Source organism: Silurus meridionalis, chromosome 1, assembly GCF_014805685.1.
Source record: "Silurus meridionalis isolate SWU-2019-XX chromosome 1, ASM1480568v1, whole genome shotgun sequence".
Taxonomy (NCBI): Eukaryota; Metazoa; Chordata; class Actinopteri; order Siluriformes; family Siluridae; genus Silurus; species Silurus meridionalis.
In genome coordinates this window covers 27868814-28115852 of record NC_060884.1, presented here as the reverse complement: position 1 = coordinate 28115852, position 247039 = coordinate 27868814, and the positions used below count along the sequence as shown (strand labels likewise).

Below are 247039 nucleotides of genomic sequence, written 5' to 3'. Positions count from 1 at the left end.
CTTTTCGTGAACGACGTATCCTTCGAGCACATTGTTATCCGAGGAAAATATATATTGTAACTCTTATAAATGTGAAAAAATAAAACGTCACTTGCTGCTCTACTGTACAACGAATGGACCATTTGCTCACTGTGCAAGTGGGACAGCTGGAACAATCGCAACAATCTGGTTGTGCCATTTTCGAGAGAATAAACTTAAATTCACAGCACGAATCTTTACGTGATGTCCAATCAAACATCAGTTTTTTTACACGTTCTTCACGGCAGGACGCGAAAGTCAGAGAACAAATAACTCAAATGTTTTTTGTGGTTAAATGTATAACTGAATTATGAGAAACAATTTCAGAGAAAATTAGGAATATTTCCAGGAATTTCATTCATATTTAATAGATTTTATTTATATTTTTTTTTAGCTTTAATCTGTACACTCCAGCTGGCCTGGAGAGGTTTAACCAAAGCCGGATGAATCAACGCAAATCCGTCTGCGTGTCATCTGAACATGTGTTTTAAAGGAAGTAATAAGGCACAAGGAAATCTGACCTTTTGTACAATGAATTTATCATGCTCAATACCTTCTGTTTCTTTCGCATGAATGCAAAAAGTCTCAGATATTGAGCAGAAGTGTATACTAGGAATATCATTGCAGTGTATAATATCAATCGGTATTTAGATGTAGTGAGAGTTAAACAATGTATAAAGTTTCTAGAGGATAAGACAAAAATAAAGTTTAGCTGTTTTATATTTCCTGTTTAAATCTTCCCTGCTAGTCAGCACTTTCAGCTGTAAAATCCATAAACTCTATAAACACAGCAATAATCATTTCAAAAAGCTTTACACTTCGTCATCTCGTCTAGACTAAATCCACTGTTTCGCATTGATCTGTCAGTCAGCAGCGATATTCCACTCGCTGATCACATCATTACACACGTCGTTTTTAATCAAATACAAATGGGAAATATGAAGCAGCTCCGGGTTCCACGTACAAACCGATAATATGGACTAAACTGAACCCATGTGAAGGAAAGCAGATGGCTGCTGTCAAGCCCGAACTGCGTTTGATGTGAGTGAGACAGGGAGGTCCTTCAGTAAATTATATTTCCTGATAATCCTCCAGATGGGTGCGGTGTCACCCTGTGCGCTGTCTTTTTCCACAAATGCCTTTGTGGTAGATCATAAGAAAGACTCACTCTTTCTCAATTCGGTTTATGGCCTTTTGTAGCGAAAGCGGCTGCATTTATGTAATACATGCATAAACACACAGCAAACTTGGGTCTTTTTTTGGGATTTCTCAGAGAATACAGAGATGTGTTTTTTTTTTTATCATTTGGCTATCAGTTTTTTCTTTTATTGATAAAAGAGAAACAAAAAATGTGCTAACACGGCTAATTATTTACCATTGATGTATTAAATGTATATATAGATTCCGATTCAAAGTACTGGGCTACAACAACATGACATATAAAGATATTAGGTTTCCTGCTTTGGGGCAAATACTTTTTATCAAAACTTAATGCTTGTTGAGAAAACCGCATTCTGGATTTCACACCCACTGACTCATGCAACACCCATACCCAGACTGGTGTAACACTATCTCTAAGAACATCCAGGCTGATGATTAATAATGTGCTGGTAAGTGATTATTTAAAGAACTTAAGGCTGTTCCAGAGAACGGGCGAGCTCATTTCCTCCTTCGCTTTTTTGAAAATACAAGGATGTCCATCACACATGCTTTTAGTATGCAAATACGAAGTAAAAAATGGGGCATGCTTTCAGTCAAGTCATCAACGATTTAGCATGATGTGCTGCAACCTGGTACAAAGGACCATGTACTGAAGAGTTTTGTTCCTCCTGAACCCTGAACCACTATAGTCATTCCCTGACCAGCCTCATTTAATTATATTATAATTTAATATGACAGAACAGTGCTGCACGTTACATCGCTGAGAAATCCGACAGCCATTCTCCATCCTGAAAACGTTCCCGATACAGCTTCACACCTGTCTGTTACAAAGCGCCAACACAGGAGACTCATTCCTTTAACAGCAAATAAACATCACAATAAAGAAAACTTCATATGCAGTGCATTAGGACAAGAGCATTCGTATAAACATTGTCACCAATCCTACTACCAGAGATCACATGACTCAATACCTTCTGAGCAATCAAGAGTCATTAGCATAGTCTACTAAAACGACCAAATCTCTTAAATAGCCTGAATGCATAAGAAAGGATCGGCATATTTTATCCCCCCACCCCCACCCTTTCAGTAATAAAAATGTGTTAATTAATAGTTAGTCTGGATAGATGCCAAAAATTTAAAACGTGCTTGCTTAAAAATACAATCAGACTCATTACAGAGCTCAGCAACAGGACACACTCAGACACCCTTCAGCATTCTGAAGGCGCACCTTCTTTCTTTTGTTAGCTCTTCGTGATAAATGAGATCACAGCTCTGTAACCCGGTCCGACCGCAAATACGTCGCATTCATAGCAGAAATAGCAAGGCAGATCAGATCAAACGAGTTCATAGGAAGCACCTACTGACTAAGCTTATTATTTTTGTAGAGATTTTTGTCACAGTGTTTTTAGTTTTGTTAATTCATGTTAAAGAAAAATCAGCAGTCTGAGATTCTGTGAAATTTTTGTTTGAGCTGGTATTTTTTTGCTGTCTATTTAGCAGCCAGATGTGTAAGTTAGCAATGTATAAGTCAACATGTATAGGAGCTATGTAAGCCATATGTTAGAGAGGTTTTTGGAGATGTGAGGAAACTTATAACTCTTGCATTATAATCTAATATAAAAGAAAAAAAAAATCAGTATTTCCTTCAATAATTGGATGAAACTTATCCTGCATGCCGAATTAATTCACGAGTTTGCGAAAACGATATACTGTCACTTCGTAATTAAAAGAAATTGAGTCAGTGTTCATTGTCTTTTGTGTAATGTTCTTGTAATGCAAGAAGCAATCAAAATAGAAAAAAATCTTGGCCAGTGACTATTAAACTTAATATGCTACAAGGCGGCTCAACAATTAAAGCTTTAGGTTACTTTCTAGAAAGATTCCACTATTAAATCCCAGCAGCATCAAGCTGCCATGATGTAGGCAAACCCATGAACTGGGAGGTGGTAGGTCATTGGTTACGGCTCTGGGTTACTGATCGGAAGGTCAGCATTGTGCATTGAGTAAGGCACTCTGACCCCAGCTTCCTGACAAAATTCATTGGGCTATGCGAAGAAAAGAAATTCACTGTGCTGTAATGTATATCTGACAAAGTCTCTTCTTCTGTTCAGTTGTGTTCCACCTCAACTTTAAGTTGATTTGTATTCAAGTCACAAATGAGTGACAGTGTAATGTTAAATTATTAATATATACAAAGACAAACGAGTATATAATGCACCAAACTAGCTAACTAGCACTACAAACAGTATTATTATCCACCACTACAGCCACCTCAGAGTAAATGTGTTAGCTCCGAGAATAACTCATGAGTAAAACTCCTCAAAAATAAAAACGAAAGACCAGAAAGACGCATGTGTTACTACCTGTCTGTTCTGCATTCCTGTTCAAAACACACGTCAATCAGTAGTACTGTGCAACCTTTAGTCGTCTTTTAAAAAAATCATTTTGGGGTATTTTTTTTATACACTTCCTTAATTACAATCTCTTCAAACAATTGCCTGGAAGACTAAACTACTTTATCTCGCTCGGTAAGCGAATGCAAACACATGGGGGGTCAAAGTTAAATTGCATATGCATGCTGAGAAGAGCTTATAACAGCTTCAATAAAACAATGCAAACCTTTATAGCTACTATAGAGAGGAAAAATAAAAACTCACAATCAGCTATTTGCCATGTAATTTAGTTTTTCCTATGAAATGGTCGATGTTTATTACAAAACGAGCTAAAGACCATTTTATTTTCCAGGACATGATACTAGGATCTTCCTTATATTTAATATAATAGATTAAAAAAAACCTAGACAATTTCAGTGCCAGACCTACCCATATGCCATACTAAAAATCCCTGATTGTGACTTTCGTTAATGCGCTTAAGTACCATAATGAGTACAAGTATAATATATATATATATATATATATATATATATATATATATATATATATATATATATATATATATATATATATATACACACTAAAAAACAACTCGAATGAATAAAAGCAGATTAAAAATGACAGCGAAATGAAAAATGAGGAAAAACCTGTATTCAGAGCGTGTATCCACCCAAAGAATCCTGGCTTACGATGTTAATAAAAAAACAGAGAAACCACACACCATGCTACTGTAGTGGAGCAACACTGTGAATACAGCATACACAACATGTGTAGACCAATATCAAAGCACCACAGTGAAGAGCTGCTACACAGAGAGCAGAATAAAATCCTTGAAGCTCAGAAGCTTTCGCAGGTTCAGTGTCATATTCTTAGCGAACGGACAAACGTGAAGGTGAGGGAACTGTACGGAGCAGCTGAACTGAAAATATGTTCTGAAATCAAAAAAGGGAAAATTGCATTTGAAGGCACATTTTTGTTTATGAGTCGGTAAATGATTTCAGAGTGCATATATTAGTTAGTTTATATCCGTATCTCAACTGCATGTAACTAGGGAGGTTTTAGAGATTATTAGGACCATTTTGACCAATGCATTTGTTCAACTGGATCCTATAAAAAAAATTGCATACTTTTAGTGGGAAAAAAACAACAGTTTTCCTGAAATTTAGACATCCTGATTCCATGTTTTTGTTTGACCCCCCAGATCACTTCTGGTGTTTTCTTTCACAAATCAAACCATAAGAGATTTCCCAGTCCTCAAACGGATATCTGGACTAGCGTGCCAGTTCTACACCAAAAGCGTAAAAATGGATATGACGCTTTCAAAAAGTTCTTCAGCACATCGTACTTCTTCGAAATCCTAGTGAATAGAGACGACTTCATCGACTCCGTGGCGTTTGTGCTGTCTGGCGAAGTGTTTCATTTCTTTTAAAGTAGGCTGAAATGTTTCAACTTCTACAGTGTGCAAGCATTAGTATTTTTTTTTTTTCTTTTTGCCAAGAAACCATAAATATTTGCAGTCTCATCAGACTTATAGATTTCAGACAACCACCAAAAAATATATATAAATAAAGAGTTTCAAGTGTATTGGGATTAGGGTTGCAAAGGGGCGGAAAACTCCGGATAAATTTCCAGAAACTTTTCATGGGAACTTCATCTGGGGAATTTTGGAAATATACCAAGTGGGAAACTTACCAGATATTTGTGAATTTGTCAGAATTAATTATAAATATTGGGGAAATTTATATTGATGTTATCGTTTACAAACAAATATTTAGTTTGGCATTTAGTTTTAAATGCCATTGATTTTAATTTAATTGTTTGTATAATTTTGTTGCATGTTGTACATGTAGGGGGCGTGGTCTCAGTGGCCCTGCAGTAAGTGTGAATGTACAGGGTAGAAATTCGACAGAAATTGCATAAAATCTGGATGTTTTCAACATTTTTTTAAAAGATGCCTGTTATTGGTCAACCTGGAATTTTGTAGCTTTCTGTTTTATTCCCATTAATTCCCATGCAAAGTCTTGAGTCTTGAAAATTCCTGGACTTTTTGTAACCCTAATTGGGATCATATCCTGAATAAAAATGAATCGCATAAATGCAGATTGGTGTTGACCGCGACGTGTGCAGAAATGAACAGCTCGAAAAATCAGTGCCGTTTGAACGGCATGAGCGGATTTCCATCATCAGATTTCAGTCTTTCTATTTAAAGACATGGTTACTAAAAAAATCTTATCGGGACACAATCCAGATCCAAGACACATGAAAGGTGTTTAAAGGAGGAAGTGGTTTTCAGTAACAGCGCCAAAACATTTTTAGACGTATATATCATACATCTATAGTCTATAAGCAGTGTTGGAGTCTCTATAAGATATCGCACAAATATATTTGATCATCTTTCTCTAAAGCATTACAGTTCCTTATTGCATTAATGCTAGCAAGCCATGGAAGAGTACACGCTTGCGTATTAATATGCATCCACACTATCTGCGTATGTATAGTTCTATATAGTAAAGATTATCCGAGATATTTGTGACAACTGAGCTTTCTCTTTATAGTGAACAGACATGTTTGTATGAAGCCCCTTACTGCACCGTCTGATACAGATAGCCTCTCTTATAGGCACTCAGCGGGTAGAAAGTGGCCACCACAAATTTGCCATCAAAAGTGCGGCCTGTCAGCAGCCTCTGGGCTTCTTTGGAGTCTCCAGCGTTTGCATACTCGACGAAGACCTGTAAGCAGGAAAGGAAACCCTTATCTCTGTGCTTTATCGCAAACACCAATAAAACCAGTGTTTATTTACAGACGACCTCACGCTCTTTTACCTGTCCTTTCCCGGGATTTTCTTTCGGAATCAACAGCGATAAGACTGACCCGTATTTCTGACATTCTTCTCTCATATCCTCTATAATATCTATGGAGGACAAAACATGGATGTTAAATATGGATCAAATACAATTTTATTTTTACATTCAGGTAAAATTTTGTAATCATATTCGTAAAAAAAAAAATGAGCTGCACTTTATTTGCAAATTTGCAGACACCTGGTCATAAGTTTGGTATGTGCTTTTTGGGCATCGCATTCCACATTTAGTCTCATTTAGCTCTTCTAATTCCCTCCACTCTTCTAGGAAGGTGTTCCACTAGATTTTGTAGTGTGATTATGGATATTTGTGTTCATCAGCCACAAGGGTGTTACGAAAGGCAGGTCCTGATGTAGGTGAGGAGACCTGGAGGTGCCGTCAGCGTTCCAATTCATCCCAAAGGTGTTCAATAGGGATGAGATCAGAGCTCTATAGCAGGACACTCAAGATCTTACTCTCCAAACACATATCTTCATGGAGCTCACTTTGTGCACAGGGGCATTGCAATGCTTCAGCTTTGTGGTAAAAGTTTGCTTTTTTTTTTTTTTTTTCTTTCTGTTGTTGAAATGTTGTTTTCTAAAATGTCATTTGATACTCTGTACATCTCCCACAACAGTTTGGCAGAAGATCTGAGAGGAACACTCACCTTCGTATTCATCATCATTGTGCAAATGACTGTCATCTATTACGTTGAGCAGTCTGAGGACGGGCGTCGGCAGCAGAACCAAGTCGTCGATGTGAGGAGCTGAAAACAAGGAGGTTTTCTTATTTCTTACACAAGTCTTCGCAGTTACACGCTAAACAATTCTAATGCATCCTGCATGGCATCAAATGTAAATATAAATAAATAAAGTACGATGTGTCTTTTTTAAGTGAATGCTGTGGATAAAGGAGTGAAATACTTTGAAGCATGTGGGTATTTTAAAAAAAATATCTAAACGCCTCTTTACATTACCGGTCACTGATTCTTTTCCTATAACAGCAATCTTGAAAAATGCTTTACTGACAATATAATTTGTCCACAGCAGCATGGTAATGAATTATCCTATAGATGTCTATTTTGTTGCTATAGCATACTCTTTTTGCAGCAATAGGCTAATGCCAGAAAATCAGTTCCTGACTGATAAAAGGTCTGAGGTGACGGCTTAAATGGGAGTCAGAGAAGTCTATCTGGCAACCTTCATTACCAGACCTGTCAATAAAGCACTGTGAAGCTGACACGAAACTTCCATACCAAAAGGAATACTGAAAAAGGGGTTGATCAGTGCGGTCTCGGCAGTGCTTCGGCGGTTTGGGTTGTGGTGGAGCATGCTGATGAAAGAAAAGGAGAAAAGATACAGAGGTCATATTTACACGCTATAGGCGGCTTATTGATTTGGAGTCTTTTGGGGCACGGCCTACCTTTTGATTAGATCTCTCAGATGGTAGACGGGGATAGCAGGGTACACCACAGAATTACTTGAAAAGATATGATCCACTATTGCAGCGCTGTTGTCCTGCGGAAAAACAGGGCGTCCTTGTGTGAAAATAGGAGCTACTCAATCTTTTATTCATTTAGTGATTTATGGATTTATGCATTTAATAAAAAATAAATAAAATCGAGTACTATATTGAAATAAATTATACACCAGTAATCAATAATAATTCCTAAATAATAAATCCACCTGTAATAAACACTTAAGTTGTATCTTATAGAGGAAAATAAGGAAGTCCTGAAAGATTCCACCACCAGAAAAATACCAACAAACAAAGCAAAATCACATTTCTGACATAAAAAAAACCCTTCAGTTCAGCAAATGATCCTGGCTGTAACTTTAGATGTACATCATCCTGGCCCTGACTCACCTTCCATTCCTGAGACTTAACAGTTTCTTTTAGTTTGATTCCTGAGAACATTTCGAGAAGAATGACACCCAGGCTCCACAGATCCACAGCGGTGGTACAGCCCGAATCTCCCTCCAGTCCTGCCTGAGCCAGAGAGTTCTGCAGCTCAGCCTCGGGGGCACGGTACCCATCTGTCTGGATGTATTTCACATCCTGAAATAAATGACAAATTAATGCTTCTATAGTAAAAAAAAAAGGCACGTTTCTTTCAAACAATTAAAGCGATGGTGATGTATTTTTAGATTTACCTCACACATAAAGCAAAAATGAAAAATTTAATTCCGGATCATTCTGGTCTTTTTCCTGTGCTTCCTCTATACACACCATTTCGGCGTTTAGTATCACAAACATTAAATTATGTGTGTGTCGCCTAATTGTCTTGTTGACCGATTTATGTCGAACAGCAAACGTTCAACATCTCCACTGAAATTTAATTGAAATTTCTACGTAAATTGTTACAGTTTTAATTGCATTGCAAGTAAGCACTAGACACCAAGCAGTGGTCCCTAGTGCTTACTTCCAATTAAATTACTCACGCTAGAATAAATAATAGGAGCTGGTAGCCTTAGTGGTTAAGGAATTTAGACTTTGGATCTAAGGGTCGTGAGTTTAAATCCCAGCCACACCAAGCTGGGCCACTGAGCTAGGCCCTAAGCCCTAAAGCTGCTCAGTTGTAAGAATGAGATGAACGTAAGGGCGTCTGCCAAATGCCATAAATGTAAACGTAAATCCCTGTAGTGATTATGCATAACACATATTAAATTACATTTTTACAATTAAAGTCATAAAAAAGACATTTAAATACATTGAAACTTGCAAAAGCTGATAGCAATTCTTTGTAATCTGGGAAACAGAATAAATCATATAAAAGCGTAAACCAACTCTATTGTAAAATATAATCAGACTGAGGTTTGATTTGGTGCTTTGATACTCTATCTGAGGTTCCAGGTGTGGTCATGATGAATTAACACACAGCAGACATGATGATATGGTATGAAAAACAGGGAAGGTAGAGATTTTTTCTACATAAGTAGATGTAAAGTTTGCCAAACCAAAATCACTGTTCAAGATGATCATGTTTCGAGGCATTAGGAGGACGAAGTGCATTGAACTCTGGATCGGAAAGTGTTGAGCAACAAAAAGCTGCCACTGCTGGGCCCTTGAGCAAGGCCCTTAACCTCCAACTGCTCAGATCCCCTATTTCTTAACTCTAAGTCACTCTGGATGAAGGCAAATGCCATAAAAGTAAATGCTGTTCTTCTCTTGTTCAGTTTGTGAATGAAAATAAAACATAACCCGAACAAGCCACTTGGTGTTGCCCTGCCCCCATCCTCCAATTATCCCCTTTCTTCTATTCCTTGTACAGGTCCTTATGGTACATTTAGTTTTGAATTGGTATCAAAGGGGCTTTCTAGATGTCTCGTGTATTTTACAGCAGGAAGCTGAGGTCAGAACATAAGGTCAGTCATGATACAATGCCCCCTGGAGCACAGAGGGTTAAAGTGGCAGCTTGGCTAAACTGGGGCTTGACCTTTCCGATCAGTAACCACCGTGCTGTACATGCCAAAACGAAGACTACAGACACATTCAACCAATGCAAGTAAATAAGCAGAATATTTTGACTTCCATTTCCTGGAAAGGAAATAAGATTTCCTAAAGAGAGAACAGACTCAAAAGCCAATATCTCACTCCAGGGGACCAACGTGAAGGTTGTATAGTGTAGTATTACTATATGCCTAATAAAGGATTTGTTTACTAACATTTTAACACTTATTTAAATTAAAGCTTAGCATCAGCGATTCTGAAATCAGGATTTATGATCATCATTTGCAATCATTTCTTCCGAATACAAACGACAAAAACAAAACATTAAGTCCTGAAAACACAACAAACAGTGCTTGAAGGAAAGCTCAGGTCCACATCCACCTCCTCACCTGATGCCCCTCTTTAAAGCTAAGCCCAAAGTCGATGAGCTTGAAGCATTCGTCGTCAGGACTCCAGAGAATGTTGCGAGGCTTGAGGTCGGCGTGGACGTAGCCCTCTCTGTGCAGGAAACACAGCGCCTCCAGGACATCGCGAGCACAGTGCTGGATCAGCCACATGGATTGGCCCTGACTGCTGCCCCTCACCAGCAGCTCCGACACGCTCACATCCAGAAGCTCCAGCAGCAAGCAGCGGGTCGCTATGCCGAGCGGGTTGTGATTGGTGAACACACCGTACAGCGTCACTGAAGGGAAAGGCAAGGAATATGAACAGGAATGTGTGTCTAGGTATATTATATATACACAGTACAGACCAAAAGTTTATATATATTATATATACAGTACAGACCAAATGTTTGGACACACCTGCTCATTCAAAGAGTTTTCTTTATTTTCATGACTATGAAAATTGTAGAGTCACACTGAAGGCATCAAAACTATGAATTAACACATGTGGAATTATATACATAACAAAAAAGTGAACTGAAAATATGTCATATTGTAGGTTCTTCAAAGTAGGCATCAAGAGAATGCCAAGAGTGTGCAAAGCAGTAATCTAAGCAAAAGGTGGCTACTTTGAAGAACCTACAATATGACATATTTTCAGTTGTTTCACACTTTTTTGTTATGTATATAATTCCACGTGTTAATTCATAGTTTTGATGCCTTCAGTGTCACTCTACAATTTTCATAATTTCATCTCTTTGTATTCACTTTACAATATTCTGGTGCACATTATGGACAGTCACTTAAGTTCCATTTACATTTACGGCACGTAGCAAACATCCACAGCGACTCTATCAATGAATAAATCAACCCTGGTTCACTGGGTTGCAGATTTAGGATAGAATCAGCCTAAAACTCTGTTGGGAGAATTTATGCCAGACATTTTATACAGAAAAAACATTAAACAAACAGGGAAAAATAAGTTCTAGTTTAAGACCGTCATGAAGACGTAGGTCTCCGGCAGTGACTCAGCTGTTCGTACATCTAGGAGAAGTTCATTTCACCACCTCGGTGCCAGAACAGAAAAGAGTCTTGAGTCTTGAAAAATGTTTACATGCCGTTTTTGCACATCAGGATTACTGCTATTTGTTCTTTCGCACAATATTTTGTCCACATATTTTTGCCACTGTTCACTTTATCTTTGTTGCTGCTATTTGTCTAATTGCACGATATTGTTTACATTTTTCTACTACTGTGCACCTTATTTTATTTTGTTACGACAGGTTTACTGGCAGAGCTATTTTGTGTGTTGTCCTGCACTGTCCTGTGTTGTCTTTTTGCACTGTTTGCACCAGTTGCACACATGCACTTTATGTGGCGAGGATTTTTCTACTAGTACTTGACCCTGTGTTTTTTCTGTGACTGTTGTTTTATGATGTAGCACCTGGGTTCTGGAGGAACGTTGTTTCATTTTACTATGTACTGCATCAGCTATATATGGTTGAAATGACAATAAAAGCTTCTCGACTTGACTACCACTTACCCTAAGAGACTTTGGAACCAGTTTTTAGCTTGTTAATGCACCTTAAAGTGTTGTTTTCAGATTTTCTCCCGATTGCACTATTAAACAGTGTACCATTTCTTTGTCGCTTGCATTTTGTCGAATGTCTGTGAACTGGAACATAATTTTGCGAAGAAACAATGAAGAAACGAAGAAACAATGTTGATGTCGAGATCATGAAAAAACAGCATTTGTTATGACAAGACATACGTGCCTTATGACAAGTCGAGATGTCAAAACAACTCGTTATCATGAAAAAAGAAAGAAAGAAAAAAAAGATAACGCCTGGCCGCTTAGGACTTCCGTACTAATATAAAGCAGTGTCTGGCTAAATGTATTTCGGGAAGTTCAATCTTATCTTATCTAATATTGTTGTTTGCGTTAATGTCACGCACATGAAATGAGAGTGAGGCGTTCATAGTAAGAGATGACGCTCTTGGGGTTTCTTTGACCTGGAAATTTCCTCCACTGCATTAGTATTCTGCAATAACACTTTCCCCAGAAGTGATCAGTTAAAGTTGATTTCATCTTCCAGACATGCACCACGTGTCTTGGCCAATGAAATGATACACACACAGAGATCTGACACGCTTATTGACGCTTCCTGTATCTCCTGTTTTGATCCTGTGAACAATCTACAGATGCTGTAGCCACACTGAAGCAGCCTTACCGATATTTTTGTGGCCCTGGATGTCCTCCAGGACGGATCTTTCTTTAAGAAAGCCGTAATCTCCACCCTGGGCGTCCAGCAGAAACTCTTTCACGGCAGCACAGCTGGATCTGGTAGAGCTGACCCGGTACACTGAAGCAGATCCTCCCTGTCCTAACCGAGCCTGCACCTTCCACATCTCCCCGAAGACTTCGAACAGAACCGGCTGCATGACCTGATCCACTTTGTTTCCGCTCCCTGCTGGCAGTCCCGGTGTGTTCGCGTTTGGACTGGACATGTTCTCCCGCTTCCTGAGCTGCACCCAGGGGGCATTTAGTGCTGTCCAGAATACACCAGCAGGCTACTGTGGTTTCTTAAGCTTCAGGTTCAGTTAGCATCGGTTGTGGTCAAGCTACCTGTAGAGTTTGTAAACTTTAATTAGCAGTGTCGCACTTGATAAATAAATAAATACCACCCGGAACCGAGGCTCATTACTCACGCCATACTTCACAAAAACACCCGTCAGCCTTCATGTGATTTGACTTGTGACCCCTGACTTGAATTTGGTTCCGAGATTGTAAGCAGGCTTGCCATTGTTTTGGCGGCCATTTTACCGGAAATTAGGTCAGGAGGCGAATCAGAGTACTTCCGTGTCACGCTGCACAAACACTCCAAGGTTTCACTAAGTGACTGACTGACCAAAATAATTCAGATTAACACCAATGTTTCATAAAATGTTACATTTCTGAACCCAAACCCCGATATAAATAATATTAATTATATATAACTGTGTAATTTTTTTATGAATGTTTTTTGTTGTCTTAATAGCTGGACAACAAAAGTGAGTACACCCTAAAAACATCTGTAGGTCATGTACCCATACAAAGCCACATGTCCTGTTCATCATCTTCATGTTTTTGTCTGCTTGACCCGACCATACAAATCTGAACATACTTTCCAGAAGACCAGAAATTCACTAAACATTTTTTTATTGGTCTTATGAAGTATTATAATTTGTTGAGATAGTAAATTGGTGGGTTTTTGTTCAATCTGAGCCAAAATCATCACCAGAGACTTAAAACTACTTCAGTCTGTGTGCGTTGAATTTATTTAAAACACAAGTTTCACAATTTGAGTTGAATTAATAAAATAAATAAACTTTTCAATGACATTCGAATTTGTTGAGATGCACCTGTGATATTCCCTAATTAAATAATCAATGCATACATACAAACAATGCTTTTGTGTGTGTGTGTGTGTGTGTGTGTGTGTGTGTGTGTGTGTGTGTGTGTGTGTGTGTTGGACACAAAGAAAGAAAGAAAGAAAGAAAGAAAGAAAGAAAGAAAGAAAGAAAGAAAGAAAGAAAGAAAAGAATAAAAAACAAACAATGGAAAGAATGATAAAACGAACAAACAATGGAAAGAATAAAAAGAAAGAAAGAAAGAAAGAAAGCATAAAAAGAACAAACAATGGAAAGAATGATAAAATGAACAAACAATGGAAAGAATAAAAAGAGAAGAAAGAAAAGAAAGAAAGAAAGAAAAACGAACAATGGAAAAAATGATAGAACGAACAAACAATGGAAAGAATAAAGAAAGAAAGAAAGAAAGAAAGAAAGAACATGAATAAAAAAATACAAATAATAATAATAATGAATGAAACAAAGAGTGTATGAATATACAGCAGTAATAATAAATATATATACAGTGAGGAAAATAAGTATTTGAACACCCTGCTATTTTGCAAGTTCTCCCACTTAGAAATCATGGAGGGGTCTGAAATTGTCATCATAGGTGCATGTCCACTGTGAGAGACATAATCTAAAAAAAAAAAATCCAGAAATCACAATGTATGATTTTTTTAACTATTTATTTGTATGATACAGCTGCAAATAAGTATTTGAACACTTAAAAAAAAAGTCAATGTTAATATTTGGTACAGTAGCCTTTGTTTGCAATTACAGAGGTCAAATGTTTCCTGTAGTTTTTCACCAGGTTTGCACACACTGCAGGAGGGATTTTGGCCCACCTCCACACAGATCTTCTCTAGATCAGTCAGGTTTCTGGCCTGTCGCTGAGAAACACGAAGTTTGAGCTCCCTCCAAAGATTCTCTATTGGGTTTAGGTCTGGAGACTGGCTAGGCCACGCCAGAACCTTGATATGCTTCTTACAGAGCCACCTTTTTGGTTATCCTGGCTGTGTGCTTCGGGTCATTGTCATGTTGGAAGACCCAGCCTCGACCCATCTTCAATGCTCTAACTGAGGGAAGGAGGTTGTTCCCCAAAATCTCGCAATACATGGCCCCGGTCATCCTCTCCTTAATACAGTGCAGTTGCCCTGTCCCATGTGCAGAAAAACACCCCCAAAGCACGATGCTACCACCCCCATGCTTCACAGTAGGGATGGTGTTCTTGGGATGGTACTCATCATTCTTCTTCCTCCAAACACGTTTAGTGGAATTATGACCCAAAAGTTCTATTTTGGTCTCATCTGACCACATGACTTTCTCCCATGACCTCTGGATCATCCAAATGGTCATTGGCAAACTTAAGACGTGCCTGGACATGTGCTGGTTTAAGCAGGGGAACCTTCCGTGCCATGCATGATTTCAAACCATGACGCCTTAGTGTATTACCAACAGTAACCTTGGAAACGGTGGTCCCAGCTCTTTTCAGGTCATTGACCAGCTCCTCCCGTGTAGTTCTGGGCTGATTTCTCACCTTCCTTAGGATCATTGAGACCCCACGAGGTGAGATCTTGCATGGAGCCCCAGTCCGAGGGAGATTGACAGTCATGTTTAGCTTCTTCCATTTTCTAATGATTGCTCCAACAGTGGACCTTTTTCACCAAGCTGCTTGGCAATTTCCCCGTAGCCCTTTCCAGCCTTGTGGAGTTGTACAATTTTGTCTCTAGTGTCTTTGGACAGCTCTTTGGTCTTGGCCATGTTAGTAGTTGGATTCTTACTGATTGTATGGGGTGGACAGGTGTCTTTATGCAGCTAACGACCTCAAACAGGTGCATCTAATTTAGGATAATAAATGTAGTGGAGGTGGACATTTTAAAGGCAGACTAACAGGTCTTTGAGGGTCAGAATTCTAGCTGATAGACAGGTGTTCAAATACTTATTTGCAGCTGTATCATACAAATAAATAGTTTAAAAATCATATATTGTGATTTCTGGATTATTTTTTAGATTATGTCTCTCACAGTGGACATGCACCTACGATGACAATTTCAGAACCCTCCATGATTTCTAAGTGGGAGAACTTGCAAAATAGCAGGGTGTTCAAATACTTATTTTCCTCACTGTATATATATATATATATATATATTGTTATTATTATTTTTTTTAATATAGAGAAAGCAGTTTTAAATATATAGATGTAGAATGAAAAATCTCTCTACACAAGGAGAGTGAGCACAATGTATATCTCTCTCTCTCTCTCTCTCTCTCTCTACTCTGAACTTCTGATGAAGAGGTGATTGGTCAGGTGGTCAGATTGGTCAGGTGATTGGTCAGGAGTAATAAAGAATAGATGGTCAGGATTTGACGCGCAATCGTTTCCTCTGTTGAAACTGTATAGACAAAATGTTAATGGATATTTTTTTATATTAGTTAATTAATTTTTATTAATTTTAATATTTAATATAATATTAATATTACTGATTGATTTTTTTTGCAGTAAACTTCCTTCCTTCCTTGTAATGGCTTTGGGTTGAAGACGGGAAAAACATCATCTTTTGATATGATCGACTTCCTTCTTCCTAAATATAAATGTTAGTGATTTCATTTTTATTATATGAATAAAATAAAATAAAATAAAACTATTTTATTACAGTTTAAAAAAATAAACAGACGACTTTTAGACTTCATGTACACAACATGCTTCCTGGTGCAGCTTCATTGGTTGGTAGCGTCCCTCCCTCCGCGCTATGATTGGCTAATTTTCCAGACCATGATTTTTCAGCCAATCAGCAAAGTAGGAGGCGGGACTTAATAGGCGTGATGGGCGACGGCGGAGAAAGTTTTCCTGGTTGTGTCTTCGGTGCCACGTCAAATGACGGAAGCGGGAGGCGGCGTCCCCCCTGGGGGCGGAGGCGCTGGAGTAAAGACGAGAGAACCGCAGTCCGTCTTTTAGAACCGGGAAACGATCGAAGAGCGGAAACGTCAAGATCCACCGAGTGTCTGCAAAAACACATGAGGTAGGAATATCAGCAGAACTGCATGTTCGGGTCAGGTCTGGAAGCACATGGTTTTAGGTGCTACACACACACACACACACACACACACACACACACACGAGTACAAGTCAATCTTTATATTTTCATGTAGAGATTATTATTAATAGCAGTAGTAATTCTGATCTATGAAGATGTACAGTTGTTGGATCAGAGCCATTTCTAAATATCACTGTAGACCAGGACAACTCGTTCATTGTGTGTTCTCTCTCTCTCTCTCTCTCTCTCTCTCTCTCTTTCTCTGTGTGTGTGTCTATCTGCTTCTCCCTCTCTCTCTCTCTCTCTCTCTCTCTCTCTGTGTGTGTCTATCTGCTTCTCTCTTTCTTTCTCTCTCTCTCTCTCTCTGTGTGTGTCTATCTGCTTCTCTCTCTCTCTCTCTCTCTGTGTGTGTCTATCTGCTTCTCTCTCTCTCTCTCTCTCTCTCTCTCTCTCTCTCTCTCTCTCTGTGTGTCTCTCTCTCTCTCTCTCTCTCTCTCGCTCATATTTTTAATATTTTTAATAAAAAGGAAAATAAAATTAGACATTGTAATAACCTAATGTGTATACACGTGTGTGTTTCTCTCTTTCTATCTGCAGCAGTTTATTTATCATCTCCTGCTGTTTTATCAGTAAAGATGTAAACGATACTTATTTAGTGTTAAAGCCGCCACACTCGTTTAAATGTTTATTCTACTGTCTAATTTATCGTAATAGACCGAGCCTTAGTGACTCGGTCAACAAGCCACGCCCCCTGACAGCCATGCCAACAGGACACCTGTGCTTGGCCACGCCCCGATGCCTGTGTCGTTACGTTTCATTCATTCTTCATCAGTATGATCACGTCTGTTAAAAATACAGCCTCCCATTTAGCACACCGTTGCTTTGCCCCAATTTGCCTGCAGTCCGTCCTGAATAATATCCAGGATTGTAATTAGTGTGTCCTGATTGTGGAATGAGTTTCCCATAGGTACCTGGAGGGTCTGGGTTTTATTTAAGATGTGGATCTAGACACAAAGCTCACATTTACACACATCTTTAAGGGATGAAATTTTGTTTATATGGCGATGTTTTCAGGAAATATAATACGTATAGAAGGAGTCTCCTGGTGCTTCAGGTGCAAGATGTAATAGTAAAAGTCACAGGGATGTTTTCATGAATTTCCGGTTCCTCTGAAACATGACGATCGACATTTTTTTTGTATTGTTAAACCACCTTCAAGGAAGAGGAAAAGAAAACAGAGCCTGGGGAGGGAATGATTGTTTCATAGCGGCTGTAATGTAAATAAAAATAGGAATGAGTGTGTGACATTAAATGAAACGATGAATACATTAAAAAACGTGCTGTTCCAGGACGATGATCATCAGTGGTGGAAACAGTAACGCAATTAAATGTCATCCTCGATTAGTGCGGCTTGAGTATTGCTTAATGTTTTAATGAGTAATAATAATAACCTCTGAGGGGAAAACAAGATGGTGTCAGAATCCTGAGGTAGACCTGGTTTTATACATATGAAAATCTCGATCTGAATGACTGTCTGATTGAAGGTCTATACAATCTTCTGCCTCCATGGTACTTTCGTTATCCGCAGTTATCATATAAATGCAGGTCAGGGTAATAAAGGCATGTTCTTGCCAGGAATTCAATACAACTCTTTAACCTTATCAGTACTCTTGCCTTCATTCTTGTCCGATCTGCAGTTCTGTCTTACTTTTTATTTCCAGATTTGTAAACATGAAGAATGATAAACTGGCACAGAGTCTGGCTGAAGCTGGCCAGTCTCATCTGCTGCAGTTCTGGGACCAGTTGAATCCTGAGGAACAATCAGAGCTGGCTAGAGAGCTTGAGGTTATGGACTTCCAGGAGATTAACACCTTCTTCAAAAAGGCCATGGAGAATTCTGGTCAGAGCAAGCAGGAGAAGGTGGACAGCAGGATGGAGCCTGTGCCACGTGAAGTTCTGGGCAGCGTGACACGTGACCACGATTCTCTGAAAGAGTGGGAGGAAGAAGGTTAGACTTTTCAGATCATTTTACTAATGAAAGATTCAGGACTAGTGTTTTTTTTATTTTATTTTTGGTTTTAAATCTAAATTTCATACATATAACATGCATTACTGATGAGTCTTTTCTGAGGGGTGGATAAACATATTACTGTTGATTCTTCCTCCGGATTTGAGCAACACATTTGGGACCATCTGGTTGTAGTTGTAGTCATCTGGTTGTAGGATTGATGTAACTGGTGTCCTACTCCTGTTTTTATGAGGTCATTCAGCATTGTGTCAAGACTTAATCACTCCCTATTTTTCTACTAAAGTTCTGAGACTTTCGTCACAGAACAGTTTCTGACAGTTTCCAGTTCCCACCCAAAGGGTTCTTATTGTGTGTGTGTGTGTGTGTGTGTGTGTGTGTGTGTGTGTGTGTGTGTGGAGGATAAGAAAGGTTAAGCTAGGAGCTAAAAAGTATGCTAGAGGTTGAATATGGCTTGGTGAATATAATCTTGAGTGCAGTTTATATAAGATAAGTGCGTGTCATGTTATCAAGGCGGGTCTTCCTACAATTCAGTGCAGCGAGTTTATAATGGTTATAAAATGGTTTATGAATCCAATACGTTTGTCCTCCTGATTTGCACGTACACCCCCTCCACATAGAATTATAAAAAAATCATTTTACAATGCGTTTAAATAGTCCTAAAGATAAGATTATACCTGCTTTAGAGATTATTACAACGTTTTTGAAACATGTACTAAAAGCAATCTCTACAAAATACCTTTCTTTTAAAGGCGTAGACAGATGTCAAAAAAAAGCACGAACATCTGGTTGATAAATTGAGTATCTTTTCCTATCTTTTTTATTTTTGTGTCCCCAATAGTGTACAAACCCACCAATGCTGTTTTTATAATTATTTGATTTCATTATGGAGTAAAAATGGAGGTTCCCTGGTGGTCTAGTGGTTAGGATGCGGGCTCTCACCGCTGTAGCCCGGGTTCGATCACCGGTCAGGGAACCAACCCCAGCCATTAGGGTTACACAAGCCTTAGTGCCGGTCCCAAGCCCGGATAAATGGGGAGGGTTGCGTTAGGAAGGGCATTCAGCATAATAACATGTGCCAAATCAAACATGCGGATGGTCTGCTGTGGCGCCCCCTAATGGGAGAAGCCGAAAAAAAGTTATTATGGAGTAAAAATGGTGATAAGCTCTGATTCATGTGTGCAGGTTTGAGATGTATATCACAGAATAAAGTGGCAGTTCTGCTACTAGCGGGAGGTCAGGGAACCAGACTCGGGGTGACGTACCCTAAAGGCATGTATGATGTCGGCCTGCCTTCGCACAAAACCCTGTTTCAGATCCAAGCCGAGCGCATCATCCGACTAGAGCAGCTCGCGAAGCAGGAGTACGGCGCAGAGTGCTGCATCCCATGGTGAGGACATTGAAAACATAACAGTGTTGATAGTCCAGTTTATGATTTCAGTTTCTTGGATAATGATGGTCCAGATTTAGTTTGGACAAAATGTTTCAACTATTATATTTGTTGTTATTTATTGTTTTGTGCAATCTAGCTGTAACATTTAATGCAAATAAATGATCCATAATTGAAAAACTTGATAGTTTTACAAATACACATTTCAGCATTGTCGCTAATCTGCGTGCAATTTCCTCGATTTGTGTAACAATTTATTATATCGCAGTCGCATGTCGCAATATCGACCGTAAACATCGCAACATGACATCTTTTCGAAATCGTGCAGCCTTTCTTTTTCAGTGCATTATCTGTGTAAAGCTGCTTCGAGACAGTGTTTAAAAGCGATATACAAATAAACATGAATTCAATTACATTTATACCAATCAGTAACTAAGTATTTCAAGATTTTTAGTTATTGTACAATAAGTTACATTCAAAGAATTGTTAATATTTACATGATGCTGAATGGACACATTGTACCATTATAACACAAGACTTATTATACGTATATAAGTTATTGTTTACCAGAGTAATAGAATGTGTTTGATGTTTAATGAATGAAAACGATTTAGATTAATACTAATGCTGTTGAATTCATAGTTCTAATTGATCTGAAGGTATTTTCTATAATACAGCTCTTGTAATAGTCTCTGTAGTTCAGGTTAATGTTAATGTACGAAGTAATATATTATAATTTTTAAAACCGGGACTTGTATAGTGGACAATAAACATAAATGTGTGGTTGATCTCGAGAAGTTTACTGTAATTTTGGAAGGAGTTTTCAGTGTCAGGTCTTTGTAACAACTGTATTTCACACCACAACAAAGAGTTTTGTTTTATAAAAAAAAATAGAGGATGATGGAGCAGTTGTTTATAGATGCTGGAACATAAGGGATAAGTGGATCTACACGTCATTAATAAACGCACACAATTTCCTACAAACGCATGCCCTGGAAACTTAGCATTAGATGTTATTATGATTAGACTCCTGTATAAATTTGTGTATAAATTTCCCTTCAAACGCATGCGAAATAAGCTGTTGCTATAGAAACGACAACACGATTGAGCCAGCAAATACATATTAACCTTACAGAGCAGCTTTTCAATAATAGGAAATGAATTGAAATATTCTGACAAATTAGAAAAAGGTTAATAAATAAATAATATTACAAAGTAAATCTCCATTCAGGAACCAACCCTTGAACCTCTACAGTATGGAAAGTTTCAAGGAAATAAAAAAAAATAATAAATAAATTTAAAAAATCCCAGCAATTGTTTTCAAAGTGTAATTTCTTTTTCTTCTTGAAACCTCGCCAGCTGAAAGGTTGTGAAAAATGTAGTGGAAGTGAAGCAGACGTGCGAGCAGCATGCTGTCCTGATGGAAGTAGATCAGGCCTGCTGTGTGTGTGTGTGTGTGTGTGTGTGTGTGTGTGTGTGTGTGTGTGTGGTTTTTCTTTTTTGTTTTTTTTCCTAAATTTCGAAACAACCCGTTAAATCGCACAAAATTACCCTCATAATGAAATAAAACCAATAAACCATGTTATTCAGAAATAAGTTATTCCGGTATTGCCTTGAATGAGGAAATACTTTTCCTGGCACTTGGCTGGTAATTTCTTTTTTGTGTCACACAGTAATAATTATCTGCATATCAACCACTTTTCTGGGTTTGGTTTATTTTTTTATTCTGTTTTTTTCCCCCCTTTTAGGTACATAATGACGAGCGGCAGAACAATGGAGTCCACCGAAAAGTTCTTTTCCAAACACAAGTACTTTGGCCTGAAGAAAGAGAACGTCATATTCTTCCAGCAGGGCATGCTTCCTGCCATGGACTTCAATGGCAAGATCATACTCGAAAGCAAAGGCAAACTCTCCATGGCACCAGGTGACATTTCACAATTCAATGTGTTCCTGGATAGAAACTCAAGTATTTCCCCTTGAGCTTCTGTAGTTCTTATTTTAAGATCTGATGCACATTATATCTAACACTACATATTTTATTATGTCAAGGTTTGTTAGACATCAGCTGGCTGTACAGTATAAGTATTTACGAGTCACAGTTTCTCAGTCATTTTACCTGTATTAAGTACTTTATTCAAGCATTATTGAAATTGAACTTGAACTCGTACTCATGTATATTTACAAGTGAAAAACTCCTCACATTTTCAAAGTACTTGTATTTATAAAACTTAAAATAAAAAAAAAAAAAAGGCATGAGATTCTCCCACTATTAAGGTATTAATGTAGGTGACATCTTTGAGCTTTGATGATGTTGGTATCTAACAATCAGGGGGAAAAATGTATCTGATATATTTTGTGAATAGGCAGCTGATTAACTCTAACTAATTATTTAAGATGACAATCTGTATGTGGAATTGTGCTGAATGCTGGCTGGTATAATAATCATATAATCAGCCAATTAGTTCATTAGGATGGCACGATCCATATAAGTAAATGTGCAATGGATCTAAAACTCTGCACACCTTTGTTCTTTATTGTGGTGTCAAAAATCCAAATAGTGTAAATGATACAAACATTGAATTAAATGAAGAATGAATTATTGTAAATTATTTACATGTGCAGTGAATTTTACATTCAAACTGACACATTTTTATTAAAGAAATAGATGCAATTAGGATATTACTCCTCGTTTTTATTTAGGTGTTCACACCTATACTAATACTTTGTCGAATATTTGTATTGTATTGTAATTTTATTGCCCTGCGATCTTGGTGCAGTTTGGTGGCTTAATAAGAAGGAAAGATCACATTGTTTTTAGGATGATAATATTACCTAATATCTCAATTAATTAAAAAAATAATAATTTTCTGTGCAATCTGATACATTGATACATTGTGTGTGTGTGTGTGTGTGTGTGTGTGTGTGTGTGTGTGTGTGTGTGTGTGTGTGTGTGTGTGTGTGTGTGTCTGTGTTGTTTTGCCCATTTTGAGTTTAGATTTCAAACAGGAGGCTGAAAGTCTAAATTTTTTATATAAAAAACGGATTAAATTTGAGCAATCGTTGGTTCTTTTGACTTTTGTTGTCTTTTGATGACTTTTCCACTTATTGCCAGGTTCTTACAAGTTATTAGAGCAGAATTGACATCTCTGTGGGCTTCCCAGATTGAATCTGACATTACATTTTCTTTAAAAATGCTCATTAAATTTGATAAAAACATTCACTATGAACCATTTTCGTTGATTCAGACGGCAACGGAGGCCTTTACCGAGCGCTGGGAGTGTATAAGATTGTGGAGGACATGGAGAAAAGAGGAATCAACTACATCCACGTCTACTGCGTGGACAACATCCTGGTGAAAGTGGCCGATCCGGCTTTTGTTGGGTTTTGTGTGCGTAAGGGAGCAGACTGCGGCGCCAAGGTAAGTGATCACGCAGGCCATGCAGGTTTTACGCTTATAACTGAAGTCATTCTTCAAATATGATTTAAAAAATACTTCAAATAAGAAATTGGAGATTTTTTTTTTGTTGATTGCATAGAAAATTACGTTTTTTTTCTGTAAAACAAAAATAATACAAGCTCTTTTTAACATTCACAAAGTTCCAGTTTAATATCATATGAATTAGAGATTAAGGCAGGAATTAGTTGAGGCGTTGGTGCAAATGTTCAATGTTTCAGAACGCAGTGCAGCAATACAACAAAGTTGCCCTGGCAGACACTCAGCTAGTTAGTGATCAAAGACAGTACAATGATCTATCGTGATCTGTGCATCTATAAGATGATCAGCGTATCATGAAAGTTGAGAAAGTGAGAAGTAAAGCAAGGGTTAAATCCCACTGTACTTCTCCTATTGGGAAGTATGGAACTGTATTGTTGGTAGGAAACCACACTTAATCTCAGACACCAGTGAAGATGTTAATTGTAAAGATGTTCCAGTGGACATCGTAAATCGGAATACAAAATTTCGATCTATATTTAAAATTCCTACCTCAAGCCTAACGTCCCCAGCTCCAGATCCACGTGGTTAGAAAAGATAAATTAATTAATTAAGTGAGTAATTAATAACATTTTCCCAGTTTAATTTGTTTTGTAGTCATTTCTACAGTCTCTTCAATCTGGCAACCCTGCTTTTGTATAGCTACCCTATTCCTTAGTTTTCTGTTTACCTTCTATTCTGGTAACATTTGCATGTTGAACAATCTCAATTTGTTGATTTGACATCATTTTGAATTATGAGTGGCATTAAATTCAAATGTAAAATTCAAATTTATAATTCAAATTCGAATTTTATTCGTCACATACACATTCATGCAGAGTATGACACGGTGAAATGCTTTTTTTTTGACTGTTTGACTGTAAACATGGAAGAAATACAATATAAAGAGAAAAATGAGAGTAAAGTAACGTAAAAATGAATTTTAAAAAAGTGTAAAAGTATATTCCAATATAGTCTGACTATAGAGTATTAAATGTGTATTATATATATTTATATTTATTTATATTTTATATATATATAATATATATAAAATACTCTATAGTCTGACTATATTTTAATATACTTTTATACTTTATTTTATTTATTTTTGTTATTTTACTCTTATTTTTCTCTTTTATTTTTATATATATATAATACACACATACATGAATTAAACAGAAGGGATGGATGGATGGATATGTTTGACAGATATAGACAGAAGTACAGATTAAAGTGACCCAGTATGATTGTCATTAAAGAGTCTATGTGCTGGTATAAAAAAAAATGCAAAAGTGAAAGTGATGATGTATAACATGACGCTGTTTGAGTCCAGTCCAGAGTTGAAGATCCATTGATATGATGTGTAGTGTCAGCATTGTTCCTTTTGTAAGTTTATTGGAGGACAATGAAAGACATGCTCAGTTCCCTAGTTGTCTATCAGCCAGGGTTTGTTTCCCAGGCAGCGAACTTACCAAGCCACTTGGGGCAGGGGGAAAGGGACTTGCATAAGCGAGTGCACTCAGTGTTGCTCCCAAGCCTGGATCAAATGGGAGGATTGCGTCAGGAAGGGCATCTGGTGTAAAACCTGTTCCAAATCAAACATGCAGTCGATATGGAGACATCTAACTTTCTGCCAGATGATATCACCACCACCCCACTGCCACCTCTGGAACATTTATTTGTATGAAATAAAAGCATTCTTCTCTGTGTAAACGGATTATACAGCAGCTGTATATACCCCTATTCTGTCATACCCTGCACCCCCTCTGACGCTCACTAGATGGTGCAATTTCTTACTAAAATTAATTTTCTGAATGATGTTTCTATAATTTCTAGGGTTCTGCTGTGTTTTTTGACTGTTATTCTCTTCTACTACGTCTGCAATGTCCATTTTGCCCTTCTTTTCAGACTTTGAGTTTAGCTGACAGTGTGAATGGGAAATAGTTTCTTGCAAGACAATACCTTAAAGGTAAAAGAGCAAAAAGATTTATACTGTACATTACAGTGAAATGATATATCTGCATATCCCAGCAAATTCACACACACATGTCAGGTGAAGTCTCCAGCTAATGACTAAACATCTGGAAAGAAATGAGCACCAGGGTCCTTGCGTCTATTCCGAATGCTGTAGGTCTTCAGGGAGGTTAAAGCCTTGCTCTAATGGTCCGTGTGAACAGGAAATGTTTCTCTTCATGATTCTGAATGAAGTAAAATGTTTCCACATGACTGCTCTGACCACAGCTCTGATGAGATTTACTCTAATTGATTATCATTAGTGTCTACCCATCATTTACACATTCCCTTTCACCACGCCTGTTCACATTTGTCTTCCGTCCGTGTCTTGTGAAAGGCCGCTCGCCACGTCAGTGAAGAATTCTTGAAAACACTTGGCCAGATTTCTGTTTGGTGAAAGAGAAATGTGTTTTCTTTCATTGCGGTTGGCAAAGATGCGTCTAGGTTGTTCTTGTACATCACAGAAAAGCAGCAGGACGACTGTCCTGATGTGAAATATGGATATAAATGGATTTTTAATATGTATTTTAATGTTCTGTGAAAAAGCTTCAAAAACAGCTGACTAGTGGAGATGTTCAGCCGTTTAGTATCATCAGATCCTGTGGTGGATTATAAGCTTAGTTCTCTCTCTCTCTCTCTCTCTCTCTCTCTCTCTCTCTCTCTCTCTCTCTCATTTTTCTCTTTCTCTCTCTCCCTCTCTCACTCTCTCATGCTTTCTATTTTCCCCTCTCTCTCTCTCTTTCTCTCTCGCTCTCTCTCATTCTTTCTCTCTCTCTCTCTCTCTCTCTCTCTCACTCTCATTCTTTCTATTTTCCTCTCTCTCTCTCTCTTTCTCTTTCTCTCTCTTTTGCTCTCGCTCATTCTTTCTATTTTCCTCTCTCTCTCTCTCTCTCTCTCTCTCTCTCTCTCTTTCTCTTTCTCTCGTCCTCTCTCTCACGCTCTCATTCTTTATATTTTCCTCTCTCTCTCTCTCTCGCTCACATTCTTTCTATCCCCTCTCTCTCTCTCTCTCTCTCTCTCTCTTCTTTCTCTTTCCTTCTTTCTCTCTCTTTCTCCTTCCCTTTCTTTCTTTTTCTTTTTTCTTTCTTTCTTTTCTTTCTTTCTTTCTTTCTTTCTTTCTTTCTTTCTTTCTTTCTTTCTTTTCTTTCTTCCTCTCATTCTCTCTCTCTCTCTCTCTCTCTCTCTCTCTCTCACTCTCTCGCTCACATTCTTTCTATTTTCCTCTCTCTCTCTCTCTCTCTCTCTCTCTCTCTCTTTTATTCTTTCTCTTCCTTCTTTCTCTCTCTCTCTCCCCACTCTTTCTCCTTACCTTTCTTTTCTTTCTTTCTTTCTTTCTTTCTTTCTTTCATTCTTTCTCTCTCTCTCTCCCCACTCTTTCTCCTTACCTTTCTTTTCTTTCTTCCTCTCATTCTCTCTCTCTCTATCTTTCTCTCTCTCATTCTTTCTCTTTCTCTGCCCCTCCTCTCCCTCTTTCTTTCTCATTCTTTCTTTCTCTCTCGCTCTAATTTTTCTCTCTCTCTTTATCCCTCTTTCTTTCTCTCTCTCTCTGTCTTTCTTGTCTAATTATTTACTCTCACTTACATTTTAACTTTCTTATTTCATTTCTTATTTACTGACTCTATGGCTTGCTATCACTCGTCTTTGTCCATGACTTGATGATTTTTTTCCCCCATATCACCTTCCATGTTTTCCCTTTCAGCATTACAACGAACGACCTTTTAAATATCAGCACATGGATTTCTGCATGAAAAGAACAAATTCAAGTCTGAAAAAATGTTATTTAGTTAGTGCTTTGAGAATCTGGGAAAAATCTTTAAAAGTCTCTTGTGTTTTTATGAGGAAAAATCACAAACCCTGGTGTCCATTATCCTTGACCATTATGTTACAATTTCTGGTGAATAAAAACATGAATGCCTGTGAAACTATGCACAGATTGAAATGCTTTCACGTTTTATAATGTTTACGAGTCCTGGGTCCAGACTCGCACTAGTAATTAAACAGTGGGTTTATGACTTGAACCCACCTACCGCTTGTAACATGTAAACCATGAAGTTAGCGTGGCTTTAGTTCGTCCTTTAATGTGAACCCATCATCAGCCGAGACCTTATAATTTCTTACTCCCAGAAGGAGTGTTTGTTTTTTTTTTCTAGCCTTGTTTTAATTTAATGCCGTCTCCAGACATAGAGAGAAGTCAATGGTTTGGAGTCAAAAATTTTGCGTGTGTTTTTTTGTGAAGTAGTGAACTTAGCAGGAACCAAAGCTGCTGGTCTGCTTTCACGAGCGAGGTTCAGAAAACCTTGAGAAAGCAATTTAACTCTAAATCCACCCGCTTGCAGGAAATGACCAGAATGTATGCCGTGTTTTGGGTTGTGGCGTTTTTTTTTCTAGATGTGAGCAACAAACCTGAGCCAAACAGCAGTACGGACCAACACACAAAACAAGAGAATAAACACAATTTGGTTATAATTAGTTGGTACTTTAATGAACCAATCATTTTTATTTGTTTTTTTTTGTTTGTTTTTGTGCAAATTCGTTGTGCTTTTATTATATTTTCAGGCAGTTTTTGTTTTGTTTGATCTTTTTTTTTTTTTTTTTTGCAGAAGCTTTAGGTTTTCCAAGTAGATTTTTGCCTTTGGGTTTGTTTATTTATTTATTTTGAGTGTGAAACAAAACCAAAACAAACATCCAATGAAACAAAAGTATTGCGTTTACTTCTAACCCTAACCCTTGAGAAATTCACGGTTGTGTCACAAGTGATTTATGGGTGAAATCTTCTTGTAGTAAATTCCTGGTTATTACATATATGATCAGGGCCATTTCTAGCATTTTTGGAACCCTGGGCAAGATTCCCATTGTCAGCCCGCCCCTCCCACATGACTCCGCCCTCCCGCATGGCTCCGCCCTTTTACCAAAATGCTTCAACCCCACACAATACAAATCATACACACTACAAAGATACCAGAATTCAAGTATGTAAACATGTACTGTATATTACATTTCAGCAGAAAAACATCAATAATTTAAAGGGGTGAGGGTGAGGGTGGCAGCAAGGCAGGGGGCGCTCACTCCTAGTTTGCCTATGACAAAATTTTACCTGCGTTACGTCATAATCAGAATGTTAAGAGACTATTTTTAGGTGTATTGTTGCATTACTATTAACAGTGGACATTATCCCAAAGCAGCTTTATAGAGAAAGAGGTTATAAAATATGATCTTCTAAGTTTACTGCCTATCAGTTTATCCCTAATTAGTGAGCCAGTGGTGAACGTGGGCAGAAAAAAATCTCCCTGAGATGGTATGAGGAAAAAAATATTATTCCACAAAATGCATTTCCTAGATACTAAAATGCATATTCCTAAACTTTTAGCAGTGATATTCTTCACACTGGGATCAGTTTGCTTGCACAAATCCCATTCCTGGTTGTTTGTTCATTGGCAGGTGGTTGAGAAAAACAATCCGACCGAGGCAGTGGGCGTGGTCTGTAAGGTGGATGGCCGGTACCAAGTTGTAGAGTACAGCGAAATCACAATGGCTACAGCTCAGAAGCGCAGCGCCGACGGTCGACTCATGTTTAACGCGGGAAACGTGGCCAATCATTTCTTCACTCTTTCTTTCCTCAAAGACATCGTCAAGTAAGAGAACTATATACATTTTTTTTCCAGCACAGTATCTCGCAGGGGTTTTATTTCTTTTTAATGATTATTTTAAGAGTAATTAATATATCTTTGAATTTATGGGTCTCTCACGTCATCGAATGAACATGTGATTTAGGTTGGATTTAGCGTTGCTAGGCAACCTATCACAATACCATGTTGAAGCAGGAGTTTTATGAGCTGTTTGCCGTCTTGTAAATAGAACAGAATGGACTGAAACTATGAGGTAAAGTCGAATAAGGAACATCTGCAGATTTAGGCTTGGATTTTAAACCCGTGATGTTTTTACCAGACCTGCTCTCGCATTGTAATTCATATGACATTCTAATAGAAAGAACATCCCCGTATTCATCTTTCTCATTTGCCTTTTCGACACTTGGTCTTTCAGTACCCATGAGCCTCAACTGCAGCACCATGTGGCTCAGAAGAAAATCCCCTACGTGGACGCACAAGGCGAGCAGGTCAACCCCGAGAAACCCAACGGAATTAAGATGGAAAAATTCGTGTTTGACATCTTCCAGTTTGCCAAGTTAGTGCTTTTATTTTTAATTTTTTTATTTCCTTCTCTTTCCTGTACCCTGTCTGAATGAAAGAAAAAGGTCTTGGTTAAAAATACTGTAGGAAAATCTAACACAAATATCCATTTCTGTCCTTTATGCACTGATTGTATTGTAATACCTTCCCTTTATTGCATCAGCGACCATCTTCAACAGGGTTTAGCACTTTCTGTGGATTTAAAGTCCATTTCCTGGTGTTAGTGCTGTATTATTCATATATATGTATATGTTCGTGGGGGTTTTAGGAGGTTTGTGGTGTATGAGGTGCTGAGAGAGGATGAGTTTTCTCCACTGAAGAATGCAGACATTCAGGATGTGAAGGACACTCCCACAACTGCACGCCATGCCCTTATGTCCCTGCACCACCGCTGGATCCTAAACGCAGGCGGCCATTTTATTGATGAGAATGGAACCCGTGTGCCTGCTATACCCAGGTGAGCACCATTTTTATTTAGATAGATAGATGGATGGATGGATGGATGGATAGATAGACCATTTAAATGTGTCTAGATAATTAAAAAGAATAACGTGTTTTAAACATAGCATTTAGAAGTTTTAACATTTTATTTGATAAACTCAAAATTGTCCTCATGTAAGTGTACAGTGCTTTATTCTGTCTTCAATGGAGAGATTGCATGGATCTGAGGTTTGCCTGATAGCTGTTTACAGCTAAATATAGCTCTCTCTCTCTCGGGCCTGATCTACATAAAAAAGCAGTCGAAGAACACAGTCACATGATGCAAATCATAAGCTGATGTCATTATACAGTGAGATTATAATCAATATAATCATCAGCGTCAGTTTATATCTTGGAGCCTTTCTCCAAATCAAGGTTTCTTTACAGTTAAACTGCTGACATGTACAAGAAATGATTCAAAAATACCCGAATACAAACGTCGTGTACAACAAAAGAAACACAACTGTATTGAGTAATAACTAAACCAATATGATATTGGAGAAAAGGAAATGCATCCTGGACAACAAAGAAACCAAAATTCTGGAGCATGAATAGAAACGTATTGTACAATAAGTACACAAAAATAAACAAATATACAAATACACATTGGAGCACAAATATGAATAATGAATGAATACACAGATTTTCGACTATGAATCAAAACATACTGAACAATAATTCAACAAATGCAAATAAAGAACCACTAACATTTTAGACAACGAATAAACAAATTTAGAGCTATTGTACAATGAAGGTTGACCCTGACGATAGAAGTCATGATAGATGTTAATGCTACATTTCTCTTTTCACAGTATGTCCAGTGTTTTACAGCTCAGGCCACCCCTTTTTTACACTCTTATTCCCTGTGTAACATTTCTAGACACGGACCAGCAGGGGCACTCATACCTGATGGCAGCCAGAAGTAACTATTTCTGTGGTTCTATGGTAGTGCATGGTGATGGGGCTTTTTCGCTTCTCCCTTAGTAGTTTTAACAGCCAGTAGGTGATAGAGAATCCAGCTCAGGAGGTGGAGGAGAGTTCGGCTCTCCTGGTGTTTCGGTAAAGGTTGGTATTCTCAACCTACTGCCCATGACTCGACAGTAGACGCTAACATGCAAAAACGGTGCATGCTGGGAAGAGGGCGCAGGGCATGGTGGACATTGGCACGACTTGTTCGCTCGCTACTATAACCGTACGGTGCTCTCTTGCTCGTAATCAAGTTCTCTTCGCTAATCTCTTAACAACCTATTGGCCGCAAGTGAAAAAAAATACTTTTGGATCATGTGAAATCAGTGTTCTTGTGTCAAATCTCTTTGAATGTTCACGGGTGGACAAATCATTAAGCACATTTATTTGTTGTTGTAGTAAACAAAGCCAGAGAACAGAGAAAGAACCAACTGTTGGAAAAAAATCGACTTGATCACAATACAAAGCCACTATAATCTGTATGATCAGAACTTATGCTCCAAAGTTGTTAGAGATGCAAATTCTATGGAATGTATTACACTTTTTCCAAATACTTTTAAACTATTGGGAATAAGCTATTTATCCAATGAGCAGTTGAGGGCTTTACTCAAGGGGCTAGCACTGGCACCTGGGATACTACCCATGGGAGAACAAATACAGACCAAAAACTGTTATACTACTCTAATGATGGCACAACATCCATTTAAACACTTGAGCTAAACCAGGGGTCCCCAAAACATTTTTTCTGTGAGGGCTAAATAATTGTTTGTTTCTTTAATGGGGGTCCAAGTGGGTCTGCAACAGAAAATAACATGGGCCAGAGAGACTACCAGTGTTATTGTGTAGATGTATTTATTATGCCTCCTAATGCTAGATTCGTTTATTTTGTTATGCACCGAACAGACATATAAGCAGTACTTTTTTAAGAAATGTATACCACCTAATAAAAGAGCATAATAACCATCATAATGACATTTTTTTCATGTTCATTACTATTAAAATCTAAACATTTATGTTACGTTGAATGTACCATTCTGTCAGCTGGTGGGTCACACATAATCAGGCTACAATAATAACTAAGGGAAATATTAGTTTGAAAGCCAGTCTTTATTATCAAATACAGATATATGAGTAAAATATATATTTAAAATTATATATTTTCTTTATATCTTTCTCGCATTGTTCAGAGGGACCCCTGAGCTCGCCTATAGAAGCGTAGACAAAACATTAAACACTACAGCTCAGTTGGTTAATTGGACATTGAAATAAACATCACATGGGTCAGAGCAGCACTTTGGCTGACGAATTAATGATCTGTCCACTCCTGTTACTGTTACACCACCATTCACTCAGCCATGAGTGCAATGGGCTTTTCCTATAACCCAAATCCTTTTCTACACAGTGTGTTCAGATCTTTGTGATTACTCCTCCTATTTGTCTACTTTTTAAAAAAGATTTTTGACCCTCTATATTTTACAGTCTGAAGGATGGAACTGACCTGCCAATGAAATGTGAGATCTCTCCACTTGTGTCCTATGGGGGAGAGGTTAGTAAAAGCCTTGGACTTTATTTATTTTGACCTTGTGAGCAATATTCATTGGCTGGCAAGAGACACTCCTACATTAACATTTATGGCATTTGGCAGACCAAAACGACTTACATTTATTTTATTTTTACAACTAAGTATCTATGGGGTCAAGGGCCTCACTCAAGGGGCCCAGAAATGGCAGCTTGACATGGCTGAGATTTGAACTCCTGACCTTCGAATTCAAAGGCCAATGCCTTAACCACTGAGCTACACTATATGGATTAAAGTATTGGGACATCTGACTTTCCCAACCATATGTGGTTCACACAGTTGGATTCGTTTGCATGACATTTTCTCTTTACTTGAACTAGGAGACATGAACCTGTTCCAGCATGACAATGCCCCTGTGAACAAAGCAAACACCATGAAAATATGCTTTGCATGGGTTGGAATGGAAGATCTCCTATTATAGATCTCTGATCTCAACCCTATTGAACACCTTTGGGAGAAATGTGAATACTAATTGCACCCCAGTCCTCCTCACCTCACCTACATTAGTACCCGACTTTACTAACACTCTTGTGTCTGAATGAGCACAAATATCCAGAAGCACACTCCATAATCTAGTGGAACATCTTACCATAAGAGTGGAGGGAATTATAGGAGAAAATTGGGACTAAATGTGGAATGCGCTCAAAAAGCACATACCATACTTATGACCAGGTGTCCGCAAACCTTTAGTGATGTAGCCAGTGGCGGGCCGTGCATTTGGTACCTGGGCCTTCAGTGGGGACCTACCTGACTTAATCCACCTCTTAATACCACCACTCTCACGTTGCAATTATAGAAACCATCAATACTATACAAAAACGCAATATAACAATACAGTAATATTACAGAGAGAGAGGCTTTCACATATGGAGGGTGAATACCATTTTACTAAAACAAGAAACCCAGTTAAGACTCCAAACCTCTACACTACAACCACAACTGTGCACCTACATCATCTGGAGCAGTTCAGAATCAATATTTGTCTAATAACATGACAAAAACATTAAAATGTTAATAAAATACAACCTACTCACTAGAGATTCAGACCTATAATTTGCACCGATCCTCAGAGGCTGTAATCCAGTGGTTCGGCTCGTATTCGCTGGTCTGGAAGTGGTGAACAAATCCTTTCCAGGCTGAGACAAGCTAGCTAGCTTCGGGGTTAGCCCACCTCTAGCTCACCTCTGACCAACCAATCAGAGGACGGAAAAATGCTGACACTATTCTGGGCCAGCTAGCTGCCCTGTGAGGGGAATATGAAATCTGATTGGTTAAAAAAACAGACTCATTGAAAATATTCTCTAGGGCCAGCAGTACTGACTTTGAAGGCCCTGGGCAGATTAGATTGACATGGCAGCACATAGAGGCTGAAGTCTGATTGGACAAAAAAGATAACATCCACATACACGTACTTGAAGCAGTGCAGACCAGAGAAACGCTACGAAATGAAGAGAATAAACTGTTGGGAATAAATTAATACAATTGCATAGAACAATATTTGAATTTTAGGTTGTTCTGATAGTGTTTAGGCCAGCAGCGAAGGCTTTGCTGACCCTGACCGCCCACCACTGGATATAGTGTCTGACCTCCTCTAAGAGCAGGCGTATTCATTAAAAAAATAATTTTAATATTAAAATTAGCCAAATAATATTTATCATCATAGGAGTTTCAAATCTTTGCAAGTTATTAACAGTGAACATTTTTGTTACTGCACAGGGACTGGAGAAACTGGTGCAGGGTAGAGAATTTCACCCAACACTGATCATCAGCGAAACTGGAATCAACGAGCGTGTGAAAAACGGACTGTGAACCACGAGCTCGACACCCGAAAACCAGCATGGATGCCGTTTTTTCCTCCCCTTCTTCTGCCCTCCCTCTTCCTATCAGGCTGGGAGAAAATGTGACATTCTAGTGCAATAAGATTCAAGGGCCTCATGTAATCCAAATCAACCTATTTATTTTGCAAAACTTATTTTTATATCGAAATGCTTGTTTAAACATGCATGGTAGTTAATAATTTATATGAACTTGTTTAGGAATGAACATAATGTAATATAATGTAATCAGAACGGTACATGGGTTAATCTGTATGACTCTCAGCACCACAGCATTTTTATATCCAGCATTTTCTCAGGACATTGAGAAACCCAACGTCAAGAGGACGCTCAGTCTTACCACATTGTACACCTTTTTCATTTTTAAAGGCTTGGCCTTTGCGGCTCCACACATCATTCCACAGTATACTTACCTTTAGAAGAAGAGCTAATAGTAATAAATATTAGTGAAACACTTTTTTAAATACTTCACTTGATACACATGTAAATGAACAAATCAAACAGAACCGGGACAAATCAAATTTCTGAGATGCTGTAACTGTGGTCAATATTTTCTAAAGAAGAGGGAAAAAAATAAATACTTTATATACTCGTTATGAAAAAAAAAAAAGTGACTTTCTGTCTTTATTTATTATGTTTGTATGGGTGTGTTTTTACATCCTGGTACAGAGCAATTTCCCAACAAAGACAGGAAAATCTGACAGTTACATTTATGGCATTTATTAAATGCCCTTATACAGAGAGACTCTCATTTGTACAAGTGAGTATTTGAGGGACTTGTTCAGGGGCGCAGCAGTAGCAACTTGGTGGAACTGTGATTTAACCTTATGACATTCTGACCATGAAGCCATTCATAGCACAGAAACTGCCCTAGTTAAAATCACTAATGACCTGTTTTTAGCTTCAGACCAAGGCTTCATCTCGCTGTTGGTTTTACTAGATCTTAGTGCTGCATTCGACACTATAGATCATGATCTCCTCCTAGATCGCTTACAGAATTACATCGGCATTCAGGGACAGGCATTAAGCTGGTTTAAATCCTACCTGTCCGATCATTACCATTTCATAGATTTAAATGGAGAGCTATCCAGGCTAATGCTAGTAAATTATGGCGTGCCACAAGGTTCAGTTCTAGGACCCCTGCTCTTATATATATATATATATATATATATATATATATATATATATATATATATATATATATATATATATATATATATATACATGCCTCCGTTAGGAAATATTATTAGAAGGCATGGAATTAGCTTCCATTGTTATGCTGATGATACCCAGCTATATATCTCAACAAAACCAGGCGATACAGCTTAATTAGCTCGCATAACTGAGTGTGTTAAAGAAATAAGAGATTGGATTACCCGTAACTTTCTACTATTAAATTCTGATAAGACCAAAAACCAGTATAAAGAAGCTTCAGCATCTCAACCTGCATTTAGACGGATGTTCTGTAACCACTAGTTCAATGGTAAAAGACCTGGGAGTTATTTTAGACAGCAATTGATCATTTAATAACCATATCAACCAAGTTACAAAAACAGCCTTCTTTCACATTAGAAATATTTCTAAGTTAAGAAACATGTTTTATATATATCTGATGCAGAGAAGCTCGTCCATGCATTCATGACCTCCAGAATAGACTACTGTAATGCGTTACTAGGTGGATGTCCTGCATCATTATTAAACAAGCTTCAGTTAGTTCAGAATGCGGCAGCAAGAGTTCTTACAAGGTCAAGAAAATATGATCATATAACCCCAATCTTATCATCCCTGCACTGGCTTCCTGTTAAGTTTCGAATAGACTTCAAACTACTGCTACTTACTTATAAAGCACTAAATGGTTTGGCTCCCATGTATCTCTCCAGTTTTTTAACACGCTACAATCCGTCACGCTCCCTGAGATCTCAAAACTCTGGGCTTCTAGTAGTTCCTAGAATAGCAAAGTCCACTAAAATGTGGTAGAGCATTTTCACATTTAGCTCCTAAACTCTGGAATAGTCTTCCTGACAGTGTTCGGGGCTCAGACACACTCTCCCAGTTTAAGTGTAGATTAAAAACATATCTTTTTAGCAAAGCCTACACATAACATGCGTCTCACATCATAACCTTGTGCTCCGGAACATCTGATCACATGCACATTATCAACTTGTGCTGTTAATATCATGAACAGCAGCTACGCTAATTCCTCTCCACTGCTTCTCTTTCTCTCCCCATCCCGAAGCATCCTGAGGTTTGGCCAGCTCCAGTCACGTCCCACCTCATGAAGATTATGGACCTTTGAAGAAGTAGATGCCGAACTCGCAAACATCCCGAACCATCTAGAGACGTGCCAGTTACAATTGGATCCCGCTACATGTGTGGTTTTGACATTGGACCTCCTGAAGTGTTTAAAGGCTCTGGCATGGAGAAGCTGATGCTGGATCTGTGATGATCACAAATTTTGAGCTCATAAAACTAGGAGCTACTAACCATATAGACTGTAAAAGACTGTAGAAAGAACATTACTTATAATCTTATACTCCAGTGCTCATGTCTCTCTCTCCAGTGTTCTGTATTGTTGAAAGATTTATGATCAAACTCTTGATGTCACCCAAATGAGGATGGGTTTCCCTTTTTGAGTCTGGTTCCTCTCAAGGTTTCTTCCTTATAACATCTAAGGGAGTTTTTCCTTGCCACAGTCGCCACGGCTGCTCATCAGGGATAAATACACACCATTCACCTTAATGTTGATTTTTGTAAAGCTGCTTTGAGACAATGTCTGTTTTGAAGTCTACCATCTTAACCACTAAGCTTCCACTTCTCCCAGTTCAGATCTTGTGGTTACATTTGTCTGGTCCTTTCAAGGAATGTTACTCATTTTTAAAAATAAAAGTTTCTTTTTAGTTACTAGGGTAAAGTAAGGGCTATATTTAGGTGTAGATATAGCATAATTAGCTGCATTAATACTAAAGCCAATAGAAAGGTTTAAAACTAATGTGTGTGAATGTGCATTCTAGGTGTTTCACAGGTATGGGTTTTTTTTTTGCATATGAGGCTCAAACTGCAGCTCAGTGGAATTAAATTTTCCAGACTGGGTTTTTATGGGGAAGGTAATGATTGGCCGTTGACTGTGTAACCACCACCACACTACAGCCCTATTGGAAGACTTTCTTTCCTTTCTGCTTCTATATCTTCTTCCCTTTTTCTCTCACTCTTTGCTCTTTCATGCAGACCTTTTTATCATCACAAAATGAAAAAATGTAAACTTTGTGGATATACTGTGCAAATACATACATATACATATTTCCACCAAAGCTTGTAATTGGTCAGAAGTTAATATTAATATATATGTTAATATATTGTAGGTATTTTGGCTAGAATTTAAATAACAGGCTTGTATTTTAATTTTAGTATTTTATTGTATCTCGAGTTACAGTGTGGTCTCCAGTGTTGGTGCTTTGCTGCATTCAGAGGTAAAACTAGGTTTTGTGACACAAGGAAATATCCAGAATGGAGGACTTTGTTTCTTATTAACATGTTTTAATTGCTCTTAGTCACTTCTAGGTAGACATAAGAGAAACTGGTACATATCCTTGCCATCGTGTAAATGATAAGAGCAAATGTTTATTGTATAATTTAATGTATAATATATAGATATTGTAACCATTGCCAACTTGCTGTAGTATAAAAGGAATAAAACAGCTTAGAACATGCAGTTTTGGAAATTGGAAAATTTAAGGGGCATTCAAGTCAAGTTCTGTGTTTGAGGTCTTCTGTAGATATCTGTGGGTTTTACGCCTTCGTTTACAATATGCATTTATAAAAGTATTTGAATCCATTCTTTATTTCTTTCAGCTTTTAGAGTTAATCTTTTTTGGAGGGAAACAACTTTTATCAGTCCAAAATTAAAAACATTTTCCATACAACTACATAATAGCACCCCTTTAAGAAGCTAAAAACTTTTACTTTGTCAAAAATGCTGTTTTTTTTCTCGCCAAAAATTCAATTAATACAGTTTTATTTTTATAGTGTTTTAAACATTTTGGACATTGTCCAAAGCAGCTTTACAAATCAAATAAACTCATATTCAAATAAGAGATGACCAAGAGCCTCTGCACATTTACAATTAAAAACATATCCTGATACCTGTTCATTATGAAAAAAACTGTACAGTAACTATTCTTTTTTTTATTCTCCTTTACATTATCTTACTTTGGAATCCCAGGGTTGCTTTTGTTCGATGAGATTTAATAAATAGTCCTTAGATTAATACTGTTAGAAATCAGAAACCATGCCTCAGTGGTTAAGGATCTGGGTTACTGAGCAACAGGCCAAAGGTTTAAGCCTTAGCAATGCCACTGTGGTGTCTTTATAAATTTGTAATGTATGTTATTTCTTTTACCACTATCATTTACGTTTATGACATACGGCAGACACTCTTAACCTCAACAATTTATCTGATTTTATACAATATAAGCAGTTATACAATAACATAAACAGTCAAGTCAAGGCAGACGTCCTTATCCAGAGCGGCTTACAATACTCCCATTTATACAACTGAGCAGTTGAGGGTTAAGGGCCTTGCTAAAGATTCCAGTAGTGGCAGCAAAGTGATGGTGAGATTTGAACTCACAACCTTCTGGTCAGAAATCCAGCATCTTAACCAATAAATTGCCTCTTCCTCCTTTAGACAACCATTGAGAGTCCACTTTATTTTGTGCCTAAATTAGTTTTGTTCAAATCTCACCCACCCTGTCATATGACAGCTACTATCCTGGAAGAAAGGCAAATACATCATAATGAATTGCTCCTCATGCTGCAATACAGCTGCTAATACTTTTGTGTTACAAATTACAGCAAAGTGAAAAACAAGACCTTTCTTGTTTTTACTCCTACATGCTGAAAACTTTCAGATGGTTGTCAGATCACAGTCAGTTCTTAACTCGAGATCCCAACAACCACTGCGGCCTCCAAATATGGTTGCCACAAACTCCAACCCATAAACCACACACAAACATGCCTGCTTTGCATCACCAAGCTACTGATTAAGACAAGGGCTACTCAATTACATATGTGAATACACACACACACACACACACACACACACACACACACACACACACACACACAAATAAAAAGAACTCCCATTCATAAACCCTTTGTGAAGTACCGCTCTTTGTGACGTGTTGAATTGATTTATCAAGACTTATAGTTCACGATTTAATATCTCGCTGCAGACTGTGCCTGCTTTGCCCCTTGGATATTTTTTTGACTACGTTATTGGATATTGTTTAGGATTTGATTGCTTGGACTATTAAAGACTGGCTGTTTTTAATTGCTCTTGCATCTGAGTCGGAAACTTATAATGGACAAAGCACAAATACTGGAGACTGCATCCATAGATATTAAATAAAAGCAAAATTATACAACACAAAATATATTTTTAATTTGTTAAATATCAATTAGTTAATTTGTGAATATATTATGTTATTGTTTTAATACTTCTACTACTACGAATAATAATAATAATTATTATTATTATTAAACTAGTTCATTCTAAACCAAAGACTTTTCTTTTTTCCTAACCTGCCTGATTCATGCTGACATCCTACCTCTGTAATTCTTTTGATTTGGAGACAATTAAAATCCATTGAGTTAATGAGTAGTTAAACTTAAGAACCATAAAGATGGATTTGGACTTTAATTAACATAATTGTCTGTTACAATGACTTAGGACTAATTTCTGCATATAGTTTTTTCCAAGTGTCCATCAGGGAACAGGTGAGGGAAAGATAAAACTGTAATAAATGGACATTCGGTGCCACCCAGATGAGGATGGGCTCCCTGTTGAGTCTGGTTCCTCTCAAGGTTCCTTTCTTCCTCATACCATCTGACCTTTACCATTTAAGAGTTTTACCTTGCTGCTGTAGTTACAGGATTGCTCTTTAGAGATAGGGACTCGTTTATTAAACTAAAATTTATATTTGTAATCTATTTATTTCTGTAAGGCTACTTTGGGACAATGTCCATTGTTAAAAGTGCTATTCAAATAGAATTACATTTAATTTAGTACACTTCAACATACTGCTTTTGATAAATAATTTGTAGTGAAAGTATTATTTTTAAAGATTTTTTAGCTTATTTCAAAGTGGTGCATGAAACAAAAAACATCCATGAACCAGAATTTCTGTTGAATGAATGTGAAAGTGAATTTGTACTGCAACATGTAGATGGTAGGGTCTGTCTTTAGCATTAACAGCATGAATGACTCTATTGAAGCAATCTGTCTTATGTCAAGCGTTCTGGGTGCTGCTTGTGGTGTAATGATGGGGGAATGTTTTCTTGGCATACATTGGGCTTTTTAGGTCAGAACAGAATGGCTGTACTATTTTAAGCTCATAGAAAGTCTACAGTAATATAAACAAGGTGAGCAGAAAAGCATCTCAGGATTCTGAAGGTTAATGGACTGAATCGGAAATATGAGGCTATATCGGATGTGGGATCAGTGAAACTGAGTTGCTTGGAAGTAAGATTAGAAAAGTGTCAGCTTTTCTGATTTTCTTATTTGTGCTGCAGCATGCAGATGGACAAGGTCAGAATTTCAGATCAACTACTACACGAACCCATCATGTCAAGTGTCAACAGTTCAGGCTGCTGGTGTACAAACCCGATTCCAAAAAAGTTGGGACACTGAACAAATTGTAAATAAAAACAGAATGCAATGATGTGGAAGATTCAAATTTTAGTATTTTATTCAGAAAACAACATAGATGACATATCAAATGTTTAAACTGAGAAAATGTATAATTTTAAAGAAAAAAAAGTTGATTTTAAATTTCATGGCATCAACACATCTCAAAAAAGTTGGGACAAGGCCATGTTTACCACTGTGTGGCATCCCCTCTTCTTTTTATAACAGTCTGCAAACATCTGGGGACTGAGGCGACAAGTTGCTCAAGTTTAGGAATAGGAATGTTGTCCCATTCTTGTCTAATACAGGCTTCTAGTTGCTCAACTGGCTTAGGTCTTCTTTGTCGCATCTTCCTCTTTATGATGCGCCAAATGTTTTCTATGTGTGAAAGTTCTGGACTGCAGGCTGGCCATTTCAGTACTGGGGCCCGGGGAAAACGCCTGTGCTTCTGGATCACGTATAGATATGGCTTCTTTTTTGACCTATAGAGTTTTAGCTGGCAACGGCTAATGGCACGGTGGACTGTGTTCACCAACAATGTTTTCTGTAAGTATTCCTGAGCCCATGTTGTGATTTCCATTACAGTAGCATTCCTGTATGTGATGCAATGCCGTCTAAGGGCTCGAAGATCATGGGCATCCACTATGGTTTTCCGGCCTTGACCCTTACGCACAGAGATTGTTCCAGATTCTCTGAATCTTTGGATGATATTATGCACTGTAGATGATCCTCCTTTATAATATTGCTCCACTATTTTTCACCGCAGCATTGGGGGAATTGGTGATCCTCTGCCCATCTTGACTTCTGAGAGACACTGCTACTCTGAGAGGCTCTTTTTATACCCAATCATGTTGCCAATTGACCTAATAAGTTGCAAATTGGTCCTCCAGCTGTTCCTTATATGTACATTTAACTTTTCCGGCCTCTTACCTTTTACTGTCATAAGCATTTTTTTGTATATACAGTGAGGAAAATAAGTATTTGAACACCCTGCTATTTTGCAAGTTCTCCCACTTAGAATTCATGGAGGGGTCTGAAATTGTCCACTGTAAGAGACATAATCTAAAAAAAAAATCCAGAAATCACAATGTAGGATTTTTTAACTATTTATTTGTATGATACAGCTGCAAATAAGTATTTGAACACCTGAGAAAGTCAATGTTAATATTTTGTACAGTAGCCCCTGTTTGCAATTACAGAGGTCAAACGTTTCCTGTATTTTTTCACCAGGTTTGCACACACTGCAGGAGGGATTTTGGCCCACTCCTCCACACAGATCTTCTATAGATCAGTCAGGTTTCTGGCCTGTCGCTGAGAAACATGGAGTTTGAGCTCCCTCCAAAGATTTTCTATTGGGTTTAGGTCTGGAGACTGGCTAGGCCACGCCAGAACCTTGATATGCTTCTTACAGAGCCACTCCTTGGTTATCCTGGCTGTGTGCTTCGGGTCATTGTCATGTTGGAAGACCCAGCCTCGACCCATCTTCAATGCTCTAACTGAGGGAAGGAGGTTGTTCCCCAAAATCTCGCAATACATGGCCCCGGTCATCCTCTCCTTAATACAGTGCAGTCGCCCTGTCCCATGTGCAGAAAAACACCCCAAAGCATGATGCTACCACCCCATGCTTCACAGTAGGGATGGTGTTCTTGGATGGTACTCATCATTCTTCTTCCTCCAAACACGTTTAGTGGAATTATGACCCAAAAGTTCTATTTTGGTCTTATCTGACCACATGACTTTCTCCCATGACTCCTCTGGATCATCCAAATGGTCATTGGCAAACTTAAGACGTGCCTGGGCATGTGCTGGTTTAAGCAGGGGAACCTTCCGTGCCATGCATGATTTCAAACCATGACGCCTTAGTGTATTACCAACAGTAACCTTGGAAACGGTGGTCCCAGCTCTTTTCAGGTCATTGGCCAGCTCCTCCCGTGTAGTTCTGGGCTGATTTCTCACCTTCCTTAGGATCATTGAGACCCCACGGTGAGATCTTGCATGGAGCCCCAGTCCGAGGAGATTGACAGTCATGTTTAGCTTCTTCCATTTTCTAATGATTGCTCCAACAGTGGACCTTTTTCACCAAGCTGCTTGGCAATTTCCCCATAGCCCTTTCCAGCCTTGTGGAGGTGTACAATTTTGTCTCTAGTGTCTTTGGACAGCTCTTTGGTCTTAGCCATGTTAGTAGTTGGATTCTTACTGATTGTATGGGGTGGACAGGTGTCTTTATGCAGCTAACGACCTCAAACAGGTGCATCTAATTTAGGATAATAAATGTAGTGGAGGTGGACATTTTAAAGGCAGACTAACAGGTCTTTGAGGTCAGAATTCTAGCTGATAGACAGGTGTTCAAATACTTATTTGCAGCTGTATCATACAAATAAATAGTTTAAAATCATACATTGTGGATTTTTTTTTTTTTAGATTATGTCTCTCACAGTGGACATGCACCTACGATGACAATTTCAGACCCCTCCATGATTTCTAAGTGGGAGAACTTGCAAAACTTGCAGAACTTGAGAACTTGGGTGTTCAAATACTTATTTTCTCACTGTATATATATATATATATATATATATATATATATATATATATATATATATATATTTAAGGATATCTTTATATCCTTATTTATTCTTATTTTTATATAGTTTTTATACTTTATTTATCTGCCTTCTTTTTCTCTGTTTTTATTTTTTATTTTTATTCTCTTTTTTCACCCCATTTTATTCCTAGTGCCGGACCGTCGTAAAAAGCATTTCACTGCATGTAGTACCCTGTATGTATGTGTATGTGACAAATAAAATTTGATTTGATTTGATAAAAGGAAAGGGAAAAGTAATCGTTTTAATTTTTTTTTGGCATAGATTGAGCAGAGACCTTAGGCTAAAAACCAATCAAGCATCATTCGAATTCCACAGTCATTCTGAGTATAATCACCAGGTCTGAATTCGACAGAGCAATTGCTATTATATGATGTAATCACATCAATATGTACAAGAATATCAGGGAAATGATTTCAACACCTTGCAAATATGCTACAAAGAAATAGAATAAATAGAGTTCTGTGAGCAAAATAATAATGTTGATTTGCCCAGGTATTCAATTGGTATTCAGCCTTTTCAGATCCTGGCTGTGTGCTTCGGGTCATTGTCATGTTGGAAGACCCAGCCTCGACCCATCTTCAATGCTCTAACTGAGGGAAGGAGGTTGTTCCCAAAATCTCGCAATACATGGCCCCGGTCATCCTCTCCTTAATACAGTGCAGTCGCCCTGTCCCATGTGCAGAAAAACACCCCAAAGCATGATGCTACCACCCCATGCTTCACAGTAGGGATGGTGTTCTTGGATGGTACTCATCATTCTTCTTCCTCCAAACACGTTTAGTGGAATTATGACCCAAAAGTTCTATTTTGGTCTCATCTGACCACATGACTTTCTCCCATGACTCCTCTGGATCATCCAAATGGTCATTGGCAAACTTAAGACGTGCCTGGGCATGTGCTGGTTTAAGCAGGGGAACCTTCCGTGCCATGCATGATTTCAAACCATGACGCCTTAGTGTATTACCAACAGTAACCTTGGAAACGGTGGTCCCAGCTCTTTTCAGGTCATTGACCAGCTCCTCCCATGTAGTTCTGGGATGATTTCTCACCTTCCTTAGGATTATTGAGACCCCACGGTGAGATCTTGCATGGAGCCCCAGTCCGAGGAGATTGACAGTCATGTTTAGCTTCTTCCATTTTCTAATGATTGCTCCAACAGTGGACCTTTTTCACCAAGCTGCTTGGCAATTTCCCCATAGCCCTTTCCAGCCTTGTGGAGGTGTACAATTTTGTCTCTAGTGTCTTTGGACAGCTCTTTGGTCTTGGCCATGTTAGTAGTTGGATTCTTACTGATTGTATGGGGTGGACAGGTGTCTTTATGCAGCTAACGACCTCAAACAGGTGCATCTAATTTAGGATAATAAATGTAGTGGAGGTGGACATTTTAAAGGCAGACTAACAGGTCTTTGAGGTCAAATTCTAGCTGATAGACAGGTGTTCAAATACTTATTTGCAACTGTATCATACAAATAAATAGTTTTAAAATCATACATTGTGGATTTTTTTTTTTTTTTTAGATTATGTCTCTCAAAGTGGACATGCACCTACGATGACAATTTCAGACCCCTCCATGATTTCTAAGTGGGAGAACTTGCAAAACTTGCAGAACTTGAGAACTTGGGTGTTCAAATACTTATTTTCCTCACTGTATATATATATATATATATATATATATATATATATATATATATATATATATATATATATATTTAAGGATATCTTTATATCCTTATTTATTCTTATTTTTATATAGTTTTTATACTTTATTTATCTGCCTTCTTTTTCTCTGTTTTTATTTTTTATTTTTATTCTCTTTTTTCACCCCATTTTATTCCCTAGTGCCGGACCGTCGTAAAAAGCATTTCACTGCATGTAGTACCCTGTATGTATGTGTATGTGACAAATAAAATTTGATTTGATTTGATAAAAGGAAAGGGAAAAGTAATCGTTTTTATTTTTTTTTGGCATAGATTGAGCAGAGACCTTAGGCTAAAAACCAATCAAGCATCATTCGAATTCCACAGTCATTCTGAGTATAATCACCAGGTCTGAATTCGACAGAGCAATTGCTATTATATGATGTAATCACATCAATATGTACAAGAATATCAGGGAAATGATTTCAACACCTTGCAAATATGCTACAAAGAAATAGAATAAATAGAGTTCTGTGAGCAAAATAATAATGTTGATTTGCCCAGGTATTCAATTGGTATTCAGCCTTTTCAGACTAAATCCATCTCCTGTTCATATAAAAGCACAGCTAAGCTCCCACAGACTGCTAATAGACAAAAGTGGAAAAAACTGTTCACAGCCCTTCTCGCCACTCTTTAGATACTTGGTGCATGGAGAGTTATGATCCTTACAGTGTTTGCTTAAACCATCAAAATACATTCAAGAAAAAAAAGGTTCTCTGATTGGTCACTGGAGTCTGACTAAATTGAAACCTTCTGTATGGCATAAGGAATTCTGGGACTTTGGCGTTTACCCAAGAATCCTCAGAATGTTAGTTTTCCTCTCTCTCTCTCTCTCTCTCTCTCTCTCTCTCTCTCTCTCTCTCTCTCACTCTCACACACACACTCTATCTAACTCTCTGTGTCTCTTTATACTCCAGAGTTGTCTTACATCAGCTCAGTGTGCCTGGATATGAAGTCTAAGTGAGTAGAGAAAGAAAAGAACAGCTTGGATTTTACTTTGGTTTTCTTTCTCACTGATTGGAATTAACATTTTATTGAGCAAATGGTTTAAAAGCAGCAGGATTTAAAAGTAAGTTTGCATGAAGTCTTCAGAAAACTTTGCAACGTTTATTTTTTTTGCTTCGAATAAGGGCTTTCACCTTCATGTGATTTAAGGCAACAATAAAGGAATTTTAGAGGGGTTTCTGGTTCTGTATATTCATAACTGCCTTTTTTTTTGCATTGTCTGATTTTCTTTGATTCTCTTTATGCCTTTGCTTTATGCTGAGCCATTTCTCTGGAAGAAGTGCTGATTGCATGGCAGGCTAAAATAGTGGATAACAGAGCAAACTCCTACTCGATCCACACTGTATCCTGAACCACTGCAACTTGGCAAATGTGAAAACCAATGATCTATCAGAACATTTGATCTTTTGAACCATGTGTAAACAAGTGCTTCATTTTGCTTTTGGTTGACTTTTATTATAGATTGTTATATGAATTTAGTCCATCAGTGAGGTCCTTCACAATGTCATTTCATCCGACCGGGTTAAGCATTCCAGCATTCGCAGAGCATTTTTTAGATTATTATTTAATGCATTCATTATATCGAGGGATTGAAAAGACGTTTTGGATTTACAGGAGCTTTTCTTTGCACTTTTTGTATCACAAACTCTCTGTTAAACTATCAAGTGTAAGCTTTTAATTTGATTTGTCCAACATAATTTTTACATAATGTCCAACAAACATTAAATATAAATGAGAAGATAATTAAAACTAATAACTTTTATTTAAAATTGTATTCATTCATTGATTCATAAACATTTTGGTCCTCAATTTGGTCTTAAAACATATTATTTAGTTATTTACTAACTATACTATACCACTTAGTAGGAGTATAATAACTAATTACAGTAAGAATATTACTATTGTATTGTGTATATTATGCACAACTGTAATAATAATAATATTAATAATAATAATAGTAATAAAATACTACTTATTTCAGAAACAATTCTTATGCAATTTTTTAGGATTTTATTTTAGCTGTCACTCAACAGAACACTCAAAGGTATCTGTTAATGTAATCAATGTAAAATAAGTGCCTATAACTATATGAAAAACCTTTTAAAGATCCGTATTACAAACTGCTGTACAGGAAATTATAATCTATACTGAAATATAACCCTCTTTGTCTTGTAGTTCCCAAATGAAACTGCTTATGTGGCAGTGATTTTTAATGAAAATATATATAGTGCCACCTAGAATTGCAAAGACAACATTTATATTTGACCTTTTGATAATAGTTCAAATCTTATATCACAACAGATAACATTTGTGAAGTACTGGCCCATATACTTCTCCATGCCTTTTTCAGGGCATCACTGGCAATTTCTTATAATTATATACTGTCTATGTCAAATAATAATTCCAAATTTTATTAGAAAGTGACCGAATAGTTCAATGGGCTGCTCTGGATGGCCATTGAGCAGGAGTAATGATATGAATTATAAATAGACATACTACAAAAATCCTGTATTTTCATTGCTTGGATCCCTAAAGATGGTAGTTGCATCTGTATTGCATCATGCTTTGTTTTGACAGAGCGCTAATAAATTCATCATCCTCTTCAGGTGTTTGTTTTTTTGTAAATTGATTTAACATTGTCACTTATTACATAAAACTGGAAAGGTCCAGGACTGTCATGGTTTACAAATTGGTCTTGTTTTTATTAGACATGAGTCATGACCTGACTGCTGGCAATAACTAAGTTTCTAAAAACCTTTACAGATGCTTTAGGTTATCACAGAACTTTTTGTAAATTTGTACATAAATTTGTAAAATACTACATGCCTGCACCTTAAGCAACATTACTTCACAATTTATAGCGAAAGATAAGTGTAGGGAGTGGAATACATTTTTCCAGTACTTTTCCACTGTTCTGCAACATTGACTTTATCACTCCAGATTCTCCAAGCTGCAGAAGAGAGTTTAGTTGAACTCTGAATGCATAGCTTCATACGTGCTAAAGTATTATCATTTGGGATTGTTGACATGTCATTTTCCATTAAGAAAGCAGGGCTCTTGGGCGAGGAATAACTGGAAATTAGAAACATCTGGTATAATCTGTAATTTGGATTTGAGATTCAAACCAGCTAAAGGCCCTCTTTTTTCATTTCCTTCTCCCATTGCTTTTCATCTGACAAATCCATTTGGTATTCATTTCATCGAATTCAGAGAACAGAGTCCAGTCCCTGCCTTAACAACAAGTTGTTTGGTGTGTATAAATAGCATGTTGAATACATGGCTGAAGAAAATATCAGGTTTGGGTTGTGTTATCCTCCACCCAGCTTTAACAAGCTCAGCTTCAATACTTTAGGAGACAATGTGTACATTTTGGTGTTTAGTTGTAAATATGGCCCACATGCTTGACAATAATTGCCATTGCAAGTTTTTGTTCACTGTTATCCCAGACGTTGCTCTTATCAGTGCACATTGGTATCCATACCTGAAACATGACCGCCAGCAATCTATTACACAGAACATTTAATGTAAGCTGAATTAGATAAACTAAAGAGAAAGCTCAGGAATTTCACTTAAATGCGTGTGAAAATAGAGTGTGAAACAGAAAGTGTCTCAGCATTCACACTGGTGGAATTTTTTAACTTAAGTTACTGACACAACTCCAGTAACTAAGAATTGTACTGTAGGTTGAAATAGGTTGAAATATCAGCATTACATAATTCCAGTCTTACTTTCTTTTGAGGTAAAAGAAAAAACACAGCATATAAAAACAGAAATAAGGTTTCTGGCACGTTTGTTGTAATATTACAGCTATATTATAGACAGAATCCAGTATATATTTCTATTCATTTTAAAGTACTTATAGCTGTAATTAATCCCAGTCAAACCTTATTCACACATCATTGTGTAAACAGAATCCTTTATTGGGGAAAAAACTTCTGTCCCCTTAATTGGGGACCTTTGTGCAACATGAAATTTTTCTCTTTTCAAGTCTCTGGTTTTACTAGTCCTCTGAGGATTGTACACTGTACACTGGTGTTGCTTTTGGGCCTGTTTTGTTCATGTGTAAATACATAAGCAAGAGCATTCTTTGCGCGGACTATATATTACACAAGTCTTATTTAATAATAAAAAAATTATTACATAAAAATTATTATAAATAATAATAATAAAACATATTAAAATGTTATAGATTAGAACAAAATGAAGAGCTGCAATGTTTTTGAAAGCCTGTTTTGTCATTTATCAGCTGGTCTGATCATAGTGAACATGTCTCATGTACCACTGATTCATCACCTGGATCACTTGAAGGGCCCTTTTTAATATCTGCAATGCTAAATTAGTTGTGTTTGGGGAAATCACGTTTACCTACTTGTAAAAAATGGAATTTTTGGATATGATCTCACAAAAGAGGTAAAACAGGCATACTATATCAATAAAATAATTATTAAAAAAATAAAAAGGAAACACACACAATGAGTCAATAAAGCAAATCTCCACATTAATTAGTTTCATATGGATGTATGAGAGTTATTAAATGTACTTGTATTAACATTGGCTTTATTTTATTTGATTTTTTAAGTATTTATAGAGCATGTGTTGCTAATAAAGTGCTTTCTAATAAGATAGACTTGTGTTAGTGTTAATATGTTCACAAAAAAGTTTCAAGCCACCTTTTCTGTTTTAAAAGCTTTAAACAGGATCATAGCTGAGGCCCTCATATATACATATAATACAATAATGATATTGTATTAAGGGATGTGGTAGCTCAAATGTTGGACTTCTTCTTGGAAGGTCATGGGTTTAAGTCCCAGCACTGAAAAGCTGCCACTGCTGGGCTCTTAAACAAGGCCCCTTATGCTCAAATGCTTAGCTGTACAGCATAAGTGTAAATTGCTCTGGAGAAGGGTGTCTGTCGCATGCCGTAAATATCGGTAAATAGATTTTAAAGTGCCGTGTGATATATTAAAACACATTATGTGAACCTGTCTGCATTATTTTGACGAAAATGATTTGTACAGAAAGATTAGAAAGATTGCTGAGAATGGTTTCACATAAAAACCCTACATTTTTACAATGTTTTTGACTTTATTTTTCACAATTATGGAAGAATAATGTTTTATAACCCAATGATATGAGTGACCCTGGTTTTTCTAAAGATTCTGTATCCATTTTATCTCAGTAAATCATTTTTTTATGTTTTATCTTTTTTTTTTACTCTATGAGATCGTATTTTAAATCCAGATATATGGGAGCGGTATATTGTTTAGAGCACGATACAAACAAAATTTTATTTTAATTGTGATTTTGAAAGCATATAAACATCACACAGCAAAACAATTTGATATAGCCTTCATTTTTAATGTGTATCCCCAGGGCAAAAGCCAAAACTGCAATAACAATTTACAAGTCAAAGTTTGTGCTGCTGGACTTCACTTCAGAAGGTCTTAAATCATGTTAATTTGTGTCCTACTTCAAGTCATGTCTTGAAACTACAGCCTTCCACTACCATCATGGTAATTATCTTGCTGGTACAGATAGGCCAAGAGTTTATACATGGTCTGAAATGAGCTAAAATTAGACTGTGTTTGTCTCTGGTGCAAATGAAAAGGCCACATTTAAAGGGCCCTTCACTGTCATTTTCGGGTCAATTAGTAGAATTACAGTGTAGTAAGAGCTCTCGCTCTGTAGCACTCCCAGCTGCCTGTACTCTAATTGCAAACAGATTTTGTAAACCATGGAGCATGCTGCGATTCAACAGATAACGACTGCCTTAAAAGCTGCCTACATTTCTCGACTGCACTTTTTTTTTTAAACTGAGCAAAAATTTGTATTAAAGCATGGCTATTGCTTTCAGTAATTTTGGAATATGTGAGGAATTTAAAACAGAAACCTTCAAAGCAAAGCAAGTATGACACCCTAGTGGAAGTGGCGAAGATTACCCGATCAATATGAGAGATGTTTTTTTTTATTCTGATTGGTTGGAGAGTTTTCTCTCCTGTTTAAGTAGTAGGTGACAGAGTATTAGATAAAACTTTGCCAAATATTACAAAAAGTTACCTAACACTAGTCTTCAATCCATGAAGAAAAGATAGCACTGCTTAGCATCCAGCTGTTGTGGATTTATATGTTAGTATATAGTGATATTAGGTGAAAATATTCATCTTCAGAGTATAAAGTGCTCATGCAATTTTTCTGTGACACAGGCACTGTTCTTCTGTTTCCCATGAACCTAAATGGCAAACCACCAAAACATGTGACAATTGACATTTTTTATGAATTAACAAACGTGACCGTGAGTTCAGTGGTTAGAAATTGACCAACACAGAAAAATCTAGCCAGAGGTATAATGGTGCATAATATTTAAATGTACAATTACATTTACAGCATTTGGCAGATATCCTTATCCAGAATGACTTACAATTATTTCATTTAAACAGCTGGAGTCTGATGGGGGCTAAATTAAAGGGCCCAGCAATGGAAACTTGGTGGTCCTGGGATTAAAACTCACGCCCTTCCGAACAGTCAAACATTGTAACCACTACCACTTGGAACATAAATAAACATGAGTGGATAATTGAATATCAAACACTAAATATTAATTATTGATTTTTTTTATTACATAAAAATATATTTCAAATTTGATTTTTTGTGAAATCCATGCTGAGTTCATGCTGAGTGGAAATGAGTTTGAACATTTGCACAACAAAATAGAATGATAAAGGAATTATATTCATCATGCTGAGGGTAGTAATTATTCTAAATGCAACAGGTTCATTTATGTGGTAGAAAGTAAACATCATCTTGATTCTTTCTGACGGGTAAAACGGGTTTAAAATGCCAATGTTCAACACAAGCGGTTGAGGAAAAAACAGAAAAATGCACAGATAGAATGTGAAATAAATGTCTAAAATCTAATGTCTGGGACAATAATGACAAAAAAATGACAGAGAAGAACACTGTTCTGTTCCATCTATATATAATATCAACTAAAATTTAATGTCAAAATTACTATTTGTATATTGTGTCGTTACGGTTGTTACAGGAGCAAGTATTTGTAATGCAATTAGTTTCTATACTTGACACTGAAATCCTAAATTCAGCACAGGGTTCATAAGAAATGAAATGCCACCTGAACATCATTAAAATAATTAAAGTAACAAACATTTGCTCCATGTTTTGTAAGTATTTTTGAAATTAGTGTAGCCTTAGTGTGTCACCTCACTGGTATTAAAGTTAAAGCTTTCTTCATTTTCCTTAAGTTGAATAATGACTAAAGGTATAACACAATGATTCTATTTATATCTGTATCTGATTAGTGCTCCAGATATCCATATCACTATTGTTTGTATTCAGATTCAAGCCCAATCTAGACATAGCCCAAACTGGAGGTCTTTTTCTTTAAAAAATTCAAATAAAATAGAGAAACACTGAAGAAAACTCTGAAGTAAAATGCCAGAATAATTATTATCAGCTAAAAATGTGGGCAAGTCTGTTTCCAATCCTGCCCATTCAGTTATTATTTTTCGGTATCTGTCCATAATTTACTTGGTTCCCAAAATATCTACAAACAAAGTCTAATTTACTCCACCAGGATGTTTCTAAGGATTCTATAAATGTTCATGTTAATGGAAAAGTGGTCTTGATTTGCTTCATGAAAGTAAAAACTACCTTAAATTTTTTCATCCATATCCCAGTCCCAGCACTGTGGCAAGCTTAAATGCAGTTTACATGCATTTTTCATTTCTGTTTAGAGTTTATCATCTGTTTATTCCAAATAACATATTTGTATTCAGTCATGATGCAAGTCTGCTACTCTGCAACTTTGTTGTTGGTTCCTCTAAAAGTTCTTATTTCTAAGGACACTAGTTTTATTTTATACAGTATTCCAATTTCTTTTCCATTATCAGTGTTCGCATACTTTATATCATTGTTTAAATAAAGAAAATACATTGTTTTATTTTAATAATAAATATACTGAAAATGTAAACTCATTTCAGATTTGGCCCAAGTGTGGTGTAACATCTCATCATTATTGCATTAACATGCATCTGCTATCTTGGCTTTCTTGGATGTGTGTAGCAGTGGCGTGAGTGGCATGTTGACTTTCATACAGATGGAGTGAACTGTGGACTTCTTCTCTTCTCTGTGCAGAATTCAGCATTAGGTTTTGGGATCAAGTAAATCCTACTTTATTGACTTTGCAGGGGTTCTAGAGGGGGTAGAGCATGTCGTGCATCACTGGTCCTCTGTTAAGGACTGCTATAGGGATTTTTTGTTCAGTTTGTTGATTGTTTCTGCTCAGCACATTTGCTGTTTGCTTGAGGGTATTTTTTTTTTCAGTCATAACAATCTAGGTTTTATTATATTTACATCGTTACAATCTCCTTATTCAGATTGGCTTAAAGAAGCATATACAAAAATATCTCAGGTTCCTCTATTACAAACAGGTCAAAAGAAAAGCTTGAGAAAATTTTTTTCATCATGGTATATGGTGTATCGCAGCACATAATAGCACATAACATTTGCTGTTGCAGGACAGCTATAAATTTGCTCCCGCATAAATAATGCATTTGCTCTAGCATGATTGCTTTGTCAAAATTTGAGGTAGAGTCCATCCATTTAATTTTCGAATTGAATGCTATTTCAATTAATAAATTGACAGGAAAAAAGATCGGCAGGTATAAAAGGTGCCTCCGTGTCAATTCAATTGAATTAATTTTAATTTATAGAGCGATTTTAACAATAGATTTTGTCTCAAAGCAGTTTTACAGAGATAAAATGGTTATAAAGCTGTATAGACTGTATGTTTATACATTTTATTGCTTATAATTATAAGTTTATTCATAATGAATGCGCCAGTGGTGACTGTGGCAGGGATAAACTCAACTCAAGTCAAGTTTATTTCTATAGCGCTTCTCACAACAGACATTGTCTCAAAGCAGCTTTACAGAATTTTAAGAGTTAAGGTGAATGATGTGTATTTATCCCTGATGAGCAGCCATGGTGACTGTGACAAGGAAAATCTCCCTTAGATGTTATGAGGAAGAAACCTTGAGAGGAACCAGACTCAAAAGGGAACCTCATCCTCATTTGGGTGATATATTCTATGACTTCGAACACTTGTAAAATCATTTTCCATCACTTAACTTCATTTAGCGTTTAGAAATTTTAGTTGTCTCTTAGGCATGACACTAAAGTATCTATCCCTGAGATAGCATGAGGAAGAAACTGTGTGGCTCAGAATGTCCATTCATTACAGTTCAATCATTGTTGCGCTATCCTGATTTGTCAGATCTTAGTAGTTCAACAATGGTAGAGATGTAAAATTAATTTAAGGAGGGTGAGTAAATATATTTTATATTATATATATATATATATATATATATATATATATATATATATATATATATATATATGTCTCAAGAGTTATATTTATATTAAGTTTGTAATCTTGCGTACCAGTATAGATTTATTCATTGCTAGAGACTCAAAGCACTTTTGTACGTCGCTCTGGATAAGGGTGTCTGCTAAATGCCGCAAATGTAAATGTAAATGTAGATATTAAATAAAATCACTATATGTATGCTTAAAATATTAAATAAAACATATCATTGTCGGATGTCCCTGGTGGTCTAGTGGTTAGGCTGACCCCAGTCACTCTTAGTGCCGGTCCCAAGCCTGGATAAATGGGGAGGGTTGAACAGCAGAGAATAGGTATAAATAGGACTTGATTAGTTTATTCTGTCACAGTAACTGGGAGACGATGGGATCCAGCTATGTGAAGCAATGCATTTATTTCATTTAGGGTGCTTTAATGTTGACTTGTAAGGACTCTGTTGACCTTTTGAACATCATTACAAATCATTACTGCATAATTAGCTGTTTCTGGATGAGTCTTATGCTAACCACAACTTGACATCTGGAATCTCTCGTTTGAGCCGATATTTTATTGGAGCTAACATATGAGGAGAGCTTAAAGATGACCAGATCTTTTAGAAGTATGAAAATCTGTCTAAACTGCAGATTTAGATAAAAAATTTAAAAATCCATATTTGTGATGGAAACTATTCTGGCAAACAGGCAAAAATGCACAAACCTTCACAACTGCCTTAACATATATGACTGCTTTCCAGTGACATCCAGAACTACAATTACATTTTGTATGATGAGAAAAACACACATTCTCCAAAAGTAAAGGTTAAATAGCTTTTTCATCTTGAGCTAGCTGGTTTATTCATGACAGCTTCATACTGAACTAACCACAGACATGCACGCTCTCACCATGGCTTTTCAGGCTGAGTCTCTTATTACTGTTCCTGGTGTGCGCTGGATTCTGTGTTGTCCATAATCACTCCCATCTGCCATTTTGTAAAAATTTCTCAGTGAACCATGACGATAGGCACGATCTCGGTGGACCGGCACAAATTGCAATGCCACATGTATGAAAAGAATTATTTATTCGCAGATCGGTATACACGATTACAATTACACGAGTGAACCGGATGACCTTTGTCTATTCGCTCTGTCTGGAATTGTTTGAATAAGAAGCTGACTTTTGCATAGCGATGCGTTCAGAGGTTTGAATGTGTCTTAGAGCAGCTGTTGAGAAGCATAATGACTTGATCATCTAGGGATTGAAAGGGAGATGTTATCCTGGATGGTAGCTTTAAGAATATTGGGAATAGTGTTTATTTAATAGCTTGTTTTCAAGCATTTATTCATTGTTCACATATCTTTAAAGCCAATTTCTTTCAAAGAGTATTATTAAAGAGTTGATCCTTATTAAATCTCTACCTAGTGTCTATTAACAATTTCTGATAACATGTTCCAGCATGTCAGATTTACAATAAAGATCCTCTACAAATGTAACTTAGGGAGCAAAATAATGTTCTGCTAATGTCATTAATAAAGATATGGGCTTCTATGTCACATGGCAAAGCTAAAGAACCAGTTCTGTTCACATAATGCATTCTTAACTGGGATTGCCAAAGCAGGAAACAGTCTGATTTCGACATGTTCGGTATATAGGCCACTCCTACGCAGCACTGAGGGCAGAGTTGTGTTTGGCTGCAGTTGAATACTGTGGGAAGAAGAAAAACTATTCTTTGCTGTCCAGCAGAGAGACACATTCGTGCTGTTTTTCAGACACTCAACTTTTACACTAGACTTCAACTCTCATAAACACTTCTGGGATTGAGTAAACATTCTTCTGGAGGAAACCCTAACATATCATCTAGTAATGGATTATATACAACGGTTGCCAGATTATAAGGATTTTTAGGCTAAATCAATTAAAGGAGACCATTGTTACACTCTGAAAGAAATAAGTTTTAGTTTTCTAATAGTATCTTTGATTTGTGCCTCTCTGGGGAATGATAAAGTTTTCTGTGTAGAACTCAGTATCCTCTCTTCTTTCAGGAGGTTCAAGGTAGAACCCTAGGAATTGTTATAGACAATTAACATTACAGAATACTTTGTCCTACAGGGAAAGAGACAAAATTATATATATTTTGTCTACACAGTACTCAGTAGTAATGGATAGCATGTACTGCATTTAACAAGAGGAGGATAAAATCATAATGTGGTAGTGTTTCACAATATATATTTCACACAAAAGGCAAGAAATCTGGAAAAGCTTTTCTAAAAAAACAGAAATAATACCCACCCACATACATTTCTTTCTAAAAGTCAGGCTGATTGCTTCAAGAGATAATTGGGCCTCTGCAGAATACATACAGTGACCACTGACATGAGTTTGGAATGTACTTGGCATGAGTTATATAAAAGCATCACAATTAGCTGCCCAGTTTAAATATGTAATTTTCCTCTTTACACTGCCTTTTAGTCTTCCATAACTCTCTGTGAACAACATGTGTCCAGACCACTAAAAAAGAGCTTGTAAAAATGCAGCAAACAACACCACTGTTGTTTGAAACCAGTTCAGTGTCTGGTCACGCTAGTCATTATGGAAGTATTCTTATTTGTACGTTTTAGGCTTAAGTCTTACATGAAGTCCTTATATTTTGCTGGAATTTGGTTCCAGCTGTTAGTGACTCTCAAAGTACAGACATAAATAACTAAATAAAACTATATATTTATATATATTAGGACTATACAAGACAAAACAGACAATGTGAGACAATATAGACAGTATGAGTATTAAATAGGGATACAGATTATTATGACAGATCAGTAATGTAAAGATCAGTAAAGTGTGAGAGTGCATGGCAGTGCAAATGGCAGTATTGTGCATCATATATATATATATATGATGCACAATACTGTCATTTGCACTACCATGCACTCTACATACATATATATATATATATATATGTGACTCTACAATTTTCATTGTCATGAAAATAAAGAAAACTCTTTGAATGAGAAGGTGTGTCCAAACTTTTGGTCTGTACTGTATATATATATATATATATAGTGGAAATTGTGGATCTCAACAGTCCTGTTCGTAGGCTACAAGGCAGAGTATGCTGTTGACATGACAATTCTCAATCTACAAGATTCAGGTGTTAACAAGATCTCAATCTACACCTGGAATTCCATGAAGCTGCTTAGGGATGTAGCTATAATGCTTGTTACATTGTCTATTGTTAAAAGTAACATAAGTAAAAAATATATTAAGGAAAACTGAATTCATTATTTAATCACAATTTCCAGTGTGTGTATAAACATTTGTATAAACTATCACTCAAAATGTCTTTAACTGTCCTTTGGATGCTTCAAAGTTCGAATTTGCATTTTTTAAGTTTATTAAAGTATTAGGATTTATTTTGGTTAACAGTAAATTGATATAAACATTATTAATAATTAATAATTAATACGTTATAATATATATATATATATATATATATATATATATATATATATATATATATATATATATATATATATATATATATATATATTTCCTGCATTTCTGAAGCAAACAAAAGGTTATATGAATATGTTATAAATGTTTTTTTTATAGTAAATATATTAAGATTACTTACCATTATAGAGAAGCTGGATAACTAAGCAGGGGACCCTGAGTAAAACATGTGGCAGTGAATGAGACATTACCTCAGCCAGACAAAGCCCACTAGGCCGGTATTGTGGCACACACTCTTAGAAACATGACCGGTTTGTAATTAAAATGTTTTAATAATTTTATATACCTAATTGTTCTATCCATGAATTAACTAATGGTCAGTCCATTTTTGGCAGAAATAAACCTAAACCTCATAAGTGGTATTCTTTGCTGTGATAATTGGTTTTGGTTATGTCCACACAGTTTCGTGTGTTTATTGACCATCACCATTTTATTTTGAGGAGCAGAGCTCTGTGGCTGTGAAGAGTTAATGGAAAGTCCACTAGCTATTTCAGGAAATGACTGCAAGTTTATTGTCTTAAATAAAATCATGGTTATTTGTTTTGTCATTAAATGATGTCATTAAATGTCATTAAATATCTCACATTTAAGCACCATAGTAACTTATATAATAAGGTGGAAATGGCAGTTTTAACTAATGAAGTGTTTTATTGTCCGACACATTTTTCTGCTGCATTTATTTAAAAGTATATATTCCTAAAGATTCCTCTGATCTATTTTCTACAGGAATGAAGGCCAGGGCTCGATTTGATATGAACCACCTTTGGAAGATCACGTTTCCTCTAGCATTTCTTCTGTACAACTCGGGAAATGTAAAGTCCCAAGTTAATCCAAGTAAGTCAAGTTTTCTCTCCATTATTAAGGAATAAAACTGTTATCACCCCAAAGTTTAATATTTTTCTATAATAGCAAAGAGTTTTAACTGTCTTACACTCAAAAATCTTTAAAGAATGACAGATCATACATTTTATGTCTCTGAATGTCAGGAGACAGCCATAAAACAAGTTAATTCTTGCTATAACTTATATATGATAGGAGCAGGAAATAGTCATTCCATCACCTTCTCTTCCTTTTTTCGCTCATTTGTTGGTAATAAAACAACAACTGTAGCTTGTCATGTTCCAGAGAAGTCGCAGTGTGGAAACTGAAAAGCCATGTGCAACATTGCTTGCACTGCATTGGTCACTATGAGACTAGCCAAGCATGAGCATCTATAAGCTCATGTATGCAGAAGAAGGCAGACAGCAGCGTTTTTTCTGAATGTTACACTGCCATGTGATACCATCAGTTTAAAAGGTTACTGGCCTTGTGTGTCTTAAAGGAAGTGGATGTTAGTTTTCACTATTATGGTAGCTGTTGCATTATGGGATTAGAGCTGGCTTTTGGGTGAGAATTATCAGGGGACCAAATTGGAGAAGAAATTGGAGGAAAACATACACTTCTTGACTTTTGACTGTTTAAAACCACTTACAATGGAGACTCATATTTCTAAAATGGCTAGGTAAACACATATCTGCTTAAAGAACACAGTTAATATAAATGTATATTATATAGTATATACATTTCTGTACACATTGGTACTTTGTTAGCTATGTTCTCTATGAACAGCAGTACCAGAATTTCTTATACAAGATAATATCAATTTATATTAACGAAGCGTTCTTTAAGCATATATAAGTGTTTAATTATCCTTTCACTTTAAAGCACATTTACTGTTTGGAAGGATTGTTATATATTCCTCTATTAAGCTTTGATCCATCTTTTCTACTCAGACTCTTTTTCTCCAGCATGGGTGGTTTGTGAGAAGGAAAGTGTGATGTCAGAGCGAGGTTCAATTATATTTAACAAGGAATCCAGAACGAACCACATGCTAGGCTGACATACAGTAGGGATGGAGGAAGGAGATGGGGAGACTGCTGGCTGTCCAAAGTGCCCTCAAGAATGAAAATTGCATCATGCTGTTTCTTTAGTGTCAAGAAGTTCGTTTAGATGTTGTGAAGGTCATTACCGCAGTTAGAGTACGCTACAGAGGCGTATGTAGAAGCGTGGCAGTGGAATTTGGGCGAAATATGTTGAGCATTTTACTGGAGATGTTTACAGCTGTGCTTAAGGTTGCTTGATGGCATGTGAAAGCAGGTAAATGTGCACTTATTTATAATGATTATGGTTGATTACCTCATTTTGGAAAGGTTAATGCATTTGCATGAAATTAAATATAATACCAAGAAAAAATTAAAGGAGGAAAAATCTCGGTTGTCCAAGTTTCTGAGGTTGTTGTTCAAAGAATTTGAATATAAAATTAGGCATAAAAAAACATAAGTCTATGACTATTTGCATCACAACTGTAAACGAGGAGCCACGTTAGCTTTAGATAATAAAATACTGAGGCAAATACCTTTTTGAATTACAAAATTATAATATATAAACATTTGATTATTTCAAAACAGTAAGAACAGCTAGGCAAGGTAGAATTGTAGTTTTAGACACAAGTTAATACAAATATAGTGAATCCAATTGAAACTGGAAAAAGTACAGTTTTTGCAGTACCAGGTTTGATCCAGGGATCTATCTATACAATCATAATCAATCCGATAATAAACAACTATAATCACTCTAATAGTTAGCAATAAAAGTAACGAGTTCCTGATGCTTAAAATGTTTTGAACAGTGTTCTTTTTTCCCATAACTGTTATGCAATTTTAGAGATTTTAAAATGCACAAACAGAGCAATTCACAGAGCCAGACATTATTATCTGCATGTCATCTTGGAGTCATGGATGTGTACTTTCCCAGCAATCTCAGAGGCATCCATAGCATTAAAACAAAAGAACAATAGAAAACTATCTTCTAAATCTGTGTGGTTTTATGGCTCTGTGTCATTTTGCATCTGTGTCCCTCCAGTGAGTATCCTCTAATTGTATTGCTAAACCAGGCTCTGGATCAGCCTGGACTCCTCTGTATTGCAGAATCCAACTGCTTCCCACAATCAGTTCTGAAGCAATGGCTCACCAGACACAGATATTATGCTGTGGTTATAGCAATTCTTTGCATATTGATGAGAGATTAATGCTGTGTATAATTTTACTGTGTATCACTTTTTGATATATTGAGTTATCTGAGGGGTTCTGTATGCTGTGGTATAAAAGTCTCTGTATCTAGAGATAATATTTAAAAAAAGAGAAGAATCTTGATTAATGAAGGACATTAATCAAATATTAGATGCTAATGTCAAGCATGTTCTGTGAGGCCTCAGTTTCAGAGATTTAAAATGTGATGTAATAACAAATAGTTTCACAATGTTATTCGATTGCTGCCTCATGGGCCTCATTTATAAATATTTTAATAAATTTGTGAATAAATGTTTTTACAGGCCAAACTGAACTTAGATTCCTTTGCCTCTATTAAGAGACAAACACCTCAGGGACAGTTAAAATTGCACAATTACAATAAAACATATGCTATTAGTATCTATAACATGCTATAAGTATCTATATACATATCTATAAGTGTTGCTCAGCCACTTTAACACAACAGCTACCACACACATATAACGCTTTTTCTTACCTACTGTATAGTTGAAATTTACACAAACTCAAAAGTATATGAACGTAACTTGATTTGAATGAACAGTAATATATATTTTACAGTGCATAACAGTTGAAGAAAACTCACTGTTGATAGATGAAGCCACATAAACAGCCTAAAGGTCTGATCAAATTTATATTCGTAATTATCTGTAAATCTGCTTTGGGACAGTTTTCAATGTTAATGGCACTATATAAATACGTTTTAAATGAGCTGATTCATTTGTGAACTAACTCACAGGAACTAGCTATTAAACGTGCTTACAGTAAATAAATAATGAACTACCTAACAGTAAGTAGTTGAGCAAACCAGAACTTGTTTTTTTTTTTTACAGGTAGTTTCATTGTATGAATTTGCGTTAAATTAGTAATCTAGTAATCTGGGCCATAACAAGTTAGTAATCTAGATCATCAAATAAATGATAGATTAGCAAACAAGTTATTTTTTCAAATTTATGGTGAATAACTAATAACAGTTATCTTAATGATCAACATGTTTTCCTTAGTAGTGTCCAGTTTCAACATTTATGTCCCTTCTCACAGGAAATACAAAAATGAATCAGCAGCCAAATAATTTCCCACCAACATACCAAAGCACAAATATTTCATCTAAACAGTAATCTCATGATGGATTTGTTTTAATTAGACATAATATATTGAGGTAGATAGGTTAGAGTTTATCATGTGAGATCAATCAAGCTCTCAAAGGCTTGCTGAAATACCGAGAAAGTCTCTGGTTCTACTTTAAATGGATAGACACAACTCTTCTTCTTCTTCTTCTTCTTCTTCTTCTTCTTCTTTCGGATTCTCCCATTAGGGGTCGCCACAGCAGATCATCAGTCTCCATACCCCCCTGTCCTCTACATCTGCCTCTTTCAAACCAACTATCTGCATGTCTTCCATCACCACATCCATAAACCTACTCCTTGGCCTTTCTCTTTTCCTCCGTCCTGGTGGTTCCATCCTCAACATTCTCCTACTGATTTACCCCTTTTCCCTGTTCTGCACATGTCCAGACTATCTCAAGTGGATAGACACAACTATAAAATGATATCTCGATATACATAATTTACAGAGGATAAGTTAACCATATAAATTCAGTAATACATGAGAAAATAAAATGCCCAGGCCTGAATTACTATGCACTGTTAACCATATACTAAATAATGTTTGGTGGACTCTAAGTCCCACATAGGCTGAATCATTAAGAATCCATCAGTCAGTACATCAAATCCGTCTTTAGCTGCACCTCAGTTTTCTGGGTTTCAATGAGAAGCTGTGACCTTGCTAAATGTTTAATATTGCATGCAGGAAGAAAAAAACTTTGACCATTCACAGTGGATTAAGAAATCAGGCTGGAGTCTGTGGCTAGTGCATACCAGACATTTTGACAACAGAAAAGTACATTGAATCAGCTTCGCTTTCTTTCATTTTTCCAGAGGCACTGTGAGCTTTCCAGTGTTGTTGCGAAGTTCTACGAAAGCAAACTGATCCTCACTGTCACAGCGGCATGTTAGGGAGAAAAGTACAGTACGATTCTCACATGTTGATCCTGCACCGATTTATGTAAGCTTATATAGACCTGGTTTATACTTATTGAACGAGTACAAATGCTCATGTAGACACAGAGTCAGCATGAGCAGCAATGTTCACATCCTCACCTAGGATAAAAAGCAATATCAAATATTTGGCATGTGAGAGGCAAAAGATCCCTGACTGAGAGGCTTCTATGTCAATCAATAAAATGTTTCATGATTTCCTACCACAGATGTTTACCTCAAAGGTAATGCCACTATCATGAGCTCATGTATATGGTAAAAATGATCTCTCGTCTCCGAACCTTTTAAAAAAACATAAATGATGTATCACTTAAATCCTATATTAAGAACTTTTTAATAAAACTTGTAAATGATGTATGACTCAGCTTTACCCTTTTTCAGAAGAGTGTCCGAAGGTGTGAAGGTTTTTTCTCTCCACATTATTACTCATGACATTTAAAAGATTAGCTCAGAGACTCTATAAAGCTCTGGTGTAAAGATTCAGAATCTCTCACTGTGTGGCTGCACCTATGATTTTCACCCTCTACTTTGAATATTGCTATTTGATAACCATACACTGCAGTTACAACTGTATAATTCCAGCTGGATGGCACATTTTCATTTTTACCACTGGTTTGAAGGGCAGATTCCAGTATTCTGTAATCCCTCAGCTCTTCACCACATTCTCTTGAAATGAAACTGCTGAAGACTTTTTTCCTGTAGCAGGAAAAATTTGTTGCACTAGCTGAGATGTTCACTAGTGCCAACTTTCCCCTTTTTAAAATTCCCAAGCAGTGTAGTTATACCGTGCCCTTTTTCCTCATTTTCTCCTTAGAGAAAAGTTGAAAGAATAAGGTACTCTATGCACTGTACAGTGTGTGTGCAGCACAAAGTGAAACCATACACACCACTGAAACCCAGAGAACAAGATTTGTTTGATTTTCTTTTACAACTGCCAATCAGTGATGCATGACCTTTATTTGAGGGTATGTATATCTTCTGTTTGTGTCCTTGTGTGCATTCTTAAGTCATCGATTATGTTAGTGTGTGTGTGTGTGTGTGTGTGTGTGTGTGTGTGTGTGTGTGTGTGTGTGTGTGCGAGGCAATGGAGCCAGCGGTTAGATGGCAAACATGGTGAAACAAACGTGCCATTTACAAAATGAAAAAAAGAAAGCTGGCTCACTCAGTGTGCAGGGGAAAAAGGGACACTTGGAGCTATTAGCAACTGCACATAACTCCCTCCCTGAGAAAGGAGAGAGAAAGAGAGAGCGAGAGGTATTTCTTAACGTTCTCTCCAGAGAATATTTGTACTTTTCCACCTCTGAAGCATGTGATATTTTTAACCTCGGTAGCTATATGCTAGCTCAGCCTGCTTCATGTCCTGGGTGAAGTTCCTGCTGCAACCAACTCCCTTTTCTCTCAGGGGTCAGAGAGAGCAGGGGCAAGAAAACACACAAAGTAAACAGACCAACGCTACTGTATAAACATCCTTTGTAGCTTTTTTGTGCTTAGAATTATATGTTGATTTCTTTGTTACTCTCATTTAACACCACAAAACAGTCTCTCTTCCAATTGCCATGTTAATACTGATTGTAAATCCTTATCTTATTAACCAGCAGACCTGAAATTGACAGGAAATATACCTGTACTTACTAAAGCAACACTAAAATGATCTCATCCTGAGAAACCATATTATTCTGGTCAGGATTGTGCCAGTTCATCAATCCCTTTGCACATGGTGAATAATTTCCCTAGAATTTATGTCATTCTAACACAGCACACACACACACACACACACACACACACACACACACACACACACACACACACACACACGGGGCAATTCTGGCATTGCCAATCCACCTACCTGTATATGTCGAGACAATGGAGGAAACCTGGAGAATCTAGAAGAAACAAGCTTAGGAAGAACATGGAATGGAAAGCAGAGCTAGGGATTATCTGTAGACCCTAAAGCTCTGAGGTGGTAATGCTACTGAAATATTTGAAAGGCATAAAGATATATAAAATGGAATTAATATTGGAACTGTGATGTTTTCTTTCAAAATCTGATCTGCATCTATAGTTTCATTCATAAGGACATTATATAAAGACATTTCATAGTAGATTCTGAATAATACATAGATCTTTGGGACCTTTCTTGCCATATGTGGTTCTTCTCCAAACTGTTACCTCAAAGCTCAAAAGTCTTTCGATACGCTATAATAAAATTTTGCATTCACCTGAACTTGGAAACCCAAACCTGTTCCAGCATGGCAATGCCCTGTGCACAAAGTGAGCTCCTTGAAGATATGCTTTACATGGTTTGAAGGGGAGGTTCTTGAGTGGCCTGCTATAGAGCTTCTATCTGAACCCTACTGAACACCTTTGGGATGAATTGGAATGCTGACTGCACCCCATGCCTCCTCACCCTACATCAGTACCTGACTTTACTAACACCCTTGTGGCTGATGAACACAAATGTCCACAATCATACTCTAAAACCTAGTGGAACACCTTTCCAGTAGAGTGGAGGGAAAAAGCAAATTAGGACTAAATGCTCAAAAAGCACATACCGTACTTATGACCAGGTTTTGGCAATATAGCAAAACAATGTTATCAAGTCTTTTATGAAGCCTATAGAAAAAAGCCTCAGTTTACCTTTTAAATCTCTGGAACTGTACTAGAAGTGATGAGCACTGTTCTTCTCAAACACATTCCTATAGTTAGGATTTGATGATGGAGGAAGACATGATTGTCCAAAAGATATTCATTAAGCTCTCATGTCCTGTAGATGTGAACAAATTCATGAAATAGACTATTCTCAGGATAGAAACATTTTATTAGAACATACATGGGATCAGTCAGGGGAACGTTATTGAATTGCAGTGACGCTTCCATCTGTGGGCGAATGGCACCAAACCACAACCGGAAACTAAATAAATGCCCCCGCAGCATAACAGTGACCAGCTTTCATTTAATTTGTCTGTAAGTGAAGCCTGCCAACATGACATCAAGTCTGATTTCTTTTTCTCTCTCTGTTGTGAGACTGAACATTTTGTGTAAGTATGTTTGGAAAAACATCCTGCAAAACCCGAGTCAAGATGTCCTCTATGCTTAGTTAATGCCAATAAGCATTTACAAAGCAATGACCTCTGTTCTGTTAAAACACATAAACTGTGGCTCATGTATAATGATTCACCACAGCCCTTGTATCATCCTGCAGAAGGTTTTGTTAGGGGATTCAGCTTATGTTGGCCCATGGCAGCTTGTCCTGGGCCTCTAAGGTTTCCCCCATCTTGACTTTTTAAGCAAACATTAGGAGGAGAGCCGGAAAAAGAAAAGGGATACAAAAAGTCCTTCTCCACTCTTCTTGCTGTTGCTGGCAGAAAAACAAAGGTTTGCTGTTGTGATGGAGAAGCCATGAGGACTAGGAGAGGCCTCATGCACTTCCGAGTGAACTTTTAACATCCAGCCCATGACGCACTAAAGCATGCCCACACAAGCATATCTGAGGAACTTTTAGAACAAACAAAGCAATTTGTGATGTTAATGCGATTTTATGATTTCAGTTTTGTGCTGTTTCCATAGTGTTTTAGCTGCAGTTTGTATGCTAGTAACATTGCTAGCATTATTTCTGTAGTTTATTTATTATGACTGCCACTCACTTTCTGGTTAATGGGTTTAAACACTGCAATTTGTATTATTAGAAACCAAACTTGTACTTTTTTTGTGCAGAAAAACAAAAACTTTATTTTGCATCTGCTTGTCTTATTTTTGTGAATTTTCCATAGATTGTGTCTTTTTGTATTTTTTATTTTATTTATTTATTATTTTTTAAACAGTTTGTCATTTTTATATCATTTCTGCAGTGAGGATTTTTTTACTGAACTCCCATTCAGTACAATTACACTACCGGTTAATCACTTAATTATAGCTACACAGAAAACACAGGATAGGCAATATGGGAAAGACAGTTTTAGATAACTTAAGGAAATGGCAAAGATTAACTGGAAAAACAAACAAACTTATGTTTATGTAGTTATACAACCAGATGTACAACGAAAATTCTAAAGACACTGACCTCTACTGGCAGGGAGAAATACTTTCCATTCATCTATTTGTCTTTTCATTCATTTATTTATTTAAATTTGCTTCTTTGTATTAACATTTTCTTATTCAGTAACTAAAATGCTGATTCTTAAAATTATTTGTAGCCACAAGAGTAAGGAATGGTAGTCATAACTAAAAGATTTTAATAACCTTAATTATTCATTCATAAATTAGCTTAGTTAATTACAATAGCACTATAATAGCTTGTACTTTGTCTTCAATGTATTACAGTCTGAAAGAATTACAGTGCAACTCTAATGCTTACTCTTTTCCTCTATGTCCTGCTGCATGTGTGTTTGACCATGCCATTCAGAATTTGTTCCTTGAGTCATGGCCAGACAACTGGAAATGAAGTGTAAAGTCATATAAATCTTCTTCGGTTCTGTATTGTAATAATAGTGATCAAAGACTTGCCATCCTTTGCTTTTTGGGCACACAGGTCCCATGTGTAATGAAATTCAGTTTCTAGCTCATAAAAGTTAACAGTTAGCACACCAAGCAGCCTGGGTAGTATCAGGATTAAATTACAGAAGAAAAAAAAATAAAAGAGGGAAGGAAAATGTTCTCAGGAGGTGGGCAAACTTTAATCGTGTCCTTGTAAAGACCACACAAGAGGCATGTAAGACTCTGATCATTGTTTCAGTTCAAACCAGGATGTCTGCTGACTGTTCCAAACAGTGCAAGAAGCCAAAAGAGTGGTATATTTTTTAAAACTATATTTCTGTAGAGAAACCACAATGTTAGTGAAGGAAAGGGGTGTTTCTCCAGTTTCTGCTCCAACTCAACCCATGCCAGCCCTCAAACGCTTGATTCGTTTATTATTGCAATTCTGATTTCGACTATGCAGACCTACAGTGTCCTCCACCGCTAGAATATAGGCTGCTTAAAAAGAAAAACACAGCTTCTAGCCAAATGGTGTTAAGAGAGTAACGTGTTGAACTCACAAGAGCTTCCCTATCCATAGTGCCCTTCCTTAATGTAGCACACTCTCTGTGTATGTAATCTGACGACATGAACTGCTGTTTAATAAAGATAAAGTAAATCATGAAACTGGGTCGGCTAACACCCTGAACACCTAAAACTGATATATGTTAGCTTACTTTATTAGTGATCTATACTAAATGATAGCTGAACAAATTTATTTTCCTTATTTTTGCTAGCAAGACCTTATTAAAAGTTGTTTCTGTAAATGCTAATTAGTTAGCTAAGCACACTTTTGCCAGCTAGCTAAGTTAGCTAACTATAAATTCTTGGTTGAGTTTGAGTTAATGCTACTTAATTGGCTAGCAACACCATTTTTTGGGGGTAATGTTATTTAGCTATTTAACAGCATTACTCCCAGCTAGTCAACATAACTAAATAAATGTATGTTAATGTTTCAGATGCTAGCAAGCTAGATTGTTGCTTAGCCAAGTAATGACACTATTACCAGAATGGCAACTTAGCTAACAACAAGTTGGTGTTTTATTTAAGAGTAGCTAGCTAACAAAAAATGTATTCCTTTTTTGATGAAATCATAATCCCAAAGTGCGTTAGGTGTATATTATTATATTTATTTTTGATAAAGCACATTAAGACCTCTATGAAATATCTATTTAACATTATTCTGAGATCAAACCCATAGCGAACAAGGAAATTTGGATTTGAAAACCACAAATTGAGCTAGTGTGTTTAATGTACTGTCCTAAACCCATAGAACTGATACAAGAACATTTACCTCAATGACAGGATTCCAGCTTCTTGTCTTTATCTGTATACTTATGTTTTACAATCATATTTACATACCTGTTTTATAATTGCAGATGTTTTACTTTTTAATGAAGGGGTTTGGTGACATAACTGGAACAATAATTTGCAACTTATAGATAATAGAAGGAGTATTAAAAACAGGCTTTTTTATTTGCTACAGGCGTGTGTCGATCCCCACTAGGGATGTCTGGAAGGCAGATCTTAGATGAAGACATTTCAGCTTCAAGTCAATGGTCCGAGTCAACTGCAGCAAAATACGGCAGGTAAAATTGTAAAATTTCAGGATGAAGTTTGAATCTCAACACTCAACACTCAACTCAAAAGAAACTTTCCTGTATGGTACTTTGGGCGAAATTTCTTGATTCTCCTTGGTGTTTTTGCCTGACATTGTAGACTGGACTCAGAAGAAGGGGATGGTGCATGGTGTCCAGAGAGCACAGCTGAACCAGAGAACATGAATGAGTTCTTGCAGATTGACCTTCGCTCTCTGCAGTTCATCACATTGGTGGGCACTCAGGGACGACATGCAGGGGGCATCGGAAATGAGTTTGCCCAGACCTACAAGATCAAGTACAGTCGCGATGGCAGCCGTTGGATATCATGGCGCAACCGGCAAGGAAAGGAGGTACCATAGATAATACACATATACAGTAGTGCTAAAATAGTTAACATTTTGTAGACCTTGGGACTTCAGTATCATAGTATATAGTATAGTATAACCCTGTTTTTTCAGCTATTTAAAATCTGTTGTATTTCATTCTGTAATTTAAGTTTCAGGACAAAACAGTATCCATTGTGGGAAATATTAACCATATAAATAAAAGAGTATAAAAGAAATAAAAATGTAATTCAGCTGCTCAGAAAATCAAGTTATGCAGAACAAATCTAATACCAAAGAACTTTCCCAGTATTTCTATTTATATATACTTTGAACTTAATGGTTCAATTGAGTTCAGAATCAGTGGCTTTTTCTGTCCTTTCTTGGCATCCAGTGGTCTGTTGTGTTTGTTGTTTTTCCCTATTGATGACAATCTTGATTGGACTTAAAAAGGGCCTGATAATTCGCCAATAATCACACCCAAATATGTCGGTGATATAGACAATTGAAACCTTGGCTGAGTTTCAGGAGAACATTTGAGAAGCAATCAATGCTATGTTTAGTGTTTAGTAGGGTTGGCAGTAAGCATGAAACAATTAACAAGACAAAAACATAGAAGGAGAACCGAGAAACAGAACTTTTAATCGCAAAAACACAAAAGTAAACCCTAAAATCTAAGGGCAATTCCAAATGCACAAAGTCACACTGTCATGGAAGTCATTATTCAAGAAGACACGATTTTAGAAACACATGCATTTACTAAATCTAAATATTAGCTTTTTAGAAGACAGTTTTGGGCACTGCATTTTGGCTTGCTATCAGATAGTCAGGAAAAAACATATTTAAAATGTATATAATACTTTTATTTCAAATATAAAAAAAATCATTTAAAATTAGTGATAAAACATGAATTATAAAATTACAAATCACAAAAACACAACAGCAAACCCCAAAATTGTGCCACAGCGCATCATCGGCTTATCATAATAGAGCACTTCAGATAAAGTTTATCTCATTATCCACTGCTGTTTGTTGTTTTCTGTTAAAGGTAATCGAGGGGAACAGGAATGCCTATGACATTGTGCTCAAGGACCTGGAGCCACCCATCATTGCACGCTTTGTACGCTTCATGCCCATCATCGACCACTCTATGAACGTGTGCATGCGTGTAGAGCTCTACGGCTGCGAGTGGCTAGGTAACAACATTATATGCCAGAGATTCGGCTTTATCGTATTCATAAATATTAGTTTGTGTGCAACTAATTAAAATTGTTGCAGTTATTATTATGGATATTATAATATAATGATGATGTAGCAGATTTGATAACCGCTACCCTTTTGTTAAAACTGGTCCAGGAAGTTTAATTATTAAGCCCACAAACACAGTGTGTTTTTATTTCTCTTGGCAACGGTATCACACTGAATCTCACGTCTCTTTCATTCCAGGTCATGTTAAAATGACTTTCTAGTCAATCATGTTGTTAATATTATGGCCTGCAAAATCTTTTAGTGGTGTCGCTTTTCATAATCTAGAAGTTGGCTCTTCTATTGTAGATTATTGCTGATAAATGGTTCAACCTTTTGCCTTCAGCATATACCTTTCTGTCTGCTAGATCCAAAATCCACTTGTCTAAGACATCAGCCAGGCAATGATCTAATCACTTAAGATAGCAGAGGTAGCCAACTGTCTCCCATGATATCTCACATGCATGCCAACTAACTTTATTCCCTTTTACTGACATCCCCTTGAAATCCCCTTCCATCACTTGATTAAGCACTGTTTTACTTCCTTATTGCAGTTTCGAATTCAGCTCACGGGTTCAGGTTAACAGTGAATAACGGTAAAAATGCTACTTGAGGTTTTTTTTTTAGAAAAGTGCATAGTGAAGGAAAAGAAAAACATATGTATCACATCTATGTGGCTTTAAAAGCTTGTTTTTAATGATAGTATGATTTATAAGAGCTATTTAACATGTTTGGGAGATCTTTTTAAAGGATACACATTGACCTTGCATTCTTTTATGCAGCTGGAGATTGCACAAAAAGATGGTCCCTTGGTGGGACAAAAATAAAAGGCATTTTGTAATCATTTAAAAAAAATATACAAATTTGGCATGAAGGTTAGTTTGCATTTTGGTGCTAATGTAATGAATTGTAGACCTTTTTTTCCTGAACAGTGGGGGCATGGAGGGTTAGTGGTTAGTAAGTTTGTGTCACAACTCTAGGGTTGAATGTTTGTGCATGTTCTTCTTATGCTTCAAGGTTTTCCTCCAAGTTCTCAGGTTTTCCCTGGTCTTAGAATATGCAGGCTAAAAAACGCAGTTATGAAAAACGGATGTATGGATCTGAGAATCCAAGAAATTGCATAGCTAACATGTTAAAAAGCATGCTCAGGCATCTGTAACAGGAGTCTTACATTGAAATAAATTCTATATTAATTAATGTCTACATTTTAGCAAATATTTAAGGGTCATACATCGATTTATGTGTGCAATTTTTCTGATTTTCTAATGTATTCGATTTCACAAGAGCTGTTTTCAATTCAAGGTTTTAAAATGTTCACCAATGACTTTCCACAATATCTTTTTAAAATATAGAAATAAAATGCTTTCTGTTTTTCTGTCTAAATAATTATGTTTCCTTTTCCATCTGTCCATTTGCAGATGGCCTAGTGTCATACAACGCTCCACTCGGCCAGAAGATGATCCTCCATGATCAGGAGGTTTACCTCAATGACTCTGTGTATGACGGTGCCATACTTCGTGGGTCAGTTTCATAAAATTTGTCTCTGAAGAAAGCTTTGAGCTCAAGAAGCAATTGTGCATTGTTACTTCCTGCTTAATCTAATTCATGCCAAACAGACTCTAACATTATTGTTCATTTTGAGTTTGTAACAATAGCAGGAAGACCTCCATTTCAGATCTTATAAACATCATAGATATTCCAGGCTTTTGTTTAATATTTGTGTATATTATAGTTACAATCCTCCCACAGTAACTCTAAGATGTCTGAAACAAATCTGTGTGGTTTGTCTGAAAGATCAGGAACAGGGAAATTGGTTTTATATAGACTTAGGATGCAGTAGAACCAGTGTGCCAGTGTTATGGGTTGCCATGTCTACAGCAAGACAAAGATGATGTCGGTGGTTTCAATGTTCATGGAAGGATTTGACTCATATCTTCCTAAATAATGCTTTCCATGAGTGTATGTGCGTGTGTTTCTAAAACTGTCATCCTGAATATACAATGACTTCCATGACAGTGTGACTGCTGTAAACCTAAAACCGAATACCACAAAGTACCACACCACACTGTTATAGTCATTAAACCGCTTAATGAAACACCTTGTTTCGATTGCTGGTGAAGGCGTGGGTGTTCATCGGAACATTACTACCCCCTTGTGGCCAAACAAGTTAACATATTTTCCCCCCTCGAACTGTACAGAAGTGATGATATTTGGATATTAATCCAAACATTTGACTTACAAAGGTTTTGATAATTTGCTAATCATTAAGCTCGAACATGTCAATGGTAGTGTAAGCCAAGTCATTGAGTTTAAGTAGAGATACAGTAGGGTGAATATGACTCAGGTAAAAGTAAATGTGCCTTCAGATGTACTTAAGTATACAAAGTAATATGATTTGTTATGGCTATTATGATTTTATTAATATTTTTGTCACAAGATTCTTGCTAAATTAACACAGTTTATGTGAAAAGACTCTAATGTTACTCTTAGTGCACCAATCTATTAATAGTATGATATTAATAACTTAAACACTGATTGATTATTAAAATTATCATGAGCCAAAACACTAATTTTCATGCAAATAAGGCCACGGATGCTGTGGCAAGTTCGAGTCAGGAGTTTCTTTTTATTTATTCCTCTCAAAATGTTCTGCTTGATGCTGAACTGATGCTGAACTGTATGTTGGTGATAAGTAGATACACCAAGCGCCAATCAAAACAAGTTCAAAACAGTCCGCACGCTCGACCCTGATTGGTTGCTTGCTACGTGCTTGACCAGTTACACTTTTATCCACCACTGGTGGCCAGTGGGCACGAAACAATGAACGAGCCAAAAAACAAAGCAGCAAACCCCAAAATAGGACCAGCAATCACAAAAATACAACAGCAAACCCAGAAAAACAAATGGTAATTTCAAACACACAATACACACAAAGTCAAACTGTCATGGAAGTCATTATTATATAGAAAAACACAGATTTAGAAACACTTAAATATACATTTAAATATTAGCTTTTTCACAAAACATAGTTCGGCTTGCTAATAGATGGTTGGGAGAAAAACAATGTAAAAGTGATTATAGAAAAATATTTTTAGATTCAAAATGTAGTTATTTAACATAAAGAAGAGAGGGAAATGTATAGGATTTTAAGGGAGGACAGAAATTTTAGAAGCATGTGCTCTTCTCAGTCAGATCTCAGTCAGCTGAATACTCAGATTCCCAGCAACCACCATGACCTACAGACTACAATTCCCAAAACACCTCATACACACTCCTGCTTTGCTCTTCTAAGTTTCTGATTGAGCACAAATGTGCAAAATTATACACACACTAAAAGAGACTCCTATTCATAAACTTCAAAGTATTGATATTTCATAATCTGGTTTCTCTCTGTTTTGCCTTGTAATCTGTTTTATTTTATTATTATTCATGATTTTCATTTGTTACCATGAGCTTGTCTTATATAATATATTAAATTGCATTTTTCCACCATAAAACCATATCAAATTCAACCATAACTACATTCCAGATGTAAATGTTTGCTACAGAAAAAAGAGTTTTTGTTGTCCTTTTAATGTCCACAAAATAAATTCATATCCCAAAACATGAAATCTGCTTGAACCAAGCTACTGAAAATGTATTACATTACATCATGATATTAACCAGTCTGACAAATTATAAGTCCATAAGTGTTTAGTAAAGAACCAAAGAATCTTCTGTGCATAAACATTTATTTCCCTCTCTTTCTCTGTGCAGTATGACAGAAGGTTTGGGCCAGTTAACGGACGGTATGTGTGGTCTGGACGATTTTACTCTCAGTCATGTCTACAATGTGTGGCCTGGCTATGATTATGTGGGCTGGACCAACGAGAGCTTCTCCAATGGATACGTAGAGATCATGTTCGAGTTCGACCGAACACGCAACTTCACCACTATGAAGGTAATCAGACTGTGTCATATTTCATATCACATTTTTTTTATGTTTTTTAAGAAAATACAGGAAAATTAATATCACCTTTCAGAAAAATAGCCTTAAAAAAATATCTAAAAGTAAAATAACGCACAATGATACAAATATTGGAGAACAAATTTTGAATAAGTTTTTAAATAATTGAAGTGCTCACAACAAAGAATGCTGAGGATGGAGCCACCAGGTAGGAGGAAAAGAGGAAGGCCAAGGAGGAGGTTCATGGATGTGGTGAGGGAAGACATGCAGGTAGTTGGTGTGAAAGAGGCAGATGTAGAGGACAGGGTGGTATGGAGACAGATGATCCTCTGTGGCGACCCCTAATGGGAGCAGCCGAAAGAAGAAGAAGAAGAAGAAGAAGAAGTGTTTGGCATACGGTGCTGCAACGAATCGTTAGAGGTGTTTTGACCAGCACACGCTTTCCAAGAGCGGAAGAACATCACTGGATGACAACGAGAAATCAGGAACACCTTCAAGCAGCTCAACCCTCTAAAAATGTCAAAGCCATACAGCGACTTGTGCACGAGGATCGTTGGAGAACAATCCAAATGATCTCACTTCTGCATCCATCCTACTCGCCAGATTTGGCTCCTGCGGACTTCGCATTCTTCCTGAAGATGAAGATGCAGCTCAAAGGTCGGCATTTTTTACACTATTGCGGAGATGCAGGTCGAATCGCAGAAGGTGTTTGACGCTTTGAAAGGAAGACTTTGAGGACACGTTCCAGAAGTGGAAGAAGCGCTGTTCTGCTGTGCAAGTGTTTAAATGTAGATAAATAATGTATTTTCTCATAAACAGATCTAGTCTTGATACCACTTTGTAAGTCGCTCTGGATAAGGGCATCTGCTAAATACCGTAAAGTTAAATGTAAGTAAAGAAAAATTAAAAGAAAAAAATCTTCTTGAAAAATCTTTTCCAAAAAACTTCACATCAAACAGGTACACAAGGAAAAAGGTAAAAACTCAAGACAGTGCTGATGACACAGAAAAAAATAACACAGTGGGGTGATGTTATCACAGTGTGTAGAACTAAACAACAAACAATTGAACCACCGGTGGCCATGAACCTTAACAAACTCAAAGGTAAAACAACAAGGAGGAAATGAGGACATCTGGTGGACAAAAAGGAGTAAAACACAGTAAAAATCACAGTTCAGTCAGGACCCCATTTACTGAAACAATTAACAGTGAGCAAAGGAGCTTTGAATATTTGCATAAAAGAGTAAATGCATACATTTTGGGGTAAATAACAGAACTGTAATTCAGACAGGGCTAAAATATCAAATGAAAATCAAATAAATAAAAGTAGAAATCAATAACATTACATAGATAAGATCATGTAAGATAAGATGGAACTTTGTTTATCCCTAAGAAAATTATTTAGCCTGAAACTGATTTAGATAACAATAAAAATAAAAGAAAATAAATAAATGCAATATTCACACATTTTATTTTATTCTTTACCGTTTTATGTCCAGCTTCAAGAATTTCTCTTAAAAGGATAAAATTCTGACAATTCCACAAATCGAGGGAGTGAATGAATGAAGGATTGTAGGAATGAAGACATTTGTTAAAGTCTGCTGAAATAAGTAGAATAGTTACATAGATCATAACTTTAGAAAATTAAATATTTAAATGTAACACACACACACACACACACACACACACACACACAAACACTTGCATAAACATCTTTATTACCCACAAGGGGTCTAATAACTGTAAACAATTTAATTAAATTTTTTTATTACATTTTATTAAATCAATTTACATTGTGCCAATTTAATTGATAATTTAATCAATATAATAAAAAAGTGTAAAATATATAAAATATATAATAAAATATATAAAATCAACTCTACTTAAAATATAATTTTATATATTATTTTACCAAGCAGGCATTTTATTTATTGTTTAAAAAATGTAAACTCTTCAGATGTTCACGAATGCTAATAGTAATAAACAGCTTTAATAAAAAATGACAAGCAATTTTATATTTTGCTTTTCTTCCCCCTGACTGTACAAAATTACACAAATCGTGGCTTAAAAACCAAATTGTTACACCTCTATAAACATATATTCATACTGTATATAAATATGAAATATATTACAAAATATTAAAAAAATGTATTAAATAAAGTTTAAAATGTAAAAGAATTAAATTGTAAAAGAACGGGTGAAAGTGTCAGACAGACATAATTATAAATATATAATATTAAGGCTGCTAATCATTTTTAAGTCAGTGCTTTTCATTAAGTGTTAGTACAGTAATCAAAAGATTTATTTTATGTCTAAGCTACAAATATTAATCATTACATGTCTTCATTATATTCATCATTTTAGTGAATAATTCAGACTCCGTATCCGATGCCGTACTGTAAGTAATTATTGATACTGTTAATATTGAACGCCCATCTTTCTCTCTTTTTCCCTGGTGCTTATTTAAGGTGCATTGCAACAACATGTTCTCGCAGAGGGTGAAGGTATTTCAGAAGGTGGTGTGTTATTTCCGCTCAGACTTGGACTGGGAACCGACACCTGTGTCCTTTATTCCTGTGATGGACGACGTGAATCCCAGCGCTCGCTTCGTTATCGTCCCCCTTAATAACCACATGGCCAGTGCCATCAAGTGCCAGTATTACTTTTCTGACAGGTGGATGATGTTCAGTGAGATCACCTTTCAGTCAGGTGAGCATGGATACTTCATTGACAATAATATTTACCTTTAACAATTGCTAATGGCAAAAGCATGGACTTTAATGTGCCTTTCTTGAATTGTTTTTTCAGATACAGCGATGTACAACACAACCTTAGCTCCCCCCAATACCAGCGTTACACTCAACACCTCTACAGGTTAGATCTTTGTGCTCAAACACTAAAAGCCACTGATTCATTCTTTAAACCCAGCGTAGTGTTTCTTAACTCTTAAGCTTTTTTTTCACTTACATTCCCTCTACAAGAAAAAAACCCCTATCACAAAGTAGACGACAGCAACACTCGAATTCTGATCGGCTGTTTGGTTGCCATCATCTTTATCTTGGTGGCCATCATCGTCATCATACTCTGGAGACAGGTCTGGCAGAAGGTGCTGGAGAAGGTTAGATATGTTGTGGCTTATTTCTTGTTCTTCTCCAACCTGCTCTCTTGTGACTCACTCAAAAAACAATGTGTGTGTGTATGTATATATTTATTATAGCAAACATTTTAGTATCTTCTTAAGGGACAATACTATAGAAATTAAACTTGGACATATATTAGAGTAGTCAGTGTGCAGCTTATATAGCAGTACAAATTTACTGTCCTCTGAAAATAACTCAACATACAGCCATTATTGTCTAAAGAGCTGGCAACAAAAGTGAGTACACCCTAAGTGGTAACTGCTGTGATCCGGTAATTAAAACCGTCTGTATGGAAACATAGCAAAAGTGGCGTTTGTGTCCTGATAATTTATTTAAGTTGAAACACCAAAATTACTTTAAAACATTTATAAGAATATTTTGTTTTTATGATCTATGTTTCGTTTGGTTTCACTAATAATAAACATACATTTGCATTAAGCTTTCAGATTTGTCCATGCCCATGTTAATTAGAGTATTAAAAACTTGAAAAGTATTTATTTAAAAAAAGATTATTTGCCGGGTGTGTTGCATCAGGGACGTAACACATCACATATTTTTTGTGCTTGATTTGAGACTTGGCTCATCAATAAAACAAATGTTTAATGATTAAAATTATTTTTTTTTTACTGTTTTTTATGTATTTATTTACTGTAATTTATCATTAAAAAGTGTGTTGGGTTAAAGGGTATATTTTCGGTTTTATATTTATTTATTTCTATTTATTTACATGATAAATATAAAATTAGTGCAGTTAAAATTAATTTGCATTAGCAGGTTAATTTTGCATTAAAAACTTTAATATTTTATATATTATATATATATATATATATATATATATATATATATATATATATATATATATATATATATATATGTATGTATGTATGTATATATATATATATATATATATATATATATATATATATATATATATATATATATATATATATATAAAATTCTGATCTGTTGAAACGTCATAGCATCATAGATCAGGTGTGTGCATGTAGACTAGAATCTCAAGGAGGATTCACATTTTTAGAAATTTTGGTTCTAATTATAATTCTAATAATAATAAGCTTACATAAGACAACGTAATATTATTTATACATGTAGCTATATAAAATTAAAGAAAGTTCACTACAAATTGTGAAAAATAAATCGTTGCAAACAAACTTTGTCAAACGTTTTTAGAAATGCTTGAGACATAATGCAGTGAAGCGTGAGGATGGTTCCTGCACACCTGCTACACCATAAGTACTTTTTTATTTTTTTAAATCCTACACTCTTTTTCCTTTATTTTTAGGTTTCACGGAGGATGCTCGATGACGAGCTAACTGCAAGTCTATCGATCCAGAGTGAGGCTTTCAGCTGTAACAACAACCTGACCTCCTCAGCAGCCAGCGAACAGGAGTCCAGCTCTGCCTATGAGCGCATCTTCCCACTTGGAGCAGATTACCAGGAGCCCTCACGCCTCGTCCGCAAGCTGCCAGATGTTTCACAGGTCTCAGAGGACTCTGGTCAGTTCTACTTATTATAAGAATTGTTCAATTCTTATTTTCTTCTGTATCCTGCAGAGATGGCAGAAGTTCACACATCCTTCACTCAAGTTGAAGGTTTGAAATACTCTAGTATATGTTGGAGTACTGACTACACCTTTTCACGCAAGTTAAAGTAAAGACGTTTGGGCTCTGACATGTAAAACGTAGTCAATACTACTACCTGTTTAAATGCAACTGGTAACTGGACCTCACATCAACCACATATAGAACACAAGCACAGAAAAGATGATGATGATCAGGTGATCAGGAATGTCTCTGTTCTCAGTCATGTTTACATCACTGACTCCCTCTGTCTCATCAATGAGATGAGACAGACTTCTTGTTGCCCTCTGTCTTGCTTGTTGTTAGCTTTGTAAACTAGTCTACATCTGTAATGTGTGAGAGCCAGGAAATGATACACCAGTGGTAGATTGAAAAAGTGGAGGAAAAGGAAATGACAAGAAATTGGTTGATGGACTGAAAACAGTGCGCAGTGAGAAGAAAAAATAATGATCATATCACCAAATAGATTAAAACTAAAATAACGATGTAAGAAGTAGAAAGTACAGATATAAAAAATGTAATGAGTGAAAGTAAAATGTTGTCCAAAAAACAAATAGTGATGTAAAGTCCTGATACCAGGAAAATCTACTTATGTACAATATCTATGTATTGACATAACAGCAATATACAGGATGGCTAACACTACATATCTTTTATGAAATGTATTTGAAAGCTTACTATCTTTTTTTTATAATATTTTAGCGTTTTTATTGCTTCTTATTGCATATTAACACAGAATATATATTGAAATATTAAAATAGCTTCCGAATTGAATATGGTCCATTGAGGGTGTGAAAATGTGTCTAAAATATTCTTAAATGTAAGCTGTATTGTTAATTATATTTAGCTAAATGTTAATTCTGGTATGTCATTATAACGTGGACATTTCTGTATAGCATCCAAAGCTTCTCAGTCCAGCACTCAAGAAGGAGTTCCCCATTACGCCGAGGCAGACATCGTTAATCTGCAAGGAGTAACAGGAGGAAACACTTACGCCGTGCCAGCTGTCACTATGGACTTGCTGTCAGGAAAGGACATCCCTATAGAGGAATTTCCCCGAAAACTGCTCACCTTTAAGGAGAAGCTTGGAGAAGGCCAGTTCGGAGAGGTGAGTTCCAAGACTCTAAATGATTAAAGACAAATCCGCTTTGATGTCTTACTTTGAACACCTTCTACTGTGTGTTTTATCAGTTATATGCATTGCAGTCAACAAGCAATGTTTACAAATGTAATCAATGTCAAACTGTCTTAGGTGCATCTTTGTGAAGCAGAAGACATGGAGGAGTTTATGGATGAAGACTTTCCATTCGATGTTACTGATAATCAAACAGTTCTTGTAGCTGTCAAGATGTTACGAGCTGATGCAAATAAAAACGCCAGGTAAATCGTTTGTGCTACGTACAAGGTGGTATCAAAATGTTTTGAGACTAGCTGTTCACAAGAAAGTACTTTATTTATCTACGTGTACACACTATCACCTTTAAAATAGTCCCCTTGCACAGCAATACAGCGCTTACAGCGTTCCAGACACTTGTGGAATGTGTCCTGGATGTCTTCCTTTTGAAGCATGTCAAGCACTTACTGCTATTCTGCAATGGTGCAATTCTAAATCTCCGCAATGGTGTCAAAACGTTGACCTTTGAGCTGGATCTTCATCTTCAGGAAGAAGGCCGTATGATTGCCGAATACCGCCACATTGTTCTCTGTCGATCATCATGCACAAGTTGAAGAATGGTTTAGACATTTTCGGAGGTTGGACTCATTAAAGGTCTTCCAGTGATGTTCTTTAGTTCTTGAATCGCACATGCCACTCAAAACACCTTGAACAATTCATTGCAGCATCACCGTATGTCCAACGTCTCTGTGGCAAATTTGCCCAGTTTCACACAGAATTTTCCATTTGCTCTTTGTTCTAGCTTGCTGTAAAAACTAAAATCGCAGACATGGTAACGCACGTGTTAAGAGTTAGCACCATTGGTCTAAAAAACTTTTTGATACCACCTCGTAAGAACATCGGATATTTCATCTAGACTTTTCCCCTTCATCATTTAACAACCTTTCCGATTGCATTATGTTTTTATACAGAAATGACTTTTTAAAAGAAATAAAAATAATGTCGCGGTTGAAAGATCCAAACATCATCCGGCTGCTGGGGGTGTGTATGAGCTCAGACCCATTGTGCATGATCACAGAGTACATGGAGAATGGGGACCTCAACCAGTTTCTCTCTCGTCATGAACCAGAGGGCGTGATTGCCCTTCTTAGCAACGCACCAACAGTCAGGTAGACATCTGCATTCGACCTATACATATGATTCACATGTGAAATTTATATATGATTTATGCGTGATTTTTGCACGAATCATTTATTTAATCATGTGATGACATGATTTGAGTTTTTCACGTGTGATTTTTACGCATGGTTCATTTATATTTGTGTTAAATTTATAGGATTCACATGATTTATTCATTTTCATGTATATTTTTTATCCATTTGTTTCTGTTTTTTTTTAAACATGATTAGTTTATTTTCAAACATTTATTGAGAAAATTTTTTTACATATTATTCAAAACATCATATTATTATAACTGATTTTAGTTACAGTAACCTGCAGCACATGGCCACTCAGATCGCCTCGGGCATGAAGTATCTCTCATCGCTGAACTTTGTACACCGAGACCTGGCCACACGAAACTGCCTGGTTGGCAAGAACTACACCATAAAGATTGCTGACTTTGGCATGAGCAGAAACCTGTACAGCGGAGATTACTATCGCATCCAGGGCCGTGCTGTTCTGCCCATCCGCTGGATGTCCTGGGAGAGCATCCTCCTGGTGAGATATAAATATAAAAATAATATAGTTTTCAGTCTCAGCTACACACAAAACCATTTTGTCAATGGCGTGTATTTCACTGTCTTCGATAGGGTAAATTCACCACTGCTAGTGATGTTTGGGCGTTCGGTGTGACTCTTTGGGAGACACTGACATTCTGCAAGGAGCAGCCATACTCACAGCTCTCGGATGAGCAGGTCATTGAAAACACAGGCGAGTTCTTCCGGGACCAGAGGCGACAGGTAAATGAGATCATATACATATGCAGCATATTAGATAAAAGGATTACGGTTAAAATCTACTTTCAGCACAATTACATGCCTGTTAACACCCTGTTAGTTACTCTATGTGAACACCAAAATATTGCAAACCCAAGCTTGAAGATTGGAAGATTGACATAATCCCTTTGTTTGTATGTGTGTGTGTGTGTGTGTGTGTGTGTGTGTATTATCGTGTCAGTTAAAAATACACTATATTGCCAAAAATTGCAGACACCTGATCATAAGTATGGTATGTGCTTTTGAGCATCACATTCCACATTTAGTCCCAAATTATTCTTATAATTCCCTCCACTCTTCTGGAAAGTTGTTCCAATATACTTTTAAGTGTGCATGTGTGTGAACATTTGTGCTGATCAGCCACAAGGGTGTTAGTAAAGTCAGGTACTGATGTAGGTGAGGAGACCTGGTTTGCAGTCAGCGTTCACATTCATCCCAATGGTTTTCAGTAGGTTTGAGATCAAAGCTCTAAAATTTTATCTAATATAGTCCATGTTTGAGCTGAATAAAAATGTAACCACATGATGTGATAGGAGATTAATTACCCAGAAGCTCATAGGATGAACTACTACAGTCAACACCAAGTTAATTCCTTTCCTGAAGCACATACCAGAAGTCTTTAATTCGTCTTACAGCCCAGGATTTTATCAACACTAGCCAAATTTTCTTTATAAAAGAACTAAACATTGTACTTTTTATCAATTCATATTTATGTTGAATAACAGGGAATTACTTGGTTTTGTATATATATATCTATATATATATCGAGTAAAGTTATACTGCAAAAACTTTCCTTCTGGCAGGGTCGGAAACCAAAATAAAGACAGGACGTTTATTAGCTTTGGGAAACAGACAGAAGCTAGGTAGAAGCATGCAGCGGAAAACAGGTATACTCCAAATCACGGGTAATCCATGGATGATCGCCAGTATGAACTGTAGATCGGACGGTGAGTGAGTGAGAATGGGGGCCTTATAAAGGAAGATTGGTGTAGATTGGAGACAGAAGGTGATTAGTATGAAGGCGAGGTGCTGCGAGTGTGCTGAGTGCAGAGGGGAGGCGTGCCTGGTGGTTCCCTGACAAGACCAAAGGTCTAGCACTGTCTATCTTTGTTAAATAAAAATACATATCTTCAAAATGATTTACTATAAGACTTGGGGAATTACTCCCCTCACGCACTGAAATGTTGTGTACCTCTTGCAGTGCTGCAGCATAAACCTTCAGCTGTTCTCTATTTCCTTGTTTAGTTAATTTGTATACATATATCCCTATTTTGATTTCGTGAAGTAGCCTGTTCAGTTCTCTAACAATTACCAAGTTTGTTATATGGCTCAAGTGTTCCCAGTTTGAGATCTTTCTGTTTACATTTCCCATCCTCAGATTTGCCTACATTTTGTTGTTAGCTGATCACCCAGCCAGAGCCTGTTTTACATTTAAAATACATACAGAAAGTATTTACATTATGTTACAGCCTTATTAAAAAAATTTATCAAATTCATTATTTTCCTCAAAATTCTACAAACAAAACTACTTAATTTTAACTACTAATATAATGTCTATGTATGTGTGTAAAATTAAATGGATTGTATATTGATGTGGGCATGAGTTATACAGGATTTAACTTACCACATTTGATCTAAAGGGAATGTTGGTTGAACTTTTAGACATTTAGATCTTGATCTTACTTTTAATCTGTAACACTTATGAGTTAATTTTTGTTTCCAGATCTACTTGCCGCAGCCTGCCATGTGTCCCGACCCCATCTACAAGCTCATGTTGAGTTGCTGGCAAAGGAATGCCAAGGAGAGACCATCTTTCCTGGAGATCCATCGAATAATGCTGGAGAATACACCTTAATGTCTGCTCCTGTGCCAGAAGCAGCACTGCCAGAGACGCTTTAGTGTTCCAGCATGACACACACACACACACACACACACGGGCACAGCGCATTAGAAAGGTATCCAGTTGAGTAAAGTGAACAAGGATGATAAATATTGTCATATTAGATTCAGCAATGAGTGGTACAAGGTAAAGAATATTGAAGCTAAAATGTAGCAGGAAGTTCAGGCACTTTTGATAATAATAATGGATTTAATATTTGTACATTTTTGACGTTTTCTTGCCATTTGTTCATTTTCACTCAAAGAATTGAATAGTGTTAATTTAAAATGAATTTAGGTTAACTGAAGAAAAGATGTTGTGTAGAAATCGAATGACACAAGAACACGTGTGAGATTTTTTTTTCGACATGTTTAATCAAAAGACAGCTTGAATGTAAATAATTTTAAAAATCTCATTTTCTTTTTTTGAGTCAGATTTTTGTATGTTTTCATATCAAACATTAAGTGAGTATCATGTTGATTATACATAACAGTTTAAAAGGCTCTTTATAAATTTACAGTATATCTGGAAAGTATTCACAGCGCTTCACTTTTTACAGCCTTATTAATCTAAAATGGATTAAATTCATTATTTTCCTCAACATTCTACAAACAAAACCCCATAGTGACAACGTGGAAGATGTTCGTTTGAAATCTTTGCAAATTAATTAAAAAAAAATAAAAAAAATCTGATGTACATAAGTATTCACAGCCTTTGCTATGACTCTCAAAATTGAGCTCGGGTGCATGTTTCCACTGATCATCATTGAGATGTTTTACAACTTCATTGGAATCCACCTGTGGTAAATTCAGTTGAATGGACATTATTTGGAAAGACACACACATGTCTATAGAAGGTCCCACAGTTAACAGTGCATGACAGAGCACAAACCAGCCATGAAGTCCAAGGAATTGTCTGTAGACCTCTGAGACAGGATTGTATCGAGGCACAGATCTGGGGAAGGGTACAAAAACATTTCAGCAGCATTGAAGATCCCATTGAGCAGAGTGGCCTCCATCATCCATAAATGGAAGAAGTTTGAAACCAGCAGGACTCTTCCTAGAGCAGAGCCGCCCCGGCCAAACTAAGCAATCGGGGGAAGGGCCTTAATCAGGGAAGTGACCAAGAACCCGATGGTCACTCTGAAAGAGCTCCAGCGTTTCTCTGTGGAGAGGGGAGAACCTTCCAGAAGAACAAACATTTCTGCAGCACTCCACCAATCAGGCCTGTATGGTACAGAGACCATATGAAAGCCACTGCTCAGAAAAAGGCACATGAGAGCCCGCCTGGAGTTTGACAAAAGGCACCTGAAGGCCTCTCAGACCATTAGAAACAACAATTGAACTTTTTGGTCCGAATGCCAAGCGTCATGTCCGGAGGAACCAGGGCATCGCTCATCGCCTGGCCAATACCATCCCTACAGTGAAGCATGGTGGTGGCAGCATGGAACTGGGAGACTAGTCAGGATTGATGAAAAGATAAATTTAGGCCCGGGTTCGATCCCCGGTCAGGGAACTGACCCCAGCCATTAGGGTTGCACAAGCCTTAGTGCCGGTCCCAAGCCTGGCACTAAATGGGTAGGGTTGCGTTAGGAAGGGCATCCAGTGTAAAAACATGTGCCAAATCAAACATGCGGATGATCCGCTGTGGCGACCCCTAATGGGAGAAGCCGAAAGAAAGTTTTTTACAGAGATATCCTTGATGAAAACCCGCTCCAGAGCACTCTGGACCTCAGACTGGGGTGATGGTTCATCTTCCAACAGGACAACGACCCTAAGCACACAGTGGCTATGGGACAACTCTGTGATTATCCTTGAGGGGCCCAACAAGAGACAAGATTTGAACCCGATTGCACATCTCTGTAGAGATCTAAAAATGGCTATGCTAAATTGCTAAATACTTATGTACATGTGATGTTTTTTTTATTTATTTATTTTTTTATAAACTTGCAAAGATTTTAAACACACTTCTGAAATGTTGTTATTATGGGGTATTTTTTGTGGAATTCTGAGGGAAATAATGAATTTAATTCATTTTGGAATAAAGCTGTAACAACAAAATGTGGAAAAGGTAAAGCACTGTGAATACTTTCCGGTTGCACTGTAATAACCACTTTTACAGAAGTGTGTAAAACCCAAGCATGTATGGACTTTTATGTATTTTTAAAAAATACCATTGTTAATATTTTTTATTACACTTTTTTTCTGAAATGTTAATTGTTTTGTAATAAATATGTCACTTTGCTGAAAATGTAAAGCAAACTGTATGTATTGCGCTATAGGTTTTTTTTATTTTATTTTATTTCACTTTTTGGATGACATTTAATGCTTCTATGTGTGAAGTAAAAGTAGCTTTTATTATTCTTTACATTGTTTTCAGATATCGGCAATTCACTTTGCTTTTAATGAAAGCATTTCACCATATATCTATTCCTTTTAATTTAGTATGTTTTATACTTTGTATCTTATTAATTTGTGTTGAAAATACTATACTAACCTAATCTATTCATAACAATTAATACCAATGATGTTATATAATAAAACTGTAAGCTATGTTTCCCTTATTTGCTACTTGAACCTATTATATATTTGGTATCTACAATGAATAAATAATAAGTGCTTGTAAATAACTGGAGTTTAAAAAGCTGTTTTGGGTAAATACTGGATTTGTAATGTAGAGAAGGACTATGGAGGCTTTGATTGGGTTGCTACAGGATGTGATTTGGGATGCCAGAAGTGCTGCACATGCAAAGTTTAGTATTGTATTAAATAGTGATGTTAATATCTAGATTTCGATGTAAAGGCTGATGTAAAGTGTAATGTTTGTGTTTATTGCTCCGTGTATGACATGGGAGGTGTTATAAGTTGGATTTTGGTCTGGTCAGCTTGATTTTTTTTTAGGTAGAACTGACAGTGGTTTAATGTGGAGAATTACATAGAACAGGAAACAGTTTTCTGTACGTATATGATCAACTTCCTGTTAGATATTTAACTGTTTTGAGTGTTTTTGACTTTCTGTGTCCATGTATGTCTAATGTTATGATTAATTACTTTATGTTATTATACCAAATATATTTTGAATGACTCCTGCTTTGTCCAAATGAAAAAATAAAATGAACACAGCATATGATATTGACGTTTTTTTGGGTTTTTTTTTTTATAATTTTATTATTTGTACGTGTATTTTATTTATTTATTCGAATATTAATATGTATACACATATACCTATATCGCCTTGTCTACTTGTAAAATTGTAACGTTGACTCAGACCACGTGTTTCTCCTTTTGCTGCTATCAAATAACAGCTCGCCCTCACCACTGGGCTGACTCCAGCCTCAACGCCATTGGCTGAAAGTGGCATTACGTCAGGGAGTGGCCGCATGTCATTGGTCTTTAGCTTTATGACATCCAATCAGACCATAGAGGCGATGCTAATACCAAAGTAAAAACCGGTTTCAGTTCAGTGTCTCAATGTGGTGATACATACCAGTCTACATAATGTCTAGGATGGGGAAAGTTGTTCTAGTAACGGGGGCTAACAGGTAAAACAAACAAACATTTATACTATTTATTAAATTACTAATTTAGTAATAATAACGTGTAAAAAAATAGTATCTATTTAGAAAAAAGAAACCTAGTGACTGAATATTGTATACTAAATGTTTTTTTAAATTATAGACAAATGATATATATAGTTAGATAGACAGATAACATGCCATATGCTTTATATACTTATAATGTTTTATTATAATGAAGGAAACCTTTAGTATATGGTTTTATTTTATTTACAAAAAAAAAAAAAAACAATAGGAAAAAGCACACATTTTCTTGTTATGCTTATTTATGTCTAGCCTTTGTAATTTTTATATAAGTATATTATATCCAAAAGAACCAGTGACAGTTTATTTATTTATGCATTATTATTATTATTATTTTTCGGAAGGCAAATGCATTTTATTATTTGTGGAAGTAATGAATATTATTGGAAGGGTTATGCATGTGTTTGTGCAGCTTGTATTGGGTTATGCATATGGGCCACATGAATCCTCCATTCCAGCTCCAGCTTTTCCTTTTGCCATCTATTCATTCTGTTTTTTGTGTGCGAGTCCTGCAGAGCCTTAAAATTCCTCTGAAAGCATATAGAACTTATACTAATAGTGCTCTGATACACAAATGTCTTGTTAAACTGGTCAGCACTTAATTCACTGTGTGTGTGTGTGTGTGTGTGTGTGGCGGTGTAGGTCTGGCCCTTTGTGAGCGCCTCCTGAGCGATGATGCTCAGCTGCAGCTGTGTCTGGCCTGCAGGAACAAGCAGAAGTCTGAGGCGGCCCGTCAGGTCTTGCTCGACTCTCACCCTAAAGCTCATGTTTCTCTCGTTCGGCTAGACGTGGCCAGCGTGCGCTCCGTCCTCAGTGCTGCTGAGGAGATCCGGCAGAGGTAAAAATATTTTTTGTAGTGCTCTTTTAGACCACACTCTCATTCCAATTATCTGATCATTTAAATTTCTTGTTATTTCTTTTGCAACAGATACGACAGGCTTGACTACCTCTACCTTAATGCTGGAATCATGCCTAGTCCCCAGGTGGATTTCAGCGCTCTCTATAAAGGCTTGTTTTCTGGGTACAGGTCCTGCACACGTGTCACTACATATATTTATTTATCTGGGTAATAGAAAAATGTAACATGAAAAAAAAATGATGATTGCTGTACACTTTGATTGCATTATGCCCTAAAATGTTACAGTATACAAGGAAAAAAAGGTTTTGGGGGGATTCTGTTGTAGGAAAATGATCAAAAACAGGTTGACGTGATCCAGGCTGATGTGAATTGGAGTTACTGTTAGCACTTTAAGTCAGCCCACCTCATACCACTCCATTGATGTAAACCTAAAATTCAACAATTCTGATCAGAAAGTAACAATTATACAATTTGGAAATAACACATAAAAAGACATCATTGACTAATCACTATACATGTCCCCATGTGAGTTGTAGCTATTAAAATAATAACGTATGTGTGAGGCCAGAGCTGGTGATCAGTCAGAACAGAATCCCATTAATAACAAAGCATAATGTACATTATTATTATAAACCCATCAAATGTATTCAATATCTATTCTCATATGTTACACATTTGAATAATTTTACATTTGTGATTTGTTTCCAGTAAAGCAATCCACATGTTTTCGACGGGAGCAGGGCTACTGATGCAGAAAGACACTGTCACGTCTGATGGTCTACAGCAAGTGTTTGCTACCAACCTGTTCGGTCACTTCTTACTGGTGAGAGTGGTCTTACATTAATGAAATTTTATCACAGCTTTGTAAAACAGTAAAAATGAATATTTAAATTTATACACTGTTTGACTCACAAGCACAACAGGGCATTTGTTCCAGCATGGGACGTGTGTCCCTGTCCCATTTCTATTCTGATTCATAGACATTCACTTTGTACTTCATGGACTAGAATATATATACAGTAGGCGTCATCTTAGTCCAGTTAAAAAAAGATGTGATTATTTTATCTCTATTAACAAACAACTTATTTGTGGCTACTGAACATGAAACAAAGGGTTAATTACAGAAAGTGTGACTTTTCTATATTTTGTAATATTATGGCCTGGAGCCCAAATGGATTTATTTGTGATTATAGCTTATGAATCTACACAAAAAAGCTCATAATATCACCTAATATATTGATAAAATATTAAATCTTGTGGATGTAAATCCACTACATTTGTTCTCATCCATCCATCCATCCATCCATCCATCCATCATCTATCTATCTATCTATCTATCTATCTATCTATCTATCTATCTATCTATCTATCTATCTATCTATCTATCCATCCATCCATCCAGCATCTATCTATCCATCCATCCATCCATCCATCCATCCATCATCTATCTATCTATCTATCTATCTATCTATCTATCTATCTATCTATCTATCTATCTATCCATCCATCCATCCATCCATCCATCCATCCATCCATCCATCCATCCATCCATCCATCTATCTATCTATCTATCTATCTATCTATCTATCTATCTATCTATCTATCTATCTATCTATCTATCTATAACTGTTCTATAAAAGCCCCAGAGTTTATAATTGAACATAACGAACCAAAGAGAATCAGAGATCAGAAAGCTATAAGAAGTCAAATATCAGCAGCAAAATCTAAAGAACAAATCATCATGTGAATCATCATATTATTTGTACAGTCATAAAACTCAACACTCTCTAAGTGACTAATTAATAATATATAGCCATGGCATATTGCACATACAAATAAATGTAGTATCTATTACTCTAAAACTAAAGCCTTCTCTCACCAGTAATAACTTTTATATATTTAACAATAACCCCATTCTGCTTGTGGGATGATTTAAATACTCCTTAAATATTATGCTCACAATCGACTGCTTCCTATCGAATTGGTTAAGCAGAGTTATGGTGCTGCTTTTCTCCAGATTGTGATGAAGACCCTATGGATCAGGTGTGCATTAATTTTGCAGTAGAGTCAGCCTGCATCACAGAAGTGTCGGTTTTCTGCTATAGCTTGAATGTCCAATGACCGTAAGGGGTTCATGTTCTTGTTCCTCTGTGTTTTTTTTTTGATCTAGGCTCCATGTGTCATTTTTGTTAAGAGGCAGAGTACACATGGTTTTGACATGTTGTCCCATTGAAGTCGCACATTAATAAGTATCATATGGAACTTTGTGATGAAATAATGTATACAGTAGAAAATAATCCATGAAAGGGCCCAGTGGAGTTTGAGTTTCTGTTTTAGGCCAGTTTTTTTTGTGAATGTGCAACAATGTGCAAAAAAAGGTTCTCTTTCACATTGTAGGTTCGGGAATTGGAGCCCCTGTTATGTCAAACAGACCACCGCTCTCAGGTGATCTGGACCTCGTCTAGCAATGCATGCCGTTCAGCTTTCAGTCTTGACGATGTGCAGCACAAGGAAGGCCTAGAACCATACAGCTCCTCTAAATACGCATCTGATCTGCTGAGCCTGGCCCTGAACCGCCATTATAACAGCCAGGTGAATTAAGCTGAGTGATTTACAACCTAATGATTTAAACAATGAGCAAGGTGAGCAATTTTAGGTTATTCTTGATCCATTTCAATACGGATATAGTCATTTATGCGGCTTTACAATTCCCAGACTGTTGACCACATGTCCACATGTATAAAAAAATGCGAAATAAATCAGATTACAGTTAAGTACCGTAATTTCCGGACTATTAAGCGCACCTAAATATAAGCCGCACCCACTGAATTTTACAAAGATTTTTCATTTGAACATAAATACACCGCACCTGTCTATAAGCCACAAGTGTCTACACTGAAACTAATGAACTTTACACAGGCTTTAATGAAAGACAGAGTCTGTTACATCTTGTTGTATCTAAACAGTAGCCTATCAAGAAAGTCATTGTTCACTGTCTTCCTCCTTCCTTTCACAACTATTTCTCTCTGGAGTTTATCTTTTGGCATCGTCATGTGTTTAAAAATCACCATCGGTGAATCTTTTCTCCGGATGCTGTGCAGCGCAGAACACAGGTGAAGTGCGTTTTTTCATGCATTTTTTCAATAATTCGCATTTCCTGTTGACAGTCCGAGTGAGCGGCAGGTCAAACGTCAGAGGAACCTCATCCATATTTATGATGTGGTGCGGTCCGATTCAGTGGGAGCGCATCTGATTTAATATAAAGAGTTTCATTAGTTAACCTGATTAGGTTAGCTCAGTTTTTTGGCATGAAGATTGTGAAACCGGGAAAAACCCGGGAAAAATCAATAAATTAGCCGCTTCATTGTTTAAGCCGCCGGGTTCAAAGCGTGAGAAAAAAGTAGCGGCTTATAGTCCAGAAAATACGGTAGTCTGTCAAATTTTCTAATTTGGATTATGTTAACTGGGATCGGATTTTTTTACATTTTGGGGCCACAAGTGGCAGAGACTTATTACATTACATTCTCTAGAAGTGTAATAGTACCAGTCTTATGTTGCATGTCCACTTGAGGCTAAAAAGGTCACTACACTTAGGGTTTCCTATTACAAAACAGTTCCTGTGTTACATAGTTAGAGTATATTCTTTATTTCCATTAAAGGACATTTAAAAAATAGCTTTACCAGCTTTACTGGTTGTTACATTTCATTAGTATTTGATGTAATTTGTTCAAATTTGAATCTAATGTTCAGTCACAGAACTGATATAAATCAAATGTATTTGGATCTCCTTGGCCACTTTTATGTTTTTCACTTTGCTGTCTTTTGTCTTCAACCATTTTGTTACAACTTTGGAGGTATGTTTAGGATCATTGACCTGCTGGAAGATCCTGTTGCACACCAATTTTAATATCCTCTGTTGCCTTAGGTTTTTTACATAATCTCTCTTGATCACTATCCCATTTATTTTCTAAAGTGCACCACTACCTTTTCTACAGAAACACCCCCAAAACATAATGCTGACACCACCATGCCTCACACCTTCCCCCATTTTCCTCCATAAATAGCCATGATCATTACTGCAAAACAGTTTAAATCAGAGAGTTTGTGATCACCTGCAATTTTGGTCTGGCTATTTTCCATGCTAGCAAGCAACAGGGTCTTCTTCCATGTGCAAAACTGTCAGACCATAGAATCCTTAGTCTTCTGGTATTAAACCTGCTGCCTCTTCACCCGCTCACTGATTCTCAATCCTATTCTCCATCCTCAAGGGTCTCTACTCATCTGTGATCTGTCCTGGACTGGTGATGACTAACCTCACGTATGGCATCCTACCATCCTTTATCTGGACCCTTATCATGCCTTTAATGTGGCTGGTAAGTTTTCATGTCTCTGTAATTCCTTCTTAAGTACATATAAAGGTTTTGGGGGTACTCGCACAATTCTACACAATTTGATACTAAACATACACTATATTGCTGATAGTATTGGGTCACCTGACCTTTCCTACTATATGTGGTTATTTTCAGGATGTATTTAGATGCCCTCTAATAAAATTTTGCATTCAATTGAACTTGGAAACCCAAACCTGTTCCAGCATGGCAATGCCCCTGTGCACAAAGTGAGCTTCTTGAAGATCTGGTTTAAATGCTTTGAAGAGGAAGATCTTAAGTTGCCTGCTATAGAGCTCTGATCTCATCCTTACTGAACACCTTTGGGATGAATTGGAACCCTGACTGCACCCCCAGGCCTCCTCAATTACATCAGTACCTGCCTTTACAAATATCCATAAACACAATCCAAAATCTAGTGGAACATTTTCCCAGAAAATTGGAGGGAATTATAACAGTAAATGTGGAATGCAACGCTCCAAACTCACATACCGTACTTATGACCAGGTGACCCAATACTTTTGGCAATATAGTGTACTGTATAGCAATGACTTTGGAAATTATGATATGTCTACCACCAAGCTTAAGTATTCAGTTACAGGGGCTTGTGTAGAGAATTTTTCTAATAATGCTAAATTGATCATGAAAAAACATATATAAAACATGTAATCATTAATAAAGTATAGGAGGCATTACATTTTTTTAGAAGGGGTCACCAGTGTTCACACTTTTGAACAGTCTTATGGACATTTTCTGGTTTCTTGGTAAAATAGAAATAGTTTATTTGGTTAGTTATAGTTAATAGTTGAGAAAATTCCAATGGTGGATTTTTTTTTTTTTTTATAGAAGCATGTCACAAATGGATTTCCTCCTTATATAATATCTGCTTTGTTTCTTTATCACTCCTTTTTCTGATCAGATAAGAATATTTACCAATACATTTACCCTTACACCTTATAACGGGGCAGAGGCTTTGGTACGTACCAAAAAATAAAACGCACAGAAAACACTTTTATTAATGGTTTCACTTCTAAGGTTCCTTGAGGTCCTGTTTCTAAATCAAGGCCGGTATTTATGTGCATTTTGTTCTGCAGTTTTGGCTGTTCAAGCAGAAACCGGAGTCCCTGGATCCAATGGTCAAGTACCACAGCTTAACATCCGGACTGGGAAACAGTTACACACAGACTCGTAAGGTCAGAACTGCACCATGTATCAGATATTTATAATTGCATATGCGCTATTCTCTTTCTCTCTCTCTCTCTCTCTGGTTGTACTCTCATATTAGCTGATCTTGTATATTTTCAGATGGATATTGATGACACTATGTCAGCAGCACTCTACCAGAAACTTCTAGAACTTGAGAAAAGAGTGAGAAAGAAACTGAAAGATGAGGACTTAACATGCACAAAATAAAGAAACCAATCAAACTTCATTTAAGCTTTTAGATTTAAGTAGCTATAGTCTATTTTATATATTCATATATATTTATATGTGATCATGGGTTGAAATAAACTTTCTTCAAGTGTACTGTATTATTTTGCATGTACATGTATGAATTAGCATAAAAATACAGGTGTGCCGTATGTGGTTTCATTTAAACCAGTCACAAAACCATTCCAACAATAAAATATTTTCAATACCTCCATGTGACTACTTTCTATTCGACTGATGCTTGAAAGTTTGTGATTTATCGGAATTTCTGCATAAATATGACCCGAAACAATACCAGTTATTCATATAAGCCTTAAAAGTAGAACCCAAATCGAAGAGATTAAAACAAAAATATTATACTTGGTCATACTTGGAAAATCTGATAAACACAATGGTTTTTACTACTAGATTTAAGTCAAACAGTGAGTCATTGCATTTTGCTAATATCTCGTTTAGGGAATGGAATAATAAAGAGACGGATGTCAATATATATATAATGGAAAAGCTTTCCTTCGAGTAAATAGACAGTATATAAAATCAATTCTCCCCGACTTTTACTTAAACAAATGTATGTAAGGTAATCCTTATAAAGTTTTACCATGTTCATGTATATATTTGCAAACATTTGTATAAACTTGATTATATTTTTTTTTCATGACAAATAGCTGTTTTTCTTTTGTTAGTTTTTTTGATGTGACAGTGACTTTGTGTTGACGTGGTTTTCTCTCATTGGAAAATAGTATTTCTGCCTTGATAAATATAAGTATTCTTCCTTTGAAAAGTAAATAAATATGAAAAGATTCAAGGCAAAGGACTGGGATAGCCATGGCAGGAGCCTGATTTTGTGATCAGTAAACTGATTTTGATGTATGCTTTTGGATTATTGTCCTGCTGGAAGACTGGAAACTGTGGCCCAGATTTCTGGCAGAGTTGACTAGGCATTCTTTAAATATCCATTGGTATCCATGAATCCATGTATCCTTACAAAATGTCCAGGTCCTCTGGCAGCCCCATTACTCTGTGTGCACCAAACCCAGTTCCCATAAAAACAGCTATTTTGCTTTCATTTGTTCATAGAACCTGATTACTTTTTTTTTCTTGAAACCCTAACGAACAACTTGTTGATGTTGGTGATGTTGAACTGTAGTTTTGGAGATTTTCTGACCCTGCTGAACGATCCTCCTCACAGTGTGTTAAGACAGTACAGACACGTCCTATCTCAGATCGATTCATAGCATTTTATTATTTGCATTAGAACTTCTTCTGAAATATTTCCATGATGTTGGGGATATTGGAAAACTTCAATACTTTGGCTATTATCTTATAGCCACTTCCAATTTAGTTAAATTCAAAGCTTACATCACAGCTATATTTTTCAGGGATCAGGGGATTGTGTGCTACCTTCGTATTTATACCCCCTTCAAACAGGAAGTTGTGGTTGAACACTTTCCTACTCCAGGTGAACTAAAATTGTTGAATGTTAAACAGTTAACAATTGTGGAATGTAATTATATATTTTACATATATGAATTCATACTGGTGCTAGTCATTGTGCCACACATATATTTAACTTTGATATCCAGTATTTTGGATTCATTATGTAAATTTCTTACAACAAAATTTCCAAAGGTTAAACAATAAATAAATTTATTCACAGCCTGTTGGAGGTCGCTATATATATATTTACAAAGAGTATTTAAAGCTTTTCAAGCATTTTAGTCAGGATTTTGCACAGAAACATGTGCTCATAAGTAAATAATTCACCTGCAAATGCATTTCTCTTTATTTAGAATTTGAGTTGATATTTCTTTAAGCTTGTAAAATTATTGACTAGAATATTCTCTGAATAGGTTTGAGGATCATGCCATTGTTAGTTTGGATTCGTTCTTACCTTAGAAATTCCACATAAATCCAAATGGTAAAATTTCAGGCATAAAAGTAGGAACAATTCATCAAGTGCTAGAAATCATTCTTGGTCCCTTGCGGTTTCACAGTGTCCTTCTATGTTCAGAAGAACTGCATAACTGATAGCATATTTTCTCCTTTAACCAAAATCAAACACTTTGTAGCACTTTGGTCCAAGTTTAAAAAATGAAAAGAGAACACTGATTTTTTATGATGTCACACTTTGCTAGCGCTTAGCTATTTGCTAGTAGCTATATGGTTAATCACTGGGCTACACACACACACACACACACACACACACACACACATATCTAGGGGTGATTTGAGTAGCCATTCTATCTACAGGCATTTGGGAAGGTGGAAGGAAACCAAAGACTGTTGAAAGAACATTTACTTATAATCTTATACTCCAGTGCTCATGTTAGTCCTCACTCTCCAGTGTTCTGTATTGTTGAAAGATTTATGATCAAACTCTTGATGTCACCCAAATGAGGATGGGTTTCCCTTTTGAGTCTGGTTCCTCTCAAGGTTTCTTCCTCATTACATCTAAAGGAGTTTTTCCTTGCCACAGTTGCCATAGGCTGCTCATCAGGGATAAATACACACCGTTCACCTTGACTGTTGATTTCTGTAAAGCTGCTTTGAGACAATGTCTGTTGTGAAAAGCGCTATACAAATAAACTTGAAGGAAACCAGAATACTCAGGAAGGGCACATGGAGAACATGGAAGCAACCCAAGCTCAGAATAGAACCTTTTAAACAATCATCCTCTTTCTAAAACACTGTAATATTATTATTGTCAAGGAAATGATGGTTGTTTTAAAAAAATGAATAAGACACTTCAAAATTTAGGATTAAGTTTTACCACAAAGGCATTTCTATAACCAGTCAACAAAATGACAGAACAAAGCACAATTTGTAAATTAGCACTACTTTGATGATCCACTGATGATTTACATTATGTAAGTATGATATGCGTAGAGGGTCTGCCACCTAGTTAAACAGGGAACACAAACAAGAGAAAAAACATTGAAATATATATATATATAAATGGCTTAAATATATCAAACAGCAATACAGTTTCAAACATTGTGTCCTACCTCAGGAGTTATACTTGTCACTACTGTTAACATTAAATTGGGATAAATTGCTAAGTATGAATGAAAGCGTCACCTTTCTGAGTTAATCCACATCATAAAAGTAGTTAACATAGCCGCCGTAGGGTTGTATGTCCAGCATCATCGGGTGATCGTGTGTTCCACCTGGTTTGTTTGCGCCAGAGTCTCCGTGCCTCACACACAGCTCCAGTGAAACTCCATCACTCGGTCCTGTCTCGTTTACACACTCTAGTGTGATTTCTTCCTCCTCTGCGCCACTGAGTTTCGGGTTACTGAACGCCCAGACCATGCCACAGAAGCAGGCAAAAAACGTCGCCATCACCAAGATCATCAGGGCGTAGGACTCGATCATGGCTTCTGTAACGAGACTCGACATTTTCGACATTTTCACAGAGCGAATGTGATGAAGGTGAACTCTCCTTCAGGCTCCTCTGTGATATTAAAGGATAATGATTAGGCTTGCAAAAAGCATGCTATCTGAGCTGGCCTTGTGCAAACACGCAGCTGGGAGTTTATGATTCAAAACGAAAAGGCCTATATTCCTGGATTTTGTGAATCCTTTATGTATTGCTTTTGTTTCTTTTCCTTTATCATATGTAGAATGGCTTTTATTTCATCTTCTGGCAGGAATCATTTTTTTTACATGCATGCTATATAAAATATCCTTGTGGTTATCAGATCAGATTTATCAAGTGTTATATGTGTAGTAGATTTTTGACAATTTTTTATCTATATTTTTACCATGGCTGTGCGCACATGTCCATTTTATATGCGTTATATACATATAATTTATTCATTTTTTGTAAGAAATGGAAAGGAGTCTGGATGCCGAGCTATATACTTCAACACGTAGATGTTCTGTAAAATAAATGTTAACCATCAATGTAGAAGTTTGACATAAAAATTGTTCGCTTTGGGAGCTTGCATTGTATAAAAGGAACAAATCACTTCAGGGAATTGTTTTTCTCAGCACGATAAACCACCCAGATATTTCTCTGAATGAATTAACTCTGGATTAAATATTTATGAATTTAAAACAAATTTAGAATTATTTTATGTGAAACACATGGGGGCTGCAGTAACACAACACACTTTTGAACTTTTGTTGCCGGTACAGAGCACCGAACACCAGGACAGCAAGAACAGGAAAAGTTTCTACCACCAGGCAATTTACCTCATGAACACGTACAGTGGTGTGAAAAAGTGTTTGCCCCCTTCCTGATTTCTTTTTTTTTTTTGCATGTTTGTCACACTTTAATGTTTCAGATCACCAAACTAATTAAAATATTAGTAAAAGATAAGTGAACACAACATGCAGTTTTCAGATGAAGGTTTTTATTATTGATGGAAAACAAAATACAAAACTACATTGCCCCATGTGAAAAAGTGTTTGCCCCTAAAATTAACTGGTTGGGCCGCTCTTAGCAGCAACAATTGCAATCAAGTGTTTGTGATAACTTGCAATGAGTCTGTTACAGCGCTGTGGAGGAATTTTGGTTCACTCATCTATGCAGAATTGTTGTAATTCAGCCACATTGGAGGTTTTTCGAGCATGAACTGCCTTTTTAAGGTCATGTAACAGCATCTCAATAGAATTCAGGTCAGGACTTTGACTAGGCCACTCCAAAGTCTTCATTTTGTTTTTCTTCAGCCAAGGCCTACAGGTGGACTTGCTGGTGTGTTTTGGAGCAGAACCCAAGTTCGCTTAGGCTTGAGGTCACAAACAGATGGCCGGAAAATTTCCTTCAGGATTTTTTGGTAAACAGCAGAATTCATGGTTCCATTTATCACAGCAATTCTTTCAGGTCCTGAAGCAGCAAAACAGCCATCAACCTACCACCACCATATTTCACTGTTGGTATGATGTTCTTTTACTGAAATACGGTGTTACTTTTACACCAGACGTAATGGGACACACCGTCCAAAAAGTTCAACTTTTGTCCCATCAGTCCACAGAGTATTTTCCCAAAAGTCTTAGGGATCATCAAGATGTTTTCTGGCAAAACTGAGACGAGCCTTTATGTTCTTTTTGCTCAGCAGCAGTATTGGTCTTGGAACTTTGCCATGCAGACCATTTTTGCCAGGTCTCTTTCTCATGGTGGAGTCATGAACACTAACCTTAACTGAGGCAAGTGAGGCCTGCAGTTCTTTGAATGTTGCTGTGGGGTCTTTTGTGACCTCTTGGATGGGTCGTCACTGTGCTCTTGGGGTAATTTGGGTCGGCCGGACATTCCTGGGAAGGTTCTCCACTGTTCCATGTATTTGCCATTTATGAAGAATGGCTCTCATTGTGGTTCACTGAAGTCCCAAAGCTATAGAAATGACTTTAGACTGATAGAGCTCAATTACTTTCTTTCTGAATTTCTCAGTATGCTATCTAGCTTTTGAGGCTCTTTTGGTCGACTTCACTTTGTCAGGTAGGTTCTATTTAAAAAATGTCTTGATTGTGAACAGGTGTGGAAGTAATCAGGCCTGGGTGTGGCTGGAGAGAATTAACTCAGGTGTAAAACTTTTTCAAACAGGGCCATGTAGTTTTGGATTTTGTTTTCCCTCAATAATAAAAACCTTTATTTAAAAACTGCATGTTGTGTTCACTTGTGTTATCTTTTACTACTATTTAGATTAGTTTGATGATCTGAAACATTAAAGTGTGACGAACATGCAAAAAAATAAGAAATCAGAAATCAAACTTTTTCACACCACTTTATACACTCTCCTCAATGTGCAATAAAAAATAATAAATATATATATATATATATATATATATATATATATATGTATATGTATATATATATATATATATATATATATATATATATATATATATATATATAAATGAATATAAAAGAGGTGAAATTATAACTTTCAGCACAACACACATTTAATCACGACATCCATTCTTTACTCAGATATAAAAAAAAAAGAAAAACCTCCACCTAAAAAATTATTTTTAATCACTAAATATAATTCTCAGCACCAAAATCCACCATGGTGCACACATCCGGCAATTAAAACCATCCGTGTGGAAACATAGCAAAAGTTCCGTTTGGTGTCCTGAAGATGTACATAATTTAAAACACCATCATTACTTCAGAACATTTACGAGAGTATTTTTACGAGTTGCCCTGTCAACTGAATCTCTGAACAGGATTGACTGTTTGAGCAACTGGCTCAGTGCAAAAAAAAAAAAGAGAAGTAACGGAAACCTGTGTATTTTCTATGTTGTTGTTTTAAAAAAAAAAACGTCTACCATTTTTTGGAAACGTCTGTGTTCCTTATGCTTGTTTTTTAGGGTTGTTTCAGTAATAATAAATATAAATTTGCCTAAAGCATCCATATTTGACCATGATGATTAGAACTTGAAAAGTATATATATATATATATATATATATATATATATATATATATATATATATATATATATATATATATAAATATGTGATAAACTGCATTCTGTTGTGTTGCAGTTCCCTAAATGACAAACTATCATTTAATTACAATGCACGATTGTAATATAAAGGAGTAATAATAACAATAGATTATTGAATATAATTATTATTGTGCACTTGGTTTGACTTTAAACAGGCAGCATGGCCTCATTTCATGCTTCTGACTCCACACCCCATGATGCTCCGCGCGCCAGGCCCCGGATGTCTAATGCGACCGGAAGAGAAGCGAAGGTCCTTTCCAAGCCATCTTGTGGCGTCTGGCAGCGAGTAGGTTCGCTCGTAGAATCGGAGGAGAATCCTGCTGAAGGGGCGCCATCATGCCCGGCCATCTACAAGAAGGTTTTGGCTGCGTCGTAACCAATCGGTTCGACCACCTATTTGATGATGAACAGGACCCGTTCGAGGTGCTAAAGCAGGCCGAGACCAAGAAAAAGGACGCGGCCGCTCCGGGGGCCGCCAAGAGCACAGCGCAGGCGGCTAAGCAGCCCAAGAAGGAGACGCAGAAGGACAGGAAAGTCCCTGCTCCTGAGAAAAAGGAAGAAACCACGACGCCTGTTCCTCTGAAGAAAGAGGGTGAGAGCGTTTTTCTCCTGGACCTCACTGTATTTCTGTCATCGTCATTATTATTATTAGTGCTATCATTATTTCCTGACAGCGCGCGCGCACGCCATGAGGTTCAACCTCCTGCACCTTCTTCCAACCAAGAACCACGCAATAAATACTCTCCAACACCCCAGCCGTTAATTTTATCACATTTATTCACTATTCATCGTATTTTTACTCGAACTCCGTGCTGAAAATCCTGCACTAGTTCCTCACACCTCTCCTGGGCCTTTTCTATGTTGTCACGCTTGTCCGCGCCGCCATTTTTGTTTCCTTAAAGCCCGGGTCGTATCCTAAATCGATACCGGTTTGTCTACGAAGCGCACTAGTTCCACTATCGAGCCTTCGTTTTGTGTCTAGCGCACTTCTTCGAAAGGGACCGCGCGCTATTTGGGATTCAGCCCTCCCTGAGAGCTAGCTTACTGACAAAGGAGAGACGCCCAAGATTTTAGCTTCTTTTTCCGTTTTCGGTCGAGAGTTAATACAATAAATGAAGCGAACGCAACGTTAGGGTAGGGACGGTCTCATTTATTGCGGATTATTGGAGAAAATTAAACGTTGAGGGTAAATTTTTCGGACAGAAAACCCTTAAGGCTAGCAGCAAACCCGACACAGACCTCGTGGTTGGAGGGAAGCGTTCAAGAGCCACTTGAATTCAATGTTCACTTCAGTTCGTTAATGCACATCTGTAATTCAGATTCGGGATCGATTTTTAATTGACAAAAGCTGCGTTTATTTTAACGCATTTCTATTAATGATTAAGTCTGAATGTGACCAAAATCTGCGAAATTAAAAAACAAAATGTTTATGCATGATGTCCATAATGACATTCAGAGGCACTTCAGTGTACCAGCATTTATTCCCAAAAACCTCCTGCATCTATAAACAGCAAAAAAGAGGAAAATGAAATGATCTTAAATCAGCTCCTAGTCCTCGAATGTTCAAGTCCATCTACGAACAGGGATGAAAGATCTGACACACTTTACTAGAGAGTGAATTTATTATCTTTCTCTAGTCTGCAGCCATTTGTGCTGTTATCTATTGAAACAAATCATTATCGTCCAACTTTTTCTGGGTGGGACGAGTTGCATCTATCACACACCCAATCCCTCAACCATGTGCTTTTGGCTGAGTAGTGCGTACACATTGTTATAAACAGACACTTCTCAGTGTAATCAAATAATTTGCAGTTTATAGATCCGGGTGTATGCGTTTCTTTACTTCTCTGATGGCTCTGATTTGGTCAGTGGCGGACAGGTGCAAGGAAAGACAGCTGCTCTGGCTGCAGAAGCTATTTTGGTATGTGGAGGCAACCTTTTCCACCATCGAGCACTCTTCCTGTGACCTGGCGCAGCACTCTGTTGCATCACCGCGACTCGTGTTTTAGATGATGTGCAGCATTTAGAACTGTTCATCCAAAAGCAAAACTTTGAGTCTGTAGAGATTTAATCGTCCTCCCCTCCCCCTTCCGACTCAATGAAGCGTCCCAAAGTCCTATTCAAAAGCTGCTCTCTAGTTTTTACCTGAGTAAAAAAAAAATCGTTTTGTGTGTGTGTGTGTGTGTGTGTGTGTTTTTCCCAGGCATGAGGAGGATGGGCCGGCGGCCGGAGCAGCCGGCTCAGCAGGGTTCACAGCAGCGATCGGAGCACCCGCAGGGGGGTCAGGGTGAGGGTCGCCCCCAGGCAGAACGACGCACTGAGAGAAGGCCTCCACGCGAACGCCGACCAGACAAACCTGCTGAGGACAAGCCTGCCGAGGGCGGAGAGTTCTCCGTGGAGAAGTGAGATTCTGAGAATATTCCTTATAATAACCGACTGACAGCTCACACACGCACACCTTAGATTACATGTAGACTTCGGTTTTAACAACCTCAAATGTGTGGTGTGTAATGCTTCAATGTAAATAGAGTTGGGGGTAGATTTAATGATGCAAAAAGATTAATAATTTTAGGGAAAACTTTAGGGCACCTCTTGTTTTCCCCGAGCGTCTCCACCTGCTCGTCTGTAATTCTATTTAGTTTGCCTTGTATGGAAAAGTAGTAGAGAGGTGCAGCTGTTTGCTGGCTGGGGCAGGTGTTAATTTTTAGGACAGTAAAATAGATGGTTAAAACATAATCTTAATATACCACTAAAAAAACCTCACCAAGTCTAAAAATGTTTACAATTTACAATTAATTACATACTGATGTTGATTTATCTGGCAGGTGGATCTGTCAGGATCTGTCACTGAATTATTATATGTATTTATGTGGGTCTGTCTATCTATCTATCTATCTATACATATATTTCATATGGATTCATATGTATTTCAGGTCTTCAGGCGAGCGGCCGTTCCGTGGCCGTGGCGGAGGCAGAGGAGGCCGCGGTGGAGGTCGAGGCAGAGGCATGGGCCGCAGTGATGGATTTGACTCACGTGGAAAACGTGAATTTGACAGGCACAGTGGCAGCGATCGGTCGTAAGTGATTCCAGTGCCTTTAATACCTTTTTACATGCCTTTTGGGGTTTTTTTTTTTGTTTTCTTTAAAATTGACAAACAATTCCTTCATCTCGAAGTTAAATCTGATTGTTTGTTTCAGCAGTCTTAAACCAGAAGAGAAGCGAGGTGGCGGAGGATCTCATAACTGGGGCACCGTCAAGGACGAACTGAGGTCAGTGCAACAACGGGAGAGCTTCACACTCGTACTCTGAAATGTGGAAATATGAGTAATCTGGGACAAAGTAAATTATGTGTGAGGTAGCAGGGCTATTTGTAGTAGTCTGTTTAGTCAGAGGGAAGAAATGTATTATTGGTTATTTTTACACACAGCTGGATTTCACCTCTAAATGCACTAATGCTTTAGTTGGTCGATTAAACGTTTCCTCTTTATACAGTGAGCTTGACCAATCAAATGTCACAGAGGAGACCCCGGAGGGAGAGGAGCACCCGCCCGCTGACTCTGAGAACAAGTGTGTATATTTCTTTGTTTTTCGTTTAAGACTAAAATTTGGAAGGCTTCTTGGAGCCTTTAATGCAACAACTGAAAAATACATTTTGTAAGTGATCTCAAATATTCAGCTTTGCTGTATGTTTAAGAAAAATTTAGAATTTTGATTGAAAAAAGCACCTAGACTACAAACCAAGTGGCAGTTCTTTCCAGTGTGAGTGTTTGTACTTAAATTAAGTGTGTTAACAGGATTTGCATTTGGCAACCTTAGAATCTTTGGTCTGTTGACTGTAGTTCATAAGGATGTTAATATATAAGATTTAAACAGAGGTTGTTTGTCCAGTGTGATCTGATTGGAGATTCTAATCATCAGGATAATGACAATCATAACCTCACCAGAGGCACACTTGACCTTTTGATTCGATTTTGTCTCAGGGAGAACGAAGCTGAGGAGGTGAAGGAAGAGGGCGCTAAAGAGATGACCCTGGATGAATGGAAAGCCCAGCAGGACAAAGAGAGAGCTAAAGCTGAGTTCAACCTTCGCAAGGCCAACGAGGGCACTGACTGGAAGAAAGGATTCCTGCTGCACAAGTCTAAGCCCAAGGATGTAAGTGCAGTGGCTGAAGTGCCATCACTTCCAGGTCATCAGGTATTAATATATTTGTACACTCCTCATCGGGAAGCTTGCTAAAGGGCATTAGAGATCTGGGCACTAGATATTTAAAGCCCAGTAATCTGTAGTGGGAGAAAATGTCAAACTATAGAAGATTTGCTCTAAAGAAAAGAAAATCTGTTTGTATCAGGCTCAATTGGACGACGGCGCTAGCGATCACCACTTCCGCAAGCCCGCCAACGACATCACATCCCAGTTGGAGATCAACTTTGGAGACCTGGGTCGCCCAGGGCGTGGCCGTGGAGGACCCCGTGGAGGAAGAGGAGCTCGTGGGGGCGGACCTACCAGACCGCCTCGTGAGCGCAGGCCTGACAAGGTGGGGAGAGAGAGAGAGAGAGAGATTATGTATCTGTACTTTGTAATTAGAATAAAAGATAAATCATTCTTTTATTGTCATTGCCAAGAACCAATACAAAGCAAAAAATGCAGTTTAGCATCTCCCAGAAGTGCGAATAGTGACAGTTGTGCAAATTGACGAGTGAATAGGAAATTGCACTCCATAGATTCTATTGTAGAGATTCGTAATCAACAATGTGATTCTGAACATCTTTAGTCAAAATTTTTGACACGGTTAGTACTCTAATGTACACTTTCATTACCTTTAATAGCGGAACACTGTTTTTCCAACGAAGCTTCACGCGCTTTTCTTGCGTGGTCATGGTAGAGCTTTCCCTTATGTGTTAAGGTCAAATAATTTATTTGAATCAAAACTCCTTCTAAAAGTGGAATCTAATTTCAATTCAGAAAGAAATTTGGATTCATGTGCATTAATCTAATGCTTATGTTGTGCTTAATTTCAGCTGCAAGGCTTTATGAAAATGCTTGGCAGTTGCGTCGCTCCTTGAGGCAAAAACAAAACAAAACTAAACCGGTTTATGCCAACCAACCCTAAGGGCAATCACCAGAGTATTTCAACTGAATTATAGCCACATTTCCATTGAAGCAATCAATTCTTTTTTGTGTACATGTTAAAAATGACAAGTATTTTGTGATTGAGGTTAGTGAACGATTTAGCATGAAACATGTCTCGGTGAAGGGAGTTTTATCTGTTTATGAAGTCTAGCAAATCTAGAAAAGTATAAATTTGTAATTTTTTTTTTTTTTTAATTTAAAAGTAAAAAAAAAAAGAATTTCCCCCCAAATGCTGGAGTCATCTCCATTGTGAGAGTCAGACTCCCATTTTCTAAAAACGAACATCTCCATGTCTTGTGTCTTCAGGCGAGCGGAGGATCTGCCCCTGACGTGGACGACCCGGAGGCTTTTCCAGCTCTGGCTTAAGCGTCTCGATTTGGGTAGCTTTGATCAGCCTGCCACTGAGCCCAGCTTCCCCGGGCCCTTCGCTACGAGGCTTGCATGCTAATGGATCCTTCAGCAGATGATATGATGGAAGACTGTCATCCATCCCACTCACCTCTTGTGGACTGAATTTTACTTGTTTTAGAAAAAAGAAGAAAATCTTTAAAAAAAAAAAAAAATTTGAAAGGACTTCTTGCTACTCAGAAGCAAATTATTGGTAGAGGTTTTGTATTCAGAAATAAAGTAGCAGGGATGTTTTCATACAGTGTTTTTTGTTCTTTTCTTTTCTTCAGACATTATGCATTGTTCATAAATACCTTTTTTTTCCCCTACTGCTGCTTTGCAGTATAAGCATTTCCAAACGTGTGTGAAGTGTGTGTGTGTGTGTGTGTTAGTTAGATTGTGGTGCCCTTTGGCTTGATTTGTTTGAGCCTCAGAGGCACTGCTTCGATTCACTCAACTGTTGTAGAGAACGATTTGGGTTAAAGTCTTTATCGTTAGCAGCAGCTTCTCGGTGAAGTCACATCGAATTTTGTAGCTCGAGGCCAAAATCTTTGATTTGTCTACATTCGCAGACTGCTAATGATAATCTGAGAAGTTTCTTTTTACATTTATTTGGCCATCGTGAGATTCAGAGGATTGTATTAGAATTTCACTGGCTTAGGTTTTGATGCTGCGTTCACTCTCAGCCTTCGTAGGTCACGTTTACGTTGTGCACTCCCGTTTACCCGAACTAGTACGAAAAAACATTTCTGATTATTCAGACTGAGCAGTTTATTATTTTTTTGTTATTTTCAGGTTTTCTTCTGCCCCTCTGCTTTTTAAAACAGCACTACTGCATATTTGTTCTGAAAGAAATACCAGCTGTTCAGTGTGTAACTATGGAGTGCTCTGAAACTGTGTGAATTCTAACCCTGCTATTATTCAGACCTCTGTCCATAATTAAAAGGTGGTCTATTCATATCGGGTTGTGTTTGCTTCTGACATACATCACCTGCACTTACACATTATCCTTTAATCCTCATCAGGGAGTGTTCAGGATATAAATTACACCACATCACTCTTTAAATGTCTAAGTCAAGTTTTTTTCTATAGCGCTTTTTACAACATTGTCTCAAAGCAGCTTTACAGAAATCAACAGTCAAGGTGAATGGTGTGCGTTTATCCCTGATGAGCAGCCATAACGACTGTGGCAAGGAAAAACTCCCTTAGATGTTATGAGGAAGAAACCTTGAGGGGAACTCATCCTCATTTGGGTGATATCTAGAGTGTGATCATAAATCTTTAAACAATACAGAACACTGGAGAGTGAGAACTAACATGAGCACTGGAGTATAAGATAAGTAATGTTCTTTCTACAGTCTTATACAGTCATTATGGTTATAAAACTAGGAGCTACTGCGCAACTCATAAAATAGCTCCACGTTTGCAATTATCACAGATCCAACACCAGCTTCTCCATGCCAGAGCCTTTAAACACTTAAGGAGGTCCAATGTTAAAACTCCACACATGAAGTGGGATCCAGCTGCCACTGGTACGTCTTTGGATGGTACGTGAAGTTTGCAAGTTGCGCATCTATTTCTTCATGAGGTGGGGCGTGACTGGGGCTGGCCAAACCTCAGGATGCCTTGGGATGGGGAGAGAAAGATATCAAATTCTGAATGTGTTCAATTTCATGTCTATAGTAAGTAGATTCACCTACAGGGTTTTGTAACAGTTTGGTTTGAGAAGTTTTCATAATATAAAATGGAGTCCATATTTGTCAGTGCTTTATAACAGTAATGGGTTACAGAGATCCTTCAGGATGGAGCGATGGACTGATGGTGCAGCATGTTAGAGCAGTATGTTTTGTATGTTTGGTTTGGTGGATTTCCAAACCCCACCTGTCCTCAATCATTCCAAAAAAATGGTAATGAAATACAAAAAAATTTAAATTGTTCTAATTTATGGAAGTTTGAAATCAATAACATCAAAGAGCAGCAAGTTCAGAAATAGAGATAATAAGTGGTGTTAGGTTCCCTGATTGATTATATAATTTACTTTCATTATTGACCTAATTGTCGTTGCTTTGAGTTTATGAACTTTATTTTTAAGAGAGAAAGTCATAAAGGAAAAACACAAAACATATAAATCCTGCCGTTCATTGCGCCCAACTCAATAGCACCCAATTAATGATTATTTTCTTATAACTGTATGCAAACAGGTGTTTTATTCCTTATCTGATCCTGCTTAAAATATGTGCAAGATGTCTGGTGTTAAAATGCACCAAAAGCAACTATTTTCTGTTATTTTTAAATGTCTGACCTTGTACAGGAAGATAGCTTTTCTTAATTGCTCTTAAACTCACCAGTCTATTTAGACATCCCCTGGTGATGTGATACCTTTTACATTTACAGAAAGCTTAGGATATGTACTTTTGAATACCAAAGCAATAGCTTTGTTCTGGAGTTTTGGATATCAGGTAATGATTGATACTGATTCTCCTTAGTACACATACCTGAATACTTTTACATTTTTGTGTCAGATGTGGTTGACACATAGCTTTAAAATAGTTTCTGTACTATTTGCTCAAAAATGATCAAAAAGCTTAAATCTCTTTAATCTCTTTCTAATTTCCAGAAGAAAACTGGTGCTGAGCTTCAGTTGAGCAGCGAGTTCTTGAAAAATGTGAACCCAGATGTGTTGAATTTTTCATCAAACATTTAAATCAATATGTTTTTACATTTGTATACAAAAGCTCTATAAAAGTATATTTCCGTCTCTTGCTTCTACCCGAACAGTTCACTGGAGCAAAAGTAAACCAGCACATTAAAGTCTCAGAAGGGTTTAATTCTTGCAAAATTCTTTTTATGAATGATTTCTTACAAGCTTAATATTTAATTAATATTTTAAGCTTTTCTTTTGCCAGGAGAATTTGCAGTACAATTAATACTTTTAGAAAAAACCTCCAGAAGTATGACTATATTTTGGAAGTTCGTTCAAATTATTATTTTTTTTTGATGTTTATATTTTATTATTCTGTTCTTTAAATTCTTGCTTAATTTTGTTTCGATTTGCCAGAACAAAGCAAAAAAAAAAAAAAAAGCCATTGCTTCTCCATTAATGTAGAATGTACTTATTGTATGTTGTGTTCATCTTGAATGCTTCACAATCATGTATAGGATTTGGAACGATAGATCATTGCTTGCTCTTTTTTTTTTTTGCAGGAAAAAAAAGCATGACTTAAAAACAAATCCTTTAAGTTTTTTTTATTTTTTATATACAGAGTATTTACATCTGCATAATATTAAACTGAGGTTGTTAAGTTGTAAAATCGAAAAAAAAAAAAGTCTTAAAATATAATGAGGTTAACATGAACATAGCGATCAGGTGTTAGTGTTAATTGTTTAAAAAGAGTTCGATTGAAAGCAAAACTAAACAAGGTGGAAAATCTGTGCATCGTAAAAAAGGATTCTTTACATTATTTAACAAAAGCGCTGCACTTCGCAGAGCTTCAGACACAATCTAACAAATCACTGCAGTCGATTTTCACTGAATCAAGAGTCAATTTCCCTCCAATGGATATGAGCGGTTGCAGAAAGGGGCTCTTGGGGCAGGGGAAGAATTCAAATGCCTTGTGCTCACTCTCGCCCCCATCATCGCATTCGTAAACATCATCGTCCTCGTCCTCGTCCTCTTGTCCGCTCGTCACGCCGTGAGTCGAGATGTAGTCCACGGTAATGTCTGTGCTCCTGGAGGCCTGGGTGGTGTCTGAGCTGCTCGACTCATTGGAGAAGCTCTTCAGGTAAGAGCTGGGGATGTTGGTGTGATACGGTGATGATTCGGCCTGCAGTTTGCCTGGGTGTAGTGTTTCCTCAGTGGAGACTGTCTCGCCCTTAGAGAATGTCTCCTGGGGAAATTCCTCCACCTCGACCGTATTCGGCTCCTCTTCGCTCATGCTGGAGTCGCTCAGGTGCAGCTGCAGCTTCATCTCACCCTGAGTGGAAAGAAAAGCAAACCGGACCACATTGAACACCCACCATGTCTATCATAAAGGTGAAATACTAAGAAATGGACAGAATGCATAGATGAAAAGTAGGTACATAGAAAGGAAAAAAATGAATTTATCCAAAATGACAAAATTGTATGAAATCTTTAATAATATATTGAATATATTTAATAATAAGCAACTCCTCCAATTTTACTAACAAGAAAGGACATTGTCCCATCCATTATTTTACAATGGGCTGAAGTTAAATTCTGCATTTGAAGCAGCGATACCGGGAGCACACGTGCATCTTTGACATACTGCATCCTTTCGTTTTCAAAGAACTGCCATTTCCGCCGGGTAGATTTTGCTGTGGTTTGACTACTGCTGTAGTTATCAAGTGTCTCCACTTTTGCCACAGCAGGAAGTCAGAAACTGTATAATGCTCCAGCTAAACCTGCAATCTTGACACCTGTAGAACTGCCATTATTACCACCTTATATATGTTTATCTGAGTGTAATGAATCATATCTGGTTTATACTGACATAACTTACTGTAGCATTGTAGTTATTGTAGAGCATCAGGAACTAGAAATGCTATTATTCTTCTTTAAAAGTTTTAACAAAATCAAAAGGCGGTGCCTGAGAAAACCTGCCACATGTCCCTGTGACTATATTTATGAATATTATGAATTTTGAATTTCAATGAGAGCTGAAGATTCTCAAAGGCAACAGCAGTTGGGTCTATGTGGGCGTGTCCACAGATGTGACAAAGTTACAAAAATATTCTTTATGAAAATATAGATTGACTTGGTACAATGAATACCAGGGGAGTGAAGACAAAAGTAGGGGCGTCCCCCACTAATGATTTACACTGTCGTATCAGAATTGTCAAGTCTTGCCTATAGTCGACTGATTAACTAAATAACTGCAGAAAGGCCAGACTGCAGACAGGGTTTGCATTTTCCATGTCGGCGAATCTAATTAAATCGGCTAAATTGCCTGTGCAATTAAAACGCAACATCGATGCATTGAAAAACAATAAAAAATTGTGTCGTCACGGATCATGGAAAGTAAAACAAATCTCTCACAGAGGGATTTGGATTTATTCAGGCGTGTTAAAGATATTTATTAAAAGCTTCTTTCTTTTCACGTTTTTATTTACAGCATAATAGGCTGTATATAAACTTATTAGGAGAAAACCGGTAGTTCTATGTAAAATCAGACATTGAGCACCCCCATATAACTAAAATGGCATGATCCTTGTTTCATAACACCTCTGGGAAGATTCAACTGTGAGATACTGGAATAAGGCTCCTCCTATTCGGGGTCGGCCCTACAGTAGAGAGCATACGATCTGTCTCCTGATTTGTTTGATGTTAGTCACCCACTGACAAATGTATGGATGACTTCATAATACAGTGTGAAAGTACCTTGATGAGTGACTGTGGTACAACAGTGTGGGAAAACCTGGCTAACGATATGTGGCCCATAAGTGACCATCACACTTTGATCAATTTGTTGGTGAGTGCTGTAATGAAACCGTTTCATTTATAACCAGATACCAAGAGTTAAAATTAGTAACTTAGTAGTGTATCACTAATTAATACTATTGTGGTAAAACAGTTTTGATGATGGAAAGGTAAATCATATCGTACCACCTAGAGTGTATTATAGATCTCATTTGCACCTCATAGAGTAACCTAATCGATATACAGTACAGACCAAAAGTTTGGACACACCTTCTCATTCAAAGAGTTTTCTTTATTTTCATGACTATGAAAATTGTAGATTCACTCTGAAGGCATCAAAACTATGAATTAACACGTGGAATTATATACATAACAAAAAAGTGTGAAACAACTGAAAATATGTCATATTGTAGGTTCTTCAAAGTAACCCAGCCATTAGGGGGGCACAAGCCAGTGCACTCTTAGTGCCGGTCCCAAGCCCGGGTAAATGGGGAGGGTTGCGTTAGGAAGGGCATCCAGCGTAAAACATGTGCCAAATCAAATATGCGGATCACAAAGGAGAATTTCATACCGGATCGGTCGAGGCCCGGGTTAACAACGACCGCCACAGGTATCGTTAGCCGACAGGGTACTGGTGGAAATTGGGCTACTGTTGGCCGAAGGAGGAGAAGGAGAGAGGAAGACGTCTACAGAGACGGCAGGAAAAGGAGCAGTGTAGGAGAGTAGAGGTTCGGGTTGGTACTTTAAATGTTGTTACTATGACGGGTAAAGGGAGAGAGATAGCTGATATGATGGAGAGGAGAAAGGTAGATATGCTGTGTGTTCAGGAGACCAAGTGGAAAGGGAGTAAGGCCAGGAACATTGGAGGTGGATTTAAACTGTTTTATCATGGTGTGGATGGAAGAGAAATGGTGTAGGGGTGATTCTGAAGGAAGAGTACAGTAAGAGTGTAGTGGAGGTGAAGAGAGTTTCTGATAGGGTGATGATCGTGAAGGTGGAAGTTGAAGGATGATGATAAATGTCATCAGTGCCTATGCTCCACAAGTTGGCTGTGAGATGGAGGAAAAGGAAAGATTCTGGAGTGAATTAGATGAAGTGGTAGATGGTGTACCTAGGAAAGAACGATTGGTGATTGGGGCAGACTTTAATGGGCATGTAGGTGAAGGGAACAGAGGTGATGAGGAGGTGATGGGTAGGTATGGTTTTAAGGAGAGGAATGTGGAAGGGCAGATGGTGGTAGATTTTGCTAAAAGGATGGAAATGGCAGTGGTGAACACGTATTTTAAGAAGAAGGAGGATCATAGGGTGACGTATAGGAGTGGAGGAAGGTGCACACAGGTGGACTATGTGCTATGCAGGAGATGCAACCTGAAGGAGATTGGAGACTGTAAGGTGTTGGCGGGGACAGTGTAGCTAGACAGCATCGGATGGTGGTCTGTAGGATGGTTTTGGAGGCAAAGAAGAAGAGGAGGAATGTAAGGATTGAAAGAAGAATAAGATGGTGGAAACTGAAGGAGGAAGAGTGTAGTGTGAGGTTCAGGGAAGAGGTCAGACAGGGGCTCGGTGGTGGTGAAGAGGTGCCGGATGATTGGGGAACTACTGCAGGAGTGATGAGGGAGGCAGCTAGAAAAGTACTTGGTGTGACATCTGGAAATAGAAAGCAAGACAAGGAGACGTGGTGGTGGAATGAGGAAGTGCAGGAGAGCATTAGGGAAAGAGGTTGGCAAAACAGAAGTGGGATCGACAGAGTGATGAGAAAAGTAGGCAGGAGTACAAGGAGATGCGGCAGCAGGTAAAAAGGGATGTGGCGAAAGCCAAGGAAAAGGCATATGAGGAGCTGTATAAGAGGTTGGACACTAAGGAAGGAGAAAAGGAGTTATACCGATTGGCCAGGCAGAGGGACCGAGCTGGGAAGGATGTACTGCAAGTTAGAGCAATAAAGGATGGAGAGGAAATGTGTTGACTAGTGAGGAGAGTGTGTTGAGAAGGTGGAGGGAGTATTTTGAGCAGCTGATGAATGAGGAAAATCACAGAGAGAGAAGGTTGGAGGATGTGGAGTTGGTGAAGCAGGATGTAGATAGGATTAGTAAGGAGGAAGTGAGAGCAGCGATTAAGAGGATGAAGAATGGAAAGTCGGTTGGACCAGATGACATACCGGTAGAGGCGTGAGATGTTTAGGAGAGATGGCAGTGGAGTTTTTAACCAGATTGTTTAACAGGATTCTGGAAGGGGAGAGGATGCCTGAGGAATGGAGAAGGAGTGTGCTGGTACCGATCTTTAAGCATAAGGAGATGTGCAGACCTGCAGTAACTACAGGGGAATTAAGTTGATCAGTCACACCATGAAGTTATGGGAAAGAGTAGTGGAAGCCAGGCTGAGAGAAGAGGTGACCATCTGTGAGCAACAGTATGGTTTCATGCCGAGGAAGAGCACCACAGATGCCTTATTTGCTTTGAGGATGTTGATGGAGAAGTATAGAGAAGGACAGAAGGAATTGCATTGTGTATTTGTGGATTTAGAGAAAGCGTACAACAGAGTGCCAAGAGAGGAGTTGTGGTATTGTATGAGGAAGTCAGGTGTGTCAGAGAAGTATGTAAGGGTGGTGCAGGACATGTATGAGGACAGTGTGACGGCAGTGAAGTGTGCAGTAGGTACGACAGACTGGTTCAGAGTGAAGGTTGGACTGCATCAAGGATCGGCCCTGAGCCCTTTCCTGTTTGCAGTGGTGATGGACAGGTTGACGGACGAGGTCAGACAGGAGTCTCCTGGACTATGATGTTTGCAGATGATATTGTGATTTGTGGTGAGAGTAGAGAGCAGGTTGAGAAGAGCCTGGAGAGGTGGAGATATGCGCTGGAGAGAAGGGGAATGAAAGTCAGTAGGAGTAAGACAGAGTACATGTGTGTGAATGAGAGGGAGGGCAGTGGGTGATGCGGTTGCAGGAGAAGAGGTGGAGAAGGTGGAGGAGTTCAGGTACCTGGGGTCAACAGTGCAAAGTAATGGAGAGTGTGTTAGAAGTAAAGAAAAGAGTGCAGGCAGGGTGGAGTGGGTGGAGAAGAGTGACAGGAGTGATTTGTGATAGTAGGGTATCTGCAAGAATGAAAGGGAAAGTTTATAGGACTGTGGTGAGACCTGCGATGTTGTATGGATTAGAGACAGTGGCATTGAGTAAAAGACAGGAGGTGGAGCTGGAGGTAGCAGAGCTGAAGATGTTAAGGTTTTCGTTGGGAGTGACGAGGATGGACAAGATTAGAAATGAGTGTATTAGAGGGACAGCGCATGTAGGATGTTTTGGTGACAAGGTGAGGGAGGCGAGATTGAGATGGTTTGGACATGTGCAGAGAAGGGACATGAATTATATTGGTAGAAGAATGCTGAAGATGGAGCCACCAGGTAGGAGGAAAAGAGGAAGGCCAAGGAGGAGGTTCATGGATGTGGTGAGGGAAGACATGCAGGTAGTTGGTGTGAAAGAGGCAGATGTAGAGGACAGGGTGGTATGGAGACGGATGATCCGCTGTGGCGACCCCTAATGGGAGCAGCCGAAAGAAGAAGAAGAAGAAGTAGGTTCTTCAAAGTAGCCACCTTTTGCTTAGATTACTGCTTTGCACACTCTTGGCATTCTCTTGATGCCTACTTTGAAGAACCTACAATATGACATATTTTCAGTTCACTTTTTGTTATGTATATAATTCCACATGTGTTAATTCATAGTTTTGATGCCTTCAGTGTGACTACAATTTTCATAGTCATGAAAATAAAGAAAACTCTTTGAATGAGAAGGTGTGTCCAAACTTTTGGTCTGTACTGTATGTATAAATATATATATATATATATATATATATATATATATATATATATATATATATATATATATATATATATATATAAACTTTTGGTCTGTACTGTATGTATGTATGTATATATATATATATATATATATATATATATATATATATATATATATATATATATATATATATATATAAACTTTTGGTCTGTACTGTAGTAAACAACGTGTCTTGAATCCATTAAAGCCACATTTTAATCCTTCACCATTTACAAAATAATTTGTATGTGTAGCCTATATGTATTAATAAAGAGTATTCAGTATGCCTGTACCTCCTCACTTGCACACTCTTTTGCCCATTTGCTGTTTGCAGGATCTGGGACGATGCTTGGCATTAAGCAGTGACAACATCCTGATAATCTGAAAGAGTTTTTCACAAACAAATTACAAAATGCTTCTCAATTGTGTTCTTTTATTAGATGTTCTATTTGGCCGAAAATATATTGACACCAGACAATCACACCCATACTTTATGTGGCTCGTTTCAAACGCAGTTCTAGAAAGTTTCAAGCCCAGATTTGCGGAAAAAGGTTCCCTGCACTGTAAAGTAAAAAAAAAAAAGAAAGGTCTAAACCTTTTCCCAAAATCGGATGAAAAGCCTTCCTGGAGGATAGAATGTATTATTACAGCAAAGACGCCCAACAACAAAGATGGGTCTTTTTGCTCTGGTGTCCATATACTTTTGACATTTTTTGGTTGCTGTGGATTGCATTCTTACCTTCTGTGTACTGAAGGGAGCTGACATAAGCACAGCAAGCACAGACAGGTGAAGAAAATGATGCCACCCAATAAGAAGAGAAAAAGCACGTGCTTCTCATCTGCTACAGGAAAAAATTAACAATGTGAAGAATAAAGCAGAATGTAAGTAATAAAATTAGAAAGCTGCTTTTTTGTTGGTCAGTCTAATGGTTTCGAAAGTCTTTGGCCAAAGGTTACAGCATTTAAAAATAATTATGCACAATTTTGCATAGTGAGGCGTTTTTATTGAAGAAGAACATTCTTACTGCAGACAAAAACATGGACAAAAACAGGCTACTGTGGGCACAAATACTACACAGAAAAACACTGTTTACTGTGTGTTCACTCTTTATCTGCTAATTTTGCTGAGCTTGTACCCACTGTAGCCTCAGATTCCTGTTCATGGTTGAAAAGAGTGAAACTTGAGATGGCCTTCCACTGCTGTAGGCCATCTACCACAAGCTGAGATGCTCTTTAGTTAATCAAGGTTCTAAACAGTGGTTATTGGGTTATACTGTGTGTGTGTGTGTGTGTGTGTGTGTGTGTGTGTGTGTGTGTGTGTGTGTGTGTGGATGGGTGACAAACTTTAGGACATAATTTTCCATACCTAATGTTTCTCTGGAGGGTTTTGGTTTGAACTGCCGATGATTTTCTGCAGGGCTTTCTCCTGCTGAAGTCCAAGCTGAGACCCACAGTTTGTATTTCTGTCCCAGCGTCAGGTCCCCGATAGTCACCTCTCTCTGAGGGTGTGGGACGTCTGCAACACAGTTCGGCTTCAGTGAGTTTTACAAACTAGAACAACTGCAAATTATGCAAATGCACACGTGAGCCTGTGTCTGGGTATCGGTTGCAGTCTAAATGTAATTTCAGAGCACAGATTTTCCTGGTGAACAATATAACAAGTAATTAAAATACAATTGGCATTAGATTAGGTCCAAAGCAAAAAATATTTTTTTGGCAAAAATTACAACTGTTTACTAAAATAAATAACAACAACAACAAAAAAATGTCTTGTTTTATTTTAAACCCTTTACCGGGGAAGTGGAAGCTCAGTGGTTAAAGCTCTGGGTTACTGATCAGAAGGTTATAAGCCCAGGTATTGCCAAGCTGCCACTCTTGGGCCCTTGAGAAAGACCCCTAACCCTCTGTTCTCCAGGGGCATATGCGAAGAAATGTTAACAAATAAAAAAGACCCCTTTACAGTGTACATGCCACAGGATGCTGTTTATCTGATTAAATCACAATGCTATCAATTCAAAGACACTCAACATCAATATATCCTATACATCTATAGCTGCTTACTGTAAATGTTTATTTTGCCCGCTGAACCACTCAGGTAGATGGTGTATTTTTCCAGACAGCCTCCTCTCTTTGCTGGTGGGATCTCACTCCATTTTACCTCCACTTTTTCACCTTGCACATTGATGCTAGGCACAGGACTCTGTAGTGGAGCTGTGGGTTCAAAGACACTTATTTCACATCTTTTTTTAAAAACATAATTTAATGACCAGCTTTGGTTGAAGCGACCCTCTCACCTGTCTGCCAGGTGGAGATCTTGCTGAAGTTGGCTTTCTTTGTCCCAGATGAGTGTAGGTAAACCACTGCACCTTTATAGCACATTGCAGGCTGTAAACCTGTGGACAATATATTTTTATTTTATATTTTTATGAATATTGTTTAAATGTCTAAGTTGTCTAGATGGCCACCATTTCTGGTTCAGCCTCTGTTATTACACTAGAGGCAAAATACAGCAATGAAAGGAAATATTTTATTACTGAAATGTGTGTTAATGATATTTATTCTTTATTAGCAAGGTACAAAATTGGTTCTCATGTTATAAGACACTGTGCTCATGTCTCTTTCTATGTTAAATAATTAAAAATGGTTAAATAATAATTGGAAATGTTAAAAAACAGCGCATGTAGGACGTTTTGGAGACAAGGTGAGGGAGGTGCGATTGAGATGTTTTGGACTTTTGCAGAGAATGGACATGGAGTATATCGGAAGAAGAATACTGAGAATGTAGCCGCTTGAAATGAAAGAGTCAGATGTAGAGGACAGAGTAGCATGAAGACAGATGATCCGCGTTGGTGACCCCTAATGGAGCAGTCGAAAGAAGAAGAAGCAACTGTTGCAGATATTCTGAAGAACACCTTCCACACCTACTGACCAGTAATATGTATTGTGTTAAGATGCCGTTTCACTCTGATCCACTGAAGTTCCTGCATCTTTCCCACGGGAAACCACTCTACCAAGAACTCAGTCACTGTGTCTGCACTGGCAGGCCTCGGCCAAGAGAGGGCGACACTGTGATTATTCACAGGAGTGTGTGACACCTTGTATGGAAGAAAAGCTGCAAAACCAGAAAAGTACAACAATCATATTTAGTAAATTTATACCCCAGTGCATTAACACATTAATTATATTATTGGTAAAATTGGTTTATTCTGCAAGGTTCCCTTTTCCCCCCATCCACCATTGTGGTTTCTTTCTTTGTTTAAGAGTTGCACTGATTGTTGCTGTAAATGTATTATCTTTCTTTAGCCATCAACAATATATTGCCTTTATTAGAGTAAAAAAAATCACAATTTTTTTTTTGTCCCAGCATAAACTTTTAACTCGCACACCACTAAAGAGTTCATCTCCAGATCATGCACATTTGACATCATATAAAGCGCATTAAGTGTACCAGATTTACACAATACTTACACACCATTAAACTATAAAGAGTTTTTTTTAATGGGGTAATTTATTAAGAAACTAATAATTATAGTTACTATGTTGCGATGAATTTTGTAATATCAATACATCCAACAGATACTAACATGCTTGGAATGCTAACAATTGTTTTTTTCATGACACGTGAAACCATTATCATTCATATCCTTTCAAACTGCTGGTCAAGCTTCATCACAGGGTAACGTACCACCCTGAGAGGAAAGCGCTGTTCTGCATACAGGATTTTACACCCACCCATGATTGATGGCATGGATGATTGTCCCATTACTGGTATTTGCACTACCTACAGACCTACATTGTTTTGTTGCAAATGCATACACATAAAAATGTACAGATGTATACTGTAATTTTACAAAAGAGAACATGAGAAGCAGTGCAAACAAAAAGCACTGAATGGGCATGTTGAGGATGTGGCCTACCTATAGGCTGCAGCTGAATGAGTCTGGCAGGAGACTGGCCTTTGGAGTTCCTAGCAGAAATGGACACGTTGCAGGGAAAACAGGACACGCTGAATTTTTTTCCAACCACAGCAGTCTCGTTGCTGATTCCCTTTTCACTCACTGTCACCATGTACCTCTGAATCTTTCCTCTGGCTTCTGAATTGTTCAGCTCCTAATCACAAAGTGAAAGATATAATGGTTTCATACTGGAGGACCCGAATACATTTTGGCTCATAAGAGTTCTGCTGACCACCAAAATGCATTTGGAAGCAGTCAAGATCAACGTCAGAGCTTGCATGTCCTCAATTGGTTACTGTCCGTATATTTATGGACCCGACTGTCTACTTGCATAAAGCATCAAAGTAATAAAAGCCGCACTGGAATTCATTATGCGAAGCTGTGATTTCCTCTAAAGCCTTTTTTTACAGGCAGAAACTTGAAAGCCTTTTGGGTTTTGTTTCAAAAGAGTGGTTGTAAAGCTGCAGATTTCACGAAGTATGTCACTTCTCAGTAGCGGTTTGACCTTTTAATCATGTGAAATGTTGGGCACTGTGAAAGTCTGGAGCAACTGCCTAGCTACAACAAAACAAAATCAATGTCCGGATTGCCTGAATACACAACCTCTTTTAATGAGCTGGAAAAATAAAGTAATTGTGTTTGTTATGTGAGTGAACTGCATGTAATACTTGCCTTCCAATATAACTGGAAAGACTTGCTGACTGTTCGGGTAAGGTCTTCAGTATACCACACATCAAGCATTGTCACAGGAGCTAAAAAAAAAACAAAAACAAACAAACAAAAAAAGAATAAGCATATACTTGAAATGAAAATGGACAATGTAGGATTTTAAAGCAATCAAAAAACTTGGCAAGGCACCCAACAATTCCACCCCAAATATAGACACCTACAAATAAAAAAGTTCAAATGACACACACAAAAAAAGAAAAGAACAGAACAGAACAAAAAAACATTTTTGCATGCTTAAGGGGAGGATCAGGAACTGATCAGACTGCTGACAGAAAAATCAGACTTCTTAATAGAGCAAATACATATAAAGAATCTTAACATGTCAGCATCCTCCATTCTTCATGCCTCCTTATTACACATTGATAAATCTAATGTATGTTTTTAATAAATCCAGATAATTAATCTAAATAATTACTCAGTAAAATAAAAAATGCAGAAGTAGACCCAGTGTTACTATTTTTCATCTGAAGAGGCACTCTGGAAGGTGATCCCAATGACCCAATATTCATTCATCTTCCATAACTACTCTTGGACAGGGTGTCAAATCTAACCCTGGATAAGATGCCAGTCAATCATGAGGCACCAAACACACAGACACACCTAGAGTCAATTTAGAGTAGCCATTTCCATTACAGGCGTTTTTATGGAAACATAAGAACTTATGGTACATAAATCGTAACCTAAGCCCAGGATTGAACTACGGACACTTGGGGATGTGATGCAGAAGTAATACTTGCAGCAACATTGATTTAGATTAGATTAGATTTTGATTTGTACTAAAAACTAGAATTAAATACGGGAGTCCAAGTGATGAGCTTTTTACATTCAATCCACAGACGCATGTAAAATCCATACAGCAATATTTTTTCTGATGTAAGACCGAGCAAGCACTTCCACTTCCATGTGTGATGCTGATACTATACATGACTGTAGTTCTGCAGAAAAATAAAATAAGTCAGAACGTGCACTAATCTAACACAATCAGCCGTCTCTGTGTATGTTTCCATTACAATCCCCAGTCTGAGTGTATATCACCGAAAACGCCATGTTTCGAATGAGTCAAATAAATATAACCTTTGAGTTATGATCAAATGAAGAGACTAAAAGAGTCCATATGGTTTGAATCACTACCTTCTTCATCAGTCATGCCCTCGATCCTGGTCCACTCGCTCCACAGACCTCTCGTGGGGCCAAGTTTCCACCTGACCTCGAATATGTATGTGCTATATGGATTTAATGAGGGTACAGTCCAGCTAGTTGTTGAATTGGTGTTCTAAGAGAGAAAATAACAATAATTATACTCAACAATAATGATACTCAACATACAGATCACATGACTAACTACTGTAAATATATAGGAAACTATTAAGAACGATATTTCTTAACTCGATAGAAAAATTATCTGATTCTGAACACTTTGAAGCAATAATTTCAAGCAAATTCGCTAAACATCATGCTATACTAGCTATTTTTTATTTATATTATGATATTGGACAGAATGGCATTTAAATCCATAAGCTAATTATTTTCTGCATTCGAGTATAAATACACATAAAAAAAAAAAAACACTTTGAAAATTCCACACTGCTATGGAATCAATTTCTATAATTATTGCACCTCAAGTCTGCAACTAAGGTACATTAAATACCTTTTCAGTTTAGTTTCAGTTTAGTTTTGAAACAGTTTCTCAGTCACATTTCCTCTTTGCTGCACTGTTAAAGAACAACAGCCAGAGGATGTTACACCACTATTATTGTCTTGACGCTGTCTGATGTCTTTTTTTCCTATTTAAAAAAAACTATATAAATATTTGAAACTATGAACTGATGGTGGAAATTTCTCTTTTGAAGTTTGCATTGAAGTAAAAACAAACCAATAATAACAAAAAAAGCTCCGAATAATTTTTTTTTTTACAGTGCAAAATGTCTTCCAGTTGTGTCACACCATGAGGATTGCAAAAACCCCTTGACATTTATCTGTCTAGTTCTGAATCAGCCCACAAAAGTTTTGTAATCTTCAGACTCATCTGATCAGTAGGTTTGTGGGCTGCCAGTAAGTCAGCGTTTTAATGCAATCCTTTCATGTGTAAAAAAACCTAAATACTGTAAGAATGTAAAAAATAAAAAACCTGGTGTAATGATCAATAAATATACAGCAGATATAATACATTTGTGCAAACCATCTACATTTTACTGTTTAGTATTTGGAGAGTTCAGGGTTTTTGTTGAGCTACCCTAAAGAAGCGTGTTTGGCAGGTCAATTGAGTTAACTGCTCTGTAGCCTATACATTACACTATATAATCTTATGCACATTTTTACAAACATTTAGAAAAGTGTTGAAATTGTAAGACCCATTCATATTTTTTGCTATACACTGAAGACGTTTGGGTTTCTTAAAAATAATTGTAAAAAATGAACATGAGATGATCGATCGGAATTACAAGACGGCCAGATATTTACATCTAGACGTGTTCAATAACTATGGTACCTTTGTTGGCAGAGCATCTTATTAAGAGCAAATTATAGGTTAAATCTAGTACAGTAAAATCCCGTTGGACGAGCATAATTTGTTTGCTCATATGTACGAACTAGTTTTCCCCATGAGAATTAATGTAAAATTGAGAACGACTGAGGGACATTAATTTCCCCATGAGAATTAATGTAAAATTGAGAACGACTGAGGGACATTAATTTCCCCATGAGAATTAATGTAAAATTGAGAATGACTGAGGGACACGAGATGAAAGCGGGCAACCGGCAGCGTGGGTTTGCTCGTACCTTCAAAATTAGCAAAATAGGGTAAAATTTTGCGAGCAAGGTCGCTCGTATCTTCGATTGCTCGTACTATTAGTTGCTCGTACAACAGGTTTTTACTGTACATAAAAATAACATTAAATCTTTGGCTGCATAACCTTTTTTTGCAATAACAGCATTAAACCTGTGACCTACTGGTATCATCAAACAGTTTTTCCTGGATTGTACCACACTATTAGTCTATTAGTTGTTTTAGGGGGTTTCACCCTTCAGTCTTGAAACTGACTTTGACTAAATTGACTAGATTAACCGAAGTCCTCCACTTTTTTCCTCTGTAGGCAAAAATGTTTTATATCATAGTCTTGCTGCATGATGGTCCTCCAAACTAGATTGGATTGATTTCTCTGTAAATTGGCAGACTAAAGGTTTTTGTAGCTTTCCGAATTTACTCCACTGCTACCATCAATCAAATTTAGTGTGCTTGTTCCAGATGCAAGCCCAAACCTACACTACCTCCACTCTACATTTCTGCTCTTGATGCCTTCTTGAAACAGTGGATTGTGACTTTCACCCACTATCCAACTGTTGGTGATGTCACAGACTGTTGCTTTTGGGTTTTTCTTGGGTGTTTCAGTCATCAACTGCTTGTTTTCCATGGCTGGATTGTGCAATGTCTAGTTATTTGTACAACAGGGGTTTCTTACTTTTTCCGCACATTTCCAAATTGTATATTCACTATATTACATATGATATAAATGCTTAATTTTCTTTTTCTTCTAGCTTTAAAATATCCCGCTTAAGTTCTCAAACAAGCACAGTCATTCAGATCCATTCATTGAAAAATTCATGGGACTCAAATAAACAGTGGAATGTTCAAAATTGTTTAACGCACCTACATTAATATAAAGGGAAAACCAAGACTGAACTTCAATCAGCACATCTACAAATCATTTAAAACCAAACAGCTCCAAAGCGTTCGTTTTCAGCTCCATAGAATTCTTTCTCAAACAAAAAGGAGCTGCCACTCGCTAAACAGAAATGCAACTCTGTGATATCTTTAATAAATCTATTATTATTTTACCTCTATCATTACGTTCCATGACTCATTCTTGATGCCACCCTTTCACTAGAATGTACACAACCCACAAGACAACATCCTCATAGCCTTTCTTGAGAATTCCAAAAAACTAGGGGTGTAATTGAAAACGATATCTCAAGTCGAAATTTTTCATTAAAACTGGAAATTCATTTAGATACTTGCAGCCCTTTGATGCCGGGCCTTTGATTTCTAAATCAAATAACTCATACATGCATTTTAAGAAAGAAACCTATCTCTTCTATTCCCTGTATTTATGTTAGTTCCTCCTGTTTTAAACAATATACAACAATAATGAAAGTAAACGTGAATTATAGAAAGTACTGTAAAAAACATCAAAAACACCATCTTCACATTCAACATTAGGTCCCGATTAACACCGCATCTAGTATTCCTCATATGTAGCAGTGCATGTTGTGTATTGTTTAGAAATTGCAGTGATTTGTTCCATGTGTACGTACTTTGAATAAAACAGGGTTCCAGCTTTTCTCTTTCTCTTTATATTGGATTTCTACCACTTGCATTTTCTGTGCATTGTCTGTATAAAGCTGGCATTTTCTTGAAGAGCATTCCACCTTCGTTATATTGGGGCTCTGCGGTTTCACTGCACATGAACAGATCAACAGAAGGAGAAAGGGTTAGCGTGTGAACAGTGTGTTCATTGACTATATGACATATAGATATGCTCTTTAATGGATATACACCATAGTTTCAATCTCTAATTAACCTTATTGGACAGGAAGTGATGGGATCTGGAGTATCCGGATGTATTAGTGTCCTATTTGGATGTATTAGTGTGTGTTGTGTAACTCTCATGTCTGGATCATCATTTTACATGCTATTTTTATGACTCATGGAACATATGTCCAAAAATATTTTTTTTTTTTCTACCAACATGGACAGAAATAAAATCACAGGGGAGCACATGATAGAATGATGGTTACTCCAGATTACATCATTCATATATATATATATATATATATATATATATATATATATATATATATATATATATATATATATATATAATTCATATACATTATTCATGTGAAGTGTCAGATTTATATAATGCAAATGAATTCAAATGTGAACTATAAAGACAGTTGTTATTATAGCTTTTCTAACACTTGCTTTTTTTAAAATGTAGATTTATGTCATTTGTCACGAAGAACTTCCGTAATTTCATGCAACTTTACAAAATACAAAATGCCACTGTCTATTTTGGTTCGTCCTATGGGACAGGGTCCCAAAGGAAATTAAGCTTATCTACACATATCTACACCAAAAGTGTGTATGAATACCACTCTTCACAATCTCACACTTACTTACCAATCTTAAACCATAATGCTTTTTTTGTTTTCACGCAGACAATTGAAAATGACAAAGTAAAACAAAAATTTTAATTACTGTACCTATCTTATTAAGATTGAAGCTAAGGATAGTGGAGTTTTGAGAGCCAAGGCTGTTATTAGCATGGACCCACACTGAGAAATTGGTTTGCCTGCCAGAGACAGCAAACAAGGCAGAATTGGCTCCATCATGGACTGCAACACTTTCAAAGCGTACAGGAGGGGAACCATGTACCCTGCAAAACAATGTAACTCATTACACAATAAGAATCAAGAAGGTTCTGTGTGTTTGTGTGTGTCAATAGAATTCCTTTCCTTCAATATACCTAAAAATCTTGCCAAGAAAAATTGATATTTACTAACCAGAGATGTGATGTGGTCTTGACATGAGTTTCCCATCCAATTTTCCATGTGCAGTTTACTTTGCCAAATTCTCCTTGTTGAATACATGTAAGGTTTTGTGGAACTGCAGGTGGATCTAAAAATAAAGACACAAAAGTGTGAATTACATAGTCCATGGGGTATAACGGGTGTGTGTGTATGCACATATGTACAGTATGTATGAACAAACACGTATGGAATTATATTTGTAAACAAAAATGTGTTAAATAACCCAGAATATGTTTTATAATCTTTGACTGTACAAAGTAGCTACATGTAGTTGTGATTACAGCTTGGCAAACTCTCATCAGATTCATAATGGTTTTCAATTCACAGGAGTGCTTTATCAAGAGTTTATTTGTGAAATTTCTTGCCTTCTTAATGTGCTTTAGACCATCAGTTGTCTTGTGCAGAGGAAAGGGTGAGTAAAGACTCAATAGCCCAATTGGTGCTACAACAAGTAGCATTATACATACAAATCCGTATTATGGAGAGAGTGCATTATTAATTTAACAAATGAAGGTTAGTCAGTCCAAAAAATCTAAGGAACTTTAAATGTATCATCAAGTGCAGTCTCCAAAACCATTAAACACTATAAAACAGGCTCTCATGAGGGCTGTCCCAGGAAAGAAAGACCAAGAGCTACCTCTGCTGCACGAGACTTTAGAATTACCAGCCTCAGAAATGGCCAATTTACATAAATGCTTTCAACATCCACCAAAACACCACTCTAGTTTATGTAAGAGCTAGGAGACTGAAGGAGAGTGAAGGGGAGTGATGGAGCCCTGCATTTGATGACATGGTTTTCACAATCACCTGATCAAATCCAGATAAGATGGTTTGGGATGAGCTGGAATGGAGAGTGAAGAAGTAGCAGCCAACAAGCACTCAACACATTTGGGAACCCCTCAGGATCTTTGGAAAACCATTTCAGGTGACTACCTCATGAGGCTGACCGAGAGAATGTCAAGAGTGTGCTAAATACTATATTATTAAATATTAGTGTATGAACATATTGCACTGGTTTTCAAAGCCTCCACTCTATTATCACACTCTCGCATTGGCCTAAGTTTAAACCTGTATTTCACCTGGCAGGTTTCTACTTTATCTAAAACCAATGTAAAATTTGAAGTCTGCAGAGTATTTAACTGGGTGGTGAATAACAATCTGTGGTATTTTGAATTTTTTAAAGTGTCATTAGAATCACATTATAAAATTTACAATTCAACTGATTTTCAAAAAGAAAAATATGTTTTACAATAAACTAATTAATTAAATTTGATATCTGGCCTTATATTTCCATGATAGTTTTACCATTTTCGTTTCTTATCCATAGTAATTGCACATGCTCTACAGCTGGGGTAGAGTAATACGAGGTCATTGTATTCCTTTAGCATTTGATGTTAACCTTTCTGTTCTGTTTATGAGTACAGACAGTTGATAGCAAAACCAAAAGCAATATTTCAGGATCACATTTTCACTAGTAGCATTTCCTATTTTAAAGCTTTACAGTGGTACAAAGGTAAACATGCTTGCAGACTCTTCTCTGTTCTTGCAAACAAACTTCCACTTGATGTCCAAACAGCTGAGTCACTAGAAGTCTTTAAAGACAAAGACTAAAGACTTACTCCTAAAGATCTTCTAGAGAAAACTGAAGACCTGCTTAAAGACTGGTACTCCACTCTACTAAATTTTTCTAGAGGTTCATAAATGATCACAGCTTGTATTTGAAGAAGATTGATTTCTAACTATCTTTTTTCTACTAACAGGTTTAGATGGATGGTCTTCTTAGTCTGTGTCCTAATGCATTCATATTTAGGACATTTGGAAGATGTTCTTATCCAGAGCGACTTACAATTATCTAATTTACACAATTGAGCAGTTGAGGGTTACAAAGTTTGCTCAAGAACCCACAGTGGCAGCTTAGTGGTGCTGGGATTTGAACTCACAACCTTAACCAATGAACCAGTATTGGAATGGGTTTATTAAAATGTCTTTTTCAAAAATCAATAAAACTGAAAGTGAATAGATTGAGTGTTGAATAATTGAACTTAATGCTACCAAAAGGTATGCAAAAATCGCATTTGCACTTGTACATGTTATTAAACTAATTCTACAATTGAATGTGCTTTCAAATCAGGGGCAACAATTAATAATGAATAAGTACACGTTTTTTTAAATAAAGGGTCAGGACCCTTCTACAGCTATATGCTGTTGGTTCTAATGGAAAGGATTCCTAACAAGATCTAATATACAAAATAATTTTCCTAACAAAAGCATATATACTTTTACAAGCATTGGTATGCGCTAAATAATAAACTACGTATGGTACTTACACCCCGGAATGATGTCGGTGCCACAGGGTTCTGGCTCGTGTTGACATTTGCACGTGAAGGTGGTGGACCGTGTTAGATTCACAATGCTCATAATCACCGTGGTGGAATTCAAGCTGCTGTGTTTCAATAACACTTCATCTTGGAAGACCAGCTTGTTGCATTCCTTCCTGAAGATGCAGTAGATCTGGAAGCTTGAGCCCATGTGGACTTCGTGCTTCGAGTGCACAGAGCATATTTTCTCTATGAAACACAAAAACACAACAGAAATGATGCTAATGGGAAGTGGACGCATGGCATTACAGCAACGCATCCATGAACTTTTCATCGATTAGTTTACTTCGCTTTAGCTTTATAGAAATTTTGTCCGCACCAATATATCCCTCATATCAGCAGGATTATTGCAGGGAAGACGTGGAGAAATAAGAATGAAAAAATCATTAATATTGCATAAAACTTGATTTTTAACACCTCTTTATATACACTACTCAATTAAGGTAAGTGTTCACTGGTAAAGAAGCACTTGGTGTATAATCACATGATATACTGTAGCAATATGTTTGTAAGCAAAGTAAAGTAAAGCAACTACAAAGCCCTGTTCTGAAACCTTTCCCATATCAAAAAAAGGAACTGTTACCAAGTGCTGACACTGGAGACTTCTTCCAGAAATGTTCAATAAATGTCTTCGCATAAAAGACGTGCACCATGCAATACCCACATAAAATCTGCAAACATGAAATGTCACCCACACAAAAACATGCGTAGGTTGGCACTATAAACATGCATGAAGGTGAACCTGTGATTTAAAGCTGCCATTATTGTATGAGCTTCAGCAAATTAATCAGCACCTTCTGAGCAATCAGATTTGAGACATCTTTGCATTGAAAATTCAACGATCAAATACTAACATCCTTGATTACAAACAAGTTCTCACAGCTGGAGTTTATGTATAGTGAAAATGTCTCAGTGAATCTTAGTGGACCCTGTGTTCTGGGGTCCCCAAGGCTAATAAGGTTCATTTATTTATAACTTTTAGCAAATTTGGGAAGTAAAATGGTGGAAAGGAGACTTTCATACTGCAAACTGGTAACAAATTATTATTAAAAATGCAGCGGTGGACAGTAACAAAATAAATGTAATTTGTTACTGTACTTAAGTAGCTTTTTCACGTATCTGTATATAACTGAAGTATTTCTATTTGGGGAGACTTTAACTTCACTACATTTCAAAATATCTTACATTTTACTACAATTTGCTAAATAAGTCGTTCCTTTTTATTTACGAGTAGATAAAAACCTTAACTGCTTAAGCACGCAGCAAGCAACCAATCAGTGTAGAGCGCGCCTTGTTTTGAACTTGGTTTGATTGGTGAATCTACTTATCACAAAAATACATTTCAGCATCAGTTCACCAGCAAGCAGAACATTTTGAGAGGAATAAATGATGGAAGAAACTCCTGACTCGAACTTGCCACAAGATCCGTGGCCTTATTTTCAAAGTATTGTTTTAAGTAGTTAAAAAGAACGTTTTGAGCTCATGGTAATTTTAATAATCAATAAGTGTCTTTTCACATAAACTGAGATGATCAAGTAAAGAGTCTTGTTATGAAAATGATAATAGGAACATAAAAGCCATAATAAATCATAGTGCTTTGGATACTTAAGTGCATTTGAAGGAAAATATTTTTGTACTTTTACTCAAGTGAAAGTTTTATAGGGAGCACTTTTACTTTTACTTTTACTGGAGTCATATTTTACCTACTGTATCTCTAGTAGATTATCATCCACTGCACCTTTAAAATGAACCTTTAATAGAAATAACTGTGTAGAAACTTAAGGCATAGTAAATTAAATGGGAAATGGATAAAATTTTACTTTTACTTTTAGCTTTTGGTTTTTATCTTTTTATATTTGACCTTGAAAAGTATATTTCATTTCTAAATGAAAGTCTATAGTAAAGAGTAAAGTTTTCTGAAAACTGGACCCTGCTAAAAAAGAAATAAAAATAATTTTAATTTGTTTAAATGGTTATAATTCTGAATATTACATACCAATACAACCCTGTTGGCAATTTGGTATATGCTGGACACCATTAGAGACCATTAGGACATCATGTAATTCAGATTACAGCAGGCTTTTACAATTGTTTCTTTGTTTTGAGGATATGATTTAATTATATACACAAACCCACTACTTAATGGAAACCATTTGGTAATAGTTTTAATGGTGTTTTCAGCAAAGACAGGGATTCTTGTACAACCCAGGTGACGCAGGAGTTGAATTAAGGAGTCGACTCTTACCTGCGGGCGCTCCGGTGGTCAGAAGTAGAAGGAACATGAACGTGGAGCAGACGTTGCCTTCAGGAAACATCTCATCCACTTCATCCAACAGTTATTTAGGTCTGCACCCATCAATCTTCATCTCACCACGAACTGAAGAATATCACAGATAACTTCTCAGACACAGGGACCGACAGCGTTCATACACACCAGAAGATACAGAGAAGAGCACAGAAGAACAGCTCGGTAGAAGCCAAAGTCCACAGCCTGCTCGTTTTAGTGACTTACCGGAGACATGTGTCCGAATTGGCCGTAATAGCCTTCGGGTGTGTTCACTCAGTCGGTCTTTCTTACGTGGTGAGAGACAAACACCTTCACATGAACAGGTCCGCGTCTCGACACGCGTCATTGCCAAGCGCGCGACCTCGCGGCGTGCACGCGCAGTGGGGGAAACGCGGTCACGCGCGTCACCGTCTTCGCCCTCAGCATCTCAGTTCCCTTCACTCTGCACTGCAATGTACTTGTGAAACTCTTACTACAGTCATTCTAACACCTGACAGCCAGCATTAAACACATACAAAACACAATCATGAAATCCACATGCAACCTGTGCACTGTCAAATTCACTTCAGAGTGATCTGGCGACAGACAGACAGACAGACAGACAGACAGACAGACAGACAGACAGACAGACAGACAGATAGATAGATAGATAGATAGATAGATAGATAGATAGATAGATAGATAGATAGATAGATTCTGTTCACTCCAATACAATAACCTAGTATTCATTACTGAAACAATATGGTATAATTTCTCTCAATAATTTTCCTTCATTTTATTATTTTACTTTTGACAGTTCTTTTTTATTAACCATATAAGGCGAAGCACATTTACAATCCTTTTTATCATTTATCATCAAAGAGCGTTCAACACAAATGTGTCAGACGGCTATTGTCATAATAAAAAAGCTTCAGAAACACTGTATAACCACATAATTCACGAAACCAAGAAGACCTTTAAAAATTATATTCCAATTGCAAACTTAACACATGGGATTGTAAAGTTTCATAATAAACAAGTCTCATTATAAACTATTGTATCTATTACATACTTCTATAGCAAATAAGGTGTTTTCAACAAATCCAACAAAATAAAAAACCTGAATAGCAACTGGAGGAGCATGCTATGGTGAAAGCATAGCAATATTTTTTCGAAACTACTTAAGAATCTTTACAGGAAATGGGCACTACGTACAAAACAAAAAGCACCTGACAGCCACCATAAATTAAAGATTAATCAGTGATGTTCTGTGTCTTGTTTGTGGTTGGAGGTTCAGTGGCTTGATAATAACAGATTCTACTAATTACAATGTAATTTAAGTCCAGCCTTGATTGTTTCTGCCTGGTTATGACTTAAAAGTAGCTAGATCTCTCAACAAGAGAGTGAAACCAAACATACCGAACTAAATCCACATACAGATTGTTTGTCATTTGATTTATAATGTCCATAATTCACACGCACAAACCTACAATATAGGATAGGTTGCGATGTTTGCAATAAATAGTGGTCCAATCATTGTAAAACAGTTTCTACAAAAACTGCTGTGAAAATGCATCGTAGGAAAATGTGAGGTAAAAGTTAAGGTGAATAAATGTCTTAGAATATGTAATAAAGATATTAAATATTTTTTAATATTTTCAAAGGTATTATAATATTTATATAACAGTTACCAGGGGTTCCACATTAATCACTGGAAGTTTAATCTGCTGCACTGTTTAATATACAGAGCTAGACCACTGTAGTAATGCATTATATTAAAGGGTAACACTTTAGGAAAAACACATTGGTGGTATTATTATCAGTGCTCACACTGAAGAACATCATGCCAACATTATGCCTCAACATCACATTCAGGATTATTCTTCAGATGGTGTTACGATTTTTTTTATGTTTGAGTTTTTATTATATTTAATGTGTTTTTTTCATATTTTCAGTGTGTAGTTTATCCTAATTATACATTACATTATTAGTCCAAATAGGCCACTTTAAACTATTTTGCTAATATTTGGTGCCAGTTTTGGTGAAATATCATGTTCAATGAGAACAACATGTACAAACCATATTTGTTGCACCTTCTCACAGACATGGCGTGAGAATATTCTCAGGAAGCTATAAAAACTGGCTTGTGGGGCATGTGGTTCTGCGAAGTGTGAACATTTGTGACTAAAACAAAGTAGTGAAACAAGTACCTAGCACAACATAAAAAAAAAACATAGTATGTAATTAATACAGTAGCAGAGATTCAGTATGACAAAAGAAACATTAACACATGTAATACGTAGTACAAAAATAAATCAATGCACATTCGACAATATCAGTGAAAATCTGTATTGTTTAGGAAAAGCGATTCAATTTGGTCAATGGTAGATGTCTAAGTCAATATATCTGCATGAACGTCTTTCACTTTCTATATCATTATAAAAGACCATTTTCGAGAAGTCCAACAATAAAACCTGAAGAATGGTTTCGAGAATGCAAATGTGTCATAAATATGCATTAAGGCTCATGCACTTATGTGGAAACAAGCTACTGTAGATTAGTATGTATCCTGCTGTATGTTTACAATTGTGCAGGAAATAATAATTCACATACATGGAACAGCACTAATAAACATTTATTAAAACATACAGAATTTTCATAAAGGTGGGAATTGAGAAGGACCTGTTGAAAGAATCAGCATGTATGTCTGCTGTCTGCTCAAACAGATTTACATGGTACGGAAAATCTGCCCACCCAATTTCAAAAAATGTCATACAAATAATGAATTGCACTTGAAATGTCCTAGTGAGTCTTTAAAGAACAATAAAAAAACCAATATGGTCTTACTTTTTAAAATTTACACAATTTATCATATGATTTGTTTACTATGTTGTTTACAAATCCGCTTTCACAGTTCACTCTCCGTGATTTCAACTTCTTTTTTTCTTTTTAAGATCAAGATCAAAAACAGTACATTACGGCATTATGACATCATTTCCTCACTATACTTTAATGCAATCTTTCCGGATCACGTTATCTACAGAAGTGCAGATAAGATAACAGTCTTATTCCTTACTCGATTTGGTGCACTTGTGTGGTGAAGAAAGTCTGTCATATAGAGAAGTCTCCAGGCTTTAACCACTTCACTGGGTCATTGGTTTGATATTGGTATGCTATCTGATTATCATTATCATTTTCAGTTTCTACCTACTATGTCAATTCACTTTCTTTACCCAAAGAAAAAAAACACACAATCAATTGCATCAGGTTGTTGTACCAAAGCATTCTTTGTCGCCCACTGTTACTGACAAGACCGATTTTTTTGGGAAAGTGACAAAAACTGCTGCCTCATTAAAAAAAACTAAACTCTTTCTTGTACTTCCTTCTTCCTTCCATCTTATTTGTTTGTAATAATTCAGTATTGTAGCTGTATGAATTATTTTGTGGAAAACCCCCCAGACATTAATGCTTCAAATCAGTGCAACTGTTGTTTATACAGTATGTATAAGTGACACTAGAGGTTCTCAACTATTCTGCAGCCAGGTACTTTAATTGTAACATAAAATACATAGACATCCTCAGTACAGATTATTGTTATGTGCACAAGACAGTAACTCTTCAGATTTTTATAGACCTACTCATAAATATTAATTATTTGTAGGCGTACATATTTTTGAGTAATTAACTTTTGATAAAAAACAATTCTGTTCAAGTGACCTGTTTAATACACTTTCTTTCGGCTTCTCCCGTTAGGGGTCGCCACGGCGGATCATCCGCATGTTTGATTTGGCACGTTTTTATGCTGGATGCCCTTCCTAACGCAACCCTCCCCATTTATCCGGGCTTGGGACCGGCACTAAGAGTGTCTGGGGTCGGTTCCCTGACCGGGGATCGAACCCGGGCCGCAGCGGTGAGAGCGTCGCATCCTAACCACTAGACCACCAGGTACCTAAAACCAATTCTATTCAAGTGACCTGTTTAATAGTGATAAAAATCAGTAAGAGATATGATGTGGCTTATTATAGGAGGTTTTGAAAGCCAGCAATGTAACAAAAAAACCCTCTGCAGGTCACTGTAGTACAATTTGACAACCGTTGCTTAGAGAACCTCATCCTGGCTATTTAGGTTGTGATGCACTTCAGGGCAAGCCCAGGGCAAAGATCGGCAAGGGCTCTGGACTCCTTATTAGAAAGTTTCAGCTCTGACAACGCACTACTTTTCAGTGCTTGGGCACCATGCGCTTCACACATGTCCTCAAATCATTTTCAAGTTGCTTTATTCCAGTAAATGTAAATTCTTTGTTTAGCTCCTATACAATTTGCATTTTTTTTACACATGACTGATCTAGCGGAACGAGAAATTTGAAGATCACCACAGATGCAAGCATTTGGGACTGGAGTGGTAGCTCAGTGGTTAAGGTTCTGGGTTACTGATCGGAAGGTTGACGGGTTCAAACTGCTACTCTTGGGTCCATGTGCAAGGCCCTTAACCCTCTTTGCTCCAGGGGGCACTTTATCATGGCTGATCACATCGCTGGCCTAGAAAGAATTTCACTGTCCTGTAATGTACATGTGACAAGTAAAAATCCCCTTTACAAGCAAACCTTTCAGAGCAACTGCTCATCAACCTGTAGGGAATGTAGGGTAACATTGGGTAGCAATGCCTGGCTTTGGTGCTGATTCTGATAGGCACTTTCAGTTTCTACAAACCTCCCATCTGCCACCATGTTGCCGTCTAATGTAGCTGGAGTGAAAAATGGAAATCCATCTACAAGATTCATAGACACAGGTCTTCCATCCACAGTCAAGCAGCTTGGTAGAGATGCATGCATTCCTTTACTTGGAAAAATTCTTTGTTCAAATGTGAAGACAGGCAGCGAGAAGAGCACCCATGGAGGCTCATCTTCTTCCTTCTCTGTTACATCACATGCCGCTTCTGCTCCTTGAGAAATGTTGATTTGAGGTTTATAAGGAGACACTGTCCAGTCTTGAACAATCACCCTTTCCTCTGTGGTTACTTCTTTGTGGACAATGGGGTACAAGTCTTTCCTTTCCATGGGTGGACTGCAGTCCTCGACTGGAGATAAGGGTGGGTCACTGTCCACAGGTTGCCAGTACAGATCAGAACCACAACTCTCATCCTAAGAACAGAAACAAGCCTCGTCAGGTACATATCCTAAATAAAAGCATCTTTATACGTGATATACAGAATAAAAAAATAATTATGAAAATATCACTTATATAAAAATATTATTTCTTAATATCTTGTTTCGATAATTTTCTTTCTTTGTTTAAGGTGCTCTTTGTGCTGATGTAAAAAAAGTATTGACTAAGTTGTCATGTTTGTTATCTATATATTTTTTTAATTTAACAGTAAATAGTTAAACAAAGATTTTTATGATAAGGAGGTTATTTGTCTTTATTGAAAAGAATAATGAGAAACTAAGTTGCATGTAACAAAATACATCCATTGGAGCTATTATTATGTATGGATAAGTTTATAAGTAGACTCATAAGTAGTCTTCAGTACTCTGTACATGTCCTCCATGTCTATTTTCTCACTTTCCTCCAACACACGTCATGGTGTTACTTCTGTTTAATGTTTCTTCCTTTCTTCCTTTCTTTCAACTTTGTAAGCTACTATCAGATTTGACACAAAACAGTGCAGCAGTGCTTTTCAAAGGTGGTCACAAATTGCATGCCTTCAACTTTCCAAAAATTGTTCTTGGGTTGGTAGTGGTTATAAAAATGGCAAGTGTGAAAGCCTATACAAAAGTATTCTGTTCTGTGTTACAAGAAAAATTCTGTGTAGGTAAGTAAGTAAACGAGCAAAGTTTGTATAGATGGATTTTGCTGCAAGAAGAGGCGTAACTGCTAAACCCACCTCTGGTCTGAATCTTAACTTTGTATGTCTTAATATGTATCATAGGAAGTGTTAAAAAAAAAAGTAGCATGAGGTTTTAAATAGCAGAATTAAACAAGGTTTGTATCTACATCACAAAATTCTAGCAGGTCTCATATATCCCACTATTCCTTCCTTAAACAACTGTCTTGGAATACAGCAACACTTAAATGTACATACATTTTACACTGGTAATTTAATTTACTTATTTATTTTGAACTGAATTCTTGATGAGAAGTCCCAGCTTTCTAAACTGGTTTGATTTGTAGCAAACTCTGATGTAAACTTTTACATAGAACCTTTAACTAGAAACTCAAGAACCCTAGATTCCGAGAAGTTTCCTAGAACCCTAGAAGTTAAGATTATTTTACAGAATCATTTATTGCTAATTCAGTTAGCAAATTTCCACAATTCAATACTAGAAAGTGAGATTTTACATATAGACTTTTCAAAGCATGTAGAGCATTGTAGGTACCTTAAGTAATTTGATGGCATTGCTGTTTCCAAGTTTGGGCAAATTTTGGAAAAGCCAAGAGGGTCCCATTGACACACACGCCTTCCTTATTCTACAAAAATAATAATAATTACATTTCAAAGACACGGTATATAACTAATAAACAACACATAAAATAAAATTAAATACTCTGAGAGTAAAACAGTCTATTGGAAGGTTTGCATTAGTTTATTAGAGGAAGTGGAAGCTCAGTGGTTCAGATGTTAGACAACTGATCAGAAGGTCACAAGTTCAACTCAAAACACAAACAAGCTGACACTGCTGGGCCCTCAAACAAGGCCCTTAACCCCTTTAAATGCTCAGTTGTATAGATGAGATGTAAATGTAACTCGCCCTATACAAACTCCTAGAACACAATAAATATGCCCAAATATTACCCTTTTTAAATTCAGTGCCTGTAACTTTTATTTGTCTTTTATAATTATTTTATGCTATTTGGTTACATTATACCTTTAATTTTCTCTTATTTTTACCTATGTAAAGCATTTCAAATTTTTAGATTGTACTTGATAAATAATATAGCCTCGCCTTGTTTTGCCTTACCTTTGTCGTGTACATTTTAAATATATCAAATTCACAAGGATAATGATAGGAACTGCGGTTACGAGGCACATCCCGACTGCAAATGCATCTGAAAAAGAACACAGGGGTTTGTTTGATTTGATAACAAGCATTTGTATGATGTATTCAACTGAGGTTGCAATATAAAGCTTATATACATAAAGAGCAGTCCAGTACTTTCACACATACTGTATCTAGTTATTCAGTTTTCTCCTGGTACCTGAAGATCTGAATCTTAAATAAAATCAAATAGGTAGCAACATATAGCTGAAATCATCACCGATTTAGTTGTTGCCAGTTCCTATCCTGTAGCTCTGTCACACAATAGCCACCAATCATGTGAATTCATGGTCATGTGAAAGCTATCATCAGTTTTCACAAAGGAACATTTGGGAAAGTGGTAATTCAGTGGTTAAGCGGTTGTATTTTGGGCAGAAATGCTGTGAGCTCAAACCACCAAATTACCACTGGCAGACATTTGAGCAAGGAGTTGTATAAATGAAAATGTGGATACCTTCTACCAAAGGTTGTAAATGTAAAAGTAACTTGTGTAATGTTAGCCAGCTATTAAATTTGGCTACCAATTTACAAACGCATGGCATTTTGAAAACATTTATAAATTACAATAGTTAAAATATGGTCAGCTATCAGTTACCAAGTTGTGGTTACTGGTTTACACATATTACACATAGTTTACACAGTGTGTATTTTATACTCACGATTCCACTACTATAAGTGTTGTATATGTTGCACACACTGTATATAATAACCTCCTTTTCTGCACTCTTCATTTTGCACATGTATATAACCTATTCATAAACACTGTATGCAAAATCTCCGACCTTGTACTCATTGTATATAATTGCCTTTCCATTTACTAATTATTTATATTCATGTTGTTCATTTCATATTGTTCATTCATCTGCCATTATTTATATCTATCATATATCATAGCCTTACCAACCTATACATATGTCAATATTTTACACTGCTACCAATGCACTTCTGGTTAGATGCTAACTGCATTTCATTGCTCTGTACCGTAACTTGTGCAAAGACAATAAAGTTAAATCAAATCTAATCTAACCGTAATTAGCGCTCAGTGTTGAAGTAAATAATATAGATAAAAATAGCTTGGGTGAGGAAATCCTAATAGCTATTGTTATGTTTTTGTGCTGTGTTTGACTGGGAAGTGGGAAGCTACATTTCAACACATCATAATGTGCTTTCTACTATTAATTAAGATTACAGAAATATTTGCTTTGTCTCAAACAAGAAATTTATAGTCCTGGCCAAATTATTTCTTCTTTTAAGAAAATAAATATACAATAAACATTAAATACCACATATATGCAAATATTAGCTGGAGAGTTCTTTCAAAATAATTTTTTTCTGTAAATCTGTACCAACATCAAAACATTTTGTAATAAAACTTTAAAGGGGTTTAAACAACATAATATGTGCACTTCTGTCTATTCACGTTTTGAAACTATTAAGCTTAAGAAGATGATTTATTACTGTACATGTAAAATTTAGTACTGTAGTACTAGGCTATATGTGTAGTGATTTTTTCATGACAAGTGGCTATGATATATTCTGTGTAGGTAGGCTAGACAGACAGACAGACAGGCAGACAGACAGACAGACAGACAGACAGACAGACAGACAGACAGACAGACAGACAGACAGACAGACAGGTAGATAGATAGATAGATAGATAGATAGATAGATAGATAGATAGATAGATAGATAGATAGATAGATAGATAGACACATGTAGGTAGATTTAATTTGCCGCTCTAGAACTTTGTGTTCATTAAACGTTTTTTAGGAACCCATTCATAGGAAAAATTATGGATCTAGAAAAGGCATGGTAATTGATTTCTAAAAAGATGTTTAAAAATTAATCTTAAGAGGCAAAAAAAGACTTACCTTTTGTTTGCTTTGCAGTAGATTGCTGTGTTAAGTTCTCTACATGAGAAACATTATTATAATTTTTTGTGTCAGTGCCTATAAATAGATAGAAAAAGAAGAAGAATCCGTTATTTTACACTACAGCATAGTTCCTTCACATATCCTAGCATGTCAGGGAGCTGTGGTCAGAGCACAGCGTCAGCCAGGATATGGTGTCTTTGGAGCAGACAGTGTTAAGGGCCTTGCTCAAGGGCCCAAATGTGTCAGCTTGGCACTGGTCAGTAACATCATAGTGAAAAGATTAGTTACAGATTTTAGATGGTTTTTTAATTTCGCCTTATTTAATAAGCAACTAAGCATCAGCCATCAGGAATTCTTCATATACTAAAGACACACCCATGTTTCTAATCTATAAGTAAATTACAAACATGGGTGTGTCTTCATTGCTATAGAAAAATCTAATCTTGTATGAATAGTATTTAAAATTTAGAAACTAAAAGTGTTTTTGGTTTGTATTTCTACATCCAGAACTCTATCAATTTGAATTTACATTTCTCTTTTGTAACAAATATCATATGTTATACGTAATCATAATTAAGGCACACATGAGTGCTTCTCCAACACAGAAATGTAATTTTGTTTTGTTTACAAGACTGAGGGCGGAAGCCTTATTCACATACAGACTGTCATGCTTCTTAGGAAGTGTGTACAGGAATTGAAAATATAGAGATATTTAAGGAGAGCGCAATAAAGTTGTTAGAACTCTGCAGATAACATACCACAGGGAACACAGAACCCAAGGGACACAAACTGATACTTTCTAAAACTACTCAGATGTAACAATTCATGTTTCTTTAGAATGAGTACACAACAGAATGCTTATAGACGTCTTTACAATAATGAGCAGCTAAACAGAACGGCTTGTTCTATTGTACAGAGTAACACATCATCCGTTTGGTGCCTCAACTTCCTGTTACATGTTAAACCACATGTTAGAACGGAGCAGCTTATTCACAGTCCACTGAAACGCCTTTAACTGCAATGAGAACACAGGCCTGTCCGACTGAACATGAGTTTACTTTGTTTTATCTCCTAGGAAAAGTTTTCTATTAAACATATTCGTCTAATGAGGCTTGCATTTGTTTTTCTGACAGAAACCGACCAGATGCTTTATTTTGTATTTTTTTATTTATTAATTTTTTATTATTATTGTGATTTCTTTTTTTTACCACAACCCAGACATGTTACATGGAATATTCTAGCAGTCTGTATACTAATCTCACACAGAGACTAGTACTTCTCACACTTTTAAGCTGAAACACTAACTACTCAGTAAAGCCATTGGGTGGGTGATTCACACATTCAGGTTACTGGAAGTAGATGGAAACTTTCTCAGTATATGGTGGAAAAACTTTTGTCAAAACTGCTGTCATAATGTGGGTTTAAGAATCAACACCGAAAACAGGGAAACTCTTTCCATGATCCATGTGTGATACAATTTTATCTCTACATTAATAAGGAATTTTATAGGCAGTACATAGCAGCGACTGTTTTGTATGCGCTTGATGTAAAGGGTTAAAGTGGCGTGATAAACATGTTTATTTACATGCTCATTTGTTAAAACCAAACACCACATCACACTTCCTCCCCCACAGTCATTTGCCCCCCTCCTCCACACACATGCTGCATGTGCAGAAACACACAGAAGTACCCAGCCTTGAATGACGTGCAATGACGTCTATTTTTAGCAAGTCTTATAGAAAGTATAGCTAATCACCAGGGCATCAACAAATCATCAAACCAAGAACAGACCAAACATGTTAATCAAGGTTTAACATTTTCTCAGTTAGATCAAATTGTCACTATTTAGTGTAGCTGGAAGACATATGATTTATTTCGTAAAATACTCATACATAAACTCATTAATAATGTAATTTTGTATTCACTCTAGTTTTAATAGACTTGATTTAGTTAATCAAGCCTTTATTATCACCAGAATAAAACCAGTATGACTATATACGTTAAAAATTACAATTTAGTACATGTTGCTGAGTATAAGAGATATTTGTCTTTCGCCCCCTCTGGGAGAAAATTGCTATTGCAGGTGACTCGTGGAATCTAGGTCGTGTTGGCATCCTTCTCTACCACATGAATTAATCTGAGCAGCAAATCAGTGCACATTAAAACCCTATTTCAAACCACATAGTGTGTACTAAGGTGTATGCCTTAATAGTAATGAGAGCACTGGTGTATTATAAACATACAATGAGAATAAACCCTTTATTCTGTACATCGATGTGAATGTCAGTTACTGAGTAGTAGTTAGAAAAGATGAAGGATGAAACATGAGTTCCTGAAAAGCTAGTATTTTAGCTAACTTGCTCCAACCTCTGTGTGTTAATTTCATATGTAACTCTACTTCGAGCCAATAGTGCAAGATTGATAGCTATTAACAGCTACCTACGTACAATAGAAGCTCTTGGAGAAAAAAACTTGTGCTAATGGAAACGTTTTTGTTCTACAATTAATTCTCCTATTTGTGTCTGTAACTGGTGGTTATAAGCTATTAGATTGCTTCAGAAAGCTACGTAAACATAGAAATCTCTGATCGTTTGTAGTACTTTTATATTTTCCTGATGCAATCTGTGTTTTTATTTTGTTATCTGATCTGAAGTGTGCGGTCTGGCCTGAATTTTGAGCAATCCAGCTGTTGCAGCTATGCAAAAACCATGATGCATTATGTCATGTGTGATGAATCCATCCAGACAAAAGAAATCCCAAATGCTCTGAATGTGAATGACTAATTGATGATGTTTTTACATCTTTTTTTCTTAATAATGATGCATTTAGTGTATACATTTTGGCGCTTTTTAAATTTTAAAATACAATTTAAAAGATGTACCTTTGTTGATCATATGGATTTGTTTGAAAGAAGGGCATGACACTCCGTCACTGTTCTCAACAAAGAGTGAAAAGTTACACAGAGTTGGTTGAGTAGCTGAAACAAATGCACATACATACATGTATTAAAAGAGAGTTTCTGTTGTTAGGTCTTATACATGATAGGCCTAAATACATGCAGCTTGTCAGCTTAGTTAATACACATTTAAAGATGATTTTTGGGATGTGTGCTGGCTCTTACCCTGAATGTATACGGAGGTATTGTAGTTTTTCACATATCTTTTCCACTGCATTTGATCTGGGGTGCATTGCCACTGAACTACATAACCCAGAGTTTGCTCTGACATCCTTTCTGAGAAGGGAGGGGAGTCCCACTCAAGGTTGATGCCGCCCCCTGCTGCATGGCTTGACTTTATTTCTGGAGATGGTATGCCTGCTGAATTTACAGAATTTGATTTAGCTTTAATTCGATTTGTGCCTGCATTTTAAAGCAACCTATAATTCGATTCGGATTCGATGTATGACAAAATTCATAGCCATAAAAACATATCTATCGACTCATTCGGTGATCAATCACAACATATTTTATAGGTGAACAGCAAATAAATGTTCCAATTAACCCGTAACAACATATACTATTATATATTACTATACTATGTAGCCTATTATGCTATTTTCAATGTAATAACAGTGCCTTGCATACAACCCCAATTCCAAAAAAGTTGGGACACTGTGTAAAATGGAAATAAAAACAGAATGCAATCAGATTTGCAAATCTCATAAACCCATGTTTTATTCACAATAGAACATAAAAAAAACATAAAAAATTTTAAAAGTGTGGAAATTTTCCATTTTAAAAAAAAATCTTTGTATTTTTGGCTGCAACAGATCTCAAATTATTTTTTTGAGGGCAACACAAGTCTGGAAAAAGTAGGTGTTATTAAACAGTTATTAACAGTTGGAGAAACATTTTAGTTGTGGTTAACTAATTAGGTTCATTGACAGCAGATCGGTTAGATGTTTTTAATATAAATAGTGTATCTTAGAGAGGATAAACAGATGTATAAGGACAGAAGACGTGATGCTACACAGTAGTACACATGGCCCTGTCCCAACGTTTTTAAGACCTGCTGCGGCCATCAAATTCAAAATGATCTTATTTCTTCTAGTTGTAATATTTCACTCTCTTGAACTTTCCCACATTTTGTAGTGTTTAAATATAGAACAGCAATGCACTTCTTTTTGATGAAAATCTCATGAAAATAATATTTTGGATAGATAGAGGAAAATGCATGTAAGACACCTGTTAATCTTTTAAAAGAGAAAAACTTTTATATAACATGCTAATAAGTATTTTCTTGCATTAAACATCCAACTTGTAGTGGCTTAAGCATTTATCACAATAAGTTTTTGCATCTTTTACTAATGTTTTTCCGGTGGATGGCCTCATTTCAAAACTCTTCTGCTTTTCTTTTTTAATTTGGTCACCTGCCAAATCCCACCCACTTGCCAGTGCTGCCCTAACCTATGACAACTACTAACCACGGAAGGTGATGGGTAACACGTGCTTCCTCCGAAACATGTGAAAACAGCCAACTGCATCCTCGTTTCACTGAACTGCTACTCATTTCCCAACACAAGACAGCGTAAAACTCATAGGAAATGCTATGTGCCCTCTTCACATGTATACAAGGTTACTTCATGGGCTATTTTGTGTGAATTCATGATCAAGTTCCAGTTAATTTTATTTCGGGTCCAGCTTTTAACAAAACATGGAAAACTTCATGTCAATGTGTGTGTAGTGCGACGTCATTCAAGATACATTCAGAGCTAAATGTATACTAATGGAAGTCTTAGGCTTTATGTATTTCTATCTTTACCTGAACAGTTCAGTCTCACTGTAGCTGGTGGTGAACTTCCTGCTGATGTAACAGCACTGATATTCAGCTCTGTCACCTCCAAAGGCAGTTGAACAGTGTACTGTGTAACAGCCACTGAGCAATTCAGAATGTGTGTAGTGCCCTTCTCTCGATAGGCTATTTCATAATGGTGCAGAACCCCTGTACCATCTTCTTTACCTAGCGGCTGGGGATGAGTTAATAAAGACAAGTCATGTATTAATTATTTAAGAGTAACCCTTTTTTTTTGTCAGATTCTAAGCATTTTTAGTACAAGGCTACATTTATAATAATGGTCTTAGAGTACCTGCTTCAAAATAATCCTGAAATCTTTTCAAAACAAATACACACTGTGCTAAATAAAATGCTTGACAAGTGATATAGGTTTATAGTAACCATAGCTAGCTAGCTAGCTAACTAGTAAGGACACATTTAGTAAAGATTTAAAACTAAATACAAAAATAACCAACTACCTAAACAAATCACTGTAGTAGATTGTTTAGCTATAGTTACCTTGCTACTTATTATTATTTGACTTAGCTAAAGCTGGGCTTATACATGAACATGTAATTTAAAACAAGCACCAGCAAGCTAAGTAAATAGTTTATCAAATAAACCAGTAGTAAATTTTAGCAAGCTAACATCATGCTATCATTACATAGTTAATATCTGGGGCCTGATCATTGGGTTTTTGTCCTATAGAGGGTGCAATGGGACTTCAGTTTGCCTTTTGCAAAGACGCATGATCTAAAACTGCAGTTGTGGTATGCACAAGGTTTCAGTCCTACTTTTAATTACACCTCACTGTAAATACCAACCTTCCACATGAGGGTCACATTCTGAACATGACTCTGTTCAGTTATCATGATTATCCTCCACACGTCGAGCTTGGTCGAGGGGGCTGTGGAAGAGCATTAAATTAAATCAATAGTCAGAACAGATTGGGAACATTTTTAAATCATTTTGGTAAAAATGTTATTTGAATGGGATTGGTGCAGGAACATGAGTCGATATACATTTGGGATGCTATTTGTTTTCTGCTTATACTATTTACAAGTGTGTATAGTATGTAAAGGTTAAATGTAATTTCAGGAAATATGCATCCTCTTTTTAAAATCCTTAAACATAAAATTTCAGACCTATTAACAGAAGTTTTGCATGTTCTGGATTTTAATCATTTAATCAAATTTGTATTTGTATTCTTTGAAATTTGTTCAACGTCATGCTTGAAATATCCATTTTTACAAATCAGCCATTTCAGAGTTATAACTTTTTTTATGTGGTGACATTGACTAAAAAGTTTACTTTGGTGCTGGTTTGTTACCATTATTAAGTGCAAAATATTTAGTGAATACATATTGTATTAATAGTAATATAGGAAATATGAATAATGGTGCCTGAGATGGGAGATAGGGCATGTTTTTATAGCTGAACTTTTGCCAAAAATGAAATTGTACCACAATCATAGAATTAAATTTTTACTAATATAAAAACAATGACAGATGGGGTTGTGAGATATCCAAGTATGCAAAGACAAGAAAATCTCAAGTGATGTTCGTGCACCAAAACATATACTAGTCTAAAAAATAAATTAACATCTGCCAAGAAGTCCTTGATGTAACTGTAGCATATACATTTGAGCCGTCTTTACCTTTTCCAGGGCTGCTCTGAGTGAACATCTTGCTCCACAAACTGCAGTTATACTTCATTGACACCGTGCAGACTCGCATCTTAAACTGATATGACGTCAATGGGGTCAACGTCCCTAGCAATGCAAGTGTCCCTCTCTGAAGCCGAATCACATTTCCTTCCATCTAATCAGATATAAAGTATATGTGTTTAGTTTTATTTATCTTGTAATAAATCAGCTGCTTTTTCCATGATGTCATTTTGTGTAGAAGCAGCAGAGCACTGACAATCCACCCACCGAAACATGAAGCTCTTACCCAGTCAGAAGCATCGTTTGCTTTTCGAAATCTTACAACGGGTTTCAGATTCTCCATATTGTCTGAGCTGTGCCAGTGGATGGTTGGAGAAAGGGAGCCTTTTGCAAATGCAATCTCTTTAATATGTGGAGGACTTGGAATTGCTACAAAGAGTTGGAAACGGGACAAAAATGGTAATTTTTTAGCCTTGAAAAATCTTTAACATTATGTCTGGCTGTTCATATGAAACTATATTAAGTCATTATGAATCATTCTGTAACCCATGTGAAACATCAACCAATAAAACTAATTTCATAACAATAATATTCAATGATTCATAATCGATTAAACTCAGGCCTCCAAGTGTAAATACTGCCACCCACCATTTATGTAAATTAGTTTTCATTTACCGACTTTAATCATGTTTACTAATTCATCTTGTTTATTGAATATTACTTCTGGATGGTATAATTACTGGTTACTGAAAGTGTTTTATTTGGCTAACATGATTTACTTTATTAAAAAAAAAACTTTATATGCAATATAAACATGAATTACTTGTCTAGATACTTATACATTTGTGTAAAGCTGCTTTGAGACAATGTCTGTTGTGAAAAGCGCTATACAAATAAACTTGACTTGACTTGACTTATACTTCATTAATCTATTGCATTTTAGCCATTAATTGCTCTCATTAAAAAGGAGATAAAGGAATAAATAAACATACGATTAGCCGTGATGTCTCTTCCACACACAATGTGAGACTTCCCGCCTTGTTCCACAGAGCAGGAAATAGAGGATTTAGGTTCATTCACAACCACATGTGCTGTGACATTAGAACAACTGGTCTTTCTTAGAACTTTTTTCCATTGAATTCTATAATGAAGATCCTGCCACATCTCACAGTGTAGGATCGGCAGTGTACGGTCAAGTTGGAGCCAATAGGAATGATGTCTTTATCTACGGTCAGCTCTCCAGTACAAGTCACTCCGTAACAGTCTAAGAAATGAGAGACATAGGGTCTAATATTAGGAATGTACAATAGACCGCTTTAATACTAAATTTATACAGATAATCATGACAAGCTCACTCACCTCTTAGTTCGCAGTTGAGTAGTAAAAGAAAGACAAGTCTTAAGGCTTCTATGAGGATATCCATGTCATCCACATCATGGTTTCTAAAGCAGACTCTCTTTAAGACATCATGCAGTAAATGAAAAGCCTCCACCTCTCCACCACGTTCTTACAAGCTTGTAATCCATGTATATCATTACAGTGACTTACCACATCTCTGCTTTTTTCCTCCCCTGAGTTATTATAATTATCTTAGACTGTGCTTTAACTGACCCACATGTGTAATGAAAACCGACGACAGTCACTGCTGATACAAAGGAAAAAATTGTATAACCTCAATACTTTAAGCAAGACTATGAGATTTCTCAGCTGGTGTGCACAGTCCTCTGATGTCATTTCGCTCAGTGGCAAAATGTTTAGCACTTTCTCAGAGTCTGTGTTCTCTTTTTAGAGTAGTTGACCTAGATTTGTGGTTTTTATACTTATGTTTGAACTTCAACAGTCTGCTTTTGCATGTGGATGCCCCACTTTATTAACCTCCACATGCAGTCAACATAGTTCTTAGGATGAGAAATTACTCTGACACTTAATAAATAATGTTTTTACTGGAGGTCCGTTAAGCATTTTAATATTTGATAGTGTGACAGGGTACAGATCTGCATCGATTCTAAAAGTAATGTTTTCCCTTCAGCACACACACAAAACATTATGTTTTACATATTTTCCAAAATCTTCCCAAAATTTCTTATCAAATGTTATAGTTACTTATATACAACAAACAAAATTAACTTTATGGCCACCGATCAGGCACTACATTATGACCACCTGCCTAATAATGTGTTGGTTCCCCTTTTGCTGCCAAAACAGTTCTGACCAGTCAAGCATTAACAGCATTAACTTCATCTTTGAGCTACAGTAGCTCATCTGTTGGATTAGATCACATGGGCCAGCCTTCTTTTGAGAGATACTTTTGATAGATACTGACCACTGCAAACCAGGAAGAGCTAAAAGAGCTGCAGTTTTGAAGATGCTCTGACCAAGTCATCTAGGGATCATAATTTGGCTCTTGTCAAACTCGCTCAAATCCTTACGCTTGCCCATTATTTCTGCTTCTAACACATCAACTTTGATGACAAAATATTAGTTTGCTGCCTAATATATCTCACCCACTAACAGGCACCATGATGTAGAGATAATCAGTGTTAATCACTTCCCTGGTCGTAATGTTTTACTGTCATATTGTTATGCCTGGTTGTTGTAATATCTTGGAAAGTCCTATTATCCATAGTGATTGTGTTATAAATAAGGAATAAACAATGTGGAGAATGTGTTTATGGGAAAATAGCCAATGCTAGAAAAGTGTCATGTATGTTACACAATCTAAAGTGGAGTATTGTACGTTTTTTAATCCAAGTGTTTTAAAGTGTACTTTTATATATCTTTAGAGTTTCTTGTTTATGTGTGCCATTCACAATAAAAGTTACTTCTTATTAGCACTTACATTATAACAGTATTACAGTATTACATTATAACATTATTACAATATGTAAATAGTAATTTTCCTACTTCTTTTTGAAATTAAGTCACAAAATGTAGCCTGTTACTGAAAAACTGAAGAACACAACTTCTGGCACTGGAAACTCCTTTTATATCCACAATAATAATTTTTTGTTGTTTTGATTAACACTGATTATCTCTACATCATGTTAGTGGGTGAGATATATTAACCAGCAAATTAATATTTTGTCATCAAAGTTGATGTGTTAGTAGCAGAAAAAATGGGCAAGCGTAAGGATTTGAGCGAGTTTGACAAGAGCCAAAATGTATAATATGTTTTCTGCAAAAACTGGCTTTACCCTATCATGCAATAAGTGCATATCATAAAACAATACACTGATTAAATATAACAAGTATGTCATTTTTCTTTATAATTTAATATGCCATTTACATTAATGAATATAAATTCGTAATGTAAATAAAATAAAAGCGTTGTGCCTTTTTTATTCATTTATTTTTTATTTTAAACCTTGCTAAAATGCTTATGATCAATTCCCAACATTAGCATTCAGTCTAACTAAGCCTTTATTACATTGTGGATGATGATAAAATTTAAACCACATTCCCATTCATTTTCACATCTTTAAAAAAGATAGCACATAAATTACATAAATAAGAGAAATGCAGTACCGTACCTTCATATGTTCACCACCGTTAAACTTTAAGCTTAATACAGATTATCTTTTCATTTTCATCATCTTCAAAGAACATGTGGGAAAACCCCATCAGCCAAGTAGCCTTACAGAACTTCAAAAGATGGATGACATAACCTTGCTGTGTAATTTATGTAAAAAAGTTGCATCCCTAGAAGAAAGGTACAGATCTTAAAAATACTAAATATAAAATGTGAACAAAAGGAAATAAAGCCGATGTTAGTGTTGTAAGGTGTTATAAAACTGCACTGGGGAGAGCGTGTTAACAGAGTTTGTGAAACTCACAGCTCTAAACCTCAGGAAAGTGATAACCACACTTCTCAATAAAACGAGGAAGGGAAAAATTACAGCAACCACAAAACTGTTAATGATGTAAATACCTTTTTCTCAACTGAAGACTACTGATTTAGTGATTCACCACAAGCATAGTTATAAGAAATTTCCCCACTGTGGGACGAATAAAGGTATATCTTATCTTAGGTATATCTTATAACTGCATTTTTAATGCATGACAAAAATATTGTTCTTAACTATCTGATGTATTTTCATTCTCATTCTTTTATTCCCTTTTATTAATCTAATATTACATATAAAAAAAAAATTAATTTGTGTGTGTTTTGTTTTTTACCCCTGTTGGAGAAGTGGTAGTTTTGTGGTCTCCTGATCAGAAAGTAATCCCAGCAACATCAAGCTGCAAATATTGAGGAAGGCCTGCAACACTCAGCTGCTCTTTAAAAGAGAAAATTGCAAGCTGCTTTGGATAATGGTGTCATAAATGTGGGTGTGTTTTGTGTGTGTTTTGTGTGTGTTTTGTGTTTTGTGTGTGTGTGTGTGTGTGTGTGTGTGTGAGGGGGTTTTTCACCACTCAAACAAATAATAAAAAATGTTATTGATAATACTCATTGTGAGTTTCCAAATTAAGTAAATATACTTTTGCAGCCATCAAATTCAATATTACTTGATTATTTTCTATAAAATGGTATACTCCTTACTTTAAATATTAAACTCTCAAAATAAAAAAAATAATTTGTTCTATTGTGAATAAAATATAGGTTTTTAGATATTTGCAAATGAACATTGCATTTTGTTTTTATTTACATTTCACAGAGCATTCCAACTTTTTTGGAATTGGGGTTGTACATCTTAAAGGAAAGGCTTAATTTAAAAAAAAAATGCCAAATGTCTTTTTTTTCTCCAGCGAAACATTGTCATGCATTATAATTTTATTTAAATAAATCTTGAGAGAATAAAGGAGAAGAATTTAACACTTATTTCTAGGTATTCTTTTGTACTAGGTACTAATAATGAGACTAATAATGAGAATGCACATTTGGCAGACACTCTTATCCAAAGAGACCCTTATGACCGCAATGTCTTATGAGTTAGCACTTTTCTATGAGCTACCCACATTTTTATCACAATCTGCAGTGCTTGGCAGCTCATGTGGTGTGGTGCAAGACCACCAGTGCTTTAAAGGTCATTATAAGCATTTCATAACAATTTAAAAATTTACTGGAAACCAGTGGAGTGCAGATAAGATGGGGTGATATGGTTAAATCTTCTGATTCTAGTAAGGAGTAAATTAATTAATTTCTGGACTAACTGTAGCTTGTTTCTTATCCTATTGAAACATGAAGGCAGTGATGTGTTACAGTATCATAATCTACAGGTATGAAATGTTGATTTTTTTTCCAATAGTAGTAACAGTGTCTAATATTTCTTATCTTTATTATCATTATCATTATTTTCAACATGGGGTGTTCTAGTAGAACTATTTATATGAGCATTAAATGAAAGATCAGCAGTCCTTGTAAAAATCCTTCTGCCTTGGGGAATAGGTAGCAGAAAAATAAACAGCATCTATTGATTTAAAAATAGAATAAAACTAAAATGCTGTTTCATAACTGTTTTAAAAAAACCTAATTAAATGTCTGTACAGAAAGACTTTCTTTTTAGCAAATGCAAAATATATGAATTGTAATTTGTCTAAAAACAAGATGCCACCCTGTAGTTGCTAAAATCTTAAAATTAGTGGGTCATGTGGTCTATTGACCCCAATTCTCTAACAGAAAAACAGAATCAGTACTTGCTTTGAAGATAAGTATAAGCTCCAGATAAACATATTTTGAGGTTGTTCAGATATGGCAGACACAATTCAGCTACTGTAACTCAAATCTAAACTTGATGTGCTCATGAATGAACATGCTAATTCTATCAAGGTGCAAGCTCAGGCCTGCAATATCAATTAAAGGTTCATTAACCTTCATGGATAGCTTGCTATAGAGCTTCTACTTGGATCCCTTTATTATAAGGAATCTTTTGTTGGGTCTGCATCAAACCTTTAAGGGTTGTTCTAGACGGACATGTTATGGTGATTGTGAAGTAGTTCATATAAGTCATTAGCAACTGAATTTGTATAATCAAAAAAAGGAGAAATCAACCCAGCCATTAGGGTTGCACAATTCAGTGCCGGTCCCCAGCCCAGATAAATGGGGTGGATTACGTTAGGAAGGGCATTCAGAGTAAAACATGTGCCAAATCAAATATGTGGATCACAAACCTAAAATTTAAAATGGATTGGTTGAGAATTGGTTGATTGGTTGACAATCACAGGTATTGTTTGCCAACAGGGTACCAGTAGAAATTGAGCTACTGTTGGCCAAAGGAGGAGAAGGAGATGAGGAAGATGTCTACAGAGACAGCGGGGAAAGGAGAAGTGAAGGAGAGTGGAGGTTAGGGTGGGTACTTTAAATGTTGTTACTATGACTGGAAAAGGGAGAGAGGTAGCTGACATGATGGAGCGGAGAAAGGTAGATATGTTGTGTGTTCAGGAGACCAAGTGAAAAGGGAGTAAGGCCAGGAACATTGGAGGTGTGTTTAAACTGTTATTTTATGGTATGGATGGAAAGAGAAATGGTGTAGGGGTGATCCTGAAGGAAGAGTACAGTAAGAGTGTAGTGGAGGTGAAGAGAGTTTCTGATAGGGTTATGAATGTGAAGCTGGTTGAGGTTGAGGTGAGGTTGAAGGGGTGATGATAAATGTCATCAGTGCTAATGCTCCACAAGTGGGCTGTGAGATGGAGGAGAAGGAAAAATTCTGGAGTGAGTTAGATGAAGTGGTAGAAGGTGTACCTAGGAATGAACGACTGGTGATTGAGGTAGACTTCAATGGGCATGTTGGTGAAGGGAACAGAGGAACGTACAGAGGAATGTGGAAGGGCAAATGGTGTTAGATTTTGCTACAACAATGGAAATGGCAGTGGTAAATAAGGTGGAGCATTGGGTGATGTAAAAGAGTGGAGGAAGGTGCACACAGGTGGACTATGTTCTATGTAGAAGATGCAACCTGAAGGAGATTGGAGACTGTAAGGTGTTGGCAGGGGACAGTGTAGATAGACAGAAATGGCTGGTGGTCTGTAGGATGGTTTTGGAGGTGAAGAAGAAGAAGAGGAGGAGAGTGAGGACCGAAAGAAAAATAAGCTGGTGGAAACTAAAGGAGAAAAACTGTGGTGTGGTATTCAGGGAAGAAGTCATGTGTGGTGGTGAAGAGGTGCCAGATGATTGGGCAACTTCTACAGAAGGGATAAGGGAGACAGCTAGAAAGGTACTTGGTGTGACATCTGGCAATGGAATGACTATGGAATGGGGAAGGAGTGTGCTGGTACCAATCTTTAGGAAGAAGGGAGATGTGCAGACCTGCAGTAACTACAGGGGAATTGAGTTGATCAGTTACACCATGAAGTTATGAGAAAGAGTCAGGCTGAGAGAAGAGGTGACCATCTGTGAGCAACTGTATGGTTTCATGCCGAGGAAAAGCACCACAGACGCATTATTTGCTTTGAAAATGTTGATGGAAAACTATAGAGATGGTCAGAAGGAGTTTTGTTTGTTTGGGGATCTAGAAAAAAACATATGACAGGGTGCCAAGAGAGGAATTGTGGTATTGTATGAAAAAGTCAGGTGTGTCAGAGAAGTATGTGAGGGTGGTGCAGGACATGTATGTGGACAGTGTGACATCAGTGAAGTGTGCAGTAGGAACAACAGACAGGTTCAAGGTGGAGGTTGGACTGCATCAAGGATCGGCTCTGAGCCCTTTCCTATTTGCAGTGGTGATGGACAGGTTGATGGATGAGGTCAGACAGGAGTCTCCCTGGACTATGATGTTTGCGGATGATACTGTGATTAGCGGTGAGAGTAGGGAGCAGGTTGAGAAGAGCCTGGAGTGGTGGAGATACGCGCTGGAGAGAAGGGGAATGAAAGTCAGTAGGAGTAAGACAGAGTACATGTGTGTGAATGAGAGGGAGGGCAGTGGAGTGGTGCAGTTGCAGGAAGAAGAGGTGGAGAAGGTGGAGGAGTTCAGGTACCTGGGGTCAACAGTGCAAAGTAATGGAGAGTGTGTTAGAGAAGTGAAGAAAAGAGTGCAGGCAGGGTAGAGTGGGTGGAGAAGAGTGGCAGGAGTGATTTGTGATAGAAGGGTATATGTAAGAGTGAAAGGGAAAGTTTATAGGACTGTGGTGAGACCTGCTATGTTGTATGGTTTAGAGACAGTGGCATTAACTAAAAGACAGGAGCTGGAGCAGGAGGTAGCAGAGCTGAAGATGCTGAAGATTTTTGTTGAGAGTGATGACGATGGACAGGATTAAAAATGAGTTCATTAGCAGGACAGCGCATGTAGGATGTTTTGGAGACAAGGTGAGATGGTTTAGACATGTGCAGAGGAGGGACATGGGGTAAATCGGTAGAAGGAAAGAGGAAAAGAGGAAGACAAAGGAGAAGGTTTATGTATGTGGTGAGGGAAGACATGCAGTTGGTTAAAAAGAGACAGATGTAGAAGACACAGTAGTATGGAGACAAATGATCCGCTGTGGCGACCCCTAACAGGAAGAAGAAGCCGAAAGAAGAAGAAGAAGAAGAAAAAGAAGAAGAAGAAGAAGAAAAAGAAGAAGAAGAAGAAGAAGAAAACAGAAATCAATCATTCATATGACTATAATATACTGCATTATTTAAAAGTCTCAAATTTCCATTTAATTAATAAGATCACCAAACAAGATTTTTTTGTAATCTTATGAATTATAGAGAATACTGACTCACAATTACATTATCTGATGTCATGCAGAAGAAGACAGACTTCCTTCTAAGGCTTCTTTCAAGTTATCTTCCTCATCTAACCTCAGGGAGTTTTTTTTTGGTTCGTGCCAATGGTCCCTCTAGCTTATTCAATCAGGACCTAAATCTACACCAAGAGTTCTGTAAACATGCACTATGACAACACTAAATGTGTTGAAATGTCAAGTAAGTAAAATTATATCAGTCAAGCTGGTATTTTTGGATCTGTAAAGAGCAAGTAAAATGCTCAACATGGGATTAAAAACAATGACAGAAATAATATTACATCATTGTAATTAAAACCTTAAGCAATAAAATAATAATAGAGAATAAGTAATAATCATAATAACAATAATAATAATTAGTAATAATAGAGAATAAGTCATAATAATAATAAAAAAAAAAAAAAAAAAAAAAATAATAATAATAATATTTTTCAGAGAACCACCAGCCATGCCTCCCTCCTGCACTCAGCACACTCGCTCAGCCTCTTCAATCTACACTCCCCTTTATAAGGCCTCCGTTCCCACTCCCTCATCGTCCGATCTACAGTTTACACTACAGATCATCTCTGGATTACTTTTGCTCTGTATCCACCCATTTTCCAGTGTTTGCTTCTCTGGAAGCTCCAGCTTCGTGTACTAAGGCAAATAAAGCTTATTGACTTTATTCTGGTTTCCGACTCTTGATCCGTGCGTGACAGAAGATCGGACCATAAACCGATATCTTACCTCGATGGATCCACAGCTGGTTCCCATCAAGGGACTCGCCAGTGCTTTCCGGGAGGCCTTCGCTCTGGCCTCTACCAGTGGGGCTTTACCACCCACCTCCAGCAGCCCGATGGCTCCTCTGGCTTATTATTCGGTGGAGTGCAACGGTTTCCTCCTGCAGGTCAACCTCTATATAGAGATGCAGCCTCACAAGTTTCCCACCGACCGATTCAAGGTAGCGTTTCTAATCTCTTTGCTAACCGGGAAAGCTCTGGCTCTCACCTCATACGCGCTTTTTACCAACCACTTTAAGGAGGTTTTCTGCGCTGCTAGTGGGGCCCTCACCATGGCAGATTAACTCTTTAACCTGCACCAAGGATCTTCCCTACTGACAGAGTACAGTCTCCGCTTCCGCACCTTAGCTGCCAGCAGCGGCTGAAACGAAACTATTCTCCTTGGGGCATACCGCCAAGGATTGAACCTGGACATTAAGCTGGCCATGGCCATCTACGACGATGCACTGGGACTGGAGGTGTTTATTCAGCGATCCATTCGCATTTCCCAGTGGCTGGCGGAACCCGAGCCCATGCAAGTCAGATCCCAACGGTTAACAAGATGAGACCGAGAGCGTCGCCTCGTGGGCGGGTCTTGCCTGTATTGTGGTGAGCACAGACACTTCATTCCCCAGTGTCCGGCCCTATCTCCACGCCTGGCGGTAAGTACAGTCGACTTCACCACGGAAATCACTCACTTATCTAAACTCCTGGTCACACTCATAACACCCACTCTCTCCCTTCTGGTCTCTGCCCTGGTAGATTCTGGCTCCGCAAGCAATTTCATCTCCCAGAAATGCCTAGAACATATACAGCTGGGCCGGAAGAGAGAAACACAGGAGCTTGGGGTTCAGACAATCCAAGGGAAACCCTTAGGGCATGGTTTGCGGGACCCGTGTAACGTCCTCAAGTGGAGCCACCAGTGCAGGAAACACTTCCTACACCACCTGCCTTATCCACACCCGACCCCGATCCCCCTAGTAGCCACACTAGTGGAAAGCCTGACCAATCACAAAGAGGTGGAGGTTCCTCCTGAGTACAGATCGTTTGGGGATGTTTTCAGTAAGCTGGCGACTTGCCTACCCTGTCATCACCCGTGGGACTGCGCCATTGACCTGGTGCCAGGTGCGAAGCTGCCTAAGGGTCTGGTGTACCTTTTGTCGGTCCAGGAGCATGCAGCTATGGAGGATAACGTTCAACAGGCCTTATGGCAGGGCTTCATCACTCCATCCTCCTCCCCCGCAGCCTCCAGCTTCTTCTTTGTGGAATAGAAGGGCGGGGGACTCCGGCCCTGCATCGACTATCGCAACCTGAACACCCAAATCACCCGACTCTCATACTCACACCCTCTTGTCCCAGCCACCCTTAAGAAACTACGGGGGCACATGTTTTCACCAAACTGGACCTCTGCAGCACCTACAACCTAGTGGGCATCCACAAGGGCGATGAATGGAAGACGGCCTTCATCAAGCAAGCTGGAACTGTTTCATTCCCTGGGGCGAGTACTTGCAGAACTCCCTGCACCAAGAAGCCACCGGCTTGACCCCATTCCAGTGCGTGCTAGGCTTCCAGCCTCTGCTATTTCCGAACCATCCAACATCCCGGCCGTGGATCACTGGTTCCGGGAGAGCGTGCATGTGTGCCGACTCCCAGAGAGCCATTCAGAGAGCCATTCAGAATCAACAGAATCATCAGGCGAATCAATGAAGTGGCCTATCGGCTTGACCTCCCTCCCCGGGAGTTAGGGCCGAGTTAGAGTGTCGAGAACCGCCCCTTGAGGAGGGGGTAATGTCAGAGAACCACCAATGATCTGTTTCCCACCCGTTTTCCGGTGTTTGCTTCTCTGGAAGCTCCAGCTTCGTGTACTAAGGCAAATAAAGCTTATTGACTTTATTCTGGTTTCCGACTCTAGATCCGTGCGTGACAATAATAATAATGATAATAATAATAATAATAATAATAATAATAATAATAATTATAATTATAATAAATAGTAATAATAGAGAATAAGCTATAGAATATTCACCTAAAATGTACAATGATTATCTTAGAGATCTGCATACGTTTTTTTATTTGAAAAGTGGTCTATTACTTACATGTACTTAGTAACATGTGCATTACTTTCTTTAAAGAGAGAAAATGCCTTGTATAAAATAATTCAGAAGAATGTTTCATTTAGCTTTACTTAATGTATTTTTTTTGACAGCATGCTGAATATTTTAGGATAACATGTTTGGATATTTTGAAGAAATTTTTGGACATTCAATATTTGGGTAATATGTCTATTTTCATTAGTTGAAAATAAAAAAGAAATGTCTATTAATTTAATTGACAACCTAAAATTCCTGTATTTAAAATGTTTACCTGTTTAATATTTTACCATACAACTTGACTGCTTATATTGCTTCTCATAATGTAGAAACATCTCAACATTCAATTATATTCTTAAAACTGAAAGAGCTTATTTCTCATATGTTGATAAACGAGAGAAAAAGGTGCTTGTGACGCTGCTGCTATGGTGACAATGAGGTGACAGGTTGTGTGCTATTTGTGTAACCCAGAGAGACAATGGAAATGCTCATGCCTTACATTCAATCTCTGATTGCTGCAAGAAACAGCACTGGATGGAAACCTAAAACATTGAGATTTATCTGACTAAGTGAGTTAATCATCTAGCAGAAAAACAAATTAATGGAATGTTTTGATGTCTATCTATATATACATACCATGTATGTGTTAAATAAGGGATGAAGCATGAAACATGACAACAAGGGTGCTCCAGACTTTTGACACCTTGGACTTTCACTCCAAGAGCATCTTGGATAGACTTGCAAAGGTAATTAAACTTTGACTGTTGCATTGTGGTGCAAATTATTATATCATTTTGCATGATAACGGAGCATTACTTTATTTATTCTGGTTTCTTAAGAGAAGTATAGCAGCCAAACTCTTTCCACTGAAGTTTAATTGTCACGGATAGACCAGGCGTGGGGAACTGGGAGTAAAACAAAGTGTTGTTTATTAATCTTAAATGGGCAAAACAAAAGAGAATAAGAAACGGCAATGCAGGAAATTATAAACTTAATTGAATGTTGAAGGTGGTGTCTGCAGTCACAAAATTAGTTCTATTGCTGTATCCATGTTTGCAAGCATTGTTTTTCTGCTGTGCCAAAAAGCTTTTTTTTAGTATTCATCCTATTGCATGTAAAAACAGACTAACTGGTTTTGAAATTTTATCCATCCCTTCCAGAAAAATCACCAGCTGACACAAGTATCAAGACAGTTCTTTGCATACAGTAGGTCTGATACAGGTCTGGGTCTTCATCGTGAATTCAGGTTCAGAAAAATGTTCAAAGCAAACAAGGAAATTATCAGTCATGAGCAAGATCTTCTTTGTAAGAGGCTAAGGTAAGGTTTTATGACAGAATACTGAATACTGAACCATTAACGTCTAGCATTAGTTCTAATGTCATCAGACCTCAGCTGTGATCAGACTTTGGATTGTTCCAATATACAAGTTTCAAAAACATTACTGTAACCATACCAGGAAAAAAAAAACATTTTAACTTAGCATTATTTTAATCTGAACTGAAGAGGATGTACTAGGAATCACTTTGTTCAGGCTGATGTGTCCCGTTTAGGAAGTCTTTAGCTGTGACAGCCAGTGTGAAAGGCAGTTTCCACAGCAAATCAGTTGAAGCTGGCAGTAGCAGAGATATCATACATTCTGAAAAGCATACACCTAATGTTAAATTATCAACTGGACTCTCTATGTGTAAAGGTAAGATGTGCCTTTAGCTAAGAAATGGATAGCTAAATACATTAGCATTATATTAACACTGGTCCAAGAGGAGCTAAAAAATAGTATTTTTTTATTATTATTTTGTTACAAATAAAATTACATTTGAATTAGTTTGCTTTTATTAATTATTAATTATTTATTAATTATTAATTAATTAGGTATGCTTTTATCTTTTTAAACTAAATAAAATATATATTTTATGCTAAATACTGTATATTGTTCCATTTGTTGCACATGTCTGTTGTCTTGATTTAGCTACAGTACATCTGTTTCAAGTAAATATTCATTTAAAACCAGCTCAACAAATGTGGCCTTTAAAATGTATAAAATGTATACATTTTTAAACATTTTGTTCTTTTTTAAAGACAAAGAAGAGGCAGAAATAAGTTTATTGACTCTGCTGAAGAATCCACAGACTCTCTGGCCATGCAGTCAATCCCCACACAGGATAACGTGGTCAAGAGAGGTGCTGAGAATCTAAATTAAATTTCATTAATCTTTATTCGTATAGCGCTTTTAAAAATGGACATTGTCACAAAGCAGCTTTAAAGAGATGAAGACAAAGAGTTAATAAAGTTGTATAAAATCTATGTATCTATCCAGTCCTTTCTAGTGCATTTGTAATTTTGCTTCATACAATATTTTTTATATAGAATTACAGATCCAACTATGTTTTTATTATTGTCTTTAGAAAACATTTTACTACAATATTTTATTAACCAACCTCAACAAAAGAACCAAGCCTAGTTGGAAGGGGCAGCTCAATGGTTAAGATGTTGGACTTGGGATGAGAAGGTTGAGAGTTTAAATCCCACCATCAATAAGCTGCCATTGCTGGGCTCCTAAGCAAGGCTCCTAACCCTCAACTGCTCCGTTGTTTAAAGAGATAATTGTAAGCTGTTCTGGGTAAAGGCATCTGCCGAATACATACATTTAAATGTAAATATTATAGGGCCACTACTTCCAAGATATGATATCACTGGAAATTGCAAAGAATCTAATCTAATGATCTCCAACTAGATATGAAATAGAACTCCTTTTTCTTTGAAATACAGAGTAAGTAAGTGCTGACAAATGTTTTCATAGCAACAGATGGTCTGCAGTCAGTAACTATATACCTATAATCTTATAAGTGCCTTTGTGAGTGCAGTGCACTCAAACACTTTATAGTTTACTACATTGTGTGTAGTTTATTGCCTTGTTTTCATTTCTTCAGGATGATGGTGCAACACAGTGCAGTACCAGAGTACACAGGAATGAGTACAGTGCAAATAAAAGCCATTATGATATATTAAAATAAAATAAAAAAGAACACTAAAAAAATAATACTACATAGCAGTACGCACAAACTAAACTGCACAACAGAACAATATTGCATAGAAGAAACCAGCACAAACTTTTTTCTATAAACTATGATTCAACCTTTTCATGCATTTGCAATGAAAAGTGACAGAGAAATATATAGCAGGAAAATCAATGTGTCTACTGACAGCAAAATATGTCTTGTATCTAATATCTTGTCTGTTAGTGAATTGTGATTAGAGGAATTATATTTCTGTTGTCTGTCTTTTGTCTGTGATGAGTGGAACAATAACAAAGCTGACTTGACTTGACTTGACTTTATGTTGAGGTGTGGGATGCGATTAATTGATAAAGTAGATCATTAAGTGGTTTTGGTTTAAATAGAAGAGTTTAAAGGTGTATTTTTTGTGTGCTTGTTATTTTGAGGAAATATTTCATGAATCCAGAAATAAGAAAGAAAATAAAGTGCATTCAGCTGCTTATTTGCCTTTACGTGTGTATAAAGGCAAAATAATGATCTAATTAAGTGGCCCCTATTGTAAGTGTGCATACCCTTCAAACAGTGTTATCAGCTCATTTATTTCTTGCCTGTTTCAAAGCATTTTTCTCTAGGTTCATGAAGTAATGCTTAATAGATACTCAAAGAAAATATTTGTCATATGCAGGACACACAAAGAAATTTAGTATGTATGAACTTGCTAAAAGTATTATTTGCTTTCAGGTTGAGAAGTTTCCTTCGTTGCATGAACTGACCAAAGTTAACAGGAGCAAGGCTTTAGTGGGCATCAGTCTTGGAGACACAGACATTTGCCACTGGTGCTCCAGCTCAGCTCATAGTGGTATGGCTCACAACTGGACTGCTTATATACACCAATCAGGCATAACATTATGACAATATAAGATTATGAAGTGAAGTGAGTAACACTGCTTATCTCTTTATCATGGCACCTGTTAGTGGGTGGGATATAATAGGCAGCAAGTGAACATTTTGTCCTCAAAGTTGACGTATTAAAAACAGGATAAAGTTGTAATAGCTAGACGACTGAGTCATAGCATCTCCAAAACTGCTGCTCTTGTGGGATGTTCACGGTCTGCAGTGGTCAGTATCTATCAAAAGTGGTACACGGAAGGAACAGTGGTGGTGGACAGGGTCATGGGCGACCCAAGCTCATTAATGCACGTGTAGAGTGAAGGCCGGCCCGTGTGATCCGAGCCAACAGATGTAGCTCAAATTGCTGAAGACCTTATTGCTGTTAATGGTTGATGGGTCAGAACTGTTTGGCAGCAAAAGAGGGACCAGCACAATATTAAGCAGGTGATCCTAAAGATATGCCTGATTGGTGGCAATAAATTCATGCCTAATCGGTGTACCTGAAGAAATATGGTGTAAGCCATTTACTTTAAGTGATTTGACCTCCTAACATGGTTGATGTGTATGTTTACTAGAAATGGATCAATCATTTAAATCAACAGAGCCAAATGAATCGATTAATATTCAGCAATGTCAAGAGAACCCTGATAATATTAGCACTGAAACCAGTTTACCTCAAATAAAGTAAGTTTATCTCTTTAAAAATTGTGAAAAATACAGAATTAAATATCAGAGCTCAGTCTTGTCTTTTGTTTTAATAGGAGTGAAAAGGAAGTCTGCCTCGAACCTGTTCCTCTTAGTTTTGATGAATTACTTGAGAGGAAAGACGTCAAAGTTCTAACTCCTCGCCTTCATAAAGTTTACCTGGTAAACACCTTCTGTTTCAAGTTAATGAATGAACATTGCTTTATACAGTATAGCAAAATATTTTCAATTATATTCATGTGGACAAATGTTTGTATAATCAAGAGTTTGAAAGGAAATAAAAACCAAAAATTTACATCAATTTAACAAATTTTTTGCAATGAAATGGACCTTATCTTACATCCATACCCGAAATATCGTCCAATAAGAACCAAAAGCAAGAATCCAGAGTTTCACAAGATCATAGGCGTCATAAGATCTGTTTTTGTCTCCAGATCTGTGGTATGATAGAGTAGAGTTGAAAAATATTATAAATGAGAGGGCCTGCAAGTGTGAAGACAGCTATGAAGTCAAAATGGTGGTCACTTTTACATAAGCAACATTAATTTAAGTATTTACAAAACTGTTAGTCTGAGTGGATTTTTTTCACAGCAATCTCTGGGGTTTACACACAATAGTGTAAGAAATTAAGAACATCCAGTGGCCTTTGCAGGCAGTAATACACTGCTGTTGAGCGAGAGTGAGTGGTATGAGCTGACAGGAAGTCTTTGGTAATTCAACTAACCATTTTAAGCAAAAAGCACATCAGAACACACAACACATCAAAACCTTTAGGAAGATTGGTTAAAACACCAGAAGACCACATCAGGTTCTACTATTGTTATTCAAGAGCAAGAATTTAAGGCTACAATGAGAAGACGACTCAGACAAACATAGTTAAATATTGAAGGAATGGTGTTTGGCCTTTTTTCAATTTTCGACTGTCCAGATTGAGAGAACCTGTAAATTCTGTGTACTACAAACAACGCTCTGAGCCTCTATATTTAAGTCTTAGTTTAAGTTCAATCCTACGTTCTTGTGTTTGTAAGAGATACATAGCTGATTGTAAGTACTCATACAATTATTTAAGGGCTTCATTTCTAAAATCATGATATAATAAAACCATGTAACAAATTAAATGGTCATATGAGCAACCTATCAAATGTTAATGTGCACAAAAATGCTTAAAAAAAAGTCCTAGATTTCTCATAGATATGAAGGAGCACACTGGCACCTTGAACAAAATGCCTTCTATTCTTTAAATGCGCTATTCCACTAAAATGAAAGGTAATGATTAAGTAATTAGTCATGATGATTTATTGATTTATTTAAAACGGCCCAAAATATTGACGCATAATCCAACTGACAACAACAGTCTTGTAAAATGCTTCCTGTTGGTAAAGTATGCCCACATTTTAAGCTAAAGTGTTTATCAGATCAATGAAGTGAATGTCCCACATTTTTGTCAGATAAAGGTGCTTTCACACTTTGTGGTTTTTCTCGACCAGAGACGTTTTCAGAAAATCACGAATGACAGCAAGATATATTACTTTTACCTTCAAACCATTTGGGTTACAAATAGTGGCGCAAGTGAGAAACACCAACTAGGTGATGAAGAGATTAGATAGTAAGGAGATTACTCTTAGTGCCCTCGAATCTACAGCACAGGACAGCAGCTTCCTCCATATCCAGAGTTAAAGCATTTTATTTGAATTATTCTTAATTATTAATTTACACTCAATACTCCATAATGACAAAGTGAAGACAGAATTATAATGTTTGTGATTTTTTTATTAAAAAACTGTACATAGGTTTTCAGACCCTTTGCAACAGCACTTGAAAATTAGGTCCCAATTTTCTTGATCTTTTCAAAGATGTTTCTACACCTTGATTAGAATCTTTCTGTGGAAAAGTGTATTGACTGGACATGTCTCTCTGTAGAATGAAACTCTCTCTCTCACTCTCTCTCTTTCTCTCTCTCTCTCTCTCTCTCTCTTTATTAACTGCTGTCTGTCATTCCAGCAATGGCTTGTACAACCTATGTAATGATGTGTGTGTGTGTGTGTGTGTGTGTGTGTGTGTGTGTGTGTGTGTGTGTGTGTGTGTGTGTGTGTTTATGTTTTTATTGTGAAATCATGGTAAAAATGAGGACTTTTATTTTATTTGGTTAATATATATTCTGCTTCTTTGGATCCCATACATTACAGTGGCAATAAGAAAGGACATAACAATTTTCCATATACGGTTTGCACGCAACAAATTTTCAGTTTAGTTTCAGGTTTCAATACAGATTCATGCATGAAGAATTGCATTGTGGAAGTATTCAATAAATGAAGTTCCTGAGGTTTCTGACAACTATAATATATGCTAAGGTCTTTTTTCTCTCACATTATATAATTATGGCATGAAATCAATTCAAAATGTTGATATCTAGCAAAACAATACTTTGAGTTCAAGATTTAATGCTGTTAATATTTATATATTTTTTAATCCCAGTTTCAACAGAAAGCCAGTGAAAAATATCCTGTGGTGTACAGCACTCAGCATTATCATTATGAGCCTTTCAGGAGCCCAGGCTTCCACTCTTTGGAATCTGCACCACAGATCAGAACAAGGAGCATGCACTCAGCGATCCTTCTCTACACAGAGTCCCTGCAGGCAAGGTGCCAGATTCACAAAATGAGGAAAAAACAGAATCCTCTTCACAGTCACAGGCCTTACACTCAGCCCGAGCTGAAAGTGAAGAGGACAGGAGTTAAAGGTGTCAACATGGGTGTGCTTACAGCTGATGGAAAGGTGATTGGCTCTCCAGTTCTCTCCAAACTTCCTCTCCATGTTTACAATGAAACCCCTTCAGGATTTGTGCCTACACCCATTAAGAAAATCTTGCTCCTACCTAAACAGAACATTTTATCTCCTTGTGTTGGCCCGGTGATTAATGGAATGAACCCCAATAAAACCTGTGACCCAGGAAAAACATCTCCAGCCTTCTGTAGACCACTCCCTGCTTCCCTGAGGAGAGGGTTAAGCAGTAGAAGCTGCATGTCATATTCACAATCTTTTTCTAACAGCTCAAGAAGCAAAACAGATTTCCAGTGTCAACATGATATGAACTGCATTATCAGAGAGAAACAGCTTAATGATGGCGACTGGGACAAGAAAACAAAAGAAAGGTTGAAAGAGCTGAAGGCTGAAGTTGGGGATTGTGATACATTTGATGTGCATAAAAGTAGCTGCTCCAGACAGAGCAGCGATGCAAAGAAGACAGATTTCCCCCAGGAGGTTGTGGTCACTGATATTGTCTCCACCACCTCAACTACCTTCAGCGAGAAAACTCACAGGTGCAATGCTTCCTCGTGGCAACCGGAGACAATAAACATTCCAACTGTTGACTATCTGGATTAAAGTACTTTAATAACTTTTCTGCATTTGAGAACTCTGTAAAGCAATTAAAATAACTAAACTGATGGTGGTGAAGCGGGTCATCTCTTATCCTCTGAATTGAATTGAATTGAATTGAATTGAATTGAATTGAATTGAATTAATTGAATTTGCAGCCAGATACGGTATCCTCCGCTAGGTGGCGACAAAATGTACGATCTTTCATTTTTATTTATTGATTTATTTATTTTTATTTGCAAGTGGCAGGATTTTAAATGTCTTTCCAACTTACTGTCCATAAAGTATAATGAATAGACATTTGGTGTTACCCAGATGAGGTTGGGGTTCTTTTTAAGTCTGGTTCCTCTCAAGGTTTCTTCCCCATGAAGTCTCAGGAGATTATTTTTTGCCACTGTCACCACTGGCTTGCTCATTATAAATTATAAAATAAGGTTATAGGCACTAAACATATACATTCTAATTTTATAATCGATTTTTCTTTGGAACAATGTCTGCTGTTAAATGTCTATTGCCATACAAATAAAACTGATTTGAACTGAATTTAATATACAGCCTTACATTTTATCCTCGGCAAGTTAATGACAGTATGTAATATATATATTTTTTATTATTTATTTATTTATTTGTTTGTTTGTTTATTTGGTTTTTTTTTTTTTTGTTGTTTTTTTTTTGCAAAAGGGCCAAATCTCAAATGTCTCTCAAACTTTCTGTCTATAAACTAACATTAATTGACATGCATTGCCACCGAGATGAGGATAGTTTCCTTTTGAGTATAGTTCCTCTTAAGGTTTCTACCTCTTACTATCTCAGGGGTTTTTTCCTTGCCACTGCTGCCTTCCTGACGGTGTTCGGGGCTCAGACACACTCTCCCAGTTTAAGTGTAGATTAAAAACATATCTTTTTAGCAAAGCCTACACATAACATACGTCTCACATCATAACCTTGTGCTCCGGAACATCTGATCACATGCACATTATCAACTTGTGCTGTTAATATCATCATGAACAGCAGCTACGCTAATTCCTCTCCACTGCTTCTCTTTCTCTCCCCATCCCGAGACACCCTGAGGTTTGGCCAGCTCCAGTCACCTCCCACCTCGTGATGATTACGGACCTTTGAAGAAGTAGATGCCGAACTCACAAACATCCCGAACCATCTAGAGACGTACCAGTGCCATTTGGATCCCGCTACATGTGTGGAGTTTTGACATTGGACCTCCTGGAGTGTTTAAAGGCTCTGGCATGGAGAAGCTGATGCTGGATCTGTGGTGATCACAAATGCTGAGCTCATAGAACTCGGAGCTACTAACCATATAGACTGTATAAGACTGCAGAAAGAACATCACTTATAATCTTATACTCCAGTAATCATGTTAGTTCTCACTGTCCAGTGTTCTGTATTGTTGAAAGATTTATGATCAAACTCTTGATGTCACCCAGATGAGGATGGGTTCCCTTTTTGAGTCTGGTTCCTCTCAAGGTTTCTTCCTCATAACATCTAAGGGAGTTTTTCCTTGCCACAGTCGCCACGGCTTGCTCATCAGGGACAAATTCACACCATTCACCATCACTGTTGATTTGTGTAAAGCTGCTTTGAGACAATGTCTGTTGTGAAAAGCGCTATACAAATAAACTTGACTTGACTTGACTTGACTGCTGCCACTTTCTCGCTTAATAGGGATAAACTTATAGGCACTTATAAATTCCAAATGTATAACCTATTTAACTGTGTAAAGCTGCTTTGGGGCAATGTTAAATGGTCCGTACAAATAAAACTAAACTGAATTTATCATACAGCTTAATATTGTATCCTTTGTTAATTGTTAACAAAGTACACTTTCTTCTTCTTCTTCTTCTTCTTCTTCTTCTTATTATTATTTTTATTATTATTTAAATTTGTACGCTGACAAATCTTAAATAAAGTTTTTCCTTGCCACTCAGAGACAAAGATATAGGTATTAACTTATAAATTAAACATTTTTCATAACCTATTAATCTTTATAAATATGCTTTGGACCAATGTCCATTTTAATACAAATAAAACTGAATTTAAATGAATATACAGCTTGATATTGTAACCTCCGCTAGGTGGCGACAGAGTAGTTATTTGTTCATTTATTTATTTATTTATTTGTTGGTTTGCTGCCGAATGCTGGTTCCTCTCAAATTTTAGGGAGTTTTTCCTTGCCACTGTTACCACTGGCTCACTCATTAGGGATAAACTTATAGGCACTAAACTTATACTTATTTATACTTATATAAACTTATAAATTAACTGAATTGAATTTTAATTAAATATGTATCCTGATATTGCATTCTCCGCTAGGTGGCGACAGAGTTTACTTTTCAGAGTATCTTTTTTTTAACGAGTATTATTTTTTTTTATTTCGCAAGCGGCCGATGTCTTTCCGACTTCCTGTCTAAGTGCACTATTAATGGTGCAGCACAAGCCCTGTGTGTACTGTTTGGGCGACACGGTTTCCTGATTGCCCGTCACGTGGTACGTGGCTCAGGGTGTGTGTGTGTGACGGGGGGCAAACATGGCGGAAGTGTCGAAACGTCAGCGCGGAGAGAAAAAAGGAGCGGCGCGCCGAGTAACGGGATGAGAGGAGGGGGTTAAGACATAGAGAGAGACAGACAGACACATAGAGAGAGACAGACAGACAGAAAGAGTCACTTCGGGATGGCGGATGAAACCCTGACGCTGTTAATCAAGCTGCTCGCTGCGGCTTTTTACGGCGTCAGCTCGTTCCTCATAGTTGTGATCAACAAAAGCGTTCTGACCAACTACAGGTAAGGAGACGGACATTTTACCTCGAGATGAAGTGTGGAGAACTTTCAGGTTCAATCCACTTTATAGTGCACTTAATATTATAGCGATACTGTATAACACACTATTTGTAGAAGATACAATGTAGCGGAATTGGGACGTGGAAACGTGTAACTTCTGTATAATTGGCAACAAAGTACCAGAGTGGCAGCAACTTGGCATCGTGGCAGTCGTGGGGGGCAACAAAACTTTGGAATGAAGTGTGACGTTTCTCATTCACAAAAGCTCCATTCATGCTCCATTTAAGCGAGAAAAAAAAATCACTGCAGAAGTACAAATCCATGGATTACAGGTCTTGGTTGTGGAGATGAACTGATCTGCAGGAGCTGTGTGAGGTTTTTAAGTCCACTTTAATCCCAGAATAGGTAACTTTGGTGTGTTGGAACCAGGGAAAACACTAAACTACACTTAGGCCAGGAGCTTTCTCCAGGACCAAACTTGGAGAAATGGTGGATGAAACTCAAACTTGTTTGCAAAAACCCGTTTCCTCACAATTGGAAGAAATCTTCCTTCAAGGCATGTGTGTAAACACGGCTATGAGTTGCGACTTCCTATTTCAAGTCGGCTTATACCGTCATTCGGTCCATACACAGTGAATACACAGTCAAACGAAACGGCATTGCTCCAGGACCATGGTGCTAAATAACAAAAGCTTGGTGGTGCTGAGATACGAACTTGTGACCTTCTGATCCTGAGTCCAATGCCTTAAACACTAAGCTACCACCTCCACCACCAGTGTACATGTGCATCATTTAGTGCAAACGAAAAATAACAGAAGGTTTGTGGATCGAACGAATTGTCTCCGTAAATACTACATGATGTAAACATGAAGTTCTAAAAAACTTCTAGTGAAGAACTGTGGTGGATTCTTCATGATCCTTAGCAGTTGCTCCCTGAGACTATTTTTCTATTATGCAAAGTGTTGTAGGGAAGTTGTAGCTCAGTAGTTAAAGCTCTGGGTTACTGATCAGAAGGTTGAGGTTTTAAGCCCCGGTATCGCCAAGCTGCCACGTTGGGGCCCTTGACCCTTTGTGCCCCCCGGGGGGTTCTGTAACATGTCTGACCACAGATTTCTAACATCACTAGGACACCTTCCTTTTTTCTTTGTGACACAAAATATTCCTTTTATTACTATAATTTACTAGTCTGCATTTAAAGTTTCTAAGATTCAAATAGTGCAGTTGGAATGTGTTCTACCTTTTTATTGTATAAAATATTGATCATTTACAGGTTTCCTTCATCGATATGTCTCGGAATCGGGCAGGTAAGACTCGTTTCCTGTCGTATCACTTTTCCCCTGTTGTTGGTGTTGTGTAGTGAAACATCCTCAGTGTTACTCTATTAATGACAGATGTTGGCCACAGTGCTGGTGCTGTGGTCCGGAAAGGCTCTGCGGGTGATCACCTACCCCGGGTGGGAGTTCAATATCCTCAGCAAGGTGAGCACACATAACACACACTGTTTTAGAGGGATAACATAAAGCGCAATTGTCAGACTTGCATCCAAAAAAACAAACAACAGAAGTGTCTTTTCCCCATGTACCATTCCATTAGTGAAGTTCAGCGTCATGTTGGGTTTGAGAGTAGTTGCACCGATCTACAAGATCATAAGCATGCTGCTGCTGAGGAGTCTTTAGATCTGGTGCGTAGCCTATATCTGAGTGCACCCGGTAGTTTACCAGCATTGTAGCTAACGGAGGAAATCGTTTAACCATGTGAAAACCAATGAGGAAAAAATTTGCTTTGTAGAATTTTATTACAAAATGAATAAATGCTTCATATTGGCCGCTCGGGGTTGTATTTTTGGCGTACACAGCATGCACTTGTTCCCATGTATTTATTACATATCTGAGTCACTGTTCTTGAGATCAGTCATTCCATTTAATAGCAAGTCAATCATAATAATAGGCAAATAAAAGTCAAAATGACAGGTGTTTAATGATCTTAATAGCAAATCATTGAATAGTGTAGATCTTTCTCTGCTATCACAATTGGGGTTTTATTTATGAGCTTGTTGAAAGGCTTGATAGACCTCATCAGCTGTCAGTATGAAGCCTTTTCTATGCTTCCTTTATTTGTTTTTATCATCTTGTTGTTATAATCTGAAAGAAAAAGACCAAGTGTTCGTGAGGAACATTGGTGGGTTGAGTTTAGTAGTATGGCAAATAAGATCTAGCTAATCCTCTAATCCTCAACACCTAGACACGTGTTAATGAAAAGCCAAAAATGGTTGCTTTTGTAAGGTTTTATTTCCTAAAATACTAATCAAGGTGTACACTTCAACACTGCATTAACCAACATCAACACAACGGCCTTTTCAACATGTCAGAATGAAGCAAAACTTCAAACAAGTCGGTAAAACAATTCTTTTGATGGTTCCATTTTCAAAGTGAATTGTACATGTACTGTAGTGTAAACTCAACAAAAATTGTGAATAACTTGTCAGAAATGTTTCATTTACTACGTTAAATGAATAATACAATAATGAAATAGTTTTACAAACATTTTTGTGTAATTTATTAGTACCAACTATCAGATTTTTCACTGTTAGTCCGATTCAAAATGAATAGTCGCAATCTATCGAGTGTCAAAGTCGCGAGTATCGAGGTTCCACCGCAAGGCGGGACAGTATTATGTCACAAAGTAGAAGAAAATTTTGTATAAAATGAAATAATTAGAGCTGACTGATTTGGTTCAAGTCTCAGAGTCATTGTCAATTAAAATATAGTGGAGTAAAAAGTACATGTACTGAATCATAAATGCAGTCGAGTAGAGAGTAAATGCTGCTTATACAGTTGTGTTTAAAATTATTCAACCCCCAATGCTGTAAATGGTTTTAGGGAATTTAGTGTACATTTGTAATTGTATTCAGAATGAAATCCTACAAGGACTTCTTAAAGAACCATATGCAACTAAAATGACATCAATTAGTTTTGTAATACAGTAGTAAATGTTTCTTTTGTGAATTCTTCATTGACATAATTATTCAACCCCTTAAAGACTACCACTCTGAAGAACAGAGGTTCAATGAAGTGTTTTCAATCAGGTATTAAAAACACCTGTGGATATCAGGGAGCAGCAATAAAGCCTAATAAGCACCAATTAGGCAGCTTTAAAATGACTGTGATACTCAGCTCCTTCTAGACATTTACTGGTGTGGTTACAAACATGGTGAGGTCAAGAGAATGGTCCAGGAAGACAAGAGAACAGGTGATTACTCTTCACAGGAAGGGCAATGGCTATAAGAAGATTGCAAAGATGTTAAACATACCAAGAGACACCATAGGAAGCATCATTCGCAAATTCAAGGCAAAGGGCACTGTTGAAACGCTACCTGGTCGTGGCAGAAAGAAGATGCTGACTTGACTGCTGTGCGCTACCTGAAGCGTAGAGTGGAGAAAAGTCCCGTGTGACTGCTGAGGAACTGAGAAAAGATTTGTCAGATGTGGGTACTGAAGTTTCTGCTCAGACAATACGGCGCACCCTGCGTAATGAAGGCCTCCATGCCAGAACTCCCAGGCGCACCTTGCTGTCCCCAAAGAATAAGAAGAGTCGACTGCAGTATGCCAAAAGTCATGTGGACAAACCACAGAAGTTTTGGGATAGTGTTCTGTGGACTGATGAAACAAAATTAGAACTGTTTGGGCCCATGGATCAACGCTATGTTTGGAGGAGGAAGAACAAGGCCTATGAAGAAAAGAACACCTTGCCTACTGTGAAGCATGGCGGGGGGTCAATCATGCTTTGGGGCTGTTTTGCTTCTGCAGGTACTGGGAAGCTTCAGCGTGTGCAAGGTACCATGAATTCTCTTCAGTACCAGGAGATATTGGATGACAATGTGATGCAGTCCGTCACAAACCTGAGGCTTGGAAGACGTTGGACCTTTCAACAGGACAATGATCCCAAGCATACCTCCAAGTCCACTAGAGCATGGTTGCAGATTATTTTGAAGTGGCCATCGCAGTCACCAGACTTAAATCCGATTGAGAACCTCTGGTGGGACTTAAAGAAAGCAGTTGCAGTGCAAGCCTAAGAATGTGACTGAACTGGAGGCTTTTGCCCATGATGAATGGGCGAAGATACCCGTAGATCGCTGCAAGACACTTGTGTCAAGCTATGCTTCACGTTTAAAAGCTGTTATAACTGTAAAAGGATGTTGTACTAAGTACTAAGATTGAATGTCACTTGGGGGTTGAATAAAACTGATAATGATGTGAGCTCAGAAAAGACATTTGTGGTTATTTCATTATAAATGTTATGTTATATTTGTCTGACCTACACGTGCCTCTTTGATTTAATTGTAAGCAGGATGACTGAATGATCATAATCAATGTCAAACCGACCAAAACAATCAATTTCAGTGGGGGTTGAATAATTTTGAACACAACTGTATATCTACTCAGTAAATCTAGAAAGTAGCCCAGTAAAGTAAAAAAGTAAACAAAAAGATGAAATCCACTAAAGTAGGGAACCTGATTGGTTAAAAAAAAATTAAAAAAAGAGTGAGTTGATTGTTAATAGTTGAAAATGTAATAAATTATATGATCATCTGATTTCATTCACCATACAACCATGATACTGGAACAATACATTTTTTGTTCCCCCCCAGACCCTGAACTTCTCTGCTAATGCTGTAATTCTGTATTATTAAATTAACAAAACAGTTTTGTTTTTTTCTGTTTCAGACCTTCCCTCTACCTCTTCTATATGTAGGCAATCAAGTAACTGGGCTGTTCGGAACAAAAAGGCTAAAGTATTATTATTTATTTTTTTATTTTTTATTTTTATTTTTTTTAAAAGCTCTTCATATCATATTATAGGAACATTCCATTGTGGTGTTAGATAAGATCTGCATTGTCTTCAGAATGAAAGCTTCAGCTTTTAGATTTGACTGAAATACGACATTTTTGCTGCAAGTCATCCGAGCCTATTGACTTGTGCACACGTGTGTCATTTAAGACGTACAAACCCAAATATTGTCCCTTTTAAAGCAATATTTCTGATCTGGGCTGAAGCAGTATATCTGAAGTATATCTGAATGAGCAATACAATTTGTATTGCATCAGTTTTTGGACACTGTTAAACAATGTTGTGTAGTGTAGCATTTAATTAATGATTACATTTCTTTTCTCCATCTTCAGTCTGCCAATGTTTACAGTGTTGAGGAGGTTTTCCATTCTCTTCACAATGCTTGCTGAGGGACTCTTGTTAAAGTAAGTGAATAAGCACAATGAGTAACGGCAGTACCGTTTCAATAAAGATGTCATGAACATATACATACATGAGATGTTGACGATCATGTTATTGTTGTTTTTTAAGAAAGACCTTCTCTTGGCCAGTTCAGCTCACTGTATTCACAATGATTTTTGGCGCTTTTGTGGCTGCAAGGTAACAATCTTTCAGTTGAAGTTTATATTTACATTATTGACATTTGCCAGACACCCATCTCATTCTTACAACCGAGCAGGTGAGGGGTAGGGGCCTTGCTCAAGAGCCCAGCAGTGGTAGCTTGCTGGTGCTGGGATATAAACTCATGACCTTCTATAACTATACAGTACATGTATTGTGTGACTGGTGTAGGTGAGGTGAGGAGTCCTGGGGTGCAGTCCAGAGTTCTGATTCTTCCCAAACGTCTCAATAGGGTTGAGATCAGAGCTTTATAGCAGCTTTAACCCATGTGAAGCATATTTTCATGGAGTTTTGCATTGTCTTGCTGGAACAGGTTTGGTTTGGGTCCAAATGTGTGGTAACAGTTTGGAGAAGAGCCACACTTTTCCTGGCAGGAAAAGTCAGGTGTCCCAATTCTTTGTAGTTTATTCAAAAGCTTTTTTTGGTTTTGTACTACACTGGGTTTCAGGCATGTTGATATTCGTTTAATAATTTCTAGAAATAATTGTAGGCGAGTGTAGCGATGTTGAAGTTATATTGTTGTTAGAACGCTTGAGTTTTATTGGCCCTATACATTTCAGTGATTCAGCAGAATACATTTGCACTCTTTAGTAGACCATAGTACTGAAAGTGCTCTCGAATCGCTGGACGATAATGCACCTCAGATGCTTTCAGAGATTTAGTTCTGTTTGGCAAGGCCATTTTAATGCTCTGAAAACATCAACTGTGGCTGTGAGCTTTAATTAATGATCCCGTGTTTCCCCACTTCTGTTTTGTCCAGCGCCGATCTGTCCTTTGACCTACATGGCTATGTGTTCATCTTAATGAATGACGTTTTAACTGCTGCTAATGGAGCCTTTGTGAAACAGAAGCTGGACTCTAAGGTGAGATGTTGTGAACGCCCTGGAGGAACAGTGTTGACTACTTGATTGCAGGACTATACAGAAAAACTGAAGAAAAAAAAAGCTAAAGCTATAATTCTTGTGTCATGGGTAACATAAAATTTACAATCTAAAATAACTACTTTTCTCTTTATGTAGAACTGTTTTGCATTTAGTTACAAATTCTGAATAAACAATTTTCCAGGGTTACATATACATGACATTTGTAGTCTAAATACTTGATTCTGATTGGCTGACTGTCTGGCTCGAAACTTTGCTTCCATTTATTTGAGCATAAAGCAGTTGTGTAAAGTTGTGACAGCTTAAAGAATAAGCTGATTTCCTGTTTCAGTAGAAAACTCGATCAGTCAGATGTCCTGCACCACGTATTTATAGTTGGGGAGTGTCAGAAAAAGAGACAGGGATGTAAGAAATGCATTCATGACATCTGTGTCCTGGAATGTGCCATAAATAACTGTGTCTGTTTCCCTGTCTCCCTCTTCTCAGGAGCTGGGAAAGTATGGTCTACTTTATTACAACGCTTTATTTATGATCCTGCCTACACTCCTTTTGGCACATGTCACTGGAGACATGGACAAGGTAAGCATGCCGTGATATAGAGCGAACATTGAGGCGTGTTGATATAAACGGTTTAAAGGTCAAAAGAAACTATTCTCATATAGGACTTTCATAATAACCTGAAATGACTGGGTGATGGACATCCATCTCTCATCAACAGGGCTATCTGGCAGCTTTAGTCAGGCCATCTGCTCTCCTGCTCAGAGCTTTATTTTTCAAAGCCGCTTTAGTTTTACACATACGGTCAAACATTTCCTTTAGGATTGTTTTACTCAAACATTACGAGACGTTCCTAGAAAAATGCACAAAGGCCAAAAACTCCACTGATGAGACATTTTGTTCTGCTTAACTTTTCACGACTAGCGGTTCCATTTCAGGACCTGAAGAACTCATGAGGAGTGCTTCATGAATGGCTCATTTAATGCAGCACTGTGTGTTCACAGCAAGGCCTCAGTTTATTCAGCATGCTTTCCCTCAGGGGAGCACGAGCTCCTCATGCACAAAGCTTCCATTATTCCCATTTGGATAAACAGTGTGAATATATTGGGTCATAGAGATTTGAAATGAAAGCAAGGTATTTTGTAATATACTGTTTATTTAAAAAAAAAAAATCGAGTAATCATTATATTAAGATTTTCTTATTTAAAGTATTTAAAGTTTAGAAACCATCAACTTTGGTTTTAATAAGCTGTAATTTTAACAAAGGAATACAAGACGTTGATGGAAATTTGACAGCATATTGTAAATTCACATACTTTTTTTTTTTTTTGAAAAATTCGAATTACAACCTTATCGAGCTCATTAATATTTACTTGCTTAAATGATGTTTACTTACTCATTAATGTTTACATACTGAATATTAAGATATAATTTTAAGCCTCACCCTGCAAAAAAATGACGTTGAGCAAAATGATCTTGAATCTAGTTCTATTTATGTAGTAGTTCCTAAAATAAAAATCACAATGAACCAAATATTTTATCAAAGGATTCTACTTTTCTAAACACCATGCCTAATTTCAAGCTTCTTATTCTATTGTTCTCATTTTAAGCACATACTCTTGAAAGGAATCAAATAATTTTCGGTAAAATAAATAAAAATAAGAAGAAAATGCTCGACATCATATTATAGAAAATGTTTGGATACATTTAACTCAGCTGCCGATATGTTTGGGCTTTTTATGTTCATTAAGGCATTTGTCAGTGTTTGTGTGTCTAATTTTACTTAAGGATGATGTGAGAATCCGTGGTAGGTGTTGATTATTTGCCTTATTTGAAGCAAAAGAATAAATACAAGTTACACTGTAAATCTTAAGTTTATAATCGTTCGTTTTAATAATTTGTTGAGCTGTTAATCACAAACCCCCTTTATTATTTTTTTACATGAATAGTCAGTTTCATCTCAACCAAGCATCGACATGCCGTTCGGTATTTTTTATCAGATTTGCTTATGGCGCAATAGCAAGATTGTTCGTCTTCGCATTACGTCAACGTTTAATTATTTTAATGTGATGTTGTGAAATATTTGCTCTTACTGGGGGGTTTTGGTGCCCAGACTCAAAAGTGCAAATTAGTTCTAAAGAACTCTCTTTTTAATTTCTTGGCTTTATATTTTTTATCTTATTAAAAGCTACCTTTGTCATATTCTTACCACATTTTTGTTGCAACATATACATCCTTATCATTTCCCTTACATATGGGCTGTTGTTACCTGTTTTGATATTTGGATTACAACTGCAGAAGTTTGTAAAAATACAATGTATGAAATGTACTCTTTTTTTCCCTCTGTTCTCTCCAGGCCCTGGAGTATGATGGCTGGTCAGATACACTCTTTGTTGGACAGTTTGTCATGTCTTGCATAATGGGGTAAGATGAGTATATATAAACAATGATTGAAACATCAGCATGCAGGTTTACTCTGTATGGATGGTGGTTAATGTTTTTGTGATTGTGTTTTTTAGGTTTATATTGATGTACTCCACGGTGCTCTGCACTCAGTACAACTCCGCATTAACGACTACCATAGTTGGCTGCCTGAAAGTACGCTTATTTCCATATAATTGGGCGACATGGTAGATTTTGTAATTTGCTACTCATCGCTTTTCTTATTTTTTCACAGAATATATTAGTGACTTATATTGGAATGGTGTTTGGAGGGGATTATATTTTCTCCTGGACTAACTTCATAGGTCTGAACATCAGGTACATAACATTTATTGACGCTTTATTTTGACCCGATTGAATGTGTTTAACTGTGCCAGTGTACTAACTGTGTGTGTGTGTGTGTGTGTGTGTGTGTGTTTCCTCAGTATTGCTGGTAGTCTGGTGTACTCGTACATAACGTTTACAGAGGAACAGAGCAACAAGCAGGGCGAGAGCATCAACAAGCTGGAGGTGAAAGGGAAAGTGGCTGTATGAGCAGCACTTCAGCTCAAGGCTTTGAAGAAACCGGATCATTTAGTGTTGTAACTTCGAGCGACCCAGAATGTGAAGAGCAAAACACGTCAAGACCGACGTACAAACATCGCCAACGAACAAGAAAAGACACGTCAAGCTGCCAAGTTTGGTATGATGTGATTGCAAAAGATTAAAACAAAACTTTGGTCATGTTTCTCATTTATCCTCCAGCTGTACCTCCCAGAGTTAGTTTCTTCATTTTTTTTTATGTATGTTTATGGGAGATCTAGACTGTATTTTTCTTTTGTATGCTCAACTTGAATTTTTATATTTTCTTATTAAACTAAACAATATGACTTGTCATTTATGGCAGCATTATGCCATTTTTGTTTTGAATGTGCCATGCTCTTGATATTTTATCTTAGTGTTTTATGTTAGTAGAAGGCTTTTGATAAGGTTTTTTTTTTCTTCAGTATTAAATGTCTTTGTAGACGTTCCACCTGCTAGAATCATGTAGTACCTTTTTGTTTTGTTTTTTGTTTTCACTGTGCAAACTTTCTTCTAAAGTGAACAATGCACTTTAAACAGGTCACAGGTACTTTTTTTTTTGGTCAAAATGAGCAATGAGGAAACTTCTACTGTAGGTTAGTGAAAACTTGCATTTATATGATGATAGAAAAAAGAAAAGAAAATGAAACGATGTATGTCCTACATATGTCAGTGTTAATATCAATGGTACTTTTTGACCAAGTCAAAATGAGAAGTTCAGTCAGTGCTATCTAGATGTCATACATCTGGAATCCTCTGTAATTTGGCTGTATCCAGTCTGTATATTTTTTTTTGCCTGCATATAAGACACATAGACATTAAAGCATTTATTACAAAGTTGAATTTTTCTTTCCTCAATGAATGCTCAGTTTTCCAGCTGAAGTATGTTACAGTTAGAGGTCTTAGTTATTAATGTGTTCCTTTTTGGTTATGGATATTTTTTCCAAGAGCCTCACAGAACACTGAAAACATTGAGACATGGACACAGCTTGTATTTACCCATTGTATTTTTTTCATTAGGTACATTTTGTTTGTTTTCTTGTTTTTTTGTATTTTGTTTATATGAACAAAGAGCTCAGTGACTGTAGCAATGCAAAAACGGGCTTGAATGTGTTATTAAAATACCTCACTTTTTCCGTTGGTTGGATACATTTTTTCTTCTAGATTTTCTGTTGTTTTTACTAAAGTAACAAATATCCTAAAACTAATTTTGCAAATGCTTTTCACCCTCCCTTTTACAGTGTTACATGCTCATTTATGGTCTGATAATTTCAGGTCCAATATGCCCTGTTATTTTGAGATCAGATCGTTTTATGTAAGACTATAACTGGTGAGTAGTTTTGCCAAATCCAACAACTGGTAATTTTAGTCCTGATTATCTACATCCCATGTTGCTTGTTCATTTTAGACCCAATAATTGTCCATTGTCTGCCATAAGTCCATATTCAGGGTATGAGCATGAGGTTTTTTGGGGGTTATTTGGTCTATTTGCCTGCCTGTAGTTGGATTGAATATGTTGAAAAGCTTTGTGATGTGAATGAGGGCGTCCTGTGCCAGGTTTACTCCTGCCTCATTCCCTGCGTTCTTGGGATCAGTGCCGGCTCAACTGCATCCAGGGTACAGTCCGTCCTAGAGATAGATGACTGGTGTTATTTTGAGTGTAATTTTTTTCATTGAGTTCCAATATTTTAATGTGACATTATGCTCAATGTTTTGTTAATATTCAGATTATCCTGAGGCCATCTCACCTTCATGTTTCATCAAGGAAAAATAATGTATTGTACTCCTATTTAAAAGAAACGTGTATTTTCTATTATTAATAATAAATTTTTTACACATATTTTCATCCGGGATTCCCTTTGTAAATCAGCCTTGTTTTAGAATAATTGTTTTTGTTTAAATATAATACAACTGGTGATATGCAGCAATATTCCTACTGTTACAATTACTTTTTTAGTTTAGACTACTACAATTACTACAACAACTACTAAAAAAACAACTTCTACAAATACAACACCTATTACAACAACTACTACAAAAACAATACTTTCTACAACTACAGTAACAACTACACCACTTATAATACAACTACAGTAACAACTTCACCACTTATAACTACAACTACAGTAACTACTACAAAAAACATAAACTACTACAACAAAAAATAACACAGCAAAAACTACAACAACCACAATACCTATTACAAAAACATCCTTCCACAGAAACGACGACGACTACTACTACTACTAATAATAATAACAATTTGTTATTGACTTTATTTTGTCAGAAGGGACTTTTATGTTGAACGGAAAAACAAGCACTTCCGCGTGCGCGCGCTGCCCGTGCTACTTGCTGAGGCTTGTTGCCGCCTTCCCAGGTTCCCACTGTAATCAATAATGGCAGAGGTAAGAGAGAAAATCACGCTCATCAATAAACACTTATATAATAAACACCCCGGGGCTGCAGAATCGACGTTTCCCGGTGCTTCGGAGCAACAAAACCCCCTTTCTGCGTTTGCTGGCTTTTCTCGGAGTGAACCCACTTTCACTCGTAAGGCCAGCGCTACTCCGTGTGTTAGCTCTCCTAGCAAACTTTCCCCCTCCTGTTAGCCGGAGAGCGCGTAGGAGAGCCCATGAGCACTAGTGTACTGCGTAGTAGGCTGGAGTAGAGCTCTAATACCGGTGCGTACTAATTACTCTAGTGTACTAGCTTTTGTGTTTAGTGCGCACTTCTCAGTTTAAAAAAAAAATCCCGCTAATACTGAAAGAGGCTCTGCTCGGGTTAGCCTGCTAACTCTGTGAAATACAGAAGATTATATCAAACCTGTTGCGCTGGATGTGTGATTTAATCCGTATTTATTTTCTTAGTGAATTTAGTTGTAAATATTGGTTTTAAAAACTCAAATCAGGAGCATTAGGATGTATGTGTTCGGATATCTGTAGTGTTAGCCGCTAGTTTTAGTGTTGGGACTGTAGCCATTATGTTTATATATAAATATATATAATATAATAATAGAAACGTAACACGGATAAGAAAAAAAATAAACTGTACTTGTTAGAAGAGAAACTAAAATTACTTTGTAGATTTCTGCATGTCAATCCGTATCATATATTCGTATCAGACTCGTGTATATACTCCAGGTGCGTTCACACTCGCATCGGATTTTTTTTTTTTTTTATAAATATCTAATCCCAAATGGTTGCACAATAAGGATTCATTTCCCCAACCCAATTATGATTAGCCAGCAGTCTGATCTTATTTCAATAAGCGGTTTATCTGAAAGCTAAACGTGCTTCATCTGTGTTGACACCATGATGTCAGAATCATGTTATAAAATTATTTATCATTTATAAAACTAGAAAAGAGTGCGTTCAACAATATATTTTATGTTGTTAAATGTTAATTTTAATAGATAAAATTCCACCTTGACCTGCCGAAACCCGGGATCGAACCAGGGACCTTTAGATCTTCAGTCTAACGCTCTCCCAACTGAGCTATTTCGGCTCTTAGGTCGGTTTTGCTTTTGATGAATGAACAATACACAGACAGAAATCTAGTGAACCACGTGACCAAACCTAAAGCAGACAATCATCATACAGGATGTTTATTAAGTATGCAGTGGGTTATTTATTTATTAATGCAATAAACAACAGGATTTATTTCTTACTACACTTGTCATAAAGGAAAACTAATTTAACTTATAATTATTTTTAATTCCCACATGCTTAAATGTCATCCTGGCACATCCTGGTTTCCTTTCACAGGTATTACAGAATAGTTATTTGTTTATTTTCTGTATATATTTATATACAAACACACCTTTGTGGCAGGTATTAACCCTCAAGAGATAAAGCATTATTCCTACTACCATTACTGCCAATAATAATAATAAGGTGATTTATTTATTTATCTTATAAGACATAATATTTTTTATTCCTCACTACACTCAAGGACATTTGTTTTGTACTTATATCAATGGTAATAATAGTAACAACAATAATAATTGTACACATACTTAGATGTCTATCATGGTTTGCTTTTTGTAGCTCACAGCCTAATTACAGAATAATAGTTTTTTTTTTAAATATATACATGACAAGACCTTTACTTCAGGAGATATAAAATATTACTACTGCTACTGCTGGATTTGTACGCTCTACACTCCTACACTATATGGACTAAATGTTAGTGGACATCTGATCATCATACCCAAAGCAGACAGTTATATATAACATATTTAGCATTACTAATAAATATGCAGTAGGTGATTTGTTTATGCTTGTAATCAAACATTGTGTTTATTGACTTCCTAATGATACTTGCCATAAAGGAAAAATACTTTTGTCTTGTACTCACATGTAAATATATATATGTATGACAAGACCTTTAGCTTCACCTTAGCTATTTACCACTGGAGATGTAAAGCATTAATTCTACTACTACAATTAACAACAACAACAAGTTGGAGGGTTGGTGTGCAATACTGCCACCGTATGGACAAAAAACGTATTTCCACCCTGCTAGATGTTATAGTTACAGTGCTGCTGTGAAATAACAGTTTTTGGGGTTTCTTCTTTTTCAGCTCTCTATAAGTGGAGCGAGTACCAAAGGTAACATTCTACAATCCATATTATTTACACTAATCAGGCAAATTATTTGATATGCCTTTATTAAGATTTAAAAGCTCTTGATGACTGAAGCCACTTCTGTTGAAATGACCTTATAATAGCCAGGTAGTTATAAGATAACATATTTATAATACCATTAGATATTTTATATTGAATATAGTTCAAAAGCAGTTCGTGTTTTGGCGAATATGTTTTAGATGTGCAGAATGAGGACAGGGATTTCGAGCCCACTGCAGACATGCTGGTCCATGACTTCGATGATGAGCAGACGATGGAAGAGGAGGAGAAGCTGCAAGGAGAGACTAACTTCAGCAATGAGATAGACGACCTCACTCGAGTAAGTTACAGTTTTTAATAGGTGTGATGTGGACCTTTTTTGTGTTTGACCGCTTTTGCATTTCTGAGCAGGAAGTATGACTGTGAACATTGAAGTGTGGAACTTCTGTAATGCTTTAAGAAAGACCAGGGTTAAGGGATTATTTAAGATTTTTATAAACTAGACTGCTGTTAGAACAGTGGGATCCACGTCATACTATTAAACCACTCATATATTTCAAAAGATATTTCAATAACCACTTTTTGCCCCTTTTGAGGACTGTGAGAAGTCATTCTGCTATTTAAATGACATCATTCTGATTTGTGTATTTACCTTCCTCCTGTATGTACCTTGTTTGTCTCAGGAAGGAGAAATGCCCCTTCATGAACTGTTAAAAATGTATGGGTATGGTGTGGCAGAACCGGCAGATTCAGAGGATGAAGGACCTGAAGAACAGGATGCTTCAGAGAATGTCCAGAGCAGCAGTGCCCCTGTAAACATTAAGACAAAGAAGGTTAATAAAAAAAGAAAAAGAAAGAAAAGAAAACAGAATTTAAACGAAGCATTTTGACTCCATGTGAAAATTGTCACCACACTCTTCTGTGTGCTTGTTTAAGGAGAAAAACGAGAACGGGAGATCGTCCAGCGAGGCGTCTCCTGGCCAAAGCAGGACACCCAGCACTGCTCAGCTTCTCTGCTCTGAACCATCCAGCTACTTTGATGGTATTTATTGTTCACATTTGACGTCTCTGAATTGAACACTTGACACTACACAGATTTTTTGGTTCATTTGTGATTAATAGGTGATGCTGACGAATCTGAGGATGAAGATTATATTCCATCTGAAGAGTGGAAGAAGGTGAAAGGTTTAAACTTCCTAAACGTACAACTGAATATTCGAGTATTAATCATGCAAATGAAATATGATTATTTTTGGGGTAAACAGGAAGTGAAGGTTGGTCCAATGTACCAGGCTGAGACTCCGATTGAGCTGTGCAAATATAAAGACAATGAAAAAGGTAAGAGAGAAGTAGGAAGCTAAACCGTTTAATATTACTATTTAAAGAATTTCATCTTGAATATGGACAATAATATTTCTCATGTTAACATTCATCTTAAAAAGGAAAGGCGGACATCCTGACATTCATTTTGAGATTTATTAGAAGTTATTACATGGCTGTAATACATGTTTATTAATCTTATAGAGTGACAATACAATGACTGAGATTTTACTATTATTATGATTTATCTATTATCTAATCATTTAATTTAATACTAATTAATTAATTAGTATTTAACTCAAATGTAAGGGCAGGACATCATGCTCTTCCAACAATTTATTTTTTGCTATTAATAAAATATGCTCTATATTTCCAAAAGTATTGGGTCACCTGGTCATAAGTACAGTATGTGATTTTGGAGCATTGCATTCTACATTTAGTCCCAATGTGCTTTTATAATTCCCTCCACTCTTCTGGGAAAATGCATCTACCGTATTTTCCGGACTGTAAGCCGCTACTTTTTTCCCCACTCTTTGATCCCCGTGGCTTAAACAATGAAGCGGCTAATTTATGGATTTTTCCTGGGTTTTTCTCGGTTTCACAAACTTCAAGCCGCCAAAAAACTGAGCCCCATAACATTAGACCAATGAAATTGCAGAATGGGTTCAGGTGAACCAATGAAACTCTTTATATTAAATCAGATGCGCTCCCTCTGAATCGGCCCGCACCACATCATAAATATGGATGAGGTTCCTCTGACGTTTGACCTGCCGCTCACTCGCACTGTCTACAGGAAATGTGAATCATTCGTCACGCTGAAAACAACCGGGCATGAAAAAACACACTTCACCTGTGTTCTGAGCTGCACGGCATCGGGAGAAAAGCTTCACCGATGGTGATTTTTAAACGCACGACGATGCCAAAAGAAAAACTCCCGAGAGAAATAGTTGTAAAAGGAAGGAGGAAGACAGTGAACAATGACTTTCTTGGTAGGCTTCTGTTTAGATACAAGTCGTGTAACACACACTGTCTTTCGTTAAAGCCTGTGTAAAGTTCATTAGCTTCAGTGTAGACACCTGCGGCTTATAGACGGGTGCCGCGTATTTATGTTCAAAATAAAAATCTTTGTCAATTTCAGTGGGTGCGGCTTATATTTGGGTGCGCTTAATAGTCAGGAAGTTGCTATGCTATGACAATTTCTTTGCTGCATACTTGTCGACCACAAAACTTTCCTATCACACTTTTTACAATGCTAGTATACGAGAATGAGGATCAGCTTCTATGGAATCCAGAGCTGCTGCCAGAAAATGAAGTGGTTGAATTCTTATCTGAAGCTTCCAAGCGGGTCGGAGAGCAGACTGAAGAGAACGCTGTCCCAGAGATTCCTCCAATCAAAGACAACGAGGAGGTGACATTATGAACATCAGATGTTATATAAAGAAGTTGTTAGTCCGGATGCTCTGTTACTGAAACCATTGTTTATGCTTTACAGGCTCTGTACGAGTTGATAAAATGCAATTATAATAAAGAAGAAGCTTTAAAACGGCTGAAGTTTAATCCCAAGTCTGTAAAAGGTAAGCATCTGATTTGTTTTTAATTTCACGTGCGGAAGTGATATAGTTCCGAGTTAAAGACGTTAATCTGGACAGCTGTATTAGAGGGTCTGTTTCCACATCGCTTGTTATGTCAGTGAAAGTACTAACATTGCTCATGTGCTTTTAAGAACAACTCCATTTCACTTCAGATGAGCTGCCAGCCTGGACCGAGGAGGAAAGACGTGAATTTGAAGAATGGGATGGAGTATATGAGAACGATTTTAACTCCATGCAAGCCGATAAGGTGAATATGCAAAGGCATTATACCGCTGACGAACATTAATGCAAATTCAGAGCTGCATGTTGGCACAGTGGGTGGCGCTGACACTTCACAGCTTCAGGGTTCCCGGGTTCAATCCTGAGCTCAGGTTACTGTTTCATGGGTGGTTCTCTGGTTTCATCCTAACTTCCAGAAACATGCCGTTAGGAAGTCTAAATAGTCCCTAGTGTGTGTGAATGATACCCTGCAATGGGCTGGCATGTTTCAACAAGTAATAAATCATAGAAGGTGATAGAATATTGTATGCCAAAATATGTTAAAGCGGCTTTGGGATTTTATCTTCTAACATATAAAAAACAACCAAATGGACAAATTCTGTAGAAAAACACAACAGTGTATTTTACGCACACGTTCACTGACAATTTGCACATTTCCTTTTATTCTTTTTGAATTGACAGTTTGCACTCCATGTAACATCTGCAATATTGTATTATTTATATAAATTACAATTATTATTTAATTTACAATTATTATTATTATTTTTTTTTTACTGTTTGAACAAATAATTGTAATTTATATAAATAATACAATATTGCAGATGTTACATGGAGTGCAAACTGTCAATTCAAAAAGAATAAAAGGAAATGTGCAAATTGTCAGTGAACGTGTGCATAAAATATAATAACAGTGAATAATTACATACGCATATGATACTGTTATTAAAAAAAGGCATCAGGCTGCCACTCTCACAGCACCATTACTGGATCAACTTGATTGGTACAAGACGATACACTGAAAATGTTTTATTTGATCACATATTAAAAAATGGTTTGTTTTACTGCTTGATGCTCAGTATAGTAAGTATTATGATATTTAAAATGTATAAAAAAAATGTAATTTCCAGGTCTGTTTGCTGTATTTGGTATAATAATGTCATTAATATCATTAATATCATTTCTGTATTACAGCATTTTAAATTGTGGAGGAGAAAACCTGATCTTCACTCTAGTGTCACGTGAGTCACCCTTCTGTATTATGTAAACAAAAAATACCTTTTACTAATATAGCGATTAGTCAATAAATACAAATGAATAATAAATATAAGTAAACTGTAAAAGACTAATATGATATAAACGAATTATTCTCAGGCTGCAGTATTTTTCTCGATTTTGGGTTTTGAAATACAATTATATATATTTTTTGTTCAACAATTAAAATGACTTCAAACGATTTTATATACTTCTTTTTCATTGAAAGAACTTTAATCTCCTCTGTTTCTGCATAAGATCGCTTTTCCATTTCTTTCCGTATGCAGTCATTTTATTTGATAAGTTTTAAGGTATAGAAGTATATGTTTTACACATTAGAAGTACAGTAGTGTTCAACTGTCAGCTCCATTATAATAAAGCAAACTGGAACTCATCTAATTGTAAGAAACATATAAACACAATATTTATTTATTTTTTTCTTTCGCTAGTATGTATTTTTTAAAATTGATAACACATACAGATGGTTTATACAATTGCTAATGTGTGTGTGTGTGTGTGTGTGTGTGTGTGTGTGTGTTTAGGGTCTCCACAGAGCAGATGTTGCCTGAGATGAAGAACACCGAGGCCAGGCAAGCAGCCACTGCTCCTACAGGAACGTCCAACTGTAGCAGACAGCAATCAGATAATGAACCCAGCAGCACAACTCACAATGGTTAGGCTGATGGTCTTCTTTTTTATATATATATATATATATATATATATATATATATATATATATATATATATATATATATATATATATATATATAATACTTTCTAGCTGAACAAAGAAAATGTATAATCGCTGATTTAGTGGCGTCTTTCGGAAGGGAACTGTTATTTTACATTGACATTTTATAACATCTGGGCTTTGTAATGTTCAACAAGATTTCTCCCACTGGAAAGTGTTCAGGACTGAGGATTTTTTACTGTTCAAATGTAACGAGCAGGTATTAAAAAAATCTTTTTTTGGAGAGAGGAAAAGACAGGCTGGGAAGGGAATGTTAGGAAACACATTAGGTTTTTATTAAAAGTTTATTAAAGTTTTTTTCATTAATAAAATATTTGTAGTGTTGCCAAATTGGTGCAGTGTAAGAGGAAAAAAAACACTGAGAAAACCTCTCGCTTTCTTTCTGATGTATGATCCAATTGAATTAATTTTAAAATTGTATAAAATTGATATATAAAATTGTAAGTAAGTAAAAACTCCCTGAGATTTCATGAGGAAGAAACCTTGAGAAGAACCAGACTCTAAAGCGAACCCCAACCTCATCTGGTTGTCACCGAATATCCATTCATTACAGTTTTAACTCATCGGTTTGTTTTGCATCCATACTACAGGTGCAGATTCTCGATCTGTCAAGCCGACGTCTTCATGTGGCTCAGATCGAAGCCCATCAGACACACAGGTTCCTTCCAGCCCCGATCCTAAGTGCAGCAGCTCAAACACGGACGCCGTTAGACGCCCGAGGGAGGACGAGGACGACGAGGAGCGAGTGGTGAAGAAGCCGAAGACCGAGATGGAGTTTCTCACGGCAGCAGCAGTTTAACACGTTCACTGACCACGCAGACGTTCCAGATGAATTTTAGCTGCATTTCAGGGATTTATTTGAAGATGCTCTCGGATGCTGTTCTAATCGAATTCATACTCCAAAGCAAGATGCATTAAGCAACCCAAAGTTTCACGCAAGCTGTCTTTGTATCGATTGTTTACTCTGTAGGTACAGGATTTAATATACCAGAGGAGCTTTCATATTTATCATGCTAATCTAGACAGATAGGAAATTTCTCGTCAGTGATATTAGTGGCCAGTGGTGTTACAGATATTTCATACCTGATTCCTTTTATTCTTCTTACATAATAGTGTTTGTTTGTTTTTTAATTACAGTCAACAAGCAAAAACGCCATCACCCAAAACATGACGCATTCCACTACAAGATATTCGACTCCGTATTGATCTTTTTCCACATGAACAGTTAATTGGGGAACTTCCTTTTTCATATTATTCCAAAAAAAAAAAGGTCTTTGTAAGAAAATTTGTGCTTATTTTTGTATTTGATAGCTATTTATATTTTGTATACGGTTCTGGTAGAGCACATGCTTCAAGGGGAAAAGTGAGACTGAATATTGACTATTTATTTCTGTATCTGTGTAAACACTATTACACCGTCCTTTCAGCCTTACACTGTTTTCTAAAGTTTATACACCGATTTCATGACGTCCAAAGGATCTTAAATTTTTTTTCTTTTTTTTTTTAATGGTTGTAAGTGGTATATTTGACCATTGTGCTATGAAATGAAAGCCTACTAAATTGTTTTCTATTTTTTCTCACTTTTCCTTTTTTCTTACATTTCATGTGTGGCTATTTTTAAAAAATAAAGTTCTAAATTATTTCTCTGTCGTTATTTACGTCTTGATTTAACGGAGTAAACAGTGTGCATCAGATGAATGTTCTAAATTAAACACTAGTGTTTATAGTTTAGAACACGGCAACATGGGTATTTGCAACATTCATGTTTTTTTTTTTGGTACAGTTTTTCACGATAAAGGGGGAGAAACGTGACCTTGAATGACTTTTGCACAAAAAGTCAAGAGTCAAGGAACCTTTAATTGTCATTTCAACCATATATAACTGACGCAGTACACAGTGAAATAAGATGTTTCTCCAGAACCCTGGTGCTACAAAAAAAAAAGATCTACATCTCACAACATCCAGCTAAGGACTAAAGTAAGTCCTAGCTACATATAGTGCAAACAGTGCACGCAAATTGGATTCTCTTGGCATGTGTGTGAGATGACTCTCGACAGTTTGGCCCTTGCTGTTCTAAAGGCCGTCTTGTCCCCTGCTATGAAGGCAGAGTCTCCAGACTTTAGTAGGGCACGCACCTCCACGGCTTCTGGCTGGGGCGTATGTGATGATCTTGGAGATGGTCAAGACATCAATGCATTTGCTGATGTAGCTGGTCACTGATGATGTGTGGGTGAAATCGCATTTGGTTGCAGCCTCCCTTAACATGTCCCATACAGTGCATTCAAAGCAGTCCTGAAGAGCAGAACTGGCTCTTGCTGGCTAGGTTCTCACCTGCTTTCAAACTGCTCTTGAATTGTTTAATAGGTGGGTTTAAAAACGTCAGAATGATGCTCATTGTGCATTCAGCCTTAAAAATCGAATGATATCATTATAAATAAAAAGGAAGCTAATTCTGAAGGATAAACTGGGTTTTGAGGAGGGTGTACCAAAAGAATGCCACCCACCCAATAGTCACCTTGAAAACAAGCCTACTTTTTGTAGCACAGATGTCATTTTACGCAAATTAATTGACAATAATAATAAGACAAGAAAAAGAAGGAGAATAAAAAGAAGTAGAGAAGATGAAAGAATACAAAATGCATTATTTATCGTCTTTGTGTAAAATGTTGATACATTTTACAACCACTAGGTGTCAGTGTTACACTTAAAAAAAAAAAGAAAGAAAAAAAAAAGAAAAAAGGCCATATGGCGGTCCTTCTGTTTCAACAACTCTGCTGACTATTAAAATTATATTTTATGTGTAACTGGTGGCTCAGAACCCAGTTAAATATAATTATATATACATGTACATCAGGGGCAACTCGTATCAGCTAGTGATGAGCAAATAAAAGGAGAAGTGAAGGCTCAGTGGTTAAGATGCTCGAAAGGTTATTAGCTCAAATTCCAGCACCATCAACCTGCCACCGATGGGCCCTTGAGCGAGGCCCTTAGCTCTGACTTCCTCAGTTGTACGTCACTCTGGATAAGAGCATCTGCCATAAGCCATTAATTTAAACGCTAACCTGGTTACGTTTAGTTAGATAGCTAGTTAGCAGACAACGCATTAAATTAATTCAGCAAATTCGACTGTAATAAGCAAAAAAAAAATTACTCCTGTGTTGTGCTATGCAGCCTGTAACTCTATGAAGACCATTATATAATTTACATTCAGATTGAAATATTGATTTAAACACCTGTTTTAAACTCCTAAAATTGATGATTTAAATGAAATTTCATTCCTTCACATTAGAGTCTCAGTTTTCAGCCCTGTGTACCTTCATATTGCAATTAATATCTGAAAATATTAAACTCAGACAGCTAACAAAATTGTGATGCCAACTTACTTACCAACAGGAGATATACTGATAAAGTTTGCATAATAATAATGCATAAAAGTATCCAGTCTAATTTGCATATTAACAGGACCATTATAATCATTTGCATAGAGATACACTCAAAAATATGACTCCAATAAAAGTAAAAGTGCTCCCTTTAAACATCCACTTGAGTACAAGTACAAAAGTATTGGCCTTTAGATGTACTTAAGTATTCAAACTACTATGATTTATTATGGCTATAATGTTTTTATTATCATTTGTGTCACAAGATTCTTATCTTAATCAACTCAGTATATGTGAAAAGACTCTGATAATTTTGACGTTTGGTTAAACAAGTTGAGAGAACAACACCTTGCCACAGTCACCACCGGCTCACTCATTAGGGACAAACTTACACTCATTTTTATTCATTTGTTCTGTGTAAAGCTGCTTTGAGACAATGTCCATCTACAAATAAAAATGAATTAAATGGAATTGAACCAGCCAATTAACTAACCACTAGTGTATTTCATTGTTTAAAATCAACTTAATCAAGTTTTTCCATCCGTTTTCTTTTAAATTTATTGTGTGAAATCAGTCGTTACGTTTTTAATTACGAGTGGATAAAAAACTTAACTGGTCAAACACGCAGCAAGCAACCAATCATTGTAGAGCACACGCTCTGTTTTCAACTCATTTGCCACCTGGTGGTGTCTAATTAGCACGAACATACAGTTTAACATCAGTTTACTCTTAGTGCACCAATCTATTAATAGAATGATATTAATAAGTCGAACACTGACTTATATAGATTAAAATTATCATTAACCCAAAAGCTTCTTTTCAGCTACAGTCAATAATAATACCTTCAATAAATCGCAGTTCGAAATCGCGACCCGGAAAATTCACGGATCTTAAAAATCTGCAGCGGGCCCAAATGTTCAGGAATATTAGGAATAACATTTTAAACTATGTTTCCACTAACACACATTACTCACACTAAACACATTATTGTATTAAAGTGACATAATGTCTAGATGAATTCACTAAGGTACCATATGGGCTGCGGGGGTGCGTCCAAAATTCACAGATTTTTTTAACTCTTAGAATGTAACCCTCGCGAGTTCTGGGGAAAAAACTGTAAAAAAAAATAAATAAATAAAATAAGGCCACAGGTGTTGTTGCAATTTAGAGTCAGTAGTTTCTTCCATCATTAATTATCATCAAAATGTTCTGCGTGTTGTTGAACTGATGTTAAACTGTATGTTCGTGCTAATTAGACATCACCAAGCAGCAAATAGGTTGAAAACAGAGCGTGTTTGACCAGTTAAGTTTTTTATCCACTCGTAATTAAAAACGGAACGACTGATTTTACATAATAAATCTAATAGAAAACGGATGGAAAAAACTTGATTAAGTTGATTTTAAACAATGAAATACACTAGTGGTTAGTTAATTGACTGGTTCAATTCAATTTAATTCATTTTTATTTGTAGAGCACTTTTAACAATGGACATTGTCTCAAAGCAGCTTTACACAGAAGAATCGAATAAGAATTAGTGTAAGTTTGTCCCTAATGAGTGAGCCGGTGGTGACTGTGGCAAGGTTAACTCCCTGAGATGGCAGAAGGAAGAAACCTTGGGAGGAACCAGACTCAGGAGGGAACCCATCCTCATCTATTTGGCACAGAATGTCCATTTATGTTCTCTCAACTTGTTTAACCAAACATCATGATGTGAGCTGGATTAAGAGCTCAAAAAGTGTTGAAAAACAGAATATAGTTTATTGTAAATAAATCAGGAAACTAGTATCGATGGTAACTAATTGTATACTTGGAGTAAGCTAACCATGCAGTGAAAGTATGTGTGTGAACAGAGGGGGGAGAATAAAAGCCACAGGGAACACAAGAAACCTTAAATATTCATTCAACTCCAAGGCCATGAAAAACGGAAAGTAATATTTCAATATGATGAAGATGAATGCACTGGTGACTGACACTCTGGATGTGTGATGACATGAAGTCTCCTGGGAGCACTAAAGGGCATTGTGCTGAAATGGGGTTGAGGGCAATGCATGTCCTAAACCTAGTTAAACCCACAATTAAGTAACAGATGGCCAGATACATATTAATAAATCTTTTATATGTGTATGTAAAACATAAGCATCATAGTGTCCTTTTAGCCATGACCTGTCAATAATCTCACCTATCTACCCATGTACCTATGTACAGTTGTTTTACACTGTATGCAACATTTACTGTACTGTACTGTGCATTTAGGAATTATAAAGGTGTGAGTGACTCAAAGCCCAGACCTGAACTGTATACAATATCTGTAGAGAGACATGAAGACAGAAGTTCACAGACACTTTACCTCCAAGAGAAGATATTCCAGGAAAAATGATAAAAAACCACCCAAATCCAGATGTGTATAGATAATGAAAGCATTTGAAAAGTCCTTTTAAATAAACCTAAAGAAATTTCTAAAAATGTGTTATTTAATTGTGGGTTATGGGGTACAGGGTGATGGTCAAAGAGAAGTAAATGTAATCATTTTCAAATTAAATATAGAACATTTTATACATATAATAAGAGTAACTTCTTCCTCCTAAATCGGGCTATTTCGCACCTGGAAAAGGCTGGGAGCACAGTAAGAGTCGTGTTTTTTGACTTCTCTAGTGCTTTTAATATCATCCGAGCTATAGTCCTGAGGGATAAAACGGTGTACATGGGAGGGAGTGGACCATCATCTGTCTCCCTGGATAGTGGACTACCTCAAAGACCGACCACAGTATGTGAGGAATCGTGACTGTGAGTCTGACATGGTTGTCTGCACCACTGGAGCCCCTCAGGGAACGGTTCTAGCCCCGTTTCTCTTCACCATCTACACTGCAGACTTCATGTTCAGCTCAGCAACCTGTCACCTGCAGAAGTTCTCTGATGACTCTGCCATCGTCGGTCTGATCACGGATGATGACAGGAAGTACAGAGGACTGATCCAGAACTTTGTGGACTGGTGCCAACAGGGCTGCCTTCAGATAAATGTGGGGAAAACCAAAGAACTGGTGGTGGATTTCCGTAGGCACAAACAAACTTCATTATCACCAGTGAACATTCAGGGGAAAGACATTGTGAGAGCGAACTCTTACAAATACTTAGGTGTTCATCTAAACAGCAAACTGGACTGGACAGACAACATTGAGGTAATCTATAAGAAGGGACAGAGCAGACTCTTTCTGCTAAGGAGACTTAGGTCCTTTGGAGTGCAGGGAGAGCTACTGAAGACATTTGTTGACTCTGTGGTGGCCTTAGCCATGTTCTATAGTGTGGTCTGCTGGTGCAGCAGCATCTCTAAGGCAGAAAGGAAGAGACTGGACAAGCTGATCAGGAAGGCCAGCTCAGTCCTGGGGATTCCTCTGGACACTGTACAGGAGGTGGGAGAACGGAGGATGGTAGCAAAACATTATTGCTGGAGAACATCTCACCCCCTGTATGAAAAAGTTTCAGTGACAGACTGTTACATCCTAAGTGTCTGAAGGAGCGATACAGACGGTCTTTTCTCACTGCTGCTATTAGACTTACAATCAAAGCTGCTCCCAGTAAACCAGTCACCATAATACACACTGTTATTACTGTTTAACTGCAATAATAACAATAACAAAGTATCTTAAACAACACATGCGCAATAACAGAATTGTTTAAACCATGCAATATTACCTGTGTGCAATATGTCTGTTAGCATAACTACTTACTAGTGGTCTCTTTTTCCTTCTTTGCATTTATACATTGTGTTGTGTATATACTGTATACTACATTATGTCTCATTCTTTTATATATTTGTATTTCTTAGTCTTTTATATATTTAAAAAGATCATTTATAAATAAGTCACTCTGGATAAGTAAAATGCCAAATGCCATACATGTAAATGTAAATGTAAGTATAAATGTACTTTCTGAACCCACAGTGTAAACTATAGATCTTTTACTTCAACTTCAGAAGTATTGTATTTGTCAGAGCCTAAAGAAATGCAATATTACATGTCACAGTGTAGCTTTTGTGTGCTTCATTTGTGCTCCTTCTGCTGTCCTGCTATTGGAGAAAACGTAATTAAATAATGATGAACAACTGACCAATCAGTAGACCAGAGCCTGAACATCAGAGGTGGGGCCTATTGTTTGATAAAAAGCTGATTTAAGCCCTTGGATCTTCGCTATCCAGGTTTTTCTTGTGCTAGCCCCCTTGTCACCACCTTAAAAGAAAAATAACTAACAACAGTCTGCACTTATCTTATATTTTATTATATACACACATGCAGTGCACAGACATGAGAGAAAGATTTTGCTGGAGAGAAGAGGAATCAACTGGGTTTTGGTCCTCATCCTCCTACTCAGATGTTTCTGCAGACACGTGTGTAGCTGAGGAAGTGGATAACTAATTACTGTAATTACAGAATTTATATATACTGAATGATGGGCCTGGACACTTCATCTAGCACAGAATACAGCAACCAGGAAAAAAAACTACCAGAACATATTATGCCTTACTCAAGCAAAGTGTCTATCAAGTTCTGCCCTCACTATGAAATCCTGCTTATGAATCAATACTGAAAACTGTGCTTGAAGCTCTGACTGGTTTAAAGCTCCTAATGATTTAGATTCTGGATTGTGCTTATCTCCTGTTGCAATATAGCCCATCGCGAGCAGTGTGCTCAGAAGAGGCAGGGTGATGATTTTAAGGTTCATCACATAATCAGCAAATATTTTTTCTTTCACCCTTGGAATAGTGTTCCACAGTATATAAAGGACATTTGTTTGTTTATAAATCTAGATTAAAATATACCAGATTACTCGAGTCTAATTCAACTTATTGAGTTACTTTTGCAATCAAATATCCTCCATAAACTACCTGATGATTAAATAGTTCGATGTAATTACTGTAGAATTAAATATTTTTCAACATTGAATACAAAGCAAACCGGAATGCACAGAAAAAATGCACATAAATGCATGGAAAACATTTTATGAGGTTGATACTGTGATTCTGCTAAAGATTATGCATGCAGTGCAGCTGTGGCTGCAGTAAAGGAGATTGTGTTTGCTATAGTAATGCCATTCATTCTCAATGTATGAGATTCCTGTGATGCAGCGCTCTGTTATCCTGCATTTCTGTATAATATTTATGGTTTCTATTGGCGTCATAATGATTGTATTAAGAGGTTGATTGATCCAGGGAAGACAACACTAAAGGCTAAGGTGTGAATGCACATCTCACCACTGTATTACACAATATGCAGAAATCACATTACACCAAATTCAAACATTAAAATGAAAAAGACCCTTTTCTGTGTGCCTGTTGTTGTCATGTATCCTATTTGCTGTCTGCATGTTGTTCTGTACTGGATTTACTCTGAGAATTTATTTTGCTTTTGTAGGCTCTTTATTCTGAAAGCATACGGCTGCTTTAAAGCTGGTTTTGACGTGACAATAGTAGGCGTATTAGCAGAAGCAGTCGGATTTTTTGCATAATTAGTATTAATAATATGCTAAATGACACTGTTGAAACTGTATTGCGTCAGTAGAGTGGTATTATTAGTTTCCTTTTTTTGAACAATGCCAGGCAATATAAAATGACATGAGCACATGACCCTGTCTTATCCTTCTTACTGTAATGAGAAAGAGAGATGAGAGGCTTAACAACAAAGGGGACTCGCCTCCTCATAACTGCCATGGCAACCCTATGAATATCACACACGCTGAACAACTTAGCGGCTGACACATACATACACACACACACACACCACGAAAGAGAGAGTGAAAGAGAGAGAGATAAGGAAGAAAGAGAGAAAGAGACTAGGGTCTTGCTCATTCAGCATACAGACGCACACACACACACACACACACACACACACACACACACACACACACACACACACACACACACACACATTAAGCAAATTAGAGTGGTGCGTGACAGGAGATTTTCCTGTCAATTCCAGACAAAGAGCCACCATCATCACGAGAACTCCAGACACAACACAAAGGGGGAGGCTCACAGCCAGCCACACACAACCAATAAACTGGCTTTCCAACCAATAATTTGGTTTTGACACAAATAGGCTATTGTAATTTTCTCAAAACTGTAGACTCAGATTTATTTAGGACTGCTGACCCTAAACCGCTCTGACCAGCTTAATGCTGAATGACAAAAACAAGACAAACAAATCTTTTTTTTTTTACAATTTAATATATCAATATATAGAGATATTTATCAACAGCTCGATTTTCATAGAAACGTGAGACCATTTTGGCATACGGTACAGATATCCCATGTAAGTACAGTGTTGCTAGGTTAACCCCAATACCCTACACCCCACAAAACCCTACACACAGGAGGAAGGAATAAAAAGAGAAAAAAAAAACTATTGAAAAATATACACAAACAAGGCACCAATAAATTAAACTCAATCATCTCTTTCAACACAAACTATTATAGAGAATTAAATACACCATCAATGCCTACGTCTGCAATGATTTACTGTTAATTAAATTATAATAAAAAGAAAAAGGAAAGAAAAAAAAACACTTTGGCTGATTAATTTTTAGTTACAATCAAGTAGTAAAGAAATCCAGTGCTTTTACTGTACAAATAAATTCAGATATGGTCTACACTCTTTCATCTGCTTCCAAGAGACTAATATAGACATCTTTTTACAGAAATGTTTAAAACATTATCAAAAGTTCTGCCGTATGAAAAGGTATTTACAAATCTTGATTCGAGCCCGGTGGACAGCCCACCCGCCCCCACGTCCCTTCCCCCTATGTAATCATTTACACAGTGCAGAAGGCTTCTCGAAATGTTTGTGCAACAAACAGTGTAGAAAACTTTTTTTTTTTTTTTTTTTTTTAGGAACACGTTAAAGAAACGGTTCCCTGAGAGAAAATATCGGCTTCCTGATACTGTACATCAACATTGAAAGAAAAAACAAAAACAAAAAAAAGATGAGTCTGGACATTTGTTCAAGTAGTACACGATCTCACGAGCGAAATCAAAATGGAGTTCATTCTATTCACAGATCACAACAAACTGGTGAGAGTGAGCCAGTGTACAGGCAGGCCAGTAGTCCTGCCCTCTCGGAGGGGTCATTAGGGGGCGCTTAGCTTTGAGTGCACTGACGGCAGGATGAAACTGTACGGTTCCACGACAGATTCCGACTCCTTCTTCTGCTTCGCCCAGCGTGTTTTCCATATGAGGAAAAAGATAGCCCTTTCACAACCAACCATTCTGGGATGAGTTCAAAGTGATGATGGGTTAAAAACTGATGTTAGTGGTGAGACATGCGATGTGAGACATTGATATGATATGAAGAGAAAGAGAGGAAGGAGCAGCACAATGCAACCCTGCACTGCACTGCAGGAAGGCAGTGATTACCTTCAGATATGCATAGAATAAGTATACAGAAATCACTGACATCTACTGCAAGGTTGGGAGTTAGTCAACTAAATCATTGCTCGGTGAAGAATTTAATACATGCACACAAGAAATAAGTATCTGTCTACCACGTGCCACATACCTACTAAACTCAAAGCATCTGAATATCCCGTCAAAAGAAGACTAGCAACCTCTGGGATGCAGTAATGCTCTATAAACCATGAATCACTAGGTACATGTAGAAAAAACACCAGCATGTCCAGACCTAATCTGGAGATAGACAAGTAAAAAAGGTACCCTGTATTGCTTGTGTAAGATTGATAAAAACCTTACGTTCTAAGTCGTTCTAATCGTAGGACATATTGTCAAAAACACCTAGTGGAAGTCAAGAAAATCAAAAAGAGTAAAGACGGTGTTAAAAAAATAAAAATACACCACCACTTAATTGCTTTCAGTGTTAAATGTCTGCAGTGCAGACAAAACATGTCGACATGAATCAAATTTTTCTGAAGTAAAGCAGAGTTTTTCCAGAGTTCCTACTTGAGGATTAGCATTTGTGCTCCCTAATACAAACAAAAAATCTCTTTAAGGATCTCTATCCAAGAGAAACTATGCATGTAATGTTCAGCTACTGCAATGATAAAAAACAAAGACAGGATTCCACACTAACCCTAAAAAAAAAAAACAATACTAACTGATGAACTAACTAGCATAACAGCTAGTCTTAGCCACTCCAGATCCAATGCTGCTAGCCTTATTTATTACATTATATATGTTTACCACAGCAGCCTAGTCAGGTTATTCAGGTTTATTTAGCTGATCAAATTTAGATTTAGAAAACATTTTTTTAATAATCTAAATGAAGTAAGGAAGCTTGATCAGTGAATGGTGGAATGTGATAATTTGTGTAAGCAATACATTTATTCTGCTAATGAAACCGTCTCTATTGGACGAGAAAGAGTTTGTCCTGGTCGTCACACAATTTCCATTTTTCACAATCCTCACAGCAGAAAGTGAGAGTATTTTCTGGAATTTAATTCTTCATCAGTTCATCTACTCCGAGATTCTTGACAGATCGCTAATCCATGTTTTGGGCTTTTGCCTCCCTCTAGTGTGTGTCGTCCCTGCGATTGTTCGCCTCAGCCATTTGGTTAGTAGGCACGAATTCCTCTTGTAATAAAACCTCATGACTTCATTCTGTATTTCTTATTCATGCTCATCTGGCTTCGAATCTCTGACGTCAAACAGGCTAAGGCAAAAATAAATCAGAATTGAATATCGAGCTATTTCTGTATGAACAACTCGTCTCTCTTGGCTAAAGGACTTCATTACATTTTAACCTGTGTCATGCAGGGACGAGTGTTACGGAAATAACGAGTGCTCATTAATCTTGTAGACCGGACCCGGATATGTGCTTAAAGCCTATGCGCTCAGATAGAATTTACCATTTTCTACTGCCATGTCAAAAACCATCTCATGAATATTTTATAGTGTCCCACGATCTACAATTAATCTCTCAGATATTAACAGTCAGTTTGGTTAACAGTGCAGTGTCAAGTTCAGCGAAAAGGGGTTTAAGGATATTGTGTGGATCTGTTTGTGTTTTAAAATGAAAAATTATGCTTATATCATTATATATATATATATATATATATATATATATATATATATATATATATATATATATATATATATATACACACACACACACACACACACACACACACACACACACACACACACACACATACATATACGTATGTATATAGTGAGGAGACCTGGGGTTCAGTCATCCCAAAGGTGCTCAGTAGGGTTGAGATCAGAGCTCAAAAGCAGACCATTAGAGATCTTAAGATTTCACTCCAACGTATGTAAAGCATATCTCCATAGAGCTTTGTGCACAGAGGCATTGACCTGCAACAGGTTTAGGTTTCCTGGTTCAAGTAAAGAGAAAAGTTTATGCAATGCAAAGACATCATATAACATGGTTTTGCTGAATACATGACATTAGCAGAATCATATCTGATTTTGAAACATGGGTGAACTGGTAAAAAATACTTACAAATGTCAATGTTGTATTTAAAATAATTCTACTTTAAAATGATTATAATTTGATTTAATTTGATAAAAAAATCTCCTATTAGTTTGGAAAAAAAGAAAATTCAATGTCATCAATGGTTTAAAATCTGATTAAAGAGCATGTGTGTTTGACCAGTTAAATAATATTTCATTCTTTTTGTTCCGTCAGAGATCTAAGACAAACACAGCATAAATGAAAACCTCAGAAATGGTATTTATTTTCAAAAATGACCTTAAATAACATGACATACCTCTGAATGCTGTAGCATTAACTTCCCCTTCATTTGAACTAGGAAACCCAAACATGTTCCAGCATGACAACACCATCTAATCTAACACAATTTAATGAACATATGGTTTACATGGCTTGGAGTGGAAGATCTTGGGTGGCCTGCTATAAGAGCTCTGACACAGTAAATATATATACATATAAACGCTGGACTTTTTGTGACAAATTCTCAGTTCCTATTAAACTTTCTCTTGACCTGAACTACTCAGTAAAACTGAAGCTCTGCTGTTATGTTTCTACTCTGAGGGCAAAATATATGTCCCGACCAACAATAAGAAAAAAAAAAAAAAAAGCCTTTCCTTGTTTTTAGAGTGGTATCGTAAAAAGTTAAGTATGTAGGCATGTCTTTTGCTTAGAAAATGTGCATATTGTGTACCTTTATCACTTTACTTTTTAAAAACGATTTACTCTGCATTTATGCACCTTAAATGAAATAATATCTATGTTTCCAAGTGAAAGACACACGCTACAGGTACAAAAGATCAGCAATGCTGTGTAATAGGTAACGCTAAATGTAATCTGTGAAAAAGAAATGTGAACTCTATTGACTGGTCATTTCCGCTCAAATCGACGTCCCTTCTTCCTTTTTATCTGTTGAGCTTTGATATTTTGAGTCGAAAGTTATATCCATGAAAATGTATCCTTGGCCATGTGTGCTGATGATGTGACTAACCCTTCTAGTGAAGTGAATGTTTTGAATGAGGTAGTGGAAACACAGAGAAGTAAAGTGATATTCACATAGTGAAATATCCTGCTGCTGTTAAAGAAAACAAAGGCCATTCAAGCACTGGACTAGGTGTTTTATAATATTCCTATACCACAGCGACTTGCCAACCTTTTTTTTTTTTTTAATTGATTCATTTATAACCCAGATTTTATGTTTTTTAACTATTATAGTTACAATTAATGTTAAAGAACATCTGGGAATGACAATGGATTTTGCACTTTCTGGTTTCTCCATAAGAGATTTTAACTTAAACATGAAGACAATTTTTTGCAAACAAAGCAAAGCAAACAATTGTATATATTGATCAGATTTAAATCTGTGAAGTAACAGTAACAAAATTAACTCATGTGCTAGCTAAATTACTAAAGTTTATAAAGCACTGACATTCTATAATATGCTATTAAAAGCTATTCTTTTACTTTTTTATTTATTTAAAATTCCCCCATAAATTCAATGCTTTTTTCATTAGGGTTAGATAATGTGGAGCAAAATTAGAGTCGCACATTTCCTGTACATGAGCTGTACCATATTTAACATATTAGAAAATATTGTTACAGTCATATATCATATATAAATATTCACATAAAAATCAATAGAAAAAACTTTTGATTTGACAATTTACCCGAGCTGTGGTATAACGGATTAGAAAAAAACTTACTTGGCTATTGGGTGTGTCATAACGCATGCCGCATGTACTTGAAATTCCAGCACTTTGTGTATATGACACCTTGAGAGCAGAGTATGCTTTAGGAGAAAGGACCAGGGAAGTGTACTTTTGTCTGTGTATGTTGATGATTAGACTGGGAAGAGCGACATGTTTTGGCTAATGGAAGCTCTGTTATGGGTTTTCTAAAGACACGTTTACAAAACCAACCTCAAATACAAAAATCCTTAGATCCTTTACCCTCTCTCTGAATCCATTACGTAGGGAAGACATCTATCTAAATGCAGCTGTTGTGCTGCTAGAAGACTGCTGCAAGACATCACATGGCCATTTGTCTTATCTATATGTCTTCCTTTCGAATTTAATGTAGGACCTGCCTGCAGACATCCCATAATATACTGTGGTGTTGCATGAAAAGATTTGCAGTGTTGCAGTGTTGAATGAATTATTTGTTCACCATCTCCAAAAACAGTCTTCATCTTAAAATGGTCCAATGCTAACCAAGCAGATTAGCCAGAGTCTGTGTTGTCATACGCACACACTCACACACTCACACACTCACACACTCACACACTCACACACTCACACACACACACACACACACACACACACACACACACACACACTTCTGCTCCCGCAGCCCACACACTTTGCAAGTTTAAAGCAAAAATCTCATCTAATGAAGCAGCGCTGTATAAAGTTAGTCATAATTAAAGGGGAATAATTATTAGCACTCCCACTGGACATGCAGTAATACAGAGAGGAGCCTGAAGACCTACAGGTTAGTGTTAGTTTCTAATCAGGGAGAGGAGCTACACAGCCTCTAAAGAACAAATCCACACCACAGAGAGCACGTATTTTGTGTGTGTGTGTGTGTCCTTCTCTCTCTCTCTCTTGTTGTGCAGTGCTGCAGTTTCCCCACCAGACCTAGGGCCCCAAACAAGTGGATGGATGGACACAGGGATGGAGGGAGCGAGGGGAGGAGAAAACAACCTCAGGGTAATTCGTCATCTTCCACACTGAGTGCCACGCGCTGCACAGAGCACATGAAAAACAAACAGAAAACATGGTTACATACACTGCTGGAGGGACGGAGGGATGGAAAATAAGGAAGGAAAAGAAGAAAGAAAGAAAGAAAGAAAGAAAGAAAGAAAGAAAGAAAGAAAGAAAGAAAGAAAGAAAGAAAGAAAAATGGAATGAAAGTAAGAAAGAAAGAAAGAGAGAGCAGACAGACAGAAAAAGTAAAATACGAAGGAAGGAAGAAAAAAGGAATGAAGAATGAAAGTAAGAAAGAAAGAGAAAGTGTGAGAGAGAGAAACTCAGACCTGACATCTCACCTATTTGCATCTACAGTAAAATGAATGCAGCTTAAATCCACACACACACACACACACACACACACACACACACACACACACACACACACACACACACACACACACACACACACAGAGCGAAACATCAAATAATTTTACATTGTGACTCCTTTGAAAAGATTGTCCATCAATTAAAGTGCTAATTACTTATCCCTAACTCAGCTGTAGTGAATAAATAATACAACTCAAGGGCACTATGCGGTCACTACCTTATACTTACTAAACATCACACAATACATCATGCGTGTTTCCATGGCAGGAACCTTCTCAGGAACAAGCAGGAACTTTGGATGCATTGCCAGTGCACAAACCAGAGCTGATTCTCTACTTGTCTAAGAAAGACCAGGCATTATACTCGTCATGTTTAAAACCGTTATGTAGATGGATTTGTATTTTCACTCCACTGTTAAATAGTAGTAACAATCTAAATATTGAGATGCAGACATCTGCTGTGACAAATCTTCCATTATTTATGAAAGAAATCAGACAAGAGATCGGCTTTTATTTTCTAATAGCTTACGCGTATTTGTGGTTTCACCTGAATGTACTGGAGACAATACAAAATCACTGCTGGAGTCCAAATTCATTTTCTCACCATCCAACTTAATCAGTGAATAGGTTTACTGTATAAAAGTATAAAATCTTAAAGATTTCCAGACTTCAAGATGACCAATAGAGTTGAACACCTGATTTTAAACGAAATAAAAAATATAGTAGGATTGATTTTTTGTGCATTTTCATAGACAAAACTGACTCAAATGTTTAAAAGGAAGGTAAACAAAAAAGCATAATTGTATCACTAAAAGCAAAACACTTTTTCCCATACAGGAGGTTTTCAAAAATGCTGTAGTTCCTTAGAAGGTTCCAGAACCTCAGTGGAAACATGCCTATAAACAAACAGAAACTGAATGTGATGCTTTTTATAGATGAACATGGAAACTTCCATACAAAATGTATGTGGTGAATTTAAAATAGAAAAAAAAATCACGACTGATGTGGTGAATGATGTTTGGGTGGAACTTTTAGAGTGTACGTTTAGTACTGCAGCATTGTCTCCTCTAACGTCAGGGCATACCTCGCTCGGCCATAATTTATTTTAACCCGCTGTGAAGTGCTTTTCAGTTTTCACTTTGTGCTGGTCAGCATGGGCGCCCCTGAGTACCAGTGAGCGGCCGGGTCAGGGATGCCGCCTGCTAAAGGGAGAGCTATGAATGGCTGCCTGACTCCTCCACTCACAGCTGGGTAGATGTGGCCGATCTGTTCGCTGTGTCCGATGTGGATCTCATCGTCGTCTTCCTCGGTGGTCTTGCGGTACACCGGGTTGTCGAAGTTCATGCTCTTGGTGTTGCGCCGCCTCCAGTTGCGCCAGACCAGGTAGCCTCCGGTGCACGCCAGGGTGAGGACCACTGTGGCAAGGATAGGAACTGCATGCGTTTAACACACAGCCGACATACGGCGGGAGCGTTAACACAGCCAGAGCACACAGGCCAGCGCTTCATGACACACACATACACAGTCCAGAGCAGCAGCTCGGCACATCTGGCTCAAACTTTTGGGCTTTGAATGCTGCATTGGAAAAAGACTTATATACTACAAACATTTAAATAAAGAATCTAAAAATAGAACTAGAGATTATTAGGTAATTTTCTAGCATAAAAAAAAAAAAGAAAGAAATGTGCTTTATGCTTGTCACACTTGTTTTACACATGGTTGAGTTCTTTCTTCGCATATCCGAGCGATGTAAGAAACTGGGGTCAGAGTATAGAGTCAACCATGATACAACGCCCCTGGAGCACCGAGGGTTAAGGGCCTTGCTCAGGGTTTCAAAGTTGCACCTTGGCAATACCAAGTCTTGAGCCCTCAACCTTTAGCTCAGTAAGCCAGAGAGCCTTAACCACTGAGCTACCACCTCCCTACCTATCATCAATTAGACTGTATTTAAAATTGATGGTCTGATATAGGCATAAAATGATATTCAACTATGACAAATCATTAAAAATATATGTATAATTAAAATTAATAACTATTGTAACATTTGGATTAAATTTAGCAGAAAATGCCCAAAGAGTTTGAAACAAAACCAATATATCTGAGCCAGTGGAGCCACACAAACATGCACATTCACTAGGGCTTTGCAGAGCAGCAGGATAGTGAAGCCTTATCTATAATGCCCTACTGTATATCATGTAATGACACATTCATATGGCATTATACACATTGTTATGATTATTTTTGAAAATGATTACACTTTCATCATTTTAAAAAAATGTCTTATGAATACTTCCTGATATCATGCATTAATTAATATTTATTGCACTGTGCAAACTGATAGTAAAGTTCTTTGCCATTAGGATTCGTCATAAGAACAGTTAATCAGGCATTATAAATATCCCAATAAAGTGTAATCCATTTTCATTAATCATTACAATCCTGTGTATGAGGCTTTAAAATAAATGCATTATGATATACTGCACATTACTTAAGAGTTCATTATAAGTATCTTGGATATATAAATAAATACCAGAGGTCGACAGATAGTTGATTGCTAAAACTATCAGTAAAAATCCATACTGATAGTTTTTCCGGGTTGCATTGTACACTACGAAAGTTGCCTCTAGAGGCGAATCATAATTATCAATGACACCACTTGCTGTATATTTAAAGTGTCTTTTTTATTCATTTTGGATGTAACTATTTTTTATTTATTCGGAATGGTACTTAGTGTTTGTTTGCATATGTTTTATTTTCCTCAATATTTATATAATGAATATATTAATATTTATTTCATTTAGCACATTTTCATGATTAATGAACAAATTCTACTGTACTATTTTGCATTGAGTGTTATGCCTGTTTGTCTTCAGTATCCATTTATAAAAATATCGTTTGATTAATCGGTTATGGGCAAGTACGATTCAACCTCACTAATGGTATAGGTAAAATCCACCATCGGTCAACCTCTAACGTATACATAAAAAGTGTAACTGTTTATAATGCATCATTTACTTGCCATATAATGTCCCATACTTATTTATAATATGTGGGTACTGGAGTGAAATATAACCAGATCATGCAAGTCACACAGAAAAGCAGGAGATCCAGTTGCATGCAGAGGGATGCTTAGTACTTGAGTAAGCATGAGGGCTTACCTATAGGGATGACGACACCCAGAACTGCCACGGTGATGTTGTTACCTAGAAGGAAGTGACCGCTTGCTGCTGGAGAGAAAGAGAAAGAGAGAGAGAGAGAGAGAGTGAGAGCGAGAGTCAGTGTATAAACCTATTTATAAACCTTCGGTAAGTCTATAACTGAGTATAGGTGTCAATGGCACAGTTCACACACTATACACAGCTGTATTTGTATATAGGTGTAATATACTGTACATATTTGGTCAGCTAAATTTAAAACCCGCTATTATAGGACCAATGGTGGGCAGATATTATTCAGCAGGTCAATCATGTGCTCATTATCTCCTCTTTATTAGAAACATCACCATTGTCGTGGAACTGAATTCATCTCTTAATTTCTCAGATCCAAATCACACGTATATAATACGTTTATTCATCTATTCTCCTTTCTTTGATTTCGTTCTTTTCCCGTGAGCTTAATCAGGTGCTGAAAAACACCCAAACTCAATCTTACAATTAGCATATTTAGCCAAAGTGCAATTAGTGTCCGGAAAACACGCCTGAGCCCAGAGATTAAGAGAACCACAAGGGATGGTACGAGAATACAGACAGAGTCTGGTAGGCTTTCTCGCATGTGCTCGGCATATCAAAAAGATGATTGAGTTAAAGATTCAGTCACATTAAAGGCATGAAGGAAATTACTTGAAGAACACTCAGAATGACACACTCCTACTAGTCTTCCGTGCAATGAGAGCTGATTGCATAGAGCTGCACTAGAACAGTCACGGGGAACATGCAATTTGCAACGTATTAAATAGTGTTATGAGCAATTTATCAAAAAAGAAAATTGTAATATATGATGTTAGAAGGGAGCAATATTCAAAATAGGATTTTAAATGTGCTCTGTATGCATATTGACACAGCAGAATTACTGCTATTATCCTGTATTTAAAAATTTTCTCAATTAAATATCATACTTTTCTTTATCAGTTTATAATTGCAGTGATACCTCATCTGTAATTCGTTCAGGAACTTTTGACGAGTGCTGAAACTGAGTACCGAATAAATATATTTTTTTTAATGCAGTGCTGTACTGTACGAGGTGGTACAAACAGTTTCGAGACAAGTTTTGTAACACGCCAAAAGATAGCAGCACAAGGCTGCACACAGTCACAGGAAGCACCGACCTTCATAAGACATCGTCCTGCGTATATCAGGAGATGTGCAACTGATGCTTTTCTGACCATGTGCGTTAACACGTCGGCTATACTAATCACATGCGCACCCTGTCACCGAACTCTCCTCACATGTGGGTGGAAACAACATGATCTCACTTGTACTTGACACGCTTGAAAGATAATTTTCCAAAACATATTCCATAAGTGGAATGAATGCTGGGAGCGCTGTATTGCAGTACAAGGGGGCTATTTGGAAGGTGATAGTGTGTAAATGAAGATAAATAAAGTACTTTCTAGTAAACAGAGCGAGTCTTGAAAATCTTTTGATACCACCTCCTATAAGGAATAGAAAAATTGCATTATGGTTCCTCTCATTTTCAAATTGCACAAGGCAAATTGTATATTGATGTTTTTGACAGGCATAGAAGTCAATCCTGTGTGTAGTATATAAAATAACATTTAACTTCCATATTTCTCACCATTGTCAAGATCCTCATACTCAAAAATTTGTACATAGCAGCGATTTGAGTCGCATTTATAATGCCTTTATATTAACTCTTTTTGCTCTCCTTTCCAGGTTTCTTGGTAGAATTTTAGTTTATTTTAGTATGATTTAGGTATAAAATACACATAAATTACAAAAGAGAATGCTTTGGGGGGCACTCTATGGCACTGTTCGAGAGCTAACATTAGACTCTTTATGCATCTATTTTACCATGAGATTGAAGCAATCACAAGTTTCATCGTGAGAGTTTCACGCATGCGACCACCAGCGGCGAAACATTTTTCAGTTGTCAAAATGTGTCCAGGACCAAATATTGAGGGCTTTTGCAGCCGGCGAGTACTGAGGTATTGCTGTATATTAAATAGACACACTCCTACTAGTCTTCCGTGCAATGAGAGCTGATTGCATAGAGCTGCACTAGAACAGTCACGGGGAACATGCAATTTGCAACGTATTAAATAGTGTTATGAGCAATTTATCAAAAAAGAAAATTGTAATATATGATGTTAGAAGGGAGCAATATTCAAAATAGGATTTTAAATGTGCTCTGTATGCATATTGACACAGCAGAATTACTGCTATTATCCTGTATTTAAAAATTTTCTCAATTAAATATCATACTTTTCTTTATCAGTTTATAATTGCAGTGATACCTCATCTGTAATTCGTTCAGGAACTTTTGACGAGTGCTGAAACTGAGTACCGAATAAATATATTTTTTTTAATGCAGTGCTGTACTGTACGAGGTGGTACAAACAGTTTCGAGACAAGTTTTGTAACACGCCAAAAGATAGCAGCACAAGGCTGCACACAGTCACAGGAAGCACCGACCTTCATAAGACATCGTCCTGCGTATATCAGGAGATGTGCAACTGATGCTTTTCTGACCATGTGCGTTAACACGCCGGCTATACTAATCACATGCGCACCCTGTCACCGAACTCTCCTCACATGTGGGTGGAAACAACATGATCTCACTTGTACTTGACACGCTTCGAAAAGATAATTTTCCAAAACATATTCCATAAGTGGAATGAATGCTGGGAGCGCTGTATTGCAGTACAAGGGGGCTATTTGGAAGGTGATAGTGTGTAAATGAAGATAAATAAAGTACTTTCTAGTAAACAGAGCGAGTCTTGAAAATCTTTTGATACCACCTCCTATAAGGAATAGAAAAATTGCATTATGGTTCCTCTCATTTTCAAATTGCACAAGGCAAATTGTATATTGATGTTTTTGACAGGCATAGAAGTCAATCCTGTGTGTAGTATATAAAATAACATTTAACTTCCATATTTCTCACCATTGTCAAGATCCTCATACTCAAAAATTTGTACATAGCAGCGATTTGAGTCGCATTTATAATGCCTTTATATTAACTCTTTTTGCTCTCCTTTCCAGGTTTCTTGGTAGAATTTTAGTTTATTTTAGTATGATTTAGGTATAAAATACACATAAATTACAAAAGAGAATGCTTTGGGGGGCACTCTATGGCACTGTTCGAGAGCTAACATTAGACTCTTTATGCATCTATTTTACCATGAGATTGAAGCAATCACAAGTTTCATCGTGAGAGTTTCACGCATGCGACCACCAGCGGCGAAACATTTTTCAGTTGTCAAAATGTGTCCAGGACCAAATATTGAGGGCTTTTGCAGCCGGCGAGTACTGAGGTATTGCTGTATATTAAATACTGCGGGGAGACAAGATCACTAATCACTACGTTATTGCAGCAATAAACAGAAGAATCATCCCCACACTCCCTCTTCCCTCTCTTTACTGTACAGCTAGATGCACATATTTTATATAGGTTAATTTATACTATAAAATGTGCTGCAAACATCAATTATATAACCAAATTCAAAGCAGTAATATTAAGCGATAAATCTGAAATACTGCAAATTTAATAATGCCCTTCTGTGGTATTTATAATGGAATCAATCATTACAAAATGGCTTTCAAACACAAGGAAGCAAAACAAACATTCTGATTTGCTTAAATGAAATTTGTTACCCTGTTAACAATCCAGCACTTGATAGATCATCTTGTGGTGGTGTGGAGGATCTGAACCAGGAGGAGAACTGCTAATGCACAGCTCATTTCCATTAAGCCACAACTAGCTCTCTCTGCTATGTGAGATTCTCTCTGTCCTAACAGATTCTTTCTCTTCTGGTTTTTCTCTGAACGACATTGGAAGAAAGCTGCATTACAGCACCTCTCATGACTGCTTAGAGTCATTAGGAAGCGGGCGAAAAGGCAAGAAAGCGAGCTGGCAGCCCTTTCTAAAGCATCTGTCATTTAGCCCAGAGCTGCAATTCAGTTTCTCTGTAAAGGAGCGCTCAGCAGCTCGGCTATATTACATTTAGACAGTGATAAAATATCCAGGCAGCTATATTTCTGGTTTGACTCGTTGGCTGGCTTTCTAAAGCTTTAGCTGAGAGACTGAGGGGGAAAAAGGTCTGGAACAGTAATGTGCTGTGAAGCTGTGAAATTATCCCTTCAGTACAAAGCTTTCATTGGATTTTAGGGCAGATCTACACACACTACATGTTCAATATATGGGTAGTATTTTCAGTTTTAACCTTTTAATTAGGTTAAATATATGAACACAATCCATATTGCATGATTTTGAGTGGTGATGGGAAAATCGAATCATTTTAGTAACTTCTTTAAATCACAAACTTTTTTTAGTCATTTAATTCATTTCATTATTCTTTTAATCACCTTCACATCTTATAAAGGTGTCACTTGACACGAGGACAAATGACTCACTGCATATCGTTTATGGGATTCACGTGTTAAAAAAACGAACGACTCGGTCTGGAAGAGTCGAGAGATAAATTGCTCAATTAAGTTTTCTGTAAATAACTTACGAAGATTTTTCTATGGTTTGCTCATGAGCATCCAGCAGAAAATGAACGAATCACTCTTTGAGACTACTTGCTCTACTGAGTCACATTAAAGATTCGTTCAAAATGAATCGTTCATGAATGACGCGTCACTAGTTTTGAGTAATCTTCTATAAATTATAGGTATTATAATCTATAGTCTGTAACAACAAAGATCTTGAAAGATCAGGAAAATTACGAAAATATCTAATCATCAAAATATTCTGTATACAGATGTTGGAATGAGTCCCTATGGTCAGATCTTTGTAAGAGGCAAGGAAAAGCTTTCTGCTGTAAGCAAATTCAAGACTTTTTCATGAAAAGCTGCTATTTCTGTCCTATTGTAATAACAAGTGCAAATGAGAAAATTGGTATTAATACGGGCTAAAATGTAAGTGATAACAGGAACTAACTTGTCCCATGAAATGTGAGCATAAACAGTGTTAGAATGACTGGCTGCTCTCCCGGTCTCACAGTGTGTGTCCGTGTGCGCTTTTTAATAACAGCCTGACAGAGAGAAGGTAGAGCTAAAAGAAGGTAGAGCTGTCTATATAAAGACAGGAGGTAGGGGGCGTTTTGGTTTCTGCTGAAGTTTACGATAGGTAGATGTACACACAAATACACCCAGAAGATTTTAGATTTAGATATTGTATAAAACATAGGATTCTTGCATCTGAATCCCCCTGAGTGAGGCACTTTCTCTTGTTATTGGTGCTGGCGTTATTATAGCCGGACAGGACCACTTACCGCAGCGTGCAGAGGGATAAAAGGGAAGAGGACCAAACAAGGCCTGGGGTAGTGTTCATCAGTCAAGCCTGGCTGCGTCTCTCCTCCAATGTCTGCTCTAATTCAGTGGAGAGTGAGCACTGCTACCCAGGGCTAGGACCACAGTCTAATCCATCACTCTCAAGTGGCCTGGTGCTGCACAGCAAGCAAATTCCCCCATACACATTAACTTTCACACGCTGCACACTCCTCCTGCTGCTGTGAGGTATACAGAGTGGCCATGAGCTTGATCTCATTTCCATTTCCAATGTACAACAGAAGTCAGGGGTTTGTTGAACTGGAGACAAGAACTCCACATAAATAAGAGCAGATGAAGTCGTCTGAGCAGACTGAGAGGCGGGCCAAACAAACGCATAGAGACAGGCACACATGTAACCATGTATATGATCTTACAAGCACCATCTGTCATGTATTGCTGATACTCTGTTTAAAAAGGATGCTGTGGCAATGAGGAGAAAATACTCAGGTGCATTGTAAGGGTACTCCGGTTTCTTCCCACCTGCCAACAACATGCTGGTAGGTGAACTGGCAACACAAATTTGTCACTGGATGGAAATATGTGCCCCAGGGACAGTTCCTGGGATAGACTCCAGATCTTAATCACTCTATATGAGAAACCTTTCAATTCAAAAAATGTGCTTATATCAAGGCATGCACAGTGGTCCAGTGTTATTATGTTCCAAACATTGTTGAATGACAATATCTCTATTAGAAAATAATGACAAAAAGCCACAACCCTGCACAGATCCTTATAAGGAAAAAATACTGCTTTTATATCATGCTACATAAAACTAGTAGACAGTAACAAAACAAATGTAATTCGTTACTGTACCTAAGTCGCTTTTTCAGGTATCTGCACTTTACTGAAGTATTTCCATTTGGGGAAACCTTTACTTTAATTTCACTACATTTCAAATTCAAATATCTTACTTTTTACTCAACTCCATTTCAGCATTAGTCCAACAGCAAGCAGAACATTTTGAGAGGAATAAATGATGGAAGAAACTCCAGACTCTCAACTTGCCACAACATCCGTGGGCTCATTTGCACGATTTATTTTTAGGTAGTTAAAAAAGACTCATTAATATAATTCTATTAATTGATTGGTGTGCTAAGATTAAGAGTCTTTTCACATAACCTGAGTTGATGCAGCAAGAGTCTAGTAACAAATAATAGTAGGGACATTAAAGTCATAATCAATCATAGTTCTTTGGATACTTAAGTACATTTGAAGGCAAATACATTTTTAGACTCAAGTGAAAGTGCTACTGTATCTCTACTTTAACTCAAGTACATGGTTTGCGTACTTCGTCCACCACTGATAAAACACTAATACTAATTCTAATACTCAACGCTTACAGAATTATATTGGCATTCAGGGACAGGCATTAAGCTGTTTTAAATCCTACCTGTCCGATCGTTACCATTTCGTAGATTTAAATGGAGAGCTATCCAGGCTAATGCTAGTGAACTATGGCGTGCCACAAGGTTCAGTAGCTTCCATTGTTATGCTGATGATACCCAACTATATATCTCATCTAAACCAGGCGATATAGCTCAATTAACCCGGATAACTGAGTGTGTTAAGGAAATAAGAGATTGGATGACCCATAACTTTCTACTATTAAATTCTGATAAGACGGAGATTTTGCTCATCGACCCAAAAACTAGTATACAGAAGCACCAGCTTCTCAACCTGCATTTAGAAGGATGTTCGGTAACCACTAGTTCAACAGTAAAAGACCTGGGAGTTATTTTAGACAGCAACTTATCTTTTAAAAATCATATCAATCAAGTTACAAAAACAGCCTTCTTTCACCTTAGAAATATTTCTAAGCTAAGAAATATGTTGTCTATATCCGATGCAGAGAAGCTCGTTCATGCGTTTATGACCTCCAGAATAGACTACTTTAACGCGTTACTAAGTGGATGTCCTGCATCATTAATAAACAAGCTTCAGTTAGTTCAGAATGCTGCAGCCATAGTTCTTACTAGGTCAAGAAAATATGACCACATATCCCCGATCTTATCGTCCCTACATTGGCTTCCGGTTAAGTTTCGAATAGACTACAAACTACTGCTACTTACTTATAAAGCACTAAATGGATTGGCCCCCATGTATCTCTCCAGTCTTTTAACACGCTACAATCTGTCACGCTCCCTGAGATCTCAAAACTCTGGGCTTCTAGTAGTTCCTAGAATAGCAAAGTCCACTAAAGGTGGTAGATCATTTTCACATTTAGCTCCTAAACTCTGGAATAGTCTTCCTGACAGTGTTCGGGACTCAGACACACTCACCCATCTTTTTAGCAAAGCCTACACATAACATACGTCTCACATCATAACCTTGTGCTCCAGAACATCTGATCACATGCACATTATCAACTTGTGCTGTTAATATCATGAACAGCAGCTACGCTAATTCCTCTCCACTGCTTCTCTTTCTCTCCCCATCCTGAGGCTTCCTGAGGTTTGGCCAGCTCCAGTCACGTCCCACCTCATGAAGATTATGGACTTTAAAGAAGTAGATGCCAAACTCGCAAACATCCTGAACCATCTAGAGACGTACCAGTGCCAATTGGATCCCACTGCATGTGTGGAGTTTGACATTGGACCTCCTGGAGTGTTTAAAGGCTCTGGCATGGAGAAGCTGATGCTGGATCTGTGATGATCACAAATGTTGAGCTCAGTAGCTCCTACTTTTATACCAAAGACTGTTGAAAGAACATTTACTTATAATCTTATACTCCAGTACTCATGTTAGTTCTCACTCTCCAGTGTTCTGTATTGTTGAAAGATTTATGATCAAACTCTTGATGTCACCCAAATGAGGAAGAGGTTCCCCTTTTGAGTCTGGTTCCTCTCAAGGTTTCTTCCTTATAACATCTAAGGGAGTTTTTCCTTGCCACAGTCGCCATGGCTTGCTCATCAGGGATAAATGCACACCATTCACCTTGACTGTTGATTTCTTTAAAGCTGCTTTGAGACAATGTCTTTTGTGAAAAGTGCTATACAAATAAACTTGACTTGACTTGACTAATACAAATACTTATAATAACAATACCAACAACTAAAGGACAGTAAGCATTTTGAGAATGTTTAAATGAGTGTTAAATTAATAAGTAAAGTTAATTTAAATAATTTGAAATAGTCTTACCCAGACCACACCTCATTTTATGCACAGTGCCAATAATTCTGTAGCTGTACATGTTGCCATGTTAACATACACATAAATGTATAGAAATATAAAATGGCTATAACGCTGAACCATGCATCTCATGCTCAGAGTGAGGTCACTCACCGCGATGTGAATGGTTGCTGTCCCCACTTTTTGGTCCCGCTTTTTGAGAGACAGTGGTAGTTTTGGGTGTTTGGCTGCTGGCTGTTGTGTTCTGGGTAGAAACAGGTTGTTGCAATGATGGTGTGGTGCTGCTCTGAGCGCTGCTTGTTGTGAATGATGGTGATGGAGTTGAATATACGGTGGGGGAAGTTGTTGTGGTGAGCGGAGATAATGCTGTGGTGCTGTGTTTGGTAGAAGGAGCAGTCGAGCTTAAATCACTGGTTACACTTGGAGTAGATGATGCTGTACTGGTGGTAGTTGGAGTGGCTGATGAAGGTGTGGAGGGTGTAGAAGGCTCAGTTGTAGAAGGAGACGTTGTAGTTTTATGCTTTGGTACTGTATTGGGGAGAAAGATTGAAGGAATAGTGTATAAACATTACCAAAACTGCCAGAGTAAGTAATAGTGATGCAAAGTTCTGGAAGAAATATTTTGCTTTGAGAACACTGCATGTTGAATTGATGCTTAGGAGCTGTTCTGTGGCCGATTTTCCAGGCTAGCTAACTGTCAGATTTTACATTTTAGCAGGCAATTTGTGATCTCGGTTCAAAGAATGTTCATAACAAGCTGCATTTATTGTTGAAATTCAAGACAGAAATTATAATGAAAAAAAAAGCGGGTGAGGGAATATTGTAGCTGCTATAATGCAAGTGATAACAGGACAATGCGCAACATTAAATGTAACTACTCTTGATGAAAAATTGTCAATCAGTAATAAATAATACTATTTAAATAATAAATAATAACTGCTAAGTACAATACAAGAAAAACACTATACTGCCTGCATAAAATATTTCCCTTGTTAGGATAATAATTATTATACTTATAATAAAATTGCACTTGGCTGTAAAAAAAAAACAAACCCTTTACATCAGGCCACATTACACCATCATTGATTATTTTCCCATATCAGCACACCCTGTCATGCATTACTTATTACACAAAATAATGTCATATACATTTTATGCATCTCAGTTTTATCTTTCAGTGTGGTTTATTTCACAGTCTTGACTTGAGTCGTGCTCTTACCTGCAACACAGCGGCGCATGTCTGGGCCGAGCTCAGCATCATCGGGACAGGCGCATGTGTATTTGGGCGAGTGCTCTGTGATCTGCGGTGCTCTCAGGCACAGGTACTCACAACCTCCGTTGGGCAAACTCCCCATATTACAGCTGTCTGGTGCTGAGAGAAAAAAGCGCACAGTGTGAACTGAAGTGCATTGGCCGAGGGGGCTCTGCTAAGTAGTGTGTGCGTTAACGCTTACATGTTTAAACATCATCATTACAGGCCAGGGGTCTGCGTAAAACGCAAGGGCTACTATTAGCATAACATTGTGATTAAAGTCTGGCACTGGCGCAGCAATACAGTTCAGTTATTACTTGTCCTTGGCAATCTGTCTGAGAGAGGAATGACCCTGTTTAAAAACGCAGACAACAAACGCACTTTCATAAGTGGAGTTCGTGGAGTTTGATTGCTTTCAATGTGGTTATATAAAGTTGGAGAATGCGCAAAAAGTCAATAAAGGTGGCTACATGCTGTACACACATTAGTGTGCGCTTCACACGTAATCTACAGGGAGCTGGAAGAAAGTGATTGAAATGTGGTAGGATGAACTGGATTAAAATTATTTCTCTGGAAGCATTAAAACAAACATAATAACCTTTTGTTATTGTTCGCGTTGTCGCATTTTCCACTTACTAATCCAGGATCCACAAATAGATCCGTGTGAGTGAAAAGTTGGTGGATATTCTGCATACCATAATTCAACCCAATATCAAAGTATGTTTTAGAGTGATCATGTGCACTAATCTGCCAGATGCAACAGTGGGATCCCAATAGCAAGGACTTTATAGTTACAAGAATGAAGAAAGATTCCTGCTCTGCTAACAAGTCTAACCCTGCTTGTTACTAATCTGTATGGCAGAAATACCCTTAATACACTTACAAACTGAATAGAAGCGTTGGAAGATTACCTATTTCAGACAAATGACCTTACCATGACCTTCATGCTGTTCACTATTACAAAACGTAATCAGTTCGTCTGCTGGTTACTGTGATAATTCAATATAAACAACAACAACGTCAGATAGACGCATGCACGGCTACTTGGACAACCCGAAAATAGAATGTTTCCATCACCTCGCAAATTGAAAAGCGGAACTACAGTAAATCAAGAAGAGCAGATTAAAAATAGGAAATGTTAGCTTTGTATGTAAACATAATAATGTCCATTTTCCACATGAATTGATCAAATTTATACTAAAAATGTTTTCATTCCAGCATTCTATCAGCTTTACTTTTTTATACATTGTGTTGTGGATACAAAAACTATATCTCTATAACTTTGTCTTTTCCCAGGACTAACAGCAGAAAATAAAAGAAACATACTGTTTATAGAAGAATGTCTCTGAGATGATCATAACTGTCTAAAAGTGGATTTGTAAAATATATATATAAATATATATATATATATATATATATATATATATATATATATATATATATATATATATATATATAGTACAGACTAAAACTTTGGACACACCTTGTGTGTCCAAACTTTTGTACAGACCAAAAGTTTATATATATTATATATACAGTACAGACCAAAAGTTTATATATATTATATACAGTACAGACCAAAGTTTGGACACACCTGCTCATTCAAAGAGTTTTCTTTATTTTCATGACTATGAAAATTGTAGAGTCACACTGAAGGCATCAAAACTATGAATTAACACATGTGGAATTATATACATAAAAAGTGAACTGAAAATATGTCATATTGTAGGTTCTTCAAAGTAGGCAGCAAGAGAATGCCAAGAGTGTGCAAAGCAGTAATCTAAGCAAAAGGCTGGCTACTTTAAGTAGTTTTGATGCCTTCAGTGTGACTCTACAATTTTCATAGTCATGAAAATAAAGAAAACTCTTTGAATGAGAAGGTGTGTCCAAACTTTGGTCTGTACTGTATATATATATATATATATATATATATATATATATATATATATATATATATATATTTTTTTAAGCAACATTTTTATTTAATTATATATATATATATATATATATATATATATATATATATATATATATATATATATATATATATATATATAATTTTCTTAGGATTGATTGTTTATTGTATTAGTACTTTATGACATCTACTATATTTGAGAGGTTAAGCCGCAGGTATGTGCAAAATACAAAAAAAAAAAGAAAGGCTTCCCAAGATGGTAAGTTTCACTACAACTGTGACCATGATGAAGTGCTTACCGAAGCTTAATTAATTGACATAAAAAAACAAATAATTAAAAAATAATTGTGAAGTTACCAATTTCACAAATCCAAAAACCACACTAACACTTATATCAACATTAAGATTTCAAATTTTTTTTCACAGTATTGTTCATTGTCTCTTTAAAGTTTGAAATAAAGAGAATAATGTTGAAAGGACCAGGGAGACAGTGGAAACATAAAAGGGCTGAAATTCAGTGTACTTCACAGCAACTCCCTCCAGCTCCCAAGAGAAGAAAGAGAATTTAAGGATTATCTTATTTCTGAGCCAAGCTTCCTCTGCTCCGAGCGCTGTGCGCCTTCTTATTGAGTAATATTTCACTAAAGCTATTGTCACAGCGCCTCATGAGGTTTCCCTTCTGTGAATATTACCCTGTTGTCCAAGAAATACACTGAACCAAATTACATTTCCATTCGTTCAACACTTCTTCACTTAGCTTAAATGTGTTTTCTGGCTTATGTTAGCAACTTGAACACATTTACTACAATATTAGTACCTACTACATTATTCTTACCTTTTAACACCAACATTCATTTCATTTATATGAATTAGGAAGATGAAAGTGAGAAAGCTACAAATGTTTTTTATTCTTTCTTACTCAATTTGTATTGTAAATCTGTGAGACTAAAATGGGATTTCTTTTAAATTGTTTACAAGCTAAATAAAAAGAACACAGGACATGAGCTGTCTGTTCTGAAAGGTAATGGTTGTTGTTTATTGGTTTGGTTTCTGAGTTTTGCATCTGACCTTTGGGCTGCCGGAGCTCATGGAACACCACCACGTCCAGCGGGCTGTTCAGGTGTTGTGCCAGCATGGATATATCATGCCCTGTCAGTCGGTTCACACTGTAGATTGCCTCATCCTCCAGATCTGTCCAATATACACGATCCTGCACAGAAAAAAACTTCAATTAAAAAAATAAATATATATATATTAGACCCTTCAAAAAATCATACAATCTATCATTTTGACTAGGACCAGGCATCTCCTAAAAACAATATTGTCTACTCCTTCACTCCTATCAACAATGCCAATATTCTCTATTGACAGATAGTTTACCTTTTATTATACCCATCAGTTGGATGTCATGTGAACACAACATTTCTGTAGGCTATAACTGTGCCAGAAACTCATTACTGTTACATGTCCTATTTGTCTATACAGTAATTTACTGTCCTGTTATGTATATACAATTTTACATTTGTGCAATCAATCGTTTCTGAAGCTATTATTAGAAAACGTTATTTGAAAGGTCTTGTATGTAAAATTTGTATTATGTAATACAAAAGATTTAAAGTGGTAGCTTGGTGGTTATGGCACTGGACTTTAAATCCAAAGGTCATGAGTTCAAATCCCAGCCACACCTAGCTGCCACTCCTGGGCCCCTGAGCAAGGCCCATAAACCCATAGCTGCTTGGTTATATGGGTGAATTAAAATGTAAGTTGCTCTGGAAAATGGCGTCTGCCAAATGCCGTAAATGTACTGTACTGGAATGTCAATATCGTACTGGTTTTGGTCAGTATGACTGCTTTTTTTTCATAATCAAAATAAAAAACAAAATAAAATTGTGAAATCAAATCAATCCCCAAACTTTGAGCATGAGACGGACTCGCAACAAACATACAATCTGATCTGGTGATCCATGTTTTATCATGATGCAGCACATACACAACTAAAATAAACACATCATGTAACTGTGGCAATTCGAACAGATACACTGCAGAAACTAAATATTAAAAAAATGCTAAATAATTACAGACAACCTCACAATTCTATGAACATGGCTGCTTTAAATAGGGGCGAGTGCTCAGCTGGGCAGAAAAAGATGAAGCATATAGGTACCTGGTACTGAAGAAACTGAAATCAAAGCAAAAATACATTAAAACAAGTAGAAAATAGTGTGAGAGAAAAAGACAATGAAATCAGATCAGATGTATAATGCAGGGTATTTCATAACTTTCTTTCGGCTTCTCCCGTTAGGGGTCGCCACAGCGGATCATCCGCATGTTTGATTTGGCACGTTTTTACATTGGATGCCCTTCCAAACGCAACCCTCCCCATTTATCCGGGCTTGGGACCGGCACTAAGAGTGGCTGGGGTTGGTTCCCTGACCGGGGATCGAACCCGGGCTGCAGTGGTGAGCGCCGCATCCTAACCACTAGACAACCAAGGGACCTTAATGCAGGGTATTTCATGTGCCTAATTAAATTTAATCGCTGGAATTTCCAAGAACCCACCAAATGTACACAACTTTAAGAAAACATCACCTCCTTCTGCCATCCTTCTATCTCTCTGTGTCTCACTTTCACATCTAAGAAACCCATATCATTGTTTCCTTTAATACCACAAAGTGGACACGGACGGGTCGGTTGCCATGACTACCCGATGTTCGCACCATTTTGGTTCAACGAATTTGAAAGCAGGTGAGTACAGAGGAAAACAAGTACCTCACATGCAGGCTGCTAGTTTTAAGCAGGGAAAGGTCAGGCCTTTGGCTCCCTGCAGAGTTTCAGCAGATTCTCACTTACTGCAGGATGAGAAGAACTCGGGCAGTGTGCTCTTTCAAAATGCAGTCCAGCTCTGCCACTCAGAGGAAAATCACACTCTCATGCTGCCTACAACTGGTGGGTTAACCTTTTCTAACAATATCTTTTTCCTTTGTATTGTTTTTAAGACTTATAATAACACTCTTGATATCACCCAAATGAGGATGGGTTCCCCTTTTGAGTGGTTCTTCTCATGATTTCTTTCTCATACAATCCAAGGGAGTTTTTCCTTGCCTCAGTCGCCCCAGGCTGCTCATTGGAAACATGAACTTCTAGTAAAGCAAATTTTCCAGACGCAAAAAACCCTCATTCTTTCTTTTGTGTAAAGTTTGTACCGTAAAATCAATTCATAGTGTAATAATACTAGCTTAAATTTTCTCTGAGGTAAACTCTCATATCAGAATTTGCGTTACTGACACACCAGCACAACTGATTTACTCGCACTGATACATAAAGTGGTGCAAAATTGGAAGAAGGTTCACTTTTAATAGTATTAATCCATAACTAACATAAGATCTCACAATAAAACTAAGTTGCTCAATCAGTTTAAGAGCTAATATGATCAAAGTCTATTTTTACTGCAAATAATAGTTGCAATAAGAGCAGCATTAATACCTCATAATCAAAAGGTCTTTAGTTCAATAGTGAAATTGGGTTACTGTTCCTCATGGGTTCCTTTGTCTGTCTCCTCTGCATTCTCCATTTTTTCTCCAACATTTTAGTAGATAAAATGACAACTCCTAGATGTTGTGATGTGTACATGTTATCCTAGGGTGTATCTCTGCCCTGTGCAGTTTTTTAGAACAGGCTTCACTAGCACCCTGAATTTATTAACGATCATTAATGGCCATTAACTGGCTAATCAATCTATAAACCTTAATGTTCTCAATTCAATTCAATTCATTTTTATTTGTAAAGCACTTTTAACAAGAGACATTGTCCCAAAGCAGCTTTACAGAGGTTATGGAGTTGGAATGTATAAGTTTATCCCTTTCAAGTTTATCACGTATAAAGGCAAGAAAACACTCCCTGAGATGGAATGATGATGAAACATTGAGAGAACCCACCCTCATCTGGGAAGCCCTGACATGAGCAAACTTTTGATGTTCATGTTATATCTCATGCTAGCTAAAAATATTTTTGAAAACTATGCGTTTTTGTGTGCCATTCAAAGAAACATGATAAAGTACAATTAACATTGGAGTACTCAACTATGGTATTGAACAACAACAAAAAAAACTGAAAAAGGAGAGAAAAAAAACAAATAAATAATTAAATAAATGCATGAATAAATAAATACAAATAAAAAAAGAACAAATGAAAACAAAAATATATATAAAGAAAATTATTAGAAAACATGGAATAATAGCAAAGAAAAGCAATGACAAATGAAATACATAAAAATTTTAATAAATAAATGAAAATAAATGAATAAATATAAAAAATAAGCAATACTAAATATTCCATATGTGTTTGCATTTTTGTGGACTCTCTGAACTCTTTGGTCTCATCTGCATAAAGCTACAAAAGGAATAAGATGTTAGAAACCACCATGGAACTGCTGCAGAGTGAAGTGCAGAATTTCAGCAGTAGTTTAAGTTGCAGCCGCGAGGGTTGTGCAGTCCCTGGCACCTCATTTCTCAAATACACAGGACAAAAGTTAAAGGAAGAGGGAGAAAGTCATTGCTTTCCCTTTGTGGGCTTTGGCTCCTGGGTGCTGTGGTGTTGAGTTGGCTCATTGACTGGCCTGTAGGAGGCAGAAGCTGATGTATGGTTTGAAGCTGCTGCCTTCCTCACGGCTGCTCTAGAGTTGCCTGCCTGTAAAGGATTTTTAATTTGGTTTGGGTTTTTAGCTACTGCCAGCAAACCTCAGTCATCTATCTACTCTCCCAGCGAACAGCACTTCTAACCACAGCAGGAGGGCGTGTGTGTGTGTGTGTGTGTGTGTGTGTGTGTGTGTGTGTGTGTGTGTGTTAAAATCACTGTAATTTCTGAACGATTAAATTTTTTTTTGTTAAATCTCTATTAATCCCCTTTGAAATAAAGTCTACACTGCAATTACATCTTGATTACTCCATGCTAGTGGGTAGACAGAGGCAAAATTGTGTCCCCGTTCAAATACTTACAGAATGTTATGTGAGCTAATACACATATATACACATATCAGCAAATCAAGCAACCACCCTCTCTGGGAAAGTACATTTTCAATCCCCAATACGCTACACAATTTTTCTTCAAGGCACATTTTCACACTTTTCACACCTCTGTTCCACTTACAAACGGTCCGCCTCACATATCAGCCATGTATATATCTCTATAATACAGTAAGTGTGCTGTGTGTGTCAGTAGTGAACGTGTCAGCTTCAATAAGCTCTATGTACAGCTCTACTTTATCAGCGAGACCTACAGGTCCACATCCACATCCCTGTATGCGTGGGGTCTGTATACTGAGGTTCTGCTATACACAAACATTCTCTGGTCAAAACTACAGAAGTATTCCAAAGAAAAAGAATGACACAAACAATAAAAGGGAAAAACAAAACAAAAAGCAGAAAGTGACCAGTAGGAAGAGACCTTACAGAAAAGAAATGGGGAAAAAAATAGTAACAAATAAAAGGATAAAGGAAAAAAAATAAACAATAACATTGAAAAAGAGAACATAAGCAGTAGCCATAATAACATAATAAACAAATGAATAAATAATAGGAAATGAAAAAACAAGATAAAATAAGGAAATAATAATAAAAAGAAAGAAAGAAAGAAAGAAAGAAAGAAAGAAAGAAAGAAAGAAAGAAAGAAAGAAAGAAAGAAAGAAAGAAATAAACTACCTGTACGTAATAGAAAATAGAAGGAAGGCAATAAAAACTGAAAAATACACAGGGCAGTGGCAAAAAAAAGAAATAAAAAATTACAGAAATTAATAAAAAAGAGAGAAAAATAAAGAAAGAAAGCTAGAAAGAAAAAAAGAGAAAAAAAGAAAAAAACCCCTACAGGTTGACTGTGAAGTGTGCATAAAGATTTTGCGATGAAATTACACAGCTTACCTCAAACAGCGTGAGGGCGAACGGGTGGCCCAGGTGCTCTGTAGATGAGAGCAGAACTCTTCGATTATCTCCGTTCAGATTCACGCTGGAAATGTGGTGCAGTTTGGAGTCTACCCAGTACAGGCGTCTATTGGACAAATCTGCTGACAAAATTCAGACTAAATTACGGACACATTCAGATCTTTTTTAATTTAAATTGTCATAAAGCCAGAAACTCGTTCTAAAACCATACTGATAAACTGCTCACAATGGTGGATGATGAATACGAAGCTAAAGACCAAATGACATGCAAACAAACTACTCACATACATGGAAAAAAAAATCTTAATTTTCCTCAATTAAATGCACCATATGTGTAAAATACATTATATGAACAAAAGTTTGCAGACACCTGACCAGATTATTGGTATATCGGTTTTGAACATCTCAGTCCACATTTAGTCCCCGCTTGCTGCTAATAACCTTCACTCTTCTGGGAAGATATTCCACTAGATTTTGGAGTGTTGTGGTCATTCAGCCACACGCGTGTTAAAGTCGAGTACTGATACTTTTAGATGAAGCTTCATAACAAAGCTCACTGACACGACTGTGTTCTTGAAAATGTGTGGTCACAATGGAATTAATCCAATTAATCCAATTAATCCAATCCATAAGATGGTCACATTATACATTAAAATCTCAGGTCACAGGAAATATATATATATATATATATATATATATATATATATATATATATATATATATATATATATGTATATATATATATATATATTTTTTTCTTTTTTTCTTTAAATACAGAATTTTTGTTGATTGGCCTGATGAAAAGCTGAGATTAAATAGTCTGAAAACAGATGAAAATATTGATAATGTTTATATAATTCTGTTTGGTTTTGCGTAAACTTAAATAGTTGGATAAATAGTGACAAGAAAAATGCTGGGTTAAGAAGCATCAATTCTGCCCCCATTTCTTCACATTAGTTCCTTTGTCAGTTATTGTTTTTCTCCTCACATTTTGCATTCATTGGATCTCTCTCTCTCTCTCTCTCTCTCTCTCTCTCTCTCTCTCTCTCTCTCTCTCTTAAAAATACACATTGACATGAAGCTTGACATGCTAAGCAGGAATTAACAAAACTCTTCAATGTCTCATGCTTTGCTTTTCTTCATGTCTTCCTTTTACCTTCCTTTCATCACTCAATATCAGGATATTTCTCCAATTTGTCACCATTTCAATTCACAAACATTAACTGCATACTTAAGAAATACAGTTATGCCTGTTTATGCACCAGCACCTTTTTACCTAAAGTAATTCCATTAGGCCATTCGATTCTCTCTGACACCAGCACCTGGCGGTCCACGCCATTCAGTCCAGCCTTCTCGATTTTAGCTTGTGTCCCCCAGTCTGACCAGTACATAAACCTGCAGAGAGAAAAAAATCATAGTCATCAGGTTTTTAACCTGAAATTTGGATGAACCTAATTATATATATTGATAGCAATTGCTCTCAGCAGAAAGCTAATCATTGCTGATTATCCTGTCAAAGATTTAGGCTGCAACTGTAAATTTAAATGTTTTCTGAATATGTCTATAAAACACCTCATGAAACTCATACCATAAATCCAGATTGTAGAATCTGTCTCAACCCATTATAGGATTTTGAGACCTTTTTGAAAAATGATCTAAATTTTACTACTTAACATTTGACCATATCGGACATCTGATGCTAACATAGGAGTTGTTGTTGTTTTTTCAAAAGTAATAAATCGTACTTAAACCTTAAAAAATGCTCAATTCTGATCAATGATGGTTAGAAATATCGGTTGATTTATTGAATTTTTTTTATAACACCAACTCTAACACTAGAATTTGACATTTCCTGAAACAAATGTAATTGGCGCTTGACAGAAATATCACTGGCTTATATTAATGCACTCTTTCTTATTGTCAGGGATCCACCAGCCACACCCTTGCCAAACCTTCCAATCACTTCAAGCAGCTCACCAACTTACTAATCATCCACACCTGGTCCAAATCAGTCACCACTCTATAATAACCCTGTTTATCCACAAGCTCATTGTCTGTTCTACAGCTTAGGCTAATGAACATTTTGGACTTCCCAAGCCACTCCGTTTGGTTTTTATTAGCGTGCAAGATTCTGTGTGTTATTTGCTCTCACGCTGCCACAGGTTTCTCCTGGTTTAGTTTTCCCTAGTTTGGTGCTATTCTTCGTGCTTTCTGCCTTGCCCTTTTTGTTTCTTATTAAAAGGCCATCGTTGAATTCACTTCGGGTTCCAGTACGTTCTTTGCGCCTGACACTTATACATTACTGTATCTATAGTAACAACTTACACAGGCATTAGTATCAAGAAACTTAATATCAAACAGATTTAACCTGTTTAAAGCCTTCTTCGTTTATCGAAGGAGTCTTCAGTGTAAGCACTTTGTAACAGTCAAAGGAATAGATTTAACTTTTAGTTGGAATTTTTTTTTAGCTTACTAACATCAAGAAAATCTGTTCATAGATTATAAAATGTGACTACAGATGATAACGTTTTCCCTCTATCACTAGCTTTTCATCAGTGATATTTTGGCATCTGGTCTTGGCTTGCAAGCACCAAAGAGGCACCAGTTAAAAAAATCTGACACACTATGGCCAAAAACGCAGAGTGAGAGTGCACCGTTTGGAACGAAGCCCATTTGTTTTGCTTCACTCAACATCACTCCACCACTACTGGCCAGACATTATTTAGGTGAAAGCTTGTTTTCAGCTCTGACACAATGCTACAAGACAGGCACAGCAGTGTTGCTGAAGGTTTAAAACATCTTAGTTCCATGTCTTGGATTGAAAAAAAGTCCCTTAAGGAAAAAAGAAAGCAAAGAAAAATTCAAGACATCAGAAATGGAAGGGCTAGATCGTTTTTTACACTATAAACTGAGTTATATTCGCTGTACAAGTACAAGAAGTATCATCAAGGTAACCATTTTGTCCCCAGGCAGCAATTAGTACACATGTTCTCAAGTGGAAATTAAATTTAATTAATATTCTTATATAATAAATTAACTTGTATGTCGAATTTAAACTGATACTTATTGAGCAAGCTAGGGTTGACTGTGACAATAAAAACTTCCTGAGCTGACCATCTTGAAGAGAACCAGATTTTAAAAGAGAATTTAAGTAGTGTCTTTTCTGTAGCTGTATACTGCAGAGTCAAGTAAGGAGAAAATAACTTGACTATGAACATTTCCTTGGATGAAAATGGTACTAATCATCAGTGGTGGACGAAGCACACAAACGTTTTACTTGTACTAAAGTAGCGAAACAATGAGTTAAACACTGATTAATATCTAATAAAATGATCATAAAGCAATAAAAAAAAAACGTCTTTTCAACTACTTATAAAAAAAATTGCGCAAATAAGGCCACGGGTGCTGTGGCAAGTTAAAGTCAGTAGTTTCTTTCATCATTCATTCCTCACAATTTGTTCTGTTTGCTGTTAAACTGATGGTGAATGGTTTTGTGTAACCTGGGTCCATTTAAGTGAGAGTTTACTGTTTCAAAATCCTTCCGGGTTCTGCTTTTTCATGAAGTGTTTGTGTTAAGTAGATACCACCAAGTGGCAAGCAAAACAAGTTTAAAACAGGGCGTGTGCTCTGCACTGACTGGTTGCTTGCTGTGTGCTTGACCGTTTATGTTTCTGATTTTGCAAAATGTAGTTGAGAAAAAAATTTATTATTTGACTTTGAAATGTAGTGAAGTTTAAGTAAAAGTCTCCCCAAATGGAAATACTTTAGTTAAGTAAATATGCATGAAAATCTACTTAAGTACAGTAAAGAATTACATTTACTTTGTTACTGTCCACCACTGCTAATCATATGCTAGAAAAATAACAGTCACCCAGTGGCGGCAATTAATTTGTCTCGGACATATTAAAAAATACATCTTCAAGAAAAGCTAGACATCGTGAGGAGGTTGGCCAACCCCGAAGCTAGCTAGCTCATCTCAGCCCGGGAAAGGGTTTGTTAACCACTCCCAGACCAGTAAATTCGAGCGGTACCACTGACTTTCAGCCTCTGAGGAGCGGTGCACATTATGAGTGTGCATCTCTGGTGAGTAGGTTGTATTTTATTAAAATGTTTCATATTTTTGTCATGTTATTAGACAGATATTGATTCTGAACTGCTCCAGATGATGTAGGTGCACAGTTGTGGTTGTAGTGTAGAGGTTTGGAGCTTACTTTAGTAAAATGATATTCACCCACCAAATGTGAAATGCCTCTCTCTCTGTAACGCCACACGTTGTTATATTTGCGTTTTTGTATTGTATTGATGGTTTCTATAATTGTGACGTGATAGTGGTGGTATTAAGAGATGGATTAAGTCGGGTAAGTTCTCACTGACGGCCCAGGTACCAAATGCACGGCACGCCACTGCAGTCACCAGATCTTAAAGCTAGTGGAATTCGTGGATTGACATCATAAAAACACCATTTAAGAACAATATCTTATAAAAGAACGGTGTTCTTCACATTAGTATAGTTAGAGATCTGTAGAATCTATAATGAGGCATAATAAAGCTGTTGCAGTGGCTTTTGGAACCCAAGACATCATCATAATTTATATATATTAATATGTTACCCCATTTGCACTAGAGTTGCAAAAGAGACATTTTTTCAATATTTTTTGACACATTTACCAACCTATTTCTCACTAGTAACATTTTCACAGATAAACATGATTTATCGAAGCAAAAAGATTCCATTGTTCTCTCACCCTTGTCTGGGATCAAGAGCAATCGCCCGAGGTTCACTCAGATCGCTGTCAACCAGCACTTTTCTCTTTTTGCCGTCAGTAGTAGCAACGGAGATGGATTTGTGTCCAGAATCAGTCCAGTAGATGTTACTGTGGACCCAATCGACAGCGATACCTTCTGGGGAATGTAGTGCTGAATCGATGAGTGTGACCTGCTCAGATGAGTTAATCGCTTTGTTGATATATGCGCTGCAAAATTACACACACACACACACACACACACACACACACACACACACACACACACACACACACACACACACACACATATATATATATATATATATATATATATATATATATATATATATATATATATATATATATATATATATATATATATATACATATACAGCCTCCAGGTCTAGATGGCACCAATTTGTTCATATCACACAGAACTGCATGCCTGCCAAAGAGTCATAAAACACTCTCATTGCCAGATGTTATTTTGATCCATGCACAGGGATTAAAGCAGTACAGCATCTGCCTACCTTTAGAATAATGATGATGGGACATAATGTTATTTGACATCCTAATAAAATATGCTATACATACTAGAACATCATAACAGAATAACACTGAAGAGGGAATGATGAGCTACATACACTCACAAGATCATTAGGGTGGGACTTTATAACCTGATAATGTACCATCTGGGGTGAATTCATGTTTAACAGATGCTGTTCCACATTGGGTGCCAGTTCTCAAATAGTCCTGTCTATCCATATCAGGGTACAGATGCTGCAAGCGTCTCTTTTTAAACATGCGAAAGCTTCAATCACAAACTGAGAGTCACAAGCGCTATTGTTTAGGGAAAGTGTTCTGTCCTCATTTCCATTTCCTTAAAATTAAGTGTCTGTTAGGGGGAAGAATATACATTTATGACAGCATGTCAAATGCACCTGAAAAACTGCTTGTGACACATTAGAGGATGACTGGGGCAATATGAGGCACTCACCTGACGATTTCAAGTAGTTTCTTTATTTTATGTAGGTCTTACATTTTTATGTTTCCAGATCCTTATAATTTTAACCCTTTAAATAAAACATTACCTAACATCTGGCCATTTGGGAGGGGAAATGCGGGGAAAGAGGAAAGAGGTAAATCAGCGGTTTAGATGTTGGACTTCTAATCAGATGATCGTGAGTTCAAATCCCACCACTAACCTGCCACTGATGGGCCCATGAGCAACTGCTCTGTTGTATAAACAAGATAATTGTAATGTCACTCTGGATAAGGGCATCTGCTAAATGCTGTAAATGTAAAATTCTGTCTTGGCATCATTCATAAAAGTTAAACTGAAATGTCCACCATGTTTGCTTTGATTTTAAGTCAAATATGTTCATGATAAATTCAGGTTAAAGATTCGTTTGTGCAGGACTTTAGGTTATACCCAAGATCTTTCTTCAACACAGGCTTAATATTTAGATAAATATTAAGAATAAATTCCCATATATCAGTGCATCATATTAATACTGATATGCAGTGCAACCTCGATACTCGCGGGGGTTACAAACTATGACCCATCGTGAGTAACAAAAAATCGAGAGGTTTTGACTTTCCTTTTGATGGTTCCTTTTTCAAGGGTAATTGTACATGTACTGTAGTGTAAATTCAACCAAAATTGTAAATTACTTGTTATAAATGTTTTATTTACTACTTTAAATTAATAATACAATAATAAAATATATATAAAAAAATGTGTATGTAATTTATTAGAACAAACTCTTTTTTCACGACTTACACTTAGTCCGGTTTTAAACGAAAAGTCGCGAAATATCAAGGTCGCGGGTGTCAAGGTTGTGAGTATCGACGTTCCACTGTATACCAAATAGCTGAAAATTTGCAAGCAATGTGAGGACATGTTTTGACATGGCCAGTACACAACACTGACATAATCCCTCTGAAAACCTTAGGAATCAGTTGAAATACTGACTGCAGCCAAAGCCTCCACACCAGACATCAGTGCCTGACCTCACTAATGTTCTTTGACTGAATGAGCACAAATCCTCACAAACGAAAATCTGGTGCAAAGCCTTCCCAGAAGAGTGTAGTTTATTATAACAGTAAAAGAGGTCAAAATTTGCATTGGGATGTTTAAAAAGCTAATTAAAATTTGATAATTTTGTGTCTGCAAACTTTTGGTCGTACAATCTGTATGTGTAAATTACATCTTTCAAAGGATTTTGACAAAAATGTATTAGATGAGGAAGAGCAGCAGATTGTCTACCTAATTGCTTGTGCTACTATTTGCATGAGACATCTTGGCTGAAATGTTACATCTTATCGACCCAAACTGATGCTAATCAGGATTAATTAGAGTAACTGCAACCTCAGCATGGCCTATAAATCATCGGCATGCAAGCATGACCATTCAGTGCCCACTTCTAAAATAGCATTAAAACTTTCAACAAGTACCAGAACAAGTAACAGAGTTTTCTAAGAATGAATCAAATTTTTATTTTGCAATCAGTAAATGTAACCAATGAAAAGTCAAAAGTGACAAATGAGGCAGTGTTTGCATTAAGATGGCGAATAGCCTCTTTATAGCTATTTTTCTGAGGTGAGAGTAAATTATTACCCATAGGGAATGCTAGTGAACTTACTAAATATCAAAGATTACATTACATTATTCTCAATGTCGAGTGAAGTTCTCCTACAGATAACCCCAGAAAGCCCAGTGCTACTAATATGGTTTGTTGAGTGGTTCCATTCGCAATTTCACTCCACCAGCTTGGGTTCTTCCTTAGCACTTTCTGTACAGAGTATTTGATATCTTTCTTCATCTTCATCGCCTAATGGGCTAAAACCACTTATAACATTGCTAAAATGGCTAAGCAGGTTTCCCTTACCATATGCTGATCACTGTTAAGTCTGAGTCACTTCATATAAGCCAGATCAACACATTGCCGAATACCATTCTCCACCGTAAAGCCAGACAGTATGCATGGGGGCTACAACTGGCCTCACCATCTTCTAAACACCTTGTGTCCTCTACTGCTAATTGTAGAGAATTCAGCAACTATGAGGTGGTAGCTCATTGGTTAGGGCAAGGCATCAGAAGATCACAAGTTTTAATCCCAGCACTATCGAGCTGCCACTGCTAGGCTCCTGATCAAGGCCCTTAAACCTCAACTGCAGTAAGTCTCTCTGGATAAGGGCATCTGACAATGCCATCAAAGTAAATGTAAACGTAAACAAGACCAGAGAGACTTGTTCATTGCTCCAAGGTGGAAAACAACATCTTTATCTCTATTGTCAATTTAGTTAATGCTCATAAACAAGTGTCAAATTGACCACTCTCCTGTCCAAAACCCCATTGTGGGAGCTCGACCAATGTTTATTCAGGTCCCTCCATATGTAGTTATGTAAAGTAGGCAAACCACATGCTCAGGGGATAAGCCTGAATAGAATTCAAGTTATCAGACAAAAAGGCTCACAATTTTGTAAATCATTTAAATGAACTTGCACTATAGAGAGAATTGCTTTTTATGCTAGGCATTTGCAATAGAGGTAATTACACATTCAATATTTAGATAAAGGGCATTCAAGCTTTAGACTTTCTCTCTTTGTGGTAGGACAAAATGGTCTCCACTGGTTAGTAGATGTCAATACAATAGTCTGTATGCACTCTGGCCACCAAGACCCTCTTGTTACAGCTGATTTTTGGTAAAGAATTAATAGCAGTAAAACTAAATAATAAATATCTGGTTGCTGTAAGTGATTTGTTTTGTTATGTTTGCACTTAAGTATATATTCGGGTTAATTCCATTTTTAAACAGATCCAATGGCCTATATCAGTGGTCCCCAATCTTTTTTGCACTACGGACTGGTTTAATGTCAGACAATATTTTCACAGACTGGCCTTTAAGGTGTTGCGGATAAATACAACAAAATAAAACCGGCATGAAAACTGGTATTTTCTAAATATAATAATAAACGTGAATCCTTTAGCTTGGGGGTTAGAATTTGGCAGTAATGTATTATGTTGTAGCGGCCAGAGCAGCACCTTTAAGAAGGTAACGGATGGAGGTAAGACATGTGACCGAGGCATTTTGACATGCATCAAGATTGAGTCAGACAGATGTGGCAGAGAGAATCCGGTAATTTTCCAAAATAAAACATCGTTCAGAATCAGATAATAAATAAAATGAAAATAATGTAAGTTATGTATTTTCTGTGCGGCCCGGTACCAATTGACCCACGGAACAGTGCCGGTTCGAGGCCCGGGGGTTGGGGACCACTGGCCTATATGTTCTCTGATTTTAATCAGCCGTCCATATTGGCCAAATACTAGTTACAGGCTTGACCTTTTCTGATGACAGAGTGTTACTTAACAGTGCAATTCTTATGCAAAACTGTCATCTATGTGACCTAATAATACATGTTCCATTCTTTTATTCATTTCAGATGAAAATGTCAAAACGTAACTTATATGCACATACACAAAACTAATCCAGAGCTGATGAATATTATTCAGTGTGACTCAACTAATTAGGACGTCCAGTTGAGTGGGAGGAAAGACATAAAGATGATGGAGAAAGGAAACGAAATACAGAATAAAAGAGTGAGGCACCTAAACACACACCCCGAATTTCAGCCAATTACCATATATACCAGGTCATACAATCATGATGTGAAAAGACTTCAGCCTCAGCAATCAGCAGCCAAATGCCCTGCTTTAGGCTTATCATGGTGATTAAGCTTAATTACAAGCAATTACTGCATCATTAACATCAGACAACCGTCAAGCTGTTCATCAGCAGACTCCCAGCAGTGAGTTTTTCCGACAGTGAACATGTATGAGACGCCTTAATATCTTCAAACTACTCTAACTTTCTCTAAACATGTTCCTCGTGTTGGATTTTTACACCGATCTGTGACCCGTTATCGTATTCTCTTCAATGGTGTACCTGAAGATCTTGCGATGGAAAAGGTCACACCAGTACATCTTGTTTGTCGTGACGTCCACATCCAGTGCCACAGCGTTTTTCAGGGTTGGTGCCACCTGCTTGTAGTCCCTCCTCACCAGGTCAATTCTCCGGATCTCATGACGGTTGGTGAACATCAGATATGGACTTTGACCTGTGTGGGAAAACCACACAGACAACGCACATTAGGATGTTAAAAAGGATCTTCTTAGTAGTTATATCAAGACACATCATAACATCTAAATAAATACAGGCAATTGCTTTCTCGTGAATACAATAGATATGCAACGAATACGCTACAGCATGCATGCATAGATCTTTTAGCTGTACTGGTCGTCCCTGAACCCTTTTGTATTTACAAGGTGATTATTTTGCTTGCAAGGCTGATCCATGTGCTACTTAATGCAAACAAAATCATGTCTTACCCAGACAAAATCAGTACTAGGACCACAGGCACACACAATATATTTCTAGGTCATTAAATTGCATTAAATGGACAAAATCCTTGTTTTTGACCTGAGTTTTTATGAGTGTGTGTGGGGGTGGGGGGTTGGGGACACACACAGCTGCAGTGTCTCGAGGCAATTAGCCTGCAGTGTGTGTCAGCACATGTGTGTCTACCTGCAGAAAAGCTAAATCAGTGCGGTTTGATGACTCAGTCTTGCTGGCAAAAAGCAGCAAAGATTCGACTATAGCAGAACTTTCAGTCTGGGAAAGTTTCAGAAAGGGACACACACATGTTGTGCATTTTCCTCCCAAGTTTCTGTATCAACCGTTAACCTTGTCCCTAATGACCATCCAGCTATCTGAGTAAGCTGGGGATCAGAAAAACATCTTAGAGAGATACAGACAGTGAAACATAAACAGTGTTGAATATTAAATGCCAAAGGTGGCAAGATGAAGAAAAAAAAGAAAACATACTATATTTTACTAGCTTATGCTGAACTACAGGAGATAACATAACTAATAACTGCTTTAGTTATATATATAGTTAACCAGGAGATCGACAATTTCTAAAATATCTGTGCCGCCCATCAGATACCAAATAGATCACATTTTGACCCATTCTGATGTTTGATATGACCATGAAGCTCTTCATGAATGAGCATGTACTGCTTACTAGGTGTTTCTATTAACTGAGTATAAGTCTAAAATACTGGTGTGTCTGCTAATGTGGTTAAATCTGAAGCTAGGTCAAAGTAGATAGTTAGCAGTACTTAGCAATAGATAGCAAGAAGCAGAAGCAGTGACTGGACAGCTAATAAAATAATTAGGTTTGTAAAGAACCATTTTTTTTTGTTGGGAATCACAAAAGGTATAAATAGTGGAGGTGGAATAAAAGAGGAAATGAAACTAAGAGGCTGTGTGACAGAAAAAGACACAGAGCAATATAAATCCTGATAAAAACAGACAGATGGTCAGAGATTTACGACAGGTGCAGTGTGATGACGAAGGAATGTGTAGTGCATTCAGGTCTGACAGTGATGGAAAAAGATGAGCAAGGCTGATGGATGAGGTCTTATAATCACCCCTCACTCTTTCTTCTTGCCTTTCTTCCTTCCTTGCAAGCTGTTCAATTCTCAGCCTGTGATCTCACTAAAGCTTTGGCTGGCTCTCAGAGTCTCCAGCGAGTGACCCCCAAGCCACGACTCAGATTGCAAGACCCTGCTGTAATAGAGGGGACTTATAGGAGAAGAAACATTTCATTCCACTTCTCCTAAGTCCCTCATGGGCCACTGCACTGCAAGCAAATATTTTCATTTTCAGTCCGAGTTCAGGATTCATAATTTCCCTATCTGCTGGATTTGCCGTCATCAATCTGAACAGCCTCATCTAAGATGTACAACGTGGCAAGGAGAGAATGAAGGAGATAGAGGAAGAAATGGGTGGGGGGGAGTGGGTGGGGGTTGGTAGAAGCAAATCCCTCAAACTCGTGCTGAGACGAGATGAGGGTAATAAAACTGTAACATCATTGATGCAGCATCTTCACTTTTGAATGGACTGCATTAGATCAGTAAGTGGTCTCCATCATTCACTTAATGTGCCCTTAATGTGATTTATCACTCTGTGTTTGTTCCTCTCTGTGTCTCAGCACTACACTGAACTCATTCCTCTGCATCCTGATTTCATCAATCACTGGAGCTTTGAGTAACAAAGCATATGAATGGGGTGGGGCAGGGGGCGGAGCATCAATAAATCAATCACAGTGCAATTCATAATGTAATTCTGCCATTCTGAAATTAAGACAGCCAGAATTCTGTTTTCCTTTACCTTATTACTTTCAATTTCCTTTACCTATCTTTCCTCTTTCTAACACGTCTGTCCAGCCATCCCTCTTCTCATATCTCTCTACTCATCAATTTTCTTCATTTTGCCATTTTCTTTAATTGTCTTTTTATTCTCCAACTATACATCGGCCTCTCTCTACACCTTTTTTTTTAACCTCTTTCCATTCATCCCTTCATATATAATTTTTTCTCCTGATTTTTACTCCTCCAGCCATTTCTCCTGTATTAATTCGTAACTTTCGCCATTCTTTTCTCTCTTCAGTCTATTCTTTATCATTTCCTCATTTTCCATTTACCATTTTCCCGATTCGACTTCCTTCAATATATAGACATATCGGTCCTCTCCAGCCTCCTGCATTCTAGCTTTTAGCCATTACTATATACTGTGTCTTCTTCAAAAAAATCACTTTACTCCTTCCTTTTTATTCCTGAATTCTTTCTGTCTACACAATTTCAGATTCAGAGCAGCAACAGTTTCCCTGCAATAAACAGAAAGGTAATGCCAGTTAAAGGGCAGTAGTGATACTCTTGATGAAACTCTGGAAGGTCAGGGCAGAAATGATGAACATAATGTTTGAAATTGATAACAAAAGGCAACAAGCACTTTGAAGTGCAGATCCACGTGCTCAGGATAAAACAACTGCTGAGCAGAGTTTAACCTCTCTCACATCTGCTCACACTCTCTGATTGCTAATCTTTCATTCTGCAGACTGTGACACATTTGTTAGCGAGCAAAGAAGAATTTGTGAATTTTATGATGCTCTTTATCTCTTCTTTCTGACAGATACAGGAAATGACTCCATTTCCTCGAGATCATTAGTTAAACACTGGCTGCCGACGGGAAGGTTGTCATTCTGAGAGTTCTGAGACCCTGAGCTGCTTTTAGTATCTTTGTGGAGTTCTGCATGCTCATTCCAAGTTTGTGTAGGTTTCATCTGGTTTCTTCAAAGCTCCCTAAAACATGCCAGTAGGTGCATTGCCTACACATAATTGTCCCTTATTTGTCTCACATACATTATAGCACAGTGAAATTATTTTCTTCACATATCCCTGCTTGTTCAAAACCTGGGGTCAGAGTCAGCCACGATATAGTGCCCTCGGAGCACAGAGGGTTAAGGGCCTTGCTCAAGGGCCCAAAAGTGGCAGCTTGGCGATACCGGGCTTGAACCGCCCACCTTGCAAATCAGTAACCCAGAGAATTAAGCACTGAGTTACCATTCCCCCTGATGCACCAGCAAAATAACCACCATGAATAAATGAATGCTACTGGAATTGGTTTGTAGGTTCCTCTGAATTTGTGTGAACATCTTTTTATTTCTAGTGGATCAGAGGGGTTAACTGATGTCAAAACCAACCATTATAAGAAGTGTGTGTATATGTGTGTGAGAGAGAAGGAAAAAGAGAGAGAATGCAATGCCATGACTGCAGACTGTGTCCTTTCAGTGACCAAAATGTTCTTACCTGCTCATTAAATCTAATTTACAAGTATAAGTTAAGACTTGCAGCACACACTAACAGCACACTTCATTTCTTTAATGAGGACATAGAAGGCCAGCCCGGCCACATGTACAGAGCTTCATGTGTCCCCATGGACAGCACCACCATAAAGTCTTTACCCATCCATACAGCTGATTAAATGTGAGCACCTGCTGGAGAGAAAACAGCTACCAGAAGAGACACTCGAGCACCTTATTACACCTTAGGCTTCATTTGCAACGCTGCTTTTCTCTTTCCATGACACATTCATTAACTGTAATGTAACTCCTTAATGTCACTAATATTGGCTTGTAATTTTTTTTAGCTTTAAAGTTTTGAAAACATGAATAAATGGAAAGACTCATGGCTCCTGTGAAGTTTAAGAGAGTGCACAAAGCATAGAGATAGATGATGACCATTATGGAGCTCCCTGGGGAACAACAATAGAGATTGGGGCCATCAATAGAGACCACTGTGACTCAAGACCTTCTCTTTAAAAAGTAACCCTGCACCTAAGATCATTCTTTTTAAAGTATTTTTAATGAATGACATACTTTGGAGACTTCCTTTGTAATTTCAATGTGATCCATGTATGGCTCAGAGGTTTGGGCTTTGGAGAGCTGATTATAGAGACTGTTAGGTTATTATGTCAGCTCAATTAGAGTTGGTTTGAATAAACGCATCTGCTGGCTGACTTAGTGTAAATCGAAAACGTTCACATACACATATTTAAACCGTTACTTTTCCCTCAGGTTGTAGCCTCGAGGGTACATTTTTGTACCTTTGTCGTATAGCTACTACAATAGAAATACAATTTAGCATACTTTCAAAAAGATTTAAGGGACATAACTAGACCTGAGTATCTATTCTAATATCACTTCACCTTTACTTAGTGTCATGCTGCATCCACTGTACATAATAAGGGAATAGCATTTTGCTTTTTAGTGCATATCAGTGTGTTCTTGTAAAGTAGGAAGAAAGTGGAGAACCAGCAGGAAGCCCACTCAGACATGGGAAGAACATGACCGTAACCGAAGTTCAGGATCAAACCAGGAATGTGATAACAGCAGGATGAAATAAAAGATTGCAAATTCAGACTGCAGAGTCTCGTAGAGAATCTCATTCCAATTCAATTTATATGCAATGAAAAAGGAAAATATAATTCCATATATAAGTTTTTTCCTTCTGCCAATCTTTTTAAAATGATAACCAAATATAAACAAGTGTATGCAGTGCTTACATACTGTTTCTAATAATGAACTGCTCTTTGCTTTCGCTCTTCATGCCAACAGTCATACTGGTATCCAAAGGTCAAATTTGTGGTTGTTGTTGTGTCTGTAAAATAGGTTTTGAAAACCAGGCTGCGATGCCTTGTGCATCAAAGCGCGAGTCTCTTATCTTTACCTCGGCTCTGCAGAAAAGGCTTCTGAAAAGGGCATGGATGAGAGACCTAATTCATTTCACATTATTAAAGAGATATCTATAATGAGGAGGGCATTGAAATTATATTATACAGGTCACATGGAGAGCTTAGGAATAGAGGTGAAGTGGGGGAATGGATGGATAGACTATAAAACTGTTTCTAAACTGGTATTCACTAAAAGGGCTGCTTTAAAGAAGTTTTTAGCAACAAAATATGAATTATTGCTTAGTGTTGCTTTTATTTGAGGAAATCTAGAAATTAAAATCAGCTTTCAAAGGCTTCCATGTATGGCTGGCTAATGTAGTATTTCATTTAACTGTTCAAAAAGGTGTGGTATGTTTTTTCCCCAAACATGTATCCGGTGGTCCTTTAGCCTTGTCACATTTAGTAATGTAAGTGTAGTATACTGTATGTAATACAGTATGATCATGAGTTCAAATCCCACCCACACCACTCTGCCACTGTTGGGCCCTGTGCAAGGCCCATACCCCTTATAGCTGCTCAGTTGTTTGAATGAGATTGTAAATCGCTCTGGATATGGTTGTCTGCCAAATGCCATAAATGGAAGATATATCTTTATTCATTCCACAGTGGGGAGATTTCTAAATAAAGTTGCATCTAGCAGAGGATGATTTCGATCCATTGACCTCTGGGTTATGGGCCCAGCACACTTCCGCACCACACTGGTAACCGAACTCATCCCCAGATGGGACTCGAACCCACAATCCCTGGCTTAGGAGGCCAGTGCCTTATCCATTAGGCCACTGGGGCAATGTATCTGTTTGGGACTGATACTGGAATGGATCAAGCACTTGAAAGTGCAGAAGTGGAGATTAACATGCTCATATTGAGATGACCACAGAACAGAGTTTAACCTCATTCATGTCTACTCACACTCTGATTGCTAATCTTTCAGACTTGTTGCGAGAACTATGCTATTTTGTTCAAGAAGAATTCATCAATACAGTGAAGCTCTTTATCTTTTCCTTCTGACAGATAAAAGAAATGACACTGGCTACTACCGTGTTTCCCCGAAAATAAGTCCAGGTCTTATATTAATTTTTACTTTAAAAGACTCGGTGAGGCTTATTTTCAGGGGATGTTTTATGTTTTCATGTACAACGATCTATGGGTACGTTTATTTATGTATGGTACAAGAATCTGTATATCGTGCACTTCATATAGCAACCTGTACTCTCATTGGTCATCTGTTTACCGTACCTCTCGTACAAAGGCACCCACTTGGGTATTTACAAATACTTACAGTAATTATAATTTATATTACCGGTATTATATTGACCACCAGGGGACCTCTTTTAATATCATATTACTATAATGATTATTATTATATTATATAAATATTAATATAATATAATATATATAAATAAATATGGTTAATTCGATACATCATCGTCTTTTACAACAAACCTATGGTACTAGAGTAAATGCCGGCTGATGATCTTAAATAGGGCTTATGTTACGAGCACCTTGAAAAATCTTGTTAGGGTTTATTTTCGGGGAAACATGGTAGTGGCATGGTGGTACTGTGTTTAGTGTTCTGTGTGAAGTTCTACATGCTCCCCCATGTTTGTGTAGGTCTTCTCCTGATTCTATGATTTCCTCCAACCCAACAAAAACATATTGGTAGCTAAATTGTCAGCAAGAATGAACAACAACAACAAAAAGAATCTAGACAAACTGTTCATCCAAGCAGGAAGACCTGCTAGTCACTTGAGATCTTGCAAATATTGTGTTGATAGTGATAGTGTGCCACCGTTTACATATTCGCCATGTCTCATATCAAAGCTCGGAGTTTGCAAACACTACCTCACCTCTTACACCTCCTCAATCTCCAATCTCGATCTCTAATCTTAAAGTCCAAACACCACTTCTGACCTTTCTTTCTTAGATTCAGTCTCAGCTAATATATGTTTGTTTTTTGTGTTTTTGTGAAACCACTTAAAAAAATTAAAGGAAATTCTAGGGATGTGGCAACTCAGTAGTTAATACATAGATTTCTAAGCAGAAAGTTTAATAAATTCAAAGGATGCTAAGCTGCCACTGCTGGGCCCTTGAGCATGGCCCTTGACCCTCAACTGCTTGGTGGTGTAAATAAAATCACTGTTGCTCTGAATAATTCGCTCCGGATAAGAACATCTGCCAAATAAAATGTAACTCATTTTGGAATTTCCAACTTTAATAAAAGTTTGACCATTGGTGACTTTCAGTATTGCTTTCCATCCAAACCTTTGTTTGGAATTTTTTGCACAACTTACTTATTTGTTTAATTGCACTTATTTTTTTATTATATATCGTACACAAAATTTGTGAGATAGTGTGCTATTATCCATCCAAATGATACATAAGGAATAACAGGTAGACTTACGATGGAGATGTGTTACAATGACCCCATCGTAACTTAAAAATATCATAAGTCGAGACATGGCCCAGCCTTCCCAGGAATCTTAAAAAATGGTGATCAGTATGAGGTGGTACACTGTATTTATTAATTATTTAACAAATTACAGTAGATAATTTATCAAAACAAAGATATTGACACCATCGTAATGTATAAACTTGACAGTAGTATATATGTTTGTGGCAGTGGGCGCATAGACGATAAAGAAGAATTAAAAATAGGCTTTAAATTACCAAAACACACTTATTGTCTTATTATGTCCTATTGATATCATCATCGTAAGATAAACAAAACGTTAGTCGAACCATTGTAACTCTGGGACTGCCTATATTTTCTTGCATATACCAGATTTCCAGTTCCCTATTTACACCTGAATATCAAGAGCATCATCTTTTTTATTTGTTCTAATATACGCACGGCTGGCTTATTTCCACATGACCTGTTAAAATGTGAAGCAACAACATCTAAAGGGTTTCGTAAATCATTGTGCTCTCTGAGAGTGCCTCATGCCGTGATCTGATCAGAATCTGTATCAAACGGAATTTTTAAGCGCATTTTCATGTGGCTAATCCCTATCCAATATATACGTGAGCCACATGATTACAAAAAGAACACCATTGTACCAAGAGAATATCCAGAACAGAAAAGCAGCATTATTTACAAAAAAAAAAAAACCCAAAAACAAAACCACTCATCCAAGAAGTAAAATGATAAATGAAATGTCTTCCAAAGACAGAAAATACTCTCCATGCTGTTTAGCCTGAGGCTGTTTTCTAGCTCACTGTGGCACAATATGCATAATGACAGTGTCCCTCCAGCTGGCATTCCCTATTGAGAGGAGAAAAGCAGAGACTCTGGAATTTCCTTCCATCTTGCCAATTCGTTAAAAATAAGGTTATCTTCATCAAGTCAACATTACCCTCACAATCACAATGCAAACCACTTTATATTTACACAGTGTGCAATGAAATAAGCTGCTCGACTAATGATAACCTCTTTGTACATGACCAGTATTTTAAAAAAATGATCATTTGCTTTTGTAAGAAAGCACTAAGGCTTGGCTGTGGGATTGCACATGCCTCATCTTGACTACACTGGCTTATTTCTTCCTGAGAGGTAATAAAGACTCATTTGCCGGTGAGTGCAATAATCAATGCGATTTTCACACCATTTAAAACAAAGCGGAACCAATTATTGTATCCCGCTCCTCATTATTAGTGATGTCTTCAGTTACTTCATGGGATATAAGAATGATGACTAGCACTTTACAGACCCCCTCCCTCCTACTTGCGCTTAATAATGAACAGGGCATTCAATAGACTTGGCATTTGTATATTAAAGACTAAATTACAAACTAGTGAAAACTAATTTAGCACTGCCATAATGGAACATTTTGTGCCCTATTTTTTTTTATATATTTCCAAATAATAAACAATATAGACCAATAAAAGTGCCTTTTTATTCACTGAAGTTTAAACATACGTATTTTTTTAAATGATGTAATGAAAAATGTAATTAAGTAAATTCACTATTACTATATTTCTCATTATATTGCAATAGATAGATTTTTATTCAGAGGAAAATACACCTGTTAGGTGAGTGACTGAGACGGAAGCCGAAGCGCCAAAAAAATAAGAAAGCTTTAATGGAGTACTGCAGCAAAACACAAAGACCCCAACAAAAACAATAACGGACGCTGAAGTGGGGTGAGAGAAGTGGTTATATGGGCATGGTAAACGAGAGGCAGGTGTTCGGAATCAGTAGGATGGTGATGAGCTCCGAGCAGGCGGGGAAGAAGCAGGGTGTACCCTGACACCACCATATAATGTATTCGTTCTCCTCCAATTATGACATATGATTTATGACAAAAAAAAGTCCCTTTTAGGAGTCCCCGTTAGATAGCTTAATGTTTTGAGTTGTAGAATTGTTTCAAGTTCAAAAAAGGTATGTGTGAAAAAAGCATGTGCGATTAGTATATAAATGTTTACGCTAAACTTTCAGTAATTCTGTGTTCGAGAATGTCTGTGTAACCAGTGTAAAAACTACATTTAATTTACACAGTTTTAATTGCAGAATTACAATTGCAAATTGTTATACCTGGAGTCTTCAATCTATATGTACAGTCTGTATGCTTCCTACTTACCCCTGTCCCAGCAGCTGATGCTTCTATAGTTTGGTCTCATGTCACTCACCTGTTCCTTGTCTCCTTGATAAGCACTTTTATATAGCTTTGTCTTTCATAATTTCTGATTTGTATCTGAATGAGAATGCTATGTTTTTGCTAAATTGTTTTACTAAATTTAACCTTTGCTATCAAATCAATGTTATTTTTCTATTCATTCATGTTTATATAATTGTATTATTCCTATAGATTAGATTAGTTTCCAGTTCTCACCCAATTTCATTTGTATTTTGCTTTTGACTCAGATGAACTTGAATGTTCATTTTCAGGACATCAAATAGGGGCGATCTCACAGTTTTAAAGACTGTATAGTTTTTATTTGATCCTACTAAAAGGGAAGTCATCCTGAGACTGGTTACATCTGTCAATCAAGCACTCAAATGCTATATCTTTTAACTTTCAGAAGTTTATGCACTTTTGTTCCCCCCAAAAAATATCTGTGGTTATACATTCCTTAAAATACCCAGCTACATCCTCGTCTTCTTTTTGAAAGACCAAAACTTTATTGTGTTGCATTGTATTGTGCATTTTATTATGTAGGAAACGGTTTGAGTCAGAATTTCATTAGTGAATCATTCTTAGCATGCCACTGAAAATCTCACATGAATTCTAAACGGAAGTATTTTCTGTAAAATGAAATGCATCAAATCTGCCTTACCCACAGCTTTGCACGTGTTGGAAACAGGATCTAATTCATAACCCTCGTAGCATTCACACTTGTAGGCACCTTTGTAGTTGACACATATTTGACCGCAGGCGTCTGGATTCTCACATTCGTCTATGTCTGGAGAAAAACAATATATATTTAAACACGTTACATAGAAACTGTATGAAAAACTTTGCTTTCCAAGATGACAATTGTATTGTATTGTATTGTATTGTATTGTATTGTAATATTCTATAACTCATCACCTATGCTTTTATTGTAAATGTGTTACCTGGGAAAACCCTTGCCATTGTGAATGATTTCCTAACCCTATTATATGTGTTTGTGAAAACTAGAGAATTAATTGTGCTTTATTTGTATCTCAAATACGAGTTAAGTTCTACCATTTTAAAATCTGGCTACCAACCAATCTGCACAAGAAGTAAATTGGTGTTAAAATTCTGACTGTGTCGCTGGAGCATCAAACACAATTCAACATCCAGTATCTGAATTGATTTTGCTTGCTACAGTATGTGACCAGCTACTAACTTGATCAAAGTGTGGGTCACGGTATAAGAAACTCACACTTTTTCGTTTCTACCACTGCATTTGTTAAAGTAGTTCAATCTTATGATCACACTGTCTAGTCAAGATTAAAAAGGTTTTAAAAATTATAAAATACGCCATTGCTCTGGGTAAGTATATCATTTTTTTTTAGTTAATAAAACATGTAATAAACAGAAAAAAACTTTTTTTTAGCCAAAAAGTGTGTTTTTATGCTTGTTTGTCTAAATTTAGACAGAATATCATTTAAAAGATATTGATATTGATTATATGATTGGGAGGCCAAAATACAAAAATGTGTATACACTCTGTACACACCCTAAACATCTGTATCTTATCAGTGGTTCAATTCAGTGCTATGAATGTGCTGTACAACATCAGTGAAATGAAAAGAAATCTTTACCTCCACAAGTCCTCTGATCCAGCAATGTGTAACCTGAGGGACAATCACACTCATAGCCTATCTGCCGATCCCTGCATATGTGAGAGCAGCCGCCATTGTTACTGGCACATTCGTTGAGGCCTATGGTTTAGAAAAGACAGCAGTTAAAGAAGAAAAGGTCAGTAAATCCAGCAGGGATTGGATGCTGTATGAAACGTGTTCCTGGCATCTTGACAAGAACTGTTGATTCATTTCCCTTTTCTCAGCGGAGTCTCGGGCTGACAGGAAAATGATGAGCTGAGTAAAATCTCCCCTGCTTGCCCTCACACTGCTCCAGAAAGGCAAGAGACTTATCTTAAATGCTGAGAAATGAGGACATGATAATGTGCCTGATTGTAGTGAAAGTAGTGGTAATGGTAGGCAGAACACATCTGAGCAATCTTAGGTACTTGTCAGGAAGCTTTCACAGCAGGGAGGGAGAGCTAGGCCGTATGCATCGCACCCCCAAAAAATATTCACTTTCTAATTGCTTTGAAACCAAAATACATTTCACTTCCTGCAGCAGAAATGCTAAGCATGCCCATTATCATAACAAGCTCAAGAAGCTTTCACAATCAGCAGCGATGTACACAGTAATTAGCCTGCCTCGTCAGCATACGAATGACTGACTGCAAAGTAGTGAAATGAATTAAGACACATGGTGGAGTATGTACTTAAGGATGTAATGCAATTACACTGTCTCCAGCTCTTTAGCGCTCTGAGCATCTGTACCTTTAAATGGAAGTGGGTGTGGCCTAAAACTGATATTTCTTTATTCAATTTAAACCTTATCATATCCCAGGTTCACTTGACTTGGAAAAAAAAAAAACCTGGCGGTAAAAATGCCAGCGCTGCCAGTATGGTCTATAAATAGTGGCTCTGATAGGAACTCAAGCTCAGCTACATCACTCGAATCAAATCAAATCAAATCAAATTTTATTTGTCACATACACATACAAGTCCATAATTAGTCTGTCTCAGTTACTAACTTTGTTTGTATCTATCCATCATCTTTTCTAACATCAAGAAATTTGGTTGGTTCTCTTTCGCAAAATATGAATTAGTAGCTTTATTCAAACTAACACATTTTGGACCAGCACGTTATCAGGATGCTATTTTATTTACCACTCATCTTAATAAACATCTGACTCACTTGTGTTTGCAGGAAACCTCTCACTCGAATTACATTATTGTTGTATCCCAGACTTGATGCAAATCTCTCAACCAGATACCTTGTGAATTAGTCTGTTGTGGTCCCTCCCAGAAAAGAAGTATCTACTGCATATTTTTTCATCTGTTTAGACATAATGAGCGACATAACGAATTACACTCGAGTACATGTACTT

General features: G+C 37.0%; 10 protein-coding genes, 1 long non-coding RNA gene and 2 other non-coding genes across 28 annotated transcripts in view; 6 read left to right on the top strand and 7 right to left on the bottom strand.

The window, feature by feature from the left end:
• Nucleotides 1-5936: 5936 nt before the first annotated feature.
• On the bottom strand, nt 5937-13090 carry uhmk1 (U2AF homology motif (UHM) kinase 1). Of its 3 annotated transcripts, none has more exons than XM_046849279.1 (9): nt 12955-13090; nt 12477-12871; nt 10252-10544; nt 8279-8470; nt 7835-7929; nt 7668-7744; nt 7080-7178; nt 6395-6483; nt 5937-6301 (listed from the first exon to the last, which is right to left on the bottom strand). In XM_046849279.1, exons 2-9 carry the CDS (start codon nt 12751-12753, stop codon nt 6155-6157), a joined length of 1269 nt encoding a protein of 422 aa, XP_046705235.1. In that variant the 5' UTR covers nt 12754-12871; nt 12955-13090; the 3' UTR covers nt 5937-6154. The 3 variants fall into 3 exon arrangements, with proteins under 3 accessions (XP_046705235.1, XP_046705245.1, XP_046705225.1); XM_046849289.1 differs by having other exon boundaries at nt 12962-13090; XM_046849269.1 differs by having other exon boundaries at nt 12477-13090.
• Nucleotides 13091-16447: 3357 nt separating this feature from the next.
• On the top strand, nt 16448-34709 carry uap1 (UDP-N-acetylglucosamine pyrophosphorylase 1). Of its 2 annotated transcripts, XM_046853365.1 has the most exons (11): nt 16448-16658; nt 18395-18681; nt 19885-20089; nt 21838-22013; nt 23335-23507; nt 29013-29206; nt 29616-29756; nt 30030-30218; nt 31122-31163; nt 32687-32753; nt 34503-34709. In XM_046853365.1, the coding sequence occupies exons 1-11, from the start codon at nt 16462-16464 to the stop codon at nt 34593-34595; spliced, it is 1764 nt and encodes a 587-aa protein (XP_046709321.1). In that variant the 5' UTR covers nt 16448-16461; the 3' UTR covers nt 34596-34709. The 2 variants fall into 2 exon arrangements, with proteins under 2 accessions (XP_046709321.1, XP_046709312.1); XM_046853356.1 differs by lacking the exon at nt 31122-31163 and having other exon boundaries at nt 16465-16658.
• Nucleotides 34710-46442: 11733 nt separating this feature from the next.
• ddr2a (discoidin domain receptor tyrosine kinase 2a) lies at nt 46443-86521 on the top strand. 2 transcript variants are annotated; one of them, XM_046859397.1, is made up of 17 exons: nt 46443-46566; nt 59225-59332; nt 69640-69742; nt 69873-70104; nt 71126-71273; nt 72741-72843; nt 75079-75262; nt 77736-77976; nt 78076-78141; nt 78249-78385; nt 79711-79924; nt 80905-81116; nt 81261-81388; nt 82094-82291; nt 82607-82841; nt 82934-83083; nt 84843-86521. In XM_046859397.1, the coding sequence occupies exons 2-17, from the start codon at nt 59227-59229 to the stop codon at nt 84972-84974; spliced, it is 2589 nt and encodes an 862-aa protein (XP_046715353.1). In that variant the 5' UTR covers nt 46443-46566; nt 59225-59226; the 3' UTR covers nt 84975-86521. The 2 variants fall into 2 exon arrangements, with proteins under 2 accessions (XP_046715353.1, XP_046715344.1); XM_046859388.1 differs by having other exon boundaries at nt 46498-46675.
• A 1913-nt stretch (nt 86522-88434) lies between these two features.
• On the top strand, nt 88435-95486 carry hsd17b7 (hydroxysteroid (17-beta) dehydrogenase 7). Its single transcript, XM_046852642.1, has 9 exons — nt 88435-88539; nt 89231-89434; nt 89525-89617; nt 90164-90278; nt 91853-92047; nt 93724-93828; nt 94763-94819; nt 94938-95036; nt 95149-95486. The coding sequence occupies exons 1-9, from the start codon at nt 88496-88498 to the stop codon at nt 95254-95256; spliced, it is 1020 nt and encodes a 339-aa protein (XP_046708598.1). The 5' UTR covers nt 88435-88495; the 3' UTR covers nt 95257-95486.
• A 6470-nt stretch (nt 95487-101956) lies between these two features.
• Nucleotides 101957-108203, top strand: serbp1a (SERPINE1 mRNA binding protein 1a). 3 transcript variants are annotated; one of them, XM_046854941.1, is made up of 8 exons: nt 101957-102319; nt 103931-104129; nt 104661-104804; nt 104926-104997; nt 105221-105295; nt 105709-105880; nt 106077-106262; nt 107165-108203. In XM_046854941.1, exons 1-8 carry the CDS (start codon nt 102064-102066, stop codon nt 107222-107224), a joined length of 1164 nt encoding a protein of 387 aa, XP_046710897.1. In that variant the 5' UTR covers nt 101957-102063; the 3' UTR covers nt 107225-108203. The 3 variants fall into 3 exon arrangements, with proteins under 3 accessions (XP_046710897.1, XP_046710881.1, XP_046710889.1); XM_046854925.1 differs by having other exon boundaries at nt 101958-102319; nt 105709-105922; XM_046854933.1 differs by having other exon boundaries at nt 101960-102319; nt 104929-104997; nt 105709-105922.
• Nucleotides 108204-110476: 2273 nt separating this feature from the next.
• il12rb2 (interleukin 12 receptor, beta 2a) lies at nt 110477-132050 on the bottom strand. 2 transcript variants are annotated; one of them, XM_046856217.1, is made up of 16 exons: nt 131673-132050; nt 131406-131537; nt 129110-129349; nt 126756-126870; nt 126456-126628; nt 125505-125647; nt 122325-122466; nt 121137-121216; nt 120426-120618; nt 119438-119620; nt 118803-118901; nt 118570-118719; nt 117875-118024; nt 117248-117347; nt 116802-116889; nt 110477-111219 (listed from the first exon to the last, which is right to left on the bottom strand). In XM_046856217.1, the coding sequence occupies exons 2-16, from the start codon at nt 131473-131475 to the stop codon at nt 110737-110739; spliced, it is 2409 nt and encodes an 802-aa protein (XP_046712173.1). In that variant the 5' UTR covers nt 131476-131537; nt 131673-132050; the 3' UTR covers nt 110477-110736. The 2 variants fall into 2 exon arrangements, with proteins under 2 accessions (XP_046712173.1, XP_046712164.1); XM_046856208.1 differs by having other exon boundaries at nt 117248-117350; nt 131673-132049.
• Nucleotides 132051-132057: 7 nt separating this feature from the next.
• Nucleotides 132058-148886, bottom strand: il23r (interleukin 23 receptor). The gene is given in 14 exon segments (XM_046856231.1): nt 132058-136566; nt 137803-137893; nt 138385-138472; nt 140334-140411; nt 143218-143313; nt 143458-143652; nt 145097-145301; nt 145933-146015; nt 146766-146928; nt 147061-147203; nt 147767-147901; nt 147904-148038; nt 148134-148230; nt 148323-148886. Coding segments are annotated over 13 exon segments (2010 nt in total). The 5' UTR covers nt 148198-148230; nt 148323-148886; the 3' UTR covers nt 132058-136032.
• A 19795-nt stretch (nt 148887-168681) lies between these two features.
• slc35d1a (solute carrier family 35 member D1a) lies at nt 168682-179503 on the top strand. 2 transcript variants are annotated; one of them, XM_046848718.1, is made up of 13 exons: nt 168776-168844; nt 168892-169043; nt 170311-170344; nt 170432-170518; nt 173765-173832; nt 174221-174292; nt 174399-174467; nt 175249-175351; nt 175856-175948; nt 177723-177790; nt 177886-177964; nt 178044-178126; nt 178234-179503. In XM_046848718.1, exons 1-13 carry the CDS (start codon nt 168791-168793, stop codon nt 178340-178342), a joined length of 1071 nt encoding a protein of 356 aa, XP_046704674.1. In that variant the 5' UTR covers nt 168776-168790; the 3' UTR covers nt 178343-179503. The 2 variants fall into 2 exon arrangements, with proteins under 2 accessions (XP_046704665.1, XP_046704674.1); XM_046848709.1 differs by having other exon boundaries at nt 168682-169043.
• LOC124385581 lies at nt 179359-180935 on the bottom strand. Its single transcript, XR_006925777.1, has 2 exons — nt 180823-180935; nt 179359-180155 (listed from the first exon to the last, which is right to left on the bottom strand). It is a non-coding gene; the product is annotated as an uncharacterized LOC124385581 (long non-coding RNA).
• Nucleotides 180667-189550, top strand: mier1a (mesoderm induction early response 1a, transcriptional regulator). Of its 3 annotated transcripts, none has more exons than XM_046848685.1 (13): nt 180667-180774; nt 182952-182979; nt 183195-183334; nt 183678-183827; nt 183931-184036; nt 184117-184172; nt 184260-184332; nt 185571-185722; nt 185807-185888; nt 186059-186153; nt 187098-187144; nt 187700-187830; nt 188499-189550. In XM_046848685.1, exons 1-13 carry the CDS (start codon nt 180766-180768, stop codon nt 188705-188707), a joined length of 1278 nt encoding a protein of 425 aa, XP_046704641.1. In that variant the 5' UTR covers nt 180667-180765; the 3' UTR covers nt 188708-189550. The 3 variants fall into 3 exon arrangements, with proteins under 3 accessions (XP_046704641.1, XP_046704633.1, XP_046704652.1); XM_046848677.1 differs by having other exon boundaries at nt 186038-186153; XM_046848696.1 differs by lacking the exon at nt 180667-180774 and adding an exon at nt 180894-181050 and having other exon boundaries at nt 186038-186153.
• Nucleotides 181801-181873, bottom strand: trnaf-gaa. The gene has a single exon. It is a non-coding gene; the product is annotated as a tRNA-Phe (tRNA).
• A 10869-nt stretch (nt 189551-200419) lies between the features above and the next one.
• Nucleotides 200420-247039, bottom strand: part of lrp8 (low density lipoprotein receptor-related protein 8, apolipoprotein e receptor) — a 195740-nt gene continuing 149120 nt past the window's right edge. The window contains exons 8-19 of one of the 6 annotated variants that reach the window (XM_046854040.1): nt 245676-245795; nt 244721-244846; nt 234257-234428; nt 229305-229532; nt 225836-225954; nt 224539-224678; nt 219695-219836; nt 216679-216831; nt 215613-215987; nt 206976-207044; nt 205063-205250; nt 200420-203483 (exon numbers count right to left, since the gene is read on the bottom strand). In XM_046854040.1, the coding sequence (XP_046709996.1) occupies nt 203445-203483; nt 205063-205250; nt 206976-207044; nt 215613-215987; nt 216679-216831; nt 219695-219836; nt 224539-224678; nt 225836-225954; nt 229305-229532; nt 234257-234428; nt 244721-244846; nt 245676-245795 (1871 nt within the window). In that variant the 3' untranslated portion in view covers nt 200420-203444. Of the gene's footprint in view, nt 203484-204308; nt 205251-206975; nt 207045-215612; nt 215988-216678; nt 216832-219694; nt 219837-224538; nt 224679-225835; nt 225955-229304; nt 229533-234256; nt 234429-244720; nt 244847-245675; nt 245796-247039 lie in introns of those variants that run through there. The other 5 variants (XM_046854048.1, XM_046854005.1, XM_046854022.1 and 2 more) reach the window with 5 other exon arrangements.
• Nucleotides 240160-240232, bottom strand: trnar-ccu. Its single transcript has one exon. It is a non-coding gene; the product is annotated as a tRNA-Arg (tRNA).

Excerpts from the sequence above, each read along its gene's own strand:
- il12rb2 (XM_046856208.1), bottom strand. The coding sequence starts at position 131,475 with ATGTTTCCTGAAGGCAACGTCTGCTCCACGTTCATGTTCCTTCTACTT. Across the intron at positions 120,619-121,136 it reads CTTTCCAGTTATATTGGAAG|GAGCTGAACAATTCAGAAGC; the intron begins GCAAGTATTACA and ends CTTTGTGATTAG. Across the intron at positions 119,621-120,425 it reads CATTCAGCTGCAGCCTATAG|CTTTTCTTCCATACAAGGTG; the intron begins GTAGGCCACATC and ends CTGGTTTTGCAG.
- ddr2a (XM_046859397.1), top strand. The coding sequence starts at position 59,227 with ATGAAGGCCAGGGCTCGATTTGATATGAACCACCTTTGGAAGATCACG. Across the intron at positions 59,333-69,639 it reads AAAGTCCCAAGTTAATCCAA|GCGTGTGTCGATCCCCACTA; the intron begins GTAAGTCAAGTT and ends TATTTGCTACAG. Across the intron at positions 82,842-82,933 it reads CCTGGGAGAGCATCCTCCTG|GGTAAATTCACCACTGCTAG; the intron begins GTGAGATATAAA and ends TGTCTTCGATAG.
- mier1a (XM_046848677.1), top strand. Across the intron at positions 183,335-183,677 it reads AGATAGACGACCTCACTCGA|GAAGGAGAAATGCCCCTTCA; the intron begins GTAAGTTACAGT and ends TGTTTGTCTCAG. Across the intron at positions 187,145-187,699 it reads GATCTTCACTCTAGTGTCAC|GGTCTCCACAGAGCAGATGT; the intron begins GTGAGTCACCCT and ends GTGTGTGTTTAG.
- uap1 (XM_046853365.1), top strand. The coding sequence starts at position 16,462 with ATGGGCGACGGCGGAGAAAGTTTTCCTGGTTGTGTCTTCGGTGCCACG. Across the intron at positions 16,659-18,394 it reads TGTCTGCAAAAACACATGAG|ATTTGTAAACATGAAGAATG; the intron begins GTAGGAATATCA and ends TTTTATTTCCAG. Across the intron at positions 29,757-30,029 it reads GACATCTTCCAGTTTGCCAA|GAGGTTTGTGGTGTATGAGG; the intron begins GTTAGTGCTTTT and ends TGGGGGTTTTAG.
- uhmk1 (XM_046849269.1), bottom strand. The coding sequence starts at position 12,753 with ATGTCCAGTCCAAACGCGAACACACCGGGACTGCCAGCAGGGAGCGGA. Across the intron at positions 6,484-7,079 it reads CAATGATGATGAATACGAAG|ATATTATAGAGGATATGAGA; the intron begins GTGAGTGTTCCT and ends TGTCCTCCATAG. Across the intron at positions 6,302-6,394 it reads AAAATCCCGGGAAAGGACAG|GTCTTCGTCGAGTATGCAAA; the intron begins GTAAAAGAGCGT and ends TCCTGCTTACAG.
- serbp1a (XM_046854925.1), top strand. The coding sequence starts at position 102,064 with ATGCCCGGCCATCTACAAGAAGGTTTTGGCTGCGTCGTAACCAATCGG. Across the intron at positions 104,130-104,660 it reads GGAGAGTTCTCCGTGGAGAA|GTCTTCAGGCGAGCGGCCGT; the intron begins GTGAGATTCTGA and ends TATGTATTTCAG. Across the intron at positions 104,998-105,220 it reads ACCGTCAAGGACGAACTGAG|TGAGCTTGACCAATCAAATG; the intron begins GTCAGTGCAACA and ends CTCTTTATACAG.
- slc35d1a (XM_046848718.1), top strand. The coding sequence starts at position 168,791 with ATGGCGGAAGTGTCGAAACGTCAGCGCGGAGAGAAAAAAGGAGCGGCG. Across the intron at positions 168,845-168,891 it reads AAAAAGGAGCGGCGCGCCGA|ACACATAGAGAGAGACAGAC; the intron begins GTAACGGGATGA and ends AGAGACAGACAG. Across the intron at positions 175,949-177,722 it reads TCACTGGAGACATGGACAAG|GCCCTGGAGTATGATGGCTG; the intron begins GTAAGCATGCCG and ends TGTTCTCTCCAG.
- hsd17b7 (XM_046852642.1), top strand. The coding sequence starts at position 88,496 with ATGTCTAGGATGGGGAAAGTTGTTCTAGTAACGGGGGCTAACAG. Across the intron at positions 89,618-90,163 it reads TATAAAGGCTTGTTTTCTGG|TAAAGCAATCCACATGTTTT; the intron begins GTACAGGTCCTG and ends ATTTGTTTCCAG. Across the intron at positions 94,820-94,937 it reads ATAACGGGGCAGAGGCTTTG|TTTTGGCTGTTCAAGCAGAA; the intron begins GTACGTACCAAA and ends TTTGTTCTGCAG.